This window comes from Danaus plexippus, chromosome 19, assembly GCF_018135715.1.
Source record: "Danaus plexippus chromosome 19, MEX_DaPlex, whole genome shotgun sequence".
Lineage (NCBI taxonomy): Eukaryota > Metazoa > Arthropoda > Insecta > Lepidoptera > Nymphalidae > Danaus > Danaus plexippus.
Window position 1 is genome coordinate 3,864,779 of NC_083549.1, and position 227,237 is coordinate 4,092,015.

Below are 227,237 nucleotides of genomic sequence, written 5' to 3' on the forward strand. Positions count from 1 at the left end.
AGTTTACTTTGTTATTTTGTAGACTTTGATAATCCTCTTACTAACTCCCTATCTATTCCTAGAAAAATAACCTAGATCATATTGCGTTGAAACTTTTTGATAACTCGAAACGTATAGTAATATAGTGACAGATAAATACAGTAATTAATGGAGTAATCTTGTTATTTAAATTATTTAATAACAAGAATTAATACACCGTAACATAAAATCAGTATATATGTGTTATGAACGTGTTTGTGTGTGTGTAGCTTATACCAGCAGCAGCAACATCTAGCAAAAATGTATACATTAGTGCAAGTTTTTATGGGTAGGAACATACATAAATCATATAACTTCAAAACGTATCGCGTAGCATTTCTTTCTCGGAGAATAGATTTTGCTTTTAGTGATTTGTTTCCTAGATACTCATACATCTTCATTACGTTTGAACATGCAGCTAGTACTTATAAAGAAATCATATAGATGGATTTTATAAGTACGGGTTTTTACCTTCTATCGAAGACGAAATTATATTTATATTTTTCTCACACAAAATAGAATATAATATTATTCGCTATTAAAACTACACAGGAAGATATCAGTTAGTTGCCACTATTGTAGGTCTTGTGAATTTAAAAGAAACACAAGTTACAAACGCTCCTGTGCTACGATTATAATTTATTATATTTTCTGACATTCGAATTATTTAATACAATATGTGGTAACTTAACAAACCTTTTAAAATATGAATAATACTGATTTAGATTTATTATAAAAATTCTAAATAAACCTTTGAAAACACCTTTGAAATATTATGTAACTCTATCTAGCACCGAAAGAAAATACTTCTAAGATAAATAAACTGATACCTACATATATTTATAAACGGTGGTAACATGTATTATTATAAAAAGTTACACTCTGATATAAATAAATATAAGAAATAAATTACTGCTAAGTGCTTAGAAAAAGTAGATACCTTTTCTAAGCACCTTATGAGTTTCACTTCAACGCAACAGTATTTATAACAATGACAAGTCCTTGATGAAGCACTTTTCTTCGTAGTTCGTATAAAACAAAAGTGTTCTAAGAAACAACTCTAAGACAACCTGGAACATCTTTTTACATGTTGAAAAAATTTGAAATAGATACATTATGCTTATAATAAATCTTATCTTATTCTTTTATTTCATCTACTTTAAAAATTCTTACATCAATATAAACGTAATACAGTGTTCAGTACTGCTTTTATATCCGATGTGTAAGACATTCGGTTGCTATTTATTTCACTCTACCTGTTATTTCCCCCGATGGTTATTATGCACAGTGACCTCATGTCCTTTATCAGTCTTTTATCGGATTATCCTGTGTTGATACCGCGGCTTACACTTTTTTGAAGGAAAGTACAACACCTTCAAAATCTTTAGAGATTTTGAAGGTGTTGTAGCGTAATCTAAATTATCATAAACCAATCGGATCACTCAATGGTTCTCTAAGAAGCTGCTGCCACACGGGGGGCTCCTGCAGTTTGTTCTCCAACTTACGATTGAGAGGAAGCGTAAAGGTGAAGCCCTTTTTAGGACATTTTTTATTCCTTGTATTAACGACAAGTTGCAAAGAATTTACATTTACAGCAGTGCGAATAACAAAACAAGTGATACTTCTGACACTTTAAGTGTAAATATTTTTCAGGATTAATCAAAAGATTTTTTTTTTTATGAGATCTCTTTAAATCAGCTCTCGGATTAGTGTCAGACGTATTCTAGTCATTTCAATCCAAAAATTTATAATTCTACCACACTAAGATTTTTTTTAACATTGCAACAAAATATCAAAATAATCCCACAAAAATCTACCTAAATCTTGGAAGGGAAGTCCTCATATCGCAAGAGGTCTAGTTCTGGAATATTTGTAAAGCCTTAATAAATTGAAAAAAATTATACTTGTGTTACTGGGACAGTATTTCCTTGAATACCACTTTTTACAGAACAAGTCTGTCTCCACATGTAATACTAGTCTCATCTCTGGCGTCAGGCTATTTAATATCTACTTCATAGCGTAAAGCGCCTGGCAATTTGAAACGTCGAAAATTCGAAACATACTGATCACGTAGAAGCTTGAAAGTTAAATAGAAAAGTGAGTTTTCTTTGCGTGTTCTATCATCCATGTAATGGGAAATGTTCAAAGTAAATATGATTTTACAACTGCATTTTCGTCACCAAACATCACACTGACGCTATTAAGTATCAAATGTATATCCATCTCATTTTTTTTATTAATAAACAATTCCTAAAACGCTATATCTTTACCAAAGTTATGATCCAAAGACCACTCAGGATCAGTAAACGAAAACTGTGAATTTTCTACAAATAGTCACAACCAAAGGTATAAAAAAGTGTCGTATAAGAACTTAACCTTATATTAATCATTTCATTTCATTAAAAGTTATAAGTTATAAACATTTGTATGTATCAATTATTTGCCTTCATTTTATAAATTTAAGCATTATTTATTTGACTTTAAACATGTCAGCGACGTATAAGTAATGAGGTCAAAAAAACTTTGAATTTAGTTTGTGAAGTGTACCTTACTTAAAATATAAAATTTTATTTTGTTTACTTATTGAAGTAACGAAACCACATGAGGACGTATTAAATATTTTTTGACTTATGTTAATAATAATAACATACTTATTTCAAACGTTGAAGTTCTATTATATATATTGTTTCCTCAAAAACCAAGCGTGTCTTGACAATATTGTACATACTTATTGAGTATCGATAACCAATATACATTGCTTAGCCTTCGGTCCCATAAGATGTCATAAAATAAACAATATGTTTGTAAATATTAGCTTAATTTTAGTTACTTTCATAAATAAAACGCCAGTCTACTGATACGAACCTGATATTTCCTCCTCTATGCGTCGGTTTCCTCAATGCTGAGGGTCATGACCTCACATAAATGTTGTTCTAGGGACAATATCGCACCTCCATGTCTATCTTGCGCAGTGTGCAAAGCCTCGTGGACAGTGGACTCGAGCACAGAGCGGACCTGGTCGGACCAAGGCATAAGATTGCACCCACTGCATCTCCTTCCTTCGGCCGTGGCAGTTATCATGAGCTTTCCTAGGTTATCTCTGCTTTTTCTGGCAATATGCCCGAAGTTTTCAAGGTTTCGTCGCAGGCAGATGTTTGAAAGGCACTTTATAATTTGTAGTTCTTGTAGTATAGATGCGTTGGTTGTGCGTGCTGTTCAAGGTATACTGAGCATACTACGCCAACACCATATCTCAAACGCATTAATACGGACATGGTCATCTTTCCTACGCGTTCATTTTTTAGCTTCGTATAAGAAAATGGAGAAGACCAATGTGGTGACAAGTCTGGTTTTCATGTTCAAAGAGATGTTCATGACACTTCAGACTCGACTGAGTTGTTTCATGGCGGTTTTTGCCATGCCTGTGCATCTTCTTACTTCCCGTTCGCATGAACCATTATTGGTTATGAGGGACCCCAAATATACAAACTCCTCGACCGTGTTCAGGTTTAATGCGTCAGTAATAGGAATTTCGCTTCTACAGTCTCCCGCCATCACTTTAGTTTTGATCCTATTGATACGTAGCCCCATTTTATTGCTGATGCGCTCCATCCTCTCAACTGATATTTAGTGTCAGTATAATATAGTATTATTCCTAAAACATTTTTTAATGTAATATTACCATAAGGATAATTTGTTTTACACAAACCAATATAAAATTTCGATACTTTAAAACCATTTCTAGATACATTGTGGTTAAAAAATATATTTACTATTGGGTCCGCTTTTTACAGTTATTTTATGGTTTATGTTTAAAAATCAGCAATACAGCGGTAATGTTCTTAATGTTAATATAGCAATAAAGATTTTTGTCCAATCTGTAATTTCTTATCCCTCGACATTCGCCAGGGCATAAAAATTTAAAGATAGTAATATTTAGAAAGTTATTGAACTATACAATAAAATTTTTGTTCAAGAGGTAAATAAAACGTCAGTTTTTAACACTCCCTCAGAAAAATTTACAGGCACAAGTAACTCTCACAAAAATATCCGATTCTTGACGTCCCTTTTATAGCATACTAAATAAAATAAAACATAATAAACATGATTATGAAACAAGTATCACAATCATTTAATTCTATTTTCACTTTGAAATATTTTAATTTTATTTTTTTTATTTTGCGGTCCCCCAAAATAAAATTTCTATGCATTAGGTATATATTTAAACTACTTACTAACAATATTATGGTATATATTATTCCGGAACCACAAAATCCAAATAAATTTCAAAGTATACTTAAATAAAGACAAGGTTACTAAGTAAAAAAATAATATTTCAATCGACAAGAACTCTGTCTGTCTACAAAATACACAAGATTGTTTCTGCAAACCTTTTTCTTATTACAAAATAGAAATTTTTTCAAGTGTTCAACTTAAAAAGAAGGAAGCAGGGCTTGCAAAACAGATTGAAGTTAGGCTGCGACCTCAAACAACTGTTTTATTTATGAAAAAAAACTTTCGTGATATCTTTCGTACTAAAATTTATAACAAGACAGGCCATTTTTTTATATTAGCTTATTTTACCTGTATTGATGTTTTTAAGCCCTTATGTCAAATTTAGTCCACCAATGGAAATTCATTAATAGAATCACTAGTGACAATGAGTAGCCAGATTTCCATTGTTAAGTAAATGATTTATTTCTATTTACGTACTCTACTTAGATTTATAATTGTCCCAAATAACAAGCATATACTTACACTGACGAAAATTAAGATATTATACTATTATGACGAACGAAACCCTGCTTCAACATGAATCTGAGCATTAAAGTTTAAACTTAAATACGACATAGCATTAAATAGAATTTCAAATGCTGAAACCTAGCAAATTACTGAAAATTTAAATTAAGGACTTCCCTTAAATGTATACATTCCGTTATTACTTAACTTCGAATTTAATTTATATGAAATACGTGATATTATAATCATATGCTAAACCAGAGCGCTATTTCATTTCTATATCAATAATTTTAACTGTAATCACATATTTAGCTGAATTTATTTTAACACCAGACTATATCTGTGTTAAAAAATATGTATTGTTATATAATTTCACTATATTGTTATCAGTAAATAATAAGGAATTAGTGTATTGTGCTTACGAATATTTTAGTCATCTTCTTGTTTTTTTCCCAGAGCACTTTTAAAGTTAATGGACAGTAAATTGCTACCACAAGGCCATTTCAACGGCAATTCCTTTGGATATCGGTTGACAATGTGAAATTTAACTTTTATTTTCTTTTATTCCCAAATCTTTCTACAAAATATACAAATTACTAAACACTTAAAAAATTTTAGAACAAAAACTTATACTAATAAATTAAAGCATTCATTGTGCTGGTACATTATCAGGGTGAGCATTATGACAAATTTTATTTTTAAAGTATGTAATATATTTTGACTAATATACAAAAATATATTTTTAATCTAAGAGAATGTATTGATTACAGAATTTGTCATGCGAGACATTATAAAAGAGTAGAAAATGCACTCACCGACTGCAATTAAGCTAGTTAAAGTTAGAGTGCATCAACTTTAAAGAGGATCATAAGGGCAATTTAGCAAGTTACTTTAAATTTATTCGATATTCAAAATGATAGACTATATGCTTAGATATTCATGATACGAGCAAAATATGATGGGTCGCTTCTACATATTAACAAATAAGAAAAAAAATAGGCTTTTATATTTAAGTAATAAGATTTTTTTTTATTCAAATAATCAAACATAGAATATTTATTAACTCTTAAATGAAAAAAGCATTGAATTTGTTGACTACGGTTTAGACTTTATTTTATAGTTTAAAAGGAATAAAAATAAGATCAAAGCATTATAACCTTTTCGTAGATGAATAAAGTAGAAAAATGACGAGACATTACTATCATTTCATCTGTAACTACATCTGGTGCTTCAATTATTATTAATATTAAACACACTACCTTCATGTCTTTAAGTTCAATAACCATCATTAAAAAATTCGACATTTACTTAAATGAAATATTATTTATCCACTTATTAATATGTACATAGTCATACAACGACTTTAAACTACTTTTATTCATATAAACTAACTAACAATTTATAATGAATTTAGGTCGTATTCAGTGTAAGGTCGTACAATATAATGCTTAGTTGAATTATAATACTCAGTTTATATAGTTCATAAGTTGCGATTTAGCTTTCCCATTAAATGTACATTATTGTTCGTTTCAATGGAATTCTACATTGATTAACTGATTGGATTACTGTGAAAAACGATATATATAACGTAGAAGATAGAAATTCTATGCTGTTAATTTATTCCTATGGATAAATATTATTGCTCTTTCGAGGAGATTTTATATCAGCAAACTTTTTTAATTGCCATGAGAAAATATAAAAAAAATTAAAACAATTATTAAGATTAGGGGAGATTCTTAAGTAAAAATTTAGCGTTCTCTATAAATACATTATTCCTTCTTTCGACGGAAATCCATATCAGCTATCTTCCATGAGTAGGTGTGTGACGTCTGACAAAATAATTGTTTAAGAGAAATAAATAATAAAGCAAACGAACGTCTGTAATGCTTGCAAGAGCCTTTATTTATATACTACAGCGTAAGAGGATTGTAAATAACAGAGTAGATATGCACTTTTGAACTGCTTAGCTCGTAAAGCTCTTTTAAGTATCCAGACCTTTTTTTGACATTTTCGTATTAACTGATGCAATTTATATTTCAGTTGAACTTTGAATTACTATGCCACCATTATTTTTACCGAAAGGAAGGGTAGAAATTTTTAACATAATCCTCGACTTAATAGATCTTTGTTGCAATTATGGGAGCTAATCATTAAAAATAAAGTGTGTATAATTTTGTTAAAGCCAATGTAAACTTATAGTTTTTAATAATTGCATATGCAGAAAATAATATTCCTTCAAATTCTTAATCAAAGCCATGTTGAGTGCCAATTTTATACTATCCTCGGGGTATATCTACAAAGTAATAACAGCTACCAACCGAAATTATTTCAGAATAATATTGTCATATGAATATTCTTGTTTTAAATAAACGCTTTAAGAAAACATTTGATAATTTTTGAAATTTTGCTTCATTTTCCACATTTATAATCTTAAACCGGTAAAAAATTCTTCTTTACATGTCTAATAAAAGAATGGTAGCCTGTCTTTTTTTTAGTGCTGATACATATATAAACAATACTTTTTGTATAACTAATTAAAATAAATTTCAATGTTATAATCTAATGTGTAAAAAGTATATATTATAGCTTGTAAATACATATTATTCGCTCGTTATTATGAATTTTATTGAAAAGATATATAAATCCAACAGAAAATAAATTTAAATAATAAATCTCGTATTAATAATTGACTTAAAAAATATACATTTAATTTATAAGTAGACGGAACAAGTGCTTTTAGTTAATTTCAGTGATACTGCGAGTGTAGTGTATTTAGAGTTCAAAAAGTTGATAAAATGAAGCTCGGACTTTCTAATTTAATTTTGTAAAATCCTTTGCTAGTAGGTCATCAACGGTTATACATTAGAAACTTTAAAAATAATATGTCCAACTCAGCTTAGAAAACAATTTTTCATTGCACTATTCTCTCCCGTTATGCAATAATATTACATACATTTGTGAAAAATTTCATGCATACGTATGTTAATTAATCAACTAAAACCAATAAACAATTATAGTACTAACACGTTTGTCCCAAGAATTAAAAACTAAGGTAAGTCTTAATTAATTAAGGTAAGTAAAACTAAGGTGAGTCTTTATTAGAAAAGAGACTCGATACATTCTTCAATCACAAAGGTTCAGTAAGGTCAAAAAAATTAAAACAATGAGGGCAATAAAAGCGTTAAAAAAAATCACGGACTTTTTTGAAATGTTTGAAATTACAAAGAAGAGAAAATAATAAGTGAAATAAGATTGCGTTTCTTCGGCTGAAAATTGTAACTTCGCAAGTATTCGCAATCTGGGATCTGCGAATTTTGTATATTGAAATATAATGCTGCTGTCGTCATGAAAATATTTAATTTTGTCTTCAAATGCGGTTTCTTGGCATTGCAAAAGTACTTTATTTTTCCTTTTTGTTTATAAATACTATTGAAATGTATCACAGCAAACTTAGTGTTGAGCAATCATTTTATATAACCAATGCGTTTTTATTAAAAATTCATCTTTACTCTTTTTTTATTGTAATTAACCAAGTATAGTGTGATGTACTTTTTATTTCTTGTTAAGACGAAATCTCTCAACATTCCATGGATTCACCGTGCGGGTGCCGAGTCCATTGCTTTACAGGGAGAGGAACTTTAACAGTGCCTGGGACCTGCGACCCAGGTGTAAATTTAAGGGCCCCTATCTACGGCGCATTAAACGCTCACCTCCACCGTCCAAGCTCCTCTCTCAACGTAAACAAATTTGAAACGAACCTACTAGGGCTGCCTTCGATGTACGTTCCAAGAATGAACTGATGTTAGTTCTTAACAGGCCCAAGTCTTTTAGTAGGTTGTAAGGCTTTGGCTATTAGAGCTCTATTAGCACAACGCGCTTTAAAAGTCACGAATATAAAACGATGTCTGATCTGGACGCCGACGCGCAAATTTCCTTTGGGATTAGTATTTAATGATTTAGATCGAACTTGTATAAGGAAATTTTGAAAACAATAATATATTATAATGTGAAAAGTTTGAAATTAGATTATGGTCAACCCAATGTTTTAATTTCATAAATGGTACCAGTACACTTGACTTTTAAAAGTTATTTTTTTTATTTAAAAAAAAATATATATTCTAATAATCTAATTAAGTAGAATATATAGAATGTAATTATTGTCACCTAATAAATACAAATAGCGGTATCGGTTTTCCATTAAAACTAATGTTCGATCATTATTCGTACTTACCGTAAGTGGTTCCTTCGTTTACGACGCAATTTTTTATGATCTATAAAGAAATATCTAGCTTTGGCAGGTACAAGCATAAAATTTATGATTTGAAATTTATGTCAAATTAAAACAACATTTTATGTTTATTTTACTTCCAAGAATTAAAAAGAATATATATTTTACTACATCTCTTTAAAATAAACCATTATTAACGTTATAACTCAGAAAATCAGTGCTTTTAGTTTACAAGTTGACTATAAGGAACGTTTGCTTGAAATAATATAATAGCTAAGTAACTAATTTATTTTTAAATATGGTAATTTCTAGGAAATATAATAAAATACGGTATTTAAAGATCATATATATGAGAAATATTGTCGGAGGAAATATTTACCTATATATTTTTCAGTAAAATTAAATCCGGTTCGCAAAGTTTGAGATAATTTTGGCAATATTTTTTATTATATTGAAATACTTATATTTTCATTACTATTATGAATATTGAAATATTTTCTTCTCATTGAAGAAAATTAATAACAGTGAAAAGACTTAAAATTTCAATGCTTATAGGGTAAAATGCTAATAGTGTTTTTACGTCTAGCTTATATTATAACAACATTCCTGTTCTAAACAAACTTTAGATTCACCTTATTTACTCTAATATACCTACCGCATTCAAGTGACCCGATAAGTTAAACCTTATCATTAAAACGGCTGATTAAACTATAACAAAAATTTTAGGGCTTTGAACTTTCAACACATAACAGATATATAATTGACAATTATATTTATTTGTTGGTTTTATGATAGTTCTCATTTTACAACAATAACGCTATAAGAAACAACAAAAAAGGACTAAAACTTATTTCAAACGTATTTGACTTTAATCTTTAAGATATAAAGCCCTAGGAATAAAGAGGTTTCAAAAAATTACAGGGCGCAACGGCTCATATCGAAAGCATATAAAAAATTTATACTTTGTTGAAGTCATAAAGATGTTGAAGTTGTGGCTCGGGCTCGGGCTAATGACTGATTCATCAGGTTTATTCAGGGATCGCAATAGTTTTGGGATGAATCTAAAAAGGCCATCGGAGCTGTATAAACAACTAAGAGTTTCCAACAGACATATCCTGGGGAAATCCCATGATGACGTCGTTACGTCGCTCCCAAAAGACAAAGAGCTAAAGTCAAGACTTCAATTCCGTAAGCAGTTTATGATAGGAGCAAAAAGTAACAGAGTAGGTTAGGATCAAGTAAGAAAGCCCAAGATACGGATATATTGAAGACTTTTATTCGGCAATATGAGAGTACTAAATATAAGATCTATTCAATGAGTTTAGAGATTCAGAACGAGTGGTTAGACACAGCAGATTTTTGCTTTCCATTAATACTAAAATGGCGCACATTAATTCATGATTGGTCGCCAGCATTGCTAAAATTTTACTAAAAAACTTGTTACATGTACGGGAAGGCAGTTGAAACTGCTAAACATTTCCTGGTGGGATGTAGGGTGCTCCTGGATAGCGGTCAATACTAGGGACTAACGTCAAGATAGGGTTCTGGAAATTATACATGAAGTGGCTAGTCTTTCGGTAGCCAGAACGCAAAAGAGAAATAACCATAAACGAGCGATCAGTAGGGCTATTAAAACAAACTACAAGCCTTACTATATCGTTAAAGTGGCTTCGAATTGGATTATAATGATGGATACTTATGAGAAACAATGCAAAACCTCCAGACCAGCTATATTTATGTATTAGCGAATTTTAAAGCGCTTTGTGATAATAGAGCTTACGGTTCCTTGGAAAACCAACATCTCCAAAGACCATACCATCAAGGTCAATAAATATTACGAGCTCACTAAAGAACTCACCAGTTTCGTCGTGGATATGTACGCGGTAAAAGTGGGAGCGAGAGATATAACGACTAAATCTGTCTACAATCTACTAAAAGACTTGGGCCTGTCCAGAACTAGTATCAATTCATTCTTGGAACGTTCTTTATAAGCAGCCCTGGTAGGTTTATTTCAAATTAGGTTTGGTAGAGAGAGATGCATGGACGGTGGAGGTGAGCGTTTAACAGGCAGTGTTAAAGCTCCTCTCCCTGCAACGCGATGGACCCCGCACCCGTACGGTGATTCCATTGAATGCTAAGAAATTTCACCTCATTATAATAAAAATATATGTGTTTAGTGAAGGTATTTAAAATAAATTCATATATTATTTTCTTAACTTAAAATTGTTATTAGTTTACATAAATGGACGTAGACAAAATATAAATTGAATGAATACAATCATGAAATTAAAGTAATGAACAAGCAAATAGTAACAAAATGATATGTTTGTCTATTTGTTAAGTATAAATCATATAAAAAAACGTCATAAAATAAAATCTAGTTTTTTATTTCTATAAATTTAAACATAAAATAGGATGAAATGAATTTTTATAAATATTTTTAGCTAATATAAATTTCTTATTTTATAAAAATATAATCCCGGTTTTACAATGAATATATTCGAAACATATAATATTTAAATACAAATATTTTTTTACATGCTTTTCTTTAGCTTCACGTGTATGTGTGTATGTATGTATATATGTATATATTCTTCCAACTCGATTTTGACCCATTTTAATCGGAACGATTTCCCTCAAATTTTGTAGGCTTATCAAGGACCGGTGGCAAATTAATACCGCGTAGAAATTATATCCATTTCATCATTAGGATTGCCAGGATCATCATATCATATCATAGATCCTTTACATGAGAGTAAAAGAGATAGAGCATTCTCACTCAAGCGCTATTGTATTTGTCGGTACTTGGTAAGCTACATAGCTGCATTATCAATAGCCAAAAATCAAAAACTTTTGATAAGGAGAATTTTATATTTAATTTCTAAGTAATTAAGCTAATACTAACTTATTACATAAATCGTTACACTACTACATTGATCGCAAGTATAGCTATTTATGCTAACAACACAAAAAGCCTTAGAACCTACCCGAATTCGAGACGCAACTCTGTAAACACAGCTTTATATGTCAATGGATTAAAAATTAATGTAGCTATTTGATAGTAAAATCAAACATTAATCGTCTAGAAGATTAACACATCCGCGTTGAAAACAAATTGAACTAAAAAGTAAAAAATTAATTTATTGTTTAAAAGAAATTAAAATACATGCTTTTCTAATTAACCCAACTAAAAAGTAAAAAATAATTTTTAACCTTAACAATAACTTTCTATACCAAAAGTAGAAATAGTTACAATATTATAAAACAAAATTGATGCACACATGATTACTTACCTCTTAAAAGAGAACCCTACCAGAAACTCTATTGATAGAGAAAACTAGAAAAAAATTGTGGTGTAAGTACCATAAAAAAAGAGAAGGAAAAAATATAAAAAAGACATATGTATATATATATATATATATATATATATATATATATATAAGCATACAAACAAAATTATAATAATAGAAAATTTAGCTATTATACATACATATACGCGAAATAGTATAAAAAAAACCATTACATATCAGAAGGTAAACCTGACTTAAGTCGATGTTTAAATGCGAGTGCACTTGGACTCTCTTCGTAAACAGAAGGTGGGAGTGAGTTCCAAAGTTGCGCACCCTGGACAGGAAAGCATTTATAAACAAATTCGGTATTAAACGATATCAAGAGGATTTTGTCTAACACAAGAGCGATCAGGAAGGATTCTGGGGGTGGAAAATTTAATACGCTCAAGTACGGGGGAGAAGAATGTTTGAACATATTGTACATTAGCGTTAAAACATGCATATTTATATACATATATACATAGAAAAAACATCATTGCAGGTATCAATTTATGGTAGCTAAAAGAGTATTTTGTATGAAGCTCAGCTTTGTGCAATTTTTAAAGTACACGCTATCCCGATACTCATCTCTAGCATCATACGTGTTTAGTTTCTAAAGTAGGATACTTGTGACTCGACTGCGCTTTATACAAGAAGCATGGTGCATAGGTTAAATAAATATATTATATAACGCGTGCTTAAATTTCTATCAAATCTTTGCAGATTTATTGTACCCATATAAAATATATGTAGTTATTTAAGATAACGAGAATTTATGTAAAGTTAACAGTCTGCTATCTTTTTATCTTTCATCATAAACTATGTATTTTATTTACTAAAATTATAATCGTTGAAGACAATGCTTTATATGTCGGCATTCAGGCGTTCTTCCCCTTAAATTAGCAGACAGCGTAAGATTGAAATATTGCGTGAAGACGTTCAGTATCGATTCCCTTTAACAACATTATTGTCGCTCCAACTAGCTGGCACAAGTATTTTATGAAGTGTTCAAACCTGATTAGATTTAATATTGTATATATGGGATTTTATTACAAATTCATTATTTTAAAAACAGGACGCCAGCCTCGCTGACGTCTCTAATTTCACTTGTTTCAGTAAGTTCCAGATATTTTAAAATGAAACTTCAATTCTTCTAAATGTTCTTGTATTTCTCGAAGGTTCTTTATGCTCCGCACTCGCTGAACTCTGCAGTCTCCTGTCGTGCGTCCAGACGTCATATTTAAACCAGAATTCAAACATAGTTCTATTCTCTTTGATTTCGTTTTACTTTTAACAATAGTAACGACGACCAATAAGGTGTTATAATAATTGGTGCCAGTTATTTTCATGTTGCATCCGTCGTTGAAGCTGCTTGCGCCGATATATATTTATTTATTTTATAGATTTAATATATACAATGCACTACGCCGAAAATATTTTATTTAACGTCATATATGTATATATTTTAAAAGCAGGCTTTTATTTTAAAATGCAACAGTACTTAAAAGGCTGGAAACATTTAGTCCTAGAAAAATTTTAGTACCTCCCGTCAAAACATTTTCTTTAAATACATACATTTACATTTTACATAAATTCCAAATTCAACATTAAAATTAGTTTTAGCCGTTTTTTTTTTTTCCATCTCAAACAATATTTTTATTTAAAAATATAAAATACCATGAAACATAATATATGGAACCATTAAATTTACACAAGCTTATTGAGTTTATTAAAAATGATTGAATACTAAACTAACCATAATAAGTAATAACGTGGACACAAGAACTAATAAATGAATGAAACCCAACCAGCTATGATACAAGAAAAAATCTTGTTTTATATTATTTAATTATTATCTATCTAAATTTGCGCTTAAAGCAGCAAAAACAAATGTAAATCTATAATATATATCTTAATTTATTTTAAATCCCATTATAATTTCCATCTTTAAATTTTCCTTTCATCGTTTAATGTCACATTATGTAAAAAGGCTATAGGCAGTGTATCTAAGACCGTCAACGGATTTAAATATAAATAATGAGTGTTTCTGGTGACTAATTATATGGGAATTAATAGAAAAATCAACTTATGCATATTCCTTTTTTTGGTAAAGAAATGTTTTTATAGAACTTTCTGCAGAAACACCTTAATTTTTAGTTCTATTAAATCTGTTATTAGAAGTTCAAGCAAAATAATATTGTAAAGTAGAAAAAAAAATTTTTTTAGTCCATTATAGATAAGATTTTGAACTGCATATAGATATTTTATAAAATATATGTATTAGTAAAAAAAAGGAAGTGTTACAGTAAAAGTAACACATATTTTTAGCCTATATGTATGTAACCTACAACTATGTTATCGGAAATATTTGAAGTAATCGTAAAATTGAAATTCGTAAAATTGAAATTAATATAGACATTAAATATTTTTTTGTTGATTATATATAATTTACTCATAAATGTGCTACTGTATATGTATATAACTCTAAGCTCATCTTGCAATTTATTTTACAAGATTGAAATAAACTTGGAGGATTAACGCTTACCACGTTCATGACATACGTTTTAAAGCTTTTTAAAGATGTTGCATCATTCGTAACAATCACCAAATTTTATAAGAAGTTATTCTTATATAATTGACGTAATGCTGAACAATCACTTATAAAAAATATTAAAATATGAGAGTTTGATCATTTTTAATATCAACATTAATTTAAAAATCTCTTTTAGTATTTAAAACCAATTTTAATGTTTATTTTGTTCTCTTTGACTGAAAAACAAATAAAGGGGATATTATAATGCGAGTTTTGCAAATATTACTTATCAAGTCAGAAAAAATTCTGCAGACGCACAAACATAACAAAACTGTAAGAGACTTTTTTAATCAAAATAAAATAAATATTTTAGAAATATACATTGTGTATATAAGACATTTCATTTATTTTCTAACAAGTAATGAAGAGAAGAGAGGATTGCTTTTGTGGAAACATAAACAATAAGAACTATCCGTTCCAAATCCAATTTGCATGAATTTCGTTTATGGACGCACAAGTATTGTACACTGCATACGAAAGATTTTTACCGCATAATGTTCATATTTACGGGATGCGCTAATGCGTGGTTTCTGCACCTTACGGTTTTAAATATAACGTGAAGATTCAAAATTTTAACTTAATAGTATTTTCTATTTTGTACTTCTATTCTCATTTATTAACGATGACTTATTGTTAATAAAAGCTTTTTATGTTGTTAAATTCAGTCTGTCCTTAATTACCTACTCAATAAACTTCCGCGAATATTTTTATCAATATTATGGTATTAACGAAATAATCTTTTGAATGAAAGACATAAAATAATTGATATCATTCACTAAAACATTCCAATGGACAAAACCATAAAGTTTAATAAAATTTTCATTTGACGGCTACTTGTATCTCTAATTTTCATATCCCATTTCCCATTTTCTACTAATATTGTAAAAGCGAAACTTTATGAAAGTGATGTTTGCAACTCTCTCATGAGTCAAGCTGTTGGAAGTCGTCATTATAATAATTAGTTTAGTTTTATTTTAGCACCACCGGGTTGTATTTACAAAAATAATTGTGATTTTTCATATAAATTATGGTAACCTTGATAATAGTTTATAATAAATAGTGGTATTTGAAACAGTGTTTATGAAAAGACTTATGTCTTGTGAATTTAGTTTTTTATGAAATATGGAAATATTTACCAATCATCATATTTGGCGATCTGTTGAATGTTGGTCTCGTGTCCGCGGCTGTCTAAGAAAGGCTGTCTAAAGAACTCCAGGCCGGTATTTGTTGGTTACAAATTACACGTTAAACACCAAGAAACACCTGAAGAAACACCTCTGAATCTCAAAGTGAATGCAAAATGCTTTACGTTTTCGACTATGGTTTCAAGAACATTAGTACATAAGAAAATTAAATTTTAAATAGCTAATATATTTTAGTTAATGCCTCATATTTTTATTGGTATATAAATACTTTGTCATGATGCAAGTGTTTATTATTGATACAAGTAGGTACTTTAAAACATTATTGAACAAAGACTAACCGTAAAATACGACAAAGGCACGGAACCTCTGAATAATGCAAAGTTCTCTGGCAAATGCGAACATCGATTATCTCTGAGAGTTGGTTTGAGTAATCAGGCATAAGCTGCGTATCTGAGGAAGAGATTAAGTCTCAACATTCTCAAAATAATGTTTGAAATATAAAATACTTGATAAAATAATAAATATTAGGAGTAAGAAATTACATATCAGTACAGACCTGTCGCATTAAAGTTGATTTGGAGGAAATATGGCCAAGGGCAAAATGATAAATATCCTGACATAAACAAATATATGTTTTTTAGAACATATATGTATTAAAAATACTATAAAATATATGTAAAGCTAAAAACAATAAACTGAAAGCAATAACTACAGTCAACGAAGTTGAAATATTAACATAAGCCGCCCTATAAATAAGATCGCATCCAAATTAAATTATGTAGATACTTTAGAGAACACAGGCCAGAATAATATTGACTGAGACGACAGACAACTTCAACTACATACAATAGAATCTTTTGTTGAATTCAGATACCTCAAATGCTAACGAATTCCGCCTTTATAAGAATGCCTATATAATTTAATATTGATATGGAGATGGAGTCACGATATATAACATATTTGTAGTTCCTAAACATTAATAAGAAATCCTTGTAAGATTTTGTACACGTGTGTCTATTAAAACATGTTTTCCTTTACGGCACTGACATCAAATAAACATCTAAATTATCCTTAATCACAATTTCTCTTCTTCCTTTACCAAAAGTAATGAAAATCAGGAATGTGTAAAATACGATGCCGATAAAGAAAAAGGGTAAACATCATTTTTATTCTCTTAGTCAAAAACCTTTGAATCTAAAATAACAAAAAAATAAATATTTAAATTTAAATTTGTTACCAATGTTCCAAGTTTAATAGATTCACATAGTTTAGATAGTCACGCTGTTACGCTAACTTGTTAAACAAATTTAATATGTAAATCATCATAATTCTATTCAAAATATTTTGAATTCAAAGTAACGAAAAAACGATTAATAATAATAATGAATGCCTCTAGGCTATTTCTATTTAACCAGCAACTTACAAAGAACTGAAGATTTACTTGAAATATTTAACTGTAATTGTAAATTTTAAAGGATGTATATATCAATGATTCTCTTTAAAACTGTCTAATGAGTAATATTTATGCTAACACAGTACTTCAGAATACTTATACAATTTCAGTTTAAATTCTAAGTTTTCCCCCTTTAAAAACCCAGTTTTCTGAGTTATCTTAAAATGTTGACCACAAAGTAAGTAAACTACCTCAACAGAAACTCTCAACGTCACTAAGTTTTTTAATAACACTTCAAAATTCTTCTAGCTCTTGAACTGATAGATTGTGTTTGAGTTTATGATGTCAAAGAATTTTACCTTTTTATTGATTCTTCATCAAATCTCCTTTTAATATTTTTTCAATGTATATCTTTAATTATATCTATATATATGTATATACTGAGAGAGAAAGATACAAATGATGATATTTTAATTTGTGTATTAATAAGTTTAATTCCGGAAATAAAAACTACCTTATAAAATGTATTTTTGCATCAAATTTGTACTACACTTCTTTTAGGAAAGTTGACGAAAAGACTACGCATTTCCTTAATTTTAAGAAAGCTAATACAATTGTGAGAAAATCGTTTCCATGCCATCCGAACGGTAGCTCCTCTGGGTATTGGATAACGTCCTTTAACTTAACGTCTCTTCATTTTCCTTTTCAACAATTTTCTTTTCATATTCAAAGAAATTTGCATTTCACTTATATCTTGCTTAAATTTATTGTAAAACTTTAATGATTAAAGAGATCTCAGACTTTTCGATAATTTAAGAACTTTCACAGAAAATTTAATACTTAATTCTATTCGTGTCCAGTAAAATCATGGAAACTGCCTTATCTTTTCTAATCTGACATTGCAAACAATGAAATATTTGTGGTTAATGTATCCTATCATATAGCATATTGTGTCGTTGAGCAATCCAGTATATTGTTGAGAAACAATAAACTATATTGCTCGACAACCGCACTTAAAGTTTAGCAATATCTTGAGTGCAACCAATTCTATGAGAAGATTATATAAAGGCATTGTGCAAGTTTCTCTTAACATGTAAAAAGTTTTAACTAGTCTGTAATAGAATAGTTAGTATCATGATTCTGTTAGCAGTTAGGCGTTAAGTAATTAGTGTTTCACAACTACAAATGGCATCATTGTCTCACTTAAAGTTCTTAAAAGTGCTTATGTTTTATTCACACTTCAATGAAACAATTTAATATTTAACAAGACATGAGTGTGTAAGTATTGTTGTGTAATATATATATATATTTGTAGTTAAAATTACTAACGAACAAAGGAAAAATGGAAAGTCAATAACAAATCTAAGTAACAGCAATAATCAAACCAGGATAAGTAGGCGTTCTTAGCAATAATTTGTGAGTAGAAATCATTTTCTAGTCTATTACTGATAACATAACACGTAATGATACCAAAGTTGTTGTAAAGTTGTAAAGGAAACAACTTTATATGTATTTCTAACCGGACCACTTATATTCGATATTATTTCTACGCCGACTTTTTCATTGAAACAATCTGAATGTTACATAACTAATGAAAATATTAAAAGTCGAATTTAACGATAAACTAGAAAAGTTAAACCAGTAATAAAACTTTACCATACTTTATACATATATGTTAAACAAGACACTGCAAAAGTGTTTAATATATTTCTTACGTGCAGTCCTAAAAATGTTCTGTTTTGTTTCTCGTCATTAAGCTCTCAATGCTACAACTACTCAACGTAGCGAGCAGAACCTACTTTTCAGAACAAATGGTATTTTAAAACAATTCGCGCTTACACAAGAAACTTATGAAAAACATGTGTCTGTCCTTGATATTTGATATTTTATATTTCCAGACACTAAAGAAATCAAAACAATGGGAATCGAATGATTATCATATAAAATTATATATAATTTAGGTTTTTTAAAAGACCCTTGTTTAGATGGGGAAATAACAAAATTTAGTACTTCTTTTTGAATTTAAGTTTAAGAGTAATTAATATTTTTTAATTAACTATTACAACGTCATACAATATATTAGGAAGCTATTAATCATTGAAGTATTTATTACTATTGTTCTGTTATAATAGTTATGAACCAGTGATTTTTATATATAAGTTTTTATCCTTGAAAATAAGTATTTTAAATCTCACAAACAATATTAAGATCTTGATACTTCTATAAATAGGAAGTTCCTAGTTTGTATATTTTCAAACTCTGAAAACAAAAAAATTGTATTAAGATAATTGTATATATTTTCTTAAGGCTGTAATAAACTCTGAAAGGAACTTGTGATATAAGAAGAGGAATAAATTATCCCGTTTTGCTGCAGGGCATTATAAGATTTATTCACCCAGCTCAGAGTCAGCCATTCGCATAATAAAGTAGAAAATGAAATTAATGAAATGTTTCCCAAGTTATTTAAACACACGCTTTCGTAGTAAATATGCATATGTAGCTTATTACTCCGTTCTTTTTAATAAGTAAATTCGATGGCTATATATTTATTCGAGAAATGGATTTTATTCATCAATGATATTTTTTTCCTATTCCTGTTGTGGATGCTAGTAACTATGCTTAAGTGTTAAGGTTTCTAACTAACAAAGCATCAACAGAAACAAAGAGAGAGAGAGGTTTCTTATGATTATTAGTAGTAAGGATTGAAACATATTAAAAAATTACAGTCTCTTATTTTCAAACACTTTTGGATTAGAAATAATTTATTGTTATTTATATTTTTCAATTGAAATATAGAGGGGTTTCTGTATCATTTTGTAAAATAAACTAACGTGGACTTTAACAAATGTTAAGTACATATACTTACTTACATACTTTAGTTTTTATAACTTTAATCGATCACTGTGTTTCGATAGGAATGCCTTATAATGATGCCTCAAAAATATCTATAATTTATAGAATGTTGTAATGTCCATCTGTTTATGAAGTGATCTGAAAATGAAATCATCTGCAATTGCCGACCTTTTATGGACAGTTGGAACTTTAAGTAGGTACTTTATTACGATAAGCCCAAAAGAATTATCACAATTTATTTGTCTTAACAAAAGCTCAAATACATTACAAATTTTTTTACTACTTATTAAGGATTTTTTTTATTGTCCGTCGTAATTATTGATTCGATAATTAATTTTAATAAGCTTTGTTTCGTGACCTACTTAAGGACAATACAAAAACTACCTTCAGTAGATCAAAAGTAAAATTCATATCACCAAAATTGCTCGTTAAAAACCATTTGTTCTTTCATGAGAAAGAAGGATGACCTTCACTGAACTAAAACAAAATACATGAGCATCCATAAACTTCCTGAAACCAGACATGAACATTTCCCATTTTTATTTCTATGTGTACACCAAAAAAGTAATTAACTGTCAATACCTCAATAAATTAGAACAACGAAACTTGTCGATAGTAATTGTTTGTACATTATATTATCAGAGAATGCCCAGAGCTACTTGGAAATTAACCAAAAATATATTTTTATGTTTTCCAACCGAAGCGAACAAGACTTGAACCTACTTTAGCAGACACTGGAAGGTCTGGTTAGAAATCACCGGCTACGTTAAGAGAACCACATAGAACAAGGTGCAGATTTTTTGGTGATACTGTAAAAGAACATATCAATAAATTGTTGCTAACAAGCAGAAATTGATACATTAACCAGTGATAAGGTGCACAAAAAAACATAGCACAAATAATGCCTTCCATTAAAACCTTTTCAAAGCAAATCTATTAATAAAGTAGAGTGACCTGATTTAAATCGGCCCGAAAAAAATATAGTTTTTGCAAGTGTACCACTAAACGGAAACCATTTGCTACAAATCTAAATTTCATGACATTTTTGTTAAACACGTAAAAAATATATTTTGGGTTGTAGTAAAAATATTACTTTAAAAGTAGGATTGAAGAAACAGAAAGTTACTTTATTTAAATGATAGAGTAATTTTTTTATGACATAAACCAAGAAATTACTATATTACATAGCTTAACAAAACATATGTTTTATGTTTATTTGAAAACGTATATTGGTATAATGTATTCATAAATATGGATAAAAGATTTAAGACATTATTCGTTAGTTCCTTCCTCTTCCAAACAACCAAATTTAGTAATAAATCTTAGTCTGGAGAAAAGTTTGTGAAATGTCGCGATATCTCACAAATGAAACTGACATAAACTTTCGAAAATACATTTGGGATGTTGTAAGGCAACTAGCCGTCACGTGTTGGACAGGAAATGCAATGGAAAAATTCGTCGGATACAGAGCACAACTGAGCAACATGAAGTTATGTCAAAGATTTCTACTTAATTTAAAACCCAAATAATAAAATTTACATTTAATAAAGGTCTTCGATCATACCAGAATTTATTATTAGTATATAATAAAGCAAAATGTATTTCGAAAAAAGAATGCCGCATTTTATTAAACAGTAGATTTCATTTTAATTTTGCACGACCACACTTTAACTAAGCCATAAGATTTCTGTTGTACTTTAGCGCTTTCGTTTTTCTTTTAGGCGAAACTCACAGATACAATAAAATTATACTAAAAAAGTTTAGAGCGAAACTTTAATTTCTGAATTTATTATTATTCTACATAGAGTTTAAGTTATATATTTTTATAAGTAAATATTTAGTTTCATTTTTGGATTCGTACCTTAATATTACATTGAAGTAAACGTATTTCTACATGATAAGCTAACCTACTTGTAGACAGTGGGTGTGCTACCGGCTTATTGTAATAATTAAAGACTAAATATGACACTAAGATATCTCTTTTGAATATGGGTAGAAGATTCAGATAAAAAATTGAGATAATTATGTAATGTGTATTAATATAATGAATTTTATAAAGCTATTGTATTTTATTGACATTTATTTTCTTAAATGTTATTTCTTTATCGATAGACACATAATAATGTTATCTTTAAATAAATTAAATAATATACAAAAATATATTGTTAATGATAAATTTTTATTGACCTTAACTTTTTATGTTAAAAATAAGTTAAAAATTCAAAATCATCCTGTGAGAATAAAAACTTAAGAGAAAAATACTTTAAAATAGTTAAGACTAAATATTACAACTTACCTATTCTACTTTGATTCCTACTTACTCTTGTCAAAACAAAGTCTATGCATTTTTGTTATCAGTATGAAAAGACCATTACGTTAACTTGTGTGTACATTATTTGCGATATGAGTGTTATTGTACGGAAAGATTCATGAATTACAATATATAGCTGGTAAACAGCCATCAGTTAGTAAACTTGTGTAAGCTATGATAGTTTTATTTAAACCGACTCTTATTTATATCTTCAAATCCGATTACATTTTTAGTCTTCATTAGAATATAATTTTATTTAGTTAGCGATTTCATCATAAAAGCATATTTTTTAACAATATAAAAGGATATAGAATAGTTAAATTGAAGTTAAACACTTAAAAATACTTAAAAACCTTTGCAAGAAGACATAACATCCATCAACCTGAAATAAATACATATTATGTACCTACTACTAATATCCATAAAAAACGAAAGAGCAAAAACTAAAATCTTTATTATTTATTTGTTGGAGGTAAATAGGTATAATGTATTATAAAGTTGATAGTCGAAGAAAAGAAAACTTACTTTAAAATCTTATGTTCTTATTTTATTCTAAAGTTCAAAAAGAAACAGCTGACTCAATTCAAATTTATTAACAATTTATGTTCCAAAACCGCTACAAATAGATAAATGAAAACAGCCTTACTTGAATTGAAAATAGTAACTTTGGAAGTATTCGCAAACTCCAATATAATTCCAATGTCGTCGAGGAAATATTTAATTTTGTCTTTAAATGCGGCTTCCTCGCATTTCGCAAACGTTTTCTTCCTTGCAATCCAACTGCTATTGAAATTTTTAGCGTAACAATAAATTAACAAAAATTTTATTAGGATATCTAATATTTAATAAGGTTATGAAATTAAAATTTTGCAGACTTATCATATATATTAAAATTGCAAATAACAAAAACATATTACGGATATTTTACTACATATATAATGTGTCAGAGACACCTAAAACATTCGGTGATCAATATTGTCCTTATAAGTCTATTAAATGAGAACCTACCTTACTTGATTATAATAATTATCTATGGGAACAAGGCTTATCGATTACCTAACTACTTCAAAAAGACGGAGGAGCTGTGATCGTAAATCCATCCATCCATCGATTAGTTACATACTAAACTGTGCTAAGCTTTACCAAGACCTGTGGATGCTAGCTGGTGAAATATTCTAGATACCAGTTAGGAAATATACAAAGTTAATCTGTAGTAAATGGAAATTTACCTTTTTACCATCGCAAATAATGTAATCAAATATATGGTATCCTAATAAGCTGAATGGACCGGATGTTGATAGCTATGTCGCGCTAAGTAATACGACCTCTTTTATTAGGATTTCAAACGAACAATGGCCACAAAGTGAGGACTTATGATCTACTAAGGGAGACACCGGAGAAATGTGGTGAATGCAATCCGAGTCTTGCTACTGAAGCAAAAGGTAAACATTAATGCATTGGGTTACAATGCAATAAGAATGCCCAGCTGAGGCATTCGAATCCATCATGTCTAAAATGAATAATATGCTAGTATGAATAAAAAATATTGCACCTTGGTTCCTTTAAAAATGCTTTTAAAATTTTATTTTTATTCTAGTATTCATCAATCATCATCGGGAAAGCATTCACTACATTTATATAGCGTTGGTGTAATAAAATAGATTTAAATAACTATAATAATAAGGATCTTAATGTATACAAAACTCGAATATTTTCAGCGCAGTCTTAGTTTTATTGGGAAATATTTAATTATATATGTGAAATTAAATACATGTATCAACTCATCGCGACAATAGAAATTCCAGCTCCGGAATCACTCAAGCGATTGATTGCCGTACTCTAAATGTTGCTAAGATATTTATGAATAGTATAATAGAATCTCAAATGTATTAATATACTACATTTAATTCAGATATATTTTCGATTTTTAACGTATGTTTTGATGAAAACCACCGTAGTAATTGAAATATATTATAATTTCTTACTCTCTATATCATATTTTAAGGAACTACCATCATTGTTAACTTAAGTTTGTTCTATGCTAAAATATCTAGTAGCAGCGGTGTTTGGATTTTATCGAAACAAAAGCTAAAAACCTCCTAGTTATGTTTATGGGCGTTCTATTTTGAGAATTTATTCACGAGGATGAGGATGAGGCAAAATAATATGTTGAAAAGACAATATTATCGACGTCAACGAAAACTATTAAACAATATTGTTAATATTTAAATGAAAAGTTTGTACGCTTATATTTAAGGACAAATTTTATGCGAATCCAGGTCTCGTAAATTAAAGTATTTGAAACTTTTACTAGCCTAAACTACTATCATCAGACACAGTTAAAACTAACACAGTTGTGCAAGCTTCTTCGTTTTTGTTTTGAGTACAAACAATAACTTTTGTGAACAGTTCGTCTTAAATGCAGTCTCAAGAAATTGAGATAGACAAATTGAAGATACCGTTCATTATTGTTTGTGGAAATGAAAGTTTTGGTGTATTTTTTTAATTATTTTAGAAATTATTTGTACAGAACTGTAGAATTAGTTGGAATTTTGTATAGTTCCTCATACGACAGAACTTTTCCATTAGACTAATTATACGGAAGTGTATTAACGAAATTAAAATGTTCACTGAAGTCTCAAATAAATAAGTATAAAATAAAAAATAATTAGAAATAATGTATAAATGCAATTTAAATGTGCATTGTTTGTATGTAGCTTTATTAAATTTAAGCTAAATTTTTTTTGAGGTTTACTGCTTATTGGCTACTAGCGAAACAGCTTAAAGTATTTTAAACTATTATAATTTACGTATAAAGTAGTATGATATTTGATTTTATTACTTCTTTGAACAACGTTGCTATAAAATCATATATTTATTATAATTTTCATACAATTTATTTATTATGTTTATTTATTTGTTTGAAGGAAACAGATCTTTCTATTCTGAATTAAGTACAAATTATTTTATAAAAATGAAAATTAAGAGAGAAAAATTTAAATTCATGTACAAAGACGGACTTAACAGGTAGTTTATAATATAATTATTACTATTTATTTAAATTTTTCATGAGGATAAATGCTTTTGAAGACCGTATAATTTTTGTTTGCTGCATACTTTTATTTTATAATAATGCCGTCCCAGATACAAATGTGGACTTTTATTTAATACATTACTGTGATTCTCATTCATTCTTCGTTACTCATATAATGGGAAGGATGTTTTTTTAAAGTTCCATTCCATCATATACATGACTATGAATCAACATAAGGATTGATTGCAATTAAGATTGCATCGTGCAATAACTTGAAATTTGTATGAAATTTTTATAATTCAATTAATAAACTGACTACACACATCTGGCGAACGACAGGAGGTGTACCAAACGCACATATATTGCATTATCTATATTCCAATCCTTTAATTAACAACACCGGATCCGGTTCGCACATAATAAATTAAAATTTAAATACGAAAATACATAAATAATTCTACAACCATTTCAAAAGCCCAACATATTTTATATTTATGTATAGATATATTAGAGCTATGCTTGTCCTTGTTGATACTCTCATGATACTTTGTGGTATAATCGTTACTGTTTTTTATTTAAGTTAATTCAGCTCTAATAAATTTAAAATCATAGTTTGGAAAAGTTATTCATATAGTTTTCACGCTTAAAATTACATACGTTCGCTTGGCATTAACATTTTTTTCATATTTCAATATATAAAATTTTTGTAAAAATTTTCTTTTCTTTAGTAAGTTATTAATTTATTACGGTTATTTATTGTAGCCTTATTGTAATAAATAAAAAAGTTTTAAGATTATTACATTTATCATTTATTTAGTTTTCAATTAAAATGATAACAAAAAAAAATTAAAACTATTATATGTAGTTTAAATATTTAATACATATGACATACACAACTGTACATCCATGATAGATCACATTTATATTATAGATTTAAATTGAAAATCTTTTTTAAATATTTATTTATACCAAATCCATCCGGTAGCAAACAATGTTTAACGTGAATAACGAACACGTGAATACTAGAGGTAATAAAAAAATAATCGGCATTAACAAATATTAAATGTATTGTAATATTTAAGCTTAAATAAAATGAGTATAATTTTAAAACAGAAATATTCAAACCGCTTACTTATTACGAGAAGATACTAATATTGGCAGAAGTGACGCGAACTCCAACACTGGTCAAGAGAATTACTTGAATGGTACTCTCTCAAATGTTAACAAGCTCTTCTTGAAGAAACGGGTCGAATATTCCGCTATGATTAATGACAAATAAATTTTAATAAGTTAATGAATTAAAAGCTAATCATAAATAAATAAATCAATGTTGTCATTAAAAAAAAAATTTAAATATTCAAATTTCAGTTTACCGTACGAATTTAGTTTCTGCATATCAAATAAAATCTGTTGTAGTTATGCATGCATATGTATTTTTTCTAAAACATTCTTTAGAGTTGAAGAAGTTGTACTAAAAAGGTTGGTTATAACATAATAATTTTATAATTATATAGTTTTAATATATCAGAAACTATTTCCATTTCTCTTCATAAAAGAAATGTTTTCTTAGACAAATAAAATAAAGCGAGTTTATTATTTTTTTTCATTATAGTTATTTGCACTTAAAAAAAAATCTTCTCTTTAATATTTTTAGTAGCTCAATATTTTATTTAAGTTAACTAGAAACATATAATGCTTAAAAACTTGTAAGATTTAAAACCAGCGAAACTATCAATTTCTTATATTGGTATTATGTTCAAATTTTTTTATAAGAACAGATTATATAGTTATTTAATATATTTGTTCATTTAGAATTATTAAGTGTAATGAAAAACTCATGACAATGAAAAAAATTTATCCATACATTATCAGCACTTTCATTGGAGTTTAGTGGTTCCGAGCTTTAAGTCATGCCCAATACAGCGTACTTACAAAAAATAACTACAATAGTTTTTTTACAAGTTAAGAAGTGTAATTTCCTACCCAAAATATATTACTATTCAGAAACAGTAATATTACATATATATATACGTTATATTACTGTTTGTTACATTATATTACTGTTTCTGAATAGTAATATATTCTGGGTAGAAAATTCCATATCTTATCTCGACTTGTATACAATATACAATTTATGAACTCTGGTAGTGTTTTCATCTAATAATAATCAGGTTTAAAGCATGTTGTTGTTCTTAATTAAGAATATTCCTTGAGATTTAATCTACGTGGAAACTAAAGCGCCTTCTGAAAATAAGAGTGAAGTGAAATTCAAGATATAATTGAGAAATAATAAATTGTACCGTTCGCTTCCAACAATCTAGTTAGTTATAGCCTGAGTGCATCCGGTTCAAAAGGATTATAAAATCGATTTCACGAGATGGTGTTACCATTGTTAGCAACTTTAATTGTACAGCGCAATACTCAAATAACAATAAAACATAATTATTAGGATTATGAATATAGAAGTTGGTTTTTACGTTTATTATCTTGCATACAATATTAATATTTTTTGGTACACATTTTCAACATATAACACAGCAAATTCTTTCCATGCTCAAAGTACCTACTATAAAAACTATGTACCAAAAAATATTTTTAAATAATAAAAATTATTCTGTTGTTTTATTTCCTTAAATATTAAAAAATATATATCAAAGAAGAAATATATGTCCCTCGTTCTATGTGATCTAAATTTAAATTTTAAATTGATATAGTAATGAAAAGTGTCTCTAAAAAAAAAGACCATTAATACCCCCTAGAATTAAAAGTGGAATAATTAACTTCATAACTTTTTAATAACGAATTTAACGTGTTTTTGTAGCACATTTTTCTATTCAAACTTATCAGGGTTTGTTCCTACTTCGTCGCTCTTAATAAGACCAATTGGTAAAAATTAAATAAATAATGCCGATAGTACATAATTAATTCATAAATTATATTGCTTATAGATTTATCAATGAAACTACGGCTATGAAACAATGAAACTAATGATCAATGAATCAATGAAACTAATTCAACAATTAAAGATTTAACGATAAAAGGCTATATTAAATTATTTTTAACCCGGAAATCTTTGATATGTTGGTTTTCTATATCTATATATAGTATTCCTCTAAAAGTTCTTTGCTTAGTTTCGTAGAATTTAGAAAGTTGTACTTATTCATTATTATTTTTAATCCACTTGAAATGTCGAGTAGAAAAATAATAGGTGAATCACTCTACGGTTTTTGGTTCTCAGCTAATTATTAAATACAGCCCCAAATGCAACATCTTCTCAATATTCAGCTTACATATAGTTGGGACTGTTTTATCCCGACTACATATTATAAAGTTAAAATAAAACGTGACTTTTGTACAGCGTCGGTATCTCCTCTCACTAAAAGTGCACCTTATTACAATCTGAGGACCTCATGGCGCACACTAATGTTCTACCACTCCACCACCACCTAGTGACTAAAAAGCCGCACTTCCTTTTTCAGCAAAGAAGTACGTAGATTCTGTGTTATACAGACGTGGTGAATATGTAAGTTATTCAGGTTAAAATATTGACAATAATTTTTTTTAATACCACGGTGTATATGTGTGTATGTGTATGTATATTAGTAATCTGACATCTGCTGTCATCACCTCCGCCATTTTTAAGAACCCAAAACGTTATGGCTCGGGATATTGATGGTAATTGATGGAGACAAAATAGTTTATGCTGATGTCTTCAAACTGCGTAGTGATCAAGATAGAACTAGGCTATTTAATCATCTCGTTCAAAATGCCGATGTGGCCCAATTTCGATACCCTTCAGAGATCTTTAGAACGCTTTGGTGCACACTACGAAGACGGGCTATTTTTATCCTTACAACAATTATAAATATGCCAATATATTATTTTGTACTAAAAGTACCATAAACTTGTGATTTTATTTACAAGAATTTCCCTTCACAACCATAACTGCATTATATCGAAGGCAACTGTGAACCTTGATATTAAATGAGAAATGAAATTTACTTATGATGTTTGATGTTATAGAAATCTATTTTTGTTTCCGAACTTAATTAAATATATATCTGTGAGATCAAATTAGCATATGAGTTACAAGTAAAAGAAAATAAGTTATTAAATTTTATTCAGAAACGAGTGAACAGAAATATGTTCTTATATAAGAATATTTATTGAAGTCAAGGACTTTATCATAAAGTCATGAAGATATAAAGATAATAATTCAACAATTACTTGAAGAACTCAAAATAGAAATAAAAGATCTTAATTTAGATACCATACATAAAACAACCTCAAAGCCTCTGGGGCTTTAATTTTATGAACTTTCAATGTTTTAAATAAACATCTTAGCCAAATTTTATTTCAATGACGTTTTGTTCATACCATTAGATTATATTAAGTGTCTCTTAAAATATATTCAAAAACTTAGCTTAATTTCTTTTTTTTTAACAATATATATTATACATTCTTTTATTGTCAGAACTTGCAGTTAATTTATATAATTCGTTTCTGAAGTATATTCAATATAAAAGATTATATAAATAAGGATAATTTTATTTTTTTTTTGTTAATTCAATAATGTAATACAAACGAAAACCCAAAAATAACCGACTTCACTCTCAAATAAATAAATACGTTATTAAATATATTTCCATTCATTCATTGATATAATAGAAAAAACATGAACAAAACAAAATCTGGTAAAATTTTAAAGAAAGGCGCTCATGCAGATTCGTAAGTAGCTATGACAGTTATCTTTGGCAGCGTTACAAGAAATAAAAAAACAATTTTCAAATGGAATCAATATGAAAAGAGAGGACAGTAAAAAATATACATAGTCAAAATTTTAGGTATTTTCTTATTTGAAATCTCTTTGAAAATTAAATAACCATCAACATGATGTTTTCGTCAAAAAGTCATAATTTGTTATATACATATTTCCGTTGTGACTTTCTGTTTAAAATTATAATTCAATTACATCCTCGGGTTTGATGATACAATACTGGTATCTATTTCTAAAGAAAAAAGTGATGGTTACATGATATTTTCATATCAACTATAAATAATAATATAATAACCTTCATCAATATTTCATCATACATTTAACCTCAATCTGCTTATAACAAGAATCTATTTCAGTTCATGAGACTAATTTAGCTTCGTGGGTCTTAAGCAAGTTTTCGAGATTCGAGCTAATGCCTTTTGACGTTGTGCAGTTCACGGTATTTCGAGGATTGCTACTAATTACTTGATTCTACGAGGAATGATGGAATCATAATTCATATGTTAGTAATCATGTAATTAGAGATACCTGTCATTATAGACAAAATATAGGAAAATAATTCTATTTGGCGATAGGTTCTTATTGATCGGCAATACTAGTATGGAGAACGTTTACTTGACTTTTTTCATAGATGTCTAATATGATAAAGCTGATAAATCAGGGCTACTGGCTGATTCATCAGCTTTATTCTGGGATCGCAATAGTTTTGGGATGACTCTAAAAACTACATCAGAGCTCTATAAACACCTAAGATTTTCCAAGATATATATCCTGGGAAAATCCCATAATGACGTCGTTACAACGCTCCCAAAAGACAAAGGTGCCCTAGAGCTAGAATCAAGACTTCAATTCCATAAAAAGGGTATGACGGGGGCACAAAGTGATAGAGTAGGGTTAGGATGAAGTAAGGAGGCCCAAAATACATATATATTGAAGTCTTTTATTCGGCAAGACGAGAATGGTAAATATAAGATCTATGCAATGAGTTTAGAGATGCAGAAAGAGTGGTTAGACAAAGGAGATTTTTACATCCCATTAGCCCTAAAATGGCGCACCTTAATTCATGACTGGTTACCAGCATTGCTAATATTTTATCTCAATGCGTTCCAAATACAGTTCCAGATCAGAGTAATTTAGTAAGACGGGGTAAAGGTACCGGAAAAACTTGCTGTATCTGTGGAAAGGCAGTTGGAACTGCTAAGCACTTGCTGGTGAGATGTAAGGTACTCCTGGATAGCAGTCATTACTCGCGTCGTCACGATAGGGTTCTGAAAATCATACTTGAAGCGGTTAGTCTTTCGGTAGTCAGAGCGCAAAGGGAATTAACCACAAACGAACATCAAGCCGTACTCTATTCTTAAAGCGGCTTCGGATTGGACTATAATGATGGATACGTATGAGAAACAATACAAAATATTTGTGCGTCGGCCTCCAGACCAAAATATATTTATGTAATCGCGAATTTTAAAGCGCATTGTGATAATAGATTCTAAGGTTTTTTAGGAAACCAACATCCTCAAAGACCATGCCATCAAGGTTAATAAATATTACGAGCTCACAAACGAACTCATTCGAAATAGGTTCTGGGCCTAGTTACAATTTGTGGACTGATAAATATCGAAGTGGAAGTACTGCCTAAACTAATTTCCAATAACACATATATTGAAATTGAAGATTAAAAAATCGCGATGATAAATATATATTTTTTCGTATTTGCAACAAGAATTACTTGTATGCTTTTAAATAACATTCAAAGAATTTGATTGTTAAAATGAAGATGTAATAAGCAGATAACCTTCATGCGATTTATGGATTAGTTTGTCGAAACTAATGTTTAACACTATATGACATTTCATATTATTCCAAGGTTAAGTGACTAAGTGTAGAGACGACTATAAAAGATTCTATGTATATTACTATGCACTTGTTTCTTTAAATTATTTTACATAATATTAAAATTAGTATATCAACACTTACGACTATCCTGTTTTCTGAATAGTATAAAAAAATATCATTAAATAACACAGCTACAATTTTTGTTTACTCCTACAATAGAAATTTAAAAATCTACGCGTAATTCCTAACCGTAGAAGATAAACATCGATTATTTATTTCAGCGACCGCCCTTGTCTTGCTTATGGCGAACCATTAAATTGAAAGGTTGAAGTTTATGTTATTATATTTACTTTGACAGAAAGTAATTGAATTTAAATTATTATAATTAAAACTTTTTTATATGTAGCTTTTAATACAAACTCTTGCTTGCCATTGTTCCATAGTATAATAAATATTTAATAAAATTTAAACAAGTACCGTTCAAAGGTGGTAGAGCCTAGCTGTGGTCAAGTAACTACGTCTCGAACATGAGCCGGTAAGCACCACCCTTTCACACATGATCCGCGTTAAACAGTCTGCGTTTTGTCTGATGATTAAAAGAGCCAGTTGTCCTTCCCTTTTTTCCACCCCTTCCTCTCCTGAGTTGTTGATGAGTGCAATGACTTTCTGACCTGCATCAGCCTAAATCTGTTTTAAGGTGTTAACCCTTCAAATAAGGGTTGGATCGGGGACCCTTACCCGTACCTCGTGCCAGCGACACATGACACTCCACTCTTAATTCAGATAAAGGGCAATTCTCTTTTACATGATGGTTAGTGGACCATCGACATCCTTCTATCCTTTCCTTTACCTTTAGGCTGGCAGTTCGTTAGCAACCTCATGTTACAGATGACCATGGGCAACGGTTACTACTTCCCAGCAAGCAGGCCGTCTGCTCGTTTGCCCCCTTTACCATAAAAAAGAAAATCTAGGGGCTTACAAAGTAACAATAAATTTTGACAACAATTTTTGATAAAAATATCATTAAAGAAGCAAAAAATAAAAATCTTAATTTTGAGGGTTTTATAATACTTTATTATAATATTTAATTTTATAATACTTTATTTAACAAAATGCTATACTAATCTTGTCTTATGCGTAAGAACAAAACAATCAAGTTTTTTGTTTCTGTTATTAATATTACCACACCCACGTCCTGAAGCTAGATATAACAATAAAATTCGTAAGATTGCACACATATTACAAGGGAAGAGTTGAAGTTAGAGGTGAGAGGTGTGTTAAGAAAGAGGCCCATGTTCGTTAGTGGACTCATTGATTGATTGGTATGAATTAATGTTTTTCCTAATGTTTCCATAATATATATTATGATTAGAATAATTAGTGTGATTGTGCTTCTGTGTGTAATTTTATTAGTACTTGTTTTGTCTTTTCTTTTAAAATTGTTTCACCACTGCTGCTATCTCCTTCAACAATACAAATGTTCTGTAGCCCTAAGGTTTGCTAGGAGACATAGCCACTTAGGGAAAAATCCACCTTTTGTATCACGTCTTTTTGTAAACATTGCTTGTTTTTTCTTGTTATTTTTGTCTCTATTTCGTTATAAAAGAAATAACATAATAATAATCTTTCTCTTGACATGTAACGCTTCTTAGATTTCATATTCTTGTTTTAAACAGTTATTTAAAATATATAATTTTAAAAAAGTTAACTTGAAATTTAATGTCGACTAAAGAAAAAGGTTCATCGTAGCTTGCTTCGAAATTAAAGGACATGAATATTTTTTATTTTAATTAAACTTACACAAAATTCGAAATTAATTTGTAACCAAAAATGTCATAAAGGTAATTAACTTGAAAAAACAGTTAGAAGGTTAAAAGCATGAAACAAAATATTAAATTTTTTCTCGAATATTTCCTAGTATGGAAATAGTTGATGATACTTGTCACATTAAATATAAGTAAGTGCAATCGCTATTTAGCACTAATCTCCTAAGGTAAACCTTTTTTAATAAACAAATTACGGATTTTTATTTTTTATAACTGGTTTTAAAAGTATTCCTTGCATGATTACTTCTTTTACTTCAACCGATTCATTACTTCGTCATTAATGTTTCTTTCATTACTTTTTGTTTCCTTATACATATTAAGTTTACTAAACTTAATATTTGACTCATTTCTTTTGAAAAAGGTGATTAACATTTAACAGATAATATAATTAATTCTCTTGACCAGAGTTAAAGTTAGCTATTGACTCTGACATCGTTGGTCTGCTTCTACAAACTTGAAGCTGTTTGCTTGTACTAAATTAAATTATGTTTATCAAAGCTCTATATATTACATTAGAAAATCATTTTCATCAATCATTTTCATTCAGAAAGTTAAGTTTTTGTTGTTTACTATATGTAAATAGCTCATTACATGGTTTTTATAGTGAATTTACGATATTGCATTGAAAAAAACATTTTATAGAGACCATATTTTACACTAGATAAAAAATATAAATTAATTTTCAATGTAGAGAAAACTATAAAATGTCATTCAAAAAGGCGGTAATTATTAATTTTATATGAAGCTTTTGTGAATACCCTGTCAATATGTTTTTTAAACAAATATATTTTTTAGTTTTTAATATACGAAATAAAAATACATGAAATAACTTGTAAATAGAAAATCTACGGTTTTTAAAAAAACCTTTATCAAAAACTATATTGAATATCAAAAGAGTATATTTTATATTTTAAATTCGACGTAGGAAGAAACAAATTTTTCTGTTTCTAGTACTTTAGTAATCATGCAAAAAGGAAAATAATCTTACATATCAAAAAAAAAATAAAATTGGAATATAAAAAATCAACATTAATGAAATAAAATAAAATCTTCCTAACCTAACACATTCTTAAGGTAGGTAAGTCATATCTTTTGAATATCCAAACAAGGTAATCTGGAACATATACAAAAAGACATGCCTCTAATAATAATCTCTACCATATCTTCTTCCACTTGTAAGCCATTCTGATTAAAACATCAAATTAAAATAGGCAGCATAAAGTTGAACGCACTTTATTATTAAAATGTTACACAAGTCCTTATATTACTTGGCAGCGTAATCACATTTGCAATTAAACCCGACGCTGATCCTCCGACATGTATATAACGATATGGAACTTGAAAAAATTATCATCCCCAAAGATGTGACTGAAGTGAGATGTCTAAGAGCCGCAGTAATCTAATAAATGAAAGCTACATTTTGCGACCTGGACGTCGTTGTTATAAAATATAAAATTTTATGCAGCGAGCATAAATTAAACCATCTTAAAAATCATTTGTTCGCGTGAAAATTAAAATAATTATTAAAGTCTAAATTCAAACTGGCTGTTACTCCTGATTTTGTTCAAGAAATTTAATATTTTCTTCATTCTTTTTTGAACATTAAATAAAAGTTATAATCAAAGTTCTTTTTCTAAAATGTAAAGAACACAGAGATCACGTAAACATAAAGAAAACAAAGATATTTTAGGAACTCCCCATTCCCATTCAATTAAATAATTTCTTAATATATTCAGAGGTTATCCGCTCTATTTCCATATTAAACTAACTTAAATTGATATGAACCAATATCACAAGCTAAAAAAATTAACGAGTGAAATGTTATTTTGAGATTAAAAATATCCTGTTATACAACATACGCTAAATATACTATTACCCCCAATATTATGCATAAATTCATTAATAATGTCAATTTCTTAGGATATAAGAAAATAATTTGCAATCTATATTTTATACATCCATTAAAAATTTAAACAATTAATTGAATTCATGGGATTATGTTTTTAAACATTAAAATAATGTTGAGCTAATACTTGAACCAAAATTTTAATTAGAAAATATAAAATGAAAGATGAAAAATTCATCGACACGACCAGAATTCGAAGTTAGAAACTACGTGATATTACATTCCAGTTGCTGAGATATTAAATGAAAATATTAATAACATACAGATTAATAATTTGTTTAACAAGTTGACAAAAAAAATATATTTCTTTTTATAATTTTTGGGATATGTTTCTTTAATGAATTTTAAAGATAAGTAATTAAAAAAAAATCAATTATTAGACTCTATTCAGAATTTATCCATAGTATCTCTATCATTATTATTAATTAAGATCAATTGCGAATCCTTTCAGATTAATTATTTGTTTAGTCTGTTTAGATTTAATTAATTAATTATCAATGTTCTTGATATCAAGAAAAATCGCCAGGCTGCTTTAAGAATCGTCGAAGTTGTTTCGTTGTATTTAAGTGTTAGCATTCCACATATCATATTGGACTAAGACAAGGTCTGATATATGAGCGAGTACATATACATATATATGTCGTATGTACTTTATGCACGAGGACAGATGCCATTTGGTTAATAGTCAAATCCATGATACTGAACTACTGAAATTGTGGATTTTTAATGTAACATTTAATTTAATTCTTTAAGCCTTTTAAAATCTTTAAATACACAGGTGAAATCCATCTTTTAAATATCATAAAACTCATTTTTAATTTAATAAACTAAGACTCCTTTTCTGATATGTCGCATATTTGAGATATAACTTATGTAACTAAAGGTACTGGCAACTAATTGGAATATTAAACCCTCCGCTCTTACAAATCTGTAAATTAAACTTCCAAATTCACACACTATATTCTCAAAATTAACGAAGACCTATGAAAAGATGCAAAGAATTATAGGATTGAAATTTACACAGGATGATTTACACAGACATTGGTCTATGAAATGATGTATTAATCAAAATATATCAATTCTATAAAGAGATTGATTGCAATTGTAGAAGTTATCTCGTAAGTCGATTCCTTTGGGGCTAGCAAGTGCGTTACCACCTGGGTCGTTGTACTTCGAGTATTCAAGGTACAACCATAGTCTACAGCATTCTTGGTTCTTCACAAATTGACAAATACAGACAAAATAATAAAAATTCAATTGCTACTGTCAAGTGGTGATATACCAGGGAACGAAGTAGCCGATTGTGTTGCTAAAGAAGTGATCCCTGATATAATAGCCCTTGAGTGTTTCACTTTATACCCCTACCATTTGACTTTAGTCAAAAATAAGTGTAAGGTAATATGCAGAGAACACGTGAGTAAGACTATCCAACTCTGCCTTACAATACTGCTTTTACTTCTGTGACTCCGTCCCGGACATATCCTATTGAATGAAATGTGCCTCAATAATAATTCAAGTAAATTCACTTGTTTGTTAACAGTGTGGTGTTATAGAGGATGCCCTCCAGTTGATAGTAGTATAAGTCCAGAATGAAGTTTTGAGAATAAAATTGTGTAATAAGAAGGGCTTTAATCTTGATGAGGTGAGTTCAGGTACTAGATTTCTAGATTTTTCTAAGCTAGAAAAGGCTATAATGCCACATAAAGTTGTTGAAAAATCGGTTGATAATACACATTACTATTACATATACTGCTTCATTAAAGGTGGCATGATCATTTATGATCAAACCCTCCCTTTTCTAATAAAGAGAAAAAAACTAGTTATAGCAAAATGAGAATAAAATACTCTTCGAAGGGCCAATATGACAACAAAATAAAGTACCTAATAATAAAAAGTCAGTTTTTACAAACTTTGAGATACATTAACTTGAATTATTTATATTATATACTCAGATAAAAGGTTAACTGAACTTATGAAGCTAAAGTATAAGGCAGAATATTTCTCTATGGTCTTTTTATTCTTTGAACTTTTCACATATATTTACTTTTTCTTATGACACTTTTTAATTGTATTTACGTCCTAAGAAACACAGACGCTGACAATTTTAATATTTTGCAGTTCGGTTAGGAAAGAAGAAGTGTATCGCTTTGTCTACCTGATGCGACGAATATCTACAACTTTAAGGAGACGCCTTACCCCATGTTTAGTATTCCACTGTCCAAAAATTACGAATAAATAATAAGACAAAATAAAATTCTGAAAAAACCCTACTTTATAGAGTTTAGTCTATAGTGAGGTGATTTTTTTATAAAGGTTATTGATGAAAAATTTAGAACATGTATATCATTCAACTTTCATACAATTATGACGAAAACTATTTTTTTCCTTCCACTGGCCTTTTGAAATAAAAAAGACATTTAGATCTTCAATTTTGTTTGTTATCACGTACGGCCTGTATGGTACTCCAACACCAAAGGTATCACATACACGTTGCCATACCTTCAAATACTCATTCCAACCAATATTAAAGAACCCTATACTGTTGCCCCTTGGGAAAATCTCTCTTTATAGCCCAATATTCAGGATGGACTCTCTGGCTGTACCGAAGGGAACGGTCGTAAAATGTAGGTAGTATAATTTCAAGCAATGTGGTCCTCGACACATATCCCATTAAAAACCCATAGACACACAATTTCTGCACAATTATTTTAATTACCACAACCTCAATATTTTCGGCTTTAATTCTATGACGTTTCATTTTTAAAATTTTAATTTATGAGAATAAATAATACTAATATTTTTTTTATAATACTTTAGTATTGAGTGTTGCAAAAAAGTTTTTTTTTTGCAATCTATGAAAAAGGTTAAGATACAAAAATATATTAGTTTAATAAAAGTTCCCATTAGCAAACCCTATGATGTTTCCTGTAGCAAGAATATTGACACAAGTAATCAAGGAATAAATTCGCTTTAAAAAGATTTGAATATAGAATTTAAGACTTACTACCAGTTAAAGTAAAGAGCAGCCAAAAACCAATTAAGTTGTACAAGATTAAAGTGCGGTCGTAAAGAGGTCTATTCCTTTTTAGTACGAGTCTGACTACTTATCTATTTCTTGACATAGTTATATATAATAGCAGAGCAAATAGACCTCACATAAAAAAATATGAAAATAATTAAATATCTTATTAAATCAAAAAAATTAAGAATCTAAATATAATTTCTAATTGTAAGATATATAATGATTACTTGATTCTACACTTCAATTCCAGTAGATCATCAACGCCATCCTTGAGGCGAGCATCATCAATTAATTAGAAGTTACCAAGTCCCTCTCATCAAATTTACATTGGCACAGGGAAATTAATTTTAAAATACTGATATCAAAACTAGTTTTTTTTAAAGAATCATCAATTTTGACTGCTGATAAAAAGTACACATACATGGAACCATTTGGTATCAAAACTATTTGTAAACAAACAAAAATAAAGTATTGAGAAAAAAACATAAATCTATGAATATAAAAATACGACGATATAATTACAATAATACCTAATCAAACATCAATCATCACAAATTATAAATATCAGACATGTAATGTCTTAAGCACAATCCCACAATATCCTTTTGTGAGATTTTGTATTACACTGCTATATCTATGTTATGTTTTCGCAGACGGATAAATAACTAGAAACCTGGGTCACCACTGTTATTGATATCTTCCGTCGTGGGTTCTAATATATCCTTTGATAGCAACTAACAATCCTTCTAATTAAAGACACTATAGTACTTGTTTTAATCACATTGCTTTGTACATTAATATTAAGCTGCGTTAGGACTTAAATAACATTCAAGTAAGGATTTCGATTGAGTAAGTAAGTTAGAGTAAAGTTTCGTTTAGGGGAGAAAAAAATGTGATAACATATACATATATTTCGTTAATGCTCGTTCCTCCGAACACAATGACATCCATCACGAGCTTGGTATAAGAATTTAACATTTGATAAAAACCTAAATTAGCCTAAAATCCGGCGGCAGGAGGATGCCATACGCACATTTCGGCCTGTAAACGGTTTGAAAACCCAGTTATCGTTTTGGGCTTCTATTTAAAATAATATGTTTTATAAATAAGCCGTTGAATGTAAATTTGCACAATATATATAAAGAATGACCAATTAATGCATTTTTCCATATAACTTTAAATTATTGTCATAACTTAAAAACTTAAGGTATTAAAGCTTTTGTCATTGTGTTAACCTTTTTTTTCTGTGTTTGAAGGTTGTTAATTAATACTATCTAAAATATAGAATAAAAATTATTGATGACAAAATTTAGGGTTGCTTATATAAAAACAACAGTATTTTTTGACACTTTTATGTTACAAATTTTTGCTTCCAATACTATTTTTGATATTTTTGAATTATTGAAAAATAAACATTTAGCTTAACTGTAGCATTAAAACCGAGAGGAATTCCATATTATGATAAGGAAGCAATTGTGTATGATGATTAAATGTATAAATTGCAAACAATATTAAATCACATATAAAAAGACTATTTATTATTAAACTGAAATGAAACTCGTATTCAATTCCTTGTAAAAATAATTATTCGAGAATATAATGTATATATATATATATATATATATATATATATATGTATATAATTGCGTATATATACATAATTTCATCTTTGTTTATATTCTTATTGCAGATAGAAAACGAAACAACAATACATAAAATAACATGTAATGCGAAAGTTAATTCTGTTTCAGGGATTTAAACCTTTATCAAATAAAAATGAAAATACAGTGCGAAAATATCGGATATTAAAGGAAAAAATATTTTCCTTTGGCCTGATTGCTTAAAATTAAACGTGTACATTACATTTTCCTGAACACAGTTTGTCCTATGGTAATACACAAAGGAATAAAAAGTGCTAGATTTATGATTAAAAACATATATAAATTGCAGTTAGACACAAGTATATTAAGGAAAGTTATTTTAAGGAAAGAGTTCTACATAAACAGTTATTATTGATATGGCATAAATCTTAGATTAAATTTTTTCTATGGGAGTTTCATTTTGTAAAACACTTAAATTGCAAATACGTACCAAAAAAATGAATACAAATAAAAACGAAGAAATTTTATTATCAGGACGTACGATATATACATATATATAGGGACAGAGAGAGAGAGAGAGAAAACTTGAATGAACAATTTACTGACAAGGGCAGAATTTGAACTTACAAACTTTCGGAATATCGCATTCCAATCACCATTAGTTTGACTGACTCACAGTTTACTATTAAACAAAAATATTGGCAAACTTTATATCATATATGTCAATCAAAAAATTAAATTATAAAATGTAAACATGTTCATACCCTTCAGTGTAGACAAGACAATCAAAAATTTCTGTGGCGTGTGAAAAACGATATTATTATTTAGAAATTTATATAGTTCTTCATTCGTTATTATTAAAATATAATAATACAAAATATAATTATGTACCCGGTTCATCTAATAATAATAATCTGTTACTAACGCTACACGAACTACAGCCCTATGCGAACACGGTGCTCTGCGTTTGAGTCGTAACATTCAAAGAACTTAATGTTTGTACTTAAAGTAGCTACAAAAACAAAGAGGGTTGCACAGCTGTGTTTGTTTTAAATGTATATGATGAAGGAAGTTTAGATGTGTAAAAGTTTAAGACACGGTAATTTACGTGTCGTATAAAACTTGTTTTTAAGCAGAGCATTTTTTCTAGTTAAATATTAACTACGTTGTTAAAATGTGAAGTTAGCATGGTGTATTAGTATCTGTTTTTTATGGCAACTATGTGTTCAATTCTTCATACTATTTATCATTATTTGTTATATTTCTTTATTTAAAATAATTCAGATAGTATTTACGTTTACATCGGTCAACGAGAGATCGTTTTAATAGAAACTACCTGTTTCTCGCTACCTCGTACTTTTAAATATAATGTGGCTGTTTAAATAACGAGATATTAAAATAAAATATTACATTTAAATTGTTATCGTGGTCCAATTTATTCCAAAGTCACTGAAAGATAGGATCGGGACCATTCACACAATTTAGGAGATTACTAAGTTTTGCTATAGATGACGATAGACTGATTAGAAAAAAGATGATGAATATAAATAAATGTGTGTAAAAAATGATAAAAGCAAGAATATACATATTATATTCTCATATCTAACGTTTCTTGTGTTAGTTTTGTGATTATTCAACTTAATTGTATGAATTTACTGTAAATTCGGTAAAATAAATACAAAAAAAATTGTTATTTAAAAGCGATGGAGCTTGTTCCTATGATATCTACGAGGGTAAGGTGTCTATTACGTTTCGAAGTAATGTATAAGGTATTGAAGGTGCTATCTAGTAGGTATTATTGTAATAAACCTAAACAATGGTTCCTTACTATGAAGTATAGAAGACACATTATTCCGATACCAGTAACGCTTCCATTTAATTTGACAAGTAGTTCTACATTTAAGCCGGAAAATGCAAACAAAAATACACACAAACTCAATTTATAAAACTATTATTTCGGTATATGTACTATCCTACCTATTACGTATTTAACCATATATGTGTATAGACTAAAAACCGAGTATTTTATAGCTAAATATATGACAAAATATCTTCATGTTATATATACATATCATGAAGCGAGGTCACTGTACAAACTTGTAAGACTTGGCCTGCGATTGACATATTCTCAAACTCGGGATCAGTCTCTTACGTAGTAAGTTTGTATGATCTTTGAGCACTTATGAAGTTATGTAGTCGCCTGTGATGGCCAAACTCCTTAACGCAGTATTGAAAATTAAAAGCATACATAGAATACTAGAAATTTACTCGTGGTTATAATTGGTTACATACCGCTTTAGAGGGTGTGGAACAACTCCTAAATATAAAATTAAGGCATAAATAACAAATACCTTGTAGTACCTAGAACCTAGTTTAAACTAAATATGAAGTGATGTCATATGTAGAATGATATCGTTGAAGAAGTTATTTATTTTTTTCATGAGTTCTCAACAAAATATACAAAGAAGAAATAAACACTAAATTAAGTTTAATAAAAGAAAAGATAGAAATATGACATTTTACCAGAAACATCCCCTCAGGAAATATTCTCCAATATTAAACAAAATCCATGCTTATTCTAGTAAGGACCTCCCTCCCAACCTCTTCAGTCCATAATATTTAGACATAATATTCTTCGTAAAGCAACTTTAGGCAAAGCAATCGCATTCAAGCATAAATTTATTAAAATTAATAAATTAGAATAGTTGCAAAAATTTTAGTTCAGTTAATTTAAGGACTTTATGTCTACAAAATTAAAAGTCCTTTGAGCTTCAAGTATTTTAAATTTGACTGTTTTTAGTAAAGATCTCTCAAATATTATTGAGACATTATATTAAAAAATTAAATTTACTATAATTGTATTTAATCTGGTAACAAAAGTATTTTAAAGAAAAATTATACTATCTTAAATATTTGAATAGGTTATTTATATTTTTTTCTTTTTCTGTTAGGGTTATCGCTTACTACTTATTAAATTTGTCTTTAAAAAGTATTAAAAAAATAAGCGATTGCCTCAGTAAATATTTTAGAGAAAGGAACCCAAGCAGAAATTATAAAGTTATTATGCTCTCTCCTATATCCAGTCTTAGGAAAATTTATAGCACACTTATCTTCGAATCAAAACTAAATTAAACCACAAGCTTTGTTTTTGGTGTCAAATTATTGCATTCATTTATAAAAAAAAACTTTATCGGAAATTTATTTAGGAAATTTATATTATTAACTGTTAATTTTAAACTTAAACAATTCTATTACAAAAAAAAATAATGATATATATTTTTTTAACAATAGTATACTTTCTTATTTCATATTATTTACAAGTAGTAAAACAAAGAATTTTTGTCAATAATTTAATGCATTAACGTAAAATGTAATATGATTCCGACTTTTGTTAGATACGTGGTAACCACATAAGACTAATTAAGCGTAAGGCAGATCGAGTTCAGCTAATCCCTTTTGACATCGAGATGTTCGTGGTATATTGAAGAACTTTGTCAATATCTTATTTCCGAGTCGTTCACTATTGGGAATATAATTAAATATTTATATGATTATATTTGTCAACTGAGGACCAATACTGTATGAAAACATTGTTATTAAATTATAATAACGGCATGACTGATAGTGTTTTTTTCTAAGGTTTTGCATATAATTTAATAAATAATTATAACCACTCCTATTGAAATTTAAAAGCAATTCGTTTCGTCTTTGACATAATACTATAAAATATTACATTATATTAGTTTTGAAAACAAATAAATGAATTATGTTTGACGATAAAGAAATACATACACATAAACACGAGTAAAAATAAACATTATCAAGACCACTCAAATTTAAAGAGCACCTTTTTGTAATTTACATTTTGAATCAACCAATGTTTTTGATATTATTTTTTCCAATTATTATTATGATGTAACAATAAAATAACATTATATTTAAATTACAATTAGGGTCAAACTGCTAGTTTGAAATTTAAGTAATCACACTTTTGTTTTCATACAACTAAATTCAAAAACAGCGTTAATTTGCGGTTTTCCGGGAAGCAATTATTAGTATTTAGTTGAAAGTAAAACGAAACACAAAAACAATAAGATAATTAAACTAAAACTAATTAAAAATATTGCTATAAGTAAATGTATTCCCTTTTTTTACGTTTTAATAACTGAGATATCTTAAAGTAAAATGGTTCTTAGAAGCCTTTTATATGTTAAAAAACTAGGACAATTGCATCTTTTAATTATAATTATGAGGTGATAATCAATAAATTATATTAAACACTTATAAGATGATCAACTGTTGCAATACGGTAGATATATATGCTATGTATATTCATACCTATACTACTTAATTATGAACTGAACAACGCCTCGCCATCACGCCCCTGATAGTAAGTGGAAAAGAGGTTTTAAGAAAGCGCAAAGCTGCATAAACCTGAAAAATAATCTAACTATTGTCGAATGGACATCAGTATAATATGTTACAGGAAACACCGATCCAGATTTCAGGCTAGCTGCTTTAGTCCATTACGATATGTACACGGAAGAAAGAAGCGTATCGCTCCATGCTAATGCAAGAAAATCTCCAAAGATGAACGCCCTTCTTGTGTCTGATTGTCCTCTTTAAAGAGTACAAAACTTCTCTGACAATAGAATCAACCACCGGCCACAGTTTAGTTAAAATAAGTTTTTAAAAATACATTTTATTTCCCTTGTGATGTTGAGTAAAATTTGATTCCAAAGATAATATAAGAAGCAAAATGTGAAGTTTGCATTAGAAATATTTTTAATACGTTATCGTAATATATTTTTAACCATTAACTTGATACTGAATGAAAGAAAAATAGTATTCCATTGTTACTTTACTCCAATAATCACGTAAAAATCTTTAATGTGGTTTGAATATTTTTTTCTAGTTATAACTAATATATGAATAAAACATATATGTTATCATATTAATTATTTATATTATTCTCTATAGTAACAGAAAAAGAAACAACTCGATTTCCGTATATAAATGACATTACTGTAATACAAACAAAATTGTTATATTTATTTAATAGGAACTCAACGTTACTACACTTATAGAAAACGTTAAAATTATATGAGTATTTTGCAAACTACCCTTTTAAAGCGATAAATACATAAAGCACAAAACTGAAAGTACAATTAAAAATATCGTGGAATTTCTTCTTCCATTATTAAAACATTATAGTTGAAAACAGCGAATAAACATATACTCGTAATAATAAACACATTTTACTATTAAAATGTTTATTTATTTAAATTATTTAAACTGTTAACGATTTTGGTTTTTGTTTTTAAACAATATGCTAATGTGTTTATAGGCACTTGGCCCATGTCAGAATTATTTTTTTGTTTTATAGTGGCATGAATTAACAGGCGAGGAGAAAATAATTAACACTCGACGTGTAGGTAATCGACGTTATAATTCAAATAATTGATTAAGAATTAACTAAACTCAACAACCAAGGTTCAATTACAAAGTTCGCATTCAGTATTAATCGAAATCACACGACGTTCCGCGGACAACGTGGCGTATGAGCCGTATACGACCGGATTAATTCAGCGATTCAGGCACCACACCGCCAGTCCCCCGAGTTTCATCAAGCGGACTATCCCTTGAAGGCCTCTATCCTACCGTTAGTGATATTCGCTTCGCTAAATCACTTAAACTACCGTCAATCTATCGTAAAAATAATCAATTTAGTCTCTAAAATTACAAATTCACCGTTATGTTAAATTTACACATTGTATACATCATTATTTGATAATCCCACCCTCTGCGAACTATTAAAGTTTGAAGCTATCAATACCGCCACTCATAACTCTGTCTAGAGAATGTAATTCTAAGACAACTTAGTGACAAAATGTTTTAGAATTTAAACAGAGCTTTGTGACTTTAATTTTGTTTTAATATATTTTTGGTCTAAATGAAGTGATTTTTTTTACTATGGCATAATTTTTTTATACGTCGCCTAACACGTATCACATTTGCAATTAATCGCAAATATGAACCACCGCTGTGTATAACGAAATGGAATTTAAATAATATTATCATCCCCAAAGATGTGAGTTATGAGAAATGCATGCGAGTGAGGGAAATTTAATAAATTAAAAGCTACCTTTTGCAATCGGGTCGTCGATATTTAAAATATTAATTATTATGGCAACTAGTAGAAATAATAATATCTTTAAAATGGTTTATTTATAGTAAAGATAAAATTTCAAACTTTCTGTTTTGTTTGACTTTTTGTGCGTATTTAAATAAAAGTACTTATATAAGGTTTTTCTAAAATTTAATCAAATCGATTGCAACAGTCGACAAATCTCAAAAAATTAATAACTAGGTAAATAAATATTATTTCGGGCCATGCAGTCTTTTGGTATAAAAGATCAAAGAAAAAATAAGCAATAATTTGTTATTCGTACAGTTAAAAAATAGCCATAGGAAGGATATTTCACTTTTGTATTTATTTGAAATGGATGCAATGCAATTTAATTTTTTTTTGATTTGTATACAATTTCAGAAATGTTAATTTACAAATCTGGATATACTACTTCTACTACTACTACTTATCTATTCATAATCGCATTGAAATAAAATTGTTTTTCGAATTTATTTGTGATTTTTTACTATTCCACATTCCTACCTGAGGTTCCGATTACTTTTTTGTGTCATCATGGACATTTGCAATTTCATCTCATCTCATAAAAGTATTTTTTCTTGTCATCTACCACCAAAAATTTCTTAATTTTCCTTCGCCCTGGTCTGAATGCACGCAGAATATGATATGTGTTTAATTTTGATAGTGTAATCACTGATATGAGATTTTATATTTTGGATGAGGTAATTCAAGGCATAAGATATTTGCCAGCCAAAATGTAATGAATTATTTCAATTTGAAGCGTATACGGATAGACTATTTGGCAAAACGGAAATAGTACATATTACGTAATAGTAATAGCTGACAATTCTTCAATTAACTATATTACGAGTATTATCTATGCTAGTTTTTCGAATTTTAGACAACGAGCAAATTTTTGTTTAAGAACGGTGGTGACATTTATAAAGAATGTTTCTGCTAATGTTAATTCAAAGTCTTGATATTAATTACAACACCAATTCTTACATGTATTATAAATGTTCAACTAAGCTTAGTTAAGTAAATTAAAAGTGCAAGTATAGTTTTAACGCGCAATTGGCAATAAAATAAGATTAAAGTTGTCTAATTTTATCGTCCCACCGGGTCAAACCAATTGACGTCATAAAAAACAAAAATTATTAGAAATTCACAAATTAACTTACGAGTATATAAAAAAAATTATCAGTATTGAAAATATTCTTCTGTTAAAATAACTTAATCCACGTGTGCAAAGACGTTGACCTAAAACCTGTCTACATTTTAATAAAATGAAGATGTACCTAATATTTAATACTATTTGTTTATGTAAGGACAATTCTAAAGAACTTACTTATGTCATTGCAGGAACATCTTCATCGATATTTAAAATAGACGTGATATATACATTACATCAAGATATGTTTATGTATTTGTCATTCTTACTTGATATATAATAAAAAGCTTTTCCCTACCAACCAAACCTGTTAAGTAGGTAAATCGACGGAAAACCATTGGGACGAAGAATATTGTTAATAGTTTCTGATACAGCAATATGATGTTATGTATAATAAGCGAATATTATTTTTTATCATAATAAATAAGTTAATTATTTAGTTTATGAACTATAGTTAAATGTTTTCCTTTTCAATATATTAAATTTTTTAGTATAATTTGAACAAGATTTAATTGTAATAATATGCTTATAAAGCAAACGAAACTTTAAAATGTAATACATCGTACATATGTACCTAATGCTTAATATAATTGATGTTATGTTTTATACTAGAAAATACACTTCTTTTACAGACAGATTTCATTGCTCTGGTTAATGTAAAACATTCAATGCATATTATACATAAGTATTTTATTTTGTATAATGATAATGACTTATTAAAAGCTAAATGCAAATTATATTCACGCTCTATAGCAAGTTAAAACAAACACCGGTACCAAACCAATAAAATTCTTAGTTCGTAAGAGTCTATTAGTGACAAAAATTACTTAACCACTGACGTTTACAGTCTTACGCTGTAAGCAATTTATTAATTGAAACGGCCCACTAATTATACAACAAAATTTTTTGCATTTCAGTTTCTTTACATCAAAATTATCAAGCGATTTATAGAACAATTTTTTTTTAACAATGTTGAAGGTATATTTAAATATTTTTAGTCATTTACCGAACATATCTTTCCATTCCCTGATTAGATTTGTGCCTTGTTTTTACTACTTCACCTTACTAGAAGGAAAATAAAACCAAAACACATCAAACTGCGTTACATAATATATAATTATACTAGCTTTTGCCCGCGACTTTTTCCGCGTCAGTTTCATAATTAAAAATGACTAGGCGAAAGGTTTCGATTTAGTGACAGCAAATAAATAGATTTCGAATTTTATTAGGAATTTTTTTTTGGTCTCCTGGTCCCAACCTACTTTCCCACAAATTTCCAGCCAAGCCGTCCTTGAGTTATAAATAGCACGACTTTCAAAACCTTACAAATGTCTCTTAATAACTCTATAAATATATTAGGAAACGCAATCTTCAGCTTTTAATCCTTAATTACAATAAACAAGTCATAACTTCACTTTATAACAGAAAAAAATATTATCATTGTAATATTTTTTGGGTTGTAATCAATATAACTGTACGTTACCTCTTGGATACACTAAGATGCTTATTCCAACATTGCAGTCATACTACATACGGACCGTTAATAGTTTCATTCATAAACCTTCTATTTAAGTAACGTAGTTTACTAAAATGTATAAATATTTATGAATATAAAGTTAGTGTATGTAAAGAGGAAACACTTTGTATGTATATAGTGTGACGATTCAAACATTGCGTAAACACACAGACCGCCCTACCGCTCTTTCAAAAGTAAGTCAAATTAGTGTTACCACTTGGCAGTTTAATGAATATGACCCACATTCAAACGACACAGAATTAGGTTTGTCCTTATATTATTATAACTTTTAGGACTGAATTCAAATTCTTACTGAAATATAAAAAATTTGAATTCCATTTTAGTCAAGTAAAAAATGATAATTAATTTGCCTTGCCGAATAACGTTTTGTAAAACGAAACCAAAAAAGATACTGGATCAATTTTAAGACGTTTTAGAAGGTTTTTACATATAAAAAGTTAAAAGAGATGTGAAAATAAATTTTACTTTCACTTATTAAAGAAAATATATATGTACTTTGATTAAAAATTAGTCGTCATGCATCTTAAATATCATTGGCATTGATTCAGTGTATCAATACATATTATAAAACAAAGTCCCTCGCCGCGTCTGACATTCTGTTTGTTCGCGATAAACGGAAAAACTACTACACCGATTATCAAGAAGCTATCACTTCTTGATAGCATGATTATTGAGGAAGGTTTTAGTATATAATTTGTTAAGTTTTCTTATTTACTTGTGTGTACATTAACGATATTTGTGAAAGATGTCGGGAAAATATGAGCCGTCTGAGAGCTTTTAACGAAAACCCTGCCTAAAGTCTTTGAGATATAATAAAATAATATATGGTGGATTTGTGTATCTTATATAGGTCTACAGAAAAGTACGCGGTGGCATATTATGTCTATATGTCTTAAGGATAACATACTATATCTATTTTATAACTTTTAAAAATTGGCATTCCTAAAGCGTTTATTGGAAAGCTATTTACATAAATACGGTATTAAGTCTTATCAAAATAAATTACTTCAAGCCTTCATCAATATCTATAAATTACTTTTAAAAAAAATTAAATCGGGCATACCATTTGAAAGTTATCATAATATAAGTTCAATAATTCTCAAAATTAAATAGGCAATTTTATATTTTTTATAAAGACCCCGTGCGAAGCCGGGGCTGGTACCTAGTCATAAAATAAATGAACGTCTACTTGACATTCATTTATTCTATAATAGGTGGTAACAGGCTTACGAGTCAAAACCCTACTATTAAACTTCAGTCCCTTAAATTTTTACATAACTTGATATTTTGAACTCGCACAGAAAGTTTTACTTAAATTTCGAAAATTTTCAAAAATATCATACATATATCGCACGTGTTCATTGAAATAAAAATACTTGATTTATGAAACATTTAAATAAAGTGAGTTTAAATAAATTTATTATCAAGAATTTTAACAGAATAACGTAGTCAGACTCTCAGGAACAGTTAAATTCCTATAAAATACGAATAAAAAATTCGAATAAAAATTATATGAAAAAATATATACTTTGAAACTCAATAGCACAATATGTTTATTTCAGACATCAGTAATTCTACAGGCGGTGCAATCAAATACTTGTGATTTCTTTAAATACCACGTCTGTGGGAAATAAATATGTATATGGCTCGCTTGATAATTACCGTTCTCATTAACCTAGAGAACGCCCCAAAACACAAGCATCTGATCACCTTGACACCGTTTTATTAGAAGTTATCCTCAAAACTGTATTTTTCGTTGTGTGTAAAATACTGCTGTTAGGTTTTGAGAGACTGCTAAATATTATCTCACTTCGTTCAATTCATTGTTTACACTGTACAGTCCTTGCATTCAAACGAAGAGATATGCGTCTTTCTTGGTCACAAGCACAGTAAAGGACAAGATTTATTTCCCGGCGTCTCTGTTTCTTGGCATACACAATTTCAATATCTTCAAATTATTAGTGAATGGGATAAATCTGAGGTAGTTCGCCAACCATTTAAGGCATAGTTTCAACTTACACTATCCGCATTACACTTGTTTATATTGTCCGTATAAATTATTTGTCTTACGAATACCATTAAAATATTTTCAAACATTGTATTGGAGATTACGACATTATTATTATAATAACTAAGCGAACCGGCTTCATACCCATGGGCTTTAAATCACGTCCAGACTTCAACCACTTCATTTCGTTATGGACTTTTATAAAGAGGTACAATTATGTGACGTTTTTTATTCACATATAATATTGTCAAAATGAAACAGTGACTTTAACCAATAAATAGCACCACGACCCACGATATACGGTTATAACATACATCATATTAAGAAAATTAAAAATATCGAAATCATATCGAAAATATAAAAAACAGGAAAGTTTATATAATACAGAACATATGAAAAATCACCAGCTAAAATAATTTGAAGTCAACTAACTATAAGTAATGATAGGTTTTTAATATTAGAATTTTATTGTTGGAATAAAATTCAATACATTCAATAAATTGAAATTGTTTCCACTAAATGTTTTTAGAGAGTACACATGAAAACATTTAAAAATACCTACGCCTATTTGAGCAATTAAAACAGGAGTTGGTGATACATTAATATAACTTTTTTTTATTGCCATTTTACCCTTTTTAAATTATTGATAGTTTATTTGGAAGAGAAGTTCGCAAAAGCTTTCATATTATTGTATATTTATACCTGAACTAAATTACACAGGCTTGTGCATTTTATAGTTTTTGCAACATAATAAGATACATTTTAAAAAAAATTAAAATAATAACACAAATCTATAATCCATGGATTACATTTGTGTAACCTAATTGCAATGTTTCTAAATAAGTTTACTATATCATAGCTCTGAACAAATATATAATGCAAAACAACATTATATTAAAATTTAAAATAAATACGAAATGATATATTATTACCAATGATGCGGTAGCAATGGTTACCCGAAACTTTTACATGATCGCAACTAAATAAATATAAATACAATTTATCAACAATTTCCAATTAATAAAAATTAACAATTAGGATTCATGTCAAAAATATGCTTCAATGTTAAACAAAAAAAAATACATTTACATGAAGAGGAAATTAGTTATTATATATAAGCGCATGTATGCGTGGCATAAAACGCTCGATCATAAATTTTGTTTAATCAAATTGTAAAAAGTTAGAATATATGTAAGTTCAGCTTTAATTAATAAAATTTTATAACCGATTATTTGTTAATCTAAATTTCGTAGCTATGATTATGGTATGTCCACATCGCTTGGTAAAAAATATAAAAAAATATTTATTTCTTAGAACAAAATAATGTATTTTAATTTACTAGTTTTATGTAAACCTCACGGCCATATATTGTTATTTGAAACGTCTATCTGAACCTGTCTAATGTTTCTTAATGAGAGTATTTTTTGTATTTAATTCTTGTCATTTTCTATGACAAAAACTACTTGAAAGTACTCAAAATATGTTGGTTTAACAAATGAGATTTGGAAGAATTTTGTCTATGCAGTTCTTCATTTCGTTGCACATGTGTGTTGCATAGCAGGTGGTAAAATTTGAAACATCAACAATGTATATAAATAGAATATATTTCAAAATAAGAACTACTTCAAGTAAGCTTAATGGGACTTATTACAAATATGCTTGTTTTGAACCAATAACTTCTGACCAAGCGCTGTTCATGGTATGTTATCAGTAACGTTATCAAATTCTCGGTTCAATGAGCAATTTAATATATTTATTAAATTAATAACAATGTAATTAGTGAAAGTCAACTCGGCACAAGATTGCACGAGCGTTAATTTGCGATCACCCAAGAAGTAATTTAAAGTATTTAGCTAAAGTCTACACAACCAGTGAAGATATTTCTTCATTTTCGTTTAAATGCTTGAGATTAATAAGAAATATCTTTAGAAATTCCTGAAACCTATAATAAAAAAAATAAGAAATACTTCAGTCTAAAACAAAAACACTTCCGATCCAAAATGATTTAACGATGAATATTTTCTTTGAATAGTAGGACGTTAAGGAAATTATTTTGAAAACTTATTCGATTTTGTATATAAATGTTAAGAGTGTTTTATAATAATATCGAGTATGAAATAAATACTAACATTTTAGATGATGGATGTTCACTAAAACTAATCACAATGTTTCCTTGAATCCTTGATCCATTTACTTCACTTTAAACATAAGTCGCAGGAGACTGTAAGAAGATTGCGATGCATCAATATAAAAGTTGGGAATCAATAAAAACGATAAAAATACCTCATAACGAGAAAATATTATTCCACCGAAAGATTTCATACTGTTGAGAATCAGTAAGAATATTACTTAAAACTAGGTTAATATCAAAACTTTACGGAGTAAATTGTTTGTAAGTTTATACCTAAACTTGGAAGCTAATTAAAAAAATAAAAAGAATTCTTAACGTTTTATGTTACTGAAATATCTTAATCAAGGTGAATGCGGAACATAAAAGTGAAATAATCTTTACAATTTTATGACAAGATCGAATAGTAGTTTAAGATCTTTATATAAAAACGTACGTAAAAAATTTCTTTAAACATAAAATACTTCAAACTAAAGAAAATTATGTTATTACAGATTGAAAAAAAATCGAGAAGTGATAAGATGTAATGAAACATCATATAAAATATAAAGTCGTCGATGTTTTTAGGGTTACTTTTGTTCATCAAGTCCAAGCAAATTTAGTTAATAACAATAGCATTTTTCTTTGCTTCAAATCAATGATCAAAGCCAAAAACATTATGAAAACTTTTAATACAGTCGAATTAAGAGCACTCTTTGCTCTGAAAAGGTCCGCTGTAAGATATTACTTTTCATTATTTTAAATCTGGTTATTAAAATATGAATGTAATCAACAATTATTTGTAACAAAATACATATGTATTAAATATATCAAAAATAATATATTTAATTTCCTATAAATTTTGTTTCTATTTCATTCTTTACCCATTTAAAATTTAATAGATAATATAGTATTGAGATTCTGTTTTTTTAACATCAGAGTATTTTTTATATGAATAAACAAATAAACCAATTCCTTAGCTTGATCTAATTATATAATATAAAATTTTAATCTAATCACGGCGTCCTATGAGGCAGCCACATAATTCAGTTAGGAGGTCAACTGACCAACTGGTCTTGCCGTTTGATTTTCAGCTGACAGTTTGTAATTGATTTAAAAATAACGCAATCAATAATAGTAATAGCTCAAAACAGTAAATAATTAATTGACTAATTAAAAAAATCTGTATTTAAAAAAAAGGGACCGCTTTGTAAATTCAAAATCCATTTACATAAATTTTATAATCGAAATTAGTCGATATATGAATATAATAACTATCTATATTTTTCATTACTATAAATAATATAAGTTATGTATAGTATTTGGTATCTAACTAAATGTTATTTTGATTAAAAACCAATTCTTCACAAATCTTATCCTACGATCATTAAGAATCATTATCTTTAAGGTGTAGTACCAACTATTTTTATCTTATTTTTTTATTATTCTGGCATAAGTGTTTTTATCTTAGCTGACAATAATATCTACTGTTCATGGACATATCCCATGTATGTATAATATAAAAATATATTTTTTTTGATTCACACTTTTTTTTCTGTATATGAACAATAAATATTAAAATATAAGTTTAAATGGTTAAAATATTGATAAGATATTTTGTTACACTTATATTTGTTTTTAAAATAAAAGTACTCAAATGTACTTTACTTCTATTAAACTTAAATAAAACTCAAAATTAATTTGCCTTCAAGAAGGCCAATGAAGTTATTAACTAGCAGAAACAGTTGGAAGTTCAAATAACTGTAATAAAAGAAAATATTAGTTTGTTTCTTGAACATTTCAAAGTAAATCATGGATACCAGTTTCATAGAAAATCTATTTTCTTATATCAGTTAAACATATACTTAGTTAGAACTTTGTAAATTCAGAACATTGTGGTTTTTTTTTTATTTCTGAAGTGGTTTTTTAAAATATTTTTTGTATGTTTCTAAACGAGTATATCTACATTTTATGGTAACTGATTCAATCATTTATTATTTACGTTTTCTATGAACACTCTAAATATTTAACAAAATTCTTGAGGAAGTCCTTGTTAGCATTTAATAGATTGGCATTCAAGAGGAAATTCTCTTGACCAGATTTGAAGTAAGCTGTCACCTCAGTCAATATTAGTCTAGTCCCACAAACTTTAAGTTATTTGATTATTTTGGATTATGTCTTATTTATCATACTAATATTTTAGGGTAACAGTTCAAATATTGTTTCTTAAGATTAGTAGTTATGGTCTTTGCATTTTTTATTTTGTAATGGATGACACAAATAACTGTGTAATTTCTGGTCATACAGAAGTACAAGTCATGGGTCTTAAGACTTATAAATTCTTGTGAATAAAGAATCAGATAATTTATACGTGAATATATAAATAAATAATGATTGAAAAAAATATTCGATATTCTCAAATACAAAGCTTTTGTTTGAAATAGAATTATAGTATAACATCAGTGAAATATGATAAGAACGATTATGATGTTTGATGTTAGTGCTTTCTTGTTTAGTTTTTTCCATGTATAATATCTGTAATATAGAAAGACAGTCTTAAATTAGATATTTGTATAAAAAATATCAGTTAGTATCTAAAATTAATAATATTTTCACTTGTTACTCGTATCTATTATCTGTGACCTCTCGATCTGTAGTAAATATTAATTACAGGTTATCGTAAACAGGCCTTTTTTAGCCCTGAAATTTATAATGAACATAAGACATTATAATTTTTATAACAAACCTTTATAAGCTGTTTTGACTTATTTGATGCTTTGTATTTGGTTATCTTAAAATTTCAGTGCAGTATTAAGGAACCCATTCTCTTGTTTTATAGTCCTTACTTGCTTTTTGTCAGTTTCAATCAATAAAAAAAAAATTAAACAGACTTAAATAAATTTTACGAAAGGAATAAAAATGTAGACAGTTAATTTATTTTCAAAAACATAAAAATTTGAAATCAAAGAAAAAAACGATTAATTATTGCGTTGAAATTATTTTTACTATAATATAAATATAAATTTAATACAACCACCGTACCAGATACAAAAACAAAAATATATATAATAGCATGTTATAAGAATATCAATCATTTGTTATGTTTTAAATTTCAATACGGGCTTAATTAACGAAACTATATCTCTACTTTTCCATTAAAGACAAATTGGTTCTCTCTGGTTTGTTTAAAAATAAACCGTTAATAAAATGTTATAGTATATGATATGACTTCAATGGCAGTAAACAAATAAAGCAAATTAATCAACTGAATATATACCAAAAAATATGAAATGTTTTTTGAATTGGAAACAAGAATAAAATAGTGAGCGTAGTAGATGTACAAAAATTATGATTTCCATTAAAATTTCTACAATACCTTCCTCCATTATAGTTGAAAACAGCGAATAAAAATGTATGCTCAGAGAGGTGAACACATTTGGTTATTAAATTGTTATGCAAAATTTTCATGTCGCTTAACAGTGTAATCACATTTGCAATTAATCCTGATGTTGACCCACCGTCATGTACATAACGAAATGGAACATAAAAAAATTATCATCCCCAAAGATGTGAGTAAAGAGAAATGTACAAGAGCCGCAGTAATTTAATAAATGAAAAGCTACATTTCGCAACCGGGACGTCGTTATTATAAAATATTAAGTTTTATGCAGCGAGCATAAATTATACCATCTTAAAAAGCATTCGTCCGCATAAAAATTTCTATAAATTTTATTTGTTATCAATGACTTTTTGCTGATATTCAAATATTCAATCTGTTTTTTTTTTATATTAAATCAAAATAAGTTTATCTTTCCGGTAAAATGTGTCTGTTACCTGAAACAAATAGAACAAAATATTCTTATAAAACAAATGAAAAAACTCATTCAAAGTTTTATATTTGTAAATGAACATAGTTTTAAAAGCTATAAGCCGATTTCACAAATTAATAATTCCTACAAAACCTAAAAGCTAACTAAAATATTATTTAGTGATTTCAGAAACTACGAGAAATAAATGGTTTATATACCACCTAACTAATCATTATTAATTCCAATAAAAATTTTGCTATAATGGTATTTTTTACTATGGAAAGTTGAACTGCGAGCATTGAAAATTTTTATCTCTTCAAAGAGTTGTGTATCATATGAAGAACTTGCCTGTCTTACGTTATTATTGTATTATGTCATAATCAAAATTAATCCATACTGACAATTCTAATCTTTCAATAGTACCATAGAAACAATATTTTATAACAAATGTCTACTTAAGTTAATGTTCACGGGTACTTGAAGTTGCTAAAAAAATACTAAAAACGATTCCACAGCTGTGTTTTTTTGAAATATATATGTTGCAAGTAGTTTTAATTGGTAAAATTTCTGACACGTTAATTTACAAGCCATGTCTTCGTATAAAACTTGTTTTTAAGTTCAAGCATGCATTTTTCCTGCTAAATATTAACAGTGCTGTTAACATTTTTCAACTGGCATCGTAGTAACTATTTTTCAGGTCAACTGCGTACTTAATTTCATATTAATTTGAAATTGTCTAACCGTGAAAACATAAGTACAAACAATTTTAATATAATATTTTAGTATACTCAATTATAATGCAAACTAGGTATTGCTTTCATAAATAATAACAACTTTTAAATATTATCAAATATTTGTTCTTTTCTGTGACAATAATAGGATAGACATATACACACACACACACACACATAAATATATATATATATATATATATATATATATATATATATATATATATATATGTGTGTATTTTTTGTCCTGAGCCTACATAATTCCTATAAAGTAATAAAAACTTAAAGCCTGGATGACAACATAACTGACAAAAAACTTCGATATGTATTAATTTACATTATTTAAAAGAAACGGGTTTGTAATTGATTTGTATAAAATACTTGTTATAAAACCATTAATGTGAAAGAGATTGCAATTTTTTTTCTGTATTTAAATATGAAAAGGTAATGTTTAATAATTTGTAAGTTTGGACAACGCTTACACAGTATTAAATATTTCCGACAATGTTTTACCAATATCAATTGTAGTATCTTTAAATTGAATACAGAACATTTTATTATGACATGAAATTAAAATCGAGTAATCAAAACAGTAGGTGAAATAAGTTGTGTAAGAAAAATACGTTTATATCAACGCCCTATACAGCTATAAAATGTAGATTATAACTGATTTCTGTTATAATGATGGAAAAGTACAACAACTTAAACTAAAAGGCCAAATCGTATTTCGAAACATGAAATGCAATTCAGTCTGCAAGCAAATATTGTTGATTATTATAATCATTTATCAATATATATACAATGTTTAATAATCAAAGTGAGACCAGTAGCACTTATACTAGACGAAAAACTACAAATTGTCCTACAATAATTGTACAAATCACACAAAAAATTAAGTAAAGGTTCATACGTGTAAAATCAACACAAACATAAATAAATTACTATAATAAGCTTACACGGCAAACGTACCTTTTAAAGTGTAATTAATACATCTTATGAATCTCAAAGCAAAGGCCGCGACGATTCCCTTTCATTATTTTTCTGGCTTCATGTTGACAATTAAATGTGCCTGAAATGTAATGGTCTTTGTTAATAGTATATCATTTCTTCAGCCAAAGTCTCTTGTATTCGCTGGTAATTCTAAAATTACTAAAATTAAAAGTGTACTTTAAAAACGTCTTGAATCTAGAAATTTAATGAATATTTTAATATTTTTTTTTTACTGTTGCTCATCTGAAGGGATTTGCGTTATAGTGAAAAAGATATTAGGTATTATACCTTAGATTTAATATTTAAATTAATGTTGATTTATTCTAGAAAATTGTTGGAATAAGCTTTTAAATTTCATGCCCCTTATCTTTGTGCGACAGCCGCTTAATGTCACAATAGGTCGATTAAAATCTGAGTGAATACAAATATTAGTACATTTCTCAATTAAAGGTCAACGTTATTTATTACTTTAATATTATAATATCAAAAACTTAAACAGCTATATTTAATTTCATTATTGTTGATAGTACTCTTTATAACTTATTAAAACTTCATCCAACTTCTATAAAGCCCCATTTTAAGTAACAGAACGGATATAGAAATTTCTAAAATTTTCATCATATTGTCAGAATGTCCAAGTAAAAAACCTACCATTTTATTGTTTAAAAACATTTAACACTTTGTAGACGTTAACAGATCGTTTGTGTTCACTGATAAAATGTAGCCCACAGTGTCTCTATCACTTAGCTTCGTGTTAATTAACAACTGTATCCTGACAAACACTGGCTTTTTAATCCAAATATACTTATTATATAACACGTGTCAATTACCTGTATAACTAATTTGTAACAATTCATTTAAAAATATCAACTACCTCCATGTTGATATATTTATAACATTCGTAAGTTAAGTAATAGCATAAATAGTACAATATTATGTATGCATGTCTTTAAAATATATGTATGTGTTACAAAATCATCGACATAAATAATATTATTTCTTCAATATTGAAGGTAGTGGTAATTATATCAATAAAAAGATAAAAGTTAGAATATTTTATAATAGTTGTTAATTAATTTGATATTAAATATTCTCTACAAACTATAACAATAACCCTACTAGTTCGAAATACTAAGAATGCAATAATAACTTTAATATCTATGACGGCATATTATATACGTTATCCTCCCTGGCTTACGACCCAGAGACACTTGAGCTTATTAAAACTTAAGCCTTCATTTAAATCAAAATGAATACGATAATTTAAATCAAATTGATACTTGGACAAAACATTTTCTATAAATGCAATATTCAATTTAAAATAACCACAAAAACACCACAACTTCCCTCGAAATTATATACAGCAGATAAAATTGGTAGTAAATTACAAAACATATTTACCACATTCGTATCCAATCGTCAGTTTTTAATGTCAGCGTCAAATAAAATATGATAAAATAACAAAAACATATTTTAAAACTAAACATTTTATATGTTCAGCTTTACACTAAATATTCATATTAATAATTTTTTTTTTCACAAAGCCGGAGCATGAAAGAGTTTACCTTATAGTAGTTGTTGCTATAAGAGTTGCGTAGATTTGATTTGCTTTGTTTTTTCTTTTTATAAAATTGTAACTTCGCGTTGTCCTTTTACAGCCATACCTTTTGACATGCATCTAATTTTAAAAAATAAATATTGCATCACATTCTTTTAACACATTGTCATTTATTGGTCTAAAAATAAAAATAAAAATAAAAATAAAAATAGTGGAGCCAATATTTCATACAAACTATAAATAAGAATAAAAGTTTTGAATCAAAAATTCAAATTGAAAGTATACATTAAAATATATAAATATTTATTATTACAATCGAAAATGAAACGAACGTACAGATAAAGGTTTTACTTAAGTGTGACATAGAAATGTTTTGAAATTAAATTTTGCTTAATTACAAGCATTAAGTTTACCACCTACGTACGATTAATTAACGGTTGTGGGTCTTAAGGCAAATCTTTGAGGTTTGTGCTAATTCCTTTTGACATGATGTCGTTCATGGTATGTCGAGGAACGTTATTGATTCCAAGGACCAATGAGGAATTCTTGAGTCATTCATTAAGGATGATGTAATTAGAGTGATCTGTCAACTCAGCTCAAGACTGCAAGAGAACAATGCTATTCAATGCATTGTTATCAAATAGATACGGGTGTAGGGCCGGATTGAAATATTTTTAATTTAAATGTAATATATTACATTGCATAAGCACTTTACCATCCAAGTACTTTGAAAATATTTAATTTGTTGATATTAAAAACTAAAATAAGATGATAATCACAGTGTATTACAATAAAACTCGAAAGAGGTACATTTTCAATTTTAAATCTAGACAAACATCGCTATACGCTGCAAAACACCAAAAAAATGTTTATACATAAAACTATTTATCTTTACGGAGAACTCCTTATAAAGAAAATTATATATTAATTTTATTTCTTTTAGACGATGTTTAAAACATTTTAATTTTCGAGAATCAATTGCTTGTTCTCAAACTTCTATATATATACTTTATTTTCATAAACCGAAAGCAAACGCAGCATTAATTTGCGGTATCTCAAGAAGCAATTTAAATTAATTCTTTGAAAGTTGAAAAACCAATAAAAAAATAGTAAGTTTTAATGATTGAGATGTACTAAATATGTATTTCTCTAGTCATATCTGTAAATTATAAAGTGAAAATAAAAGATGTTAGAAAAAATCGTAGGTCACGAAATCGTTTATCAAAGACAAACATAAAAAATAACTTAGTACTTGAAAATATTCTCTATGGCTCTATTCGTAGTAATAGTTTCCAATAATAACTAAAAAACAGTAGGAATTATTCCAGAGGTTAAAAACAAAAACTACAAAGGAAAATGTCTACAAATATTATAATTTATTTCAGAAATCATTACAAAAAAAGTATATTAATAAAAATAAGTAGAACAAAGGTGAATTAACGGAGATAATATTTTTAAATTCATAATTCAGACTCAAGTTGCGAACTTCATTTTTAAATAACTCAAATGCTCTGAAGACTTCTGATTTTTTTTACTCGCCTGTTTTGATTGACACAAGGCCGTTATGTGTCAATTGGGGAATAAAAACGGAATAATTATTGTTTCTTTTCCAAGAAAACATTTCGTGTAAGCAACAAACACTGATACCAAAGTACGCAATAGATAGTAAAGTCGCACAGACGAATATTATTTAAACTATACAGACTAATTTTTATTTACTAACACAACAACAGTATAATTAAAGAAACCAAAATAATAATGGAAGTCTCTTGAAGTTTAAACAAATTGTATTTCGCGATGGCTAGAAACTCAAATCTCTAATTTTCTCTTGAGATCTCGTGGTGTGGCAACAGTTATATGATTGTATATTCTCAGATATATTTCTCTGAAGAAATAAGATTTTCTTATTTCATTTTAATAGAATCGCGAAAGTCCGTTTCGAAAATATATTTCAGGTATTTAAAATATACATAAAGACAATAGCTAAATACCTAACGCAGTGGCATATAACATTTACATTCAGGAAACAAGAAAGTTATGATCCTATGTCTTAAATGTATCAATTGTATTGAAACAGACGTAGGTATATAAATCACATCAAGAAATGTATTTTTTAATTTTATTGACACAAGTATTTAAATTTCATTACTCATTTGACAACCGAATATGACTTCTAACTGTCAGTGAGGTAGCTTACACCTAATCTTACTCTTCAATTCCAGTGGATTGTCCACGTCATCCTTGAGGCGAGCCACATAATTAAATTAGGAGGTGCAAGGTCACTGTTCAATTTGCATTGACAGATTGTAATTGATTTGAATAAATGCAATAAAGATCATTTCTTACTCATAATTTAATAGTGATAAAAACTCTTGCATATGAAATTTTGTGGAAATAAAAGAAATATAGCCGTTTTAAAAATACAAAAATCAAACGATGCTCCTCCTTGTAAATTATTATTCATATCGAGTCGCAAAACTGAATTTGTTAAAATAATACAGTATTATTTTCATATAACAACAAATACACATACCAAAATTATTTTAAAAATATCTCTTTTAGAATTTTAATAGATATTGAAACGTATAGACATATATCAATTTATCCTATTGTGGGATATGGTATTACTTCGATACCAAAATAATATACGTATGTCCATATCCTAGTATCATATACTCTATATATTCTATTGTGTATATATTCTATCATATTAGAATAATTTTAACTACTTCCTGTTTTTCGTACCTGAATATAACATCAAAGTAAAGCGATATTAAGTTAGACAACTTTTAATAATTTCCAAGAAAACACAAACAGTACTACAAATTTAAATTTAACATTCCTTTCCTATTTAACTTACGTAAATTCGTTGACAATTTTATGTCCTAATGGCACGATGGAAGACTCGTCTACCCTCTCTTTAAACACGGATGCAACTTAATCAAATCGTTTGGTGGAAAAAAAAAACAAAATGTTTACCAATACGAGCTTCGAGTAGTCAAAAATATAGTTTTATCTGCATAAGTCTCTATAATTTTAAATTCTATCCTAACAATTGAAGTCAAAAAAATACCAAATAAGCATTACTTCAGCATAAAATTAATATATAATTATATTTAACGAAAAGCAATTATAAGAATGTGAATATTAAATTAAACGTTGCTAGCAGCTTTTGGCACAATCATCGCGGCATGATGTCGTATGCAGCTGATTCACGTCACTGCTGCTTTAATTAAAGTCTTTATTTTAAATTGAATAAGTTTTTCTTACTAAGTGCCATTGTTAAAAATTATCTTAATTTATAAAGAATATCTCTTTTTTAATAACAATAATGCTAACAACTATTTAATATTGTTAGCATTTATCATAATATCAACATTAGCTAACTAACAATTCTTATGAAAACAAACTCTTTCAATTTACCTACTGATAATTTTTTTATATTTTTAAATCTAGGCCTCAATATATTCATAAAATGATTAATTTTAACTCTGAAATATTATATACTAAATCTAACATAAATAGTTATTACACAATCAATAGGAAACTTATATTGGAAAATATGTATCTGTTTACATCTTGAATATAATGTTAACGATATTAAACCTATATTTTATTACTTTTTACAGCCATACAGTTATTGTAAATGATACGCTAATATTATTGTAATTCTTCACGAGATCATTTAATTGAAAAAGCTTCTAATTGTGTGTCAAATTGTTAGTCATAGTGATGAATGAAGTAAAAGTAAAAGATTACTTAATAATTTGTTTTAGTTATTTACCGAGATTGCATTGTTTAAGGAAGGTGGAAAAATGAATAGGCCACGGAAGTGAAATATTTAAATATTCTATAAAAAATAATAATGAAAACATGGTAGTTTTTATTTTTAAAAAATAATAGTAATTACTTACATGTCGAAAATAGTTGCAGTAGCACTGTTTACCTTCTCTGCAACATTATTTTTTCTTACCTACACATTGTATTAAAAAATATAAATATGTTTCAATAGAACCAGAACAAGAATTTCTTCTGTTTCCTGAGATATTATATTTCTATTTCTTACAAGACATATTTTCAACGTCAGCGTAATTCTTGAATGATGTTTTACGCATGATGTATTTTATATGCCGTTTGTAAATGTACTACAGAAAAAATAAGACAAAAGGGAAGCAAATGGTTATCATTCTAAGAATTCCTATTAGTGCTATCAGCTTGCTCGACATGCAATTTAATAATGGCAAGTTTCTTTTCACAATAAATAGTATAGTACATATTTTTTTTTTCTATTACCTACAGTAGGACTTCTGGCTGTCTAAATCATGCCCTTTTTCAAAAACTTAGATATTGTGGCTTTGAAAATTCTATATGTTTATGGTTTAAAACAAATTTCATATCCATATTTTAAAAGTACACACATACTCGAAAAGTTCCTGAAGTCGCAGTCCAGAGCTCGATTATACTATCTTTATCATATTAAATTTACCCGTCAGACTTTTTATTCGTATTAAATTGTCTCAAATATTTATATATGCTGGTAATAAACAATTATTAGAAAAAATGTATACTTATCTCCTTTAAATTATTATGATGATGGCCCGTCTTCATGAAAGAAAACTGAACAAAAATCCAACGTGTACAAAATTCTTGTGTATGTTTTTGTTACAACGTATTTAAATACTGTATGTATTTTTAAAATTAATATTTAAAAGCATAAAGAAACCTTTAATTTATAAGCATAAAGAAACAATTGAAAATATAAATATAAAAAGTTTAATTTGTAATTTAAAAAAGTTTAATGCGTAAACTAAAACGATTTAGATAGTCAGGCTATTTATTTCATATATTACATTAGCTAGAAAACTGAGCCATGGCCTCGTGTAGGCATTTACGTATCTTCAACCTGATAATACGTAAAACTTGTTGCCGAATGTTAAGGGATAGTTTATTATTTGATTCTTTTATATCTTGAAACAGCTTTCCGCCATTAATTATATATTTCCAATTCCATTCAATTTAAGAAAAACTTCACGCTACAGCTCCGAGTCGATAATGAGTATCGAATAGGTCACGAGTAACATATCATTATAATAGTTGAGAAATGTTGTTGATTATTTCATATTTTTATTACAAATGTGCGTGTGTGTACCTACACACAACACAACACCTGTTGTCTTTCATCTTATTTTATTTTCATAAAGGAATTGTTCATATAATATATATATTACTTCGGCGGAACTTTCCGATTGTTTTAAAATCTAATTATAACGTTTGTATTGAATAAGTGTCTATGGTTGGAGAACTTGAAAATACAAGAAAATAATAACATTTATCAATATCAATTTACAACAGTACTTTTAAACCGAGCAGTATCTTATTGTTTTATGTACACTATTTTAAGTAAAACTTTGTAAATAAATCCTTTTGAGTCGCAGTATTTGAACAGGTAGGTGCAATTGAAAAGAAGTGTATGCCGAGTCTGCTTCCTCTTTACTTACCCTTAAATTAAGTACTTTAATTTTTTTCTTACATTTTGGTTGAAGGATCATTCAATAAATAAAAATCTCTTATTACTATTATTCCTCATCCTATTAAACTTATTATTTTACCCCAAAAAGATAGATCAATATAGCTTTCATTATTTTGGACTCTAGAAAGTTTAAATTTTATTGTGAATTTGAGCCTTAAATATTATTTTCTTGATTTGGACTGAATGCGGGTTTTATTTAGCGGAAAAACAATTCAAAACGCGGAAATTCAATTAGCTAGTTCAGACTCAATCACGCTACTAGTAGGAAAGTCAATATAAATACTGCCCACTATGGAGGCCTTTGAAGTTGGTCCAAGGTTAAATAAATTTATCTATCCTTTTTACGATTTTACCAAAACCCATATTATTTTAATGAACTCTAAATTATATTTTCACGTTCCAAATATAAAACCAATTTAAAAGACTATTTTTTTTTTCTATGTAGACATCCATTCAAACTCTAAAGTTATATTAAAACTATGAAGCTGATATTTTCCTGTTAGAAAGAACATAATTTTGTAACTTTTAATTTTACCTTAGCTCTTATTTACTCAATCGCAAATAGTTTTACAATTGCGCCCTAGAATTGAAGCAATAGAATTTCTCTCTGACCATACCTACATCAGCATTTATTGAAAAGAAGACAAACTGAAACCTCCCAAGTAAAAAGAAATTCATACATGTTGATAAAAATAATCTTTAAAAAGTTTGAGCTATATTTTTTTAAGTCAGTCAGTCAGCCAGTCAGTCAGTAACAGTCATAAAAATTTGTTATTACTTCCATAAGAATATTTAAATGACTTATAAGTCATTGTTAAAATGGTATTGAGAGCTTTTTATTAGTACCTAATAATTCATTTATATTTTAAGATATCTCTCTTCTTTCACTTTAGAGGATTTGGAAAGTTTAAATGTTACAAACTTTTTTATTAATAAAAATTCTTCTTTACAAAGGATGGATTTGATATAAAATGAAAGCTTTCTATGCTATGAAAATTGACTGTAATAGAATCTAAAAGTGGGACAAGTGTCCTTTATATAGATAGACTATTATCTAATTTCTCCGTATAATTATTGCCTGTAATTCAATGTGACGTATCAATGATTTCCCACAAATGTTTAAAGAACCTAAATCACAAATTCCGCTATCAAATAGATATTGGTTATTTTGGGGGATGAGGATGCCCTAGGGCCTCTCACTGAATTTGGTTTTCTTTATGTAGGAAACAATTAATAGTTTCCAATCAATTAGAAATTATTTCATTTCATCAAAATATAATTCAAGTTCAAAATTTTACACTTATAGGCATCTTTTATTTATTTGTCAGTATGTCACTTTTAGCTATTTCTCCAATATTTTCATACTTTTTGATTTAAAAAACATGTAACTTTGAAAGTTGCAACATTAATTTCGATAATAATATAACCTTTATTAATTCTCGAGAATTAAGAATTCGGACATATTGTGTTTTTTTGGGCTTAATCAATATTTTATTAATTAGGTAAATATATTTACACACTCATATTTTTAACACTCTTACTCCTTACACAGCCACTATATTTATCATTTTCTTACAGCGCTTACAATAAATAGTGGGACAATCTTCACCACTACAATACTTAAGGATGAGATGAAACCAGTTCTTTAAACATTGGCAGAGTTACCTTTTTATACGATATATAATATTAATTAAAACTACTTTTTAGGGTTCCGTAGCCCAATGACAAAAAACAGAACCCTTATAGATTTGTCGTGTCTGTCTGTCCATCTGTCCGTCCGAATGTCACACCCATTTATTTCCGAAACTGTTAGGCCTACGTGGTTGAAGGCCTACCTACTTTGTAGGTTAATATATTCTGGTAACCGCTATTCGAATTTTGAATAAAATTTAATAAATTTAAAAATTAAAGGGGAACAGTCCATACATGGAACTAATTTAAAGAATTTTTTTTTCAACTAACCTATACGTGGTGGGTGTTTATGAATAGGGCTTTAAGGTTCCTAAAACCATTTTTCGTCAAAATGAATTGTTTGAAAGATAAACGCTTCCAAAGTGAAAAAATGTGAAAACTTAAAAAAAATATATGCTGTAGACTTCAAAGGAAACTTTCAACTAAAATTGGTTTGAACGAAATATCATTATTGGTTTTAAAAAAATAATACATTTTAAAAATACGCAAATACAACTTTGTCGTTCATACAAACACTACGTTAAACCAAGTTATTTTTTTTATAAAATATCGATCAAAGTTACAACGCACTACAATAACTTTTATATTATGTCATCAACTTATTGCTACGGAACCCTTCATTCAAAATCTAGATCACATACAATTAAAAAAAATTATATATAAAAAGTTTTAAATATTATCTTTGTGTTACAAATTATGAATTTACAGCATTTTTATGAAATGAACTCTTTACAAATAATATCGTTTAATGTGTAGAGGCACACAGAGCCGTATTTCTGAACGGAAAAGACAGCTAAAAATGTCAGAGTGACATTGACATGTCAACATTGCAATATTTTTGGATTTTCTCACGTTGTGCAATTTTTTGCAATTACTTACTCACAATATATGAAGTTGCTGTATTAAATTAGCAAGAATTGTTTGTACAATATATAACAAGTTTAAATAAATTATAAGATAAACAAAATGAGACTAGTAAGTTCAACGAAACTTTTAGAACTTCAAAAGAAAACTTCGCAGATTCGAAATATATGTATCGTAGCACACGTGGATCATGGAAAAACAACCCTGGCAGATTCTTTAATATCGAGCAATGGTATTATATCGCAAAGATTGTCTGGAAAACTTCGCTACATGGATAGCAGGCCTGATGAACAGGAGAGGGGTATCACTATGAAAAGCAGTAGTATAGCATTGTATCATGCATTGGAAGGTGAAGAACATCTTGTAAATTTGATTGATTCTCCGGGGCATATTGATTTTTCAAGTGAAGTGTCAACTGCAGTCCGATTATGTGATGGTGCAATAGTAGTTGTAAGTGTTAAGACTTCAAATTAAATTTATTTGTTATAATTTCTTATAAGAATAATATTCATTTGTTATATGGTTCCTTAAACACTTTAGAATTTTGAGATTTATTATTTAGTATATATAATTATGATTAAATCAAAGAAAATTGAACTTTAAAATTTTTAACTTATGTCATTACTTTCCCACAGGTTGATGTAGTAGAAGGTGTATGTCCGCAAACAAGGCTGGTATTAAAACAGGCATATTCAGAAAATATGAAAGCAGTTTTAGTATTCAATAAAATTGACCGGCTCATTGTGGAGATGAAAATGACAGCGCTAGATGCATATGTTCATATAGCACAATTGTTGGAACAAGTCAATGCTGTAATGGGTGAACTTTTTGCATCAGAAGTATTAGAAAATGAAGAAACATTGATTGATAAACAGGTATATAAATGTTTTCTTGTTCCATCACTTTATCTATAAATATATAGGCATTGGGTCACTGTCCAAGATTCAAGATTCTATGTTTATACTAAATTAAAAAAACCTATCATTTACATTAAAATATAATGCAGTTCTTTTGAATTTAACTGTTAAATATTCTTTCAATTGAATATGGGATATCTAATAAACAAAAATAAGGCAATGTTATTAGATGATTACATAAGAAAAATATTTTTATTCTTACCTTCAGTCAATGTGGTGAAATTATAGATTAAATAACATAATTACTTATGTACAAAGTTCATGATACTATATTAAGAGTGTTTAAGTCACATCACAACCACCTTAAACAGTGGAGTTTTTACTAAGCTGTTTGTACAAATAACAAACTTATTTTATTTATAATTATTTATATTCATACTAAAAGCGACAGAAACCGAACCCAAAAGAGGACAATAATTTCTATGATTGGACGTCAGCTTTAGAAGATTCAGACGACTCCAACCTGTATTTCTCACCTGAGCAAGGGAATGTTGTTTTTGCGAGTGCTATAGATGGATGGGGTTTCACTGTGCACACTTTTGCGAAACTTTTTTCTGATAAACTTGGTATGTTTTCAAGTTCATAATTTGTCTAGTTTTGAATTTATTGTATGTTATCTCTATTGTTAGTACATATAAATGTATTGAATAATTATTTTACCCATTAATAACATTTTCAATATGCATATGTACATACATTAATATACAAGAACTATTGTTTTTATATAACTGTATAAAACATAATAATATATTTTTTAAATGAAGTGGCAAAAGATTGTAGTAATATGTATATCTATAATTTTGTTTTATTGCAACAGGTGTCAAAGAAGAGCTTCTCACTAAGGTACTTTGGGGTGATTTTTATTTGAATCCAAAAACTAAGCGTTTTATGAAAGGTGCCCAAGAGAAAGCTAAGAAACCGCTTTTCGTCCAGCTCGTTCTTGACAATCTTTGGAATATTTATGAAACGATTGTTCTAAGAAATGACAAAGAAAAAGTACCTAGCATGTGTGAAAAATTAGGTATCAAACTTACAACACGAGATCTAAGACACACGGACAGTAGGGTCCAACTGCAGTCACTGATGATGCAATGGCTGCCTTTGTCCAATACAGTTTTAGATATGGTGTGTAGGAAGCTACCATCTCCAAAGGAAATACTACCCGAGAAAGTTGAGAAATTAATGTGTTCACGTATACGCGATTTCGAATCTTATTCGGACGAAACAAAGGAACTCAAAAAAGATTTCCTTGCCTGTGATAGTAGCAACGATAGACCTGTGATTGTATTTATATCTAAAATGTTTAGCATAGATAAAAGTATGTTGCCTTCAAACAAACCCAAAGCGCTTACACCGGAAGAAATGGCGTTGCGACGAGAAAGAGCAAGACAAATGCGTGATGCTCTGAAACATAGTGAGAAATCTGAACCAATTCCAGTTAAAACAGAGGAATTAGTTGAAAATGATAAAGAAAAACACGCAACAGATGAACAAGAAAAGGAAGATGGTGACGATACAGCATTTATAGCGTTCGCTAGAATATTTAGTGGTAGAATTAAGAAAGGGGATAAACTTTATGTACTGGGTCCAAAACACGATCCATCCCAGGTACTGATGAACAAGGAGTTCAATATAGATCCCAATAAGAAATTAAAAGACTTACAGAGCGACGAACATATAACTTGTGCTGAGTAAGTTACAATTACAGTTATTTATTTATAAAATGTAATCATATATATATATATATATATATATATATAGAATTACATATATCTTTTTGCAGGATCAAATCTCTATACGTACTAATGGGAAGAGAATTAGAAGATTTAGAAGAAGCAGTTGCCGGCAATGTTATAGGTACTAAGTTAATATAAAATTTCTGCTCCATTTGAATCTGAACTAAAATGACAACCTGTTTTTGTATTTTTTCTAGGTATTGGTGGTCTTGAAGATCATATATTAAAAACAGCAACATTAAGTAGCACAGTAGCATGTCCATCGTTCAGTGAGATTCAATATGCAGCAGTGCCAATACTTAGGGTTGCCATAGAACCCACATACCCATCACAGTTGCCTCAGCTTGTTAAAGGTGGGGATAATGTTCTAATCACTTAAAAAAATATTACATTTAGTCTAAACACTATCCATATTAATATTACAGATTAGTGAGAATATTTTGCATACTATTCTTTACATCACTTACAAATATATGATATATGAACCTTTTTAAAATATAATAAAATTTATTTATAAGACGATTTATATGCTAATTGCATTTAATGTATTTATATAGATCAATTTATACACGGATGACATGAGAATCCCAAGTAGCGTAGCCTTTGGAAGACCTTATTAAAACAATGAAAGAAAACATTGCATATACAATGTATTTGGGAATATTTTAAATACAGAAAGAATAAATTAATCGATTTCGATACAAGAAATTTTAAATTATGTATTAACTCAACATGACTTTTGTTAAAAACATAATTACAAAAATTGAAAATAATCATCGTATAAACACTCTAACACTGAATTTTAAATGAAACTAATATTTTTCGGATATACTACGCGTGCTTTATTTTTTTGTTTAAAACTACGTACCTACTCCCGACGTTTCGGTTACTTTTCAGCAACCGTGATCACGGGCAGACGAGATGTGTATATAGTTTGTATCCGAAAAATATTCGTTTCATTTAAATGAATAAAACTCGGTAAAGTCTTAGATCTCATTAACTGAATTTTATTTTCAATATATTATTATCTTATTTTTTTTTAATTCGTTCAAACAGGTTTGAAACTATTAAATCAATCGGACTCGTGTGTTCAAGTGTTATTACAAGAGAGCGGTGAACATGTTTTAGTGACAGCTGGTGAAGTACATCTACAGAGATGCTTAGAGGATCTCAAGTGAGACATCATTATTTTTTTATTTGTTTTCTTTTTGCATTTTATTTATTTTATTTTAATGTATTCTTTAATTTATTGCACAAGATACACTGATTAATATATAAGAGGTCCAAAAATATATACATCTTTCATGAAATAAATAGCGATGTTTTTTTTTGGATGTAACATATCTTAAAACATACGTTTTTATTTAACGTAGTAGTAGTATAATATTGAAGTGCTAATGACGATTACAGAAATCTATATGCGAAAATACCAATAACTGTCTCTGAACCAATAGTACCGTTCAGAGAAACGATAGTCGAACCACCGAAAGTTGATATGGCGAATGAGGAAATCGATTCTCAGAATATCGATAAAGGAAACGCCACTGACATAGATCCCGTTATAACGGTATACACAAACAATAAACAAAGCAAAATAAGAATACGAGCTAAACCATTACCAAACGTGATAACGGCTCTCCTCGAAAAATCAGCTGATTTACTAAAAGCTATATCTCAATATATAAAAACGTTACAAGGATTAAACAACAATGATAAAATAGAAAACAAATTAGAAGATCTCCATATAAACGGGAAACATCACCTGTCAGATAGGATGTTGAAACTGATTGAAGCTTTCAAAACGGAGTTACAGAACATTTCGTCGAAGTTAGGACCAGATTGGAAGAATGTCGTCAATCAGATTTGGTCAGTAGGACCTAGGAATTGCGGTCCAAATTTGCTTTTGAACCAAACAACGGATTATAAGACCAAGTTTTTGCATCACGAAGATATTATTAAGGAAGATCCCAGGTTCGAATATGAGGGTAGTTTTGTCAGTGGTTTCCAATTGGCTTCTTTGTCGGGACCACTCTGTGAAGAGCCGATGATGGGTGTTGCTTTCTGTGTTGAAGAATGGACTCTAGAAAAGCTTGAAGAAGATTCCTCACATACTTTCGGACCTTTGTCAGGTAGATATGTTTATTTATTATTCTAATTTGTTTCAATGACTTGTAATATTTTACAGATTGTATCTTAATGCGGGTAGTTTTGAATATTAGGTAGGAAAAGTTGTTGTTATCGATACGTGAACTTCCTAAACGACTGTGTTATTTTCTTAATTTAAATGCTATTATTATGATTTAAATTGTCTCAATGCGATTAACTTAATAAAATATAACATTTTATATACTAGTAAAAATGATTGCTAAATTAAAATCCAACATATTGATATATTACCATAATGGTACAAATTATCTAATTCGATTAATATGTTTGTCGGCATAACTTTTATCTATTTCAAAATACCCACATAGTGAAATCTCAACAAAAACTGAATGTAACTCACATTCTCTTGGAAAGCGGTATATTTAGTACGTACCAATTACAGAAAGAATAATTAAACTTTTTTATATATCTATAAACATAAACTAATTTTATTACACCTAGGCTACATTTACACGTTAAATACCTGAGGGTTATGTCGCTTTAATGATGCAGACTTGTTGTAAATGGTTATGACTGGTTCTTGATTACAATTTGATGTCGATAGTAAAGTCGCTGATGAGATTTTAGATACGTTCCTGTGATCATTCAGTTATTTATCTTGTATAATAATTATAACATCAATATAAATAGACTGTATGAATATTTTTTTTTCAAAACAAACACACTAAAAAGGTTCTATATCCTACTAGCTTTAGAAGGATTTAACTAATTAAAATCTTCAGTAGGTAATGAGTTTGCGATGAACATACAGCCGGAGTATTATATAAACGTGATTTTTAATAGGTCAAATAATGTCGACTGTAAAGGACGGTTGCAGAAAGGCATTCCAAGTGCAACCCCAGAGACTGATGGCAGCCATGTATTCCTGTGATATAGTTGTGGATCAAAAAGTATTGGGTGAGTTACATCCGTTAATCGTGACTTACATAATTATAATAACATTTTTCAAACTATTCAAAATAATAATTATTTTAATGGTCCTCAATCTTTTTAAAGGAAAAGTTATTGTAACAACGGTTGCTGTAATGATTTGGTATTAAGAAATGATTCTTTGTGTTGAATGAATAGAATAACAAGAAAACACCGTCTTCAATACAATGTTACACAATTTCAACGGCATTTAGCTTCAAAAGCTTACAATAGTAATGTAATAAGAGAAATTGGATGAAATATCCAACGATTGTTACATAAAGATCCACAGTCCCCTTCATCAAAAGACACAAAGAAAACAGTCGTTTATTTAATATTATTTTATTTGTTTTTAATTACAAATATTGTAATTAATTCTACTATTTACAAAGCGATTCGTCTAAGATATATGGTTTGATATAAATATTGCGTATACTTAAAAACTTAAATAATAAATGCATTGTAATACACAAAAACACTGAATACGTATCACATTATTTTGTGTACAAAATATAACTAAAATTACATTCACCAAATAAACCATTGTCGTCTAAAACGGTCCAATACTTGTCCTTAAATCTATGGCTTTCTGGCAGAGCATTAACTTATGAGTATTAAATTATTCTACGGATATTAGAACTTATAAAATAAAATGCTGGGAAGGTACAGAAGAATCGTAAAACTACTAAATGCATCCAACACTACAATACGATTATTAATGAATCGGACGTAACTAAACTGGTATGAGAAAGCTAAAAGCGTTTTGTTATCAATATTGTAAGTTTTCGTTGGGCTCAACGAGGCAGACGGCCATCTTGAACCCAACCTACTTTTACAACAATAAGATAAGTTTGTTCTTAATTGATCCAATGTAACGATCGTGCCAATTCCTTTACCTTATACCATGGGAAAGGAGGGTATTCTGATGTCATTCGCCTTACGCGTGCAGCTCTAGACCGTCTATTGTAGAAGTTTGAATCTAAATAGCTGTGCGTATGATATCTATTGTAGACGGGTTTATCGTAGGAGTGGGCTTGAGAATAGTCCACTTTGTACGTGCTCGTGGTGCTCTGAACGCTCGGTGTGTATCGATTGTTGAAACCTGAAATTTTATTTTTTATTTACAAAAAATGAATATCGTTCCGCTCTCTTCGTGTACAAGATTAATTAAGTTAAAAAAATATATGTTTGTTAATTCTAGACTCCCTAACTGATGCGCCGCTTGTAACATAGTTTTGCTTGCATATCTTTCTCTAGTTTTCCTAAAAAAGTATTTGCAGAGTTATATTAAAATACTTCACCCTTATAGCGACAATGCTAGTAAATTAGAAGTTATATAAAATATTAACCAGTATTGAATAATAAATGTGACGATTTAAATCGAAATATTCAATAATTTCCTGTCGTTACTGAACGTTGTCATTGATATTAGGATTATAAAAATGTTTAGGGAAATGTTACACGTGTAAATTTTCCTATTTTATGAAATCTAAAACCATACGTATATTTTATAACTCATAAATTTTACCGTAGTAAAGTGGATATTGTAATAACAATTAATTTAAAACCAAGCCATAGAACATCTTTCGATGTGCGGACTGAACTAAATCTTCTTTACGACATTCCTTTTAGATAGCATAGCGTTTGCCTTGAAGCAATACGGCATTAAATCTCTTTGCTTTCTCGCTAATACCTTTATAAATCACCATCCCAGTCATAAAGTATTCTGTATTAATGTAAGAGAAGTGTTGCTAGTAGATAGCAGGACTTACTGGAGTGATAAGCTGTGGTCGGTCGAACGCACATCATACCGTAGACCCTTATACCAGGCACCGAAGCATACGTCGGCTGATCGTGAGACATCGGCCCCTCTGCAAGATTAATGCAATCTTTTATCGCATCTACACACAAGAACTGTATACATAAAAAATCTTCGCTGACATAACAACTATTCAAACTTGATAAGATTTGACATTTGACTTTAAATTTCACTTAAAACCAATCTCACCTAGAATATGAGTTTCGGGACATCGGCATATAACTAAATAGTGCGATTTTCCTGTCCGTATATTTTGCAACGCCAATAACGACCAGTCTCGTGGTGCACGACATTCTCGCATCTCGGAAACAGCTTCGCATGTCTTAACCAATGTTACAGCCTTCTTTGCATACTGAAAAAACGAACAGATCGGTTTAGCCGTCTACATGTTCCAATGCAATTTTACATAATCATTCGATGCTCTAATTGCGTAGTAATCTAACATTGAATCGTGTTTTTCAATCAAATGACTATAATTCCTAAGATGCTATCAATAAATAGCTAGCTCTAACAGGTATATTTAATGAATCCTATTAATCGTTCAGTTCCCGTGTTACACTGTTATTCCTTTTAAAGCTCCAATGTTACCTGCGCGTCGCCGTTAATACTGTGTATTGACTTCAGAATTACCTTCTTTTTGGAATCGGTGGTTAGGCGAGTGGTATGCAGGTCATCCGCGTTCAAACTCGCCGAGCATGGGTCTCTGTACCGAGCTGGACAAGCGCATAAAGGCTGTGTGTAATTCAAACGAACGTATACAGCGTTGCATACCTGAAAAATACACGAAAATTATATATGTTAAAGGTTAAAAACTAAATTCATATTTTAATAAATATAAATCATATATCGGCAAAAACAGCTCATTATATCAGGAGCAATCCAATAAATGAGTTCTTCAGAATATCGAAACGAATAATATGTGTATTGAGTATATTTGAGAGGCAACATTACCTGTTGAATAGCACACTCCGGTAGTAAATAGATGTGTTGATTGTGCGGATAGTAATGGTATTTGGTCGGCTTGGCTAGTACGTTGGTGGAACCAGCCGGCAATGGCACCGTCTGAAAAGACATTCTATATGATTAATGTCCTTTTATAATATACTTAGTCTGAGCTCCTTTTCATATGTCGTTAAATAACTAATGATTTCGTTAATTACTCGAACAATAGTTGGACACCTGAGTACGTTGACATATCTCTTACTAATATTCCATTCAAAATAATATATGACCAATGAGCTTTTATTTTATGAAAGACATATAAGTTAAAATGTATCTCATTGAAGATGATTTATGAAAGAAAATATACAATATTTTCTTTCGTAAATCATTGGAAGGACGTGTATTTAAAAAAATTCTATAAGATTATTTCTTATATTAAATTAAATTCGAATTGTATGGCGAAATAAAAACGCTTTAAATTTTTCGTTTCTTATCCTAATGAAATACATAATGTTTTAAAACGCAGAAGAACAGAAATACGTAAAGTAGGTATTTAGACTTGACTGAAAACTATAAGACCGTTATAGTTTTAGTATGAAGCTTGCTTTGTTAACTAAAACCACGATCACCTGCTGTGCAATTTATATTAATTCTATATCAATACCATCAGTCGATCTTTTGACCCGTGAATTGACAATCGTTATTAGACCAATACATAATATAATTTTCTTATCAACCACTTCATAGTCAGAACGAAACTCTAATGGAGAATTTTGATTAAATATGCTAATTAAATTTAAACCTAATTGATAGCGGCTGTGTTGGTAATTAGCTTTGTTTTAGCGTTTATCTCCCATGATTTTGATATATCTATTTTAATAAATTTTCATAACGAATATAATGTGTTACATGTCATAAATATGCAAAACAGTTTGAATTTAACGCTCCGACATATATGTTATCAAATTATTATTTAATGGTTACTATCTCATTTAATACACTAATGATGTTTGTGTAAAATTTAAGGATTTTGTTATATAGGATATATTTTAAAATTTTATTTATTACATACCAGTTTTTTATAGGCTTACTTAAAAGACAGTTGCCAGTTGAAAGACTCTTGTCACAGATTATCTAATAATTTCTGATCAAATATTTGAGCGTTCCGCTTCGACGGTGGAAAGAGATCGCTCTGGATTCAAGGCTGTATCCTAACTATATATATTTTTTATCTAAATCACCGGACGTCACGAATAATCTGAATGATCTTGAAAGAATTTTTCGACACCACAATTTACTTCTAACACCTTTTACTCGGTCCATTATCCGTGTCGCGGCTCAATTACATGTTTTTATTCCTGCTCCGACTTAAATTGATTCAAGCGTCTTGACTATTTATCCCGTTACGCAAACCAAGGTCAACATCTTTCGAGTCAGATCGAACGATATGTTTACCTAAAATATTAATCTCTGGTTCGCGATCTTGACGTGATCTGAACTTCGTGGAACCTGCTGTATATAATCTTGATATAACAGTTCATTGTGCTGCGATGAAATAACAAATTATTTCCTATTATTGTTAACTTAGGTTAGATAGTTATTTAATTTGATACACTTATCTAGATTAAGCCTGTTTCAGTAAATGTTGGTTATATTATAAATTTATAAGAATTCATTTTGGATGCACGTACATACTTATTACTAAGTATGAAAGTGAGTATATAACTATTTCTCGGAAATACAGTCATGTCTGCATCAGACGGTTTTAATCTTAAAAGCTGGTGTGAGATACATTTTAATATCTTCATTTAGCCAGACATCTATTTCTGTGAGCCATTTTTATACCTGACAAAACTATGAACTATCTTTATATAAATTTATATTTACAAGGTAATAAGAGCATAATACGATATATAACTTGATGTGTAATTTTACTTTTCACGTACTACCAATCATCATTGCCCTTGTAGGCTAGCGTTCATTGCCCGACCCGATCTACCTCAACATGAGTTCAGGGCAACGAAACATAATCACTTCCGATGTTAACTTCACTTCTTATGTTAACTATTTAACACTATATTATTACTCTACGTTTATTATACCACTACGGTTATTATTACCGGTCTGATTATATGTATCAGATTGTTTTGATTTTTTTAATTAATTGGCTATTCAACGCGGTGCCACTGTTACTTTCCAGTTTTTTAATAATGATTATAAACACCCAATTAATATTCTATTATTGATGGGTTTTCGATAAATATTAATTAAAATATTTTTTACCCCGTTACTTCATAAATCAATTAATATAATGTCGAAGACATTTTTTTCTAAGTAAAACCTATTTGTATATAAATAAAAAGTTTTACGTGCATCCTATTAATAAGATAACCTGACATCAATTAGAGTTGCTCTAGCCCAAGAAACTCTAATTGGAAGTATCGTTAAAGTACGTGCAAATTCCTTTGGAAATGATCTAACGAGGGTCAAGTTAACCTTTCAATCAGTTAATTGGACGTACATGAAAATGAAATGTTTTTACTTTACCTAGATATTTGTACACGTTATATTACCTTTTTAAAGAAAAATGATTGAATTTCACTATTCCAATTATGTGATATCCATTAAGCTGGTTATGGCTTAAAAAATTTCTATATAATAAAATGTTTACAATTATTTTAATACTTCCAAGATGCAAATGATATAAATTCAATTAAAACTACATTTAATCTAAATAATTTATAATTGTGAATAAAATTTATGTCTGCGTTTCAATAATTTGCCTATAAATTGCTTACCTACACTAAAACAAAGATTAATAAAATTATAATGAAATAAATACAGAATGATCCTTGCAAAATTCTATTTTTTTATTCTTAAGAATGTTGAATGCATATCTTTAGACGTAATCCTACATAAGTTTGTTTACCGTTTTGCCCTTAATGTTATTAAAACCTTAACACCATTGAGTACTGGTTATTTGAATAGTAATTATTAATATTTCCTTATCGAGCTTACAGTTAGCAAATAGATCCAACAGGTTTCTCAGTATAGCGGTCCAGTAATTCAATAACTTCAGGTTTCCGTTCCGGACTGCTTCCAAGTCTATAAATATTTTATGCTCTATAACTCTATATACATGAGATAAAAAATCAATAGCTATCATATAAAAAATAATATGGCGTAATTTCATTACATTTTAAGTTGATTCAATGAGTTTAGAAAAGCAGAATGAGTGGCTACACGTAGGAGATTTTTGCATCCCATTCGCAATAAAATGGCGCACTTTTATTCATGACTGGTCGCCAGCACTGCTAAAATTTTATCTCAATGCGTTCCACATGACTCTCCCAGATCAGAATAATTTAGTAAGATGGGATAAAGGTACCGAAAAACTTGTTACATCTGCGGGGATGCAGTTGGGACAAGCATTTGCTGGTGAGATGTAGGGTACTCCTGGATAGCAGTCAATACTCGCGTCGTCACGATAGGGTATTTAGAAATCATACGTGAAGCGGTTAGTCTTTCGGTAGCCAAAGAAATAATCCCAAACCAGCGATCAATAAGTTTTGTCAGAAAAAGCACTAGGGCTACAAAATCAAACCTCAAGCCTTACTCTATCATTAAAGCGGCTTTGGATTGGACTATAATGATGGATACGTATAAAAAACAATATAAATTGCCAGAGGATTTCTGCGTCGGCTTCCAGACAAGACATATTTTTATATTCGCGAATTGTAAAGCGCGTTGTGCTAAGAGAGCTCACGGTTCCTTGGGAAACCAACATCCCCAAAGACCATGCCATCAAAATCAATAAGAATTACGAGCTCACTAACGAACACTCTAAGAATAGGTTCGTTGTAAATTTGTACGCGGTAGAAGTAGCGAGAGGTAAAACAGCCAAATCTACTAAAAGACTTGGGCCTGTGAAGAAGTGACATTATTTCATTCTTGGAATGTGCGTCGAAGGCAGCCCTAGTAGGTTCGTTTCAAATTTGGTTGAAAGAGAGAGGAGCTTGGACGGTGGAGGTGAGCATTAGATAGAGTCCCCTTAAACCTGGGTCGCAAGTCATAGGCACTGTTGAAGCTCCTCTCCCTGCAACTCGATGGACCCGACACCCGCACGATGAATCCATGGAATGCTGAGAGGTTTCGTGTCACATGTAAAGGACAATTTGAATGATTGTGCTTACACCTGATATAATATGAACAATACTTGTTTTATTAAATTGAAGTGCTTTCCATTGTAACTTTCACTTTATTCTCAATGACCATTCATATTCTCCTTACATCTTATCTGTCGCGAAAAATATAGCCCAGATGTATATAGTACGGAAGCCATTGTTATTATTCATGAAGGCACTCGGCGTCCTACGAGAAACTTGTTGCGAGAAACTGGTTCCAAGGAAACTTTAATCCCTCTATAGCCCTGTACATAGAGGGGATATAACGATAGGAATTTATGAAAACAAATCATAAAAATTTTATAATAAAATTTCACAGACACGACGAGGAATATCGAATTAGTATGTAAGCTGGAAATACCTTAATTTAGAAATATTATTGTGTTGCATGCATAGTAGAATACTGGGTTAATGTCATTTGCAAACAACGCTTATTTCATTAGAGTTCTAAAGCATAATTAGCACAGAACTAATTTAACAGAGAAACTTAACAATCACGTCATGTATGTACCTAATTTGTTTATGTGTGGGTGTTTGCAGCACGTTTGGATTAAAATTAACACATAATTGATTAGGATTAACAACTAATTATATTTATTTGCTTTAATTCTTCACGATTCAACTTGCTGCTGTAGTTCCGTGTTTGTTATGTACTGTGTATTGATGAATATTAAAAAAAAAAGAAATTCTTCGGTAATATTAATATGATACCATTATATATAGTAATCATTCCCATGGAAAATATTTGAAACAAAACATTTGGTTATATCTACTACTTTTCGATAGTAGTTTTATTCATTTTATCGCAACAAAATAACAAAACACCGTCTAATAGCAGAAATCCTCGTATAAAGTATTCTTAAATGGAAGATGAAATTTTCTACGTAACAAGCCCTTATCCAGTCACGACTTCGCTTAAGACAAGTATGGAAACTTTTAATAGCGTAGATTCACATAAGATATCCAAAGACACAGTTATGACATTAAAATTTCTATGAAATGGCTTTATTAAAATCAATTTGCATATTGGTGAAACCGTTAGGAATTAAGATGATAACCATCTGCATTGACGAATTTACGTTTGAAACAAATCGCATTTCGTTACAATTAGGCACGGAATAGTTTCAATGTGAGAACTATAAATATTGATTGGATATTTTTGATATATATAGTAGATATAATATAACTATTAGTAATTTTTAAGTAAATTTTAAAATAAACCATGAATTTAAACCAGTTTCCTATTATAAAAATCTAGTCACTATTAAATTATAATCAATTAAATAGTTTACACTTGCGCGATATTAACCGAATGTATAAGTCACTTTTGAAATAATAATTTAAGCTAAGCTTTGACTCAATGATTCCGTCTATTCCCGTTTCCTCAGTCTCTTGTCTGTTATAGACAATGATATAATAAAACAGAAAATCACCATTGTTACCTACCGCGTCTTAAGTGTAGTCAAAGAGCTATTATTAAATTCTGAATGTACTGAAGAGCTATTAAATTAAAATCCAATTTCTTAGACGGAGCCCACCATGTTAAATTGAAGCGTTCTATTGTGCTTCATGTTGCGTGCTTTAGTCGTGACGTTTTGCATTCACGGGATGTTATCTCTGCCCACTCATTCGCAGCGACGGCTAAAGCAAGCGCACTTGACATTCATGAGCACTCGTTTGATGGAGCACTTGTTAAGCTTTTTAAATCCAGCGTTATTGAGATGATTTTTTTTTCCTATTTATTCACATTATCGCTTAAAGGAAAAATATGACTCATTTACGCTACACTTTAAATACTGGAACTGTTAAAACATTTCACGCCGATATTATAATTTTAATTGGAAACAGAGCATGCAATACAATTTTCACTTTTTAAAGTCTAGATTTCCATGCAGTACCATTTATTTGACCTTGTGCACTTAATCTTCCGTGGTAGTTACCGCTGTCGATGAGTTAGATTTATTGAAGCGCTGTACTGAATCGTGATTAAGAAATTCAATGCAAACATCAAGTAATTTGAGACGGTCGAAAACGGTCCTGCGGTGGCTCGGGTTGCAGATTGCCATGTAACTGTCTACCTGGGATTTGTGGAACTAGCTTGGTCAAAAGTCTAACGAGTAAGAAAGGTGTGAAAAATAAATGTGTACTTGTAAGTATTTTTAGCGACTAAGTGTTCTCGTCGCGAGAGCAAAAAAATCTTGTGTGAATTTTACTTTTAAAAATTTGCATACCGTTTCCAGAACATTTTAGAATTGTTATGTTATCTTCTCTCTGCTATCGTTATCGAAATGACTTGTTTGAAAAAAAATACGTATGTTAAAAAAGTACTGCTTAAGACTTCTACATTGTTTTCAAATTAAAACCTACATCAAAAGACATGTATGTTTAAAGATGGAATAAATTTATATAACGTCTTATTAGAAAAAAAAATAATTTGTTTCAATAAAAACCACAGCTATATTAACTTAGTTGACAATATAATCTTTCATTTTGTGTAATCGAATAAACACTTTCAACTGTAAAGACTACGGTTTCAATAGCCTTTTGTCATGCAACATAAAACAATACAAGTCGATATAAGATAAGTGGATTTATTTGGCTAACGGCAGACTAACAATAGCCTGACGTAACCTTTGTAAATAGTTTATGTGTAAAGGGAAAATTTGAAAGATGATTAATAAATAATCCTGAGAAAACAAAAAATGATTATCAAAATTTTTGATATTAAAGATTCGTTACATTCGAGCATATCTTTCTAGGTTTCGACTTGAGACCATTACTTTAAATGAGACTTACATAAAAACAAACAGTACTTATCGTCATAAGCACCATCTCCATTTGTGAAGCTCGCATAAAACTAAACAGCACGCATTCCATATACAAATCATTGTCCTGTTATTCTATTTTACGTAGCTAACGCAGCGCACTGTGTCCAGTAGTATACAATACTATGTCAACTATCGAAGCTGTTTCATCTAAGTATGCAAAGGCACGTGCGGTTGCAGGAACCGATCGGCCGATAAAATAGAACCGATCGTATGTCACGATGCCAGCACCTTTATATTTTACTCAGCATCCCTCTTGTAATGAAAACGCTATTGCTATCTAATTGGCTTCAGGTGATAAAACTTTTAATTCAGATTTATGATAAAATGCTTCAAGGATAATAACATTACATAAAATTTTATATATTACTTACCTACTACCATTGAAAATATGTAGTTGGATTATTTTAAATTCTTCCATTAACAGATACCTTGAGCTAGAGCCGTTTTAATTGCTCACATCGATCATCACAAAACACAAGTCCGACACTTGTTGTGGCATTAACTTTTTACTCCGTACTGTTGATATATATTTTTTACTTATTTTGTTGCAACTGTAAATTGTTCTAGAAGAAAGGACACGTTTTTGCACTAAGACCGCTTTTGAAAACTATTATGCTGCGTTGGTTAAAGTTCTGCTCCTGATATATATGAGGTTATATTCTACAACGTTCTCGGTAACCATATATTCATTGGCACTCATACTGCAGTTTGATCTCATATTTTACTTGGATCTCCGCTGTCCATGTAGATTATTGAAAGAGCAAAGTATTCTTGAATTATTTCGTATTGTTTAACATCGACATTAAGGAAAACTATTTCCATTGCATTCACTTTGAGAGGTCAGAAATGATTCTATGACTTTACAATTGTAACTGGTTGTTAGAAAGTGTTTTATTATTTAGTAGGAATATATATTTAAAGTTTATAACAATAAAATTTCGTGTATTATTAATCGAACGGTGCAGCAAACAATTGTTCATGTTATTGCATTCGATATCAATACAATTTTAAAATAATATAATTTCACTCATAGCGTCAGATGTTGTAACAAACATAGAAATCTATAAACATACAGTTGCTTGGAAACAAATCTAAATATGTTCAACTGACCGAAACGTATCGTAACATGCGTAATATCAGAATGAGTATTGTAGTAAATCACCGATCGTTCGGTCCGAGTCACGTATAGCTGATCCAGAGATGGTTATGACGTTTCATATCCCAACAGACCGTATAAGAAGTTATGGGGACATCGTACGGATCATTTTGCCACAAACAGCTATGTTGTATATTTTTGCGATGGTATGTTGAATCGATAGAAATTGCTATTACAGCAATGCTATTGGCCATTAATAAGGTAAATGTTGTCTATCTCAAGTTATTATACAACAACGGAACTTAATTTGCTCTAATGTTGTGTTTGTGCACTATTATAATTCTGGTTCTTATCTATTTGCATATTTTCAAAGCGTTTACTTCTTAGTGTTTCAGCTCGATTTACATTGTGGAATGGTAAATAAACCTGCTTTGTTCACATACACCCAGCTTTAAAATGTAGTCAGCGTGTGATATAAATTGCAAGTTACATGCGTTTATTGGCCGGAACATTTTTCTTTTCATTCTCGTTACATAATACATTCCCAAAGGAAGTGCTTGATGCAAATTATTGTTATTTAAAGAGAACTTCTGTTTTCTAACATCGTTTAGTATTCAAATGGTTTATTTCCGTGAAACTATATTAGCGACGTCGTTAACAATGTTTTGCAGTATGCATATATTACTGTCAATTGATTTTAGTTATTATAATGGCCACGTAACAGTACAATCCTGTTAAGCAATATATATTGATTGAAACCGACTACTGTTAGGTCTGCAAGTGCATAGTTAAGGTTTTGTGTATTATTAATTTATATTAGATGATAAAGTACTTTATGTTATATCCATTAAGAACCTCAAGCCATCAATATTATGGCAGTTAGTTTAATGACAATAACGTTATCAATAGCAAATAAGGAACTGTAAGCTAGCAAGGCTATAAAAACAAAAATTCATTTGTTCGTGGCGTTAACTACAGTTCTCTTATTAATTGATTGTATCTGGCTTCTTTTATAATACTAAGAAGTATATAGCGCCAATAAAATGCTTTCTCAAAGGAAATCGTTTATTAGTTCAATATAAAAATTCAATTTCATTTATGATAGTAATTTTATATTGTCTATAAAAGTAACATAGTGAATGTGCAATTTTATTTATGGATAAATCTTTGTTGTTTATATGCGTTTTAGCGTATGTATATCTGTTACTGATTTGAGCTGGTACGTATGTATACAAGATGTTATTGAAAAAGTTTAAATTATTGTAAACTTACTAGACAGTCATTAATTATCTCAGTCGTATAACAGCATCAATAATAACTGATAATTAATATAATTTTTTGTACTCTCGGGTTTTAGTCCTGCATATAATATTTATTAGTAGTAAATTTGTTGTGTACAATTAAAATATGAAGCGGTCAACATTATACTTTAGCCTTAAGAAACTTTAGAGCCAGCAGAAATTCTTCAGCTTTTTACACCCCAGTACTATTAAAGTAACTTGTTTGAAAATAATAGTTTATGTCTTAACATTATTTATGACTTGGACCGCACATGTACATTATGAAAAAGTGTTAAAAAAAACCATTTGTATGAAAATGAATACTTTGTACTAAATCCATAAAAGTCATTTACTTTATGCTCAATAAAATTTTTAACTATCTTCTTGTACGTATGTTCTTGTAAAATTTTGACGGTTGAAGCGCCACGGATTGATTAGAATGAAACTGTATAACAAATAGACTTCAACACAGGTTATAAATAAGATGCAATATGCTACTACAAGGACAGTAATATAATAATAATATTAGAATTTTTAAAACAAAAATGCACAAAACAATCGTGAGCAGCATTCTCATAGCGTCTAGGAAATTGCGGTTGCAATGATTACCGGTTAATGCCTGTTGGAACATCACGGCTGATGCTTCCGCATGGCAAAAGAAATGTTTATTTTTAACGAAATTGATAGCTGGGTTATAACAACAGTCATTATTCAGTCATGAGAAGAGCTGTCTCACTCATTACAAACTGTCATTTAATAGGATACCAGGAAATAAGTGAGTCGACGAGTTGACGTGAGGATCCCTTTTTTACCTCACTCAACAGTTAATACTCCTACGTATGTAGATTTATGAATATGAACCTTCAATGTCAATAATACTTACAAGTGTTGTAAAATCTAAGCTCGGAATTGATTTAAATACGTCCGTTGTCAATTTTATAGCAAGAAGGGCTTGAAAAAACTATTTTTCAATCGGAACACGCATGAAATTGAAATGTGTTTTTTATATAGGCAACGACAATATGATTGCCCAACAAACAAACGTTTTTTTAACCGATCAATATCTAACACGTCCGTTTTATGTACGCAACACTCTTTCTTAGAAATCTTCTATTTATACTTTGACTTTTTATATCCTCCCTCTGCTTGTGTAAGTCTTGTGCAATGAACACAGTCTTTATAGAACATTATGTTTTATTTTACTATATAAGGATGAATACTTTCCTCAGTAATTCTTTATAGTTTTTTTGCGGTCGATTAATTTTAGATTGATCACAACTGAGTGCATACCCATAAATAGGAATACTATTTTCTAGTTAAACCGCTTTATATAATAGTTGGAACTGGTTTAAAATTCCCTTGTGGTATATTTTTAGAAGCTCTTAATTAACTAGTAATGTTTGTACTTAAGTCGTTTGTCATACAATCTTGGAATCAATATGTAGGTTATTATCTATCAATTCTGATTAACAAAAAAACAAATTTTGTTTGTAGAAACATAACCAATAATGCATGTTTATGAATGTCAATTATTTGATTTCGAATTTAATCTCAGAAAAAGGCGTTTATATATTAAATATATAAAAATATCGTAATTAAATCATGTCGAAATATATCTAACGATTTACAAAAATATACATTTCAGAGATTCGTTTAGTAAAAAAACTATTAGTTTATATGATATTAAACTACAAAATATATACGGAATATTTAATATTTTATTCGCTCCCTTCTCATCCCCTCCGACGGTATCATTACTTCGTTGACTAAGCTTTACACGAGATTCCAAATAATAAATTTTACCCTACAGTGCTATCTTATTCATCTATTGGTGATTTAATTAAGCTGTACCCAAAGATTTTATCTTGTAGAACCTTATAAAGACAGCGGCGAAGATAACAAGCTGCGACGAGAAAAGTTACATTGTCTGTGTATCCTTACGAAGTTTGAAGAAAAATATAATTGAAGCTAAGCAATAATTATCATTCATTGGCGTCAATACATATGTACATATATTTGCACGTCTTTTATAATATTATGCAACATACCCATAAAATACATATACACATCTTTATGCTTAAGAAAACATAAAATAGAAAGCTCATGGAGAAAGGGCAACAAAATGTTTGATACTTTTTACATTGTTACTATAAGTAACGAAACGTGGTCAGCGTGTAGGCATTTATACAATTTCACGGACAATTCTGTTGTTCAATTATAGTACTATCTATCTGGTATCCTAATGCAAAAGCAATTCAGAATTGTTAGTGCAATTGACAGATTATGTTGCAAAGTATTGCATAAACACGTTTCACTTGTAGTTTAAAATTGTCTGCAATTAACAAATGCAGAATTCATGAAAATAATTTAGCCAAAACACATTAGAGAGAAGACAAAAGTCAAAAAGTAGTTAATTATCTAAACCAATTCATAATTTTTAAATATTATTCCTAATTAAACTGTTAATAAAGCTTAGAAATAATTTTTTAACTTACATAAAAATTGTCCTTCTCGAAATTAGATTATAATGTTTAGTTTGTATGTATATGTAAAAAATACTTAGTACCATATCTCCAAATATATGAAATTATATAATATTACGACCGTATCCAAGTAAAATCAATTACTTATTCGACCTAACATTGAATCATTACCGGTTGTTACTTGTTAGAGCGAAGGATTATTACGTTGTGGCGAAGTTAAATCTGCATTCAATAATTATTATCATTCTGCCTTAGTTAGAACTCTGCTTATATAAAAGTGCACTGTGTGTGTTCTAACTTACGTCTACTAAAATTAGAAGATCAGCTTTTAAACAAATATTTATGTATATGTATGTGTATGTGTACGTGTATTTGTATACGTATATGTATATTTATAATTTTGCTAATTATACAAAGATGTCGTTCAATTTAAATTTTTGTTAAAAGTAATGTGAATTCAATAGTTACAATAAAACCGTAATAGTTACTCTTGATGAGTTGTCACTGAGCATTTAATTATTTCATGTTATTTATGTAACGGCTACCTTAATAAACATATGGACCGATTTAAAACCAGTGTGTAATCGTTATTGTTTTCATACAAATCCCAAGATATTAAGATAAGTCTCACAGATTAGGACCGCCGTTTAACCCGGCAGATTAACCCTAATATTTAAATAATAACAATTTCCCTTTAAATTTTAAGGTAGCTCGAAGCTATATTAGAGTGTACATATTGTTATTGCTGATGTAAAAATGATATCTGGCCGTGAATATAACACCATTATTATAATGCATCCATGATTCCTGTATATAGATATCAAAATACACTTAGCACATATCAAAAGGTCAGAAGCGAGCGGAACTCACGGGTTAGCAATGATTTTGCATGTAGGTTGGTGTTGTAGGTCAACGGAACGACGCTGCTTTTTCTTACAGTTCATTCATACTATAAATATATAATATATCGCCGCGATTAAAAACGACACAGGCGCGTGAATATATACATGCATATGTATGCATATTTATCTTAAACATTCATTAAATTACATACATTTATTAATATATTCCTTTCATACCCAGACAAAAAAGTGCACTCCAACATTATTATATTAAAGTATATTGTTATAAAAAAGTAAGTAAATAGAATAATAAAAATTTATATGTATTTATACATATATTAAGAATACAATTTGTACTCTAAGTATCCGTTAAGGGCGTATAATTTTAATTTATAGCTTACACGCTTAACCAATATAATCTTAGTAGGTATAATAAATTTATAGCAAATTATAGAATTACTATCATTAAGAGATACTTACTCGTGCTATGTAAGTGCCAATTGCTAATTTATGCGCAAACGTTTGCTTCATAAATTTGACAACCCAATAATAGGTTCTATGATATATTAAAGCTCGGTAAGACTGCGTTTAGAAATTTCCCACACAGCATTGTTTAATCCCAATAAAATAGAGCACAGTCCATTCGTATATTATCAATCCTAAACGAGTAAATCTCTAATAATTATCCGGGAATTGTGCTGTGAGAAAGATCTTTGCTCTTGATTCTAATGTAAAATTTTTCCACATCGGAAGCATTATAATTAAAGATAGAAGATAGCAAGTTATAATTTGATCATTATTCTTAAAGATTATATTTTCTTTCACAGTAATTTAACAGAAAATTTTTTCAATCTGTGCTTTTTTTCTATCCAAAAATAAATTGTCTAAAGATTTTTTTTTACAAATATACACATATTTATTTTGGGCATATATCGAGACAAGTTGTATTCAATATAAAGTTTTGGTGATTAGATTATCGTTAGCCTAGAACGGTCTTAAAGACCTCGATAATCTAAACTTGGTAAAATCATGATATCATTCAAACCATACAAAAATTTACTATTACTAAAAACGGGCTATTCACAAATAAATCGCTGGTTAGAAACAGTTGAAGAAATAAAACAAGCGTTGGATCGTCAAGCGATTAACCTAAATTTAAACAATACTTGTGAATTTGTAAGGTCATATTCGTAAACCATCACAGATTAGATCTACAACTGATATTATTTTCATAATTCGCTCCGTCTGACTGTGTTTTATTCAGCGGATGTTGAATCTTTTGTTATGACTCTCTGTGCAACTTAAATAGTATATTATAGAATTTAACTGCCTATCTTACAGGTATAAGTGTTAAGACTCTAAATGGGCATGGTCATTGATTATTGGTTGATGTTGCTATTTTTTTATTGCGTAGTTTAGTTGAGCATGACTCGTCGTTTTGTTGACTTGCCGACACGGTCTACATGCGTTGGGTATCCGTAGTAACCCTTGGTTTCGGTTCTCGGGTTTCTTCTAGCCGGAGAAAGTTATAGATTTCCTTTGATGTGTATGTCATTTATTTACATTTACGGTACTACAGGCTATGTCTTTATTCCATAAACACGTTCATTTATAAGTAAGAAATCCCTTAGATGCAAATAGTAATTTAAGAACCACGTAAGGCATGATAACATATAATTATATTTTATCATGTCCATCTCTGTGGCGAGTATAGAGAATCAGGAAATGATATTATGCAATTACATTAATAACGTACAAACAATTGTCCGTATATAAAATTACTATATCTCGAAATTCAGATATTCCCAATTACCTTCCGACGTTATCTTAATTTTTATTACAAATTTACCGATGATACAACTTTTTTATCTAAAGCAGTACAAAAAGTTATACGTAATTAAATGTTAATTGGTCTTGGAAAGTCTATTTGTTTTAGTTACTTTAGGTACTACGTTGAACTCAACAGTTAAATGAATACATAATCCTGCAACCACAGGTTTATGGCTAATTCTAATTATGGTAGCTTTCATAAAATGTATAATAAAATTAACCTCTTAGATTTACTTTCACAAATCTCAGAAAATAATATAAAGATAATAGTTTATCTGTTGAGATATAACGAAATAAAATGAGTGTAATGGATTTAAAACATTTTCTAAAGCACCTGTTACTAACAAAAAGTAGAGTTTTACGCCATCCAAAATTATGTGAAACGAGCGGGACTCGAAACGGTATTGATGCTGTGGTGTCATTGAAATGTTATTGAAATCGGTATTTTTCGGACACGATTAGATAGCCCAAAAGTTCTATAGTGAAGTGCAAGGTTGTAAACCGTTCACCTATTATGTGCAGATATTCTTTTGTCATGCGTTTCACTTATTGTTAGAAACCATCGCTCTAGTTTATTGAGATAGATGCCGTGCGATATTCCTCAGCAATGTTTCATCTTCCGTGATACATGACGGCTTCTAGCACCGGTTATTGCGTTGCAAATAACCAACCCGTGTTGAGTCAATATTAGCCGGAGTAGATTGCTAATTGTGCTCAATTTATACAGATAGCTAATACAGCGCATTCATTATTGGCTATCATTGTATTTGACGTATTATAATCTAACTTTACCCTGTTAATTTGGAAACACATTATAGTCTAAAACAGATTAGATGCACAAACTAAAATTGAAAACATTTTCGTTGAAATTTTAACTTGTTTCTAAAATAGCTTTAATTACCTATTCTCATATTTTAAAGATTAGAAACAACTGCATATTTATTTTGTTAACATACAATAAAAATAAAATGTTATTAGCAATAAAGTTTATAGCACTTAATGTAAAGATGCTCCGACGTCACTTGACTGCGAAGTGTTTGCGGTTACCTTTAAAATATACATATAAATGAGCTTGCTATTAGCGTTTGTATTCCTCTCAAATCATAAACCACAGAATGGTAAGGGATTCGTACATTTGTAGTCCCGACTTTTAACGTCTATAAGGGTTTCTGACACGAATTGTTGATATTCTCACCTGTCGCTTGCCGTTATAATCATACGAATTTCTCTTAAGAACCAAGTATGATAAAGTTAATTCATGTGCCTGCATTTATTTTCTCACAAGTAGTCTTCATTTGCTCAGTAGAATAACTATAATTAAATATATATTTCAGTGGTATAAACGTTGCTAATAGTTATGGGACAGCATCTTCAGCAAAATAAGTGGTGTTATTACGGTGACCAGGTTTTCGAAATTGCAGAATCGACATTCATGTCACAACTAACGGACAGACACTAGCACTGGCTACAGCTATATGATTGATTTGATTAAGCATTCATTAGTTCTGCATTTTCTACGTGGCGTTTTGATATACTAGAATATTTTATACTCTACTGAACCAATTCCATGTAACGCCCCGTGTTAGGTGTTAGACATGAACATTTTATGATTAAATGATTTAAATTCATTAAAAATATAAGTTAGTTATTATCCATTAAATCGATCACATTCATTAAGGAATATTCCAATGACAATTAATTCTATTATACGCTTGTATATCAACAAAGATTAAGACGATTATTTAATAAATTGCTATTTAAATAAATCAGACATATTTCCTAAGGAGACTGTATTAAAATGATGCATATATATTTTTTGAAATAATATATAAATTATAAATTTATAAAATGCCTTTGCTGATGACATCGCACATTAAAATTTAATATTAGAGACCTAAACAGACGAAAATACCTTTTTGATTAAACAATATGCAAGATCTCTATCGATAGATCTTTTCAATCGAAAGTCTCGAAATATTTCAGAGAGCGTTAAAACTACATACCAGTTGAATTTTTAAGTGTATGAATCAATTCAGCCCGTATTATTAATAATTTAATATACAACGAAACACATGAGATAATAGTTAAATGAAGCGGCGTTTAATTGAATGAACTGCGTTTTATACCATAAGTTTCTCTCAGTAATCTATATAAGGTCATAATGAAAAGTCACCGCGGTTTTACCACGATGCCGCGTGAACGACTAACGGGTCGGGGTAGTCTTCCACTGCAACCTCCTGACACACTTTAAATTTGTACACCGAATTGATTCACTTCATGTTTTCGTACTACGAAATGTGAAATAATCAATTTATGTTTCATATTTCATACTTTTACAGATATCATTTTGTGTGAACTTTAAAATGATAGGTATAAACTAAAGTCAGACAGACTATTCGAATAGTTGAGCGATTCTTTTTATAAAATAACAATTAACGAGTGAAATTTTTTGACAAGCGTCACTCAATTAAGTTTTTCTCTCCACTCGTATTCAATTTTTGGCTTATAAAACTTTCCGCTCGGTCAGTTTTGATTAACTTGTTGCTCGGCCCTTCGCGGACTATAAAATCTGTCTAAATTGTGAGAAGTCTTCATCTTGTCTATTGTTATCTTGAATTGGAGTAACGGCTCTTCACTTGCACTTGACGACAGTTCGGTATGTGTGTGTTTCGCGATGTCATCAGTTCTCAATCTAAATGTCGTAGATTTGCGGTTTTTCTTATCCTATACAATAAGGAATTTAACTCGTTCTTTCATAATAACGACAACAGTTAACGTACTACTTCTTGTCTTGCTGTTCTACAAAATATCTCAAAAAACAGTTTTTAGAGTTTTTCTTTGCTTTGGACAAGAATCTAAATTAAAAATTTACCATTAATTAGATCTAAGGAAATTTATAACAGCTAGCTAAAATAATTTGCAAAATAAAAATAATTAAAGCTTTGTATTTATATACTATATGTTTATAAAAAATAATTTCAATTAAAGAATTTTCTATTAAATTTTGTTACTTTTAAAATATACAAGAGTTAAAAAAATATAATATAAATGAAAACTATAAAAGATAAAGAGGGTCGTACAATATCGAGACGTCAGTGAATTATACCATTAAAAAAGTATATTGACAGTTCAAAGACTTGAAAGTTACTATTGTGGCTGCAACTCAAAGCTACTGACGGTGCCTAATAATCTTATAATTCCCCGTGGAGCGTCTCATTTAAGAAAATGAAATGCTCTTTCGATATCCACACGTAAGCTTGTTAGTTTGTTACAATAGCATTCAGGATTATCTGACCGCATGATGACTTCAGATTATACATTATTGCTTTCACTCATTACCGTTTCAAATAAAATTTGATCAGTTCTGTTAAATTTAACTTACGTAATGGTCATGTGTTCCTTGTTTTGTTTTTTTAATATAAAATTGTAAACTTAATTGAAATCTCTGATATTTTTGTATACTATCTCATAATCCATGATTAGCTCGTACAACACTAGAACCTATGCAAACAAAATAAAATTGTTCTATATTTTTTGTCAGTAATCATTTAACCTCGTTCTAGTTTGCACCTTTACAAACAATTCCTAATAAGTGACAAAAATTGAAAAAAAATAATAAATGATAACGCTACGTATGTATAGAAGATATGAGGTTCTCTTTTATTACAACTTTCCAAATATTTGAAATGAATTTCGTTTTGAAATATTATTCATGGGTGATATAAAAATTATATTAAGTACTATATTGTCTGTGAAAGTTTTAGTGTAATAAAATGTACGTGAAAGTAACTTTTTTTTCTCAATGCATCGTAAATATTTCCGGTGATACTATAGTAAGATAACGAGCAATCGGATTAATAAAACAAATAAAAGACTGAATAATGGAAAGTGGACATATGTGTCAAGTAATGATGATTACTGTCCAAAAAATTATACTTACCTCACTAAAAATATATACTTCCAGATTTAGAGTCATACGTAACATTCATACTGTTGTCGTTTTATTCTCTGACACGATCTATCTCCATATGATACGAGTTTTAAACGAAATCCCTATATTTTTGTTATTTATGGATAAGCAAGTCATTTATAGTCCGAAGAATGCGATGGCACGAGTTGATGTGCGAATTTAACCTAGTGCGTGTATAGCATACGTTCAGAAGGATTTTGCGAACGAACTTTGCATTCATTCCGGGCTATAACACGGTGGCATAAATAAAGTTTTACATTCATCAAACTGAGGAAATTGTCAGTCAAGTGATACATACGTGCTCATTCGATGTAGGCTAAAACTTTCGACTACATCGAAATGACACCAACCGCAGTGTAAGCAAAAGTAGTGCTCACGTATAAGTAATTCCGTATCGCATCTGTGTCGGATTTAGATCAAACCACAGCCCGGTACTATGTTAATTTTACTACGTAAAGAAAATAAAGAAAAAAGCTATTTACAATAGTCAATCTATTCCCCCGCTTCACTCATTTTAGATTTTAATTATAAATTACTTTCGAACGACACCTTCCTACGTTCGCACGCTCCAAATACTACTAATGGCATTTCTTGCAAATGGCTGATCATGGGCTTTTATTGAAACTTTAATTCCTCGACTATATTTATCACATATATACTAGAGTTGCCATTTCACTTTACGATTCTCGTTACTCATACACTATCTGATTTAGAGTCATAATGAGAGGTAGGCCCATCATCGGTAATATAACTTTAGTAGCGTATCTACTTAGTTGTTAGTGAGAGGCGAATCATCCATTATAGTATACATATACAATACACTTTTTGCTGTATCAAATCCAGCTATTTATCATCGATGCTATCATTATTGCTTCGAAATGAAAAGTGCTCTTGTATTTCTTTCTCACAGTACGTGATCCTGATTTTAACTCTTCCTTTCGAAGTGTATAGCGTGTTTTCGGTAGCGTGGCCTGAATTTAAGTTATTATTTGCTCTTCTAAACGTAGAAGGATACAGAAAAAATAAAAATAAAAAATTCATCGTGATTAATCGCTTATCGAAGCGCCGTTTGACAAAACACGACGGGTTGGTAAGTAAAGGGAAAAAAGCGCTTACCGCTAGTTGACACAGTGCTTTATTGAAAACGATCCAACTAAATACCGCAACTTGGGCAAAATGATATACTTTTTATGTCGGTTACAATGACATTATTGTTAGATGATTTATCAATTTAATCAGTTATTTTCAAATTAAATTATAAAGTTGAAGAAGATCGTCAATTAACTTTCAACAAAGAATCGATCACGGTTAAGCATGCTTAAATTTAAGATGCGGGTGTGATCAGTCTACATAATTAACATAATTAATGATTATTTTTTTAATAATGTAATATGGGTGCAGAATGAGAATAAAATAATAAAAAAATTTAAGCCTCCAAAGAGAAATGAGACCAAAACTGGACCGTTATTAAAAAAAATGAAAATCGTAAACTTTCTAGCTGTGAAATGTTTACTTATGCTGAATGATAAATTGAATAATTTCAAAATCACGCTTTATTTTATAGCTATCAGTATCTTAATGCACATAAAAACCGTATAATTCTTACACTTTGCGGTAAAAATATTTGTCGTGAAGGAATTTACAGATTTACGATGGATATTTTATTAAACATGATAACGTCTTGCACAGTTAGTTTTCTTTTAAACTCAAATGTAGTTTAAAAAAAAGTACTTAATTGTTCATAACTTAAATTGTAACTCTTATAATATTACTTAAATGAAAAGGTTTTATTTAATCTTGAGCTTTTAAAAATCCTTATTTATTAGAATATTAAAAACTCGACTGGAACGTATTTAATATTTCTATTTCGCTTCAATACTTTTCGTTCTTAAGCCTCCAACTGATAATAAAATTTAATTTTTTTGATTACCAACTTGGGTTTGATAAAAGTAAATTATTTGTTTATTTAGGATTATGTTGATCTTCTCGATATTACTCACTTTAAATCTCTCCTAGAATCCTGTTTTGTATATTTCCTTTTTTTTATTAGTCCAAATTAACAATGAAGCGTTATATGGATTCTCTTTAACTTGTACTCCTGATCGGCAAAGATTAATTTAAACTTATAGAATTTGACAAAATCAGATTCTCCTACGTTGCTTTGACAATGTCGGGTAAGAAATTCCATTAGCATACATTAAAATCTATGAATAACTTATCTTAAACACTGAGAGATATTTAGTTCCGTTAGTTTTATTAAATATAATACTTCAACGTCGATAGTAAGTTACTCAGTATCAATCGGCTTCGTGTTAATTATGATCAGATACTGTATGTACCTGGATGCAATGTAATTTGATCCGTATTACCGTTGCATAACGTATAAGTACACACTTGCATCCCTTTACCGTTAGAGTACTAAAGAAGAAGGACGTTGTATTAAAGCGACATGAAGTTGCCATTGAAAGTAATTACAGACAATTAAATATTATTTTTATGACAATTCTATATATTTTTTATACGGTACATTTAACAGTTAACCGAAGCTCTATATATCAAATATTATTAAATGAAATGAAACTTGAATTTATAATCATCTAAATTCCAACCTTAAACATATTAAATTGCTTTACTTTCAACATTTAAAATAACTTGTATGTAATTTGTTTACAAATGGAATATACAAAAGCTTGCGTAATCTCTATTAGTTTTAAACTAACGTTTGATTTCTTTCAACACGATAGATTTAATTTTGGCGCCTCATAACATCAGACATGTGTTTGTAGTTATCAAAATGATCTTAACGCCTACTTAATTTCACTTTCGATTATCTTTTAATGAATTGAGAGGTCAGTAGTGAACTTTCGCCTGCGGCTAATTGTATTATTAAATATTACGAACGATGTTACCCGATATTGTGTTTTCGTTGATTGAGTATATATATATTTTTAATTTCAGGTAAGTTCCAACGGATCGTAAATCACGAGGTTGCGTTAATTGTGGTTAGTACTAAAGTTTCCCATCACAACATCTTAACTTTCTTCAAGCGGATAATAAATCCTTATAAGACTAGATGGAAATGGAGTAATCGAGATATTGGTTTCTAACGGAATAACGACAGACGCTTTCTGAGGTGTGGCATTATAATAATAAAATTTCACTCAAAATCTACACCTTACTTACATATAAATGCAAATTGAATACTTATTCTACATTTGTAGTACAATTAAGAAATCTGCTGGTTCTGGTAAGGTAGTGGTTCTTTTTTATCACTATCTTATTTATATTATCCACATTTATAACAATACTAAACTAACTTAAATTGTTACAGCTAAGAGTATTCAAAGCAGTTATATTTAATGATTGAACATTTCAATGAACACAAAGAAACAAGATGACCGGTAAGGTCAGATGGGTCATTAAAAACTGCCATTTGACACAATAGTTAATAATTATATTACTTTCACTCAAAGCTTTTCTTAGCGGTTATAAAAAGAAATTGCTAATGAATGTGACTATTGTAAATGCCTTTCACATATTATCAGAATATAGTGCTCCTCTTTAACTTACAGCAATCAATACCTAAATTGTGAATTAAGGTTTAAAATTCGTGACATGGGAATATGACTGAACGAACATACACTACTTTTTTAAATAAACAACAAGTTTTTCTTGACAATAGAAATGCCAAAGTAAATGGAAAAAATATGAACATAGGTACAAATACCATTTTGGAGTGTTTTAATTAAAAGGCATGAATAGGGTAAATTTTTAAATAAATAAATAGGTCAGAAAAATTTACAGGGGAAAGGCATGTTGATATATATAATGCTTGTTTTCTATTTTATTTCAAAATATCCCGTATTTTTTGTACCTGCAACGATATCTTTGCATAATTCGGTAAAAATCCAAGGCTATAGACGAGATCCAAAAGTTAAAAATGTTTTATTTATAATAATTCAATAATAATATTAATGAACAAATTTAATGCAATTCATGTAAAAAATAACATTCAAAGCATAGAAATCTGACGATAAAAGGAAGCCTTATAGCTAAGCAGAGATCTTTTCCAGATAACTTTTGTTATAAATAAGTGTATTAAGGAAGTTTATTTTCTTATAGACGCTGCGGCTTTTTCAATACGACGTGCTCAGGTTCATTAAATTATAAAACCACTATTCTGTGGACTTGAAGGAGGTTATAACTAATTTACCTGTGTGTTTCATCAGTTTCAAGCGTATAATTTTTTTATTTAACTAGTTCGCTTTATTGGCACTTAACGATTTCAGGCCACGTTGCTCCAGATACATAGTTTATGCTTTTCACGATTTACTGAGAGTGAAAATCATTCCTAACGACACGGTCCACACAATTAACATACTTATGTGCTTTCTATTGCCATAGGTAACTATATTATCACATCAGATGCCATGGATAGATATAATTTAATTCACAGGACGTGTTTCATGGATCCTTCGTAATTCTACTTTATAAAATGTTGGTCACGTGTTCATAGGTCTAAAATGAAAATTTTTAAATATTTTATACTAACAAATGTGAAAATTATATGTAGGTATTACAACGTCACAAAAATAAACATATATTTTTTTATTTCATATAAATATAAGTATAACAGTGATAAAATTCTAAATAACAATAAAAACATGAGCTATGAATATTTTCTTTCTCAGTAATACTGAAAATAAAAATTTTTCTCGTCTCACAATTTGTTTTTTAAAATTTCGTATTTTTGTACGGTTTTAGAGTACATACATCAAAGTAAGTGTGAAAGTTCTAATCTTATGTCAGTATAAAAGTAACTTAACACTTACAAAATGTTTTATACTCTGAAATAGATTTAAAGCACAAAGCATTATGTAAATGAGATTGATGAAATGACTCACTCGTCAAACGTGAGTGTAATACGTTCTTGTTACCACATTTTAATGAGCTGTCATTCGTTTACGTCTTTAAATTACTAATTATCAAAGTACAAAACAAGTTAACAAGTAAGTTATGTTATTTAAATTAAAAATATCTAGTTAGTCCATGTGATCAATGATGCGATGCGGATCTCTAATGATGAAAAAGTGTTAGTTTTTTTTATAAGCGCGCAAGTGAATCTATTGGACTTGAGAATGTAAACGTCGATCTACACCCGCACTAGTTAAGTGCAAATAAAAGTAATGTTCCGGAAACAAACGCTATTTAAAGTTATATGGTATAATTTCCAGATATGCTAATTATAGCACTGTATACGGGACCTATTGAAAAGAGAAAGTCTCTCTTTTTACATTAGCCTTTTGAGAATTTTTTTCGTTTTCTTTCTAAAGCAAGTAACGATATATGAATATAAATCTTCCATACCGATATGTTGATGCTCAGTTCCCATTATGAGAATCCGCTGAATCGCACCAATCAATCGAATCAACTCATTGAAAAGCCAAATTCTAGAATCAAGTTGATTGCGACTACCGTTTCAATGTTTGTCTGTTTGAATACATATCGGTTGAAGTAATTGATTTTGTGCACTTTCTACAATCAAAATGTTAGTTTCGCTTTCGTACATATATCTGTTGCGATGTTTCAAACTGTTGATGTTTTATCAAAGTGACACAATCATAACATAACATATAGACACAATTAAAATTTTATACTTACCTAATACCCATTTTGCTTTCCTTTTATTATGACACATTGATGTTCAATGTTCTAAAAAGCTGTAACATAACTTCACTGCTACTATCATCAGCGGTTCAATCACCATGAATGAAGACATTTTATTATAACATAACACGATGAGGTATAGCATTAGTTCTATGTGATTTATGTCCGTCCGTTTGTAACTAGTCATGTGCCATTATGCAATCGGATGAAAAAGTTGAAGAAACGTTATTTCTGCATGATCTCAACCGGCCAGTCCTTATAGGAAGACGGAGTCCCGTAACCGCTTATTATTCTGCATATACGGTATGATGGCTTCTCGGCTGGGTTTTGCTTTAGGGCATATGTTACATCCATGCGGTAAACCACCATAACAAACAATATAGAATTTTAAAATAACGGAAACATAATGATGGTTGGAATGATAAACCGCATTCTAGCTGTAAAATATATCCATATCACGTCATTTGATATTAATCGTCGTCACGCCCTCGTCACGTCACGTCATTTGAATTATGGTATAAATCATTATTATTATTATTTTCTCTAACTTTAAATGATTATTATATAAAAGGATGCTTGATAGTAAATTAATATTAGATAGCAATAAAACTGCCATGCGAATCGTAGAGCTCTGATTTTTAAGATTCTGACTCCAATAGAGGCAATTTTCTTTAGACATTCCATTTAATGTGCTCATACAAATGCAATGTATGTAGATAAAAAAGCGAAAATTTTATTAAGTTACGTAACAAACGCAACAAATGGCCTTGAATTTAAAAGTCAATGTCGGTCGTCGCACGCAGCGATGCACAAATAACCGCGTCACACGGAAACCAGTCTCAATCATATCACGTCTAACGTGTTATACGAACGCGATCGCTGATTGCTGAAGATAAGCGCTATTAACAGCTTTTACAGCTTGAATTGATAAAGAAGCTATGTTAAAGATGACGATTTTATCCAAGCTACCACCACCGGAATTGTGTTTGAATTGATTATAGTTTATAGAACCAAAGAGAATAACATCATGAATTAAATTGTCATAACAAATTGTTTATCTGATACGAATCTTAGCAGTTGCGTAACTGGATACTTTCAGAACTTTAATGAAGAGCATTACGAAATAACAACATCTTTGTCTAAATCGGAACTTATTCATTATTGTTTATCTGTTAAATTACGTTTACTATCAGCGAACGGAACAAAATAAAAAATGTACTTCAAGACTTTTTACTCTCTCTAGATTACGAATAAACTCAAACACTCTCCAACCGTTATATTTATCGATTCATAAATGAACTTCGTCTTTTGGTGCTCAGAAATAATATCATAACATAATCATTTTTTTTCATAACCAAAGCAAGGAAAGGAAATGCAATCGACAATGGAACTTTCGACTAGTTGTAAATACTTAACAAACTTTTTTGAACTTTTAAATAATCCGAATACCACAAAGGAATAAATTAACATACCTAAACACTGGCCTGCATTTGTACCACGAACATTACTCAAGCAAAGCTGAGGAAATATCTTGTATTACAATAATTAAGGTGAAAGTTTGTTTTGATATTTTATATTTGCAAAACTCCTTTTATATTTGCAACTGTCAGAGTTGCATTTTAGGACTTCATAAACAAAGTCTTAAGAGTAATCACTATATTATATAAATGATGTCTATTTTATAATATTAAACTACTATCACATAAAGTATGATGCTTACGTTCGTTTACAACGAAGTAAGCTCGTGGCCAACAATAGACATATTATTTTACTTGAATACTTTCCACTGTAGTTTCTGTTTACGACTATTCTAACCTAGTTCTCCTATCCTAAGGTACCATACCCCTTTCTCTTCCAATCATAAGATAGGCTATCGACTTTCTAGTAATGCGTACTGATTAATTAGACACGATTAGTATTTGAACCATCAACCGATTCATAAGATTCTTTGAAAGTTATTTATTTAGCGATAATATTGGAAATGATTGTTTGTCCTTCAACTTCCTTCCCTTCCAAGAATAGTAACATAAAAAAAATATAAAAAGAATCTGTTCGAATCTGCTTTATGTTGATTACTTTATTATTATCGAATTATATTATTTTATACTAGCATATTATAAAATACTGTAGCAATAAAAAAGCTATTACCACCTTACACAATCAAACTCAAATCGCCTGACATGTAATCAGAATCGCAGAAAATAATCTCAAGGGATAATATCCCATCATCAGACATAAATGTTTTTACAACCATATTTATAAATGAAATGTTCTTGTACGCTGAGTTGAAAATTGTATCAAGAATCATGCTTCATGCATGTCTATAACATACTGATACACCTACGTACCTAGAACAATTTATTGAAAAACCTGCTACAAAGCTTTTGCAATCAAAATTATATTTTTGAATCTTCTCTCATCTCTTATTACCTAAAATTTTTTTCTCAAGTTATTAAAATATTTTGAAAGCGACCATATGATAAAGGTTAAAAAAGTTAAAAAAATATATATACTCAGAAGGAAATTTTTCATGAAAAAGTTTTAAGACACCGTATTTCCAACCGCAAAAGACTAATGAGTAAAAAGTTCCTCCTACGTGATTAGAATACTTAAGTTTTATAGTTTATTTTATACTTTATAGCAAGAAAAATCTAAATGTTTGTTCAAACTAGTGAATAACTTTAAAGAATTTCACAAGCCAGGTTTTCTAGTACATTGCATAAAATTTCAAGAACACAACTAGACATAATACAACCCACCAATATTGAAACTTTAAGATATTAATTTTCATAACTTTCTTGAATTATCACTAAAACTTGTAAAAAGGTTTTTTTAATATGTTTTCTATATTTAAGCTGAATTTACAATCTGAAATGTTTACAACCTCCCTATAAAGGACGATAAATTTTGAATGAACAACGTTATATTCAGAAAATATATAGTAAAACCACAAATATATATCTGGATTGTATGATAATATTAGAGCAAACTTAATATAAAACTGCATCTTAAAACCAAAGTATTCTTAACTTGTATGTAAGGACTTACTTTGCTTGCTCTTCGACAAAGTCATGACTAGTAAGTTATAACTTTTTAAGTACAGTATACTAAGCCTTACAGAGAATACTATAACTTAAACATAAACGCTATAGACCATGTAAAATATAAACGGTTTTGCTTCTTTTATATTAAAAAAAAACTATAGAGCATAATAATTTTTTTTAATGAAACTTATTCAAGAATAAAATTTACAACCATCCATCTTCTCCCCTAACCTTTGATATATTATTGTTTTCTAGAAGTCACAGGTTTTTATACAATTTGCTCATGCAAATGAGTTTAATGACTTAATGTTATAAGACATAATTGCCTCTTTTTACTACTAGCTAAGGAGCGGTATTGTTATTGAACTTTGTCGTATTGTTTGAAAGTAATGCTTTTGTTGAATTTTTTTCAGTAATGTTAGTTTATATTATAGCGCAAGAAATTTTATTGGAAAAATAAAATTCTTCTAACTTAATCTGTCTCGGAGATCATACTTAATTAAAATAATATTTTTGGATTTACTACGCGTCTTTTATTATTTTAAACTACATACTCCCGACGTTTCGGTCACTTTGCAGAAACTTTGCGGACGAGAAGAATAGATTTTCATAAAAACGCGTAGTAAATCCGAAAATATGAGTTTTGTTTAAATAAATACTAACAAAAGCCTTACTTCTAATGAGATCATACTTTTTATATGACTTGTGAATATTTTTAGTAAATTTTAATAAATCATAGAAAGGAAAACTATTATAAATTTCTCTCATCTATTATTATCAACAGTAGCAGTTTTGTAAGCCAATAAAAAGTTTTACGTAAAGTAATTAACTACGAACCTTTTTCTCCTCAGTTTGTTATAATTAACCAACTTTACCGAGTTCATGTGAGAATTGATGGATGAAGGCAACTTTTTCTGAGGACACCTTTCTGTATACGGTTCAATGCTTTCAGGCTTTAATTATACACTTGTTTACGTATTGCACTTCCCCATTGAACATGTTACAACTAGGTACTTTACATATTAAGTGTTACTAACTAAACTATAAAATCGTGTACAGTATTTAATATAGGATTTTTAAAACTTTGCAATTACTGACCTCTTTATTTGTCTGCTCGTTGATCTTGACGTGGGTTTGGTGTGGTTTGTCCCGCAATGGTAAGTAGCCCTCACGACTGTCCGCCGGTTCCGTTACAGTGCTTTCCGCCATTATGGTTGTTTCTGTGCCCGTGTTTGAATCTGTTGTACGAGTCTCCGTAGCAATATTTGATGTCACAGCAGTTTCTTTTGTAATTTCAGCTGTTGTACCTGAGGTTTCAGTACCAATGACCGTCTCCGTGCTATCGCTGTTTACATTCACAGTTGATTCTGTATCTTGAACCGTCGGGGTTTCTGTGGTTCGCACCGGTTTGATGGAATATCTTTTTGGTGGCTTAGCTGAAGATGTAACAGTTGTTGTCGTCGGTGGAAATGTCTCAGTCTTTATTGCTGGTGTTGTTTTAATCTCAATAGTTGTATCAGTGGCAACGTGTTTTTGGGATGATTTTTTCGTTTTTGGAGGAGCTGTCGCAGTTGGACGAAAAACTGACACGGTTGTTTTAATTTTATTATGGGACTTTCTAGCTACCGTTGTAGGACGTTCTTGGATAGTGGTCATTGTTGGAGTATTATCTTGTATCGTGAAAACAGTTGGAGGCTGCCTATCGGCCGGTGGATCTAGATTTGAATTTTTGGGGGTTCTGGATGGTGGAAAGAAATAGTCCATGATAGACGGAGATTTATTACGGTTGCTGGGAATCCAGGACCAAGGGTTGAAGTCAATGAGTCGCGGTCGCGGTGGGTCAGCGTGAACGGCCGCGAGTGCAGCCAGCGCTACAAGTGCAAACAGTTTACTAGTCATTGCGCAGCGGGCACGTGCAGCCGCTGTGACGATCAGAGCGGGACTGCTCGCGCGCACCGAAAAACTAACCAACAGGCCACCGCTTGTTCACCCGATAGATTATGTAGGCTCGGCAAGCAGATGCAGCCTGCATAGTGTTGCAAATAATGTTATATGATATTATATGAATTAATAAGAACTTTGTTAATATAACATTGTGTATATTACTTTCTTATACATATATAGATATATAATATATATGTATCTAATACCTATCCCACCCAAAACCTAAATATTAACTGTATTTGTAGCATCTAACAATAAACAATATAAGCAATAAACAACAAATATGAACTCGTGTTTACGTTAATGACGTGTTAATAAATTAGTAATTATTAATTCTAGAGGCTAATTTTCATTATGAGTTTCCTTAACATAATTAAAATTTTACAGCTATTCAAATGTAAGCAATAAATAAATTCTTTGATGAAACCTTTCATTGGTGGTACCGAAACACGTCTGGCGTCTGAAATTGATAAAGAATCAAATACCACAAACCGTGTTGATCTGTTCTACACGCTCTATTTGGAAACATCTTTATGTTAACTAATTTTTAATCTCACGGCGGAACTTTTTTTCCATTCAGTCTTTTATGTTTTGTTTATTGATCAAATAAAGAAGAAGGGAAGAAGTATGACAGTAAAGAGTTTCCTGTAATCACTCGTTTTTCCGTAGAAATCGGAAGTTGAAAGAACATATTTATCTTGATTCTTTATTTTGTCTAAACTTATAAATATAGAAATAAAGTAGCTCACCTATTTAGTATTTAAGATGCTGTAAGTAATTACATTTACCTGATCATTATGATATTACAAAGGAAGTATTTTTATAGGACTGCATTATATTAAAATAATTGTACTTTGAATATATCTGTTTTACTTTGTATTTTTAAGCCACCTTATTCAAAATAAATTCACCTAATAAATCGGTGTCCAACTTCTTTTTATTTCATTAAAATGAATTGAAGTCAGAAATTTTATCTACACGTACTGATTGCATTATCGATGGTGAAAAACCGAGATTTTCGAGCTACCGCATAAATATGAATGAGGAAAATAAAGTGTCTGTCGATTAGACTAATTTTCGTTGTAATCTGTTAACCTATATAGAAATCGTTTTCGCTTTTTTGGTAAATAAATTTCTAAAGAGAAATTCAATAATTCACGTCAAGGTAAGAGCTCTTTAATGTAAAATTCGAACATAAAAGTCTTAGGTGAAGAACAATCAAATTCGAGCGCGACTCCATATTTAGAACATTATGTATATTTTACTCGACCTCTTAAATTATTGTCTGGAAAGCGAATTTTTTCGTGTCAGTAGATAAAAAATGTCACTGCAAATTGTTTATAGAGCATTTTTGTCAGTGTCACAAAATTCATCTCTCATACATTCCATTTTAAAGAATCTGACTTTTGATCTGAATTTGGATAGATATTTTCTAATAGATTGTCTATGTAAAAGCTCATATCCAATTTCGCACATGATACCGAGCTAACACGGTTAAGAGAAAATAACAGGACATAATAACACAGATAATGGTGTGAACCTACGTCAACACTTTTACTTCACATTTCTCATTTTCCTGGAGCAATCACAGACAAAGATATTACGTAATTATCCCTCTATAGACTAATGACTGGTATTGAATGAGCTGAGACGTGTTCCGCGTTTCAGTGAATCTGTGACCAAGTCAAATTGGCTAATAATAATAGTCCTGAGAGAAAATTCACAACTACAATTCGATTTATGTTTAACCCGTGAGAACAAAGTTTAAACTGCAATTTTGACAATTCTCATATTATATCTAAGCAGATGCATCGCTGATAATAAGAACGTACTAAGGAATCCGGATTTGAAACTCAAGTAAAAGCCGGTGGACTTCTATAAATTGTAAATGTATTCAAAACCTGCGGCGTATAGAAATTTATTCGTATTAGGAGGTATGCACTTAAAATAAAGTGTAGGCGGTAAAGTGCAAGTTAAAGTATAACTAAAGCTAGTCGATCTTATCATAGTAAAATATTAGATAGACATTTAATTTATTACTATGATGGCATTGACATTTTTGTACTGCGAAATATGTTAGTAAACAAACAATCTTCTATAAAGTTATCTTCATGAACATTATAACACAGTTCCTATAATGCAACAGTTACTTAATTGATTCCAAGGTGGTCCTGTCATTAGTCATTCATTAGATTATTCTGCAAAAACCACAATCATCGCGAACTAAAAAGATATGCAACTTTGTTCCTCTCGGCTTTCACATTTCTGCAACGCTATGTGATATTTACCTCAAAACCTTTATATTAACCTATAATTCTGAGATAAATTGTCTATCGTTTTATCGTTATTATGATAAGATTGAGATATTACGAGATTATGATTTAAATATGCGGCTAATTATATGTGCTCTAAATGTGTCGTTTGATGTATAGTAAATTAAGTATTTCTTCATGGAATTTGTCTTATTAACTGTTATTTAAAATAATTTTGTAACTTGTTTCGTTACGGTATACTAGGTTAAGTTACCGTGTTTGCTCGCATAAAATATTTTTTGTTTTCCTTTAGATTCATTCCTGTTGTTTAATATAATATACTATTTTTATGCTCTCAGCTTAATGTGTATGCAATAGCATGTGTAAATATGTGTTGTGCATGCAGTACGCAAAGCATTCCCTTTATTTCTACCATGAAATGAGTTTGGGCTACCGTTTTAGTTTATGTTTCTATATGTTTATTAATGTTTTATAGTAATGGACTATGGTCATCAAAAAACAAAGTGAATTGTGTAACCAAAACGTCTTTTAAATAAAATAATAAAATTTGTGCCATAGGTACATAGTTTAATCCGTAAGCATAAATTTATGAACGCCCATTAGTAATTTCATATGGACTCTAAAATAATATAAGTTATTCAATAATAATAGCGACAATAATTTTGATCGTGTCAAATCAGATATTCTCTACTATATTTCAATTTATTTTCTCTCTGTTCGATTCGCAGATCATTTCAATAATAACCATATCCCGTCAGATATGGCTAGGTTCAATATTAAGATACTTTTAAAATGCAAAATAGAATAAAAGTTCTTAATAAGCTTATCGACTAGATGCATCCATATCAAGGTAATTGCCTCGGTAATAATTATTTATTAAAAAGCATCTGCCTGGTATCGTAGCTCTCCACGGATCACGTCGCATCTAATTATAGTTCAATTATATATTCTATGTCATTGTTTTAGAGTTTAAATTTACTTAAACATAAAATACAGCTGTCCACTCTGTAAGAAAATCACGAAATATTGAAATAAAGATTACTGTTTAATTCAACAGTCGTGTTGTTCTAACTGTACTGGTTGTTATAACGTCCATTGAAGTCAATACCAAAGTGCCACTTAAAACAAAAGCAAAGAGAAAGTGACAGAATTGCTTTAAAAACTTCCAATTCAATATATGTTTGTTAATAATACATTAAAATTAAAATCATTTCATTTTCCTCTCCCAACTTTTTATCAAACAAACAATTTAGTTTTAATTGTCGAAAAAGTATACTTAAAGGATTTGCTTTTATCAATTAAGGAGAATAAAATTTATAAAATATCAGCATTGTAATAATGTCGAAGTTTTAATTGTGTAAGTTAGGATTGTTTAAAAGTTTAAATGCAAAGTGTAGCCACGAACAGAATATTAATTAATATAATAAAAACATTAACAAAAAGAATTTTAACTAAACATTTTATAGTCATAATAAAGTTGTTAAATATTATTTAAGACCATAAATCTCTTTGATTTTTATTCACGTAAACTTATGAATTTTTCAGAATAATATACAAAAACGGTACTAAAGTGCTATTAGAAACTAAATTATTATAACGCATATACCGTACTAAGATCATTCAGTCATCTGAAAGGTGACAAGCACACAAATGAACTAGATTAATGTTTATAGCATCATCATACCAGAACTAGCACCTATAGCGAGCCAATATGTCATCATGACTAGTAAACGAAAGACATAGCTATCATGTAAAATATTTCTATTGCTTTAATAAATCCTTTAACGAGAAAAAAAATATTAATTATTGCCACTTTTGTTACATACAAGACATCTTTTATTAAACCATTTATAATTAGTAGCCTCAGATTACAATCAATCTTCTTTTTCTTTTTTTCATACAAACATTGCAGTCATCTTTTCATAAATGTGTACCTACTTAATTCGAGTAGGTGTTTTCGTGTTCGCAATGATTATGACTCATTATCTGGAATTAACGGGAACAGAATAGTTTTTTTTATGGTGTTTGTTACGTTATTAGCGATCCGACACGGTCTACACCGCGTAACTTGGTTCTCCTCTAACACGCTATAATTGATTCCGTTTGTGAAAATGCTTTTAAAAATTGCTTATAATTACGAAGACTTTTCACTGTTCTAGAATATATGAGTTAAAAATTGTTATTTAGAAGAAATACTCGTGGAAGTTTTGCTCTATATATCAAAAACATGGTTAACGGACTCCATTTGATGTCTCCATTTTAAATCTCATTTAATGAAATTACGGTTTTTGTAAAGCAATCAAAAGCTATCTAATTTACGCTTATTATATAAATAATAACCTCAACAATTTCAATATTCTATTGATCTACATTCCTATTCAAAATATCAAACGAAACCTCAAGACTGCGGTCAGTCGTACATTACTGTCCGCGTTACCTTTCCTATGGGAATCGGAATGCAATTCGAGAAGCTTCGTTGTTTATGACCCTAAACCTCTGTTCTCTGTTTACAAAGATTTATTCATACCTTTGTGCCCGTGGGAGTTTAACAAAACTATTTTCTTTCATTCAGTTATTCGGGTATGAAAACGTCCGTTGATAACCGAGAAATTTATGTGAAACCCTGTTTTGCGAATCCGACTTATTTCAAAATATCATATATCATGAAAAGTGTCCTTACAAAACATAAACAAGACTGTTGGTAAGATTGTTTTATTTTTGGTAGAAGCCTAAGCCAAAAACCTATGTTGACTCCAATACAGTTGATGAAAAAAAATATATATGTCAAAATTTTTATTGAAACTATATTAAATTGACCCTTTTTTCAATAATACTGCCTATTAATTAAAATCCAGTCATATCATTAACATGACGATTTAACGTTAGACATTATAATATGTAAAACGGTATTTTTCAGCCAGTCAACTTGTATAATTTTTCTCAGAGCAAAAATTTTTTTGGGAGCTTGCGTTAGTTATGGTAAATTCGCTAAACTTCCAAACTTTAATAACTGTTATTTGAAGATTTTATAAGTGGGCAAATTTAAGTCTATTTATTCTATAAAGTATTATTACAATTGAATTCATTTTATTAGTTACTTCAAAAGTGTTCTAGGCTTTTATGTTTCACTTCTTTAAAAAATGTTTGTCTACGCATCTATAAAAATAAACGCTAAGTTTTAATTTTTAAACATTTATTCATTTTTCTGTCAATAATTTAACTTATCTACTATACATGAAACAAATAAGGAAGACTTACCGTCATATCGGTATGATTTTACAAATATCAACATATTTCATATTTACATACATACATATGACTTCTATTAAGTGTCTCACATAAAAATCACTATTTATGTTGCCATATCTTGAACTTTTATTTTGTTTAAAAGTCGATAAAATATCAATGGAAGTTATGAATAACTTAAACATAATAACTAAAACAAAATATGGCTACAGATCCGTTATCGCATAACAAATAGACAATCATAAACACAAACAAAACAAAGAACATAAAATGTCTCCGTGACTGTATGGAAGACTCGGAACAAACTCTCAAGTCAATTATAATGACTGTATGTAACGCAACAACTACGTAAGTATGGCAAGTAAATAATTAAAATATGAAAAATAATTTAAACTAAACCATTGGAATCATGCTTACACTAATATTATTTACAAATATAACAGAAACAATACGTAATAGCAAGCTACACGTTGCAAGTATATACAAGATCGGCACTCCTCAATCTGGTAATAAATTACTTAAATATATACGATATTTGCATAAAAGTCTTAACTCGAATAAAATAAAAAGGGAATGTTCAAACCTAAAATTCTGTAAAAGTCTTCCCAGTAATAATCAGTGAGCACTTAGCAACTACTACTACTACTTAAAGCACGTTATCGTTGTTCCTAATATTTGCAAGTTATTTTTGAGGCCCTAGTATAGTTATTAATTTTTTTTTGTACTAAACAGGTAATGAGCAAATCATAAAAGCTGTCTAATTTTCAAGTTCATGTACTCTACGTACAATAAGCCTTCATATATAGTTAATATTTTTCAGTCTTTGTCCCCTACAAATCTATACGTATCAGGTGGAGGTTCTGGCATACAATAGCCATGGTATGTGCGAATATCTTCAGCAATGTACGTCACTCCTGGCAGTACCCCAGGTTCAGTGTGGTGTTTGGGGCACATATGATCTTTAGGACATTGGCAGATGGTGCTGGCATTCACCTCGTCTATTTGTTCATGACGACGCCGAGCGCTGAACAATTTACATGGTTCTTTTCTAGAGCATCGTAACCTCTGAAAACAAAAGGCAAAAACGTTATTATTTTAAAGTTACAAATTCCAGACGCATGTATAAACACATGCGACATCTGTAGGCAAAAGATGGAACTAAATAAGAAGACAACTCACGCTTTGCGGTGAACACGCGAACTGATACTGATTTCCTTGTTCCCCGCTAGGTGTCGTGTACGGCAGTTTCTTCAGTAGATACGTCATGGACTGCTTCGGACAGTGGCAGTTTACAATTTGTTGTGTAGCGTTGCTATCAGGGAAAGAATATATAATCCACGCAGCGTCCTTGAAATAACGGCATTTTGGCAGCCTCTTTACTGGCTCGCAAGTCTTATACAGGGTTGTCTTATCTGCCAGTGTATGGTTGTCGTCATCGGAGAGCTCACTGTAACAGATGGTACATATTTTACTTTATACGATATGTCTCGAGTGTACGTTTCTTTACTTATGTACATTAAACAAAAACACTCTTTTTAACGTTTTATTTTTGTACCTAAGTATAAAAAAGGTTTGTGAGCAAAAACTTGTGTACCAGTTCTTCTATTATAAGAAAACGTAATATAATGTACATATATTTTAAAACAACGACCAAAGATCGTTTACATAAGAGAAGAATCCAGATAAATGTGTAGGCAAGATATCGTACTAGAACTTGTCCATAGTTTATTCAAGAATATATACCGGTTAATACAAATCAAAGAACTAAACAAAGTATTTTAATGTGACACCGTTATCTGCCCACGTGATTGTAGGAGCCTTCCTAAGGATGATCTGCCCACGTTTGTAAACCTTTTTTTCCATAGAATTAACCTTATGACAAGTAACCTTCGGACTAAGGCCTCAACAGTTCGTTTCGTAACTTTTGCTCTGCGAAGTATCTAGCGTAGGTTTTTATTTATTTAAACACCTTCCATTACTATGCAATGAAGTAGGTAGACCCTGTTAAGATAATTTATCTATCCCACCTTAAATATATATTTTTGAATGTTACTTAATAAAAATAAAAAAATACATTTAAATTGAATGATCTATATGCATTATCAGCATTACTAAAATCTTCTGTTATTGTAAATAATTAAATGTATGGCTAAATGAATTAAATCTCAGTGCTTACCTAGAACAAGGCCTGTGCCCCAAACAGCGACACTTCCTTTCAATCCAGGGCTGCGCTGGATCGTAGAGATCCACTTTGCTGCACACTTGTCTTGGCCTGCAATCTGGTAGATCATCCTCGGAGACCTATAACATAAAAAATATACTTTAAAAACATTGCTTAAACTGTTAAGACTTACAACTTGAATGTTTTTATCCCTAACATTTAAATAAACTTAGTGTGAAAGACACTAGAAATACAAACATTACAAAAGCTTGTGTTTCTAAAAGTCTTTTATTTTATATTGACATATATGCAACGATAACATCGTCTGATATAACATCTTTGTATTTGACACGTCGCTATCGCGTTGTAAAACAATGCACAATATTTGTACGTGAAACTTCCCAATGTAGGCTTGCATATGTAATTAGTTTCTATTTTTAAAGTCAGCACGCATCAATCACTTCTTTGCATTGAAAGATTCGTAAATCATCAGGACATTTAAGTTTTAGCATGCTACGTTCAAATGTCTTATACAATAAATACCTTTGAACTATGCGTGGGAAATTCGAAATGTGTTTGACTATATTTCGCACCTGCCGCCCTTCGTGAATGAAGAAAACAGGAGTGAATTACGAGAGATCATTATAATGACGTCCGAAAGATGTTAATCATAACGATTCGTTGGATTTAACAATGAAGGGACATGTGCGTTTCAAATCCATTCACTTTTTGTGGCGAAGGTCCATCGGTCTGAGGCTTACTTCCGACCGGAAGACATGCCATTCGGCAACCTGTAGGCTGTGAGAATACTTTTTTTACCTAATATGCTTTTTCTACCGGACATTCCCTTCGGAACATAAATGCTAAGTTACAATTTTTATATAATAATTAGAAAAAAAACATTTGAATCAGAAAATAAGAACCTCTTGATATAAACAAATAAATATATATTTATAGATAGATATTAAATATAAAATAAAACTTGTCTTACATTTAAAAATTGTACACAATTTTTTTTTTTCATAAACAAAATTAGATACCTCTATATTCCTAATACAATAAAAGGCGTGAAAAACATTGGTTGTTCCGGATAGACTTCCCGTTTCTTGTGTATTGCGATGAATTTCGCGGAAACGGCCTCGGACGGATCTTTCAAAAGCCGGATATAGCCCTTTTGTGAAGCAAACAAAAAATCTCATATGGACTATACACAATGTATGGGTTGTTGACTTACTTCGTATTTTTTTTAACGGACTCCCGAATTCGGCTTGCATGCTAATGTCGCACTAAGAAAATAAGTTTTTGCTTTAGCATCACAGAATTTTTAATGTGATCAAACTTTAACGATTGTGCCATTGTTGCAATTTGGACACGTGTTTGGAATATATTACGAGTAATAAATAATGAAAAGATAACATCTGCACACCTTTCTGGATACAAATAAGAAATGATAATAATCGTTCAATCGAGAGATAAAAAGATGTTAGGTATTATCTGAAACAGAATCGTTTAGTATAAATCAAAGTAACGATTGTAACGGAACACGAGACACATTTCTAACTATCGCGTGGTTAATTTGCCCCTTTGCATAAGTCGAGATAACGACGTTCACGAAATTAACCAATTATTCTGTGGTATCACTCATCGGATGTAATTTTTTCAAATGTTTAAAGCCTGACTGACGGTCTTGTGTTCGTTTTTGGTTCATTTTTTCTTTGTATCCCAATACACAATTATTGGTATAAATCGTCGCACAAAATGGTGAAGTCGAAAATGCTTACATGATCACGTCTGGCAGCAATTGAAATTATACTTTCTCGATATGGTATAGAAACTATTTTACATGGTGTTTGTCGGAAGATGGTCGTGTTTTCGCTTGAAGGCAGTGGGGGGTTCGGGGACTGAGGTATCCGGTGTGAACAGGTGGCGTGCCGCGCCCACTCTAATCTGTGCCCGAACGACCTTCCACAACCTTTCAAGTACGCCTAACCCTATGTGGGCACACGCCTATACTATTTCTTTTTTAGTATTTTTTAATTAAGGAACACTGACAAAATAAGCAGAATATTTCATTTCAAATATAAGTGGTAAAAATAAATTTAAAACGTATAAAAACCTAGGTATGTGGTAGAACACAAACAAGCCCTCCTAACTGTAATATAAATATCATTATGCCCAAAACAATACGTATTATAAAACTTAGCTGGTATCATTTTTCTGTTTGTCAGAACACACTACACTACACTACATACATTAATCGGATTTCTAGCTAAAAGTTCCAACAATATTCAAATTGCATCCTTATAAATGTCGCTTGCGTCCTTCGTTTCCTTGAACTTAATTTGCATCTACATATACGATTGAAAAGGGTTTATAATAACTCATAAACGCTATCCTTATAAATTGGTACTATCAATTCGGTCTCGGTTAGTTATAATACTAATACGATACAGCCTTAAGCGATGGACAGCGGACCTAAAAATAGAAGATTATTACGAGCATAATATATTGTACGTAAAGGCCAATTTCGCATGAAGTGTATATACATAAGTCTTGCCCGCTGTGGAACACAGGTAGCCAAAAACAAATTACTAATGCGTAATAGCTTATTGCCGGGAGCCAAATATTATTTATTACAAGTGTAATTAGCCGGCGTTCAGAGCTTTCGGCGTTTCAACATCCGTCTCGCGAACGTGTACCTCTTGTGTTTTTAAATTAGTTCACATCCTCTTGTACGGTGGATTTAATTTGTGAGGAAGACGATTATTAATTCAAAGGAAATTGCCCTTCACTTAAGACTTATTAGTGCGAATTTTGACGGGAGCTTCATCATATGAATTAATTTAAAATTATCAATCATGGACGTATCTCGGATTGTTCTGATAAATGTTATGTTATTACTGTGGCTGAATATTTGCATTCAAAATTAGTTATTTACAGTATGTAATGAAATTGAAAAATGAAAAAACTTTTGTATTTTTATTACATTTGCTGGAATAAAGTCGACAATATTCTTATAATATATGAACTAATTCTCAATATGCATTTCTTAGAAGTTTTTTAAGGTCTTCATCTTCATTTAGAAAACATTTTTATAACATATTTTTTATTGTTAGTGTTGCTTTAAAAGACTTCAACGACTTGAAATCCAAGCCTTTACTAACAATACTTGCGATTTACTTAGAATGCTTCGAACTAAATCTTGAGACGACTATGCAAGTGTAATAAAATGTGAATGTCTTAAATATCTTATCATCTTATTTATTTTCATCATTTTTATGCATAATATTGTATTCATGTATTTTAATATGAAAGCGGTTCTCATATAACAGTATGTTGTTTCATTGTGACGGTATCCGGAGTAATTCAAAACGCACGTGTCCTATTGAGGATGCCCCCAGCTTATGATCTAAAGGGGATCTTCAATGTATGGTAGATGTCCACCGCTATAGAATTGTCAGTCATGTCTTTAAGTATAAGTCTTGCACGATCGCGTCTTAATAGAAATTTAATCAAATTGCTAAAACATCTTAATAAATTTCGAATGTCCTTAAAAATAAGATCTATTCGAAAGACAAAATAACTATGTCAATAAATATTTAGTTTTGGGTCGTTTGTTAAAAATAAAGCAATAAAACAAGCATCGTATTCAAGTTTTTTTTCATTCTTTTTGGTCGCGTAACGCAGGTGCTGTTTTGAGTGTTGGTCTTATTGGGACATTTTTTACATCTTACTCTTTTGTACCTCTTTTGAGTTATTTATCTATATTTTATTCTTTTTTTACTTTTACGACCTATCCGTTCTATGAAGCTAGATTTATATACAGAATTTATTTTCACTGTGAACAACATTTAAACCACATTATTAATTAATTACGTAATATTTTATTGTACTTTATGTAATATTTTGCTGTCAGAAATTTTAAATGAGCTTTTCAAAACAGTCAACTTTATCTATGCTTGAATTTGAACAGCATTCCGAGCACTGGTGCCTCCTTCACCAACGACGTTTTTAACTCGATGCCATCCCGAGGTCACTTTTTACATTCACTCGTGCCAGTCACGCTATTTGTCCGATACGACCCGCGGAAAAAGCCTTAATCAGCTTATTACATAGGGATTTGATTGCTTCTATATGATGAGTCAGCTTTCAATGGGTATTTTAGGTTTTGAAAATGTTAATCAGGTATTACATTTATTAAGTCCAATAGTCTTATGAAAAAAAAATCTAATAGTCCTAAAGAAGACTTCTCAAGTTGAAAGTATATTTGATTTTAGGACTGTATTTATATATAGTTGCTTTTTGAAACGCCGAATTGTTATCTCTTCAACGTCCGCTTCGTTTATTGCCTTTCATCGTATATATGTATAATATATAGCGGGTGAAAAATTGAAATGACTATTTTAGAATTAGAAATAGGTAATGTATATTTTTATGACCTTTTATCCACATTGACTCTTCATTTAGACTGTCTCTAAGTACCCGGTATTACATATATTTATCACAAAGCGCTTGTTAGAGTTGAATTTTAAAAATATAACAATTAGGTATAGATATTTTTAGGATAAATTTTAAAGAATGAAAAAAATTACCTTTTTCATTATAAAAACTTGTTTGAATTTTTTTTTTTTATAAATGGAGTTATTAAATTTTTTGTTAAAAAGTTCAATGAATTGAAGGCTATGAAGGAACTATTTGGTAAAGAACATTATAATGTGAAAATGCGATTAATTTTCACATATTTTTTACAAGTAAACTTTTTTTATTTACTGATATAATACGAATGATATAAAAGAGACTAACTGTCGTTGATTTTGATAATATCTTATCATGTTTATAAATCATAATATACTCCTAGTATATAGATATTTTGTGCGTCCACACCCTATCAAAACCTATTACGTTAAAATGATTGATGAATTTACCAAATCGATCCTTTCCAATATCCGTTAACTTGACAGTAGGTGTAATATAATAAATATGTTTTAGAGTTAATTTTAATTCTAAAACACCAGTGATATCACTAGGTATATATAATTACTTGTTAACTCCATATTATTATTAGAAGTCATATAGAAATAATACGTTAATAAGTTGAGGTGTACTGAATCTGTGTAATTTTTTTCTAGGGCCTAAATCGCAACAGCAATAGTCTAATATATTATGATAGTGAAATTGCATAGCCATTATTCTATTGAGGCGTGTAGTGACATTGAGTTGGGTTCTAATTTTAATGATTTCATCCGTTCCGTTTCTCGTGTGAATTAAATATAAAATATACATTAATTATACAAACGTATTGTGAATCGTGATAGAAATTTGTACTCACATTACTCTATATTGAATAAACGAGAATACGGTGGCATTAGGTATTTTTGAAACTGCACTCTCGATTGAAGATTTAAATATTAAATCATCCTAACTTTTATATTACAAAAGAAATAATTCCAAATATCCTTCAATAACAAAACTATCGTACTGCGCTTGTGTTGACTTTATTTTAAGTGACAACTGACTTGACAATTTAATCATGAATTGTGTCTGGTATCAAAAGAGTTCTTTATGAAGAAGCAGGTGATCATTGACCAGCACCCTCCTGCGGTTATGTCATTCACAGAATTTCTTTTGTTTATTTGTCGGTTCTTTCGTTCTTCTTTCCGTTTTGTAACAATCCCTGCCGCCACTTGAAACAAGCTTTTTTGTGTATCCATTGTTAAGATTTTCAAACTATAAGATATAATATACATCTTTGTATGTTTATGTTAAATCCAATTGAATTATCATTACAAGCGTAACTTATATTTTAATATCGTATATAAAAAAATTATTACTAACTATAAAATTCCATTCCGCTACACTAAAACGGTTACCGTTACGAATGTGTTTAAATCCAATCATACATTAAAAGATATATTTTTAACCAAATAGCATTCACTGGCCGGGAAGCCTCGGTCGTAAGTCATCAAAACTGTCAAGATAAGAATGAGTGAATGAACACCTGCGACTACCAGTGTTACGCATTCTCCTACACGGGCGTGCACCAGCTGCCTATTACAATACAGCATTTAATAACATACAAAATATTCAAATATTTCCACTCTATTTCATATATCATACAGATCATTTTTATATATCAAAATATCGACACTTGATGCCATAATAGCTTCCATTATATCGCGGCCAAGTTGGAGCGATTATCTTCATGGATCGACTTTAGAATTAGGCATAATAATATGATTAACTTTGTTTTTAAAATATTACTTACAATAATTGACATCCGTGACTCGTAACTTTTGGATCTCATATCACTATACACTGGTTTAGATTTTAATTGAATCGATATATTTTATTTACCATGTTAGCTAATATAATATTTTGATCTTACTATGTATAAACAACAATAACTTTAGTATTAAATATTATCTACTCGATTTCCTCTTTAAATTGTTAGTCACATCTGATATATGGTAGATTTTTTTTTGTCTTAATTGATCTAATTGTTGGGCTCCTTTCATAGAATCACTCGTGCATGTGACTAATGTGTGTACGTTTCGTAGATATAAAACGATGGTACCTGATACTCCAGGAAAAGGCTCGGATATTTAAAATATTTTCTACACAATCGAACGAGTTCCTAGAGTTTAGTTAAGAATGTGTTCTCAGTAATTTTGTTCACTAATAAATGTGGTATGTGTTATGAAAAAGCATCGCGTCTATAAAGCTTTCTTAATATTTTCGTGGAAAACATTTTGGGATGTGAAAAAAAAATCACAATTAAGTTGAAGCACCAAAAAAGTATTGATAGATAATCAATAGATTCTTCTTATATATGTATTAAATTTATAATAGTTCTAATTATTAATTAACATGACAAGTACAGCTGTTTCAAGATCGTTGTTCGATTGCAATAGTCTGCATTTGTGGCTCGTCTTACACATAGCTAAGTTACTTTATATATTATATAATGTTTAACCGCACGTACGCAAAGGTTAGTTAAAGGAATTATATAATTAACATCTATATTCATTTATTTCTATGATCTCGATATAATAACAGCTTTCGCGCCAATACATCCAAATACATTGAGAATTTTTAGTTATACGAACTCATTCTATCATTCCGTGTATTAGATCTGCTTATGCCAATTCAAAAAACCACAGAAGTGACAACGGTTTCTTATAATATGATAAATGTATTCATTAAACCGTTGTCGGGTAAACTGACAAGTTTTGCCGGCGATTTTAAAGCAAATCGTTTAAATAATAAACAATACTTTATAACGTGAATTGCAAACTTGAATAAGCCATTTAGCTATTACTGTTCAATGCAAATAATGGACCATATTACGTTTATTAATAACGATTTCGTTATTGAAATATCACGCATTATTGGGACAAAAAGATATGCAATTCTAGTTGATAGACATGTAGCAATTACTACGTATAACCATTCCATACAAACAAAAAAGAAGAAGACTTACTCCAGTTTGGTAGAGAATCTTTAAACCATTCTTCTGTTGGGTCCGTCTGTGAGGCAGCAGTGGAAGTTTGTCGGGTCTTCGTATATGGATCTCTCCGGAAGGTCGGAAGGCTTCCAGGGGTGTCCGTATAACAGCACGAACGCTGGCCAACACGCACGCAACCAGAAGAGTGGCTAACACTTGCATGTTCACTGTCACTGAACGATTCGGGCGAGTTGATTGCGGGTCGGGCTTGAACTGAGCCGGCGCGCCGAGGCAGGTACCACTTAGCCTACGCGCCCGGTAAAACAACCTCCTATAGCGAACGACGCTCTTTGGTACTTACAGATTAAGCTAATTCATGATAACCGTCAAAATAAAACTTACAACTCATTTCATTTTAACGTAGATTTAAGTTTACAAATGTTTTTTATTAGGAAAAAACATTTTAAAAATTACAATTTGTTCTGAATTTGTCACTAAATCGATGTAATAATTTTTTGTATATGCGTATATTATTTTAAAAACGAATGACCATTACAATGTGTACTATGTATTATGTGTTCATGGAATCTTCCACGTATCAAGAATGTTGGGTCGCGCTCGGGTTGACTTCCTACCGACGATGTTTTTTTTACACAATCTTGTTGCTCGACTCTAAAGACACGTTCACATCAACGTTAAGCTAAAATTAAGTAGGTCTAAGTTATATAATATGTTCTCGATATACTACCTAGTAAATACTAATGCATTTCTGCCATCTAATTTTAATATCAATAGAATTGAATAGTGAATTGTTATATTTGTTTGGTCATAATACTATGGATCAGTGGATACCATCAGATATTCCATTCAACTTCAAAAACAATTTTACAACCCCACTCGAAAGACAATGGTCTTACAATAATTCTTCGTAACGAACAGCAAACAGTTCCAGTTATTGTTTCCGAACGTATTTCAAGGCGAGCCGTTAACTGGAATTGGAAATTGTCAATGTAATGGTACCTTAAGTTATCTTCCGTCTCTCTCGCTCCCATTCACTGTCCTCTCACATCAATGAACTGCTTCTTATGAATGAATGGACAGTCGCCATAGTACTATGTATATATGTATATTTTATATGAATGTAAGTGTGGTGGCACGTGGTTACAAGTTTTTTTTTCTCACGATGGTATTTTTTTTAATCAGATTCGAATTTTGTCAGAATTCTTAACGCTATTCTCTTTATTATTCTAAGTTTCCGATATAATCCGATTATTTCTATTTAGTTGGCCTCTTGTTTTAAGATCTCCAAACCCTTTTTGACATTGCATGTATCCACTAGCTTTATTTTTTTTCTAACTAGCAGTTCTTTTTAACTGTATTTTTTATTAGTAAAAGCTTACGGATCCCACTTTAATACATAATAAAAGTAACAAAAAAATAAATTAAAGAGGATATGTAAAAAAAAAATCTACAAACATTTTACTTTATTAAAAAAAAGATAAACAAATTCAGAGGAAGTTTAGTGTCTGATGCATTCAAGCACCTACATATATATTCCTTAACTGCATATCAGCACACGTCAGTCAAATACCGATAGCTGAGTAGAGATCTACTCAAAATTTCCCATGCCATGCTAACAATGCCCACTCGAAACTCAAGTGGCCATCCTTTTTTGCACCTCATAGAGTATAGGCACGCGTATCCATTGTCCATCCCTTAGTGATTGTTTTGTTCTTTACTTAGAAGTGATGTATCCGGTCATATTTAATGTACCACCTTAACACGTCCAGCTGATAAAAGGTTTATTGTTCATGTCTTGTTTTAAGATTTGGGATTATCGTTTGTTTTGAAATATTTTCTGAAATGGTAATCGATCAGTGTACGGTTCTTGATATTATTTTAAATATTAATAATATTTCAAAAAAATGTTGAAATAAAATATGTTCTCGCTATAATAATTTTGTATAATATTCCTGTTCATTATTAATTTAATACACTTTGTCATTTTTCTACCGAATCAAGACTCATTCGTTAGTTGAAAGCATCTTATCCTATTCTAATGGCTTCTAAGAAGTTAATTTTGATAGACATGAAAACTTTTAATAAATCCTTTGTGTTCAATTACTTCAATACCTTTGTTCGGTATAGTTTTTAACATTTATAGTATTTTAGAAAATTGGTTACCTTTTGGCTGGTATTACATATATTAAAAAAAGTGCAGCAGTTTAGTTTTATTTCATAAAACTCAGCCCTCAAAAAATCTTCATTAGGTACTACCGTCAGTTAATTTTCAAAATCCTTTGAAATGTGATTAAATCATAAAAAAGTGAAATAAAGATTCTCAAAAACGATGATTAATCCCAAATGAAACTCTTAATATGACAATAAATTTTTACAATAATAAAATTTTTTTGACCGTCTAAAAGTGCCGTTGATACATCCCTTTTATGGGCACTAATTACAATAACATAACTTTTTATGTTTAACGTTCTTCAGTTACTAAAATTATTTTATCTCTTTTTAAATTTAAACTTACATAATTTATAAGAACATTAATAGTGAGACAATAAAATGAAACGACCGTTGTTTTTATTATTAGGTATTGAAGATTTAGTTTAATTTGAGACGTCTAAATAATGTTTTTGATAACCTTATAATTGTTCAATTATTTTATGTGATATTTTAAAATTTATATTCAATCATAAACATAAATGATTATTAAAATGAATAAGTAATAAAGAAGTATTAATTTTTTCCCATAGAAAAATGCGGAAACAAAGAATATGTATGATAAAATAAAAGGTATGATCCTTAAGTATTCCATGTGAGTTCCACGTGTAAAAATCACAATCCTAAGTCAAGACGGTCATAAGTCGTATTATAAAACATTAAGGCATAAAATATCATTCAAAAAAAAATTTTTTTTAATATTTTTTTTTTCTTACGATTAATTAAAATGTCTATACAATATCCATCGTCAAAAACATAGCTATTTTCAAAAAGCTCTTTATAGGACTAAGCTTTTCTGGAAGCGTATTTTTATTTTGTTTTTCAAATTTATCCTAAAAAAATTCCGTATTAGTTTATAATACAGAAATTATTTTTCTTTACGTATGAAGTCTGCGTCTACCTCATCGATAATCCAACAAATTCGTCCCATTATTCATTTATTCTAATAGCATGGCGTTGATGTGAAAATAATTTTAAACGTTGAAATGGAGCGTACGAGGAATTTTTATTGTTAAATATTATTCTATATAAATAATTGGCTATTTCCCTCAACTTCACCAACCATGTAGTATACATGATTAGATCAACAAAAAATTCAAAAATTTAAAGTGTATTTTATCGATTCCGACTACAATTCTTTTAAACAATCTGCTTAATAGATTTTTCGAGAACAAAAGTACTTCCAACCATCCAGTTAAATTACAAAATTATTTGTTGTAATATAAAATATATATATTTTATATAATTCAGCTATTAATTCATTAATATAATCATCCAATTAATGGTTCTATTTTACATTTAACTGAAAGTTCTTATAAAAATTCAAGCAACAATAACTCGTAATTCCAATGTTAAAGTCACAATCAGTGCTATTTTAGCTGTATCCATAAGTCCACGTGGATGTATCTCCCACGTGTAACCTCCATAAGGCGCCATTGATAACCCCAAAATAGAATAAAATCACCATCTCATCAAACGAATACAACTGCACGACAATCAACTACTATTAATACATTGATAAATTTTAATAAACAGTGCAATTAGTTTACGTCATTACCTATTTAATGTTGTTAGTAATCCACATACCCACGAATTTCTATTTTCAATCCTATGTAACAACCGCCAGTTTGACCTTACTACACTTGCAATGTCATGATGGTATGAATAATTCCATATACATACATGAATAAGGATATTGAGCTAAACATAATGTTATTTTTACGGCGTTATTGAAAATATATCTGTTTTCAAAGCAAACAAATAAGTCTATGTAACAAAATAAATCTCGGACGGCTTATTTTTCTGAAATTTTCGTAGACATCGTCCCAATACAACCGTGCTTTTAGATATACGATATCAAAATGGTTTCTTTCTGTCAAATCATCTGCTGTGTCGATACCAGCATGTATTGCGGTGTGCAATTTGTCACCGGCAAGACGACAGTAAAAAGTCGGTCATTACGTTTTTCTCCCTTCCCGTCGACCGTTTCCCGTCACGATAACGAATAACATAAAAACAAAATCCGATCGGATCTTGAGGATATTCCATAATAACACGTCTCAAGTAATATCTTAAGAATAAATTTAAAAATAAATATTTTAAGATACTTTTAGGGAATTAGTGCTTCGGAAATACTTTTGTAGAATCCATAGTAATTAATTTTTTATATTGTTTTACTTCACAATTTTGCCCGCAATTTAATAATAAATATTTTTCATTAACTGCTAGGGCTTGTTGTTAAATAGAATGTTGGTTAAGTATATGTAAAATAATAAGAGTCTAAATGGATAGATTCCATCGAGTCTAGTTTCTAATGACCTCGTTTTTGTACACCAAAGACTGGCGAAACAAGCTCCAGGTCCTCTTAATGTTATAGTAATAGGTAATGGAACTGGTATCTACTAAGGAAGTGTTAAAATATTCTGTGTTAATCTAATACAGTTGTTTATTACCGAAAATTTGTTGTTTATAAATTTTTAAGGACAACACCAGCACATGATGGCTGTATATAGTAAATTTATTGTTAGAATTTTATACATAAGTATATATCCAAGAGTCGATTTGTCCAATTAAATTGTGTTATATTTCCTCGTACGTTTGTTCGCTGCATTTATTTACCGTTCCGTTACATACAAACGGAGCTTGTAAGCTTATTATAAGATGTTTTTCTGAAGCGACGGATGTTTGCGGTACAACACTATATGATGCAGCAATAAATCGGTACTCCTACGAAGGTCGCATTCATTAAGGACGATTGTAGATATACAATTACAAGCGCGTGTTACTATTACAATTAGAACTGTCTTGCATCATCTCGAAAAACGTGATGCCGTTCTTTGTTGCAAACAATTCTAACCGAATCTTTAATTTGATAAGATTCCTATCTTAAGTATAATCTGTTTCGTTACTAGCAACGAATTGTGCTCTCGGTTTTTTTTTTATTGTATATAGTGAATGATGTTTTTGTTTTTATTTCGTTATGTTTTAACAAGCTTGGGTGGTAAGCGGATGTCGCGGGAACAACATACCTCCGAGACCACGATACTCGACTATATCGGCCACAAGGCAACGGTGCCTGTACTTCACGACATTGCGGAATTTACTGCATGAATATAAACTATATAGTTGTAATTATTATTATAGTTGCTATGTTCTTTATAACCTCCATAACATAATCAATTAAATTCATTCAATTTTTATGAGTGTGTATTTCTTTAAAGTATCTTAATAATAAACTATCAATATAGACAATATTATTCCAAAACAAATATGTATTCTTAATTTAAAAAACGTATCATCGAAATCATAGATGGAACTATATCAGATACACAAACCCTTTTTGTTGAAACAATAGCAGTCCAAAAATAAAATTGATTGGAAAACTAAACTTTGCACTTAAAAATCGGTAATAGCAAATAATTTCAGTTAAAATAATCAGCGAAATTGAAACCCTCCTTCCGTTACTGTATGAATTGCTTACATAATTTTTATACAATGTTTCATCATGTCCAGGATTTCTGTAATATAATATTACGTAAAATTTTGTGACAGCGGAAAATATTATGCGTTCGCTCGCGCAATATTGATAAGTACTTATGGAATACATTTTTCATTTGTCACAAGTGTCTTACACGAGCAAACAAAATTGAGATGTAATGAGCGTTGAGCCGAAAAAATCTTACCCTCGATATGTGAGGTATTCTTTATATGACAATAAATTGGTTGATTAATAATTTTATCCTAACTCATTACTTCGATCCCAGTATTATCTACGACCATTGGCTTAGGTTAAAACGTCTCGCACCAATATGAAAATATAATACCAAGCTTTCTATGTAACCGCGCGATAAAAACATTTTTTTATTTCTCAACCATAACACTAACGGTAAATTTTTTTCTTCTCTTGGTTTATATAAGGCAATTATATTATTTACAAAACGAAACCACAGGAAATGGGCTCCCGACCGATTCGGATCGCACACAGCATTTCTAACGTCAACGTCGTTCCAGCTAATAACACAATTCTACAAATAAAAAGGCAAAATAACCAACAGACGTGGCTATAGGTATAGGTGAATTAAAAGATCTCTCCTTTTATTTGAAATAACCAAAGGCAACGATTGAATATTTAGAATAAAATAAATGTTTAGTCATAATTTTAAAACCATTCGCTTTCGCTAAAGAATATTTTCATTATTCCTTATTACATTATATTTTCATGCGTAGTGTTTAATTTTTTGAAAATTATATGCGTTTTATTAATTTTTTGTACTTTTATTACCAACCAGGAACTAACTAAACCAGAGCCGCAGAGAATTTTTTTTTTTTTATTGTTATTATAACAAATATGTATTATAACAAATTTAATGAAAAAATCTTTATTTTAATATCAAATAAATTTCATACTTTTCCTAAACAGAATTATGCCATTCTTTGCCATAACAAAATCGTTTAAGAATCGCTAACAACATATGTATGATTTTTAAACATCTACATCAAGAATTGTGTTACTTCAACAGAAATAGGTACGGAATAGTTTAGCCTAGACTAATAAAAAATATCCGATATTAAGGGATTAAGACCAAATAATTAAGTTACCTAATAAAATACTTTATGTCGTGAGTATGTAAACATTAATTCGACTATTTACATTTATTTTTTTAGATACATTGAATTTATTTTGCTGTTTTCTATAAACTATTCGTCAATACGTCATCTAAAATGAGCATTCCTTTTTAAATAACGAACTACCATAATAATCACTTTTTAAACTAACCTCAGACATGCGCGCCTTAATAGCTCCAGTCATTGTAATATTACATATTTACTGCCATTCACGCTGTTCGAGTAACTCAGATCAGTTCAGATTACTCTTATAAGATAATTCTTGTTGGTTTTTAGATATGTGATTATTTAACAAATACTACCTCAATGTTATGCTCTACATAAAACAATCACAGAACGTTTCAATAACATCAAAAATGGCTTTTTGTGTTTCATCCGTATTTTATTGTTACCTCGTAAAGGGTTTAATTTTTAATTCCTTGAAGGTAATTTGTAGGTATAATAAAACCGTAATGCTGGCTTATTTTAATAGCAGCTAAATGTAAAACACTAGATGTGAGTTAACATAGTTTTATTATATTAATCTATTGAACATTATTGGGATTAGAGATCTTTGTTTTACACCTTGTCATCGGTGACAGGCCTCTGAGTCCACTTTGACACAGCTCTCTCTTATTATTGATATATTTGTCCTAACCGGAGGCCTCACTGCATCTCATCGGACGTGACAAATTGAACCGGATGCACGCCCGTGACCGGAAGACCTCCTTTCATCTTAAAATGGCACGACGAATTTGTTTAAAGCCAAGAAATTTTTCTACGCGATTGGGCACTAAATATTTTGTCAAGTTATGGACATCACGAAGCAAAACATTTTTTTTTTATTTCGAGTTTTTTCTGTATCCTTGTAAAACGATCACGACATTTGATACCCGTGTGGATATACAGTTAACGGGCAGTTGATGCAAAAATTTTAAAATTCGCTGGAACCCTTTGCTAAGTGATTGATTATATTCATACCGGATACCTGCCACAGAGTACATCCAAGATAATTCTTAACTTCGAAGGATAAATTCTATCTAATCATTACAACATTCGGTTTAAATTCATGCAGAAAAAAGTACTATAACTGCATCTTTGTCAATTAATTCACCTTATCCTAAATAAAGCTCTTAAAATTAAGCTCCAATCGTAGTACCAATATTATTATATTATGGCAAATAAACCATGTGAGAAAAATCCTTTGCCCAATATATTGTTTAACTTATACAAAAAAATTGTTCACAGGAAAATTATATGCATCTCTCGGTAAACGAGGGGGTAGGATCGTTGGCAGTGACCTTCAGAGTGGTTCCGCGTCGTTCAGAGTACGCGCCCTGATGCCAGTCGCAGAAAGCTTCAAGTTCGCCATGGAACTGAGGACCCATACCTCAGGATTGGCAGCGCCACAAATGATGTTCAGTCATTGGGAGGTAGGACATTATTATTATATTATATTATTCGAGCATGTTCATATGAAACATAAATTGTTTTACTATTTTTAAACTTATCATTTTCTTTTTTTTTTATAAAACATGAGATATTACACATTAGTCTCTTACATCAAATCATAAATATGTAGAAATCAGCTGTTCAAATTATACTTCATAAGCTCCTACAACAAATATAGATTCTAACAACTGTTTGTGTGAGATATAGTTTACAATAAGTAGCTTAATTTTTTATTGGTACATGCTGTATTGTTATTTTATTTCACATTTACATGTTAAATCATAATTACACATACCATTTATACCTAACTTTATACTTGTAAATGCAGATAATCGATATTGATCCATTCTGGAGGCCGCGAACCGAAGAGGAATATCTTCACTGGGGCGAGAAATGGGACGGAGTTAACAGGGCGAAGGCCTATATGGACTCCGTAAGAACTAGAAAGGGACTTGCTACCGACAAACAACTTGTACAACACGCGGAGAAACAAAGGACTTTGTCTAAAAAGAAATAATTATAAAGATACTAAAAACGTTTTCTTCCCTCAAAAATTCTCTATACGGTGACCAACTTGATATATGATTGCTTTATTTTGTATTTTTATAAGATAAAACATTCATTAAAGGAACTGTATTGTTGTTAACATTTAAAGTGTTTTGTGTTCCCTTGTGAATGTTTTTCATTTATACTCCTTATATGATAAGTATGTAAATGAACGGGAATTTGAGTTAAAACCTCATTACTCTGTATAAACACAATGTATTCCCCTTATACAGACTGGCATTTATTAATAAAATTATTGAAAGTATGTCCATAGCAACTATTAAACGTTTCTGTTTAGAAATTGTCTCTTTCATTATTTATCCTAACCTTGTGTGGGTTATGAACACCCTGTATGGATTTCTGAACGTAAAGTATCATACTTATAATGTATGTAGGAGAGATGTTTTAGATTAAAATTGTTAAAAATATTTTCTATACAAGTGTAATAAATGGGAAGTAAATAAAATTATTTATTTTCTTTGCTACTCCTTTGCTTTGATTTGCTTTTATAAACAACTTTTTTTTTGGTTTTGACTTTTCTTTTGTTAGAATTAATAGACAAATCATTTAAGTCTTTCAATTATTCAGAAGGTGAACATAGCTTTTTACAGTTGATTAAGTTATGTTACTTGTGATATCAACAAACCCATTAATTTAATTTATTAAACCAATAAAACAAGAGTAAATATGGTCGATAAAGTCCTTTATCTATTATTTACATAAAATAACAAACAAATACCAATTATATCATACAAAATTACCGCATAACAAAGACCTTAACATACGACAAATTAAATTAACGAATTCATGATTGCACTTACACCGTCTGAACGAACTTAGTTAACAATGTTCCATACACCAACATGACCTTCAAAATGAAGACTTCATCCAAAAGAAAACCAAGTCTATAATACAATTTTAATCGCATATATTTGTAACAGTTCTTGATACCATATTTTATTTATACATAACATTTGTTTGATTGTCCATAGAAACAACACTGTGTTCATACATGGTGTATGTCGACAGACAGATCTACATAAAAATTGTTAAAAATTATACGGACACAACTCAAGCCTTCGCAAACTTTACATGATAACTATCTATGGGATATTGTACAATCACTAACCTACAATTTAATATAAACTACTGTTTTGTCTTTGGCAATAATTATCAGAAAACAGCCCAAAATATTTTAACTATTTGCCATACAAGTGATACTTTGGCACACCGGTAACAGCAGTGGAAAGATATCTGTCTATACAGAAATATATAATAATAAATTAAATAAATAATATGTTTAATTACTTTACATAAGAACGCTATGGAATATCAGATGAAAAGAAAGTAACATCAATGAACATGCAAGTTGAGCTTTACTACAGACTAGAATAACAAATAATATGAAGCTTCTGATTGCACTCCCTTGTTGGGATACTAAATACAGCCGTTGAGCAATTTAGTGAATACAATCTTACTATTAATAATGCAATCCAAAATATATTATAAGGTTATGCCTCATACAAACTGAACACGAATGCACTGCTACCAGAAGTACAAGGTCAATAAAGTACTGGCAAGATATATTTGGCCAATCATAAAAATAAAATTAATACATTTGTCTCCCGTCGGAGCAGGGAAGGAGCTTTTACGGAGCATTTATATTTAATATCAATAATATTGTCTTACTGTTTTTATTTCATTTTAAAACAATCAGCTTTCATTTATTCAAACTGTCTCAAGGAATGTCGTTCGCTATTATCTAGCACCAGCTCTATATATCACATTCAAAATTATTATTTAATTCCTCTTCATATTTTTAAACAGAATCACTTTTATTATAAAACAAATGCATTTTCATTAAAAACTACACTTCTCCGATTACTTTTAGAAGCGAAGCATTTTTTAGTTTATTATATTTGATAATTATAGAATTTTTTTGTTAAAAATGACCATATTAGGAATTAAAAGTATTTATAATAATAATAATGAATCCGATATTATTAAAATGAATAAATAGTGGTAACTAGCCACAGACAACTCGACCAAGCCACGGTTCAAATTACACTGGTACATACTTAACCTAACGTGTTTGACACATTCAATATGACCTACGCCTTATAGGCTTCAATTTGTTACCGTATATACAAAATCACATAAACCAGAACATCTTTGGATAGTTAACTCAACTATACTTAATAGAATATAAAAAAAAATCCCAAACAAATCACAGAACGCTACGTAAAAGGACGTGAAAGCGAAGCAGGTCCTAAAACGAATGTGGCTCAACTAAAAAATGATCACGATCATTCACGAACATGATCATGGTCATTCACGATCACTTCACATATATGACCACGATAACGACAACTTTCACTAACATGATCACCTTCCCAACCACTTCCAAGAACATTACCATGATCATGGTCAACCATGATCAACAATGATCACGAAGGTCCGTAATGTATTGCCCACCCGTTAGGATCCGTCTTGCTAACTGACGACCGTCTCGTTTGGTACATCGAGCTCGACTTCCATATTAGCTTGAGACATATCAGTCAAGATCACTCCAGACAACGCCTCCAACGACTGTCTCACCTGCAAACATATAATATATATATATATATGTGTGTTAAACATGTTTGCACACGTAGGCACGTGTGCGTTCATCGTATACGAGAATGTGTCAGTGTGTGCGTGGGTCGTTCGGGTATATAAAGAACATCTCACCTTAGCCAGCAGCAGTAGATTGGTGGAGAGGAAGGCGTGCAGTTCACCCGCAGCTCGTCCGTGTAGCTTCGCTCGCCATCTCACTAACTCCGCGTACAACTCCTCACCGGACACGTCATCCTGGAATGACGTTACATAGAGAATAGAGAATGTCAAATAATTATTCTATCCTAATTTTTTTTTATTTCATTCTAATAAAAGTGATTGATTATAACTTTTTAATGCACAAGCTAACACATGGCTTGTGATATTTGGTTCCCAAAACAAAAATTATATTGAACGCCACACTTAGACATGAGAGATAAATTATAAGAATAATTATTGGATATATAAAAACAGAAATATAAAAAGGACCAGAAAAATATTCAGAAGTTTAGGGATCGTCGGTTTCTCATAATACTGGTGGATAGAAAAAAAATGTACACAATTTTAACTAATATTAGCGTTTAACTGTATTTTTATTGACAATGAGTTTTTTTCAGCTAAATTTTTTTTAATGTTCACTTAAATTATATGATTTATATACAGCTCTCATCATATACCGTTTATTAGGGTAACATCGAGCAGTTGTTAATTCACAGTTTCAAAAAAAAAACTCATTCGAAAGATCACAGATTCAATGTTTAATTTACAAATGACTGATATTAAACTATATTTCAGAGTTATTTTGAAATTAAAATCGCTACAACAATATTAAACCATTCACTACTTACACTATTATCAACATAGTACAGCGTGTATGCAAAATATAATGCCGAGCACGTTAGTAGTACGGCCAGCGCTAGCAGCAGAGCGTGCCAGTAGCGCGGCGGACGGCGAGGCGGCGCGGCGCCCGTCAACAGAGCGGGTTGGATTACAGCCGCACCCGCTAGAAGAATAAAGAGTTATATATATACACAGTATATAAAAATATATTACTAAGATGTAGCTAAACTGTTACAGTACTGACATATAAGACGTGAAACTATTAACAATTATTTAGACTGTGATAATACAAAGTTGGACGTAGACTATAATATTACAAGCACTTATCTAAATTGTTTAGGTCTTTATTAACTAGACTAGTCTAGACTGTGACACTAACCGGCTGCTATAATGGCGTCTGGTTCAGGTCTCATAGTGTCAGGAGCGTCAACGGTGTCAGCGCCACCCGAACTGCTGTCATCGAGCGAGTACTCCGATGCTTCTATCTCCGAAGTACGAAGTTCCTGGAATTATTATAATAATATTATGAGGTACACGTCATTAAAAACTATATATATGTATAAACAATACTTAGGATAATTAAAAATACGACCTAATCTTGAATTCAAATACACAAAAAATTATATGTACGTTCATATAAAAAACCCAAACTAGTAAATAACAATGAACATTAGCTTAGAAGAACGGGTCGACCTTGGAATTTACCGGATCTTAATAAATTCGTTAACATTTTATGAATACATTTGATTCGCTTATGAGACAAGGTTGTTCGTGTTCTTTGAGCATTCGAGAAGATAGCTGTCAGAGATATTATTACTCAATACAATGCGACAGAATCAATAGAAATGCATCAAAACAATGTACAACATATTTATATATTAAGGGCATTTGTATTAAATAATATACTTAGGACATATATATATTTTTTAATATTAATATTTCCTTTATTTGTTACAGCATATTTTTATCTCTATTACGTATTTGAATTCCGAAAAAGTCCAAAAAGTTATCGTTTTAATTAAAAAATACACTTGAATAATGTGTCTGGCGGGTTATACTTACTAATAATAAATATTTGTCTATATGACCTTTGCATATACATTAAAAATATTTCGTTCTTATTTTAAAAATAGTTTCTTACAAAAAATATAAAAATAAATAAATGCCATTTAAAAATAAATTGATTGCTGGTGAATGGAAGGAAATATAACAAAAGCTATATAAATATATATATTGTAATTTTATTTATATTAAACTTACCGGTGGTTTAGGCACTGTTAGTTCAGGTGTTCTCGCTGACTTCCATACATGCATCATCAATTTGTAGGTCGAGTCCCGAGATAGCAGCGATCCGAAGACATGCCTCTCGTCTCGTGTGCACACGCCAACAGCGTTGGGTATTATACGAGCCACCTTCTCCTTCGTTATACGTAGAACTGATGACGTAGGGATTAGTAACTGCAATTATACAACTTGGGGTCAGGATAATTGTTACTGTGACGTACATACGAGATAAAGAACACAAGAAGATTAGTATAATCTGTAGTTTTTTGCTAGGCACATGTACCATGTGTAGAAGAATAATAAAAAAGCTGTGTATGATGACTGTATGTATATAAATTTAACATATAGAAAATGACCTTTTCCCAAAAGATGTAAATAAAATATTTCAATTTGCATTTACAATAGCAAATTTTCCGCTTTTTTATGCTGTAATTTGAATGTTAACATCGTATTAAATAAATTCTGCAAATTACCTTTTGTTATGGTAGAATTTAAAGAATCAGCGGACTGATATGAATATGCTATAGATAATGGTGTCATTAAAATATATTTAGACTTATATTTTTTTAATACCAAATATCACACAACGTCATAACTAACACAAACTATATTTATTGTGGCTTTACGTGTATTTGTGTGTATGAGAGTGTGTGTGTGTGTGTGCGCGCGCGTGTGTGTGTGTGGTTCTTGATGCACACATAAAAATATTAAATTTTTGATATTATAGTTATTCAACTCCAAGGTTAACCGATGTTTAAAGTATTTAACACAAAAACTAGAAACTTTGAATAATAATGATTACTTTTATATTTATTCGTTTTAAAATTATTATTTAAAAAAAATATATAAGACGTTTGTATTTACAAATGTTCTGGAATGTTCCATGAACAAATTCATTTTCTATTTATAATAAAACAATTAAAGGTTCAAGGGATTGTTGATACATTTGTTGTGTAAATCCTTAACACAATTGAAAGAAAATTGGTGAAGCCTCGATTCCCAAGTCATTTTGAACTTAGCACTATTAACTCCTAATTATAATTGGTTTTGCTTAAGATATCGCGTTTACAAAAGTTTAAACAAACTAAGACAAAATTCGAAAAAAAAATATACGTCTAGCAATGTTTTTCTATTGACGTAAAAAGATTATGTAACGTACAATTTATAATAATGATATTGATTTGTTAAAATAATATTCATACACTCGTTGCTTTGACGTTGTTACAATTACACGGTACTTGTGACGAATGTAAGGTTGTTTGTTACGGCTTTTGAAGGACCTGGTTGGGTTTTATCTGATGGTATTATAAGAAAGTTTTTTTTTCTGTCTGTTTAATTTAGGTTTTTTTTTTATTGCATCGAAGTTGTTTCTCTTGATCTCGTTGTAACATAGTATTTAGGTCAGCAATCATTTGGTTATTTTCGTGGAGTTCTGTTAAATAATTGTGAGTTCACCATCTGTTAGCCGTCTAGTTGTACTGCGTATACTCACGTATAGTTTGGTAGCAGTAAGACATTTTATTGGTGCTTTATTAATGTTCGGATAAATCAGTTTAATTATACCAACATACGAAACATATTTAAAGTTTTCCTCGTTAAAATCACTGACCAAATAAAATGCGGTACATATTTCCATTTCTACATACATTGTGTTGAGGGTAAATCTTTGCAATTATATCGGATTCCAAAAATAACCAAAGTTAATTTACATTCGTATAATTCTTGAAAAGGTTACGTCTAAGGTACGAAATTCTTAAACAAAAGCCGTTTATAAACAAGGAAGCTTTGAAAACATATATTAAAAAGAAAAAAATTCTCACCTTGGTGACGTAGCCGAATACGTTTGAATAGAAAGCGAAGTAGTTCTTGGTTATATACAGATGTCCTTGGAGAAGAAGATCTCCGACCAGCGCACATGAGTAATCTGAAAAACACATTTGTTACGAAATACAAATAAAAAAAAAATTCAAAGAAGTAATTTATTTTAAGTAGTTCTCATATCCAAAACAAATTAATCATAAGTCTAAAGCTGTAAAACAGGTAAAAATACAAAGTGTACTACCGTTCCACAGTTTATATTGAAGTTAGCCATGAACATTATTAATCGTTGAGATCAATACTTCCGAGAACAGGATAGCTTGGGAAATGTATTCATAGCACGTGGATATTTTTTTTTTTTAAACGAAGATTTTAAACCGTTGTGACGTCATGGAAATACGAATTAAAATTTCCAGCTCGCGTTCCAAATATGAAAACAAATTTACAGTTTTTGAATGACGTCAGTTTAATGTCCCATTTATCTCTAAAAGGTTAATCTTACGAATTTCTATACTAAAATGTATTTAGAATTTGTAAAGTTTATATGAAGTTTTTTTTACAAATTAATAATCAGCTTTTTAACTTGCATATAAGCATTTGCTGTTTTTTTACTTTTAGCTTAAAAATATGGACTACATTAAGATTGTTTGTGGTTAACTTATAGAAAAAGATTAGGGTAGTTTGAAGAAATCTCCTACCTGATTTAAACGTAAAAAAAAGGACCCGAATATTTTTGCCTCTTTAGCTAATTGATACCGCTGTCAGGATGTTACTTTACAACGTACTTACAATCTTTAGGTACGTAGAAAGGCTAACCTTATGAAACGTTAAATTATTGTTATTGAAACTAAAATAAGGTTAAGTCGTATTTTGATCAAGTTTTTTTTAAATCAAATATAATTATGATTATTTTTTTTTAATTAATATTTTTTTTATTTTATCATCGAGCTGATACATAATGGTTACTCACAGTTGAGAACCCGTTCCTCGGGACCAACTTGAGGGAAGTGTCTCATCAGCTTCTTCTGCCTGGACTTGCTGGGCTGCTTGCCTTCCGTTGCTTCATCACCAGACAAACCACGCATCGACGGCGCCGAGCCCGACAGCGCTTTTACATTCCTGATAATACACACATTTAGATGAATTTTTCGTAAAAACATTGATTATTCTGATAGATAATTGCAAATATAGATTCCATATATGCATTAGAGACATCAAGATTATGCAAACCGGATCTTTTCTGGTTTGGTATTGATAAACAGAGCCAATTATGATATCAAAATATCATCTTATGAAGATATATATATTTTTTCCTTAATGATCTGTCTAAAATATCGTAAATTTAATAATATATATGTACATATTTCTCTCACAGACAAAACACGACCAATCGTAATGTATCAAATTACCGTCTCAATTATAGCATCGTTTTAATCAAATTTTGCGACAGTAACACATCGGCTCTAAACTTTTAAAAAATAAATTATCGTCCTAACATTTTCGTAAAATCAGTGCTAAATCCGTAACCAAACCGACAAGCATCAAAAGATAATTCAATTCGATTATACCGTGACTGACAAACGGTCAACGGTAAAGTTGAAATAAAATCAAAAGCAGCTAAAAGAAATGGTGCAATACGCTTACAAACATTTTGAAATAGAAATTTCGCTCTGATATTTTACGTTCGAAAAAATTATATAAATTTTATACGTAGGAACCACGGTTATTATTACAACATTAAAAATAATTGAAAAATTCAATGCGAAATTTTGTAAACAACACTTTAAAGTAAAACAATTAGTAACATACTTTTTAAACAAGAAAACACCCATTTTCTATCAAACAAAATGCAAAGCACACTTTATTAGAGTTCACTAACAGGACAACTGTATGAAAACGGAGACTGTTCCAGCTTTTATGTCCCAATACTGAATTTTAAATCCCGATGCAAAACATACATATACAAAATAAATTTAAAAAATGTTGAGCAAATATCAACCTTAAAGCAATCATAACAGAGGCTATGTAACAAATAAATAAAACATGACGGGACCCACGCATTACATTGTATATTAATATGACACAAATAGAAAAAAATACTGTTATGATACAATACACATTTTAAATGGAAAAGATTTAAGATCATATGCTACATATGTCACGGGTATTGGAAAGTTTGTACAGAATATATCTGATGGGAACAGGCAAAGGAAATCTGAGATGACCTGCGGAAAGTATTCTAACAGAAATTACCCTATTTATATTGGTAACATATTTTCACTTAAATTTGTGACATATATATATGTGTCACAAATTTACATCCTTATTTTTAATATTTATTTTTTTATACATAAATCGTGTTTACTCACATTATTACAAGACAGATATAAACAAATACATATTTGTTATATTTAGTTAATTTTTCGACATAAAAAATCTTTAATTTCCTTTTATGGATTATTCAGTAACATTTGAAATTTCACAGTTAGACTTTGTAAATTATAACTTGCATATTGCTAGTATAAAGTGAATAGCAAAAATTTTATGGACTATAAAAAATTTAATATAAATAAATCACAAAAACTATGTTCGATCAAGTGGGAAAGTCTGCGGCTAACATAAATATTTATACAGACACGAGATACGGGACCTCAATGCCAAGTTCAATAAATAATCATGTCAGAAGATGCTTAGATCATTCTGTATTTATACATATACATATGTATTTATATCAAATCTAAAATATTATTTAAATTTCATATGAACTAGGGCATAGCTCTTAATTTGAACGCATCTAAATACCTATATAAATAGAACGCATACATTTCAAACAGTTTCTCACCCCTGATTCGCTACATTGACGATGCTGCCCTCTCCACTCGACTCGTCTGAATATTCGAAAGAGGCATTGTCCACCATTATACCGCCTTCATACATCACATACTAACACACAAACGTTCAACAAACATCGGTTTTAACATTCCCACAGCAGAAGATGGAACAACAATTTTTATCATTATAACCGCTGACAATTTATATATTCTACAGCTGTGACGTCTGCATCAGTTGATAGACTGTGAATGAATGAATGAAATACAACGACTTATGTGACGAGGAATAAACCAGTTGACCCCCAATTACAACGTCAATGATCAATGATAAGATTAATGAAATAAAAATTTTCAATTTTTCTATAGGTACTTTTTTTAAAGGTATTTTTTTGAGGACGCAATAATTTAATCGTTAACTACATAGAAACAGTTTTATGTAGTTTGTATTGGAATAGCATAACACCAACTAACTCGCACTGTAACACATGTTTTATGACAACACACTTGTACTTTTATAAACCGGTGAAGCTGGTAACGTTTATTTAAATGGAAAATAATTTATATTCATAATACACGCATCAAAACCTCACAGAGGTAGCGTTCTGCCCGCGCTCGTAAGACCAACTGTTGATAGAATGCTTACGTTCAACACGTTTTGATTGTGTATCGAATACGATGTAATTTATCGCCAACAACGATAAGATAGTGTGTTCCCAACCCGTAAAATTTGATGGTTATATATAAAGAAAATATAATGCAGTTCTAGTAAACAACGAAGATCTCTCTGGATATTAGTTCAACGAACTATAAGCGCAAGTAGAGGAAGTATGCGATAAGCAAATACTAGTTGGGAGTTACATCGAAAACAATACGGAGAGTGGAATGGGAATAAATATCGTACGATCGGTGAAAGAAGCGAATTCCGCGCCGACATTCACCTTTGGGCAACGCTCTACAACGGTACAAAGAGATTGTTAGTCAAATACAGCAGATTGTATAAAGTACGCGCTATTAATGTTTAGAACGGAGTAAAGAGCGTCCGTTTATAAACACAGTAGTGATCGGACGAAACAATGGACATGTAAATCAAGAAAATATAAAGACTACTGTCCCAATCACAATATCAACCAATGATAACTTATGTGTATCAGGAAGGCTATAGGGAAGCAGGTTTAGATAAATGAACTTAAATTGTGTTTTATGCACTTCTGAATGAAAGTTGTAACACAAGAGAATTACTTACAGATATATATAGGAAAACTATTTTATACAAAGTATCATCACGTCAGATGCGCGGGCGCAGGAGTGTAAAGCAGTCAATTTAAAGCCATAATAAAAACATTAGTAGCAAATATAACGTTTGAGTTATATAAATACTACATTTAATCGCAGATATATATTAGATATTAATAATTATAAATTATGAAATATTATTTTTTCGGATACTACGCTTTTTTTATTGTTTTATTTCTACATGTTCCTGACGTTTCGATTACTTTTCAGCAACCGTGATAATCCGTGAAAAGTAACCGAAACTTCGGGAATCCGAGAGACTTAATTTCATTCAAATGTGTAGACTCGAAAATTTTAGATATCGTTAGTTAATAACAAGTTAAGGAAACAGAAAACCTCTCAATGTTATTAGACCTCAAAGTTGACGACAACTTTCTAAACAGATGAAATTACTCCTCTACAAAAACAACGCTAATGTAATGGAAACAACTCTGTCAGTCTGTAACAGTTCTACAGATGAACCGCTAATCCTATTGCAATGAAGTTACAAGACTTCGGAGTAAGATTTTGTAGTACTTTTGACTTCAATTTATTTTATAGTGATAAAATATCATAATTAAAATTTTATTACCATGTATTATTAGAGAAATTTATTATTTTTCTATATAAGGAACGATTACTGTCCGAATATTGTTATACTTATTTCTTATAAATATCTTATTAATTTTCGTATATATATATATATATAATTTGTTTTGTTGTCGCTACACCGCGGACGAGTCAGGTACATCATATTATTAATTAATTGAACAAATGGACGCAGCTAGTGATTCCAACACACAAACATCCGTACATTATCAAATATCAACTATCTTTATTAGACTTGCTGTCATTATTCTGTGAATAATTAAATATGAAACTGACATTTAACGCTTTTGATAATCAGGAATCGGAAATACATATTTTACTTATAACAGAAATCGAGATTTCTGTTGACGTAATTATGAATGTGCTCTGTTGAAAAGCAAAATATATTCAGACAAATATCAGTTTTATAATTAAATTTCTTAGCTTTTTGTATGATGCTTTGAAGAAGTCGAATGCTAACGTCCTGCAAACCAAAATATACGGTTGTTGTTCTAATTATTTTACAGAATATATGTGTATTTTTGTTCGTTGAATCTTAAACAGATTTGATTATTTTGGCAAAAATAAAATTTACAGTATGTGAAGTTAAACTATTCCTTGCAGAATTTACTTGCTTTGAAATAAATTTGCAAAGAAATTTTTAATTTTGTGTTCAGATGTGTAAACGCACATTATGTTTTTGAGCTTTTTATTATAGAAGTGATAAATACGTCTAATGTAAAATATCCTTAACTTTATTTTTTCTATTGTATTCTATCTATTATTATTGTTCTTATACTATCTATTCCTTCATTTCCGTTTCCTTATAGAATTCGCGAACGTCAGCTGTGGTTAGTCAATTTAATATATTAATTGATTGATTGACGTCTACTCGATCAATGCGAAGTTAGTGTTACTTTGCAAAAACGACAGACAAGGAGTTTTAAATTAGGTTGCTAATATAAATCCCGTTTTAAAAGACATGTTAAGAATAATTATTATTAATATGAAGTCATCACGACGGAAAATATAAAGAAAATGTTATCTGTAGTAATTATCTGTGATATCATATTTTAATTCAAATATCATTTCAGTAACATTAAAAATGACATTGTATTTACATTTATAACCAATAGAAGTTCTTTTAAACGATAATGTGTTATTACGTTAACAGAACTAACTCTTCTGTAAAGATCATTTGGAAATAGTAACTTGTTTCAAAACTTAAATACACATATGCATTCTCAGCGATAAAGGATTTTCCGTATTAATTTACGACTGTAGCTAAATATATTCCCAACTCGCAAAGCTCAAGGAACAAAGCAGAAGCACCGAGTACAATTATAGGAACGAGTTGGTTCCGGGCCACTGGCAACATCCGGAGCAATAAACGGAAATGCGGACATCCTGACTAACATATGTATGAGAAAATTACGTGCAATAATCTTAAAAGATAAATACAAGTTCCTCTTAATATCTTAAAAATATTTTATAATTTCTTTGCAATTCCTGTTTTTTTACAAGGTCTATTAACTATTTCTTCCAAAATTGTGTATTTTGGTTTGTTAAATTTGGGAGACTAAGTCTATCTAACTATCTAACTAACTAAACTAAACTAAATCTATCTAACATCTCGAATAAAGTTGAAAGGGTATATTTTTTAAGATTTGTGATTTTACAGGGATAGATCATCTGGGACGGATAACCGACGATAGAAATTTCAAACAGTTATCAGTGCACAAGCAAATAATTTTATCGGTTAATACTTAACAGACATAGTATAAAATTAATACTAAATGGACTTAAGAATGAATGAACTTAACTTTGAGAGATCTATTCCAGCTACCCAATAGACTGAGAAGGAGAAATTTAAAAGGCGATTTTCTAAATAGGTATCGAATAATGATATCCCTTAGCAGTAACTCCATACATGTATTCACAAGCTTTCTTCCACATAACATAAATACAATAATTAAGTATTACAAAAACTAATAACTTGGTTATAAGCAACTGAACTAATGATGCCTTATAGATAGATTATACACATATAATAATAAAGTATATATGCTACTTTTTTATGAACAGAAATTCACTTTCGAGTATCGGTCACTGAATAATGAAGTAATCGCAACCCTTGACCTGAAGCACACTAAGGCCAAATTCATACATCTATATCATCAACAAAGTTATCAGTAGAGCTGTTATAAAATACGGTATAATTGACGTCAATGCAGTTACGACCTAAACTACATTGTATGTAACGTCTAGTAATTACGATATTAAGAGTAAAATAAAATTAGTATATTATCATCAATGAAATTGTATTGTAAAAGCTTTTTGATATTGTATCGTAGAATTAAAAAAAAATCAATGATAATGCTTTTAGTTATGTAATATATCATCAATCAATGTACATATTATAAAAGTGCTTATAAAAGCGTTTATTCGAAAGTTATTTACATAAATACTGTATTAGGTCTTATCAAAATAAATAACTTCGTTTTTAAGTCTACATCCGTATCTGTAAATTATTTTTTAAAACTTTTATTTAGGGCGTGCCTTTTGAAAGTTATCCTAATATAAGTTTAATTATTCTCAAACTTAAATAGGCTATTTTATATTTTTTGTAAAGAGCCCGTGCGAAGCCGGGGCTGATACCTAGTTATATACATATATGATTCATAATGTTCATACATTTATATGCACATATTTTAATCATCATCATCATCAGCCTATCGGAGCCCACTGCTGAGCAAGGGCCTCTTCTCACATGAAGAAGGTTAGAGCATTAATCACCACGCTTGCTCAAGACGGTTTGGCGATTTTAATCTTATAATTCGAAATTATAAGACCAGGTTTCCTCACGATATTTTCCTTAACCGTCTGTTAGTGGTGTCTAAATACTCTTAGAAAGTACATATGACTCGGAAAAGGTAACATTGGTACTTGCCAGGTTTCGAACCCGCGCCCTCACGTATGAGAGGCGGGCCTTTAACCTTCAGGCCACCACGATCATATATTATATTTTTATACGTCAAAATAATTTCCCTAATCCGTCATACACACTCGTACCTTATCATTGTTCAATCCATCGTCTGAGCTGCGATAAGGCTATATTAAAACTGTTCAATATTATCATATAATTAATTAATTAGCGTGATTCATGGTGTTTTAATATTTTATTGATAAACATTCTAAGGACTTTTAATATAATATGTTATTAATGCATAAAGTGTACAACACGCTTAGTACCATTTTATAACTTCAACTTATAACTTTACAGTTTACCACAAGTCTGCATCTACCCACTACCTACGGAGCGCTTCCAGTTTTTCATTCACAAATCTTCGGACTTAATAGTGACAAGTAGGATGACCATGATACCTTATAGTAGGGATTTTGAATACGAACTGTAACGAGGTTTTTCGAGACGAAATTTTATGAATTAAACACGTCATATGATCATAAATATCCCGTCCGTATTTAATTTGGCGATGATTGCTCTAAGACCCTCTTTATTTTATTAAGAAGTTTACGTATAATATAAAAATATACAAAAAATAAAATAGTATCACATGCCCTAACTCATTTCGAAACTACGAAGCCGTGACAAAAACAGGTTAAAAAGTTACTTTATAACATTATTTTGGTGTGCAAATCATTATAACGGAATTCCTAATTGTTAAGCGGAAATAAAACTTACGGTATGGACAGTAAAGAAATGTTGGATTAACTCATAAAATAATATAAAATTGTTAAAGTTTGATGAAAGTATATTTATATTGGACAAGCACGAGCGGGACTTGTACATAACAATGTTGTAAATGGTCCCTACGTTAATTTAGGAGGAACCTAAACCTATACAGAAATTACATAATTATAGTTCCTGTTTGATAAGTTTTTGATAAAATTTATGTGACTAATGTAATATAATGTCATACATATAATCGGCTAACTGTTTTACTCAACGCAATTAAAAAAGTTCAAATGGGTAAAGTAATTAATTTGTTTGAAAGCCAGTCAGGTACCTCTGACTTATTTAAAATCTTCTTGATTAAGGTCTTGGTACAGATCCTACACCCACTCTTTCACTTACTACCTCACTCATTCGTTCACTCACTTGTCATGTTTGGATCGGTGTGGTTCCAGCTGTAGCGGGGTGGCGGGCGCAGAGCGAGGGGCCCCGCACCCGCCACCCGCCGCCCCAGTCGAGAAGTTCCCGGTGGACCTGTAATAGAGAAGATTAATTAAATAGGCGCATTTATCGACAACAAACATACACATAAAATTAGATAAGAAAACAAAAGAATCAAAGTAGGATAAACGATAATATATGTATTAAGATAATACTATTTCTAAATAATTTGATATAATTTTTTTTTTAGTACATCTGAAGTCAGTCAATGAAAAATACGAACCAACAGGAATCTGTATTGGGCTTTATATTATGAAAAAATATATAACTTTACTAGAGCTTTTATACTTTAATTGAAATCTTTACTTTAATTGAAATTATGAAATGTCATCTAATCTATTAATAGTCAATGATAATGGATATTAATTAAAATTACCATCTTTAAAGAGTTGCAAACAAATAAAATGTCTGATATGACAAATAGGGTCGCTTAATTCTTTAAAGTGAAGCTAAGTGGAAGAGAATATACTGAAATATGAAATTGTATGAGTTACATACAATTCATATGAGGGTAAATCAAAATGTTTTATTTTTTATGCGTAATTGAGAATACAAATAACATAGGTATAAAACGCAAATATTCTTCATTCCCTTTAAAACAGCATATATGTATAGCGTTGTATTATAACTTGTATAGGTACCTATATATTTTCCCAAACGATGATCGCCTCATATTAAATTTAGAACTTCAAGCACAATGTTTCAAGATGTTGAATACAGCTATGTGACTTTGATACATAAAACCCCCATTTTTACTTCATATCATCTCACAATATAACTGTGCAGTAACTTCCAGTTAATAGGTATACTATTATTTCCATTACCAGAAAAACGTGGCTACATATCGTTAAACCAAATACACCTTTCATTTGTATGGAGTCTTATCTTGACTCAAACTCTGTTGAATGACAAAACTAATTTCAGTATAAAACTTCATCCTTATTTTCACTACACAGTCAAAGCTCGTGACAATACTTTAACCTAATTTCTGGTAAATTATCTCGTCACCAAGATTGATCTCAACTTCGATATGCCAAAATGTAAGTATATAGCATAAGCGAAAAGGCATTATCGGACACACAAATCATTTGTGTAAAGAACTTAAAAAAACGATGAAGAAAAATTTTTCGAACTCATTTTTTTATATCATATTACTAATTTCAAGCCTCAATCCACCGAATAAATGTTAAAAGATATTCTTATACGCTATTCATAGAATTTAAATTATAGAATTAAAATTATCATTCGCCAAAATAAAATATTCGTTGATATTATATAAATAACATTTAAATTAAAAGAACTCAGAATTGCATACAACAACATGTGTAGATAATTAATTATAACTATTTACATAACATTTAGCTTCAGGTCTGCGTGTCTAAGGTAAGTGTGTCACGCACTAATTAACGAGAAAAATAAAAAGTTTTTAATGTTTTTATTTCTTAAATCCCTTCAATATGTTCTTATTTTAAACTTAATAGTCCATCACTGTTATATCCATTAGTAATTAATATACGACATGAAGGAGACTTGTTATCAAACAATAACTCGCTTTATGTGCTAACAACGTCTCAACACGTGATGAATTACGTTATTTAAGTTTATGTTTCAAATATTATGTAGTATTAGATTTTGCGTGCATTTCAGAATTCCATCCAGAGAGAAACGGATGTGTAAAATAAAATGTTATTATGAACAAGCCGCTGGATCATTTATCATTTGTGCCACGTGACTTAATACAAATGACTACTATAATGACAATTTCCTGACGGTAATTTTCTATGTAAATGATAACTGTTTTAGCCCAAGTATCTAGTGTCAGGTTGGAATGACTAGGTATATATTTTTTATCAAATATTTTTAATGTTTTCTTAAAAAATATATTTACATATCTGTCTATACGTCCATTCATCCATCAATACAACATTAGCTATAGTAATATCAGTCGAATTTTATAACTTATTTGTTGCTAACATTTAATGAAAAATTACCAAAAAAATATAATTGAATTTTAAAAAGATCAAAAAGAAAAATCAATGACTTAAAAACACCAGAGTCGAAACTCAATAAGGTTTGTTAAAAAAGATGAACACAAAAACCAATTTATTATCCTTAATAAGACATTATTAAATGTGTCATAATAATTAAAGCCGGAAAACATTAACATATTACAAAAAATATATATAATAAATTTAAATGAAACTAATATTTTTCGTATAAACTACGCGTGATTTATTTTTGTAAAAAAACTACATACTCCCACTATATACATTTTCACGCAGTAACGTACGCGTAGTTTATCCGAAAAATATTAGTTTCATTTAAATGAATAAAACTCGCGAAAATCTTAATCGTAATATAATAAATTTATTTGTTTCATTGCGAATTAAGAGCACTACTATGACTTGAAGCCAAGGCTGGTTTAAAGGACGTCATTTAACAGTTCACAGTTCCTAACCCACCAAATATTTATCAATTCTCGATATTCTAATGTCGTCATAAATTTCACTTATCATCAAATACCTCACTTTCTCAAATAAATTAACGGTTATAGTGAATATTATAATGAATAACTTTAAATTAGTCTGATTTTTTTATCGAATATTTTTTTCACTGTTTAAAATTATATTTCAATGTTTGATAAGACAGCACTATTAAAATCTTTGTTATTAGTTTATGTTACTGTCCCATTAACAGTTATCTGGCTGAAAATGTTTCCTTCCTTTAAAAAAAATATTTGATCTGTAATATTGAACCATTCAGCACACCAAGCTTTATAAAAAATCTTTATAATTGATATCTGACATTAATAAAAGTTTTGCCTCATGTATTAAAGATTATTATTGTAATATTATGACAGTTTTGCATTATTTTATTTGCTATTAAGTAATAACGATTGCATGTATAGTTGTAGTACAAACTACGTACATTCTGTAACGTGATTTCCGTTACGTTATTTGTTACGCCGACTTTTGAAAGAGCATTCCTTGTATGCTTTTAATATTGTTTTACCTTGAAGATGTACGAGGAGCGAGTGACAATAATGAAAACAATCAATGATATGGTAGAAGAAAATAACAATCGTAATAAAATCCGTGTAATAAGTAAGTTTTTCTGTTTCAGATTAGTCGTATAAGTTCAGACCGACAAACAATATTTATGAACATCGTCTCTCTGAAATTGATTTACCTTCACATTCTAAGCCCGGTAAAGCTGGTTGTTAAAGGAATGTTGGTCATAAAATAGACCCTAGTGATAAGTTTCTAAGTTAAATTTTTATTTGAACCACTAGCTAATTTTCGACTCGATCAGAAAAACCAAAACACTGTCTAAATAATAAGTGTACATTATACGTTTATGCTTAACGATCTACTCACTCTTAAATGTACTAACAATATGCAAATTTTCTATCTGCTACTCTTCAGACTGATTATTGTCAACTGACAGTAAATTTAAATGTCATTGTGGAGAAAGTGATTGTTTTAAAACATAAGTATGTTTACCGAAATTCTCAAATTATAGTTATTAGAGCTTGTTTATAAAAGTCGGTACGAATGTTGAATACGGGATACCAGTTCGGTCAAGGAAGTCATTCGAAGCGTACACAATGAGGTTGATGGGACTTTTACTGTTCATATTTTTGAACGTTCCAGTAAACGAAAATGTGGGTATATGTGCCGCGTTTGTATAAGCAATAAATTTAGTCTAATCTTATCTTGTTTATAGAAAATGCTGCCTATTTACTACGAAACAGAAGCCCCCGTCGTGGATAAAGATCCGGTGACAGCGAATATAAATGACTCACAAGAATCTAATGTCAAAACCATAGAAAGACCTTTCGATGAGGGAGACAGTAAGGAATATATGCCTAAATACGATAAAGGTACAATCCAAGAAGTTAAAAAGGTAAATCAATGTCAATATAAATTACGTATACTAAGGATTCTTATATGCATATTAATTTATTATTGATTTTATTTAGCCTTGCGCTATAGTTGTGCTATCTAATATTCAAAACCCGAGCATGCAGTCGCTGTTACGAAAGTACAGATACGATTCAAATGGTAACAAGACGAACACTTTATAATATAAACAGACTATCACCATACAAATTATGAAAAATACTTTATTCACAGGCATGCTTATACCTGGCAGCGTGAAATACTTCATTAAGTTACCTAAGGGATTGAATTCTCCATCGGTTCTCTTGCCTCTGAACGATAAAGCGTTTTCGCCACTGGGAGGTTTTGTAAGGTCTTTCCTTTGTTTATCCTCAATAACTACATATCTTTATTTCATTATGATAAAGAAAGAATGATTCAACTTGAAATTGTACCGACCTCTTTGTAAAATGCAATTGAAATAAGATTTTGTAAATGGTATTTAAGTATATTTTAATTCCGCAGATACTATAAGGAAGTTCCACCGATCCCACAAGCCTGGTAAATAACTTTATGATATTCATCACAAAGAGAAATTATGTTGATGTATAACCAGTATTAGTCAACTATATTTGCTGTAATCGCCGTCATATAGTATGTATTAAAGAATAATATTAATAAATATTGTTTATCCTACCTGAACTGATAAAATATAATTAAGCCAAATGTGAAACATAATCTTATCGAACCAATCGCTCAACTGGACGGTCGCCAAGAATCCTGAGAGAACACGTGAAGGAAGCCAAACAAAGCTGCACCTGATTGCACATGTCTCCCAAACAATAACACATCTGACCTAATCTAGGAATAAAAGTCAAATTTGTTTGCTTATACAGCAAAACTACATTTATAACTAAAACAATCTATATCCTACTAATATTATTAATGCAAAAGATTGGGAGAATGTATAGATGTTTGTTGCTCTTTCATGTAAAAACAACTGAACGATTTTTGTTACAACTTTCCGAATATAACTGAGATATGGATATGAACAAAGGGTATTAACTTATTCAGAGTTTACGTTTAGTTTCTTGAGGGAATCAAAAGACACTTGTATTTTGTATATGTGTCACATACTATAGATGGCGCTGCCAGATCGTTACAAAGTATATTTTGTTTAAATAGACATTATCTTATTTTTTAAGTCAATCCCGAAATCCACGTGGAAAATGTCGCTGACAGAAAAAAAAAACTATTTTGCTATGAGGAAATTTAGAAATTTTTTTTGCAAAAAAAAGTATTATAGAACCATATCAGAATAACATTATATACGTATTTCGCTCATTTGAAATATTTATGAGACCATTAAATTATGACACCAAAACTTTAGTCGTTAAAAATCAAATTAATAAAACGAAAGTAAATTCAGAAACTGGCTTCCGTACAATGTATATTAATTATAACTTTATATTTAACCTACACGTGTATTGACTTATCAATAATGTCGAAGTTTCTGCAGCCTTGACTCAGGGACTAATCAAATATTACAACACATGGCATTTTCCCATTCGGCGAACTTAATAGCGCAAAAATTATACATGATTACTGTTATTTCATAACTGTCCTGCAATTGTTTATCCCTCAGAACAGTTCAAAGCACTTTTAGCAAATATATATATTGAAATCAGTTTCTAACCCTAAAAACGTAATAAAGTAAAACGAACTAATCAATTGTTTTATCTATAATTTCGTCATCTTAATACGTTAGTGCTGTTATTGTTACTAGAACTATTAACATGCGAAAGACATGACGCAGACGTGGAAAAATCCTACGTCGAACAAAAAACTTATTGAGGACGAAGACCGTTCCCATTTCGAATTATTAAATGCTTAGTGTATACTGCCAATATAAGATAAGTAGAACTCCTTTAACAAACTTTAGTAGGATAAAGATTTTATCACTTTTTTGTGTCTATCCCGCGAAAATATAGCAGTAAAGACTTATGCTTCACTACTTATTAATTTAATAATAATTTTGCTTTATAAATACAAGTAGGTATTTAAGTAAGTGACAATGAAAAAGATAAACGTTTCAACCACACAGTTCAAGGCGAATGACGATTATAAATTTTAACAGTATGAGATAATAAATATAAAATGACAAATTATGATATATATGCATTTAAAATATTAAAAAAAAAAAACTTGAGTATGGTGCTTCAATGCGATTTCGCTTCCAAGTGATTTTAAAGCAATAAAGATTCGTATAAGCCATATAAATGTCTAAGCTCATTTATGTCGGGCTATCGACTTAAATGATTCCATGAACCAGATACCATTCGTTTATAAAACAATACCTATTTGTTCGAAACCCAAATAGAAACCTATTTCAATACAATTACTAACTGGTTAAACGATGATTTAATACGTATAGAATGAAATAAAACCAAACTCTTTACTGTATCAAATGTGGTGGGTACATCACCAATGTTGGCACAGAGCCAACTTCCAAACGCGCTCAGATCCTCTATAACGGGAAGCATACAAACAGACCAATTTAGGAAGGACAATTCAACTGAGAGCCACCACGAAATATACTTATGTTTTATTCAAAATTACTGAGTGTTTTTTATTGTGACATATTATATAACTTAGCATTTGTATCACAACGGTTAGAATCTATTATTAATACATTATGGCGATTAATAAAATATTTTTTCACATAATATATCTATAAACATGTTCAAATTAATTTTAGAAATTGCATCTTATGAAAACTATGAAATAATTTCAAGTAAAGTATTTTTTTAATAAAAAAGTCAATAGGTATAATTATTGACATGTTTACTTTATTGTAATGAATAAGGGACGCCATAAGAAAAAAATGCTAAGTATCATATGCAAGAAAACCTATTCTTTAACGTACTTCGCGATAACATCTGGCTTGTAATTGTTTCGGATAATCTAAGAAAAATTATAAAGCAACTTTTATCTGTTGACAAAAAACTCTTACTTTAGAATATGGACACCAAATCCCGCGTCAGGAATAACTTGATAATAACCAAATTGGCCGTTGTTATGACACTTGCTGTGAGTCTAACGCATTTAATGATATCATAATTGGATACTACTTAGGTGCACAAAATAACTTTAACCCAGCACTAACAGCTGTCATCATTAAATTAAAGTTGTGTAGCAGAACAGACATTTTCAAAAAAAAACCTTAGTAACAAGTAATCAGATTTAAATGTATTTATTTGTAGTTAAAAGTTGCTTTGTGAGAGTTAACTTTCCAAAAAAAAAAACGAAAGAATAAATAAGTTGCTATAATAATTAATGAAATTATGAGAAAGATGAAACCATGAATTTCTGAATAGATGAAATCTTGAGTCATTTTAATATGAAAATTTCGATTTCAAAAGACATGTGTTAAAAAAGCGGGATTTTGATGAAAAATTTTAGACATATTTTATCACTTCCTATGCTGCTCTGTTATATACAGCCAAAAAGGTTAATCCAGAAAAAAAAACTGGAGCACCGTAAAGCCGTAACCTTTACGCAAGAATCAACGATTATATAGAAAAAAATGCGAACCGTTGAAGTAACAATAATATATTGGCCTTAAGAACGTATCAGTTATTTCGGTAGCGCAGTTCAACGTAAACCAGGTCAGTAGCGTATGGTAGAAATCTATCATCGCTGCGTTTGCGACAGACTGACACGCAAGCATTTTTTGAAACATGATTCTCAGATGAAATACCAATTGCATTTATTAATTGCTTACTTCCAGCACTTTCTGTGAGCAACCAAAGCTTTGTATAACTTTACATATTTCCATAGAAGTAAATTATTATTAATTTATTACATTACATTTATTTGTTATTACTTATTAGGGTGGCTTCTTAGCTTATAAATTATTGCATACTAAGAAAACATTTGATTGTGTTCCAATGAATTTCTTTACATATTTATTATTCAAAAATTTGTTAAGACTTTTAGTTTGTTTTAGGGTTAGAAGGATTTAACATTTTTTATAGAGAGCTAACTTAGTTAACCACCCCTACCAGCCCAAAGGTGGTTGTAGTATGAATATAAGTCAATTAATAATTCTTTAAAAATCCATTTATGTGTTTCTAATTGGTGTAGTTTTGCTTTTTTTTTTAAAGATAACTCATATTTAAAAAACAAAGATTACGCTACAATAATTTTACTGATAAATATATTGTGCTGATAGATTATTTATGAATAAGCTGCCTTGGGATTTATCTGATATGACAATCCATAATAATATTTATAAACATAAAAATCCATGTTTTATATATATATACATATATATAGGACTTATCAGCATCTAGAGAAATTGTACCTAAAAGACAAAAGCCCACTTACACAGACTATTCAGTGGTTTAGAAAAGATGGATATTATTCGAGTGATTTATTTATCACGAAGCGAAACACCTGTCCTATCTTATCATTTTAAACAATGATTGGTCATAACACATCTGTTGCTAATCTTATAAAGAAATACTATATTTTCTATAAATATAACATCAAAATCTTAGTAAAATACTCATACTTTATATACTTCACTTATGCAATCAACCTCATTTAACCTCGGTAATTATTTAACTTGACCCTGAAGAGGTTTGCTACATGGCAAACAAGAATATAATGTCATAACATACAAAAATATATTTACTACAAGAAAAATTAAACATTTTGAAGTAGCATTATCCAAAAAAAAAAACAATTTGAAATAAAGAAGAAAGTTAGTGTAGTGTTGTTGACTTTTTTTTACTTTATATCAATTTATTTTCACTTTAAATAGATATAAAAGCAATTATATTATTGTTAAAATATTATTATATCAAATTTTTCACTGAGAGAATTTCAAAGGGCTAGAAGTATGAACAGTGAATTATAACACCTACAAAATAAAATAAACAAATGTGTGATATATTATTAAATCAATTATTTGCATAGATATCACACTCAAGCTAGTCTCGTCTTGCCTTTAAACACAAGTCACAATTAGTTAGCGATAATCATCAAGACAACTTATTGTTTTTTTATCCTTATATATTATGAAAATAATATGGAATTGTAAATGATATCATACAGCAATATAAAACAACTTTTATATGTCCTTTATTAGTTTATATATTTTTTATTTATTTTTAACGTCTAACTCATACATTCTTTCATTATATAAGTAGGTATGTGTTGCGTTATTTAGATATAAATAATTAATAATACATTAATTATTGATAATTCTTAAAATTATTTTTTAATGTTTTATGTTAGTAATTGGTTAATCCAACTTTACCATGTTTTTCGTATGGTCAACAGAGCCCTTGGAGCCTTTTTGCCGCTGACATCACTTATGACAGAAAATCTATCACTGAAGCTTCTCTTTACCTCTGGCAGAACTCTACTAATAGAATCTTTTGATTTTCCCACAACATTTCGATCTGACCTTCTCAATTCTACATCACTTTGTACCCAAACTTCTTTATTGGAATCTTTTATCATAGAATCACTCTTGTTTCTGTGTTTTTTCTTTAAATTCTTGTAATTAGAAACCTCAGTGCCATTGCATTCCTTCCCATTTTTAGTACATCCATTTTCACGATCACTATAACTTTGTACGAAACACAGCATAATATCGTCAGGATATGACTCCTTCATTTAGAAGGTCATACCCAGTTCAACATAGACAATTTGAAATAAGGTCACTTATTAGTTATGACAAAACTTTTAAGTTTTCGTGAATTCACCTTGACTTAATATGATCCTTAAATCACTTCACTTCACTTATAAATATTATTGAAGTTTCGTCACGTTTTGCTCTGCAATTAATAAGCTATACATTTAATAATAATAAAGTTTGATTTTATACAAGATAAAATAAACCAAGAGAAAAAAGAGATTAGTTTCAAAAACTAGTATTTGCTTTCATAAAATATTACTTTGAAACAATTTGACATAATTTTATCGTTCAGTAACCACAAGCGCGTGTAACTGTTATAACGTTCGAAAATGCTCGTTCAACTTCACACAGCTGTTGGCGGAGACTAAACTAACGTGTTAAGAGACGGCTAGCGCAATGCTCCCCCGCCCTTTTTTATTGGATTCAACGTAGACGGCAGACAAAGTAAGAACGACGAAAGGAAATGCGATTAATACGTGTTTTACATATTAATATAGCCACACACAGAATTTAACTAATATAAGTTTTGAGGCTATTTTAGAATTCAATATAATTTATATTAAACAGTTAGAATCCTATTGCCCTTCTTATAGTATTCGCATTTTTTTTTTTATAAAATTTAGGATCACATTTATTTTTCGTTATTTTCATCAGCGATTTTGGTGGACTAAAACGTAACTGATTTTTTTTTCAGTATCACTTACAAAACAGTAACAATCAATAAATATAATATTATTAAAAATATGTGTGCATTGTGCAGTGTGAATGCCTCACTGGGAACGAAAAAATATTATCCTGATATCGCGTGACATATTTAATCGATAATTATGGGAAGTACCTGCTGTAGTAGGATCTCCAGGGTTACGGGAACCAAAGCAAGGGAGTAACTAACGTACCTACCTATTATAGAACACCATATACGGTGCTTCTCATATTCACTGCTACAATATAACATAAAAACTGAACTGAAAGCTGAAAAACTCCTTATTGCAAATTTGTAATGTTTTTTATGTTGCTTTCCAAAATAGTTTTTTATTGCAGTAATTAGAGCAAGTTTCACGATAATATCATCATAGCGTATCATGTTTACCTGATGTAAGCTGCTATTTTTACATGGTTTTGATGAATTCATTATTTTATAAACAAGGTGTTAAAATGAAAATGTTTGTTTATAATATGAACCGGAGCAACAAAATGTTTTGGACAAAACTAAAGGCTCTAATATTAAGATTTAAGAACATAGAATTTCCATCATCGACGTCAAAACCAACATAAAAGTGTAATGCAAATCGACAAAACATTCAAGGGTTATCATTATAATTAAATATCAGGGAAAACTTTCTTCTTATATTGAATTATTATTTCTATCTTGTTGAATAATCTTAAAAAATGAGAAATTGGTTAACTTTACCATAATATAAATGAAAGTCGGGGAATTATTGATATATGTATAAGCTAAAATATCTACACTCTGGATAATATAAAAAAAATCAGAGTACTCTTGTTGACTTCTGTAGTAGTTTCGTATATAAAATGTACGATATACTTCCTATAGTCTGATTCAATTCTTGAAAGTTGGGACGGATGTTTACTATTGCGATGCGTAAAAATAATAGCTAATGACGTAAACGACGTCGACGCAATTTTTGAAGGCGTGGCGTGCTTTGGCATGTAACTATGTATTTAGTATTTGGCATTTGGCCTATAATTATATGACGGTAAGTTGACGCCGTCGCCCAAAGACTTCGAGCAATTTGCTTTTTCTCTAATATATATTCTTACGTCTGTTAAATTTCGTTAAAATCAAGAGAAGTTGAAAATTGAAGTTGCCTATAAGTGAACTAATTTTTAAATATTTAAAAAACATAATAGGAGTTGCAACATAATGGTTTTCTTAGACATTTGTATAATATTAAGATTTGTATTAACAAGAACTCAACTCGCATAAAGAATTCGTTACATTTTTTTGGTATTAAATGTTCTATTTAAATTTAAAAAAACAGTGTATTTTAATTATTTCTAAAACAAGTTCTTAAGACAGAAACATCTGATTGTTTTCTACATACCTAGACCAAGACATGAAAATTTTAAATTGAAATGTCTACCTTCTGTGTGGATCTTACGTAAACTTCGAAATGGAACAGCGTATTCAAAAGTGAGTCGTTTTACCAACGAGGTGTTTGTTTAATATCCCCATTTGTTGCTAGCTCGTTGGACCAATGAATAAACGCTTCACTGAATGCGGTCTTCATTTGTGGATCAAAGAATTATAAAAAATATTAGGCGTTTTTTTTTTAAGAAATTCATTTATAATATGTTATTTAAAATATACACTTAATGTAATTAATCAATTTATGGGACGGTTCGTTGAGAGTTTTATCACATCGCAGAGTAATATTTGTAAGCCTTATCTTTATTTACGATGGCATCGTTTTAAATTCAACACAACACATAAAAGCAGCTGTAACGTAATGTTTGATACATTAAATAAGTATTTCACTGTATATAATTATTATAGACACGGATGTCTGTAGCAAATTCGCATAGGTATAACCCATTGTTTAATCTACCTTCATACACACATTTTGCAAATAATGCAAACGAATATTTTCATGTTATGGAAGTAATTTTGCTTTTAAAATATTACCCGCATATTACACACAACCCTGTTTGTTGACATTTTTTATGCGTAATGAGTTATATTCTTCATTTGTCTAAACAAAGGAATTTACAAGACAACTGCGTCTTAACCTTTCTATTTATTTAATTATCGATACACTACACGATCTCAAAAAAGCAACAATTGAATTAATTTCACAAAATTAGGTAAGTTAAAACTGAAGGGACATTGTTTTATATTGATAGGTTCAGCTTGGTCATGGATTTTCGCATATTAGTTAGATAAAATTTAAATGTTTAAGTGTACCCATGACAAAAGAGTAAGTTGATGACTGTTTGATAAACAATAAGAAAGATGAAGCTGCATGTACTAATTGTTAATTTATATTTTTAATTATAAAGTGGGCCAACTAAAATTTTACTATATAACATACCTTTATGTGTATGAGATTAATAACGAGCACATAATCACTCTTATCACAAACATTTTACATCTGGCGAGTAATTGACATAGATTAAACTTTTCAGTGCTTTATAGCATTCCACTACGTAAATATAAATATCGACAGTTAACAAACCTGTGGCATTATAACAATATTTGTTTCCGTTTTTGTTTGAATTTAAAAAAAAAAGGTATTATTAAAATTTACAAATATTTAGATTTTTAAACAGATTAACACTTTTATGAGTAAAAAACTGGTAGTCAGCGTGAGCTATTTATCAGTTTACCTTACTAATTACTTGACCTTATCTGAATATTATATTTAAAGACCTAATATCATGTGAAATTTTATTACAAATGTCTCAAATTATGAATGCCAACTAAATTATATAGTTTTATTATTTTATATGACAAAGCAATTAGTAAACTAACAAAAAAAAACAACGAAATCTGTCAGATTTCAAAATATATACTGGTGATTTGTTATGACGTTTTTGTGATATAAACTAAAAAAAAAAGATATTTTTATGTAAAAAAATACAAGGATGCCTTACCCCCGTCGAATGGAGGTTTCGGGCGCCAGACTTGTTCGACTCTTTAACCATGCTTTACGTATAGTCGCAATCGGAAGACTATCGCGTCTCAGAGCCCAGGGGATTTTAAGACGGGATATCGAATTCATAACTTCCAATCTGTCCTTTTCCGCTTCCATATGTGATTTCCATTTCACCGCGAAAACCACAGCACTGATCGCGGAATTCCAATGGGAGTTTGACATTAAGATTCACTGACTTTAATTACAACAAAAGTTCGTTAGCAACGCTCGAAACGCGGTAAAACACTAACAGCCACTTAGATGTTATCTCATTTACAATTGTAAATAAAAGATACTGTTAATACAAAGCAAATTTTAGTTTTGCATATTATTTATGAATTTAAGAAAAATATTTACATAGTATTTTAATATGATATGCACTTTGGTAATTTTATCGGCATTATATAATGTTATATAAATTCTCTTGTAATTAATAGAAAAACAAAAGTATATAAGTAATATATTGTGAACAATGTTTTTTAATGCGTCAATATACCGACTACGGACAAGGTCAAACTATATATCTATAAACACTTAAAGTTTCTCGTTGCAAAAAAAACACTGATTAGGGATAAATGAGTTCTTGATAAATGATTTATAAATAAAACAATGGTCTCAGGAAGCTAAACTAGTGTTGCGCCCGGAGCGGTACGACTTCGGGGAGAAGTTCTTATGAATGTCTACTATATGATAAATTAATGAATGAATGTGTCATGACAGCTAGAGTAAAAACAGTGAAGCGCAGAGTCTCTGATGAGCAGAGAACCTAGCAACCTTCTTTTAGCATTCTGTTAAGAGTGCAAGGATAGCACGAAGTCTCTTTATTTATGGAATTATTGACGAGACAATAATTGAAACAGCTTTTCTTCTAGAGTTGGATTATTATATGGTTATATATTACAGGAGGTATATTTAACGAGACAAAAATTTTAATCCATCCTAAAAAAGAAGAAAAACCTTTGAAGAATTTTTTTTCAATAGAATTTGCATACAAAACAACGCCGCTATAACAAATGTCAAGTTGAAGAGATTGCAACAGGACCTGATTTGATTTTTGCTTGCAAACCAGTGTTTGTGAAGCAGTTATAATGGCTCTCTGGGAAAACGGTACTTACATGAAAATTGTCAAATAATGTTGCAAATTGCCGCAAGCAAACTATATGAATGCAATAGTAAACCACTGTAGAAATTGGTCTGAATTTTAGCAGTCAACCTGATGGCTTCCCTTGGGGTAGATGCACACTTTCTCGCGAAAGAGTGTAAGGGACTTATAGTGACAATTTTGTGTATACATAGATTTTTATTTTGATACTATGAAACAGAAATTGTATATATACCTGAATTCAATCAGAATATAATATATATAGTTTAATGTCGTAAACTTCGAAGATTGTGAGTTGCTTTTTATTTGATAACTTTGTGACAGAATTCTTAATAATCGCATTAATTCAAACTCCCAACAAAATTTTTATTTAGAATGGTTTACAATTAAATGTTATAACGGACTAAGAGTAATGTTTCATTTCATGTTTTGACTCTTACGAAATTGATTTCAGTTTAAAATGTTACTGGACATTCTCCATATAAACCGAACTAACATTTTACAAATAAAATTGTCGACAACCTCACATAAATACATAACATTATAGGAATAAATCTTAATTGTAGGTATAAAATATTCTATACAAAAACTTAATTTGTAGAGTCGTTTATAAGCAAAAATAAAATCGGTACTTTGAATACTTGTACAGAAAAACTTGATGGTTTGATTAAAAAAAAATGCTACATGCAACATGATATTAATAAGTTAATCTTTTTTCCGTACATGCAGCGTTTGGATCTTCATGAGTTATACCTAAGTAAGTTAAATCTTGTATAACAATCATTTGTGTACGTTTTTTTTATAGTTTTCTTGTTCCTTATCTATTACAAGACTTTAAAAACACATATCTCGCTGCGTTAAAGGAAATAGCACTATGCGGGTTTTTTAATTAACCCAATAACACTTATTCCAGGAAACGTGTCTCATACTTACTTAAAATATTGAAATTTTTTATATGGTGGTTTTTGGCTTAAAAAGGGATTGTGTAACAGCAAATTGACTTCATAAACTCGACTCTCATTTTGAGCTGGACCGCATAACTGTTTGGTTTCCATTGTATTTTTTTACAAATTACTTACTCACTTACTTACGATAAGAAAATGTAAGGCTAAATCACTTCATAAATAATAAAAAGAATTGCTTAGATATAACTGTCTTGTTTTGAAGTATTCCACGTTTTTAAATTTGATACAATGGCGCGCGAACAATAAATGCAAAACAATCCATTATATACACAGCTTTTAAAACCCTTTAAACTTGAGCGTAGAACGATTTTATAACGACTGCAAGCAAGGTTATTTCTTGGAAATAAGAGCTAACATTTACAAGTAAGTCTACATATGCATGCTAAGCTATGTTCGACATATTATTATCTAATAGTTTACTGATTTGAGAGTATGGTTTCCTGTCAGTTTAATTCCATTTTTATATAAAATATAAAATAAGTTTTTATTACAAATACGAGTATGTAAAACCTTTTTCTGATAAGTGATTTTTTTTTTTCTTTTAACTTCTGTTTTCAAAACAAATTGGCATTTTGGCATGATACTTTTTTTTATATGCCATGGCATCATTCACACTGGAATCGTGGAATATTGAGCCAATGTCATCATTATACCAAAAAAAATATCTAAAATCAAACGTCGAATATTACCTTACAAACTTAATTAACAGAAAGATTTTTGAAAATTTGATAAGTTAAATGTAAAAAATATGGTAACATAATCAGATAATCAGGCACTATTAGGTATTTGTCCCTTAAAATAAAGTACGATTATTAAATCAATTACTTACAGTGTAATTGAAGTACCTCTGAACTACCTTTAGATTTTATTGCAGCTGACAGAAGCAGTTCTTGATTTTTTGCCAGATATTTAGTGCAGTATTTTTGAAGAGCTTGTCAGATCGGCTGTATACAAGTATTAAAGTACTGGTATTCTATTATTCTAATCAGTGCTATTTAAATTAATAATAATTGTAAGAAAATTATCGTTAATATCTTTACGACGAGTGAATCGCCTGGTAAGAATGTATCAGCCTTTATTATCCATACATATTTTCCCAAGTTAACAAACCCTAATTTAAATTTCGCTTTGTATGAATAGCTACTATGGTTAAATGAGAGAATAATCGAAGGGCCAATGTAAGATTTCATATAGAATTTATCTTAAAATATAGTTTCAGAGCAACACACATTGCTTGGTCGCCATATAATCTTATTGTCGCTTAAACCGGTGGTTAGATAAGTAATCCTCAAGTACAAAGTGAACCAGTGTTATGTATTTACAGGGCTTCAATGATCTAGTTATTGTATAAGTGTGTGACAGCTGACTTTGACCTAAATTTAACTTATTAAGGCGTGGGAGTTATAAAGTTGAGCGATTTCTATCAATGGAGGAAAATTAATAAAGGAAATGTTTAATAAAATCGAGTAGAGAGGTAGATAATTGCATTAGGAGTGTTCTGATCAATTTAATTAAATTAAAACCATCTATAGAGGTTATAGATGATTTTAATTTAATTAAAAAAGACGGCGTTACAATCTATATAATCTTAATCATTTGTGTTTTGATGATACAACCTTAATTTTTAAATAAAATTCGATATAAGGAGTTATTCATTTTTATAATCCCTGTAAATTCTCCATAACATTCAATCTAAAATACCTTTACAGTTTACGTTACCAACAACCTTTGCATAATGACATATAAAACATGTTTAAACAATTTTAATTAAAGAATTTCGTTAACCCAAAGTCTTTACCTAAACACGATAGTGTTCATGCCGCGACGGGTTTCGACAAGTTTTTTATAGCGTCTATCTCTCAAATTAACATGCGATTATTTTAACGTAACGTAAGCCACGTAAGTACCGATTTTTACGAATTTTACTGCGTTTAATTGTTACCTCATGGAAAATTTTGTTTTGTTAACGACCAAATTGTTTTCAAATACTTATATGATACATACATCAAAATAAACGTTCTGTTATTTGTTGGTAGAAGTACTTCGCTTCAACAACATGAATAGATACATAATGATGAATTGAATAAAGTATTTTTTTTTTTATCTCTTTATAACCAATTTCAGACTTACTTGATCTAAATTTTAAAGGAATAATCGAATGTTACGTTTATATGCATTATATCGATGTTGGATTATAAAAATAAATGACAATCTTATTCAAAGCTTTCCTGTAACTGTTAAAATTCCGTATTAAAACGAATTGCACCTACAGTGCCATAGTTATAAAAGCTTTATTTGAATGAGATATTTATGAAAACAGAATAAATAAATCTTATATCTCACCAAATAGTATTAAACGAAAATGTAACAGTAAGTATTAAGGTCGTGGATACACACGTCTGAAACGGACTTGAACTGTAATCATAGAAATATCTTGACCAGCTACCACAGTCCTCTGTGTTCGCTAACAAACCAACAGCTTGTAATTATATCACCACAGATATATTAGTCAATAACTAATTAAACATATGTATGTTTGTATTCCACTTACTGTCCCAGATGTGTTGGTGTGGGCACACGCAGGTGACGACGTCTTTCGGCGTCACTGCCGTCGCTGGCGTCCTCAACTACACCACTCGACCCACCCGCCGACCTGACATATATCATATCATTATCGTTATCATATTATTATACATTGAATACTCATGCGCTCGTGGAAGTGACTTTTTATACAGAGCAAAGCATTTTTTATATCTTTGTTTTTATTAAGCTTGTAATTTCTCCGACAGCTTGACTCATTTTACTACTGTCTCAGAGAGTCTCATTATATAAGAGATAAAAATAGACTTGGGAAACCTCTTGAAGGTATTATTATGTAACACCTGCACCTCTAAGACGTGTCGGGATCTAGTAAATTCACTTACAGTATTATTATAAGGGTTTATATTACAATATTATTTTTATTTGCCTATTTTCTCTTATTTATTTTGAAATCTGATCTATCTACACAGTTGTCTGATATTTGGTGTTAAATTTGGAGTTGCCGTAAATAAAAACACAGAAAATATACCAATATCGAAAGGAAGCCTTCTTGTCTTTCATAAGTCGCACCAATATATTGTATAAGTATTTATGCTCCATAATCGTAGAGAAAGACAATGCAAACTTGGGTTAAATGTTATCCAAAATGACACTTCAACTCTTAAGCTAGCACTGAATTATTCGGAAAAAAATAATGTGTGTTATACACATCAGGTATGTAGTAATTTTTTACTTTGCCTTACTCACCAGCTACGTCTGCAATTATATAATGAGAAAATTTGGTTTATCAATTTTACATTGTACCTTTATATAGCTCACCTTATTACATCAAATAATATAAAAGCATATTTCTTTATTTCCTACACGGAGGTTGTACGGAATATGATGCGAAGTATAGTTAATATCTTGTAACATTTTCGTATATAAACAAAACTGACATATATATATATACAGTTTCATATACTGATATATATATATATATATATATACTTTTCAAAAATCTAAGGTGCGTATTTATACTACTACATACTAAGACCTTTGTTGCCTTCAATTAAAATGTTTAAATTGGTGTTGTTTTACTCTCAGTTGATGTTTCGTGAGATTTTTACCTGCTATACATTTTCGTAACTGTCTTTATTCACATAGGTTATATAATTGCTATTAAAAATATATCTTTCAGTTTTTATATTACGAGACTTGCACAATCTTAGTAACGTAAGATCGATTTTAGATTTTTTTTTCGTACCAGCATGGCATGGCATCATTAATTTGTGTATTATATTTATATTCAAAAGTTTACTTAGTGATTATTGTTTCTTAAGTAAGAAACACGTTGTTCGTTTATCATACAAAATATATGAAAACAAATTTAAGATAATAATTCAATAATATTAAATTCATTATAATTATTCATTACAACTTTATATAAAAAGAAATAACTTAAAATATTTGGCGAAAAAGTACATTAAGTTTTATTAAAATAAGATATAAAATATATTTAACAATATAATTAATTTAATCTGAAAATGTAAGGAAAGTGCAAAAAAACATCCGAGTTGTTATACATATTTATGAACAAGCATACCTATGTATAGATTCTGAAACATTTGCATACTCCGGAGGCGAGAATTATTTGAGCGTGAGCCATAGTTGAGACAAAATCAATAAGTTCATGAAAATCTTGAAGATAAATCAGTAAAGATGTTAAAGTATTTTTATATATCATAACGGAGCGTATATAAATTTTATATACATCATGCACATGCAATCCAATACCTTGGCATTATAAGCTCTCAAAAAGCTGCAAGCGGGAGCTAATGGTCGGAACCTAGATGAACTACCAACTCGAACGCCATGCCCATCACCTAGAAATAAGGCTCTGCTCTTATGCCCTATTATGGGTTAAATGTAGTATTAGTTCTACGGAACCAACGAAAGCTTAACAATTGACGTAAAAAACCTTAACATCTTAAAAGTATTTTGATATCAAAACATGATAAACTTTCGTGGTATATAATGCAATATTGATGAATTTTCGGAATACAATTACTTCTATATGTATATATGTATGTATATTATAGTTTTTCTTCCTCTTTAGTATACTTAAATAAATTAAAAACAGCACTTACCGAAATATTCTCTTCAGGCGACTAATGACTTGGTATTTTATGTACAACTTAGTCACGAAATACTTTTATTTATATAATAAAAATATACAGCACAAAATTCGTAACACCATATCACAAACTTAAGGGTTAAAACGTGAAGACACTGAGTTCAAATACAGGTTGCCCTTACACAGATTATTCTGCGATGTTGCTGTTTTTTAATGCCGCAAATAGAACCTCTGCTGTGAAAATACTGTTACATTATTAAGATGACTTACAATTTCATTGGATTATATGAAATTGAATTTAAATTTGATTATCAATTCAATGAGGTTTTATGCGTTTTTTCGGTACAATAGATGTTTATTGTTTTAAATTCTACATTGGTATTATTGTTTAATATATTATTTACAAATACCATATGAAAGAATGCACCAAAAGTTTACTTTTTGCTTCAACACTGCCTTCATTGTAAGAAGACATAAGTCGTTTTGAAGGAATATTTGTTTTTTTCTATCCCAAGAATTTTACAGTTCGAAAAATTATAATAATTAGTACATGATAGGAAACAAATTGTCATTATGTATTGTATTTATACAATGCCATGTGAGACCACAAAAAAATAAGAGATGTTACTTTTAATAAAACAAACATGTTATCATAATAACCCTTTACCTTAAGAAATATACGTAATGAATTTTACCCAAACTAAATTAATCACTTCAGTACACATACGAGATATAATATAATCGCAGTTCAAACTCTCATATCACTATTAAAAGTCCCGAAGTTCTGATATAGAGCATATCATTCACATTTGATATGATTTTTATATAAATTCGTTTATTTTCTGTCCACAATAACCATCACTTCTGTACTGTACCGATCCTAACAAGTCGAAGAACTGTCATCTGGGCTAGAGATTCAAGTTACTGAAAAATGATGCTTGTACTATAAGAAATAAAGGATATTTTTGCTTCAATTGTTTTTGGTCTATTAGAAACATGCGCAGTGGTGCATTGCACATAATATTGATTGCAATCATATGTACGATAGGAAAAATGGCGGCAATTTTCATAAGAAGTTTAAAAAAACAAAATTCTCAATATTGACTAAGGCAAAGTCATTGTGGATGATTTTATTTATTCAATATTACTTTAACCAAAACTGAAGAGCCCTGTTATTTTATAAGCAAGCTTTAAAGAAAAATTGTATGTAAAAAAAATACTTCAATGAGGTATAACTTTCTAAGTTTAAAACTAAAAAGTAAATATCTTCATGAATAGTTTTGTTTTAGTTTTATCGCATATATTTTTAATATTTTTCAAATTCATTTAATTGGAACACTTTCGTTATCTGTTCTTAAAAGCTGCATTGAAGACATTTTAGACAAGTCAAGGCATATAAAGAAAAAACATTGAAAATGGTGATTTAGATAACAGTAAATTTTACTGAAAACGGCTTTAATATTTACAAATAAGAATTTATGTTCTATTAAACATACAAAATATATTAAGTATACAGATTATGAAACGTAAAGAGTTAAAAATCATTTTTGTATTGATTACACTAGTTTACAGTACATCTGTTGCCAAAGAAATTTTAATTGTTGTTGATTAGATATGCTATGCCATTTCCAAAAATATAATTAGAATATTTTTATCAGCTCTAGTTTTTCAGTTTCAGCTATATAAGAATAAATAGAAAAAAAAACGTATTTACTAAGAAAAACTACAAAAAAAAACATATTTAATCGTTAACTTCTAGAAAATGACGTTTTAAAGATCTTCTCTGATGTGTAGACTTTGGAAAATGACGTATCAAGGACCAGCAATAGTCAGACACCATATTCGTATCCCAGAAACCATGATAGCGCTCTTCCATGATGCGTAAGTCTTGATGCATACGCTCCCCCTCCTCTTCACTCATATCCCCTAAATTTTCCGGAAACTGATCCAAGTGACTATGTAGGAAGTTGAGTTTTATACTCATATTGCACCCCATATTTTTTAATTGTAAGAGAAGGTCTTCTACAAGGTCAATGTAATTTTTTATTTCCGAGGAAATTCTGCATCACACTGACGAATGCTGTCAAAGCCTTGAGTTGTAAATCTGTCATATACTTTTTAAATTCAGTGTCTTTTATAAGTTTTCTAATTTGGGGGCCATCAAAAATACTGGTTTTAATTTTTCCCATTGTGACTTGAGGAAATATTTGGCAAATGTAAGAAAAGCACTTGCCGTCTTTGGGTAGTGATTTAATAAATTGTTTCATGATGCCCAGTTTTATATGTAATGGTGGTAGGATGATTTTGTCACCAGCTACTAATGAATTGTGGACTATATTTTGCTTTCCAGGCTCCATCGTTTCCTTCAATTTTTATTAACAAGTTTTTGATGTCTGAACAAAAGGTAATACCGTCTTCTTCGGAAAAATAACATCGTAATTCTTTCTCTATTTCACGATAAAAACTTATTTTAGTACCCGAGGAAAGCAATTTTTTTTTCTTTGAGCCTTGATGCTAGCCATTCTAAAGCTTGTTTAGAAAGATTTAAATCTCTAACAAGATCATCTAACTCATTTTGAGTAACGCATTATGACTCTTTGAACATACCTTCAAAATCAGCATCATTTTGTGATGTCGTTCAATGTCTTGTTCTAAGGGTTCTGATACCTTTGTAGGCACTGAAGAGCTAGGCAATCGCTTCGGCACTGGACGTTGAACACAACTAGTACTGGGGTACAGCCATTTAGCCCGATTTTTAGTGTTTAAACCGTTTACATTCACGCTACAAAAATAAGAGTCTTCGAGATGATTTTGTGGTTCTCGCCAAATAGTCGGTGTTGCAAATTTAAAGGTACTTCTTTTACCACTTTTCAATAATCTTAAATATTCAACACACGATTTACAAACACAATTAGGCGCCCAAGACTTCTCATTTTTATCCAAAGGCATCCCAAAATACTCAAAATAGGTATTTTTCACCAACTGTGATATAACTTTTCTACAATAGTTAAAGGCATATTCTCCGCAAATGTAACAAAAATGATGTGGATTATTCAAACAACATCTCCTTGAACTGCTCATGTTGAAAAAACTTTAGATATTTATCTCAAAACACTAAAATACGAATGTTACCAATTAATTTATAAGCTTAAATGACAAAACCAAAAACAAAATAACTATAGCTGCTGAAAAAATTTTGAGGGTAGATTTGACATAAACAAATCATCATTTAACATTATTAACCATAAAAATCGTGGCAACAAACAAAAACTTAAATTTTGTAAACTAGTGTTATTTTTACTTTATTAGAAGGATTATTAATATTAAAATTAATTCTTAACAAATAATCAAAAAAGTAACGAAACATTTCTTTTCTACTAAGCATTTGACAGTTCTTAAAAGCTATAGGTACTTCTAAATATTAACTAACTAGGAACAAAATGACAATGAACTAACAGACACAAACTTCTATAAAAAGGTCCCATAGAATGCAAAAAGATAAATAACTTTTTTGCCTCAATTTCTATGATGATTTTCGATAGTAGAAAATAGATGTGCTTTTCATTTCCTTGTGTTTTATTGGGCTTAAGGTATAAAGTATAAATAATAAAAAAAATACACAATCGATATTAAGATAACACAACCATCTACTTTTTTACCAGGATTGTGCCAATGATGAAATATTTTTTTGTTACAATTACATGCTATTATTATAATTTGTAGCTTCAAGAGACCAGACTTGATTGTCATTTTACAAGGCCTTTTCAAATACCTAAGCCAACTGGCTTGGGGCCTTCGTCCCGATAATGGTTTATTATGTGACGAGGTCACGAAGATATACAAAATATTAATTAATATTACAAAGATATCTTTTTATTTTAAAAGTTGGATGAGAACAGAAATAAAATGTGAAATTAAATCATTTTTGGTTCTTAATAACTTAGCCAAAAACTCAAAAAACGACAGTGAAAACTTCAGGCAAATAAAGTTACAATGACCTATTAGCCCTTTTAAAACATATGGTCAAATAGCGGACGACAACAATACATCAGCGTCGTTATCATTGAGTGTTTTAGTTTCGGTGTCAAATCGCTATAATTATGTGGAGAGCTCAATTAAATCTATATTAAAACCATAACGCCAGAATGAACACATCATGTACCTATGTATATTTGGAAAAAAAAATGATCAGGAAAAAGTAGTAGCAGCTGAGATCGTAAATGACCCACTGTCTTAATCTGATGGAATGGAAATGGAAATGAAAGTACATGCATGTAGGTATGTTGTTAAATGCAAGCAATTGAGAGTTTGTTTTAAAAGACGAATACCAATCCACATGTACATTTTGCTATGATGTATGGTCTAAATTTATACTTGTTTCTATGGTTTCTACTTTCAGTCTAAAATATCTCGATAATGCTTATTCCTGCCTATATTTACAACAAGCATCGTAATTATATCTATACATGTACATACATATATACAATATTTATGGCAAAAAAATATTTTCGCTGTTATTCTTTTAGAATATAAGATTTCAGAAAACCGATTTCAGATTTAAGATGGGAAAAGACATAAGCTAATAAATGATTTAAATAAAATAAAACTGACATATCAGCTTACTGACTAATATTCCTAAGGGACTCCGGACTGTTAAGATATGATTGGAGCCTTCTTACGATTAATGGGCCTGATAATCTTGGCTTATAAGTATGGTTTTTATTAATTAGATCAGGAATTCACTATGCCATAAAGCTTACGAAGGCCCCACGATGACAGACTGGAACGGTTCGGATAAAAAATGAACTATATTTTACAAATAAATCATTGCAACAAATATTCAGCAGATAATATGCTAGAAAGGCCGAAAAAAAATCTTATTCTACAGTTGCTAGACAGTAGACTATATGATTTTCTGATCAGAGTCTTTGAAAGCAAAAAGATATACCTACACAAAACTTAATCTAAGAAGTGCATACTGCAACATAAAAGGTAGCTTCAGTTTGATATAGAAATGAAAATCATGATTATTACACCCGTCCAAATTTTGGAGAAATTTAATAATACCCTGTGCTTATAAAAATATTAAATAAACATTGCAAGGTTAAATATTTCACTGTTCAAGAAAATATATACATTATACAAATATACATATAAAAATTAGAATATCAGATAAAAACGTTAGTATCACAAAATTTTTAAGACGCCTTTATAATTTTTTTAGCTATCAAATCAAAAAAATCACAGACTATCAGAATTCTACATTGCCCAGTCTAAGATGTCATCATTACGATGACGTATGGAGGATTCACAGTTTTTCATTCATAAAAATTCACACATTATGGTATTTTCGTAGGTTATCGAATTAGAAACGGCATACGCATCGTATGTAGTGGGACGATATACTCATACTGTGTTCAGTTTGAGAAACTTTTTGGTTCATTTGGAAGTTTTTTGGAAATTTGAAAGGTTTTTATAAAATGCGTCTAAACTAAACTAAACTAAAGGATGACTATAAAGGTCGAATAAAATGGGACACAAAATATTTACATCTAGATTCAAAGACTACGTTGGAGCACTGTAAAGCAAAACTATTTCCGCTATTATTGACAGATGCTTCCAACAATCAATAGGTTAATGGTGCGACCCTTACATTATTACTCTAACATGATACCCAGACACAACAAATTACGATTCACACTATGGGTTGTCTGCAATATGTCCATGTATATATTTCAAACCAAACACTAGTCAATGTATGGTGAGAAAAGAATTAACAGTCTCACAGATTATGACGAAAAAGATAAATTATATTAAACAGATTTACATATAATATCCTTTCCCCGATCCCTGGTCCCAATTGTGCAAGAGTACGATCACAAAATTAATCTATACGTAGGTTGTCTTAAATTATTTCCATTTGTACATGCAATTAAAAAACTTAATAATTTCCTTCCGATACGATGGCTAAAAGTTACATTTTTCCACAACAGTTTTAAAATACAAAGTAATATGAACGACATGTCCCGGCAAGTCTTAGGTTCAAACACATGACGATGGATTTCGCAGTTTTATTATAAAATTAACAAATTTAGAAGAGCTTAAATACATACCGCTAGAATTATTAACGGAAGATATAAACCTAATTCTAAATAATAAAACTATTCAAAAGTAGGCAACAGAAGCAATGTAGTATACCTACAGAAAGTTGAAAGCCAAAGGAAAGTTGTTTCTTCTCATTAATCATTTTAGTTTAAAGTGGATTAAAAGAAATTTTAGCCTTAATTAATTTATGCTATAATAAAATTATTATTTTTTGTCAAAATATTATAACTTTATAATCAATGACAGTGAAATAAAAAGGACAAGCGGGCACATCAGACATAACGGATATTTTTTAATTGCGACAAGATGGCGACTTTGAGTAATGTATCTGCTTACTTATTGTTGTGTTACTTAAAACTAATGGCCTTAGCCAGATGACACGATAACCGCTTATCTAGTGTTTTTATTATCACTGTTTGACAAATAAGGTTTTAGTTATAACCAGATAACTGTAGTACACATTGTTTGATTTTCTACAAGATAAACGAAACCTAAAAATTTCAAATGCTATTGATAAAAAATATATGTATATTACCTATGTTTTAGGACTTTAAATATCAATGAATACTTAATAAATGTATACTTACGTGATTAATAAACTCGGCACAGCCACACGTGCTACGTTAGTATTAAATGCTTGCAGAGACCGGCGAGCCGATGCCAGTGGAATATCCAAATATCCCAAATCTGAGAAAAATTGAGTTCCTTTAAGAATAATTCCAAGCTAATAAGATTACTCGGAAAAGAGGCTAGTACGCTTTGTCAAACTGTTTCAACATATTATGTACCTCTAATACTTATATATTACAAAAAAAAAACATAATTATGTTTTTTTCATAATGAAATGATGAATTTAAGAAAAATTCTCAAAATCGGCCCAATGAAATTTTAATTCTTAATTCTCTATTTTGAATTTATTTTAAATAATATGCAGATTCATTATTAATTTTTTTTTATACAGTCGGTATTAAGTTTGAAGATTGAAACTCGTAAGCAGCCACCAAAACCAGAGGTTAGACGCCGTTATGTTTTCGTATTAATAAAATAAAATAAAAATATATATTTACCATTTTCAACAATTGAACAAAGACAGGCGTCCGATACTGATCTACCACGACTTCTCAAGTTTTTGTGATCCTTCCTAAAAAAAGCCCAATGACGGGCTACTGATGAACGAAGTAACCGGTTAAATCTAAAGGATATCAAATTTTTTTAAATCATCAACTTTATAAATTCACTACGTCATTTGATGCCGATGATATATATGTATGATACATTGACGTAGATATGCATAAAAAGGAACTACTGCTGAGTGGCTGACAATTAGTGCATCAGCTGTTTAAAGTTAAACATTTTATTTATAAAAATTTAAATATCTTTTAGATAATGTTACGGTCCAGTTAACACATACTAAATATTAATATAATATTATAATTTTTTTTCCGAAGCTCAAGTTTGCCAAGACTTATAAAAAAATATATTTTAAATTTAAACCTACCAAATTCTTGGCGTCGGAATTTTTACTAACAACTTTTGTTAAAAAAAAACTATTATATTATCTGCTTTTGACATTCTGATTGACTTTTAAAACATTGATGTCTGAATTCATATAAACGCAACTAATTAACACATTTGCATTCAAATTTAGAATATTGACAACCATGTATATTTATGTATCACACAAATTCGTTTTTATGAGATAATTAAACCAAATTCATATATATATATATATATACTTGTAGAGCATAATATAATATTTTTAATTAAATAATTGTGATAAATGTGTAAATAAGCGCCGATTAACCTTTTTAATGGTGGATCTGAATTATCAGAATTGCCAGAAGATGTGGAAGCATCACTACTACTAGAATTCACCTGACAATACACGCGAAATCTACCGTTAGTTCCATTATTTAGTTTTAACTCAGACATTTTAATCACCAACTACGTATTTACACTGGTTTTAATAACTTTAGTATATTGTTTTATACGCGTCTTATCCACTATTAAGACTGTTTGTACTTTATAGTCGTTTGAAATAAATTGTCACTGAAATCTAAATTTAGTTTGTACGCCGAATCGTTAGCGCGTTCGAGATAGCTTTGACTCATCAGAAATTAGATCAGAACGTAAAAATTCACGTGTTCCAAGAATTTGAACAGTTATCTGAGTTATAGTTGTGAACTCAAATGTTACGAGTTCATGATCTATTCTCCCGGAAAACTGATAAGTGTTTGGAGTGCGAATTAATATTAGCTCGATTGATTGGCCAACAACTTCTCTTAACGTGTAAGGTTAAAAAACCTTCATGTATTCATTGTTTTCATTTTTGAAGCATTGTGATTATGAGTATCAATTTTTGGGTCTTGATTTAAAATTTGTAATCTCGTTCTAAATTTGAAAAAGTTTTTGGATTTTAAATAAGATAAAAGGCAAATGCAGATTGATTGCACACGTCTCATAGAATATTTTAAAAGACAAGATTTCTTCGATTTTTTTTTTACCTTTAATCAAATTGGACCCAAATAAAATAAGGTTTAATAGAAAATTATGCAAATATCAGTTTTATATATTTTTTTATTTAAATATTAACAATAGCTAAAAGCTAGCACACTAAAAAAACTTATATTCGATACAAACGAAATTGTACTTAATTTATATTAACTTAAATTAATTTGGATGGTTTCAATAAACATTTTATTGCTGAATTGTATTCATCTCACTCGTACAATTTTTTTAAGACAAACTTATTTGTCTTAAAGTTATATAAACATAAAACACATGTTAGAAAAATTACAATACATTTATGTAACAATGTTTATAGTAAGGGCTTATATTAAAATAATTAAAGTTTAGAAATATACAGACATAAAATTTACCGTTCTAAAATGTACTTAACTTGTAACAACTTTTAGAGACAATTAATATAAATTTAAAATATCCTTAATAGTACGGCCTTCGTGGGTTGTTCTGAAAATAAAAAAATATATATTATTTTTCTTACCGAACTGTTTGTGAGTTAATGTTGGGTGTATGGAGACATTTTAAAGTATATTTTGATAAATTTGATACTTTTTAATAGCTGAATGTGATCCATTTTATTTTCTTCGTAATATGTATTATTGTTAGTGCTTTGCTGTTGTAACATTTGCTAGTTGTCTTTATTGGATCTATTTTATCGACTTAAGTCATTTATCCACTTTATTCAGGAAATTTTAATCAAAAAATATTTAGGTCAGACCAAAAATTTATATTTTACGACCGGTAAACGAAACCCATGGCCAAAAGTTAAGGTCGCTTTACGCTACTTTCTACGAATTTTTTTTTACGTGTGATGCATCTTGTATTAATATTAATCTACCCACAAACATCTGTAAGAAAAGCGTAAGGTATATTGTTATGGTACCAATGGGTTGGGTCTGAATCTATACGCCAGCATCATTCTCTTCCTGTACGCGTCGAACTCGTCGTCATCAGGACACGCGCCTTCAGCTGACGCGGCTCCCAAACCTAGGTTCGCCACTGGTTGATTCGCTCTGGAAATTTATTTATCTCAGTTGCAACTATGAAATATATTTTATTTTTCTTATTGAAATCAAAGACAAATAAAAAAAAACTACTATTTGCGGATTACTGCGCGTTATTATATCTTTTTTAAAAATACATACTTTACTTTTCTTTTACTTTTCAACCGTGATCAATAAATAAAATTAAGCGTAGTAATCCGAAAATATTAGTCTAATTTAAATGAATACTCGCCAAGTCTCAGACCTCATTCCATAGACAAACGTTATGGATAAATCTTAAATGATATCACAACTTACTTATTAATAGGTTCTATAATGCCAGTGCCCTCAGCCCCGAGTCCCTGACCTTCATTCCAACCGAGTTTTTGAAGCATTTTAAATCCTAAAAAAATGTTTTATTATATTAAATTTCATTTTATAAATACTAATTTTACATTTTAATTATTAACATACTCATATGTTCTTAATATTGACATATAATTAATACTTTGATATGTGCTTACCAACATTGTCCTCTTTCAGTTTATACTCTTTGTAGTCACTCAAATCTGGCTCTTTACCGCTTTTGAACGCTGAATACTTTTCCATAAATCTATGTATGAAAAAATATAATTACTTATCATAATAATCATAGTAAAATATATATAAAATAATTTTAATATTGTACTTCTTAAGTTCCTCCGGAGGTAGAAAGTCTCCAATGTGATGTTTACCAGCGGCTTGTTTTGTTAGTTCCGTTGCCCATCTTTCAGTTGCATTCATTTCCTTGGCACGTAATCTGAAAATCATTGAGATTAAGTCAAGAGTACATTAAGAGTAATTGACAGTGAAATGTAATAATATCTCATTTACTTCTAGCTATATATGATGCCTTCATTATTTAGCGGGCAATTTGATAGATAAAGATAGTATCTTTATTTTATTAAAGTTTATGTATATTGGGGTGATTTTTATATTATGATAAATATAACTAGACATACTTATGTTCCCATGTTCCGTCTGCTACATCTTCATCACTGTCATATTCGTACTTGTGTTTCCCAGCCGCAGCTAAACGCTCCACTTCCTGGCGTTTCTTCAACATGTCCTGGAAAATTTAAATTTTTTATAACATACACTTTTGATATGAAAACATCTGAATACATATTACTTTCGTATTATCACTTGAATAGCAAGTAACAGACTCAGATTTAGGACCAAATTTCTTTAAATCCAAGTTAGAATTAATAAATAATATCGAACCTGGTAAAGCAGATTTAGTTTAAAATTGTCTTCGCATTTTTTCCAATCCTCGGCATTCAAATTAGTCGTTCCATAATTAATCATAGCATACTGCATTAATGCTTGGTTATTTTTATTAACTGTAGTCAGCTTTAATCCTTCTTCTTCTAATTTTGATAACTTTGCACCTTAAATAGTTGTCATTTTATTATAAGCGATATATATTTCAGATCCAGGTGTACTAGATGTAGATAGTTTAAATTAAGATGAATATTGTTATCATATTAACCGGTTATTCCAGTGGGTAATACAACACCAGGTGGTTTAATATCAACAGGTGGGTCGTCCCCCCATCTTGACTTCTTCCTCTTCCTTCTCTCTCTCTTAACATCTGATTCCTCATCGCTCTGGGAGCTCGTCTGCTCACGTTTATTGTAACTCTCTTGGTTGCTGTAATTAATAATATTGTTATTATGAAACAATTGAACACGGAAATTCAAAAAATATATATTTCATACTATACTATTAATTATTTAGTTATAGTTGTATTTTTGTTACGAACATCTTAAATAACAAACAGAGGGAGGAAGAGGTATTTAAAATTATCTAGACTTTTTTTTCCTGATACAGTACTAACTAGAAAGGTACATAAATTACAACAAACTGTAAATTGACAAAAACTTTCAAAATATACCATAAGTTTAAATTAAATTTGAGAGTTCTCTATGTTTTCCTTCTATGGACACTATTTTTCCTAGGTCAAAATACTTTGTTTGATTGTTATTTACACACTTTAAATCATACATTACGAAATATGAATGTTTACAGACATTTAATATTGCATTTGATTCACGATTTGGTAAAATTGTTAAGAGTGCCATCTGTCAATGTAAAACTACCATATTCTTTGGCCGGCCAAAGCGGCGTATGTATAACTACTCATGCATATTTTCTATACAAATAATCTCAAGGACAATCCACAAATCTCGTGTTGTATGCAAGAAATATTTGCATGTGTGTGTGTAAAAAAATTATGCATCTGTTAGTGTTCGAGAGGCAATGTTTCCTTGACCCTACTCGTTTACAACGTCATAGAAACAGAGTTGACTGTCAAATGATAAGGGATTATTTATCCCGCTCAAATATTTTTTCGCCATTTTGTTTTTATTGTCTTTCTAAGTGCAAGTGAATAAGTTTTAATTAGTAAATTTATTAACAAATTATGGAAAGTTATAGCTGTGAGCTCTGTGGTGATGTGTGTTTAACGAAATTAATTACGAGTACATTTTCAATGTTGTCGTTTGATGATAAAATTTAAATAATTACAAAGGGAAGGTGTGTGACCAGTTTAGATTTAACTAAAAAAAGGTATTGTTACTCGTTTTAATAAAAAACACTGTGATAGTTATAAGTAGCCAGGAGGTTGTGTACACGCAAATAAGTTATTTTGTTTTTCTTGTTTGTTGTTTCCAAATAATTATAATATGAGTGTTTGGATCTCCACTGGATATTCCGATTTAAATAACTTTCATAAAGTGGCGATGAATAGATCGTAATCGTTTAAAGGGACTTTGGTGGCTCAGAGGTAGTTGATAGATTTATAAAATATAAAGATGTTAATTCTGATCGGTCTGCTGTAACTTTATGCGCGAATATTATCAATGTTTTAGAGGAGGAAATTATGATGAAAATTGGTATTTGTTTTTCAAACATATTCTGCTTACCCTAACCAAAATATCTGTGCATGCCCCTGTAAAATATGTTTTTTTTTTATGTAATATAAATATTTACCTATATTTATATTCATCTTTGATTGGTCTATTATCATTACTGTCATCATCTTCTAAAGAGAATTCTGGTTCATATTTGTCTTCGGGTTTCACTTCCGGCTTCCTGTCTTGAACTTCACCCCGCATCTTATTCACCAGTTCCCGATACGCCTTATATTCATTCGAGTTTGGATTTCGAAGAAACCTGCAATAGTAAATAAAAATATACATAGGAAGCCAACGGAAATGTGCAAAAGGTAATATTGAACCTGTAACACTATTGGGACATTGTCGCATCGTGTAAAAATATTAAAGTGGTTTTATTTACGCGACATTGCCCATACTATGTATAGTATAATAAAAAATGAATACAGCACGTATCCTCCCGTCGGAATCGAATTTACAGTGGCATTACCACATATTTTGGTCTTGTGAGTGTATAGCATTCAGGACATTTTCCCAGTGGTCGCCGTTGGTTGCCACTTCGGTTGCGGCTCGTAGTACAGCCGGCGGGAACGTATCTGCAGAGAGAACTGCACACCACGAGTCAACATAATGTCTTACGACCGCTCCAAAACCACTGTACAAATTAACCCGCGCCATAGTGACGACAACCCCGGGCGATACATGCAACTGTCTTCGATATGCAACAACGAATAAAGCCCCCATATGTTTATAGTCACGTGTCAAATGCATGACCATAATATTTAAATTTGTACGGGTTAAAATTCAAGTATAGTCTTTATTTAATCACGTGTCGAATTTCAAAGTCACGGGTTCATATTTTTAATGTATGCATGTCGGATGTTATCATAGCTTGTCTCGTAAGTAAATATTTTTTTGTTCACTTCTGCCAAATTATGAATATTAATATGAAAATTTCCGCCCATTATAAAAAATGACGTAATTTGTCATAAGACAGTTTTATGACGACTTATTCATTCTTGCATACAAAGATTTCGTTTTATTCCTAGTACGCATACATCACATTCGCTCTTGCGCTAACTTTAGCACATAACAAAGTTGCTAACTATTATTATTTACCTTGAGATGTGTTCGGAGCTGGTATGTTTCCTGGTTCAAGGTCATTCGGTTGAGGAATGTGGTTAAGGGTCATGGGCATAGGAGGTGGTATGTTTCCGAGCTTCATAGGATCAGGCGGTGGTATATCCAAGGGTTTCGAGTCCGACATGACATTAGGGGGTAATGAATTTGGATGCATGAAAGGCATGTTCGGAGGTTGACCCATATTTAGAGGTCCATTGTTGGGGCCGAAGTTGGAGCCATTTGGCCCAAAGGGTGGTCGTGATCCAAAGTTAGGGCCGTTAGGACCGAAACGTACATTATTCATAGAATTTGGGGGGGCGTTGTTACCCATTTGTGGATTGTTAAATGGCGGAAAGAATGGTGGCATTGGAGCATTTGGTCTAGGCCCGCGCATGTTAGCTCCGCACATATTTGGCGGCATTTGGCCCGGACCACAAGGACCGTTGGGGCCCATAAAGTTTGGTGGCATAGAAAAGTTAGGAGGGCCATTCATAAAGGGGGGCATTGGCGGCATGTTTGGCCCTCCAGGGCCCATCATAGGACCTGAACTCATATTTGGACCTGGACCTGATCCAGGACCTATATTTGAACCTGGTGGCATGTTAGGATTTGATCCCATCTGTCCTGGCCTTATAGGGCCTGGTCCCATTGGACCTGAACCCATGGGACCTGATCCCATAGGCCCTGAACCCATAGGGCCCGTACCCATAGGACCTGAACCCATGGGCCCAGAACCCATGTGTCCCGAACTCATAGGTCCCGACCCCATAGGGCCTGAACCCAAGGGACCTGAACCCATTGAGCCTGGACCCATGGGACCTGAACCCATATGACCTGAACCTATCGGTCCCGAACCCATAGGACCTGTACCCATAGAACTTGAAGTCATAGGACCTGAATTCATAGGGCCAGAACCCATGGGACCTGATCCCATGGGACCTGAACCCATAGGACCGGAACCTATTGGTCCCGAGCCCATTGGATTAGGTACCATTTGGCCTGGACCCATTGGCCCGTGGCCCATATGACCTGGCCCAAAACCAATTGGACAAGGTCTCATTGAGCCTGGTCCTTGTGTCATAGGTACAGTATTCACAGGTCCGGGTGCCATCATACCTCTGGGTCCTGTATCTGAACATTCATCTTCATGAGTATTATCACGAGATTTTATTTCAAGATCATATTCATCATTGGAGGGTGTACCCTCATTAGACTGCCATGGATTGTGGGAAGCAGTTAGTGGAGGTTGGTCATCAGGAGGTCTAACAGACAACTGCATTAAGGGTGGGATATTCATGGTATCTATCATCTTCTTTCTATCTTCTATGACTGGTGTTATAGGACTATGGGTTCGCATCCTGTTTCTGTCACTCCAACGACGTCGCTCCCTGAAATATATAATAAAAATATGAAAAACTATATATAGGATATACGAAAGTTGATATTCTTTAATCTATTGTAACAAAAAATATGCAATATTACTTGTTCAATGCTGTAGATATTAATTTAATTATTGGCTAAGTTAGCTGAGACATAGATATATAAAAGCTTATAATTAATAATAAAACTATAATGTATACCAGTAATATTTTATTGATCTACATAGAATACTCTAAAATGTTCTGCGATTTCATAGAGAGATAAAATATTGACCAACAACATTGATTAATTAGGGTAAATAAACCACAATAATAAAGTAATCTGTAATTATGTCTCATTAGGAACGATGGTTTGATATCGGATCCAACAATGAAGTAAAATCAAAAAAGGTTTACATTCCAATACATCTAAATATTAATTCAATGCATGACATTTAAATTCATAACTCAAGTAAGGAGAAATAATATTGCAGGTAACTTTATGTATGTTTATGAAAAATACGTACTAGTAATTTAGAATTAATTATGAAAAAATCATTTAGTTAATTTAATTTTTTAACAGTGTTTTATCATTTTGTTCTTATGCTAAATTAAGTTCATTACAATATAAATAACAAAGCTGTAGGGTCGCTTAATTATTAGTGACAGCTTTGATTCAAATTCCATCAGTTTTGATTTCTTATAATCAATATGTTAAACCAATTCTTTCAATACAATGTATAGATGTATATACAAAAAAATATATCTAATTCAACAACACATCAAGGAACTTTTTATATCATACCTTGATCCTCTGTCTTGTCTTCGGTCATTTGAAGTCTGATTTAAGTTATCATTTAGATCTGGATCCACATCTTCCTTTTTAATACTTATTTCCGGTTTTTTCTTTTCTTCTTCCTCTAATTTTGCTTTCTCCTCATTTTCTTGCTTCTCCTTTGCTTCCTTTTCTTGTTTTTCCTTATTTTGTTTCTCTAACAATGCTTTGTATTGACTCATAAAACTACCATCATTGGAAAATATATTTGGACCAGTTTCTTCATTGGTGGCAGGTCTAAAAAAATTACGTTTAATTACTTCAATTACCTTTAACTATAAGCATAACTTTAAAATATATATTGTTAATAAGATGTTCATAAACAGTACTTGGGTGTGGTATTCGGAGGTGTAAACACTTAAGATACATATAAAATTTGTCAGGTTTTAATTACATGTTGAATTAAAGCTCATAAGATGGGCTTCATTACTCAAATTACAATTTCACAATTACGACCATTACTTTTCTATGTTTAGGAAGTGGATTTAGAGCTTTAATCGAAAAGTTGCAAAAACATGCTAATTGCAATATTTTAATAGATTTAGGTTTTATATATTTGCGCTCGAAACTATACACTGTAAACATGAAATGCCTTCAATAATACGTAGCTTTAAGATAGAAAAATATATATTTTAAGTACTTAGATAATTTCGCTTGAGCCGCTAGGGCTGCAGCTTGTTTTTGAGCCTCTAATTTGGCTTGGATCTCCATCTTCTTCTTTTCGATTATTTGTTCTTGTTTGGACATTTGCGCCCATCTTGTACTTAAGGCTGATTTATTCTTATTTTCTTTAAAATGAATCATTATTATATTTTCAATTCACAAATCACAAAATGCAACAATAAATTATACAATGTTACATCTCGAATTACTAAATTAGCACAGATTAATAATGTTAAAGTGTCATAGACTAAAATAGTGACAGATTATATGAGAATAATTGTGCTTCATAAACCAACTTTGCATAGTAGTTTGAAGGGCACGGAAACAACTATCAGTGCTGCCCTCTACATTGGACGGTCATGAGTTTTGTGAGGGTGAGAATTCTTCTATCTTCCTTTTATTAAAATCCATTATTGTAGAGATTCATTCGTTTTAGAAATATCTGTTCCTATAAATGATGTTTTTAATTTTATAACTGAAACTTGAAAAACTTAAGTTGTGTATTTATATAAACAAATGAGAAATGAAACAGCAAAAAATCATTGCATATTATTCTTTTTATATTTTTTTCTCAGTTTAAATGGAAAATACAATTTCATTTATTTATAATGTTGTCATTTATTTATTGTAAACAAATATATTATAAAAGATTTACATATTACTATCAAAACAAAATATTCACAAAATGGCAGACTAACTAAACAAATAACTTAGCTGTTTCGTCAAGCATGCTAACAATTGCATCTTTTTGAGCTAAACAAGAAGAGAAGGTTTTGGCACTGATCCCACAATTCAAAATTAAATGAAGATAGCATAAATGCACATTGCAGCAACACTATCAGACTCTAGAACAAGTTAGTCTGTTTACCAGATTTTGAATAGGTACCTTTTTTTAACAATACTATTCACCATCTCTCTTCAGCTCGTATCCTCTGCGATGTTAAATATACTTTAGACTATATTGACGTGATGCCAATTATACAATGTAAACGCCAAAGAGAGCCTTAACCTGACTATTGTTTGAGTGGTAACTTGACTGTAATAAACTATTAGCTGCCTCATTAACCATCGAAAATTAAAATGACTTAATTAAAAAAACAACAAACTCTTGCTTGTTTCATAACAATACAAATTCCATTGAATGGATTAAATCAACTCAATTGAAACATTCAAACAATCTATTTTAAAATAAAAAAGTACCTCTTCTTATTTCTGCATTACCCTGCCTTAACAAAATCATATTATACAATAAGACAGTTGGCGAAACAAAAAATAAAGCAATGGAAGAGGACGTGAGCAAAAAAAAATCACAAAAAGGAACATTCAACGCTAGTATGCTTCAAAGTGCTCGCAGTGAATGCTCTAACTTAAAACAACTGTATACAATATAGTTGATTCATGAGTAGCGAAATAAGCTAAACCTCTTCCACTGTTACACGAAATGCCGAAAAGAAAAGTATAATTCATAAATTGTACCTATACTTTGTTTATAATCTATTTTTTTTTACATTTTAATAATTTAAAAACAACCAGCACTTGGTCGAAAAATTTATATCCATTTTTTTTTTTGTGTATTTTATATTTTGATGAAATATTTAAAAGCTAATTAACGTGAGCCGATGTCAGGATTCATAGCAAGTCGTCGTTCGCTCGAACCGGCTGGCAAGTGTCGGTCGTCCGCCTGACTCGAGCTTGTATAAACACTTCTATACACAATAACACTACCGCATCGTCTTTACATCTCGACTCATATAATGCACTGATATTTCGTGGGGCACAAGGAATATCGCAGCATTGTTGAGGCCGCCGCCGAGCCTACGGCCCGTCTACATATACATATATATATTTTCTGTTCCCTTTTAATATAGTATAGCGATCCTTGTATAACACTACGATTACTTCCCATAACACTTCCATGTATCTAAATCGTACTCTCTATTTACATCGTAATACATAGTATTTAAGTTGTTCAGTAAACCGACAGTCTTGGGATCGCCGTCGGGCCGGAAGCGCGACGGCGGCCATATTTGTTTTTTCTGTACAGCAAATTTACAATAACGTTTGATCAAAATAAGCAAACTCAAACATCTAAATCTAAACAAATTATGTATGGTGTTCACGTTACGCCCGCCTTAAGCCGCTATAATATCAGCTATGTTAAGTATAACTTGTTAGGTTTGATACGTGATAAAAACAACGCACAGACAAATTTCCAGCTATATATAAATATATAATGATATAGGCCAACATTCATTGTTAAGATTACACACGGGGTTAACACAACCAGATTGACTTTAAGTTACACGATCAAATATTACCGACGAACGACAAACACATGAAACGAGAGAAGATGCGTCGCTTTTTATCACGTAACAAATAGATCAATATACATTTGGGAATTAATATTACTTATATATCGCTAACTATGATAAAAAAAAAATCGATGTTACTAGATTCTAAATATCGGCTAAACTGTACAATGGACTATGATATTTCATTGAGATATTTTCAATTTGTATAAATATGACAAAATACAAATATTTCTGTCCGACCTCCCTAATAACTTATTCGGTAACAATCGAGCAACGTTTGACATTATAACTCCCTTTGTGACAGTACATCAGATTAATCCATTAGAAAGGTATATAACATCTTTCTATATAAAAAATTTGTTATAATTTTAAAGTGGTCTGCACATTGTATGTTACATAATTGATGCACTTTAATTTTAATTACACTGTAAGATCACATGTCGCATGCCACATGGCATTCTTACATAGCTAAGGTACATAGAATATATAATCTAAACAAGATTATAGTAAGATAAATTGTAAGGCGGTATTAAAATTTATAAATTCTCAAGTGCATCAATGAACAGTGCTATAAATGATACGAATGGAATGCATATTCACAATGTCCACTTTCAATCATAACATTTTAGTCAACATATGATAATCATCACCGCATCATCAGAAACAGATCATTAATAATATTTTTTTTTTTATTATGGTTATTATACATTTATAAAACAATCGTTGCTTAAACTACTGGTAACAATAACATTTTTAACGGTTCCCTTATTATGTTTCTTTATTTATTTTAATATATAATGTTTGTGATGACACATCCATCCGAGGCTTACGGGGCAAGTGATTTTATATTGTCACAACTGAATCGAAAATTTTCAAACAAGAGCTAAAAGGCATTAAAATTAATTTATATTATTATTATTTTTTTTTTTTGGTGAATTTAAATTAATTCAAAATAAATAGGATATTAAATAAATTAAGATTCCAAAGCAAAGTTTAATTATCTAATATCATGACCATAATATTGAGCATTTTATTGAGTAAAATGATTTAAGATTATAACAAAACTTGTGAGCAAACAAAGGACACTTGCGTATGAATTGACCGTTCGCTGACGCAAAATGCATCATTACGTACAAGCAATTGACTGTATGATTTTATTAATGAAAGTAAAGAAAATGAAATAGCAACGCCATTTGACACATTAATTGACAAAAATCAACTGAAACAACATCATCAAACAACAAGGTTTTGTAAACCCACCTCACTTCACCTCAATATGATCTCATTATACTATTTAAACATATATATTAATTTTATAACAAATAAGTATGTATATACAATATGTGGAAACAATTTCATGATGACGTTTATATTCTCTTCAAGGACATATTGCTCCGAACGAATCTGCTGTGAATGGTAAGTTGGAGGAAAAGCCATTTCAGCTTTATTTATGACCTAAACTGTATACTTTATATAAAATCCAATAAATTTAATTAATTAGTTTATAAAACATTAAAATAAAAATCTTGATATCTATGGACAATATCGCGGACCTGTGTTTAGAATGTTTTAGCAGCCTTTCCGTCAACCTGCCATTTGTTTGCAGCGAAATTATATTATGAAAACAATGGACTCACAAAAACCTAGTTTTTTTTTTGTTTCTCGAATGATAAAATCAGAATTACTTAACGCTAAATCATTTTCGAATATGGACGTTAGTTTTAGGACACAATACAAAAAGACGGCTTCATACATTGGGGTCCGTGGAGTACTCTTCGATATGCAAAAGGACAAACACAGTGATCATATAGAGACGTAAAATGAAAGTTAAGTATAGTTAAAGTTTGGCATCAATACTAAGATATTAACAATTGAATTGAGAATATAATAGAATAAAAAAGGTTTAAGGGTAAGTACTCTGTTCGGAAACGGCCCGAATGCAGACTAAAAATAACTAATTTTTATTGTGATTGGAGGGTTATTCCGAATTGGTTTCAGAATATTTCCTTATCTCTAGTGGATGTTCAACACTGGCCGGTTGTTGCTAACAAGACGTTTATGTAGCGATTAAAAACTAACATTAAATATAAAAAACGTATTTATAATTTTGGCAAAAATCTATGACCACGTTCTCATACAAGACCCGATAAGCGTTATTGCTGTATCATACAATTAATGTTCTTTACTTTTTTTTTTGTGACATAACCAAGTCGTATAATGATGTCCCTCGCAGAAATAACGCTACCGAGCAAATCCGTACTTTTATAAGGCAATCATTTAATTTTAAGACAAATAAAAACTGATATTACACTACCCATTATTAAAATTTAACAAGAACATGATATATCATTATATATTGTTTCTATATACAACATGCAAGCTGGGCAAGACGCGTTTAAATGATAAACGTCCAACGTACGAAGACATAGATAGATTCATACGCGACATGCGAAATATCGCCCAAGTGATGTAAAAACAATAGAAGTCTTATTAAATGACATTCGTACTGTCGAATATACACAATCTATCCATTCTTATGACGAAAAAGAACCTATCCGGAAAATGTGACTATGGCATTATTTATAAGCAAAAATTACTTGGACAAAGATAACATCAGACGGCAAAAATTTTTAAGTGTAATAAAAATGTGGACGAACAAACATCTACCATTGGACTATTATGTACTTAGTTGATATTAATATATATATAATTCAGTTATTTACACTATAAAAACCAATTGTTAAAAAAAAAAATAAACAAATTGAAGGACCTATAGATACGTAGAAAGGTCGCTCGTAGTCTAGACCCTTTACGACTAACAATAGCAAATAACATTATGGTACAATATTAACCTTATATTGTAGTGTTCTGCTTCAATTAAATTATATATATATATTCATAGAAAATTTTCACATATTTTATAATTAAAGCAGAATCTTACAAGCATCTGGTAAAAAAATAAAGTTTGATATACATTAAATACAGTTAATGTCCGAAAATATGTAATAATATAATTAGCTAGGTTTTTTTTTTTTTTTAATAAATGTTTCTTAAAATTCAATATGGGCCCTCATATCCGGTATAAAGCGAAGTCGATCTCCGCTTGGTGTCGCTAGTCGTTTCAAACAAATTGTTTCCTTTCATAAAAATAATGGAAGAACCGTAAAACTAAAAAATAGATATATATATCGCTGCATTATAACAATTTTTTTAACTAAACATTATATCCATCAACCGAACAACAATAGGTACTTATATGCCAAATCGGCAGAAGGCTATGTGTGTACAAATACCAATAACGTACAAAGAATAATTAATCGACACATTGACAAAAAAAATATATATAGAAAAGTAAAATACCAAAGATTATATATCCACAATATGATTTACAACTATCAACGATGAGTTCAGTTTAAGATTTAAGGCAGCATCAATAGGAATCTCGATAACGGAAGCTTATACCTAGCTGTTGTAATTTTTTTTTCTTTTCACATATATATGTTTACACACATTTACAATACTGCAATTTGGCTGTACCGCCAGTCCACACACTTGTATAATCTGTGTCACTAGGGAGTGTTGTATAGGCCATGTCGATGCTGCGGTGGTGTTAGAGGCATCGGGCGGGCTGGTAACTCGAGTGTCAGTACGCCTGTGTAGTACTGGCAGCTGACACGCGCTCCGGTTTCAGGTTACGCTGGAACACAAACACACATACACATTCAAATATAATACGACAAAATTTACTATAAACAACAGCGTCTGTACAACGAGTTTGCATCTGATGTCATATGTGTTCTATTTTTAAATTAAAAAAACTGACAACCCTACGTAAGTCGCGTGACGTTTCGAACTTATGTTAAAGATAGTGTTTTTTCACTTTTCATAAACTGTTCTCTAATAACATATATGTATTTCCGGATTAAATAAATCACAATCTGTATATCTAGAACTATTTTGGTAATATAAGAATATTAAACAATTTGCTGTTTAAAAAAAAAATATATATATATATAGTTAATATCAAGTTATAAATGATTACAAAAAAGTTTTTATCGCTAGATCGATATAACGTAATAGGAAATTAGTAAAATTATATGACTTCATATTCCACATAACGCTCTCAGTCGTTGACGTAATGAAATACATAACGTACGTAACTCTCGTGTTTATTATAAACACATAGCGAACGTGATGTTTTATATATAAAATTCACTGTTGATTACTTATCACGGGAGACGTTATCTGCATAAACACGTTACATAACATTTGATTATGAAAAACATATCAATATCAAACCAAATCCTTTAAAAGACATATATATATATATATATATATATAGTAATACAATATAAACCTATTGTTATAGCTACCTAATACTTAATTGTATCTGTTTGAATTATACTTACTGGAAAATCCTTTAAGCGTGTAACAGACTTGAAAATATATAAAGCAATATATTAAAAAAAAAACTATATCATAACAAAATATTATTATTGAACAACAATATTGTATGATATTTGATTAATAGCGGAAAGTTTATAAAAGATTCGTTTATCGCGGCCAAGGTTGGTGCACGAAAATAAAATGGCATCAATCGTGAAGACGTTGTGATGTTTAATATCTATGTAAACAGTAAACATATTATTCAAAGTACGAAAAATATTCAGACATATTTCTCCTCTCGTACTATTGAATCAAATCAATTGAATATGAGATGTTCGTCGCTCTCTTGTAGCAGTCTTTATATAACGGTGGGTTCTTAACGCCGAAAGCATTTTATTTCTCAATAAGCCAATTTTTAAAACATATTCTTCTGAACTTGATCCTCTATACACTCTTAATTATTTGTGCACTAACTTAAATTCCCCTACTACATCATCGTTAATTCCATCTCTGTGTTAATGGTATTATTATTTTTTTATTTTAATGTAATCTCTATGCACATCTAGCTTTATTTTCGCATGCTTTCGTTTCCCTGGCTACCTGATATAACTACGTGTGTATCTCAATATATTAACTATACACAATCTTTACATTTTACGAGATATCCATTCGTTATCGCCTGATCATTCCTAAGTAAATATATAACTATAGATATATTTGAATGTATCTGTGTGTGTATCTCTGTGTATGTCTGTACGTGTGTCCGCGTGTTTCTACTCACCAGCTGGTCGTACTGATGCACCATTCTCTTGATGTGGTTTAGTTTACGATGTAAATAATTGACGCGCCGCCTCTCACGTTGATAGTCGGCGTCGTTACGCATACGATGATACTCCTCTACAATACGTTGTTCTATGCTCTGTGGATTGTATATAATAATAATATATATTTACTAACAAAATGATCCTAATGTATATATATAAATTCTCTAAAAGATATTAAACAAAAATTAATATATCAAAAAGTATTAATATATTTTCTAACAATCTATTGGACTTCATAGCTATATACAATGACTATAATTTAATTAATATAAACTGTTTAACATAATGTATATCTAAACATTGCAAATGATACAAATAAATAGCACCCATTTGTTACAATTGACACAATTAGCCGTTACAGATAAAAGAATTGCGTAAATATTATGTTGAAAACAATGAACCAAGGTTGGAACATTAATGCAATGTCTTCAAACGAAATACAAGTAACGAATAAAACTATACTAGAAAAATCATATATTTTTAGTGTACATTAAGATTTACAAGACACATGCATTATACGTATTCATACGACCTTGAAATGAGCTTGGCATTGTAACCTTTAAACGTGAGCTGGCGGCCTTGCTTTTAACGACGTATAAAGATTCAGAGTGTATTTTATTAAATCAAAATAGAATTTAACTTTCATTTATTATAAGTTAATATGTTACAGCATGTTTACGACAACCGGCCGATGCTCTTTTGATTGCTTCATTTTTTTTGTAGATTTATTTTAAATCACATTTTCTATAAAAAGTTATAGATTTCTTAAGATGATGAGTTTAAATTTTTATCTTTATATATAATAATTATATATAGTGTAGAGTTCAAACATCCGTTTGTATCTACATCACTGGTACATTAATCTTTTAATTTTTCATTTTATTACTAACACAAAGTTCAGTGACATTCCGTCCGATAAAGTGCATGCATTGTGCTCCGTGCGGTGACATTGTCACGTATAATGAATAACATTGAATAACATTGGAACTTAATTTAAATAGTTCAACAAATGTTTATCATAAAGAGATCTAATTAGATCTAAGATTTTCGCAAGTATTCACTGAAATAAAACTAACATTTTTCGAATTTACTACGCGTTTTTTATTATTTTAACAACATACTCCCAACGTTTCGGTTACTTTGCAGTAACCGCGATCACGGACAGCTACTTATTAGTGCAATTTCTATTATTATAAATCATTGACGAAAAATTAGTTTTATAAACAGATCCGTCACTTTTAAAATAAGGATCAGATATTAGATCGAAGTTTTAATTAATTGAAACTTAACTAATTATATTCTTTTGAACTTTAACTTTTAACTCTCATATAAATGATATTTGGGTTTGTTCAAAATCCTGAAGACGACAATTATGACTATTAGTATTAGACATTTTATCCGAACTATTTATTTACTTATAAGAAGTAATAAACAACACTTCTTAACCCTAAATTTCTTTTTAATATGTCTTATTCTAAATTCTTATATATTATTAAATTTTATTATAATCTTAATAATAATATTACCCTATGGTGTGGGCTCTTAGGCTCGGCTCTTTTGAGTTGTTGTTCTAACTGTGTGAACAGTGCTGCCACCTGTGCCACGCGACCGTACAACGATTGATACTCCGTGTACAGATTCGCAAACTCGTTCTTGTACGCGCGACGGGTACTGGAACTTGTTATTGGAGGATATTGCCTGGAATATTACAAATTTAATATTACATAAACTTATAGGACACTTCCTAGTTGTCAATTTATATAAGTTAGTCATAGACTAACTATGTTTATGTAAGAACTAGGAGAAATATAAGAAAAAACTTATCAGTATATACCTATGATCGATAGATATTATTATATTTGAAAATAGTTTTTCTCTTCTTCTCTATTTTTAGTAAATATACTAAACATTTCAAAATAATGGCATTATTCTATAAATATGTACCACTAATATGAGATTGCAACAGTTGCCAATAAACTGTATAATGAGTAGTGCAAAACTACGGGACAATTACTGACCAGCTGATAAATAATATATGAGGAAAACACACTCATTATATGGAGCTTAGCTCGCTAATGATATATATTCAATACAGTATAACTTTCAGATGCATTTTATTAATATAATCTCACCTTTCAATGTCTACCAGATCAGTCGTATTATTTTCTTCAGGCACGGACGTTAAAGCTGTATTTTCTAATGGTTCCGTTGTGATGTCTTTTACTGTAAACCACAAGTTTTATAGTAAATATACAAATATATATATATATATATATATATATGTGTGTGTTATCAATTATTATGTTATGAATATTTTTTTCATACCTGTGATACTCGTTTGCTCTACAGGAGGACTACTTCTACTGAAACCATTCGTTTTAACAGGACTTGGACAGAGATCTTTAACGGTTGTGAAGTTGAGAGTATACCCATTGTCCTTTTTAACTGTAAACAATAATAAACTATTTATCACACAAATATGAAATTTATTTCTATAGCAATATAATTCAAATTTCAAAAGCAAAAAATAATAATTAAAAACATTCAATGAAGACATCCATTGTTCACATTAATATTTATTAACAATGACTATGAATAAGTTATTTGCAACAATAAATAATTACTTCTCAATTAAATATAGGTAAAAAACCAAATTGCAAATATTAGTTAAGAGGAAAATTTAAAGAAAAATTTTTTCTGTGACATTGAAATTTCTTATTATTTCAGACTTTACCAATATTATAGCACTAGCTTTATCATAAAGAAAAACAAAAGTATTTGTTAACAAACCTACAACTTGAATAAGCAACAAAGGGATCAAATTGAATAGCAAATATCCTCAAGCATGCATGCATGTATTAGATAATGACAGCATTGACAAGGATAATATATGTAACAGAGTCAATAACAAATTAACAAACAGAGTTATCGTGTACGTAAACAAAACTATTTACAATGCAAAATATACAGAGATGACAGCTGTGATCTAATTTTATACAGAATGACACACATTATATTATATGTATCGTTCAAAAATATTTTTAAATTGCATTCTCATGTCATTTACATATACATTTGTATAACAAATATATATATACTTTTTTTTAATATTTATATCTTTTAAGTTATTTAATAAATAGAATAATTTTTACGAGATGCATTGTGTAATAAAATTTTGTAATAGCTTGTATATAACTCAGTAATTAGATGATGTCGGTAAACCTGTTTGTTGGCAATAATTATTAATCATTACAAATCGTTTACAAATATAATATCATTATTAATTAAATATATTAATAAAACATTCTGTGGAAGTAATATATGAGAATAACACGTTATAAGTAATGTGTGTTATTAATGACCTACTAGAGGCGGCCGTTATAAACTTTCTTTTTCGCCTTTCTATTCCTTTCATCTCCGTTTACATAATAAACACAATATTAACTTGATATAATAAAAAAAAAACAACATGGAGATAGAACGATACGTGTGAAGAAAAAATTTATTACAACATATTGAATTATTAATAGGACTGTATACTCTGTACGTGTAGTGCATAGACAATGATACCTTTTTGTATGTTATATATATGGTTTTATATATATGTATAATTATTTTTTATTACCGTTCCGTTCGTCCTCATTGTCAGAGGCCTGTCGCTCGCCGGAGGAGGTGGTCGCGTACCCTGAGGAGGGTGGTGAAGACCGTCTTGATTGAGACACGCGCTGCTTCTTTACAGGCGCCTCCTCGCTCGCTGGAAATATTACGTACATTTATTAGAGGTCTAAGACAAACATTGAGACTAAAGCTTCGCATGAACACTTTGAATTAAATAATTTAATCTCCAGACTAACAAGACTTATAAATAAATTTAAGAGTTAATTATGCCGTTTGTTGGGAATAATAAACTTATATAAATAAGATACATATCTTATATACATATATTAATAGGATAAAATCTTGCAAAGAAACGATTATCTTTCACAATATATATGTTAGAATATAAGACCATGTTATATAAACCTATGGGGGGACGCCATTTTGGAAATATACAAATCTTACCGGTGCGGTCGTCCTCATTGTCAGAGGCGTGTCGCTCGCCGGAGGAGGTGGTGGCGTACCCTGAGGAGGGTGGTGAAGGTCGTCTGTAGTGAGAGATGCGCTGTTTCTTCGCCGGCAGCTCGTCTCCTGGGACCGACGGCCGCTTGCCGGGGGACGCGCGAGGTGACAGAGAATTGGCGGAGTCGCTGCTCAAAGGCGGTGTTAGATTTTGAGGTTTCCGCCTGAGAATTTATATACATTAGTTTATTATTATTCATATGACACGTAGATAGTAATCATTAAAAAATATATAGTTACATCTTTATAGATATGTCTGTTTTATACAATTATTTAATAGGCGAATTCAATAGAGTAATTTTCATAATAATTATGTATATGTACTATTTCGACACGAACGAACGAACGAACGAACTTTTAAACAAATCGAACTATATAAAATCGTTAGTTGTAAGTCGTTTTTGTTTACTTTATTTATACAACTGTACGATTGTCACAAACGAAAATTTCCGTCACATAAATTGATAACGTTTATATAATTTAAATAGATTAATATCTATAATACTAAGCAGAATAATAAACTTAGTCGACTCGCTAACAAACATCTACATACATTGTATCGCATATTGACTTCCTGTGGAAACTATCATATTACTGTAACGTGACACGTAGAAAATCATAACACAATAGTATACGTGTGTGTATAATGAGATGTTAATAACGATAGTCACCTCTTCAGCATATGTTTCTCTTCTTCGGTGTAGAAAGGCCAATCTTCGTTAACATCGTTCCATATATGTCTACGTAAGTGGTAACAATTGTCCTTGAGCGTTCCGATCTCTGGCAGTATCTTGTTAACCATACTGCGTTCCTTTTCTTTGATACCCTCTGTAATGTTGGTGACGTTATTACAAGTCGAGTTGAGTATTGTATGTATGTAAACATTTTATGACATGTTATATTACCGCTTATGAGTCTTGCGTATAGTTCTGGCTTCTTGAAGGGTTTCAGTGCTAATAATTGTATAAGTCTTTCTCTGGAAAGGAAAAAAAAATTGAATACCTTTGAATATATCTTGTTAATGAACAACGTAGTCGGGGGACAGTAATTGTTGATGCACATTTTATTTTGGAGTCAGATAAGGGAATACCTACCAAGACTCGATATCGAGTTTTGCTAAAAAACTTTATGAACATACAATTTATTATATTTCCGATTATTTTCCCTATACGGTGACATTTATACAAAATAGATTTACTTCACAAAGGTAATGTTTTTTTTTCTTATTCCATAAATTACTTTTAATATTCCTAGATACGTTTTAAATTAAACATAAATAATTAATCCAGCGTCAACCCTACCATTTGTGGCAAAAAAAAAATCTTAATAAAATAAATAAATACGTATCCGTTTATGAGACTAAAACTTTTCTATATAATAAAAGGACCATGTCCACTGAAATATAATGTACCGTTAAAATTTTACAAACTATTACACAATACAAGCGGTTCGTCTTATCCATTCCGTTGCATCTCATCCAGTACAATCGGTTTTATTTTAAAACAATCGACAATCGATTATTTTTCGTTGAACCCGGGCCTTTGTTATTAAAATAGATACATCGATAATATAATGTAAGAATCGTATTATTCGGCTCGGTTGTGCAGCTTAGTAATTCGCATCGGGACCTTGGAGCGTGAGTCACTCAAGCACTAATCGTCATTTAAGCTGGCGTTGTATTGCAAAACCGCAAATGGAAAGCGAGAAGCGTTTCGTGTGAATAGTTGCTGTACATCAATCATTACATATAATTGTTTGTGCATTTTAAATATGTCTACATTCAATAACCACATTTCCTGTACCAAACAACCGCACATTATCTGACTGGTTTACGCGATAACGATAATGTATACTAACATTTGTTATTCACATTGATACCTGTTTAAAAAATAAAAACTCTCAATGTTATTATTATATTATTTTCCATACAATAAAACCTATTTGTCATTTTTTTTTATTTTTTTTTTACGTATTACTCTCACAGCCAAATTAGTAGCATTAAATTTTATTCGAGTAAATATAGCGAAATATTCGTAAAACATGTTTTTACAAGAGGACACGTCATTTTATTGATTCAGCTGTTTTATAGCTACAACACTGATAGAGTATAAATGCGTTTAAATATTGAAAAGAAATCTATAAAAACTAATTTATTTTTATGGTATGTTGCTTTGTAATACATGTTTGTATATACGAAGGAAAAAGGGGAAAGTCCCTAGCCTTCATCGCATCAAATTGTAGTTGCAATGAACTCTGGGATTTCCGACGTGAGATACCGAGAATCACGTTAATGAAATTACGAACAATATTTACACCAAGGTCTTATAAACAGAAATACAATCATAAAAATTAAATATCTTAAGGGGATGGCTACAACTTAATGTAGTATCTACCATGAGTATGATTTAAAAAGATTATTGTTAAGGAGAAGATTATTTTTTACTGTCACTCTATACAGCTTGACTTCAATCCCGCCTGGTGATAGGTGGAAATGAAGACGTAAGTGATAAATGCACTATAACTTGTCTCTAAGACATCCAAATACTACCGGGGACTACTCACTTAAGAGGCCGCCTGGTGAGGTCCGGATTGGGGGGTGGTCGCTGCGGCTGTGTGTGCGGGGGCGCGGCGACCGGGGCGGGGGGCTGCGGCCGGGGCGCCGGCGCCGGTCTCTCAACCCTTTCTACTCTCTCCGGCCTCTCTTGCCGTTCAGGCCTCTCGGGCCTCTCGGGACGTTCCTGTCGCTCGGGTCTTTCGGGCCATTCCTGACGTTCGGGACGATCCTGTCGCTCAGGGCGTTCAGGTCGCTCGGGTCGCTCAGGGCGTTCAGGTCGCTCGGGTCGCTCAGACCGCTCAGGGCGTTCAGGTCGCTCAGGTCGCTCAGGTCGCTCAGGTCGCTCAGGACGCTCAGGACGCTCAGGACGCTCAGCCCTCTCTAACCGCGAGGCGAGCTGAGCCGCTGGTCCATTCGAAAACCCACAGGAGCGTACCTTGACGCGTCTCCCGATATCCGTTTGATTTGGTTTAATGACGCGGGTGCTATAATGTTTAAATAACTTATCTATTATATATTCCTATATATATCATACAAGCTAATGTTAATCATGGTCATTCGTATGTACCATTTGCTCTGTTCGGCCGCTATGGTCCTCGACATACGGTCCTTGGTGGCCTCGTATGAGTCGTCGTTGGCCTGTACTCGCATCCGTCTCGGCAGCGGCCCGCACGATTCCAGGCGTTTGGCGCCACCGCTCCTAACGCACTCGAATGAACCCTGAAATACATACAACGTAACATTCAAACGATGAACGCAACATAATAACACACTTAATAAAAATTAATTATTCTTAAATAAATAAAACCCCGTTAAATTTAAAATCATATAGAAAAATATAATAAAAATATTTTAAAAATATATTTTTCGTTTATATTACGGTATTCAATTATTTTGTAACATTTCTCACTAATGACTACATAAAACAAGATATTAGCGATTATCGGTCCATGCGTGTCCAATCTCGTTTAAGAACGATGTTCTTGTAATTTTAATTTAATTACAAAATAATAAAATGAAAAAAATTTATAAGAAATCATTTATTTCTATAATAAACTAATTATAGTTACAATACAATATTTTATTACTTCGTATCTTTTAAACTATTGGAGTATACCTATTGTATATAGGTATATATATTTTATCAAGAGCAATAAATTAGGTATCTATGTAAATGTGTCAATTAGGTTTGTATTAAAATCATTTGTGATCATATTATTCAGGGCACACGGTGTTGGTGACGTACATGAAGTCACTCTGTCAAATTCGTCGTTCTGAACTTATGGAATCCACCGGTCGGCGACCTACTAACCATAACTAGTATGCTTTAACGTCCTCATATTCTATATAATTTTATTAATACTAAATAATAAATACACTCGTCTTGTAAATTAATGATCAATATTATATTATATAATATTTTCAGTTCTTTTAATCGAGTCCGATATAACTGTTATCACAGTGAAATGAACCTTCCATCGATAAGGTTTTATTTCGCATTCGGTAGATATAAAATATTTTATAAACAACATTTAGTGACACACGTACGACATGATGTTTTAATGTGCAATAGGTACTGTACTCAAAGTAATAATCAACAATTATATAACATTTGACTAACATAACAACGCTTGAATGACATTTTTTGAAACAAGTTTTTTAAATTGAAAATGAATAATGACAAAAAAATCAATGATTCGACAAAAAAATATATACTGTTGAAAATTCTAGAACTAAGTTAAATCTCATAACCGAAAGCGTCTTAAAGTCGTTATCAACGCGGATATATTATAATAATCACGTGTTCTGGCTTAAATATTTATTATCAAGGAACCCACTTATCTTAGATATTAAAAAAAAATATTAGCATTTTATCCTAAAGGAGTTACGAACATATATCAATTCGTCATAGATTATAAAAAATAATAAACAAAATGGCTATAAATGGTTGTAAAACTGAAAGATATGTCCAATATAATATACCTGTGGACCCTCCATTTCCGCATTGCTGTTGATGCTGAAACGAAACGTTGACTCCGACGATGTCCCATTGCTACTACTTGGAGTCGGAATGGAAATTTTCTGAAATAAATAAAACAACAGATAAATATCACACATTATTTAATATATTTTCAATAAGAAAAGATTATTTTATATACATATATCACATATCGCTAATCTATTTTGTATTTAAATGTATAAAAAGGTCGCAATGTTCACCTCTATTGTAAAATAAGACAAAGATTTCCTAGCAATAAAGCAATTTAGATTATAAAATACATTACGGTTAGAGTTCTACAGCACCTGCCCCTAAATATTATTCGTTGATAATGTATACCGAGTTGGCCAAAAGTAAACTTAAAATATGTTCAGTTCATCTATATATTATTTTTAATTCGATTATCTTGAATTTTAATCAACTGTCAAACATGTACGTCACAGACACGAACAATATGCATGATAAAACAATGTTTTTTATTAATAATTAATTATTAGTAAATTGAGTTTAAGTTAACTAAAAAAAGGACGATAATATATTTATTTTGTTTTACATTAAGTAAATAGAGAAATGACTATAATTCTCTAAATTATCGTCGCCATGCACACGATAATATCAAACGAAAGGAAATGAGTCGTTACTAACTGAATGAAAAACTTGTTATCTAATTCCTTTTACATACTTTACTTTGTACGCGCAAAGCGAAAAGAAAACATTTCCATTGGAAATATACTAAAACGGAATATACCTTTTGGTCATTGGGTCATTTACATTCTCATAAGTTATTTTTAAGAATGAGAAAATTTGAGCGCTTCTGGCAACCATACTCACATTATTATCTGAATTATTCACATTCTAAAACAATAGCATTCGTGAGTTGAGGTCGCGTTGTTAATAGGAACACGTATAAACATCTTTACATATCATCATTCATTGTATATATGTATATAGTGGTGTTGTTTCTGTTCGTAATATACTCTGGGGATAGTAACTACTTTCATCGCCTGGAATGGCAACGTCGCGCCTCCACAGTCGTATGAGCAAACGTTAAACGCAGCGTACCGTTTCGACGCAAAATACAAAACACACGCGATGTTTCATTAATTTGCAAGAGAACGTAATATGCGATTGAAATTTGATCGTTCCGTTCCATCTATGTATCTTACTGAAACATGGATTACACAAAAAACTGAATATTAATTTTAAATTTGTTATATATTTTAAGTCGTGCCAGAACTTTAACTAATAGTCCCCATAGTGTATTAACCATATATCGTAAACATTTTATATAATGATACGGTAAATATCGAATATCTTTTCGGCCGATGTGTCGCGCGTCACCTACATGCGTGCCCCCGAGTCGCTTTAAGGTCGCGGACCGCGGGCTGGCGACGTCTGCCAGCACCACAATGCCAGCCAATTAACCCATTAAAAGTGTGTCCACGATCATCATACAATATATCATAAAGGAAAAGCAATCCTTCAAAGCTATCGCAGTTATATTTGTCCTGATATGTGTAATACGAGAGATTAAGGTGAAAAGTTATTTATGGTGAAATCGTTCAGATTTAAAAATAGATTTAGGGGAAACATTTAAATCTACTCATTTCCACTCATAGGTAGGTAATAATTAAAAAGTTCATGTCCTTCAAATCAGAATCTCACAGTGATATATATCGTATAATGTATGTATATATAATTATACTTCTGGCGAGGAAAAAACCCAGTACGAGACAAGAGCAAAGGCACAGCGGGGGAGCGCGGCGTGCGGCTTTCTCTACGGTAGCAACCTCGGCCGATATAAAGAGCGCGTCGCGGCGGAATACTTCGGCATTCGGTGTACAGCCGTCTAGCCCGCCGCATTTGTAACGTTCCGAGGATTTCAGCTGTTGCTTCTTCATAATCCATTGTCGTCCGCCACTAATAATCAATTTTGATGACATCCACCGCATGTTATGACTAATACGATTAGATGTATATTTTAGGTAATGAGTGCAGTCAGTGCAACGCCTGCAGTTAGGATTATGTCAAGGTTGTCAGTTACATTGTTTGTCTTTTAGTGAAGGTCGTTCAAGTCTACGCCTTAGTCGCCGTTGGACCGGAAAATACGGAGGAAATTCCTCTTTCATTTATTACCATGGCGGTACTAAAATGATGTTTTGTACGTATACATTAAACACGACATTAATATTGACGCACAACAATGACGTAGCAGTAGCAGAAACAGCGTAGGTAGTTAGTTTATAGACGTTGATTTGAAGTTAAGAAACTAATTGAATAATTTTGCATCAAATGATTTCCTTAGTTTTTCCGTAGTGCGCAACGACCAAGGCTTTGTTGCTTACCTAATTTCACAGCAAGCGGTACAGAATTATAAAGTGAGAGGCCGACCGAACCGGTTCGGTTCGCTTCGAGATACAACTACTAAATATCTATACCTTGGATTATATAGCTGTTGCTGTATTTATTTTATTACGCGGATATTAATAGAAACGAGCGCTAACAGAGTAGGCATTATAAATTCGCCATATATATTATTTTATTTTATATATATAATTTTTGTGTTACATATTCTATGCGACAAACCCGGACACAGAACGGTCAGCCATACGCCCCAGCCGAGCCAGTTAACGTGTTGTATCTTATTGACGTAACGTTGTGGAGGTGGTATAGGTCGCACAATTAAAAATCAACTTTAATGCCATAGACTTTGTACACAATTTACATTGCCTCGTGACCGTCGCACGTCAGCAGTGAACGATAATAAATAGTTCTCAACACGCATCATAGCGGGAAATCCACGCAGCTGGTCTGTGATCGGCCCAACGTTAATTGCTTACCGACTTGTGTATTATCTTATTTTCTATATACATATTAAACTTATAAACTGGCAATAATAATGATAACTAAATAACATATTTGCGCTTCGATCTGGTAACCTTGCATCTGTTAAATGGAAACTATTGGGAATAATAAATTGTTTATACATATATTTTTAAGTACCTTTTTTTATAGAAATGAATAGTTATCGTCTTAATTTCATTTCATTTTTTCCCGGTGATAAGTATGAACCGTCTAAATTAAATGGATTTTCGCACAATCGTTAAAAGTAACAGGATTTATAAAAAATATATGTATATATAAAAACCGTAAGCAACCGACGCGAAACATGATATTGTTTTCAAACAAGTTTAATACGGAAACAAAGTAAGACCTCCCGAGCATATGAATTATATTAAAAAAACAACATATAGTAGTTGATTTTACTCAAACAATATTTAAAACAAAAAACTGAAAAATAAAAAAAAATGGTCAAACAATAAGTAACGGTAGCCGTCACTTTCATCGCAGACACATTTAAAGGCGATGTGAGCGGGCAGTTATTCGTGAGGTTTCTACAATACTATTTGCATATTCACCGACTTTCTAATAGAATATACGGCCGTCTTGTCGCAATCGTTGGCACTGGTGAGGTAACAGCGATTCGTTTAATTCCGTCCAACAAACGTAAAAAAAAACAGAATTAATAATGTTGAATTGATATAGCGAGTGGTATTTGAAAGCAAGATGGTTTAAATTATCGAGATACTCCATACAGATCGGCTTGAATATACATTGACATCCGTTAAATATTATCACGAAGGTCTTATGATATTCTATATTCGATTACAGTTTCTGAAGACTACTGAACCACGGTTTGCTCACGCTCAAGGAACAGGTTAATTGCTTGAGTTGCGTTCTCCATGTTAACAAAAATACAACACATACGTTAAACTATACAGATTACTTAGCAAACAATACATTGTGTACTCCTCATTAGGTTATTGAACTGTTCCATTATTAATTGTTTAACGTGTGCAGCTGATTAGATATATATGAGATATACATTCACGATGTATGAAAGTGCGTTCTGTTACTGCTTCATTAAATCGATTTTACTAATAAGTAACAATGAAACTAAATACAATACATAAAAATATTTATAACATTTTTAAAACATAAATAATATAATTACATCAAACAAACATTCTCCGGGCGTGTCTTTAAAGGATTCCTTTGCCGTTCTCCTAGCCATATAAGACGACCTTCCGAACAACGAAGGCTGGCCTCTCACCGGCGACGTGATTGCAGGCACGGCCTTACGTCGCTGTCACGAGGCTGGGTATCGAAATATCTGCGTAACGGACCTCTTTCCAGCTATTACCCAATTTAATAGAATTTCCGCCACTTAATGTAACAAATTATTACGATCCAATGGAATTATCACAAACGTTTCATGTCCAGTGTTATTTTTATAAACAAAACTGTTTCAATCGTTAAAAGACGTTGTTCATTTAAGTCTATCAATACTAGTTTAATGTGAATTCTTCTCTTAGAAACATTAAAGACAATGGCAAGTAAAAGGCATGTCTGCGACAGCCGACTTCATTGTGCGCTCATTCATAGCCTGTTACTTTTACTAAACACTTACATTATTACATTTCCATTGTCGAATAGCGTACACTAAATATTAATTTGGGTTCACAAGTTATACGGAATTTTAATTAGAATTACTGTTATGTAAAATATTCACGTGATAAGTTCGAGTTAACATTAAAATATTAATGGTGAAAGGTATAAAATCTGTAACCCCTACTACAGCATTTAGATTAAATTATTGTGCAACCGAGTTTCATAACACGGCAGTAAAATAAAATTAATTTCATACATTTGCATTCGAGTGCAAAATACATATAACATCAATGTATAATTTTTTACAAAAAAATCCTAATTCGATAAATAGAAACTTTGTATACGAATAACGATCTATGCCTCTCTTTCTATACACAATATCGCCAGTATTTAGATCAAGGTGCTAGTGAAGCATGTATTCACGAATCGAATTCTGATCCAAGATATTTTCGCCGATGATTTATATTATCTGTTATTATCGATGTAATAACATTAAATTCATTAAAATATACTTGGTATAATTCCACGTTAACTATCAGTGTCTCTGAATATTCGATTTAGTGAGGTTAAGATAAATGGGTGTGAAGTTTTAATCTAGAACAATCTGTCAGACGCGGCGCCGACGCGCCGTGACGGCGACCACGCCTCCCTATACAATATAAGGGACTATTATATAGATATATAGGTGACTTGATGAATACGACACTGAATATTTGTACAACAGATAAATGTACAATAAGTAAGAATCATTTTCGTGTTATAAATATTAAGAGTGTTCTAGAAAATTTAGTTTGTAAATATTACATACGTAAATCATAACATAATTATAAAAGTTATCATTTTAAACAGCTGTCATGCTTTATCCACAAATAAGAGTTATATATTCCATTTAATTTTAATATCTTCTTAGTAGATATACATGAATTCTTATTTTGTGCATTATTATAATAACAACTGATAGTCATATATGATAAATATAATATTATCTACAGACACATGATTAGTGATTAAGCAAAAAAAAAATATCATATTTCTCTACTATGTGGTAGAAAATATTTTACTCATGTGAAACGTATAAAAATAATATAATTCAAGAATTCTCGTTTAATCCTTACTATAAATAATAAAATTATAAAGTCAATACACATAACAAGTAACAACATATTATTTATAAGCAAAGGACGGTATTATTTTAAATACAAACGGTGAACAGTACACTATAAAGCTGACAAATGGTCTGCGAAACAACTCAATGCTTGAATTGATTCAATACAAAAGTCAAACTAGGCGAGCCTTATTGTTGTTTGAAAGCGGACATCCCAACGAATTGTGACAAACAACCATCATACATTGATATATTGATTAATGTTAGTCTTAGAGGTTTTAATACAGTTACAGTGCAATGAATACCTTTGATATTAGCAACAAATGATTAATTATAAAATGTATCATTCAATTTTAAACCAAAGTTACTTCATTTTTCGCGAATTTAGTTATATATTATAATGAATGTATCCTAAAAACTTATTCCATTATGTAGGCTATGTTTAGATGTCACTGTTGTTTTAATTTGAGTCAAACTGTAAAATTTTCACTTTCGACAAATAACCCATTCACTTTTTGTACAAGTGTGTTTACGGTATTCTACTAAATAAAAACTGTTCTACTAGAACCGAGTAAAATTTAGCTTTTTTAAAAGTGTGTTAAGAACGATATTAGCATACTTATTTTAAATCTATATAAAAAAATAAATTAAAATCGGTATGTCAAAGTTAGTAGAGTATTATATATGTACACAATCGTTAAGGTTTAGTTATAATAGTAATGAAAGAAGTAATACACGCAAGCAGCACGTTTGCCATAGAAAATTTATACCCTAATAATTTGTTTCAACTAAACATAAATAATACGATTTTATCTCATTGTTATATTATTATCGAGACAATTTCATACAAATGTCTAGAAAATAATTTATCTCATATTGGAGATACTACTGAAAGGACTTGTTGTGTAACGGGGTATTACGAGACAGGCGCCTTGGGGGAGAGACAATTGAATCACCAAACTTATTTCAAAACCAAAGACTCACTTAAATATAATAAATAATAATACACAATTTAGTCAAATTCAAATTATATTGGGAAAGAACGATCAAGGCTTCTGCAATTTGTATATAGAATATTTCTTAATCAACAAATTAACATTTTTATAAACATTTGAGAATCTATACAATATAACACGTTATACGAATCTTAATTACCAATAGTTAATGACAAAGTAATTTTAAAAGGGCACCAAAATAAAGCTGCAATTACAATTAATACCTACTTTTCAATTAATTTACTCGACATTAATGCCACGAACTGGTTTAATAAAACAATTGGTAGATCTCAATACTATACAAAATGTGTTTTGGGGCGAAGGCCATAATGGAACCTTGCATACGTATCGCAATGGAATTCAATCAGAGAAACTAATCAACGTCGACAATAGGCTTAAATCTGTTGTAAATTTTCACTTGCAATTCTTAAATTGATACCAATGGAAGGCTAACTTTTACTTGAATTATGTAAGACCTCCCAAGTATAATTTATAAGAGACTATAGTTAACTTTCGCAATAGATCTAAGAGAGCCAGCCAGCTTAGCTTTAGGCTATAAAGTCTGAGACCACAAATTTGTCTAGCCATTTCCGGCCCCTGAACCCGTCATATGAATTCGAGCATATTGCTATTACACTACAAAAAATTTAAACATCTCCTTTGAATCGGCTTATAAACAAGCTCCAAAAAGACGTTTTAATGATAAATTTAACAGATTATGTAGTAAAACTTATAATAATAAAAAAATGTATAGGTGAAAGTGCCGACTGGAAGAATTTCGATCAGCCTGTATATATATTTTTTCTGTGTACTTTTTTTTATTCATAAGCTCTATCAATGACGAATTGCTACAAGTTTCTACCTGTTTATATTTCATATTGACACAGCCTTTGCAATAATTGTGTAATCGCTTTTCATTTTAATATTTTGTAACGACTGTATTCACTTGTTTTTTTTTTATTGCTAAAAAAAATGAAGTATAAAGAATGGCGCGATATTTACATCATCTAACCGATAAGATATTAATATATTTTTAACAAAAACTATCGATTTATTTATACACGACGATAAATTTGTATGCCCCTGGTTTACAATTTTTCATCGAGTGACATTGTAATGACGCAAAATAATTGACCAATGTCACATTGCTAATGTATTTGTATACAGAAAATAGTTTCTTGAATTCTAAACTATAAAGACACTGCGTAGTTATCTGTTGTTTATACAGTAATTTTTTAAGAAGATGTTTCTTGAAAAACTACTAGACCATTATTGATGTTAAGTAGTTTTTTAAAAGTCAACACATGGTATCAATCATGTTTGACAAAAAAACAACTCATAAAACAATGATAAGTATTTTGCTTGGTAACATTTTTGTTAACCTTTAATTTATGTGCACCGAAGAAACGTTCTCTGCGCTTATCGAACAAAATCTTTAAATAAACAAAATTGTATTTCCTATTTGGGTATCGAAAGTTGTATTAGCAGTCTGTGATGTGCGGGCATTCTCAAACACGGTAACTTTCCCTTCTTTAACGGAAAAACAGCATTATGTCAAACGCGTTACGGTCAAACTTACGTACCTATATCCGACTCACCCTTCCGCCAAGAGATGTTTGTTAAAAGAAAAAACCATAAAGATATCCAATAAAAAGGTTCCATATAATAACTAAAGCTATTACAGCGAAATTTCAAATGGTATAAAATAACGGCTGTTGAATATCAAATGAAAATTAGCGAGCTCTAGTTCTCATCAGAGCGACAATATGGCAACTTGCTAATGAGTACATACAACATATATCTTACCCTAAGTGCTGATACCAATATTATCTAGTGACCGTCAAAGGTCTGGTAAAAGGTCGAATGCTATTGAAATTAAGGACGCTGGAGTTTCTATGCATGACTAGACTATTTATACGTATTAAGAAAAGATTTATTGCTGTTTATTTTTTTGAAGTTTGTGTATTTTTCTTACGACATTGAATTCATACATTTCTATTGGATTTTTTCTATATTCAAGATTCATCGGTGTCTGTTACCATGTGAGCTTTATTTAAAAGTACAAAAGTATTGGAAAATTTTTTTGTTCATCATAGTCGTAAAAATGTAATTTAAATGTCAAAATAAACTATTTTTGTATTTGTAAATGTTATGTAGTATGTACTGGAAGGCCTAAACTCTCCGCGAGTTTCTTGTTTTCAATTAGGACGCAAGTTTTATAATTTCAATATATGTATATATCATCGATATGGTAATTCAAAGCTTGTTGATAGACAGACAGCGTTCTCGCTGTCTCCTCCTCTTCCTTCCAAGCTATAAGACTCATTTGTACCTCTCACTACCTCAAGGTTCCACTAGGAGACCACACGTGAAACTGAGATTTCTAAACAGATAAGTGCAAACGCTAAGCTAAACGTTCAGGTTGTGGTTTTCTTCTAGAACCAGTCTATTCATAAACGGAAGCACTCTCCTGACACCGCAATTAACACCACCATCAAGAATTTTCAGCTACTTTAAAATTACTTGCATTGACTTTTAGGAGGATCGCCTTAACATTCTGACAAATATAGAAAATACTTAACAAGCAACATTTTGAAATTCGATATTCCTTCCGTGTTACAAAAGGTTTAAATAAACATTTTTAATATTATTTAAAGTTATATCTCGACAGTTATGTAAAACCTACAGTCAACAAGAACTTTCAACAATTAACAATGTAATCATTTCGGATAGGTAGAAAATAAATCGAGTGCCTCTTTTTGCAAACAGGTGTATAATTAGATAGTTATAAAAGTGAAAGTCAAAGTGGGTTACTAGTCAAATGTCAATCGATGTGGTCAATCTCAAGTGGCGGCGATTGAAATATAAGCTATGTTCATATATGAAAAAAAAATATAAGGGAGGTTTATTTGAATGTTCCAGTGTTATCTATAGGCTGTTGGTATCCAATGGCAACGTTCTCGCTACTGTGAGCAATGCAAAGTGAAAGTGAACAACGCTCACGTAGCCGTAGTCCCAATAAGACGACACAACCGTCCGCATACCTCTGCAATTACCACGAGGAAATCAGAACTGTTCCGCCGGTCCCAGTACCCTCTGTACACACGACTTCAACTTGTATATACACAGAGCAATCAACTTGCAGATTATATTCAATTCTTGTACAAAAAAAGTAAAATAATGTACATTCTTACAGATGTAATTATTAACAGCATGTAACTGTATATTAAAAAGGTCGAATCTGCAAAATTTATATTCAACTTCCTTTCCATATATGATATTCTAACATCAAGAATTACTAACATTATAAATAATGTTAATAAAACCAAAACTTCACCTTTGTGAATCAAGACTTTCCTCATATTTTCATTGTAACTTCCGTGCAACATTATAGTACAATGACTAGTTTATCTTGACACTTGATTCTATGGTTGATAAAATGTTACGGAGATCAAGTTAAAGTGGATGACATCGTAAGAAGTTGTCCTTGTAATGAATGTAAACACTATTGTTTGATCATGTGGCTGTTAATTATAATCTGATAAAGGTGTGCTTGATAGAACATTTCAAACGATTTAGCAATAAAATATATACCGCCAATAGATTGGAATTTGATACAGATATTATAAAGAAAGAGATTACGTGTTTTAAAGTATTTCATATATTATATTTGGAAATTGAAAAATGAAATCTCTGATAGCACAATATTGTGAAAGAGATACTACGAAAATACTTTCAAGCCCGAAAATGTGAGTCATAACAGAAAAAAAGAAACGTTTACATTTTGAACGGTTAAATAATCGTATCCAAAATAATTTACTACACGCAGACAAACATTTTATAACCACAGAGTTATTTTCCTACAAGAAATTAACACGTTTAAAACTATTCTCATTATGCAAATATTTGCACAAATCACGTCGGACGAAATAGCGCCCGACTTGAAGGAAACGCGTAACAAAAGTTTTCAGATAAAGATATATATCCATAAGGTCATTATAAACCGAATCCTGTTTTCAAGGTTTGCAATAACGGGTCCATAATACGATGGTGTAAATAAAGCGCCCAGGGAGGACAACGACCCGGTCGGATCAGAACGTATTCAACTAACGTTAATAATACATACTGATTAACAATTTAATATTGCTTACTGTACTAAGTTCATTGTACATAGACTGAGTGATTCATTAGATAATATAGATATATCATTTGTTATTAACAAGAATAACATCAAGAAAAATTATTCTGTACTAGCACTATTTGAAAAAACTGGATAAGCCATTAATACAAAAGAAAGATCATTGCTCTTACAAATAAATCTGTAACATTAATTCTGAAATTCTTCAAACTAGATGAACGTAAAAATAAATTTATTTCTCTTAATTCTGACATTCGCTTTTTACGTGGAAAGGAATGCAATGTAAAATTTTTGCCGTAAAAGTACATTTCGTTTCATTGTGTGGCATTTAAAAAGTGAATAATAAGTCATGTCAGGATAATTTCAACGATATATGAAATGATGTAATTATATGTACAATTTTATTTAACTTCGACGTCCGAACGAGATCCTTGAAAGAAAGGAATAAATAAATATATGATGTTATTAAAGGTTGTATTTTAAACAGAGTGAGTTAGTCATGAGTAATATGGGGACAACGGCCGTCGCACCTGGGAGGTGCAGTCGCATGCGACTAGAACCGTATCTATTTTTACACCCTCCATCCACTCTATCTTATTTACTATTCTGGTCCGCAACTCATTGAATTGTGGTTATTATGTGCAAGTTGGATAAATGCCAGAAACTCGCACCAAACGTACAGATATCGAGATATTCAAAGAATTATATCGTGATGGCAAACGGTTTTACTGGAACTTATATTCGATGAAATTTATATATTTATAAATTTAAAACGCAAAGTCAAGGATGCATAGAATGGAAGTGAAAATTTAGAAACGACTTACGTAATCTCCGTAGGATTGTGAAGTAGTCGAAATTAAATATATTAATAAGGACGATCGGGGTCATTTACATACGACATGGACAAGAGAAAAAGAGAAGAGATCATATCAGACAGGCGAGGGGCGACGGTGGCTAACAGAACCGGTCGGAGGCGCCGGCCGTCGGAGGCAGGATCGGACGAGGATTATCACCTTGTAAACAGTATTGCATTAGTTACGTTTTTGTAAACCTATAAGACATTTACAATGAACATTTAAACGGATATAGCTTTGATTGGTCATTGTTTTCAAACATTTTTGCATCAGAGTTCTTTAGACAGAAACTATCAATTTGTAACTTATGTGCCGTCCAAGGTAATTTTAATAACAAAACATATTTAGGGTAAACTTATTAGAGCAGCCAAAACGAAAAGCATCAAAACGAAATCGTTTAAGTGGGTCATCGTAGAATTTCGCAAGCTTATCGAGTGCTGCAAGCGTTAACTGGTACGCTCGAGGCAAGTCAAGGCCCGCGTCGTCTGCCGCCCCTGTCGCCGCTGGTGTCTCATACCAGTTAGGATTAACAGGCTAGATCTGTCTTTGATAATTCTATATTGTCCGTAAGTTATGAGAGATAAATATAGATCGCTACTGGACACACACATTTCGTTGTTATAAACTCGATGGAAACAAGGACCCAATTAACCCTACAGTGATTAAAACCTTGCGCAATTTTTAAGCATGTGAGGTAATATAAAATGAGTTAATCTTCTCCCAAATATCCAAGCAGATTAAGTAGGCCGAAATAAGCAATAAACGGGGAGTTGGCAGAAAACTAGACAATAAAAATACATAACGGATCTTTAACGATCTCTGTAGCCAACTGCATCCACATATAAGTATAGCTAATAGCTTTTTATAGTCGAATAAATCCAGAAATTTGAATTACATACAGTTACGTAACAATAAATTTATAACGCCAGCATGTGAAAATCATCATTGAATTATTCACAGACGCCTACCTCAAGAATACCGTTCACTACCGAAATAGTTACGTTGTTATATTGTCACAGACGAATATAAATTTATTTTCATATAGCTGCAGTTTCATTGTACATATTTATATTTCTCAATAGCTTCGTCACTAACATTTACAGATAAGGTCAAAGTATTATGTAAACTATATGGATAAGTACGTGTTATTGTTTTAACAGATGTCATAAAATGCATATAAAATGACTTTCAATTATTATCTCAAACTTAAACTGACATTCTCAAAAGATTTGAAGTATGTATGTATAGTAAGTACAGTAAAGCCAATAAATACAGATACTAACGACGAAAAAAAAAAAAAAAGCATATATATATATATATATATCTAGTTTATAGACAAAATTTTAAACTTACCCCTTGATTTCCAGGTAGGAACTCTATTTTAGGTTTTGCCAATTTGTCCTGAAACAAAAAATTAAATAACAATGTTACTGATGTAGAATTACATAAAATACATGTATATTATATAAGAACTAAGAAAGTTGGTAAGCCTGCATTATTTATCCTTCAAATATACTAAAACTTACATAAATTGTTTTACATTATCTGAGAAAATTAAATTGTGTGCTGTTTAAGACTTGGTCTTTTTCACTTTTTTTGTTTCAAAATAAAAAAAAAAAAAGAAAACAGAAGTATATGTATAGAAGTATTTCGTTGGGTGGTGGCACATCAGGAAACTTTGTGTTTTAAGTGTAATTATGACTTTGACGTCAAGGGACACGACGCTTACAGATGAATAAAGCATGAGGTTAAATCTTTTATTCCATCCCCTTATTCATTCACAATACAACTAAACATATTCTTTTATTTCGAAATCTTTTATCAAACTAAATTTCACAATCAGTTATTTTCTATATGATAATAGTTTATCTAAATGTTTTTTCCTCATTTATATTTTAATTGGAAAAATATATAAAAAAAAAAACTTTACTGTGACTTTAATGCCTTATGGGTTATCAAAATTAAACGCATATTACAAATACACAATATATAACCAGCGAGAATTTACCAAAAATTATTTTTTCCGTTCCTAGTCTTGTTCTGTTTGTATTGAATTTTATTTATTAGACTACTCGTTTACCGAGAATAACAAGTATTTGCTAATGAATTTAACCAAGGACCACATATATCTTTGTAAAATACATTTTTTTATTAATAGTAACCAAGATATTATTCACGTATAATAGAATATTTTTGTATTGTATAAAAGTGTTACGGAAAATACGATATGACGCAATGTTTCGCGGCAGTTCAATAAGACAGTATTTCGATGATAACCATAGTATAGTACTTTGTAAAATTTTCAATATACAGAGTACGACGAACTATGAATCATATAGGGAATAAAAATGTTTATATGGGAATGATTCAGAAACAATTGCAGAATATATTTATTCTGACAAATAACAAGAACTACTTAAATACTCAATTGAAATATACATTTTCTGTTCCAGGATTTGAAATAAAAGGAATATGACTTTTTGATGACACTACATGATGATATATAATTTACGGAATTAAATATATAGGTATAACTAAGCTAATTACAAAGGAATTGCTTCAAACCGAGTCGACTATAACCTAATAAAACATTATAATTACATGACAAAAAGTAAAACCAGTTGGGCAACGAGTCGAGCTGGCCACAATAAGTAAGTGTCGGCAAGTTGTTGCGTTGCACAACCAGCGATGGTCGAACGCGAGAAACATAACTAGGCTGTGCGCCACACTGATGATGTAAACTTAAAAATTGCTTTACTTACTTAACCAGACCCAATGTGAGAGTTACAAAGAACTGTTTACGAACACGGGGAGCCGACACGGAAATAAAATCAGACTACGACCACTGATTAAATTTTAATTACAATGTATTCATAGGTTTTATTTCAAAATTTTGTTTGAAAGCTCATAATGAGCGAGACTATTGTGTATAAATTTAAGAATTAACCTCAACTTTCTTTGAAGATCATTACATATAGATACTTAATTATTAATAGTTTTTAACTTAATAAAGTAAAATAACCTTTTGAATGCGATAACATTTTGCTTTCTGTCAATATATATAAAAATTAAAACATTTTTAGTTAAGTAAATCGAACCGTCCAAAAAAACGACGATATCAAGTGGCTTCAGTTCAAATCTAGTAACATATTAAATTTACAAACAGCAATATTAAATTGCATTAGCATACAATGCGTATAGAATTTAAAATTAATACAGGTCTAATGCGATTTCTATTTCATTTGTTGCAAATGAAGGAAATGTATTGAAGTATATTTTTAATAACTTAGTACAGAGTCAAAATTTATCTATAATTCCTTTCTCCCTAGCAGAATATATGTTCCTTATAAAGTCTTTATTTGCAGTATATAATTAACTTAAATATCTAGTTGAAAAAACGAAAAAATAATTTACAACGAAACACACAATGAGAGGACAGTTTGCTTGAGGTATTAATTTGTTAATATAATAATTTGTCTTTTAATATGATTATTTTTTCATCCTAGTGATTCTGGTAACCATTATACCTATTGATATTAGCGTTACAAACTCTAACATTAAAATGAAAAGTATTTCCGACCTTGCGTTGAACTGTTCCGTTGTATTGTGAAGCAATACACGGACAAGTGACCTTAGCATAACGAAGACCTTTAACTAAAAAATTACAATAATTTTTGCCTCCCATTTAGAAAAAATCGTAATTAACTCACTTAGTGTATACGTAAAATATGTAAGAATATTAATATGCATACCAATAAAATATTTATATCATATTAATGAACTAAATACCTATTTTATTAATAAGAACGACCTTATTAAACTATTTTATTAATATTAATACAATTAATAATACTAGTTTTTAAGGCACATTTTTTTAATAGTACAAGTAACTAAATTTCAATAAAATGAAAAAAATACCCAAGCATTCATTATCATTTAACGGTCATACCGGATAGCATTAAGCACCTTAACGAGTAATCATTATTTTGAATAAGACTTGATACTCTTACGCTGGGTGGCCGATATAAGACAAATATATCTAATAACAACCGCAAGGAAACTGACTTTCAAATTAAATAAACAGCATCGAAATCGGTCAACCCGTTTGAGAGCTACGATGCTACAGACCAACACACAAACATCGACCTCAAACTTATAACACCCCTTTTTTGCGTCAGGAGTTAAACACTTTATTTAAAAAAAATGAAACACATTAGAACTTTATTTATTTTAGAGAAGAGGACTAAATTCAAAACGATACTAATATGAATGTTAATGTTTGTTATCTCGATACGCAGGATATACTGAACAACGACCGTATAACCAGTGCCACAGTAAGCTAGTTGTATCGAAAAGATGTAGCAAAAAGCTAAGAGAAACAGTTCGTTGCAAATTTATTACAAAAAATTTAATATTCAATTCAAGATCAGCATTATATACAGTAAGTATCAACTATAAAAGGCTGAACACATTTCGCTTGTTCACATCTGTAATGGCTCTTTTTTACATTAATTTAATACATAAAACCATGTTTAAAATCTTTGATGAAAATTGATTATTTATAATCATATGTATCTGAACACTGTGTTATACAAGGATTAATTATTCTATGACAATTATATATTTTTTTTTATATAATTATATTAATAATTTTGTGATATAATATAGTTTGATACAAAATACATGTGAGATAAGATAGCAGTACATACTAAAACCTTTTTTATTATTTTTTTTTTCTTTATTATCTACACCAGTTCATAGGTCATTCTTCGGACAGTACGTTAACTTTTTTAAGACAAGAAAGTGTATAAATATAAGGCGGGGCCAGCAGTCTCACGAATCACTGGCTGTTGAACGATGGGCCCGGCGACATACATTCTTTAAAAACAACGCCACATCCGATTAAACCAGTACCATTGTTATTGTATACGTGAAAGTTGAACAAAAATCTCTCAACAGAGATCCGCCAAATATATTATGTTATGCTATTTATTGCAACTTGTTTCTCAGATGCTTGTAGCATAATTCTTATTTTTATTTCTAAAAACATTCAACAGCCGTTTCCGGCTCAATGGTAGGGATTTTTTTTTTCACAAATTACAAAGAATCAACAGCTGACTCTCACAATGGGTTCGGCACTTTAAAGCGAGAAATGAATAGAAACAAATCCTGCAATAATTAAAAAGCATATTTATTACAAGGAGAGACCCTGTAAAAGAATAGCAAAAAATATATATATATGTCATCGTCTACCTGTTGAGCTCAAAGCAACTGAAAGCCGTCGTCCTCGCAAATAGTTTTTATCGAGATTTAAATATTGTCAATCGAATTCAATGTCAATTGACATAAAAATACTTTAATAATTCAAGACATTGAGCAGTTGCTAAAAACAAAAATTGCGGTTCACAAACTGACTAAATTAAAATACTAAATTATTTGTATGGTAAAAGAATCATTCAAATACTTTATCTTTTTATAATAAAATTTGAAATTAGTTACGATTCATAGCTATTTAAATTACATAACTCAATGGGAAATACTATATTATTATGTTAGTTTGGTGAATGCTGTAGTCTAAGACTAGTTAATGATATTTAACTATCCTTTCAATCACCATTACGTAAAGCGGCGCGAGCGCAGTAGGGCTTGTATAGGTTGTCTGGCATTTTGCAAACCTGTTTGATTTAACCATGCATTCGAAATACAGGATAGGACACAGGTGTTCTAGCTTTATGTAATGTATATTAAAGTATAAAACTTTTTCATTGTCTGTTCATACAATATAATCATTCATTTAATGCTCTCATGGTTTTGTTAATGACGTACTATATCCACGCAGGAAACCTCTTTATAGTAACGCAATTCCTCGGGAGACTGACATCTGTTGGACAGGGACAACCAGGTGGTTAGATTTGAGGGAAGAGGGTGCGACGACCCCGGACCCTTCGTTTATGTGAGTTTCTCCCCTAGACGACGATACGGACGCCAACGAATGATTGAAACTTAAGAATCAAATAAAAAATAAAAGTATATATTGTGTACATAATTATTACATTGATATTTTTGTTTTCACTGAAAAATTACAATTAAAAAACTAATAACAAAGATGTAACTATGATAAATAAATTATTTACTTACGCCTATAACACTTTATGCGAAAAAATATGCTAATTTTATTGACAAACTTCTATTAAAAAATATATAAATCTGTTAGATTACAATACAAACAACATTACGGACAAGATGTACGGAGGATTATTACTTACTTCCCTAATTAATTTAAGTTAAATAAATGTAGTTACTTTGAAATTATTTTAGCCATATCAAGGCTATTGTACTTTGGACTGCTTAAAAATCAATAGTAGTTTTTTATACGTTTTATGCACGAAAATAATATATATTATGACATAAATTTTTAGGCAAATCATAAAATATCATTTTGATCTTACGCACTACTTTAAAACTAGTAGTTCCATTAATCAGTTACAGCAATGGAGCTGGCTACTCTTATTTAACCGATCATTTCTATGGGCGACTCCAAATTTAGTGGACATTAAAAACATTGAATACCATTTCAAAAGAGATTTATTATTCAATGGACCTTATGTTCAAAAAAAGACCAGGTGGCGCGTTCAGACAACAAAAAAAAACATCCGTCATAACCAAAAAATTCAATAGCAGACACGGGATTACGAATCTAACCATGTTAGTGAAAGTGATCAAATTGCCGTGGCAGTTCTACTGTTGTTGGGTGCTTTTAGTCTATATGCAACGAATACACCATGTTCAAACACGTGCACTCAGTAGGGAGAATCTGTCAGGTGGCCAGGCGTTATAAACTTGTACTGCAAAATAAATTGTTTACGTTGGCAACTTTGCGGAATTGTTTTTTTTTTTTCGATAGATTTAAAAGCCATCTGCCTCCTCGGGTACTTTTCAAACCTGCGGTTTATTTCAAAATCGGTATGGAAAAAAGGTAATTCCTTTTATTTTACAATAATTTTCGATGTATTTATGGCCTTACACTGGCTATTAGTATCCAAAATTAAAAATAAAAATTCTATATAGAATTCTTTATCAATGTGAATTAATAATAGTTGTTAATTAAATAATATAATTAGAATGGATGGTGTTTATAATTTTATTCTAGAATTAAAACTCACATGTTCAATTTATTGCAATCAAAACAAAATTGTCTATTTATTACCTCATACTTGGGTTGCTTGTTCTAATTTGCGGTTTAATTGATAAGTTTTTTTATGTATACTGAATATGACCACAAAAGAGTTCGAAACAGAACGAGTTCTCTATTTGCGTAAGTGTAATATTTGATAATTTAAACCTCGCCAACAAAAAAAACAATCAAATATAAAGTACTTCATTTAATATTATTCTACCATCGAATTAACAATCCTTACAGTTTTTGGATTAGTAACCGGTTTGAGGCGGACGCGGAGTAGGATGAAGACGTTATATTTTTTTTTCATTTTTATTTTGGAATCTCCAAAGTTTACACTTTCACCGTAAAGCTGAACATTGTCATTGCTGTAGGTGACGGTGAGCCCGATTCGCTTACCTAATGTACCTGGGTTTGCGAAACTGGCCAATCGACACGCGCCGAATGTTGACTGCTCAGAAATAGATCAGCTTCTCGAGTATATTACGACATTTCATCGTAATTTAACTTTATATGGTGTCATATGGATTCGTTATTTAAATTATTCACCATAGCTTATAAGATCTGATAATAATGATAAAAATCTATCATATTTCTATTGAAGCATGATGGGCATAAGACAATCAAGATATAATTTTTATACTATCCCAGTTAGTTAGTTACAAGGGTCTCTATACAACTGGTTTTTCAAATAAATTGAAAACTAAGCATCTTACAACCATTCAGCTCTAACAATGCTTGTCAATAGTTTTTTTCTTCTTTGTTACCTCACTGTTAATGACTTTCACTTTGATCAGACTGCAGCTTAGTAATTTTTTGGTTAATTGTTTATTAATCCTTAATAAACAAAAATATTTTTTCTTCTTTCAAAGAACTAATTTAACTAAAGACTATTGTAAAATGATTATATGTAATGACATTTAAACAATATGAAACATACTTATTGTAACTAATTAGCAAATTTCATTATTATTATGTATTGTAATGAGATGGAAAAAAACCAGCAAATCGACCATAACCATTAAAAGTTCTAAATCATTTACATATGTTTTTAAACAAGTAACAAGTACATATATCGTTGGTCATCTGGATATGTCAGATGACTATGTAATCTTCCCTTGTTTACTTTTTAATCGGTAATAAATATTTCTTAAACTGCTATCATATTTTAGTCTCCGCAATAATGTATTTTAGTCTAAAACAGAATCACGTTTCTGTTCCAAGTGTGTAAATTCTATTTTAGATTGTCTCCAATGACACCACTTCTATACTATAAGATATGTTAAATCATTTTCAACAGGCAGAAAAGACATATTTTCAACAAAAACAGCACACAACACATAAAACTTACAAAAATGCTAAATTATTTACATACACCTCTCCAATGTTTTCAATGTAAATTTATTGTTAAGCGATAATTTTCCGAAATCATAATCATTATTCAGATAAGGGGAAGATTTATTTAGTCATTATAATCTAAATAAAAATACTGGCAATGTTATATGAATACATGTAGCGCCATCTATGATCAAATTTATATCATTACGATATGAAATAAAAATTACGAAATGATGAAATATCAGTTACTTAGAATTAAAGGAAATATTATTTAAGTTTATTTTATTTACAAGTTAATACAAAATATATTGTTTAGAGTATCATGGAATAATATTGCAGTAGTATAAATATCTGCTTTCTAGATTGCAGCACCATAAAAACTATCCTATATATATGATGTTCAAATATCTGAACACTAAAAAACTATTTATTTGTAAGGTACCTTCAAAATAATTTTAATTGTATGGTTGGAATGAGTCGTGTAATGACATATTGTGATTTATTAAGAGGTTTTTTTTTAAACTAAACTTATGCAGTGAATTTATGATTTTTCTATAAATTATATAAAATTATTAATAGATTTAACTCATTAGAAGATTCCTGTAGTAAACAATCATATTTTCTGTAGTTAAAATAATAGCTTAGTCCTGTAAAACACCTAAATCCACTCTTTAAATATTAAATATATAAAAATTTTAAATATTTCAATTAATATTTTCAGAAACATTTTAATAAAACTTTTGTGTTCTTATTTTCATTATGTTTAAGGATTTATGAACTTAATGATATACATATATATATTATTAGTTTGTTCTCACTTTTGTCTCTAATTGTTCACCACAATATGAATTTACAAAGCAAATTGCACACTCATTTGTTTTTAAAATCAAGTCTTTACTATTTCCATTAAACTTTACTTTTACCAAGTGGACATTAGCTAGAAACTAAAGACTTTGATTACATCATTACAAGAAATCCACAAGAATGTGTTCCTTTGTGACTTTTTTAGCATTTAGGATTACTTTCAAATAGTTTCGAAGTGTCGATAACAATGTATGCTAAATATAGACTATTTGTTGTTATCGCGTCGAGAAATATTAATTATTCTCAAAAAAATCTCTAAAGTTGAAAGATATATCCTTGTTGGCCATCAAAGTCTGTGACAATAAGACGAGTAAACTCTAATTATAGCCATATAAAATATAAATCTTTGAATAACAGAGCAGAATTTCTACATGTTGACGTGGCGTGACATTGTAAAGAACATATTAATCTTGCACTCTGTTACATTTATTTGAATATAAGTCAATATTCTAATCTTAATAACTATAGATATTGCAAAAACATTACAAATTTGCAGTTTCGTTTTGATAACTTGTAATATAAGTATGGCGCCTCTGACATTGTTGGCCTGTTTTGGTATTAACAATATGGCGTATGTACTTACCCTATTATTTCTAATGAAGTCTTCTATAGCTTTTAGTGCTGAATCCGTTAATTTCACAAACACTAGTTCCTTGTTTTCTTTATAACTAGCCTCCGATGATAACGCATACTGAACACCTGCTGGCAAGGCCGCCATTTCTTATTCACTATTCGCACTGTGGACCAGCTGACACCTTTGCTAGTCGTCACGATTCATATCATTCACACATTTCTTAACGTAATCACAGATTCACAACCTATTTAAAATTATAATTACAATAACAAAAGGGTTTTATATGTCCAAATTAACAATTTTTTGTAACCCCATCGACTCGGCCTTTGTTGGCAGCACTCTTCAGTCTGCAAGGCCGCACTGACTGTCATGCGCAATGGCGCTTTTGACAGGAAACGCGAGCATTCTCTGTATCAATCGCGCTAAATTCAAATGAAATAAAAAAATGATAATATTGAATATTATTTATATTATTAATTAAACAATTAATAGTATATTTTTTTACTATTTATTAAATAAATATAACTGGTCCTAATAAAAGAATTTAGTTCATACTTTTTTAATTTGTTAAGACTATAACACGTATAAATAAAAGAAATAACTTTTGATTTTTTTTAAATATTACGGCAATTCCTGATTTATGTTATAGTTATATGCTTAACAGTATTGTCTATATTAGTGTAAAAAACGAAATGATATTTAGTTGAGTTAATTTAATTGTTTTTATTTTATCATTATTAAAAATTACAGGACAGCAAATTCGTTCATATTTTACACTTAAAAATTTGTATTGTGGGATGTTAATATTTAATTTTAATTCTCATTAAAATTATACAAATAGTATTTTCATCAAGCAACGTTTTAAATAAAAGTTTTTAGCAAATAGTTCTGTAGTACAAAGTATATTTTTTGTACAGATAATAATTCACGACCGTGTGCAAAAAAAAAATACATTTTGTAAATGATGCTTCAAATAAAAATATGTTATGTGTAAAATTAAAAGATTTTTATTTTGCTTTTTATCATATTATATATATACCATATTGTACAATTCTAATTTCTTCAACTTTGATTGGAACATATAATTATTATTGAGATAAAAAAGGCATTTTATTATATGATTTTATATTCGTAATTATTGTACATTATTTGTACTGTACAAAAGTATTTATAATTTAGTTATTTCCTTGGCATATTTTTGGTAGCTGAGTTTGAAGGTGTTTCGTAGTCCAATAAAGTAAAAGCAAATTTAGATATATGAGTCATTAAACTATCTATATCCATTTTTAGGGTTTTTAAAATATTACTATATATTTTTTAAATATTTCATTATTTTTCAAATTGTTCAACAGTTATGAAATCATTAATTTTGTTTATAAAGGTTTTTAAATATTTATATTCTGTATATTTGTCGACGTCACTGTCACGAAAGCTACATGCATTTGCATGCCCTGCTGTCTTACGGTGTACCTTATATTTTATATATATTGTACCTATTCATTCTTCATGGGATTCTTTAGATAAAAGTAAGAGTTTATTAAATACACTTATTAGTATAATATTTTTAAACCATAACAGTAATATAGCAATATAAAATAATTAATTACCTCACATAATGTATAAATTACTACTTTCCTATAGGAAAATCTTTCAAAAATTCAATATGTATGTGTAAAATTTGTCTGTTTCAGGTTAACTAAAACAACAAATATGGATAATTGGCAAGAAAAGAAAACGCTCATAACCCGTAACTTACAAGAAGTGTTGGGTGATGAAAGACTCACAGAAATTTTGAAACAACGGGACTTAAAAATATATTGGGGCACCGCGACAACTGGAAGACCTCATGTGGCATATTTCGTGCCAATGTCTAAGATTGCTGATTTTCTAAATGCAGGGTGTGAGGTAACAATTTTATTTGCTGACTTACATGCCTATTTAGATAACATGAAAGCACCATGGGAGTTATTATCCTTGCGAACACAATACTATGAAGCAGCCATCAAAGCTATGTTAACTTCCATAAATGTTCCCCTAGACAAACTAAAATTTGTTAGAGGTACAGAATATCAGCTAAGCAAAGAATACACATTGGATGTATACCGCATGTCATCTGTTATAACAGATCATGATGCAAGAAAAGCTGGTGCAGAGGTTGTAAAACAAGTTGAGCATCCATTACTAAGTGGTCTCTTGTATCCTGGCTTGCAAGCATTGGATGAAGAGTATTTAAAGGTTGATGCACAATTTGGTGGTATTGACCAGAGAAAAATATTCACAATGTCTGAGAAGTATCTACCTCAGCTGGGCTATGCCAAAAGGGTGCACCTTATGAATCCAATGGTACCAGGTCTGACAGGTGGTAAAATGTCTGCTTCAGAAGAGGACAGTAAGATAGACTTATTGGACAATCCAGCAAATGTTAAGAAAAAGCTTAAGAAAGCTTTCTGTGAACCAGGCAACATTACTGAAAATGGTGTCCTGTCATTTACTAAACATGTTGTGTTTCCGTTAATGAAAGCTGGTGAAACATTCAAAATTTATAGAGCTGAAGAGCATGGTGGCAATGCCGAGTATGATAATTTTGAAGCTTTGGAAGCAGCTTTTGCAAAACAAGATATCCATCCAGGTGACTTAAAAGCATCTGTAGAACAAGCTATAAACAAGTTGCTTGCACCTGTTCAAGAAATATTTAAGGATCCTAAACTTCAGGAACTCACTAAGAAAGCTTATCCACCTCCAGTAAAAGTAAAGGGAAATGTTAATTCAAACTCTGATGAAATAAGCCCTGTCAAATTAGATATCCGAGTTGGTCGCGTAGTTGATGTATCAAGACATCCCGATGCTGACGCTCTCTATGTTGAGAAGATTGACCTTGGTGAAGATGAGCCTAGAACAATTGTATCTGGTCTTGTCAACTTTGTACCAATAGAGGAAATGCAGAACAGAGATGTAGTTGTTCTATGCAATTTAAAACCAGCTAAGATGCGTGGTGTCGAATCCAAGGGTATGGTTCTCTGTGCATCTATTGACGAACCAAAACAAGTAGAACCTCTTGTAGTACCTAAAGACAGCAAACCTGGCGATAGAATTGTTATTGAAGGCTATGAAACAGGGGAGCCAGATGATGTATTGAATCCCAAGAAAAAAGTTTGGGAGAAACTACAGGTTGATCTAAAGACTAATGATGATTTGTTTGCTGTGTGGCAAGGTAACAAACTTGTCAGTAAAGTGAATGGCAATCCAGTAACATCCGGTTCCATGAAGAATGCACCCATCAAGTAATAGGATAAGATAAAAATGTTATTTATGATAACTGTTTTTGGTTATTGCATTTGCTTGTTTCATTTTGAATAAAGAATTTATTTTACAAATAATTTTTTTTTATAATTAATAATGTATTAATTTAATAAATTTTATTATTATAGTATACATATTGTTAATATTGTTATCTTTATTTAAATAAATTAATCATTATTGGTTGAAATTATATTGATTTAATTTTGATTTAAGATGATATAATTAATTTTTTAATAAAACCTTTTGGTAGTAATACTTCTAAATTTTGAAGTTTCTTTATAAATATTATAAACTCTTTGCTAAATAAAACTTTAGTTTAATAAAACCAATTTTATATAAACCAAAAAAAAATATTACATTGACGATACCTTTATTAGTATAACATAATAGGTTAGAAGTTTAAATTTAGAACATATACAAACTTTCTACTCTTTCAAACATAGATTTCTGTTTTCTAGAACAGTAAACAGCAATTTCAAGCCTATTTTTTTTTTATTCAAATAGAATGATATATATGACGACGTTGCACTACTACTGCAGAAGAAAGTTCATGATACGCTAATGAATTTATTGAAGGACACCAAAAAAACATATCGAGTGACGTGTTGGAAGCATATGGTTTTTGAATAAATAGCATAGTATACGACAATCGATTATGTTGATTACAGTGGTTAGTGCTAAAAGTACTTCCTAAGCTAAAGTTGACTAAGAGAAAGATACTACGTTTAGTATGTTCGGATCCATCATAGCTGGCTAACAACCAAAAGGTTCTTAAGGCAATAAAAAATATTTTTTGCATTTTTAATTTTAAAATAGGCAAATGCTTTGTGAGTCTTGTAAAAAAAATATATATTTTTATGTTTTTCTATTTCGAAACCATTATTTTCTAAAATAAACAGATAAAACTTCCATATATGCACTGACATACATCTTTTTAAAGTTCAATGATGTCTGTTCATTGATGAATATGAATAATGAAATTTAGAACGAGATAGCTCTAAAAAAGATTTTTCATAAATAGTAATCTGTAAAAATAGTAAGTATAGAAGTAAAGTGTAGTTTTACAAAACCATGATTGAAGTGAAACCTTTTTAAAGATAGCTGATAATTAACTGAAAATTACCGATAATTTGCTAGATTGTAAAGTATTTAATTTACTTTTTTTATATTAACTTCAAAATTAGAATATAGGAATGTTAATGGTAAATGGGTCCTAACAAATAGTTGTAGACAAGATAAAAACAAACAATCAGATGATAGAAGCATGTTGAATACTAAGGATAATATTCATTAATGAGATCTAAGACTTTCGCGAGTTTTATTCATTTAAATGAAACGAATATATTTCGGATATACTACGCGGATTTTATTATTTTAAAACTACATAATCCCGACATTTCGGTTACTTTTCAGCAACCGTGATCACGGGCAGACGAAATGTCGGGATTATCTAGTTTTTAAATAATAAAATCCGCGTCGTATTTCTGAAATATATTAGTTTCATTTAAATAATATTAATTACATCATTGATGAAAACATAAAATACTGCGAGGCTCTTCCACAAATGAGTGAGAATATATATATGTATGTGTGGCATTCCGTCAGCTGATACGAGTTATTGGCTTCGTCATAATGACGCTGGTGGCTCTGCTGATCGCCTTTCACTTTATCAATACTACGAAGTCGGCTGTAATGCAACATACAACATATAATTTGGCGGCAAAATTTTATGGATTTTAAAAAAGTATTTGTTAAGTAATAAATGTACTTAAAATAATAAATATTTAAATGTAAGCAACCGATCACCTCCTCAATATTATTTACAGGAGGCACTTGATGGCTTAAACTACTAGGTACAACAGTCAAATTTAATTGCTACTAGTTTTTTTGTAAGGTTATATACATGGAGTAAACTTCAAAGCTATTTAACCCAACTTTCTTTGGCCTCAATACAAATTTTTTTTAGTTTGCTATCAGCTGATATAGCATCCCATGAAACACGTCTTACTGGAATCGAAGTTTCAATGAAGGTAAATGAAAAACGTGTAACAGAAGTGTTTATTCTTTCAAAATATATAACATAAGTAACTTGAACAATGAATTTATTTGACAGTTATAGTGATTTTTTTCATTGTATCATATCTTACATTCAAGATATAATATAATTTCTCGTGTTCTTTAAATACAACAAATAGGAAGATACTATTGAGCCAACACATTCGACCATATACTTGATTTAAAAACGTTTTGATTTGTATTATAGTCAACCGTTGCTAATTTTACTTTATATTATGTAATGATAAACCTTAAGTGAAATATCTAGTTGAAAAGGTAAATAAAAATATAAATAAAATTTACTTAATTGAGTTTAAGTTTTTAAGTTTGTGACGACTCAATGGTTAATAAATTTAATTAAACCTAAAGGATAAATCATACTCAAGATATTTTTCATAATTTCTAGTAAGTACTTTGTAATTTAGAGTTAGTTACAAAGATCTATATATATATGGCACTAACTTCCATTGTAAGGCAGAGTAAAACAAATTTTTGTACTCTTCACCTGTCAATTAGCAATGCTGAGAGCGATGCAGTTAAAAATATTGATTTCCAGGTTTACATTTGTTATGCAAACTTTACGTCAATGACCGCCTGTTGTTATCCAGAGTGTAATATATAGCTAAAGTATTTAATAAATATAGTTTTGTTCAATATTTTATTATAATAAGCATAAATATGACTATATTAAATTTTAATTGACAATGTGAATTTTTTGTTTATAAACGCCGTAAAAAGTTTTTGTTACATTTTAGACTAAATGTAGATTATTAAAAATTCTTCAGTAAAATGCCTTCAGTAGCTACCGCAGGCTTAGAGAATATAACAAATTTTTGATTAATAAGTACTTCGCCAAGAAGACGATTGGATGTACCCACTCTCTTGTCTGAAATATTTCATCCGAATAATTATTACGTAATAGCTCAAAGATTTCCATTGTTTTTATTTATTTAATACAAAACATATATTAATATTTTAAAGAAAAGTATATAATGAAGTTTAAACTAACTATTGAATAAATATGTGGGTATGTCATTTAAATTTTCTCTAAAAAGTATTCAATATAAGTAGTCACGTAATTGCGTGTATGTTGAATTAATCGCTATCAGCGCACTGTTAATTAGATAATAGGCCTTAATTCTTGTATTAGTAACTTAGTAGTTAAGTTGCTATACGTTTTTACACAACATAGGTACCATTTAATTTTTCGGCTGTAACTTTTGCACCGCCTCCACTTCAGATATTAATGAAACAAATATATTTTGGCCAGCTACCTACTTAGATATAAAATTTCACATTTGATTTAGATTACTTTGGTACTTTTTGCATATAGTTACATCAGATAAAATACAAATATTTCCAGTTTATTGTATTACCGAAATACTCGACAATCACGCTGAAAACAATTGCTTGATTAACAAATCAATTCATATGAAGTTCGAAATATAATTTCATTAGTACCTACTTAGTTTACGAACAACTATATTATTATATAGATATTTTTTTTATTCAATTTCATATAGTACACGATCATTTATTTTTGTTTAGCGTTGTCTATGAAAAGGAAAATATAAGTCAGGGCTAGGTTTAAATAAACTTAATTGAATTAAAATGAAATAACTACATACAACTAGTTTGATGTATATGTCGGTCTGCAAAAATTATAGGATAGTTCTAGTAGAGAACGCGGTGTTTGGTGTCTGAAGAGTAAGCAGGGGTGTTTGGAACGGGATGCAAGGGGTGTAGCTCATAGCAGTGGGTGGTAGTTAGGCTTTCATTACATTGCTTTTTTAATCCTAAAATTTGATTCCGAGGGCATTGCACCGTTTCAAATCTAACTGTCGAATCATTCGTAGGTACCTGCAATTTTAAAAGACATATTATAGTTTGAAATTAAAATTT

The 227,237-nt window shown here is 30.1% G+C and overlaps 8 protein-coding genes and 1 long non-coding RNA gene across 17 annotated transcripts; 4 read left to right on the forward strand and 5 right to left on the reverse strand.

The window, feature by feature from the left end:
- Positions 1–68,717: 68,717 nt before the first annotated feature.
- Positions 68,718–130,836, forward strand: LOC116767839 (elongation factor-like GTPase 1). Of its 3 annotated transcripts, none has more exons than XM_032658325.2 (11): positions 68,721–69,207; positions 69,393–69,632; positions 70,060–70,240; positions 70,492–71,365; positions 71,458–71,531; positions 71,608–71,763; positions 72,467–72,584; positions 72,821–73,539; positions 74,360–74,473; positions 129,621–129,805; positions 130,153–130,836. In XM_032658325.2, exons 1-11 carry the CDS (start codon positions 68,860–68,862, stop codon positions 130,339–130,341), a joined length of 3,198 nt encoding a protein of 1,065 aa, XP_032514216.2. In that variant the 5' UTR covers positions 68,721–68,859; the 3' UTR covers positions 130,342–130,836. The 3 variants fall into 3 exon arrangements, with proteins under 3 accessions (XP_032514217.2, XP_032514216.2, XP_061379576.1); XM_061523592.1 differs by having other exon boundaries at positions 70,066–70,240; XM_032658326.2 differs by lacking the exons at positions 129,621–129,805; positions 130,153–130,836 and adding an exon at positions 98,718–98,881 and having other exon boundaries at positions 68,718–69,207.
- On the reverse strand, positions 74,812–106,399 carry LOC116767840 (uncharacterized). The gene is made up of 6 exons (XM_032658327.2): positions 105,569–106,399; positions 77,256–77,366; positions 76,935–77,075; positions 76,494–76,656; positions 76,258–76,356; positions 74,812–75,587 (listed from the first exon to the last, which is right to left on the reverse strand). Exons 1-6 carry the CDS (start codon positions 106,367–106,369, stop codon positions 75,343–75,345), a joined length of 1,560 nt encoding a protein of 519 aa, XP_032514218.1. The 5' UTR covers positions 106,370–106,399; the 3' UTR covers positions 74,812–75,342.
- On the reverse strand, positions 111,864–121,819 carry LOC116767842 (protein giant-lens). Its single transcript, XM_061523596.1, has 4 exons — positions 121,575–121,819; positions 114,110–114,234; positions 113,113–113,380; positions 111,864–112,998 (listed from the first exon to the last, which is right to left on the reverse strand). Exons 1-4 carry the CDS (start codon positions 121,758–121,760, stop codon positions 112,750–112,752), a joined length of 828 nt encoding a protein of 275 aa, XP_061379580.1. The 5' UTR covers positions 121,761–121,819; the 3' UTR covers positions 111,864–112,749.
- Positions 130,837–131,056: 220 nt separating the features above from the next.
- LOC116767897 (GRAM domain-containing protein 2A-like) lies at positions 131,057–173,937 on the reverse strand. Of its 7 annotated transcripts, none has more exons than XM_032658421.2 (12): positions 173,674–173,937; positions 172,937–173,010; positions 172,457–172,556; positions 163,659–163,760; positions 145,719–145,826; positions 137,878–138,026; positions 136,910–137,013; positions 135,066–135,263; positions 134,185–134,308; positions 133,814–133,968; positions 133,101–133,220; positions 131,057–132,968 (listed from the first exon to the last, which is right to left on the reverse strand). In XM_032658421.2, exons 1-12 carry the CDS (start codon positions 173,799–173,801, stop codon positions 132,864–132,866), a joined length of 1,467 nt encoding a protein of 488 aa, XP_032514312.1. In that variant the 5' UTR covers positions 173,802–173,937; the 3' UTR covers positions 131,057–132,863. The 7 variants fall into 7 exon arrangements, with proteins under 7 accessions (XP_032514312.1, XP_061379579.1, XP_061379577.1 ...); XM_061523595.1 differs by having other exon boundaries at positions 173,745–173,936; XM_061523593.1 differs by having other exon boundaries at positions 172,937–173,061; positions 173,745–173,936.
- On the forward strand, positions 149,296–150,769 carry LOC116767899 (uncharacterized). The gene is made up of 5 exons (XM_032658424.2): positions 149,296–149,457; positions 149,520–149,699; positions 149,776–149,857; positions 149,930–150,047; positions 150,200–150,769. The coding sequence occupies exons 1-5, from the start codon at positions 149,401–149,403 to the stop codon at positions 150,237–150,239; spliced, it is 477 nt and encodes a 158-aa protein (XP_032514315.1). The 5' UTR covers positions 149,296–149,400; the 3' UTR covers positions 150,240–150,769.
- A 491-nt stretch (positions 173,938–174,428) lies between the features above and the next one.
- On the reverse strand, positions 174,429–182,497 carry LOC116767934 (atrophin-1-like). The gene is made up of 13 exons (XM_032658481.2): positions 182,267–182,497; positions 181,597–181,863; positions 179,431–180,821; positions 178,802–178,919; positions 178,409–178,591; positions 176,907–177,067; positions 176,639–176,805; positions 176,377–176,483; positions 176,064–176,174; positions 175,900–175,988; positions 175,694–175,778; positions 175,276–175,405; positions 174,429–174,839 (listed from the first exon to the last, which is right to left on the reverse strand). The coding sequence occupies exons 1-13, from the start codon at positions 182,428–182,430 to the stop codon at positions 174,813–174,815; spliced, it is 3,000 nt and encodes a 999-aa protein (XP_032514372.2). The 5' UTR covers positions 182,431–182,497; the 3' UTR covers positions 174,429–174,812.
- A 330-nt stretch (positions 182,498–182,827) lies between these two features.
- Positions 182,828–220,348, reverse strand: LOC116767896 (RNA polymerase II elongation factor Ell). The gene is made up of 14 exons (XM_032658419.2): positions 219,990–220,348; positions 211,381–211,428; positions 198,468–198,566; positions 197,053–197,204; positions 196,493–196,969; positions 194,836–194,906; positions 194,602–194,758; positions 193,874–194,094; positions 193,437–193,565; positions 192,137–192,256; positions 191,944–192,034; positions 191,338–191,509; positions 189,769–189,906; positions 182,828–188,298 (listed from the first exon to the last, which is right to left on the reverse strand). The coding sequence occupies exons 1-14, from the start codon at positions 220,122–220,124 to the stop codon at positions 188,245–188,247; spliced, it is 2,064 nt and encodes a 687-aa protein (XP_032514310.2). The 5' UTR covers positions 220,125–220,348; the 3' UTR covers positions 182,828–188,244.
- On the forward strand, positions 200,249–202,805 carry LOC133319404 (uncharacterized). Its single transcript, XR_009753025.1, has 2 exons — positions 200,249–200,468; positions 200,544–202,805. It is a non-coding gene; the product is annotated as an uncharacterized LOC133319404 (long non-coding RNA).
- Positions 220,349–221,370: 1,022 nt separating the features above from the next.
- Positions 221,371–223,357, forward strand: LOC116768047 (tyrosine--tRNA ligase, cytoplasmic). The gene is made up of 2 exons (XM_032658665.2): positions 221,371–221,506; positions 221,672–223,357. The coding sequence occupies exon 2, from the start codon at positions 221,691–221,693 to the stop codon at positions 223,263–223,265; it is 1,575 nt and encodes a 524-aa protein (XP_032514556.2). The 5' UTR covers positions 221,371–221,506; positions 221,672–221,690; the 3' UTR covers positions 223,266–223,357.
- The last annotated feature ends 3,880 nt before the right edge of the window (positions 223,358–227,237 follow it).

Bases quoted from the DNA above. Each gene is read 5' to 3' on its own strand.
- LOC116767839 (XM_032658325.2), top strand. From the start codon at position 68,860: ATGAGACTAGTAAGTTCAACGAAACTTTTAGAACTTCAAAAGAAAACT. The intron at 70,241-70,491 runs GTATGTTTTCAA...TTATTGCAACAG, and splicing joins ACTTTTTTCTGATAAACTTG to GTGTCAAAGAAGAGCTTCTC. The intron at 71,532-71,607 runs GTACTAAGTTAA...TATTTTTTCTAG, and splicing joins AGTTGCCGGCAATGTTATAG to GTATTGGTGGTCTTGAAGAT.
- LOC116767840 (XM_032658327.2), bottom strand. From the start codon at position 106,369: ATGACTAGTAAACTGTTTGCACTTGTAGCGCTGGCTGCACTCGCGGCC. The intron at 77,367-105,568 runs GTCAGTAATTGC...ATGTCTTTTCAG, and splicing joins ACGAGCAGACAAATAAAGAG to ACGGTGCCATTGCCGGCTGG. The intron at 77,076-77,255 runs GTAATGTTGCCT...TGTATTTTTCAG, and splicing joins CGGAGTGTGCTATTCAACAG to GTATGCAACGCTGTATACGT.
- LOC116767842 (XM_061523596.1), bottom strand. From the start codon at position 121,760: ATGCAAGTGTTAGCCACTCTTCTGGTTGCGTGCGTGTTGGCCAGCGTT. The intron at 114,235-121,574 runs GTAAGTCTTCTT...TTTATGTTATAG, and splicing joins AGATTCTCTACCAAACTGGA to GTCTCCGAGGATGATCTACC. The intron at 113,381-114,109 runs GTAAGCACTGAG...CATCTGTTACAG, and splicing joins GGGCACAGGCCTTGTTCTAG to TGAGCTCTCCGATGACGACA.
- LOC116767899 (XM_032658424.2), top strand. From the start codon at position 149,401: ATGAGGTTGATGGGACTTTTACTGTTCATATTTTTGAACGTTCCAGTA. The intron at 149,458-149,519 runs GTGGGTATATGT...TCTTGTTTATAG, and splicing joins ACGTTCCAGTAAACGAAAAT to AAAATGCTGCCTATTTACTA. The intron at 149,700-149,775 runs GTAAATCAATGT...GATTTTATTTAG, and splicing joins CAATCCAAGAAGTTAAAAAG to CCTTGCGCTATAGTTGTGCT.
- LOC116767897 (XM_032658420.2), bottom strand. From the start codon at position 173,801: ATGTCTGAGTTAAAACTAAATAATGGAACTAACGGTAGATTTCGCGTG. The intron at 138,027-145,718 runs GTGAGTGAACGA...GTGTATTATCAG, and splicing joins CACCGATCCAAACATGACAA to GAATGTAAAAGCGCTGTCGG. The intron at 137,014-137,877 runs GTGAGTAACCAT...TGTGTTTTTCAG, and splicing joins CGAGGAACGGGTTCTCAACT to ATTACTCATGTGCGCTGGTC.
- LOC116767934 (XM_032658481.2), bottom strand. From the start codon at position 182,430: ATGATTCATTTTAAAGAAAATAAGAATAAATCAGCCTTAAGTACAAGA. The intron at 175,989-176,063 runs GTACAATATTAA...TTTCATACATAG, and splicing joins CCTCCGGAGGAACTTAAGAA to ATTTATGGAAAAGTATTCAG. The intron at 174,840-175,275 runs GTACCATAACAA...TTTTATTTTCAG, and splicing joins GATTCAGACCCAACCCATTG to AACAACCCACGAAGGCCGTA.
- LOC116767896 (XM_032658419.2), bottom strand. From the start codon at position 220,124: ATGGCGGCCTTGCCAGCAGGTGTTCAGTATGCGTTATCATCGGAGGCT. The intron at 194,759-194,835 runs GTAATATAACAT...CCAACATTACAG, and splicing joins ATACGCAAGACTCATAAGCG to AGGGTATCAAAGAAAAGGAA. The intron at 192,035-192,136 runs GTATGAAAAAAA...TGTGGTTTACAG, and splicing joins AGAGCAAACGAGTATCACAG to TAAAAGACATCACAACGGAA.
- LOC116768047 (XM_032658665.2), top strand. From the start codon at position 221,691: ATGGATAATTGGCAAGAAAAGAAAACGCTCATAACCCGTAACTTACAA.